The sequence below is a fragment of the Ambystoma mexicanum genome, chromosome 3q (assembly GCF_040938575.1).
Source record: "Ambystoma mexicanum isolate Mex_15411 chromosome 3q, UKY_AmexF1_1, whole genome shotgun sequence".
NCBI classification, from domain to species: domain Eukaryota; kingdom Metazoa; phylum Chordata; class Amphibia; order Caudata; family Ambystomatidae; genus Ambystoma; species Ambystoma mexicanum.
The window spans coordinates 614,486,991-614,775,348 of NC_090926.1; the positions used below are offsets into that span (position 1 = coordinate 614,486,991).

The 288,358-nt window shown below is 44.4% G+C and overlaps 1 protein-coding gene across 1 annotated transcript; it reads right to left on the bottom strand.

Annotated features, from left to right (window-relative positions):
* Positions 1-33,014: 33,014 nt before the first annotated feature.
* MYOCD (myocardin) lies at positions 33,015-230,853 on the bottom strand. The gene is made up of 13 exons (XM_069654513.1): positions 230,530-230,853; positions 136,259-136,314; positions 130,441-130,516; positions 109,782-109,943; positions 96,023-96,201; positions 86,677-86,796; positions 75,911-76,152; positions 67,247-67,397; positions 64,231-65,187; positions 55,211-55,354; positions 46,238-46,366; positions 42,355-42,412; positions 33,015-38,008 (listed from the first exon to the last, which is right to left on the bottom strand). The coding sequence occupies exons 1-13, from the start codon at positions 230,588-230,590 to the stop codon at positions 37,437-37,439; spliced, it is 2,907 nt and encodes a 968-aa protein (XP_069510614.1). The 5' UTR covers positions 230,591-230,853; the 3' UTR covers positions 33,015-37,436.
* Positions 230,854-288,358: the final 57,505 nt, after the last annotated feature.

Consider the following 288,358-nt stretch of genomic DNA (forward strand, 5'->3'; position numbering starts at 1 on the left):
CTTTCCTCACATCCGGTGGGGGGGGGCTTTGGACACGGATACTGGCTCCAGAGATGTCCATTTAGGTATCCTCGGACTGCCTGTTCACCGTTTAAGGTTGTTAGAGGAATTGGGGTGCACTCTGTTAAGAGGGTGTCAGACTGGTTATCTTCAGGGCTCAAGTTCTCAGATGATTGGTGTGTAGCTAGCCTGCTTTAGGGGACCAATCCCAGCTATGGGCTGGTAAACAGTTATGTGCTGAGCTGGATGCCCCTTTGGTGACATAATCACCAACTACATTTGGCATTTGTAAACTGAATTTGGGCATGGCTTAGCACCCTTAGCAGGAGGATGTCCCTCACAATAGCACCGAGGAGCAGTGTTCCAATACAGTGGCCCTCATTCTGACTCAGGCGTTAAGGGGTTTACGGCGCCGTAAACGGCACCGACCCTTAACGCCTGATTACAAGGTTCCCTTTGCGGGATGGCTTTTAACGGCTGCTTTTTTGCAGCCGTTAAAATCCATGCCGCAAAGGGACCTTGGCGATAATTACGGCACCGTAATTTACGGTGCCGTAATTATCGCCTTTCCCCATTCCCATTATGCCCTATGGGGCGAAAATGGGAATGGGGAAGGGTAAAATGGGAAATGGGGATTTACCGCCCCACTCACCTTGGAATGGGGCGGTAAATCCACCAACCACCATGGCGTAAACATAGTTTACGCCATGGTGGTAAGGGTACGACCCAGGCGGTAACTTACCGCCTGGGTCGTAATGAGGGCCAGTATGTTCTCAGTTGTAGTTTGGCACATGGGCCAACAAGGAACATCAACACTGTTTACCCTTGAACTTGCTGTCATCATTGCAATTACATTTACTCAGGGGGACATTTCCACTCATCAACAGCCATAGTGAGGAATGGTTTGCTGGGCAGTCCAGTCACCTGGAAATGAAGAACCACTCACATGCTTAAGTTTGTATCGCAAGAGGGGTACCCGATAACACATTACTGTGTGCCCCTTGTGTCTCAGACACCTGCTGGATTAGGGGCGCATCCCTAGCCAGTAGTCATGGCTCTGGCCTTGGTGCTGTGTTACTTTTCACTCCTGTGAGTGTTGGGGCACCTGAGGACCAGTGATGGGTTAGGGGTGTGCTGCCACCTGTATAGTATAATGGTGCACACAGGGCTAAATTCTTGTGTGATGTAGACCTGGAAGGCCCATGCCTGCCTCTTGTAGCCCTGTCCAGGCCCCACGTCCCACCTTCACTGCCTCCTCCGCACCCGTGCATCCAGCTGCTGGACTTTGTTGAGACTCACAGAGTGGGGACTAAAGGAGACAGGACAGAATAAAATGTATGAGTCAGCCATTTGCCCTATTTTTGAATTCTACTGGGGTTGCATGGGTGCAGGGTTGTGAGCATTTGGGGTGCACCTTATGTATGCTAGTCCTTTGAGGGAGATGCGTGGGTGTAGAGTCCTGGGGATTTTCGATGCACCTTGTTTGTGCTAGTACTTTGCGGGAGATGCGTGGGTGTTCGGTTGTGTGTGTGGGGTGGTGATTTGTGGTTGTACAGAGAATAGGAAGAATGGGTGTAGGTGCACTTTGCATTCAGGGGCTCAGATTGGTGGGTGTACAGGGTTAGGAGTAGTGGGTCTAGGTGCACTTTCCATTTGGGAGCTCAGATTGGTGGGTGCACAGATGTAGGAATAGTGAGTGTAGGTGCACTTTGCATTCAGGGGCTCAGATTGGTGGGTGTACAGGGTTAGGAGTAGTGGGTCTAGGTGCACTTTCCATTTGGGGGCTCAGATTGGTGGGTGCACAGGTGTAGGAATAGTGGGTGTAAGTGCACTTTGCATTTGGGGGCTCAGATTGGTGTGTGTACAGGGGGTAGGAATAGTGGTGGGGGGCTCAGATTGGTGGATGTACAGGGTTAAGAATAGTGGGTGTAAGTACACTTTGCATTTGGGGGCTCAAATTGTTGGGTGTACAGGGATTAGGTATATTGAGTGTAGACTCACTTTGCATTGGGGGCTCAAATTTGTGGGTGTTTAGGGAGCCGGAATAGTAGGTGTATGCGCACTTGCATGTGGGGGGCTCAAATTGGTGGGTGTACAGGGAGTCCGGAATATTGAGTGTAGACGCGCTTTGCATTTGGGGGGGTGCTGATTTGTGGCACTCCTGGGACTGTACATGGTTGATATTAGTGCAAGTAATTGTGATTACTTGCAAGTAATCATCATGCAATTTAAATTATTTTCGCTACATCTAGTGACTCAGTTCACATTGTGAGCAAGATAGTCTATTTTAGTGGGTCCTTGCTTTGCACTGGGGGTGAGTTGTGGGCGTGTCAGGTGCAAACCTGTTTTCTTTGCAGTGTAGGTCCCTGCTTGCACTTATTTCTGTAAATCGCCTAATTGCATGATGCATTTGCAATGCTCAATTCTAGTGGACCCGCTAACACTTTTGCGCACACTTTGCACCTTTTCGGTAAATCAGACCCAATGTGGATTGCTCAACTAGAATCTAGTTCACATACTTAAAAAAATAAATAAAAAAAAACATACTTTTTATAGTGAAAAGCAGGGGCAATTTTTTGGGAAGAGTTCTGAGTGGTATTTTAGTGCAATTTCCAGATGTAATTACTACTGTAACTGTGTCGTTGCTCAAATCTGAATAAGGAGCATTTCACTCTTATTGTAGAGTAACTTACATGTTTTGCGTTAGCAGAGTTTGGTTATGATGTTGCTCCGAACTCTATAGGGCCATTTCACAGAATGGACGGTAAGAATACTGCTGGTGTTAACTGTCTATTATCGCTGGTAGTATCTGTCAATTACCTCTGTCTGTAATGAAATTCGTATTATAGAAGGGGAAAATACTGTTAGGTAAAGCCCACTACACTGTGTACCATCGAAGACCAGCACCAGTGTGCTAATTAACACTGGAGGTAAAAAGACAGCAAGCTGTTTTGTATTAACGCTGGGAATCACCATATGAAACACAATAATGCCAACTGCATGTACTGTCTTAGAAGAGGTAGAACCCATAGCTAGTTGCTGCGGTCTGAGGTACGTGTCATATGTGAACAGCGCATATGATGATGGAGGAGAGGTTTGTGGCATGCCCCTGAAATGTATAATAATGGCCCTGTTTATACAGTTTTACCACTGGCGTTAGTTCATCTTGGAAGTGCTTAGCCTGACAGTATTCATGTAGATGCTGGAAAAGCATAAAATTATGCGCTCCCCGGATCTATATTTTTTAACAATGGCAGCATTTTATTTACTCGGTGCAATATTTAGCACTAGCGATAACGCCATTCTGCCCGAGGCAGGACTCATTACGACCCGGGCGGTAAGGGAATACCGGTACCGGTAAGGGCACTGGTGCCGGTAATCCCTTACCGCCCTATTCCGAGGTCCCTTTGCGGGTCCTCCCTTAACGCCTGGTTCTATCAGGCGTTAAGGACAGGACCCGCAAAGGGACTTTGGAGCTGATAACTGTACCGCAATTAGCGGTACCGTTATTAGCGCCTTCCCCATTCCCATTGAGCCCTATGGGGGCTCAAATGGGAATGGGGAAGGGCCATGGTGAATGGGGAATTACCGCCCCCGCCAACCTTGGAATGGGGCGGTAATTGCTCCATTCACCATGGCGGAATCGGTAAGGTTTTGGAGGCAACCATGGAGCAAATAGTGCCATGGTTACCGCCTGGGCCGTAATGAGGCCCAGGCAAACCCCCCACGGTAATGCACTACCAAGCGGTAATCTGAGCAGAGAGTGTATTTACTCTCAGTGAGATTTTCCCTAGATTACGGCCATACATGCGCCTGCAAGTGTTCCTGATGGTTCCGGCATAGGGAGAGCTGCCATCATTTCATGGCTGAAAGGGGCGCTGGCCCCTGCAGGAATGCATCTTCTTTACACACCCAGGGCCGCGTGAGCAATTTGCACAGGTGAAAGATTTCCTATAAGTACAGCTACGAACAGGATGAGAATAAATCCATTACCTTTTTAAAATAATATTTAATGAGCGACAAACGAAATTCGTATTATCAGCGATTGTACGAGAAAGCAATATCGTTGCGGTATTGGGAAAAACGCGCGCATTTTCGAACCGTTAAGAAAGCTAAATGTTATTTTCTGTCTCTTTATGTCGTATGCTCTCTTTCACTTCCCCCCCTCAGAATGACTGTTGTCACCGCTGGTACAGAACTTTCTGATTACTTTTATTAAACTATGACTAGTATCACAGCACAAGCAAAACAGAGCAATTACCACTTTGTTAAAAAAAGATCATGGAACTGTATCTAAAATAAGACAGTCCTAGCAAATGAAAAGCACATCTATTTTGTACATATTTACGAAATTATAGAATGTCTGAGCGGCGCATTTTTCCACTCCTCGCCACGTGTTTCGGCACAGCCTCTAATCCTGTGGAACTGTGCAAGGGGCAGGCCCTGCCAATGCGGAGGACTTGGTGGAGTTGCACATGCTGTAGGGCAATGCCAACTTTCCTCTCTTCCATAATCTGCACCGTGACACTTGCTCTTTCCGTATCCATGTTGACATCTGTGCTCTGCGTTTCACGAGCGGGTATGTACCAAGAGTCTGTAAATATTTGCTTAATATAAAGCCATTGCAGTGAGTACTATACTCATTTCCAGCGAGGCACCTGTCAGGAAAAAGCCTGCGAGTTCAGAGCAAAAGGACCATTGTTCACGTTTTCTTTGTTTTCGCTGCTTGTCGCACATACCCAAATAAACCTGTTACCTACATTTTAGATTTTTAGAAAGCTCACCCAGGCATCATAGGGCATTAGGGGCATTAGGGAGAGAGGAGGAAGAGAGTGTGCTAGAGAGGGGGAGAGGGACAGAGAGAAAGATGCACGTTTGACATATACTAAACTAAAAAGCAGATATTTGCACAACTACAGTACAGAGTCATGCCGACAATGCACAAGCCGTTATTTACCAGTGGCAAATAACAGGTTAATTCATGTCATAATATTGTGTAGTCGAATTAGCTTAACCATAATATCAACCTATTAATATCAACAACCAAATTCCTATTTACTACATTGCCCCTGGTGGAAAACTATCACCACGCTCATCCTTTCACAGTATTTTTAAAAAACAAATATGGACCTGTACCTGTTGCCCAAAGTATTTTAAAAAACGAGTGAAGGCACGCCCACAAACGCTTACGCCAGAAAAAATACAAACCGCTAGAGGAAAAAGGCCAAGAGATTGTTACAACGACAACACGTTTTAATCACACAAAATATAGGTATGCCAGCAAAGAAGTCTGCTGCTCAAGCACGTTCTGCCAAAAAATGGTACAAGCAGAAAGTTATAAGGAAACAAATAATTGTCAGTGATGTAAACATATACAGCAAAAACCCACGTGGCTGGTTGGTGAGATCCTCACGTGGTCAGCCCACGTGAAGGTACTGGCACAGGGGGAGGCTTAAATTCACGCTGACCTACACATTCTTCACTCATTTTGTATCGCATTATCCGCACCCAAGGCTTCCACCCTCACTTTGGACTGTAATTTATTCCACCCTGGATCTCACATTACAAATCCTGTCATTATGAAATAAAGTGAAGTGGTCGTGTTCTTTTAGATCTTTTATGGCCAGTGGGTTTATGGTTGGTGGTCTGGGCTCACTTGCTATCATGGAATTCAGGGGTCTTGGGCTGGGACAAGTGTGGATGCTATAACACATGGTTGGCTGTATGGGGGTCGGAGGCCTGCTTTGGCCTGGCTGTGATGAACGTGAACTCTGAGGTGCCTGGTACTGTCTCGTGGCCTTGCAGGGCACATTTTTTCTCGGATAACATCTATTGGCAACAGTTGTAGAACAGAGGAGTGTTTCTATGGGGGCTAACAGCGTGGGTCTCTCAATCATCATTCAGGGTTCTTTGTTGGGTCTGTGTTTCCCGCACAGCCATGCAGGGGCAAATGTTTCTACCATAGCTATGAAATGGCGCATGCCTATATGCATGCACTAAGCCTAAGTATCCACATTTTGCATAATATTGTGTTTGTGCAGGATCAGTTAGCACCCCTCCCTCCTGCCTGGCACATCGCAAGTGTATTTATGGAATTTGCCTTACTGTAAAGCGCCCAGGGGGGTGGGAGAGGTACATTTCCTTCCCATCACAAGCCTAGCTTAATGGGGGGGGACCCCTGAATATCCCATAGGCCTGTGACAGCCACTCGCACGCCAACCTTCCCTTCTCGCACCTGCAAATTGCCCACAACAATGCCTAATTTTTCCAAAGTTTCTTTTTGAACTTGGTATTTCCTCATATAAGATATTTTGCAGTTTTTTGGCACCTATTTTTCAGTGGACATTTTAACATTTCACTCCTCTCTGTTCTTAGCCCAGGCAGCCCTCAGCATCCTCACCATCTAACCTCTACTGGTATCAACAGACTGGCATTAGGTCAAATAAGCAGGAATCGCCCCCACCTGTTTAAATTATTTCTATTCATGTATTTTTTAAAAAAAAACATTTTTATTGTTGCTTGTTCGGTAAAAACAATACTGTATACAGCATTATCCACATATTAAATATTACACAAATATAATTGAAATAATTGAATAATTGAAAATTAACAAATGCATGATAACGATGACTAAAACAAAAAAGTTCCCAAGTACATAGCCTTAGCCACAAGCAATCATTACAACCAATTATTAAAATTAACAGCGATATCACTTTAAAAAAACATAGATATCATTCATCTAAAACCAAAAACTTTCATCAATTCATAAAACATCTCTTTAGAGATCTTCACCCTGAGTTGCCACATGTGACAGTGCAACATATTCAAAGAATTAGCAAGAGCTAAAAGCAGAGACACCTGACTACTCGTCATAAATCGGTTCCAAAGGGATGGACCAACCACACACTCAATTGAGTTTACATGAGATTTAAAATGCATAATCCTTGGTTTGGTCAGTGCTATGCATTTTATTACGAAATTAAAAAAATGTCTCAGTGCAGTGCTTTGTGCAAAGTCTGCACGTTCTTAAATTGTAAGTTATATTCAACTGGTGTCCTAAAAAAACATGGGCAAACAATTCAATCTAAATTTAAAATATCATCGACAAGCAGATGCTGAGGGAAATTTAGCCAAATATGGTCTTAAACTTAAACTGGGAACATACAGCAGACTTTGTGTATTGTACATTTTCACACTCTGTAAATTGGCTGCGTTCCAGATTTTGTCCCACTTCTTAATAGTATTTTCGGGGCAGACTGAAAGCCCATTTCTTCTATGTCCATAATATCCATAAAATTTAGACAACTCTTTTTAAAGACTTTACTGTACTCATTTGTGCCATCATCCAACCTTTAAAAAAAAAAGAAAATGGTGAGTAATACCAAATTCCTCTGCTCCACACATTTTTTGGTGCAAGGAAAAATCTCTTATAGATGTAAATTGACCATCAAGATTGGATCCCCAACTCCAATCTGATTGCACTAATAGGAAAAAGCTTTGTTATATGAAGGGCTTCTTTAATGACACAACCCTCTAATCTGTGTCAAGATTTTTTTGCTATTCAGGGACATTAGCTCGATTCCATAAAGAGCAATCAGGGTAATTTATAATCTAAAACTTTTGAGGAAGGGTATTAAAGAATAAGCACAGAGCCGCCTGTGAATTATTCTAATCATAGAGGTACACATTCTCAATTTTTCCTCTAATTTATTTTTGTCTGTTCAAATAGATTCTTATTTGAGAATAGAAACCCCAGATAGTTGAAACTGTCTGTTTCCAGAACTCTGATACTATTAATCTTCCAGGCATAACTCTTTTTGAGCCATTTGTGAGATACAACCATAATCTTGGACTTGAGGGGATTGAGTTGTTTTCTTTTAAGTAGTTGGACACACCATCTAATGCTCGTGGTAGACCTGCAGGCGTAAAGTCGAAGAGAATAAGGTCTTCAGCATAAGTCAAGAAATTGACACTGAGACCACCACATCTAGGAGAGTACATATTCCACTCAATGATTTGAGTCCACCATTCTGACATATACAGATTAAAAAGGGTTGGAGCTACTACACAGCCTTGTCATACTCCTTTATTGGTTGGTATTTTCTCGATAGATCTCCCTTTGCAATTACTCTTATTTTGACACTATGTTTGTCATGGAGGAGCCGTAACATCCTAACTAAACCCTGCTGCATTCCCAATTTTGCTAATTTGCTTCATAGGGTGGCACGGTCTACATTATCGAATGCAGCGGAGAGATCCAATTCCTCATCATACAGGGTCCTTCCAGTCTTTCTACCTGCCTCTGCAAGACATGGTGATAGCATAAGCCCACTTATCACTATGCTCACTCCTTTATGCTAGCCCATCTGCAGAGGATTTATAATCTTCTCTTTTGTTTTAAACCTTTATTTATTCAGCTTGATAATACAGAAGAGTACAGTTGGTTGCCCAACAGGGGCAATCACTGACTATTGTAGCACATACAGTTTGGTCACAACATTGTACTTAGCTTTTTATTTATAGGCCCGAGGGATACAACAAAAAACAGAGAGATTCTGGGTAACCCATAGGTCAAGCCATGGTGGAATTGTGAGAAGAGGAGATGAGGGATGCAGCATCAGAGTCTGTAGCTATGGATGTCATATATAAGCAGAACTTCAGCCAGATGTTCCTGGACCTAGAGTGAGTCGGTTGTTGAGTGGACCAGGACTCTTCTGTGTCGGGTGCCCAGTTTACTGCCCTAAGCCACTGCGTGTGTGAGGGTGGAGTGGGACAAAGCCAGCACTGTAAAATGCAATTGACAGCTAGTAAAATACAGAGGCCAGACAGCTTTTTAGAGTCGCCACCCAGTTCAGGAAAGTCATGGAAGAGACATGTTAATGGGGATGGGGCAAGTGTACAGTCCAGAATAGCAGCCCTGGTGGCACATCCCTCCTCCCAGTACTGTGCCAGTTTAGGACAGGACTAGATCATGTGTATGTATGTGGCGCTGTCAGTTCTACACCTGGGGTATCTGGGGGAGTGGTCCTTTGACATAAGGTGCAGCCGAGTGGGTGTGAGATGGTACCTATGTAGGACTTTGAACTGGATCAATTTGAATCGGGAGTTAAAGGACACCTCATGAGTACGTGCACACATGAGTTTTCAACGTTCGTAGCTCATCTCCACCTCTAGGTTGTCTGCCCATTTGTGTTTCAATTTATCGAAAGGGGGGGTTGTTCTGGTTTGCAGTAAGGCGTATAGTCTGGATACCTTTCGCCTAAAGGAATCAAAGTTACATAACCTTGCAACAACTGGATCGTCAGGAGGTATTGTGGGAAAAACAGGGTATCTGGTTTTAAGAAATTTCCAGAGGGACCCCCGGGAGGAAGTTCCACAGTGGCAAGTCGCTGTTGAATGGATGGGGCACGTGTGATAGTTTCCTGATTTTGGTCCTGTGACTCTAACATGATTGTTAGGGGAAACAGAATCAAGGAGTGGATATCTCGGTCACTGACTGCCATTTTCTCAAGTCTAACATGCGGGGGGAGGTCCTGTGTGTTGAACCAGTATGAGGCAAACTGAGCCTGTGCCACCAACCAGTATTTGAGAAAATTCGGGGCGTTGAATCCGCTCCTCTCCATGGCGGTGGACAATGTCGCAAGTTTTAGTCGGACTGCCCCAGAATGCCACAGAAAGGCACCAACAGTATGGGTTAACGCTTGAAAAAAGCTGTCTCCTGGCCATATGTGTAGGTTGATAAACTTATATAATAGTTAGGGGAGTACGACCATCATTATTATCCCAATCCTGCCCACCAAGGAAATTGGATGTCTAGCCCAACCTGAGGCCTTTTCAGCAAGTTTCGCCAGGTACCTCTGATAGTTCTCCTCAAACAATATCACTGGGCGGCGGGCCACCTCTACACCGAGGTAAGTAAAGCTTGTCTGGGACCAAGTAAACCCCATGAGATCAGGGGGGGATGCATGCATTCAGTGAGTGGGAACAGGGTAGATTTGCTACAGTTCATCCTGAGCCCGAAGATGCCCCCAAAGTGGACAACATCTTCCAGTATCAGAGCCAGGTTAACAGAGGGAGACCGGATGTAAAGCAGAGCATCATTGGCATATAGGGAGATAATATCCGCTTTGCCTGCTGTTCGTAGCCCTCTGCGTACGTGGCATTGGCGCTTCCTATCCGCAAATGGCTCCATGGCTATAGCAAAGATTAAGGGGGAGAATGGGCACCCCTGTCTCGTGCTTCTTGCTACTCAGAATGGGGACGAGCATTTATCCTCGGTACGGACTCTGGCCACCGGGTTAGAATAAAGTAGTCGAACCCAAGAACAGAATCGGGGTCCGAATGTACATTTTTCGAGGACCCGCCAGAGGTACTTCCATGATACAGAGTCGAAAGCTTTTTGCATGTCTAGCGTAGCAGCCACTGCTTGCACGTTTGGGCTAATTCTACTGTTGATATTAAATAGTCGCCTCAGGTTCAGGGAGGTGGCGCATCCTGGGATAAATCCTGCTTGATCAGGATGGATGATTTGTGGCATGAAGGGGGCTAGGCGTGAGGCTAACAATTTGGAAAATATTTTAACGTCGCTGTTGATTAGCGAAAGGGGGTGGTACCAGCTGCACTGGGTAGGAGGCTTGCCAGGTTTAAGAAGGACCATTATTATAGCTTCCTGAAGGAAAGGAGGAAGCCTGCCCACTTCACAAGCTTCGTCCCACAGCGACATCAGATGAGGGATTAGGAGTGATTTAAAGCGTTTGTAGAACTCTACCGGGAGGCCGTCCGAGCCTGGGGACTTGCCAGATGACAGTGAGTCAATAGCCTCTGAGAGTTCTGTTGTGTTTGTACTTTTCGTCCTGGTTGATAGATCTGTGTGCATGAGCCCCTGACGGAATGTTGGTGTGGAATGTTATGGATGAACTGTGTCTGGGTGTTCCACGAAGTCAGTTGGGGCCTGGACTTGGATGATGAGGGGGCCGGTGGATGTCTCTCCCTGTTTACTTACTTAGCCTATTTGCTTCATATGTACTTACCTTCTGTGTCAACTTAGTAAAGAAGTTAACCCAAGCAGAACGACTCCCTGTACTCATTGAACCCAAGCATCAAACTTAACAAGTTCCTCAGAAGTAAACGATCTCTCGAGAGAACTGTTAGTCTCATAGGAGAGGACCAAAAGGGAGAGACCGTCGAGTTAAGCGTCGATCTTGGCTGTAGGGACACTCTCATCTTCTGAATATAGGTCTTCATAAAAAGCCAATAACTCGGTATTAATATCCTGTGGGAGTGTAGCTAGGGTGCCGTAGGCTCATTCAATGGCAGGAATTGAGGGGGCTCCAAACTTTCGACGGATGAGTCTGGGTAAGACTCGGCCTGGCCACTCGTCTCACCGTATTTTCTCGCAAGTTGGGGATTGTTGAGAAATTTCACCTTGCGTTCCGCGTGAGCTTTAAACGTATCTAGTTCCGCACCCAAGACGCTAGATTCTCGGGAGACTAAAGAAGTGCATATTGGGACTCAAGGGAAGCAAGTGCCGACTCGCTTTTCCGGATGTCCCCACAAATCGTTCTCAGAATGCTGCTTTCCTTAGAGATGGCGATACCTCTGATATATACTTTAAATGTCTCCCAAAGGGTGGACAGTGAAGAAACCGAATTAGTGTTGATTTCAAAAAAGTCTTCAATGGTGGTCTCTAGTTATGAGGTAAAGGCTGTGTCGATCAAAGAGTGTGGTTTCATTTTCCATCCCTGAGTCCTTTTGTAGTCTGGGCCCCAACTAAGGGAAATGGTTACGGGGAATGGTCAGAGAGTGTTCTAGGAAGGATTGACTTGACTGCTGTGAGATGTTTCTTATCAGTGCGCCTGATACTAGTCATCTGTAAACTCTGGAATGTAAGTCTGGACTGATGAATAGAATGAATACATCTGGGATTCAGGGTGTAGTAGTCTCCATGCGTCCACGATAGACAGTTGGGGGAGGGAAGACAGAATGGTATAGGCTGCTCTAGAGAGTTGGCAGGGTCTGGAGCCCGATCTATCGAGGTCCACATCTAGTATTGTGTTGAAGTCACCACCCCACAGTATCGGTACCACTGGGAAGCTGTCCAAGCGAGACGTTAGGTGGAGATAAAAATTCGGGGTCGTTCACATTTGGACCATAGATGTTCAGTAACACCAGCTCTTTATTTTGTAGGACGCCATGGAGCAGAACATATCTACCTAATGTGTCTGTCTGTAAGGATTTACAAGTGAATTTGAGGCTCCTATGGATTAGGGTCATAACCCCCCGACTCTGGGTGGAGTAGTTAGTGTAATATCTCTGAGGGCCACACCCTTTGGCAAATCTTTCACAGTGTTCAGCACATGTATGCGTTTCTTGTAAAAATAGGATTTTCACCGCATGACGCTCAGCGTGTAGTTGTAGCTGCCACATCTTCTTATAATTCCCCAGTGTTAGGGAGAATTCTCTCTTTAGGCTGAATTTCCTAACCTAGTGAGTCCCCCAGCAGCTTTGCTGGATTTCTGGAGTTTGTTTTTTTCTCCTGCCAAGAGTGAGACTCTTTTTCTCCCACTCTTGGGCATGATTTATGGTGTTCCTTTGACTGTTAATGTGTTTTATGGGCTATGGGGTCCTTTACTCCATAGGGTCTCATGTGTTTTTACTATGTGTGTTACACAGCACCCTCCATGCAGTAACACAGGGGTGTCATAGTGACACCCCACCATAGACTCCATACCCTGGTACTCACTACTGTCTCCCAGGGCATGTAAAGTCACCATTGGCTTTACTAGTCCCAAATTATGAACAGAAACCAGTACAAACCATCCTATTGTGGACGTACTGGTCAGGGCAATTCAATTGCTCCGGGCTCTGTTAGTCGAGGGGGCACGTCTCCGTCCCCCCTGATCGAGTTTTGGCTGGTGGCAGTGGATACTACTTTTTATATTCGACCGCAAATATATCCCTATGGGATTTTCCCATTGTTCGAGGCTACCAACTTTAATTATTTAATTCTCATAGCCTCGAACATACCGCCGGTTTATTTATTTAATATTAATTCGCCGGTTGGTATTTTTTGCCAGGACTCGATTCTAAAATGGCGTTTGTGTTCTCTTCTGTGACTCCAACCCAAGTCGATCCCTTTGTTCCACTTTTTGGCGGGCTTCTCCACAGAAGCCTCCAAAAGTGGTGCCACTCTGTCTGGGTACCACAGGGGGTGTGGGAGGGGGTTTGGGCACCCTGGACTGAGTTACCTTGGTAACTCAAGTCTCACTCTTGTGTGATTGGCCCAGGCCGGCTCTCCACTTAGCATGTTTGATTGACAGCTAGGCTGAGTGAATGGGGGTGTGCTGCATAAAAGCAGGGCTTTGGGGACTGGAACTTCAGAAGTCACCACAGGACCTGAGAATCTGACGAGGGAGAAGCTGAGCCGACCTACCACGACGACACCACCGGTGGAGCCCTGCGGAACCGACTCACCACTTCCCGACGACAGAGAAGATCTCCCGGCTGGATAGGCTTCTTCCCTTGACTGGTGGGCACAACCAGTTTACCGTCTTCTCTTCGCATCCCAGGCCTTCTTGTGGTCGATTTGCCCATGCCAAGCACCCCGGCAACCGGATAGCCACTTACCACTGGACCGCAAATAAAAGGACTGCTCCTTTTACCTGAGAACTCCGCGGCTGGTTTCTTCCCTAGCAGTGCAACAGACTCCTGTCTTCCTCCCCAACAAGATCCTCTCTTCCCCCGGACGAAGCACCAACTTGCATCCGCTGCCAGGAACAACTGCCCCCGCTGGAGTATTCTCACCACTTTAAGGTACCGTGTCCGCCAGGCCTCCCTTTCTAAAGATTGCTAAAAGGTAATAATAATCCCTTAACCTTCTGGACTGGGCTGGCCGCCTTGACCTTCTAACTGGTCCCTTTCTTTGGTCTAACTCTTTTTGAAGCTTTTCAAGACTTTTGTGCACTGCAACCGTGTGACCTTGGACACATTTCGTTTTGATCCTCTTAAAGTGGATCCGGCCTACTGAACTCTAAACTCACGGTTTTACTTTGCCTTCCTCTCTTGTTGTGTTCTTGCAAAAGTGTTGGGATCTGTTTCAATTTATACTCTGCTTTTCTCTCCCTTTTAAAACGAATTATTAGTGTGCCATCTGCGTTAAGCGCTCACCACTGTCTGAAAATAAGTGGGGCTTTACTAAAGAATTGTCTAATATTCTTTTAAGGGAGTGTATATCTTTTAGTGACCGTGTTTTTGAATTGCTTACTATTAGTGCCTGTGTGTTTTTCTAGATGTGGTTTAAAATAAATAATGATATCTCTTTTACACCAAGCTCTGGTCAGTGTTTACTTGTTCTACTATGTTATTTTGACCTATTGTGAATACTCTGTATACTACCTAACTCTTCTTGAGGGAAGTCTGACTGCTCAGCCACACCTACCAAGTGAATCTGTGTGGTACAGACTGCTACCAAGTGGGTTTACTGCCAAACACCTGTAGTCTTAAATCTTTTGCAGTGGTCCCAGAGGGAACTGCACAGGTTTCTGCCTAACACCCAGCCCCTGCACATTCCAGCTCATGAATTTTACATTATCATCACCCATCGGAGTAGGAACACTGAGTAGTCTTTGAGCTTTGGCAGGATAGCAACCAAGGACCGAGAGCCTGGGATAGGCACTCAAGTCTCCTCTTAGATTGTGGCCAACCTAGCATTGTCTTGCACTGCGCCCTCTCCGTGAACATCAAGCCTTCTTTTATGAAACACCCATCGCAACCCACCTCCACCCACATCCATCCCCCAAACAGAGGAATGATAACCCCATAACCAAACAACCAAATCCAAACCAATGGCATCAACACCTGGGGGTGTGTGTGCTGGCCTGGCGGCGATGCTCCGGGCTGGGGGCACCTTAAGGATAGGTAAGATGCATTGGAACCATTAATTAGTGAAGTACATAGGAACTTATGGTGGGGAGACAAGGAACGTCATAAGGTCAGAGTAAGCTGGAAGCGCAGAACTGAAGGATGAATCTCCTACGCCCGTGGGTCCTGGTACATCCCTCCCGACTGGTGTCTGAGCATGTAACAAAAGAAAAGAGAATGATGAGGCCATGTAAAGTTAACCAGGGAAGTGTTCGTTTATGAATTTGGAGGATTCTTCTGAGCTCGTGAAAAAGAAAACCTGGTTAGAGTGTTCAATTCGCAGCTTAGCAGGATATAGCATGGAATATTTAACCTACAGGTTGCACAGCTTTTTCTTGACTGCCAGGAAGGTTTTGCGTTCTTGTTGAATCGCAACTGAGAAATCGGGGTATAAATGGATCCTAGCTGACCCCAGTTAGAGTTCCCCTTTGCTTTTCGCAGCCCTGAGGAGGGTATCTCGATCACGGAAGTTCAGGACCCCGGCTATGATGGGGCGCGGGGGTGCGCCGGGTCTCGGTTTTGCAGATAAAACTTGGAGGGCTCTTTCAATTGCGAACTGTTGCGAGAGCCTGGGGTAGTCCAGAATTGTAAGTAGAGTGTGCTCCAGGTAGTCTTCCATGGGTTCTTTGATACTGTCCTCGGGGACACCAATTATGCAGAGGTTATTGTGTCTGGAGCGCGATTCGAGGTCCTCATTGTTTTTGGCTTCCTCGTGCACACGTCTAGACAATGAGGAGACCTCCGCTTGGAGAGCGCCCAAATCATCCTCCGTGGTGCCAACCCTTCTCTCGACTTCAGTGACTCGGCTGTTGGTTTTCTCGATGTTTGCTTTTATAGAGGATATGGAGCCATTCATATCATCCAGTTTGGAATGAAGAGTGGTGAACCCCTCATGGATATACTCTATCATTTTCTGTGAGTCAATGGAGTCCGGGGGAGCCGAGGTGGTGGGTTCAAGCTCTTGCACCTCCTCTGCATGTCTAGATTGTGTCTTAGTGAACATATTGATGGTGCTCTGTTTCCTCCCTTCTGCGCCTTTAGACTGGGGGAGGTCCTGTAGATCCAGGAAATCGGGGTATATGGAGAGCTTGCATTAGGTAGGGAGGACCACAGGGGGTGGGCCAGAAAGTTGGTGAGGATGACGGTAGGAAGCCAGGTCGGTCCCGGTTGGCCTGCAGGATCCCGGCTCTTTAGTAGTGGATGGGGGCCCAGGGCACGCGGCAATGGGTCCCAGCGAAAGCTTGGGCGAGTGAGTCGTATAACAATATAAAGGCACACAGGGGACTGGAGAGGGGGATGATCAAGAGGACCACGTCCAGCAATATCCAAAGCTGGTGCGCAGAGCTAGGAGGGCCGCAGCGAGTAAGGGGAGTGCTGTGGTCTGAAGCTTTTGTAGTCGTGAATGTGCCAGAGAGAGCGCCCCCCGAGCAGCTGTCGGATGTCAGGTAGTTGAGGTAAGAAGGGGTCACTGGATGGTACAGGAGGCAGGAATCAGCTACAGTTCAGTTAACGCATCCCGGGCTGCTGGTCAGCTGGTGCACACAGTATGCAGAGAAGAGGCGCACCTGCAAGTGTCTCCTGGGGCGCAGGGCGAATGGGAGATGTAGGAAGTTTGAATTGTAAGTGTCTTATCAAGGCACCCTACACCCGTACCTGGGCAGCCCCACCGTCGAGATCCACAAGGCGAGTTGTGTAATTGAGCAAGAATGGAACAGGCCCCAGGGATCCAGAGCTCCCTATTACAGTCTCTATCAGGTCCGCCTATATCTGGGCCAGTAATTTAGGATAGGTTCCTTTAATGATACAGTTGTTGGAGTTGAGAGGGGATTTATGAGGACGTCGTCCACATTCAAATGAGTTATGTTCTTCCACGTCGAATGGGTCTCAGGATGCTCACCATCAGTTATTGCTGGTTGTTAGTGGCTGCGTCGTAATGCCCCTTTTTGTCCGAGTTAGTAGTGCGCACGGCTCATGGAGCACAAGCCCCTGTGTCACCGAGGGAGTTTGTGGGGTGGGGCCAGGGGGAGCCGCACCCCCCGCCGTGCATCCGGGCTCCCAGCAAGACAGGGCAGGCCGCAGGGAAGTTTACAGCACCCCCGGGGGGGCTAGGTCGGATGTGGCGCTAAATTGGTTGAATAGATCAAGGCCCCCCCCAACCCCTGGGACTTACCGCTGGTCTCCAGCTCCACCCGTCCGGGCTGTTGTGGAGGCACTCCGTCAGGCGTGCAGGTAACAGGAGAGCCAGGGCAGGAGCCCCGCACCAGCACCTCTCGATCCCATGGAGCGGCAGAGCTGCCTCGCTCAACGCTGTGGGTGTCAGGCACCAAGCCCATCCATGCTGCGCCCCAGGGAACCACAGGATATGGTGAACAGGGTTCATTGGAATGGGGGTGACCCTCTCCCTTGGACTGCAGGGGCGTAGGCGCGACCGGCGCCCGAGAACCCAGAAAGAGCGGATAGGAGGCCCCTCCCCCACCTCAGGCCAAGGATCCCGGGCCTCGGTAGCTGCTCCCCTGGAAGTGCCTGTCGGATCGGGCCAGCGCCGGCCCACGGTCCGCCTGTAGCCGCTGTGATGTCTGAATCATGGCCAGCTCACGTCTCCAGCTTTGGATGACAGCTGGACCGGGTGCTTAGGTGCAACACTCTGATGTCCCCTCAGTGGTTTGACACGGTCCAACGCAAGATTTCGCCAAGTTTATGCCTCCCAGCACGGAGCTCACACTTAAGCAGCCATTTTCTCAAAGTGCAACAGCGCCCCCCACTTATAATCTTCTCTGCCTTTATCCATGTATTCATTTCTCTCAAAAGGAGATTAGAAAAATCTTCGAGGAGACATCCTTAAGGGGGATAGGGTCATAACACAGTGGGTACATTTACAACACTCTTTTGACAATAGCTGTACCCCAAGTGGCAGGAATTTTGCCCTACTTTAGAATTTGAGTAAACCGTTGCAACCGTTGCAAAGGGGTTTTCAGACCAAAGTATTGGGTCCAATTTCATAAGGCTATTCACAGGCCCTTGAATGTTTGAGTTTGTTAATTATGTGTATGATTTGATATTTATCAAAATCCAGACTCCTGGTTGCATCATTTAAGTTTCCCATACAAGTATCTCTTGCAAGAGCCCTGTCATCCAAAAAAACATGTTTTATGACGGTCCACCCACACATTTTCTGCTATGATAGTAGATTGTTTTGCCACCTGATCAGTCTGTTTGAAATTTAGCCTCTACCAGATGTACCTGCAATTGCTCCTAATTATGTCTGAAAACAAATTCTGGTCAGTTTCAGTGTAGCTCAAAATCTTTTTTTTTAACCAGGATTTGTATTTGTTCTTCAGGGATCTAATCTCAATCATTCTAGACTCAAGATTTCCTGTTGAGTTTTTTACTCACCTCATATTACTTCTTAATAGGTGTTTTTTTACATAGATTTCTTGATCATATTTAGAGAATTTTTCATTCACAAAATTACACTTTTTCCAATATGATCAGACTTAGTAGTTTGCTTGAGCATTAATAGTGTGTTGGAGAATCCTACCGGAATACATCTATGATCTTTCTCAAGGTCGTCAATATTGTCCCACCACAGCAATATTGACTTATTGACTTGTGTGTTATTTCTGGCAAACTGAGTCACCTTATTCCCAGAACAATTTGCAACCATGTTAACACAATATGATTGGGGCATAACCTGCTCCTGAAGCGGACAACATGGCATGATACTTATTTGTTGGATGTCGATATTCGCCATGAAAATACTATCTATAGTGGATTCCGATCCCATTCCAAACCAAGTTGGTTTCGGCTTATCAGTTTTCTTGAACAATGCATTTAATTGATAGAAACCACACCTAGCCAAGAACAAGACCCAAAGTGCTCTGTAGCCATTTTTAGCACTATTTGATTTATCACAGACCTCCAAAAACATATACTTTAAACCGTCAGAATTAATTTCTTCTGGATCTATGAAGGAGCAGACAATATTGAAGTTTACGGCAATTATCATTCATTGCTTCTTGGATAGGCACTTAAAGTCAACCAACGCAATATCAATGTCATTAATGACTTTGTTGGGGTCCATACACGCTGGATTAATGTACACATTAATTGCTAGGATGGATAGAGAGACTGTGCAAGTTGATTTATTGTCATGGTACATAATAGTGAATCTGAGTTACAGGAATGTTTCTCTACTGAGCAGCCTTAAATGCTTCTTAGTGCAGTTAAGATCCCACCTTTAGGATGACCAATCGGTCCCTTTTTTCAATATCTTTAAGTAATGCTAAAGCCATCAAAGATCGGAGCAGAGCACAGGCACATTTCTTGCAAAACAGATCAGATCGGAGAACTTATTGCTCATCTCCTCATCAAGAAAACATTTGTTCCATGAGAGGATTTTCTAAATACCCTTTTTATTGTACTGCAGCCAGGGTGGGAAGGAGTTTGAGCAATGATGTAAGCAAGGCCCAAATCGCTAGCTCAAAATCAATTGTGATTTTCCTCCCCCGACCCACGCTTTCCAAGCATTTTATGTGAAGATTGCCCATCATCCCATTGCAATTATTTGTCCCACACTCACCCTCATTGATAACCTCAATTTTTACATAGCAGTCAAAGCCTCTTTTTGTGAATTTTGCATGACAATTCAAAAACGTTTTTTTCACTAAAAGTGAGTAAAGTGTGTAAAGTGCTCATTTACCCAGTTCTTTACGATCGTACACATGCACAAACTTTAGATCTTCAGACACTATTGCTGATAATTCAGTTATCAATGATGACAGTAAAGACATCTTTGACCTGTTTAATGATTCATTTTTCTCATTAGCCATTACAGATTAAAAAACAACCCATGTATATTCCTTAAATTGATCGCCCCTTGAGTTTCTTTCACTGTGGATGTCATCACAGCTTTCCCTTGTGTTGTTATTGCAGGATTTCATATTTGACAAAGTGGCTTTTGGGGACGTCACCACAAGCTTTTCAGGTCTATCAACAATGATGCAATCGACCTGAGGACATGTCATCCCAGTATAACAAACAGCAGATTGAACCTTATTATTATCATTTGGCTGAGATGAGACTAAGGATTCCTTACCATTCCCCTCATTCAGATCCAGGACAACTTCTTCAATTACTCTCTCATTATCATCATTCATGATTGTGTTGCAAAACCTTCTTTTCAATCCCTGTTTTTTCTGAGAATGGTTTTTACGTGTATTGTTCTGACATATATGCTCCCAACATTCAATCATCTAAGTTTCTTCCTCAGGTGCTTCTGAGCATCTGGACCTTCACTCTTTACTAATAGGCTTCTCAGACTGACTCTGAGCACCATTTATAAGAATTAATTCAGTCATTAGATGTGTGTTATGTCCATGCTCTGGGGGATCTTCTGTCCTACAAGATTTTAATAGTTTTCTCAGAAATGTCCTGGATCCTCTGTTGTTATATTTTGTTTACCCATTCATATTCTACGTTTTTTTTGGGTCATTACATTTCATCTGTTTGTTGTTGGCCTTAGCAATTTTGCTCAAAACTATCTTAGTTTCAGATATGGGAAGTTCTACCTCCTTCTCCTTATCGATTCTTATACCTACATTAGCCAAACCAGTATTACCATTATTCAAGTCTAACTCCAATGAATTCTTTATCGGATTGGAATTTCCCGTCAAAAGGAGCATTTTGATTTCATTTAAGGCATGTGTGTTTGATCTAACTTCTAATACTACAGTATCGTACAACCTAATGAACGATTGCAGGACCAGATTCAGAGCAATAAGATGACTGTTCTCAACCTCAAATGCATTATTTATACTTGACACATCATCATCCACTAAAGGACTAAACGTTTTCCCACATTTGACTGCTGCAGCTGTGTAATGTTTGCCTGGGCATAGGTTACATCACTTGAATGTTAAGAGTTTCCTGGATCAGAACCTACAGAGCCATTGAAATCGGTACTAGCATGATTTATTGGTGAATCAAACAATTCAGGTGACACAATCAGCCGAGTCGATGGTACGTCCAATGCATGGATTTCATCCTCAAGGCTTACACAAATGTCCATAAATGACTGACTGACCCGTCCTTCTACTTCACTAACGACTGGATCAGAAATATTGTAACTGTCCACACATTCACTTGCATTATCCGCCATCACTGAGTCTGTTATTAATTCATGTCCAGTCAGAATCTGACTAAACCTTTTTCGTGAAACCTGCGGGTAAAAATGTGTAATTATTTTACAATCAGCTTTGCGTTTAATCTTTATCACTTGTGTGTTCTGCACCATTTCATTGTCCATTGGGGTCCTCTCAGCAGACCTCAGGTGATAGCCTTTCTTACCACGCATTAAGTACTCCCCTGTCATGTCCAGTCAAAGGTAGCCTACCTCACTGGTTAACAAATTGGAACCAATTTAAAAGCTGAGGTAACCCACAAAAATGTCAGAAACTGGCCAAATATTCTCAGAGAAAGTTCCCGCAAACAGAGCTCAATGGAAAATGCCCACAGTCGCTCTGTAAACAAAAAGAACAGAAGAAAAAGAAAAAAAAGAATAATGTTTTCAGCACTTTCCTGCCGTTAGTTAAGTGTGAGGATACCACACATAGCTCCAAGGATCGACCACAACAGTCACTCTGTGTGAAGTTTGCCACAATGCTGGTACCAAGTTCCCCAGAGGGCTCAAAGGCAAGGAATGCCCGCAGTCACCCTCTAAGAAATGCGCACAAATGCTTCCCAGGAATCCGGTCACTACTGCTTACAGGAAAGCGTATCCCAAATTGCTTGCGTGCAGACTAGTGCAACTTTAGGAGCAGGGCGTTGTTGAGGGGATCCCATGTGAGGATAAACTAAGCGGGGCAAGTCCCTGTTCAAAACTACCCCTGTTCATGATCAACTGCTCAATTATGGGCAGTGTCCCAGATCCAGGCACCAGAGACAAGATGATGTCACCTCCAGACCCCGGGTTACTCTGCAAAAGTAGAAAGTAGGGTGCTGAATGCACTTACTGCACAGCACTTACCCAGCGATGGGATCACAATACCTTTCTCCGGTCAATTCTAGGCCACTAATGCTACTCTCTTCTCAATTCACTGTGGCGTTTTCAAACAGCCACCTGTAGGATATCTGCTACGTATGCTGCAGCTTTCTCCTCCACTTCACCACTTCTCAACCGCTCTGCTGCTATTTCACAAAGCAGCGCTCAGAGTTAGAGGAAAGACCCTAATGCCGTCCATCAAGCCGTCAAGCCACCAATCACAGCAGCAATGTTTTTACTTTATTCAAACATTAGTGCCTGATTCACAGAAGTGTTTTATAATAGCAAAACTCCTTTGGAAAACGCTCTGTGAATAAGAGCCTACTACTTTATAAAAAACAAAATTAATTTCATTCAAGTACATTACTATATACACATGCATCATAGGTGTCACATTATTGTAAAGCAATGCTTTGAAATTGTCATGTTTAAAATTGTCCTAATGCCTAGACTGTCTAATTATTCATTGTGACATAGAGTAAGGAGAGCTATATTCATGTTTTCCCCCCTCCCCCAATTGTGGGTAAGATTTGTGTTTGGAGGGGAGTTGGTTCCTGGTCTCCTGAATGAAACACTTGTGCCATCACTACAATAACCAGAATCCTTTGAGACTGAAATTGAATGAAATTGAAAAAAGTAATTAGCAACACCTGAAAAGGAACACAGCCTCCCTGATGAGAGTTTGAGACTTGAAAGTACTTGGAGGAGTAGAACTAACTATTGTGCTTTGGAACTGTAGCAGTTGGGATTTAACCCTGGTAATTTTTGAACATTGTTGGGACTATTTGCATCTGGGATTCAGCCCTGTTATTATTTTTTTAACTGTGTTGGGATTCAACCCTGTTATTACTTACATCAGGATTAAATGACTTGGAACCAGAGTGCGCGCCTGACCTTCTTTTTCTACTTAAGGTGTTAACAATGCCTTTCTGTCTTGTGAATACTGAGGGCAAGGAACAACCGAGTACTTATAAAATAAATCATATTAGCAGAGAAATCGGTATTAACAGGAAGAGATGGGGAAGCCAGAGTAGAGTGGGTAAAGATTTTGCAGAGTAGGGAAAAATAAAAAGGAACAGAGGAAAGTCAGAGGGAAAAGAAGGGATAAAAGACAAATGAGTTAAAATTGAGGCGACAAGAGTGACATGAGAAAGAATGACAACGATGAAGGAGAGAGAAACAAAGAGATGAAGTAAGGCAGAAACAAGAAGAAAATTAATTCAAATTATGGAAAGATACAGCGATGAAGTAAGATGGAAGAAAAAGGAGCATGAATGAAAATGATGAAGGAGAAAAAGGAACATAGAGACGAAGCAAGGTTGCAGGAAGAAGAGGGCAGAGTGGAGATGATAGTGAAGGTTTTCAGAAAGGGACAGACCAAAGCCTTCTGCCTCAAATGTGGGAGATGGGAAGAATGAAGGATGTACACCGTCCCGGCCCTGATTGAACATAGATGAAACCTAGGTCTGAACATAGTGTCAAGCCTCAATACCACTGACAACTGGTAGGAATACCAAGAAAGGGGGATGACATGGAAGGGTACCTAGCTCACCTATGCACAGATACAGCTGAATATTTGTCACCTGTGGTGGAAGTTCCACGCATCTCAAACAGACCTAAGCATTCTGCCTCAATAGACTTTCCTATTCTACTTACATTAATGTAATGTCAGCAGGCCCTAAATCTAAATCCTGTTCCATGGTCGCGGATCGTACGTTATAACTCCAGGCACTGAATGATCGGTGAACAAAGCGTTGTCGTTTCCTGAAGAAGATAAAACAAGATCGATCGACGGTGTATCTAACTCTCCAATTTATTGGGTGAGTTTCAATATTGGCGCAATAAATCGAGTGAATTTTTTTAATGTCCATACTTGTTTGTTATCATGTGTTCACATGTGGGAGACTCATATCGCACCTTGAATGAGTGTGAAGATTGCATTATGGCAGCAATTTCAACTCTGAAATATGATGTTGGCAGTGACATGGACCAGGTGCGTCACACAACGATAGAGGCTTAGGATCACTCAATAAACAGAACATGCAATGTAATTGGATATTCTGACCCGTGATTTGTAATCAACTTTACCTAACCATTGGATGAATCGTAATACTTGTGTCATTGGTCACACAAATGTCTCTTGAACAGACTGCTATGGAACCTTGTGTTCAAATGTGGGAGACTGACATTACGCCACGATATACACTGTGGAAATGCAAGCTCACTACCTTGAGCCACGTGACATGTACATCGTCATCAGTGACTGTACTGAGTTCTGTTAACTAGGAGACACAGCGACACCGAGGGTGTGTAGCCCTACTCCAGTCTACGACGCAAACAAGACACAGTATTTTTACTGAATCTTGTACCGTATCTCTGCACCGATACTGAGGGCTAGCAGTTATTCCCTACAACACAGCGCAGATGATAAACATTGCACAATTAGAGTAAGTACCCGAGATGTAAAGTCAGTAGGTATAGCTGTATAGATGATTGTGGAATTGACATGAGTACTTAATTTCCTGTTCGATTCTTACAGTAAATATCTACTGATTTCTTTACAGTGGATTGGAACTCTGCTGTATGCATGCGCTTTAAGCTCGTGCACAATAATAGAGCAAGTCCAATTCTTAAGCGTTAGTGATGTTGCAGACTAGTAACATAGGATTATCGGGAATGATTGCCCTTGTTACTCATACGAGCCGCAGGTTCTATAGCCTTATGGATTTCGTTATTCTGCCCACAGGCGATGACACTGGCTGAATTATCTAATACATTTCCCTCAAGAACCAGATCACCACTTTAAAGGCACAGGAGCTCAAGACTTCAGACTAGACACTAGTAAGTGTACTCACTACCAGTAGTGCAGCTGTCCTAGACTACGATTGTGTTGGCTCTATATGAATATATTTATTTACAATTAACTCGTTGGACCTGGTATTAATATATGTTGTTGTATGTGTTCTTAGGGTTTTTGCACAGAAATTATCGATTCTGCAGGAACTTTGGTGCCTAACTACACAGTCTCAAGTGGTAAGCATATGGCCAGTCTATCATTACTATTAATGAGTAAGTCAGGTATAACGTTAGAACAACAGTAAGTAACGTGTTGTTCTTTTCTCTATAGCATAGGTGAGGTTGCCTTATTCAATCAACTATCCTGGATGGCTTTTAAGAATACCACCTAGAAGTCAATACATGTATACTCCAAACAATTGGATGATTCATGAATGAATTTATAGTGCCCACTAAGCATTTTAGCTTTACTTGATTTAAGCAGTCGATAGGTGGTAGGCCGTATAGACTGTTTGCATGTTTAAAACCTGTTTTACTCTCAAGAAGGTCCTGTAAATGTGGAATAGTGCAGATAAGGAAAGAAACATGTTGGGTTTAGATACGGATACCCACATTGATGTGGTTGTGTAACAACCAATTTATGTCAGTTATTTAGGCAGAAGAGAACTGTGCCTTTACGTGCACTCAAGAGTAAGTGCAAACTGTGGGCTTTTAGAGGTATTTTTTTTTTTAATACATTGTGTAAATTAAATATTTTGTGATGTGTATATTAAATGTTTGTAATCACCATTTTATGTACTAGCACAAGTCACTTTGATGGTGGGATGCACTGGTCACTTTTAAAGCACAGGGCACTTGCAGATGCTTTTATGATAGAGATATTTTTAATGCTATGTTCAATAAAACAGAAACTTCTGGTTTACATTAATGAGGTACATCTATTTGAAGGTTGAATTATCCTTTACTATTAGGTATCTCTGGTGAGATGGAGTATTAGGAATACCTTGGAATAGATTGCCATTGTGACCTAGAGGTTGTTAGCTTAAGAGTGTGCATGTGTAGCAATTGGATTCCCTTGAAGCGACTGTGCCGCTTGCTTGTTGGGCACGTGAAGCCCTAGGCCTTGGAGGATGAGGACTGCAGATCAGACATTAAACCAGTAAAAGAAGGATGCTGGTGTGTTGCAGCGAGTGGCTCCCGAGCAGTGAGTTGAGAACAGCCGTCAGCCGTGCTGCGGTGGTGGGACAGAGTGGAGGTTGCACACAGTGATATAGAAAGAGAACTATACCAGGGCCATGCTTGCCGTAGTCTTCGAGTGTCAGAATTATGGGGCCCATCTTGAAGTGTCAAAAAAGTTGGCAGTATTTTCATCACCAAGTACTGCAAGGACCACCTCATGGGCCAGTTTTCAATGGATTTGGGCCATTTCTCTGACCACAAAAGGAGAGATAGCCTATCAGAAAACGTTGAGGCCTACAGCCAAGTATTAGTAATCTGTCATCCAAATTTTTCCCCAGGCCTAGCGAGCCAACTTTTAATTGAGACACATGGAAGGAGGACTTCCAGGACTACTTTCTTGCACTTCATGGACTCAACCTACCACTTTGAGAGGAAAAGAATCCTACTCATGCTTTGTCTCTATTATGAAGGGAAAAGAGTACTGAAAAGCTTCTCAGATTCCAACCTAGTATGTCACAGGGAGAAAAAGGATGCAAGAGAGGAGTCGCTTAATGCCTATGAAACAGTCATTAGGAAATTCAATCAACACTTTGAGAAGAAGACGAGCCCTATTCTAGACTGATGTTACTTTGGGATCAGGTAGCAAGGAGAGAGAAAGAGCATGCAAGACTTTGCTATGGGGGTGATAAGGGGGTGGGCAAACAAATGCAACATCAGGGATTCATACAATAAGAGTGTACAGCAACAATGTGTGCTAATGATAGGAGGGTACAAGATAACAGAAGGGACATGGAGTCAATGGGATCCCAGTCTAGATGAAGTGGTAGAGATTGTCAAGAAAGTGGAGCACATGAAGCAGTATGTGGAGGAATTATAGAAAAGGGAAATCAAGGGGGCTCCAGGGGAGTGTGCTGTTGTCAAAGGCAATGAGAAGTACAAGAGAAAGAGGACAGGGGTTTTACCAAGGAGAGTGGTACTGAGAACAGAGATAACAGCATGTATTTGGATCCGGTAAATTGCCTGAAAGAGACGAAAGTTGGATTGTTACGCAATGCTTCTTGTAGTGTGATAGTACCTTACATTTTGCCAACTCAGGAAGTTGCCTTGAGCACAAAGCAGACTGTAGAAAATGAGGGAATATGACTTGAGCACAAAGCAGACTGTAGAAAATGAGGGAAGAAAGGACACTTGGCCATCTGTTGTGCACATTTTTCTAAAGGGGAACCAGGGAGGTCTCTGGAGGTGATATGGGGAGGTGATATGGACAAAAGATGATGCAAGTGATGAGAGTGAAGGATTAACATTTCCTGTCAGTGAAGTAGGGACCAATCGGAAGGGAGGTAAACTATATGCGGATGTTTCGGTAAGTGGCAAAGACATACCCATGTTGATTGATTCAAGCTCTGAATATACAATTATCAACTGGAGGGCATTAGGGGAAGATTTTGAAGGCACAGGAATCAGACCAGATGAACCAGGTAAGGGTTTGTGCCACATTTGGGTGTAAACGGTGCTTATGTGCTCTAGCACCCTGAAGCGTCTCTTGTGCTAGATAGAATTATCAATAAAGATCTCAGACCAAATAACAGGATTGACTCAAAGAATATGGCAAAGTACTACTTTATTCTCAACTTATTAATGCAGGGCAAACTGGCAGATATCAGACTGATGCTTGCACACTCATAAACAAACCATACCCCAATATGCGTCGTTTATGTCATCCTACATGGCAAACTGCAAAACCTATTGATAGGAGGGACAGATTAGGGGAACATATCTACTTATAGAATACATATCAGTTAATGCTTTATTGGCTGCCCATTATCTGTAGGACACACCTTGAACTACCACTAAATACGTATAGTACTGATTCTAGCTGACAACATGGCAGCGGATTGGTCTGGTCAACATTGTATAGCAGGTTGCCCCATAGACCCACAGATTTTTTGCCATTCCCACCCAACCTTGGACCTTCGATCGGCTAGCAGCATGTAACCAAAATGAAATCCATGTGCTTGAGTGACATCAGATTACTCCTCACTTTCCCATTTAGTCCATCATCTCTCATCAGTCCAACCATAAGCCAAGGTTTCTGGTCTGTAGTTGATCTCATAGTCTTCTCTCTGTTCTGGGACATTCAATGGAGTATGAGCACATCGCTATCTTTAACTAAGGCTTAATGAATATCCCTTGTTTTCGACTTCTGCATCACGTTTGAGGAGGCCGCAAATTCTTCCATTTTGACCTCCTATTTACTGTTATTTGATTCAAATATGCTGGGTGTTATTGCTCCTTCAGGCCTCTAGACACTGGCTCACTCCATCTTGTAGGAGCCTTATCCACTGTTAATTGTCCAATACTTGGCTCTCATAAATATTTTAATTTAAGAAAAATATGTCTCACGTTCATGGCTTATCCATCTGACTCTCTTTGTGCTTTGCAGCTATTCCCTGAAATAGCATCCTGGAGCCAAGGCCAACCTAAACTCCTATTTATGCTGCACATAAAGCTGTTTTACAGTGTCTCCTGACTCTGCGCCCATGGTCTGTTTCTGAGGTAGCTGGAATGAATCTTTACACAAGCTAATGTCCATCTTCCTATCATGGCCCTCCTTGCCATATTATATTTTCCTCAATAGCAAGCTTCTATATGTCTCATCTACCTTGCGTTACTGCATATTTAAATGTAATGGTCAGCAAGTTACTTTATCTTCTTTTGCATACATGATTACTTTATCATTTCGTACATGTTTCTCTTGTTACTTTGGTTACATTGTAACTCTTAAATATTTTCATATCATTTCAGTATGCCCTCATATATCTTCTTCATGACATCAATCTGCCCTCGTCAGATGTCACTCAGCACTACATGATGTCCAATGGTGCACAATGGTGCATGCAAACATCCTTCCACTCTCTCAGTGCAAGGGTACATTTGGTATGGTTGTCTACCTACATATCATCTCTCGTACACTCGATGCGGCATAGGGACAACACAGGGGGTCCCACATATAGCTCTTCTCCTGCTGTTCCAGTATTATGGCATTGAGGGGAGTCAATTAGGGTAAATGCGTCCACCTTATCCTCTACACTGTGGACAGGGTTTATGTGTCTGAAGGGTGAGGCTGCCCCCTTGGATAGAACAATCAACGTGACATGGGGACCATCTTGAACCAAGGGGTTACAGGTCATCTGGCCATCATGAATTGACCTCACAAGAGAGTGTTGAGAATAATTATCGAGATGTGTTTAATGAGGAGTTGGGATGCTTGAGAAGGATCCAGCATCACATCTGTCTCAAATTAGACTTGGCTTCAGTTTCTAAATGTTTAAGAAACATTGTGGCCCAAGAACTGAAGAGACTGGAGGAACAGGACATATTAGAAACTGTAGAAACTGCTGAGTGGGTCTCGCCTGTTGTAGTGGCATGGAAGGCCAATGAGCAAATCCGACTTTGTGTAAATCTGCGGGCAGTAAACCATAATATGGTGTTGGATATGTAACCCTCACAAATATATGAGAGGTGGTAAGGGTGGTGGATGATGCCAAGGTGTCCAGGTCAAGCTATGCTTAGCTTTCTGTAAGTGTACAACCTTCATTTTGCCTGAAAACATTATCTGTTCAAAAGGATGAAATTTGGCTGGCCTCTGTGGCGGTTGTATTCCAGCACATCATGCATGCTGTATTACAGGATATTGAAAGAGTACCATGCTGCCAAGATAACATACTAGTTTCAGCTTAAACAGAAGAAAACATGACCAGAGACTAGCTAAGGCACTCAGGATACTACGGGAAGGGGAATTAACTGTTTGGGAAGAGAAGTGCCATTTTAGGGCAAGGTCAATTGAATATCTAGGTCATAAAGTGATTGAGGCTCGGTAGACCCAAGAAGAGTTTGGTCTCTGCTATTGACGTTTTGGCTGTCCCTAACGACTGGCGAGACATAATGCCACTCCTGGGTCTAGTGGAGTACTATTCCAAGTTAGTGACCTGCTTTGAACACAGGGGCAAGAACATACAACAGCTATGGAGAAGGGATTTTGATGAGGAATTTGAAGCTATTAAGTGGGCCTTAATGGGTGCAAGGGCATTGGCCCAGTCCAACACAGAGTTTGAGAAACAGTCATGATAAATGCCAGTGAGACTGGACTGGGGGCAGTCCCACTACATAACCAAAGGTGAGTAGATAGGGGCATTGCTTTCACCTTTCATACACCGAGAGGAGCACAGTTCAAATATTCAGTGATAGAGAAGCAGGTAATGTTTTGTGTGGATAATGAACACATTCTGTACATGTCTGTGGGGGCATAAGTCCACAATTCAGACCAACCACATGCTCTTGCTGGGTATTTTTGCCAACAAGGGGCTAGATAGTTCCTTACACAAGATAATGAGGTGGGTAACATCTCTGTAGTGGGATAACCTTTCTGTCAAACATGTCCCCCAGAAACTAAAATGTTATTGCTGATTGTTTGACCCATGCCTAAAGGGCAGAGCAACAAGGAGAGAGAGAAAATGAGTGTTTGAATCATGATCAGCAGGTGTATCTATATCTGGTATATAGTGAAGCAATTAGTAAGGAAGACTGGTATAGAGAGAAGAGGGTGAGGTGTTAAAGGAGTTATTTCGGCTGGTGGAGAGAAATTAGCATGGGTCAGTAGTTGAGGAGCAACACTAACAATTCCATAAGGTAAGGAGGAGTTGTGCAGTGAGGGTGGGCACATCTGCAAAGGTGGATAGGTGATACCCACATTGACAATCCAAGAGAACATTTTGGATGCAAGTCCAAGGAACACTTAGGGATGGCAAAGATCAATGGGAGATTGTGGGGCGACTATCGTTGACCTGCAGTTGACAGGGATACCGAGAAATGGTTAAGGAGTATGTGTTATGAGGAGAGAGTGATAACATTGTAAGGAATCAGATTCAACCATTGAGACTGTTAGAATTACCAGATATTTATTGGGATTTTATAGCCTGGTTTTGCTGGGTCTGCTGGAATGCCAGAGAGAGCGGAAGAAGTACATCCTTTTGTTGCTGGATCTGTACTTCAAGAGAATGGAAGTGAAGATGGTTTATGAGGCAGACTGTAAGGCAGTGGTGAACTTCTTGGATGATATGTTTCAGAAGGACGGTTATGCAAGATGCTCAAAGATCACAGCTTGCAATGACCTCTCCTATCGTAGAATCCTTTTTAAAGGATATAGGGGTGGTCCACCATAAAACATCTTTGCATCACCCCAAAACTAATAGGGCTGTTTAAAGATTCAACCGCACAGTAATGTTCTTAGTGAGTATGGCAGTTGGTTCAGGGAGCAATAGGAAGGGGGAAGTTGAAAAAGAGTCTGATTGTACAGACCTCATGCCACAACTTAATACAATTTCAGGTACTCAAGGGTACTAAAAGACACACATCTGTGTGCCTCCCATGGTTAGGATAAAACCAATTTGTGGAATGGGAGGAGAAATGCATGAGGTAGGAAGTCCGAAGAAATGGAGTGGTTTGACCAGCGTAGATATTGCCAAGAGATCGAAGTACAGGTTGGCGATAAAGTTTGTAAGGAAATTGTGATTGAGCCAAAGAGCTTCAGAAGGTGATGGGGGCCGCAGAGTGTAGTCAGAGCACGCCAGTATGCTGTTGTCACAGAAGATTGGTACAAGGGAAGATTGTCTCCCAAGTATTGGGCTCTGGCAGTCATTTCAGGGAAGGGAGCTGTGTTGTATAGGTATGTTCTTGGTTACAGTACTTAGGGCCTCATTACGACCCAGGCGGTAAGTTACCGCCTGGGCCGTCACTTTACCACCATGGCGTAAACTACGTTTACGCCATGGTGGTTGGCGGACTTACCGCCCCATTCCGACCTTGGCGGGGCGGTAAGTCCCCAATCCCCATTTACCCTTCCCCATTCCCATTTTTGCCCCATAGGGCATAATGGGAGTGGGGAAGGCGTTAATTACGCCACCGTAAATTACGGTGGCGTAATTAACTCCATGGTCCCTTAGCGCCATGGATTTTAACACCCGCTAAAAGCGGGTGTTAAAAGCTCCATGGCGCTAAGGGACCTCGTAATTGGCGGTAAGGGGTCGGCGCAGCTAACGCTGGCGTAAACCCCTTACCGCCAGGGTCGTAATGAGGCCCTTAGTTTCACCATTGTTTCAAAATAGAAAATAGTTATGTAAGATTACGTGGCCCTGATTCATAGATTATTTGCACTGAAAAAAACGGGATTTGTGCGCCATTCTGCCGGCAAATCCCGATTTATTAAACAGGGATATGCGGGCAGAAAGACGCACAAATCCTGGTTTTTTTCGGCGCAAATAATCCATGAATCAGGGCCCCTGTGTGCTGTACTAGTAGATAGTACTATGTAATAGTACTAGTACTATGTACTATGTAGCGTGAATTCAGGCGTCAGTCGTATATTGAAACAATCCAGAACTGTGGTAATTCGAGATGCACATCTGGCAGTCAGCTAAAGGGCTGGCGAGCTGCTCCTGGTGGCCTGTTACCACATACAAGGACCTATACTTGCTATATAATAAAATGAGTGGGAAGCGCTACTGGAGTGTGTGCCTCACCCTGGTGCCCTATATAGGGTACCCACCATAACATATGTGTTGGACAGCACTACTCGTTTACCTTTAAGCTGCACACGCACAGCGTTTTATGACTGCTGTCATAATTCAGCTGGAGAAAAGGGTCACTAGGAAATTTGACCAGGATCGCACAATTTGCACACAGGGGGAAGCTTGCAGTAGAATGCACATCTCCAACTTCCATTCCATTGCTGGGTTCTGAATAAAAATAAAGTTAAGTTTGAATTTCCTTTTGTGATATAGTCAGCTGTAGTTAAGAATGCATATTATACCAGCTTGCTGTTAATTGTGTATGCATAGAATACTGTTAGTTGGTTTATCGTGATATGCTCTGAAACGCATATTGTCTTGCACAGTTTAATGTAACATTTTGTTGATAGGCTGTTTCCCAACGCCATGTCCCGAAACCATGGGTTTGTGGTCATATTTGTAAACAGCACACACACATATTGTATATGAACAAATACAGAACAACAAAAATAATGTTAGCTGACGTTTCCATATTTCTTTATTTAAAATAGTGTTGCATAAATTTGCAGTAGTTGGGATAGAAGTGTTGCATAATTAAATAGTTTGCCTACGTAGTTCTTTTTTGAAAAAAGTGCAGCTTCACTACAAAATTGAACAAACATTTTTCACAGATGTACAGTTGTGTTTTGAAAGCAATGAATTCTTTTCACAAGACAGTAGGGGAAGGGGGCGGATTAAGAGCAAATCCTTCAACAAAGAGACTCACATGTTTAAATAAGGGGATTAAACATGTATTTGTATATTTGCAAACAAACATACCTTTTGATTTGCAATTACTCATGTAAATGTGCATTAGTTAAGGCAATAGAAATGTACGTGCCACTGTACTGCTATTTGTGCGTTTACATTTAAAAAAAAAACACATACATGAGAAAATATAATACAACTCTTTGTTGAGTGGAAGTATATACATGGCAAAGCACATTAATGGCAGTTTTTACAACATTTTTGGTTAGTCTGGTGTGGTATCTTCTACTTGAAGCACTTTTCTTTTATCACCCTGCCTAAGAAACATTTCATTAGCTCTTTTACCATATCATGCTTTGCAAGAAAAGGGCCCATTTTCACTAATCATTAGTCTCACCATTTTAGTGACAAACTATGATACATTAATATATGCATCGATAGATGTATGCTATGAAACATTGATGGAGATGTTCAGACCATATAAATAATATGATACATTTAAGATGCCTGATAATCCTTTGATTGGCACCAACAAGAAGTCAAAAAAAAAATCTTCATTTTGTCTGTTCAAGATGTTGGCAACATCACTGCAAGGCTGGAGTTCCCACACAGCACACTTTGAAAGATTTTAGCTTGCTATACCACCTTCTTTGTAGGGGTTGTATGGAGCCTGAGTGAATTAATAAGTAACAGAAAATAATCTTAATTCCATCCAAAATAAACCAACTCACCACATTTATTTCGAATATCAATGCGGTCATAAATAGCTAGTGTGCTCTAAATTACTTATTTCAATTTCTAGCTTCCTGTAAAGTACATCTCACAGTGTTATCATTTAGTTATTTATAATGTTAATCAAGTAAAACTATAGATAGGTAATTAAACAGGCATTTAAAAGATGCATTGTTTCAGTAAGAGCATGTCAGATTTGCCACATGTGCAAATGAATTAGGCAAAGTTGAAATGTTCCCTTAGTTTAAATGAATTTTCTGTGTTGTGATTGGGATCTACAAAATACATTTCTTGCAAAACGTTTAGAGACCAAAACAGTTTGCAATACTTTGAACCAAGTATCATCAAGCCAAAAGTATAAGGTCACATTCACAAAGAAGTTACCACATATAATGTAGAGCTACTTTCAGCTACTTCTTTGTGAGTCTGAGCATATAATAAAACAGTCCTCTAAGATTTTGAATGCCCGTTATTCTATTTTTGCATGGTTGCCCGAATCATTTTAAATGAACTAATCCAGTGAGACACACAGAGTTATTCATTTTCCAAATTGCATTTAGAAAATATCATTACACTATTACAAAAACGAATCTAAAATGACTCTGCAAAACTTGAACGACGAATTTGCATCATGTCTTTATCAAATAATACTGATTTCCTTCATGATGTATGCAGATATTAAGATATGGGTCAAGATGACACATTTTTTCCACATTTACACACACATACATACACACATACACACACGAGCAAATATGTAAATTATACCTTTGCACATATGTTTTTTTTATCAACGTTTTTCCAACAATCATACATTCATTGACTTTAAAAGGACATACGTGCTTTCATTGTCAAAATAATTAATATTTCTCTTTCAGGGGTCTCTTTTGAGGTGCTTCAGTTTCCACAAATAGAACATTATCCCTTTGGAACAGGGAGTGCGGAAAGTTAATGAAAGGGTCAAAGGCAGAGTAATATGGAAGTACATATTTTTTGTAATGTATGTACTAAAGGGACATTGGAGGGTTGGCGGCTTCAATGATAGTTACATTTAAGGACAGTGATGAATTACAGTTGCAAACATGTTGACTAATACATGCCTTTTTCATCAATACCAACCAAACTTGTAAATGATAAAAAAAAATATGGAGGAATGTGTGTCCATTTGTTAAGGCACTCATAATTAGCCAGGCATTCCATGCCTTATATTATTGCTTCATTGAACTCATTCTTTGTGACAAGCAACTGAACTTTCCCTAGCATCTACTGAACCGGCCAATCTGCACAAAGACCTGAAAAGGCTGGAAAAGAAACAAAACACAGGGAGACTCTTTTACATAATCAGGATGCATCTGTGGCATTGTGAAACTTTTGCAATGAACAAACCCTCAGAACAGGTTGATGTAAGGATTTAATTATGGCCTGCTGATATTACCATTGCCCACAGTTATATACATTTAGGCAGACTGACCAACTATCTTTAAAAACATAGTTTTAGTACAGCAGAAAACAGTGGAAAATATTCCCTACTCATTTCTTTCTTGTGAAGTCACACGAAATTTCAAATTGCTTGCCTTTTTAGATCGGTCTGGATTTTGCCACATGCCACGACTTGGGATGGCTGCACCCACGGGGTCTCTACATCGAGCACCACTCACTGGCAAACGTTATGATGGACCAGCACCACAAGCTGACAATTAACCAATGTGCGTGAGCTGTGGCCTATGTTATGATTGGCCAATGGGGGAGCTGGATAAGCAAGCAGGAGGGTGGAGGGTGCAGTCCAGCCTTGAGTAGTTACTCTAATTCCTAAAGTATGGTAGCCATTTGACCTATGTAAGATGGGTTCCCTTAGCTCTGCAGTCACAATGGTGAAGAACTACATTTTAACACGATTAGTTAATATTATTATTGCCTTTGTAAGAGCAGCACTCTAACTGTTTGGGGTCCAAGTGCTACTAAACATCTGTATGGAATGCCTTCAATATTATCCATTCACAATATACAAAAAGCAAAAATAAAGCACATTGTGGTCGAAAATTCTATTCTAACAGTGCACAGTGAACATATGTACAATATAAAAAGGGTGATTTCAATAACTGTTGTAAAAAGCTACTTCTAGTTTTCCATAAACGCTTGCAAAAACCTTCTAATTGTGAAAAGGGTGAACATATATATTTTTTTAATACAAAGGGCATTGGTGCACTTCTGAAAAATCCTCCAGCAGCTACCAAAATCTATATACATATATACATCATATTGAGTATACAAACATAGGGCGGCTAACATTTCATATAATTTACACTGCAATTGCTTCCATAATGCCTGCATCTCAAAGGGTCATAAAATGCAACTTCATTTGCTTTCCAGTAACTCAAATATTAAATACATATTCCTCATAAATGTTCAGTGATTTCTTTCAAACAAATGGTTCCTTTGGCAAAATGATGAGTCATATAATATCTGAGACGCAGTTGTGGTCACATCTCAATAGCTTGTTGGGGATTTCTTGCGTAAATTGAAGGTGCGTGAGTGGTCCATTTCACAGTTCGATCAATAAGAAGATGCGTCTCCTAACACAATCTTTGATTCCAGAGGTGTCAATGTTTCAGATGTTACTATACAACTGACTCTTGCTTTTTATGTGTATTTCTTCTGCTGGATTTATGTTGTGATATATTCATTCGTAGACTGTTTTTTCCTGTGAGGACTTGGTTAGTGTTCCAATTAACCTTTTGGAAATAGCTAGAAGAGAGACACTTACAAAACCAGTACATGGAGGACATCGCTTTTCCACAAGTGTATCCTAACATTCCTTACCATGGTACTTAATACTCTATCTTGAGAATTAGGTCTAGATGCAAAGGGCCTTCCTTTCATCTGCTCCTATTGTCTTATCACTCTCTTCAGGTATATTTACACTGGTCAATCAATATATCACATATCGATATTTTGCATATTGTTGCAAACCACTTATGGTCCAAGCAACAGGGCTTGGGTCACATTTGAAGTGCAAAACTATTATTCTGAAAGAAAATGTAAGCATGCTCGGGTGGCTTATTTTCCTTCTGAAAAGTTCCTCTTTAAGAAAAGTTAAGTGTTGATCCCTCTAAAAATTGAAAAGAGTATTGCTTGGATAAGAAAGCAGTTGTGTGATATGCGAGGAGTGATTCACGCCATTTGGCAAAGGGAGAACATTTTCATCATTAATTATGAGGAATCTGGTGTACCAAAAATAATCCAATTATTTTTACATTAATAAACTATAAAACAATAAAATAAGCTTTAAAATAAACTTTCACCTGTGTACTGACTCAGTATAGAACCCCACACATTTTCTTTGGTGTAAACAGCATTGGTTTTTGGAAGGATCTGTGGAGAGAGCTGCTTATCTTTAGTTTGTGGTTCAAACACGTCATTGATGTCCATAGTATTGGAAGTCACAACTGTAGCAATCCTTACCACTGCTCTAAATGAAGGTCCATGGCAGTGTTCAAATTGAGATCAGAGACGTCTAAAAAATCTGTGTTAAAAATGCTGGGGCCACTCGTGGTCAGAGACACAAAGCCAGTTGCAGAACTCGGCGGCGTCAGATCAAGCCATTCCATGCTTTCCCATGGCGATTCAGTAAAGCTCAAGTGTTGCAGCACTGTACCCTCAGAAACTGTGGGTGAAATCTGGGTTGGAATGGGTGGGAGTGATGTGTCCAAAATCTCGCGTGAGGTAAGCACCTCCTCGGGCACTTTGCCTGAAAATCCATCGATCATGCCTTCAAAGTGACCTTCTTCAGTGGCAAGTTTAAGGTGGGGGATGTCACTAACCCTTCGTGTTGGGCTGCGGGTATTCAGTAAGACTTCAAGATGATTGCCATTGTTATTTGTACAGTGGTCAAAAGGAAGATGGGTTGGAGAAATGTGCTCAAATGCAGTAGATGTTTTCGGCAATGAAACAGTCGTGTTCCCGGAAGAAACCGTTATTTGAGGCACTTTCTGGATACAGGAACGTTCTTCTTTGGCATTTGCTGGCATTTCTGTTCGTATAAAATATAGAAAATGAAATGCGGTTAAATAATGTTAATGGGTATTGATATCATACACATAGCATTAAAACATGTCACACTTCTACTGGCTGGGTTTGAGCTATGCTTTGCAAATCATAGGAATGTTTGAGACATGTTATATTGACAAAAAGAGTTATTGATGCATAGGATATGAGAGTTACATCTAATATAATTCACCCATATGGTACAGGTTGATGATATTCCCTGAAAGACATGTTTTCTCTACTTGCAGGTCTACAAGGCCCATGAAAGCTGAGAAAACGCCTTTCTTCAAAGGTAAGCAGATTTACAGAACAGAATCTCCAAGCTGCAACACCTCTGCACATGGGGACGTAGTCATGTGTGACAATCAACTTGCGGAATGTGGTAGGGCTTACGTCACAGGAGGTGATGATACATATACAAATACATCCCCCGATTCACAACTGGATGAACTTTTGTATATGTCAGGATTTTGATTCTTTCCATGTGCCTGGTTTCCCACGTCAGAAAGCAAGTTGCAGGCAATAATGTGTAAAGATGGCCTGCTTTATTTCAGAGCCACAAATAGAGATGCTCATGCTTGGCTAGAGCATTTCTCTTTATCTTTTGAATTCTAACCACCCAAGCCGAGGTGAAATGTAATAACAGAATTCGGAGTAAACTGCCCTTCAGGTCGGGTAACTGCAAGTAGGTTCACAGAACTCCTGTGTGTGGACAGCTCGTTGCTTCCATCTATACATGTTGGTTTAGTTGTCTTAGGTATGTTCCAAGGTCAGCAATTCACCTGACGTTTGTATATGTATGGAGCAGCTGTTTACAGGTCTCTTGTGCCTGCAGTCAGTCCTATTAGTTGCTAGTTTCTGTTGTACATTAGAAATAGAGAGATGAGATTTGCGAGGCCCCTCACATTTATTCTTCAAAATATCTTGTTAATTGGAGGGCCATAGAGGGCAAGCATAGCTTTAATCACAGTCCATGTAAAACAATTTATTTACAGATCACGTTCGTCCTGTACATATTGCTGACATCTATGGGTGACATAAATAATATGTAATGGGTTATGATTTGTTTTTGTAAAATCACCAATTTGAGCATTCTTTAAAGCCACCATTGAGAAAAGGCATTTAGCAAATTGGATATATTTTTAAGTTCGGGAATGGGTGTGTAGAGACTGGGAGTGGCTATCGGGGAGAATGCTAATCTTCAAAAAACAATGCCGACTGGCACCAGAAAATGATCTGCCAATTGCTATATTGGCAGCCCCTAGTAAAGTCTTTACTGCTATTATTTAAGGAGAATTGAATATATGGGTTACCAAATTGAACATCTCTAAATTTCAGGTGAGTTTTCGCAGGGGATTGGGCACTTCTATAAACGGTCTGATCCTCTCTTGCTTACGCGGCCAGGCCAAGAAACCACATACTTTCCCTATATGCATGGCAAGTATTGATATTTCAAGCGCATTTGATAGAGTCAATAGGCATATGCTGTGGAGGAAATGCGTACTCGGTGCATTCCAGAGAGCATAGTGGCGCCTATAGCCTTACTTTATGCTAAAACTAAAATTAGAGTTTGCCTTATGGCAGAGTGTCATCTCACGAGACCTATTTATACATTTCTGGGGGTAAGGCAGGGTTGCCTATTGGCCCACCTCCTTTTTAAAATATATCTCTTGAATATTAAGCTCTATGGCATGATTCTTCGGTTTTGTCTGTTAGGTGGAGTCAAATGAGCTGCACTGGCTAGCATACATTGACAACATCTTACTCTTTGATCCCACCCCAGTTGCCTTACAAAGCCTTACAAAGGAAAATGCCCGGTTTCTTTGATTATGCTCAGGAAAACAACTTAGTAGTAAATGGATGACTTTATAGGAGCTGACGAACTTCCTGAATAATATAGAAGGTATTCTCTGCAAGTGAGTCTTTGGTTTACCCAATGGGATGCCCAATGCTATTATACATCATGAATTAGGCCTCTCATGCTTGGGCTGTAAAGCTTTGCAGAAGAGGTTTGGCCCAATTATCAACATTTCTGAAGGCAGATGGTCAATCATTATAATATGATATCAAAAACAAATTGACTTTTAATTACATCTAGTCGCCATTATATATTGAGATGGCTAAGCTTCACAAACTATTAGGAAAGATCGGAAATGATGTATTGAAATTACTTGAGAACCGTCATAAAGTTAAGATAAAGCTTCAGCGGTTTGACTGGTGCAAAACAGTCAACGTAGTTGATTCATATTCCAGCTATAGGGATCATCAAAAGACTCCTAGAAGAACTGGTTCCTTTCCAAATTACTTAATTCAATTTTCCCGCCAAGCTAAGAGGTGCATTTTAATGAGATTCAAATGTAATCTTCTTCCTACAATGGAAATTGAGGGTACAAAGATGGTATTACCACGTGCCTCAAGACTATGCAGAGGCTTTATGAGTAATTCCACTAATGTGTCACTAAAACACCTGGTTATCTACTGTCCTGTCTTCCATAAGTCCTGTCTGCCAATACTTCAAAGATACAATATATTTACATTTTGAAGATGGTGATTTAAGTCTTTGGTCCAGATTGCTAGAGGGGAACAGTGTTTCACTAGTTTTAAAACTGTGTACATTCTTGACGAACATTCTTTCAACATTGTGAAAGTGATCAATTCTAGATGATGGCATTTTAATTTTGGGATAATATTATTGAATAGGCATTTAGAATGTGTAGGTTTTTTCTCTTTCCCTTTCTTTTTTCCTTTTTTTGATATGATGCACTGATTTATGTATAATGCAGGTTTTTAAATTTGTTTTGTTTATAACCTGTGATAGAAAATTAATTTTGAAAGGTGTTTATAAACCAAAACACAATAAAAAACACCATTTACAAAAATGGCAAAAAAAATTGGAAAATAGGAAATGAAGGGAAAATGATGTAAAACATTTTAACATTGATGCTTACGATATATGCAGCATGAAAATCAAAATACAAAAACTCTGTACTTTTCACATTACTTTCAGGATATCTTTCATTCGATTTGAAGGTTCATCTTTTACCTAAACAGATACCGAAGAGATAGAATATCTTATGTTGATATTATCTTTCAAGGATCACATATATTTTCTTTTAATGTTGTTGGTTAATGACCTCACAAGAGAACCCCCCATTCATTTTTCTGTACTATTAATGTGCCACATAGTGTGGTTGTTCAACAAAGCAGAAAGAGGATAGGTATCAACTGTATTGAATTCTAAACTTTTGCAGGAGTGCACAATAGTGGACTTCCTAACAAAACACAAACTTCTCAATACTCTGAATTAAAGACAAACTTGGCAATCAGATAATCATGGGGACCTACATTACATACCACTTTTTTCTGTCAGGTCTACCAATCGTCTTTAAAATATATGTTTAGCTTTTGTGCCACGCTTTACATTGAGAATTATGACTACTTTAAGTATGACCTGTTCATTAATGAGCCAGAGAGTGACAAGAACCCATGTTTCATGTGTGGCCTCGACAGGTTGGCCAATCTACTTGCAACCATAAAATGCCTTTTCCCAACAATCATCAGTGTTTAATTTGGATATTCAATGCAATGTTGTGTTTGGGAGAGTCAATCAGTTTCCTAGACAAACCACATGTCACTTTACCTATGCAAGATCTCTGCTGAAGTGTTATCATAATACACCATTGACTGGCCATGGGGTAGAAGGAAGAGGGGTTTTGTCAGTGCAAATAGGATTAATGAGCTTGGAGATAGACAATGAAATGAGCCATCACTCTGCACTCCATTCAGCATAATACAGCATTAGTGTAAAAGGCATTTGAGAGCCAGTAACTCACCAATTGATCAACTCCCTAGTCAATAATGCTCTAATGATTTGCAGCAAAACGATATAAGCAAAATAGAGCCATCAAATATACCATTTGTAAAAACATTTATCAATAATTGAACTGGAACTTTTTACTCAACCTGGGTATTTGCATCTTCAGGTCAGCGTATTTTAATATGCAAACACGTTTTATGAATCAAATACCAATCTGTGAATGCTGGAACACAAGGCATGAACCTTGTTTATAAGGTAGCCACAGAAAAAGTCGGCAGAAAAATGTTGAAAGGGCAATAAACTGAATATTTCTTTGCAGTTTTTTCCCCAAATTGGGGACATATTTAAGAAATACATGGGTGGGGGGGGTAAGGGGAATAGGTAAGGTGAAGGGTAGAGGGGGGCTGGAGGCTCTCCTCGACGTTTTAACCACAAACAAAGATGTGTTTATTTCTCATTTTGAAATTTTAACGTTCATCCTTTTATAATGGGAGTGTTTTGTAATTGTTCCATACCTCCGCTCTCAATAAGGACATCAAGTAGTTCATCCATTTGCTGGCTTCTTGTAATTTGCTGTAAGAATAGATAAAGAATGTCATAGCTTGTTTTAAAATGAAGTGTCCTCATACAGATTTGATCACAAACAAAATACTGAACAAAGGTATGTGCTGAACCTACTCATGCCTTTCCCAGTGGGAAAATAAGGACAGCAACTGGTGGTGAAAAACGTTCCACAATCTCTCTCCTCTGCCTTTGGCCCCCATGATTTTACTTACACATACACCACCATCTGATCGCTCTAGGAAAGTTGCCAACATTGCCAAGCTCCTGGATCCAACACTATCTGCCTCATTACGCGGTGGGCAGTAAGGGGTTAACGGCGCTGGAAAAGGTGCCGGAGCCATTAACCCCATACTGCCCTATTACGAGGTCCGCTCACGGGACCCGCTCTGGACGTCTGGTTTTACCAGACATCCTTACCGGGTCCAGGAGTGACCTAGTATGCTAACAACGGGCCCGTCATTAACGGGCCCGTTGTTAGCATGCTCCCATTCCCATTGAGCCCTATGGGGGCTCAAATGGGAATGGGGATGGTCCGGGTTCGCTGAATGGGGAAATACCGGGCCCTCCAAGGTCAGAATGGCCCGGTATTTCCCCATTCAGGGACCACGGACCGGGACCTGAGTTTGCCCTTAAGGGCATGGCTACCTCCAAACTCGTACTGAGGCCCATTGACTTTAACCATCCATTTTTCTTCTGAAACTCAGTTATGCTGCGTTAGGATAGCATAACATTTATGTTTTTGCTTTTTTCAAATGAACACCTATACCGTTTGTATGGCCTCCACTTTCCATTCTCTGATTGGTTGAGCAACAGTGTGATATTACTTGGACACAGCAATCCTACGTGTTACAATGCATGCTTAGGTAAATGAACAATGAAATGACACTAAACAATGCTGCTTTAGCCTCATTACAGGTCATTGTTAAAAAGCTCCATCCCGGATCAATTTATTTTAATGTATATTTGTTAGCAAAGCCTTAAAGGAATAGTGTGCTCAAAAATATTATTGGCTTAAAAGATGGGCAATAATAAAAAACATATACTAAACATCTTTTTAAAGAAAGTTCCTATGTAAACTTTTGAGCAAACGAGGCTCAAAGCGTTTACATTGGAGCATCCATTTAATTTTGTCATTTCAAGCAGCCTCCTCTATTCATGTTAAGCTCTGCTCTGGTGGCACTAATCAAACAGCGAAAGCCCCCTACTGGGAGCGATTGCTTACTGCATCCAGAGCAGAGCTAAACATGAAGAGGAGGTTGCCTTCACTTTCATTTTATGTTTCTGGTGCTCCCCAACCCCAGTGAAGCACAGAAAATGTAAAATGAAAGTCAGAGCAATCATAAATACTTTGCCGGCTGGCCGGAGAGTTTTGATAATTGCTGTAACTTTCTTTTCTAGTTTCCCATGAGCGGGAAACTAGAAAAGACAGTCGCAGCAATTATCAAAACTCTGCTGGATGCCGGCGAAGTATTCATAATTGCCTGGAGAAGCCGACAAGCAAAGGCGTGGCAATTATAAATACAACGTTGTTGATTTATGAATGCGGTGGCTTCAGCTTTGAGTCTCCCAGGCTCCCCCGGGCTGGGGGAGCCCGGGAGACTCGAAACAAAAGCCGCTGCAGTCATGAATAAAACTCGGTTGTATTTCTGATTGCCGTGGTTTTCTTTTCTAAGTTTGCTGGGATCCCCGGTGCCCGGGAAACTTAGAAAGTAAACCAAGGCAATCAGATCTACAACTGCGTTGCATTTATAATTGCTGTGGTTTTTAAAAAAATACAAATAAAAGCACTTATCGGCAGCAGCCTTCCTGCCTGCATTTTCTGCTCTCCGGCAATAATAAAGCAAAAAACACCTACTGTTAGCTTTCGCTTCATTAGTGCCGCAAGGGCTGAGCTTAACAAAAGCACAGGAGGCTCATCCATTTAACAAAATGGATGCCTCCTAGTGCTTGAAATGTTTGTGTTTGAGCCTCATTTGCTCAAGCCATTACATAGGAACTTTTAAAAAAATATTTTTATAGATATTTTTGGTTATGGGCCATCTGTTTAGCCAATACAATTTTAGAGTGAACTATCTCTTTAAGAGGAGCACTGTGCCCATCTTATGTTTCTATTTAATGGGATGGAGTTCCATTTGTTAGACAACTTAATGTCATATGATCACAAAGCATATATATAGATTAGGTTTTAAATCAAACATTATTTGTTTTAATTGAATCTTGTTTGGTAATATATTGGGAACTGAAAACCTTTGTTTCTGTTATACTTAACTATAGAATGTGGACCTTTTGAATCACGTCGTCTTCGCCATAATAACCAAAAACACAAACAAGGAAACATAAACTTATATGCCAAAACTTGATTTGTTATATTTTTGCAGGACTCGCTCATCATAATGGTGAACTCCAGTAGGCTCTTGCCTCGGATGTTCCAAGCCGCTGCTTGAGTCTGCCATGCGTTTGCACTTCCTAGAGTGCATAAAAGTGCTTCCACTCCCGCGGAGTGTTTAGAAGGTGCTTCATATAGAGAATTCTCCATAAAACAGGGCACCCCAGGCCCCAGTACTGCCCAAGGTATATTGACATTCAGGTGAATGGACTCTCCTGCTTTACATGCATATCTGAGTGTTTAGGCGAAAGTAATCCTGCTTAACTATCACATCAGTAGGACATACCAGATATGAGGAGATACAAAAAGCAATATCAGTCACAGGAAGTAGACATGCAATGCATATTACTAGGTTTGATTTTACATATCTTATGTTTACACCATTGTGATAATTCTATAGGCTTTCACATAAAACGTGAGTAAAGAGCGTCGCATAACACAAAAATGTAAAGGCATGTCCTAGATGAACAAGCTGGCTAATGAAGTGTTTAATGGCGGTATGCGTTCAAGCTGCATCCAAGTCTCGGAATTATGCCAGTGTATTAACCAAGCACATGGGCATAACGGCTTTTTCCCCACATCAACCATTTCTCGTGAAACTGGCAAATAGAAATTTGAAACCAGATTTCATGCTTCCTAAATTTGCAACTACACACCCAGACACCAATTAAGACCTGTTGTTGGATTTCTGAGCAATAGTGTTTGAGTTTGATGCAAGCGTGCCCAAAATTAATTACAATACAAAGGGACGTGTGGCCGTGTCCACAGTAGCTATGTTGACTTCACAGTACATTGAATTTATGATTTTGGCTTCTGAGCAGGCACTGGTGTCATTGCCTGCCAGGATGTTGCTAGCGCTTTTGTAACTGAATAGCTTTTTACTTTCATCTGGATTAGAGAACTACATATCTGTAATGCCTAAATATGGAATGATGATCATCTGATGTCTTTGGGATCCGCTGGTAGAGCCTCACTTTCACAGTTTCATACTAGCATGCAGCAACATCATGTAATTTTACAATCCCATTGAAATGTGAAAATGACGTACTCACATTGCATACTGAAAAAACTGAAACCATTCATGCATTTAGTTTTACAATACAATGTTCCAAATTTGTCCATGAAAATGACTGTCTAGAAACTCATGAATTTTGGCCAAGCCTCTCAGCTTGTAAAGAGATCTTTTTTTAGTTTATTATCTACATAGATCTCTTTATTCTTTTAAAATGAAATGTATTGAATGAAATGATGAATACATTTGTTATGTTTAACACTTTTTGTAAATTGTGAGAAAACTGTGTAAAAAGTCTTTATATGACTAATATCACACAATACAAAAAAATACAATGTTCCTAGAATTAAATTCATTGCGGCCCCTAATTCCCCCCTTTTGTTAAGAAAGAAACAGACTATTAGCCATTTGCGAAAGAAAATAGAAGTTTTTTTACCTGCTTAACTGCATCCTCATAAGAAGGAGGCTGCTTTGTCTTTGCAACAATTGAGTTTGAGTTACAAAAAGTTGGGGAAGTGATGGAAAACTTCTGGCCTGCTTGAGCAGTGGTAGTGGCAACAGGCATCTGCATGGAAATAGAAATAAATGCAGTCAGCTCTGTATGTAAGATTCATTGCTTATATTCACAGTGCATGTGCCACTGTTGCAATAGTGATATGTACATGAAGTCATCCATAATACAAATACAAGTAGTGCTTAGTTCAAAGAAAAAGACAAGGGGCCTGATTTACAAAAATGTTTAATATGGGAAAGTCCTATTGAATTTTGTTTGTAAATCTGGCCCAATGTTTTCAAGGTCATCTGCAGGCCATGACTTAAGTATTAGTTTGGCACTGATATTATATCATATCTTGTTAACAAATTAGATCCACTAAAAATACATTCCTCTGACAGTTCTATAAGCCTTGTAAACGAATAACCGTATATCAAAATGTAGTGATGTCATCATCTGTGTACTGAACATTGTGACAGAATGCCATCTTGTGAGGGTGTGTAAGTCCTGTTTTTTTTTAATTAAAATAAAATAATGCAAGCAATCTAAAAGGGAGGCTGCTAATCAGGCACCGGTTTTATAAAGTGCCATGCCAAAAACATAGTCATACATGTTCCCTTGCTGGACCACTCTACTGACAATTTCATCACCTGCCCTTCAGTGGCAAGGGGCAGGTTCAGGGCTCACTTGTGCATTCCTGACAGCTGCTGTGTCCCAACATCACTGCAAGCAGAGGTGACATTTTACCATATGCATCTATGATTCAAAATGTAATTATTGTAGCCTTATCTGTCTGGTGGCAGGTTAATCTATAAGAATACACTATATAGGGTTATAACATGCTGACTGATAAGAGCACACATATTAAATCCCCACCAATCTTATATTATAAAAGTGTCAGCTCTGTCAGCCCAGACCAGCTATGTGAGGGCAATGTGTGTTCATGGCAGCCTGGCTGGGGGTACTGCTCTAGTGAGACATTAGTCTTATGCAGTTTTCCTTTGATCCCCTGAAGGAAGGGTAGCACCTACACTTAGGTATAAGAGCTCCCACTAGGAGATCTCCTGGGAACTCTGCTTCAAATGGACACTCAGTTAAGAAAGGCAAGTTGCTCATCAGGATGCTGCAAACCAAAGGGCCTTTGAAGTTGCAGGCATGGGCAGGAAGTGGACCAGAGAAAAGGTTCCACCACCTTGATTTTCTGTGGGGCTTTTTTTCCCTTTCTGAACCCTTCATTTCTTGTGAAACAAGGCACTCGGGGTATGATGCATGAAGGCAAAGGCAAAGGAAATTTGTTGCAATGAGAAGAATTTGACTTCTTACAGCAGGCTTGTTTCTGCTCAATCCCCGGCAACCTTTTACATTGACAAGGAAGTTGTCTCCTTATTTACTGGACATCAAGAAGAAGACATCCCAGGAAACTAACTGCATGGACTGCGAAGAGCACAATAAGAAGGACTCACTTTGTCCTGTAGGATCTGGATTGGGACTCCTAACAACCAGAAGCCCAAGAGCAGCTGGAATCCTGCTTGCATAGTTTTGAACAGCCTTGAAACTTCTTTCAATGCTCTTTCAGCCAACAGGACTCATGTTGTTGCTTTGGCACTCTTGCACATTCCAACTGCTTGCCTGCATCTTCGAACCAGTGAGTCACTGCATCACACCTACATTTCTCATCACCACATTGGTCCAAACACTGGCTTACCAATGTGGAAGCCTTCACCTTGCCACTTTTTCAAGCACTGCATCGAACCAACAGGATTCTGCCTTGACCCAAATCAAACCTCAACTCGAATTGTTGGAAGCCATTGAGTCAGTAACTACTCGACCTAGTGGTAACATTGTCTCAAACTGACTTGACTGCTGACACAACCCTTTTTTCGACCCTTCAAACTGCATTATTTCGAATGCAGCAAAAAAATGCACAATACCTTTTATTAATGCTGACTCGCCACCTTGATCAACATAACTTGTTGCATCGCGACCTTGGTACAAATGCAAGGACAATGCAGAGAAGCCCCTTCAATGCTATCACCACCCAAGAACAAGCACAAGATACTGTTGAGAAGGCCTCTACCCTGCGAGAAACCAGATGGTACTCTCACATCTACTCCCCTGTTCAGGTCACCAGGGAAGGTCCATAGCTCTTGGATCCAGACCCTGAGGTGGACAAGCGAGGGAGGATCACCTGAGTGGAGGGTCCTTGGGGATTGGAGAGAGGGTACCTGATTGCGAGACATGGTATACCCCCTTTCCTGATATTAAACTCCCCTCCCCTCCCCTCCCTTACCTTTATGGGCTATTGTCAGTCTAATTTCATCACCCCCTTTAAATCCCTCCAGCGTACTGGGAAGAAGAAGAGGCAACTAAGAGCACTGCAGATTTGCCATTGCAAAAACTTCTGTGGTACTGTGACGAGGAAGAGAGGTTTAGATGCATATAGCCATGAGGATAAGGCATGTCACACTAATGAGTTTACACAAAGTCAGGCAACTAGGAATGATTTGTTCCACCTGAAATCCATCAACAGTCAGGGAACATATAAAAGGCGGCGTGCAAAAGGAGAAAGAGAGAGAGGTACGTGACATATGAGTGCTGCAGAAGGTGCAGGAGGACTGGAGAACCTGAGAAGTGCTGTGCAGAGGGGATGAGAAGCCAAAGCGCTAAAACGCTGACAAGGTTCCTGGGAGTCCCGCTGGGATTACAGAGCCAGACTGGGAACCCTTATCAGTAAGGCAGAAAGCGACCGCTGCGAAGAGCAGAGGCAGAGCACAGCATGGAAGCAGGGAGGCACGGAGGAAAGCATCCAGCGTAGCAGAGTTGCAGTCTGAATGTGTCAGTGCCACTCCAGGAGGGGCTGTTAAGTCTGATGCTTGCAGTCTTGAATACCAAACATAATGAAAGCTGGACACTTGCAATTTTGAGTTAGAAATCCTGAATGCTTACAATTGTGAATACCGAATGCAATGAAAAGCTGGATAGTTGCAAATCTTGAACATTGAACGAGATGAGAGGGACTACTGAGCCCTTATAATGATCAATTGTGTATATTGATGACTTTGGCAAGAGAGGCTGCATGAGCCCCCATAACAGGAATTGAATAATGTCATCATTGCCAAAGGGATACCTCCAGAACAAAGTGAAAAACTTAAACTTGTGAACCATTGAATATCAGTTATGGGAGACTAATGGCTGCATGACCTGTGATGGGTGGACTGTGTGGTCTGCCAACTGCGTCTTGACCATTACGTTTCCTATGGTCAACTTTTGTAACATCTTAACTACAATCACAAGCAGGATCTGTGGTTGTTGGTTGCGTGACCTGTGATGGGTGGACCGTGTGGTCTGACAACTGCACCTAGACCAGAAGCCATGAAAGAGTTGACAAGTAACTAAGATGTGTGAACTATTGGTGATGTCAACCAAGGAAGGGGTTAATCAGACCGTGTATTCACTCATGAACTCGTGAATTTAACAACAAGTGAATTTTGTGAATCTCAACTGTTGTGTTTTACTCTTGGTGGAGGGAATCCTAAGAGTGGAATTTGGAGAACCTTTGTCTTGGGGAAGGGAGTCCAAAGACCACAGTATTGTGTACACACTTATGTTGAGTTTGAACTTGGGGAAGGGAAATGTAATACTTGTGAATCTATGGAAGGTAACTTCAGAGTTTGTTAAGTCCTTGCTGAAAGGAAGTTGCTTTGGAACTGCATTAAATTTGAGCCAGTGAACTTTAAAGGACCTTAACTTGCTTCTCTTTGAATATTTGGTTTGGAACACTGACTTGTTGGTTGAAGGTATTTCCCCATTAGTTTTGTTGTAGTTGTGAGGACAAGCATAGGTTGTGACACAGAAAGGCTTTTTGCTTTTGGACTTCCTGACATAGACTTCCTTTAGATTTCTTTAGGCAAGGAAATCCTGCCATAGTATAGGGTTAGTTAGGTGTTATAGCATCCTGACTATTGATAAAGTTTGGTTGAATAATAATGTTTTCTGTGTCATCTTTCTGGATACCATTGCTGTCTCACAAACCCTGCTCCACTTTACGGGACCTTAAGCACTTTTAAGACCCTTTTCACACCTTTTCCTGGAAAAACATACCCTTTCACCATCCATTGCTGCAATTCCTTGCCTTATAACCCCTACTTAATTACCCACAGTCCTATTCCAGAGATCTGGGGTTTTACTTGTGTTGTATAGTTAGTTATTTGCATTTCTGATTGTTTAATTAAAGTAGATACATTTGTATTGAACCTTGATTGGACATTCTGTCACTTTGGAGTATTTGCACTATTGCTTATTGGCTTGCTACTGTTACCCCTTATCACCTCTCCTGAGAGTATTGACTGCCCTTGACCTACCAAAGGAAATATAGGAGGCGGTGTACCCATCTGGCTGTGTCTGTTTTACACTGAGATCACAGCTGGTTTAGCAGTAGTGTGGCGCTGAGTATGCAGTTTAGCCACTTCTCTTCCTGCACAGCAGCAGTCATTTTGTTGCATATTTATCTGAAGATGTCCTTTTCTTGGTTTCCATTGAGTATAGACTTGGCGTATATCATGATGTATTCCTAGTTGCTTGAATAGGTTGCTCATGCCACCACCAATGAGTGCATTCTAAGTATGCATGCATGCATGTATGTACGTACGTACGTACGTACGTACGTACGTACGTACGTACGTACGCATGATGTATTGAATTTGATATAATGCAAATCTGGGAAGACATAGAGTGATGGCCATCAAAGAGATACATGTGCATTAAAGCTCTACTATGGCATCTTGAGCCGGTGGTGTCAAATCTCTTCAAACTTGGATTTCAGAGCTAGTATGCCACCAAAAGAGTAAGGCATATGTGGTGACACGCAACAGTTCACCCATAAACAATAACATCACTACTTTACTGTGATCAATTAATGCTGAGTTCTGACGTCACAATGCACTCACTACTGTTCCCATTCAACATCAACTTCCAAATAAAACAATGCTATGGGTGATCCTGTTTCCATAATACTTTTGCATGAACCTTCTTTCTCTGAGAGTTCGCAGTATTTGGCTGATAAGGCAAGAAGTCGGGTCATTTTGTTTATTGAGTACACTGGTGTAACTTGGGCATGTATAGTATGAATCTTCCTAGAGGTTACCACAAATTGTAAATAAAGTAAAGGCTTTGAAAATAACTCCTATTAAATAGCCTTATAGCCCACCCTAGTGGGAAATAGCCACATTAAATGCTGACTCCGTACTACTGTCCTGAGTGAAGGACATGGGCCAATACGAGGAGAAATGGTCTGCAAAGCCTACAGAGCAGACCCAAAGAACTACTAGAACATTCTGATAGTACATGACAGAAAAGTCTAACTGAAAAAATATATGGGGAAGGGAAATAACTCTGTAGGTCCCGGCAACAACCTATTTCTTTCCACCCACAGTGTTGACTGCAACTGAACAGTAGTTAAAGAAGGGTGACACATGTCAGCATGCCAAGCTCAACCTGTAACTGTCGTTCTGTTGTAGCAGGCCCTGCGGGTGGCGGAAGAGGAAAGCTTTTCCCTTTCCACCACCCAAACTCTGAAGCAACGGCCAAGGAAAGGACAAGGAACAGGAGGTGCCCCACTAATTTATCCCACAGCTCCTGCTTTAATTGAATCACAGATGCAGAAGGGGGCGCTAATGGAGGGTTTGGGAGCTTACCATGGTCAGAACCCCTGTCTTTAGGTCCAGGTCTGTTGGGAGGACTTCTTAACTATGAAATAGCCGTATCCCCAGAAATGTACAGGTTAAAGAGTTTGACAGGGAAACAAGAGAACAGAGCTGAAACTACCATATCAGGACATTGGAATATCAAGCAAAGGGCTTGTACGAGGGAATACAGCCTGCTGGCTCTTCATCGATTTCATGAACAAATAAAATGTCACATCAGTAGGACATATGTGACAGGGAATAGACAGGTAACGCATATTGCACGGTTTCATTTTTTATGTCTTAAGTTTAAACTATTGCGATCATTCTATCGGCTTACAAAGAAAGGGAGAGTAAAGAGCGTTGCATAAGACAAAGCTGTAAACCTAACAGATTCTAACCATGTCCCAGATGAGCAAGCTGGGTCATTGTTTGATGGCGGTACGCGTTGTAGCTGCATGTTTAATGGGTTACACCATTAATTTACAAATGGCAGGCTTCACATTGGTTTAGTGCATTTCCACAGTTTTCAAATATTTATGGGTAAACATTAGTGTCTTACAGCAAAAGGATGTGTGTCCCCTTCATCATGGACCTGGGGAACATATCAGATCAAAGAAATAAGGGAAATGGTCACACAGGAAAACATTTGTGCGAAATTTGCAAATTAAATCGACTCAGAAATGTGGAAAGAGTGGATAAGCTTAGTCAGTAAGAATTATATATTCATATTTTATTGATATAATACACACAACTATATAAAAATAGACACATTGTTAATCATAAAAAGTGTACAAAAATCTGAAAGTTCTAAAAAACATTTCAATTTGATACTGCATGAAACAACGATATCTAGTATGTAGAGAAGTTAGGCATCTAAAAATAACCTTACAGGGATGGGGACTAGGTTGCCTTTATAATGGCTAGCCACAGGCCCATTGTCTACCAGTTTTTCTTAGGGATAGTGGCTGAATTTCTCTCGAATTGTAAATTCAATAATGCCTCAATTACATAAATAATGATGGCAAAAGTGCAAAGTATCGTAAAGTGCTATAACAGTGCATGAATGCTCACAGAAACACTGTGCTAAATGTCGACTACAAGTACCTTGCATGTGCTTATTTAGTACATATCTTAAGATATCTAATTGTTATGTAGTAAACATTGGTGTCTGACATAGTTTCCAACAGTTGCATCATACAGGGAGACAACGCTGCTGCTTTGATGTTCTCCCCTTCCATCCTGCCTCGTTAATGGACTCCACTGTATGAGGCCTGTGCCCTCCCACCCTTGACTCCTTCCTTTTTAAATATGTGCTTTCCTTTTCTAGTTTTGTTTGCAAACATTTGTTGATAGTTTGCCATGCCCTAATGTTACCTCTGAATAGTTTGGCATAACAAACACATGTATGCTTTAACTATTTTTATTTGTGCTACCCAGAAGCCTTGACTGACACAGCTTTGAAAGAATAGTTTTGGGGTTTGAGGTATTTCTATCAGTGTTTCCCCTAATGGCATTATTCATCTGGAAGGTCCTTTGCACTAGCATGACATCAATCATTAAAGGGGAATGAGAGCTGAACATGACCATGTATTATAGGTAAACATGCCATTACAAATCAGCTCAGAGGTCCATGGTTTTCTGAAGAAATTCACCCACCAGCCTCATTCCTATATTATTGAAGAGTTCCCCAGTGACTGGCCCCATACTTGTAACATGACCTGATATTATATTATTATTGCAATGCAATTAGGGGACATTATCCTTTACATAACTTGCTTATGATGTGGCCTCACCGTGCTCTTCCCTCTATGATTGTACAGCGCTCCGTTGCTTCTCCAAGCTAGGTTCGATCTCAATAAATACAATACTAATAATAATAATAATAATAATAATAACGTGGTACAGTTTATGCCAGGAGATCACACATTGCAGACTTTAGCCAATCAACCATCATATTAGTTCTGTAACTTGACTGTTCCCCAGAAAACACCATGGGCCTCATTCCGACCCGGGCACAAAGGGATACCGGGCACCGGTAAGGACACCAGTGCCGGTAATCCCTTTGCGCCCTATTCCGAGGTCCCTTTGCGGCTCCTGCTAAGGCCGCCTGGTTTTATCAGGCGGCCTTAGAGGAAGCCGGAAAGGGTCCAGGGAGAAAAATAACGGTACCACAAATTGCGATACTGTTATTTGCACCTTCCCCATTCCCATTGAGCACAATGGAGGCTCAGATGGGAATGGGGAATGGTATTTTTAATGGGGACTTACCGGTCCCGCAAAGGTCTGACTAGACCGTTAAGTCCCCATTGCATGAGGGCAGACTCGGTACCGTTATTGGAGGCAGCCATGGCGCTGCTAGCGCCATGGCTGCCTCCAATCTCGGAATGAGTCCCTATGTTTTTGGCATGACTTTTAGTTAAGCAATCTGGGTGACTTTCTCTGTGCATGTGTTTTCAATGAGCAAGTCATTTGTTTCTTCTGAAAAGAGGAGTAGGAGTCCGCTGGACAGTGGCCTAGATTCAGTGAGGAAATGAGGGCCTATATGCTCAATTCGATGAAAATGTTATCAGGAGTAACTCTGAGTAACTCAAGACGTGTGGCATTTGGATTTACAGAGAAATAACACAATGTTACTCCTGGTGTACTCCTCTTTCTATTACACAGTGCAGCAAGCCTAACCAATAATATCAATATCGAAGCTGAGTGGGCTGATGAAACATGTATTGATCATTAGAAACTCCCTGTAAGAGTAAAATACTGAATATGCACAACACGTACTGTAAGATTTATTAAAATGTTGCTAGTCCTTCCCTTACAAGTACAGAGGCACACATTTTTGGCAACTCGTGTGAAAGCAAAACATAGACCATATAACCACCAGTCTTGTACTGTAGAAGGAACAAGTGCCATCTGATGTAAATAAATATATATATTTATTCATCTGGTTGATACTTTATAAAGTCTGTGTGGCACCACATGAAACAAGCTCGTAGAAGGTTTTATGGTCACTTTAAAATAGAAAAATAAACGGTTGGCATATTTGTGTATTAAAACTACCTTGGAAGTATCCAAATTATAATTTGAATCATTCAAGTTTCAATTATACCAACTGCATTAATACATTATGCTGTTAGAAGAATGCCTAAACATCAGCTTAACTTGAACACGATAGGAGCATAGCTTAATTGTATGATCCGGAGGAGACTAACGCACGCCAAATGGTGTAACATACCTTATGCTTTATGCCAGGACTTTTTGGTGCCGAAGAGTCCTGATTGACGGGTTTGCTTTCACTCTGGTTATTCATAAAGGTGGACTGCATATTGGACTGGCTTGGAGAGAAACAGACAGGGCTTCCAGTTTGTGCAATTGTGCTCTGTTAAATAAAATTAAAAGAATGCACCTGATGAACAAATGGCACAACATCAACAAGCTATAGGTGCTAAGTGCCTACCCTTTTAAATTTAAAAGCCATTGTTGATGATTTTTACACATTTTATATAGCTAACACTTAGATTTTTGGATTGACACTGGGTAGGTTCTGATCAAACATGGCCTAAGAGGTTAGTATTATTTTGTTGTATGTACATTATCATTGTCTGCAAGAGACATATGTATATATTAACATAAGAAGGCCTGAATCGCGACTAAATACATTAGGTAAGCGGGGTGCATTGGCCACAACATGAGATCTAGGAAACAATAGGAATAAGAAAGCGAGAGTGCCTTTTCTTCTCAGGCTTCCCACTTTACCCCTTGATACCCTGTCTATCACACACTTTAGCATGCCAGGTGTATCCTAAAGATTGCTTTCATTATAACACTTGTACATCCCAGATTAAAACGTATTATGATTACAGAGCCCACCTGATACCTAATTTTGCAAAAGCAGAAGTTGCTCTTACAGGCAAAAATGTCTGCCATTTTATATTAGTTGTTGATATGGGAGAAATGTGACCTTCACACGTGAGATCATATCTAATTTCTTCCCCATCAAGGTCTTTCTTTGGTAGAACGTGGTTGTACCTTTCTGTGATAGACAGACTATTCTACTACATATGTATAAACACAACCTTCCTCTTCATCTTTAGACTGCAAAAGCGTATTGACCACTTATGAACCAATGATGAATTATGTTACAAGTGGAGCTGGGTGTATAAACAGCTCAATAGACAGATCAGGCTACTTTAGAAATCATTTTGACTCATGTGAACTGTAGACCCAAGTGAATCCGATGCTGCCAGATGGATGCCCTTTTCATCTTCACTCTAGTTTCCACAGGCCTCTCTTGTCCCCTACAAGATGCCAATAAACCCCATGTCTTCTGGACCTGGAATACAATCTGCTGTTTTGCTGCTTAAATATGCATGCTTGACGCAACTATTTATCATACAATGTTGTAAGTAGGAGTAAAGATTGTTCTTAGTGCAGATTAAGGCTTTGGTTTGTGTCCTTTCTTTGATCTTGTTTAAGACGGCTCCGATCCGTTTGGGTTTCATCTTTAATTGAAAAAGGCAATAGCATGTATAACTATTAGTTGTTCATTTTAGAAATATTTTAATCCTGCTGTTAACATTGATTTCATGAATGTGAAATTGTGTGGGTAAATTGCATTAGACTAGCAAACGAACAAGTATTTCTGTATGGTTTTGGGCTGAAATTCACAAAAGACATGTTTCAATAGAGACAGCAATTCATTGACTAATTAGCCGAGATCTTTGGCAGATAGGAATCTGTGCCTCCTCATAGATCATCATTGAAACTGAGTTGAACAATACATGGAAACTGATCATGCATACAAAATCGATTATTTAATTTGATGTGATCCTCTTCTGTTTGGATCAAACAATGATACCCTCTTATCCTATGCGTGGTTACAATTCCAGACAATTCTGACCCACAGGTACCTGCAGATAGCTTGCTCGAGAGGAAACAGACATTCATCCAAGTGTCACCAGCATGCTGATGCGGTGAGGAGCCCAGCGCTGTGGTGTGAATTCTGGTAAAGGTGTTATCTCTCGTTCACAAATCTATTCATGGCCCGTTCTACCTCATCAAAGTTGTATTGTATTGTATTGCATTGTAGGATTTACATCACACAAATCTCTCGATATGAGGCAAGGTTCTGGGCGCACATAGAACGAACATTTCCCTTCAGAGACTTGCTGGAAGAGATAGGTTTTCAGGTACCTCCTAAACATTAATAAAGAATTATTGTTGCCAAGTTCCTGCAGAAACTGACTCCAGAGTTGTGGGCCTGCAAAATGAAAATTGCCTATCACTTCGGTACTGGAAACGCAAGCGGGGCAAGACCACCAGGTCTTGTTCTCGGAACGGAGAGATCTTAATGGACGGTATTGGCACATTATCTTGCAGGGGAAGATCATGCATACACTTATCCGTAAGGCATAGCAGTTTAAATCTAATCCTTTTCTGGACAGCTCACCAGTGAAGTTGTCTGCGATAACTAGAAACCTCAGAACATGTAGGAAGTTTGTAGATGACACGTACGGGCACGTTTTGAACAGTTAGCATCTTCTGTAACAAACTGTTGCCAATGCCCACTTAAAGGATGTTGGCATAGACTAGGTAAGAGTTGATAAGGGCCTCCGCCACATAAGCGTGTAGTTCTACTGAAACAAATTGTAGTGTTTTTTTAAGAAGACCCAACCAGTAGAAGGATACTGTAACTACTTAATCAATTTGTGCTGTAAGTGACAGATTAGAATACCACAGAAACCCAACGTTCCGTACTCTGTTAGCATAGGAACTGGCAACATCCGAAAGTGTCGGAGAGGACGGGAAATTCAACAAATCTTCCAGCCAAGCAGAACTCTAAGGGCACCTTCCGAAAACCTGCTGCTGTGCTGCTAGCAAAAATATTCTCATTTTGGAGGTTGAACCCACCACCAAAAAGGCTCTTCCCAATGGAACTTTTCAACGATGCATCTGACTCGAACTAGGGTGTATGAAATGAGTGTAGTGCGGTAGACTCACAGGTTCCACTCAGCATAATGTAGCCAAACTATCTCTTCATCTTTCATTTCACCCCTGTCTCATTTTTGGCTTTGCTCCAGGAACAAATCCAGCACTTGAAGGCAACCTCGGCAGCAGTTTAAGCATTTTACAAATGCTCAAAAATAAACAAATACATACAATGGGCCTCATTACTAGGCTGGCGGCCGTGTAATGAATGGTGCCGGTAAGGTACTGACACCGTTCATTCCGGGCCGCCACATTACGAGTTTGCTCGCGGGTGGCAGTATGCACATCTGGGTCAGACCAGACGTGCATACCACCACCTGCGAGCAGACCAGGATGCTAACAACGGACCAGTCATAAACGGGTCCGTTGTTCGCATCTTCACCATTCCCATTTAGCCCTATGGGGGCTCGAATGGGAATGGGGATGTACCGGGTCCGGGTCCCGAGAAAAGGGAATTACTGGGCCTGCAAAAGCCAGAAAGGCTAAGAACGGCATGGCTACCTCCAAACTCGTAATGAGGCCCAATGAATATCTATTAAAGTCTAAGATGGTCATTGAACTTCAAAGCTAAAAATCCAAAGTCTTATCAAACTTGAAAGGTACATGTCCAAAAAGGGGCTTTTACATCACCCGAGGATCATCGTCAGAGTCATATCCCTCAGAAACCTTATCCCTCAAAACATGTACCATCCTACCACTCATACCGATCATCAATGGTGCCATAGGTTGATGGCAGTTCTCACATGAAAAGGATAGCTTCCCCAATTGGAGCAGGGGAGGGAAGGCTTCACAGGCCAGGGAGGTCTCGGATGGGCATGCTAATGTAGGATTTAGCCGACGGGTACCTTCAAAGGGCCAGGCCATGTAACGAGAGAATCAGCGGCATGAACATGCCAACATATCCCGCACAAGGCAAATCAAAGGGACATACAAAGATAACATCCTGAGACAAAATGAGGCCTAGCTATCCAGGGCTTCCTGCAAATCAGACCTAGTGCTGCATTGCATTTAACATGTTGCTTTGAAACTATGTCATCTTGTTTATGTGCTTTTTTTTCACTTAAGTTGAATCCTAGGTTGCATATTTTTTCAAACGATGCTCAGGGCCTGTTTCTCGTGTTTAGGTTTCGCCCGCAGTTGGGCACTGCCAATCGATGAGCTCTCTTGATTGCAATGCCACTTGAAGGAGAGTGCTTGGCAGCAAGTACGGTCAATATGAAAAAGTAGCAAGATTCCAGGATTAATGGGTCTGCTAGTATTAAAACAGCAAAGTTATGGTGTTTTTAAAAAGGCTTGAAAAAAAAACGTTCAACTGAAACGTGAAAGTACATTTATCCATTTGAGCCAAGCCACACATGGAAGTCGCGCTGAATGCAGGTGGACCTGTGCACCTACATTTTAGTGAATCATAAACGCGAGCGGTCCATGCCCTCAAAATAAGAGAGAAGTAGGTCTGGTCTGAAGTAATTTCGTCTTTTGTACGGTCAGCATGGGCTATATAGAGCTTTTCATTTAAAAAGCTCGGCTGACTTTTCAGCGCTGCACTATGCGGTTGTTTTGGTGTGAGAGCCTTTGCCAAAGAAGAAAAAGAGAGGACTTTCACTCATGGCCCTTGTGAAGCTTTCTACCATGTACAGCTTGTGCAAGACCTTCCAGTAGAGGGTCAAACCAGATGCCAAACAGATATTCTCTGTACCATGAGTTGCCACCTCTCGCGCCATCCCTCATCTGAGGATACTCGCTGCCAGGCCAGGACAGCACTCCTTCTTATATGTCTTAAGAACTTAAAGCCAACCACTGCATCCCTCTCATATCGACAGTTAATGACAAGAAGAGTGTGTCGATTTTGTAATGGCAGGTGTAATATATTCAAAAGCTCTGGGATTGGATGGGAACTTAGACTAAGCAGGTGGATAAGAAGTGTGAGTAAGAGAAAGCACAATGCCGAGGGCCCTGGAGAGTACTGGGAATCCTCTTTCATTCAGCCGGTAAACTATGGCTCTGCTCTTCAAAGCCTTTCATACTTTGCGTAGAATATGTATGCCTTGTATTAGCAAACATACAGCTGACATGGGGACGGGAGGATACTGTGTGCCACGAATTGAAAGCCCTGGTCTGCCCGACTCACCGCTACATACTTCCATGGTTGGCAAACTGCCAAAGATTACTGACATGGATTACAACCGCCCTGGCAAGCATGAAGCGCTATATAAAAATCACCCGCATATTATTATTCATATACCTTCAATTTAGCTGTCCCCAATTATTTTCCTCTACAACCTACTCATATATAGTTTTCAGGATAACCACTGACATTGTGAACAATTATCTAGATTCCGTGTATTCAAATGTATTTCAAGCGGCTACCTGGAAAACATGATGTGGATTTGTCAGTGAAGACCGAAGTCTGAAGCCCCTATGTTTAGAGCTGTAAAAACGATGCACTGGATTTAGGCTGCAGGAACCATAGGAACAAAGAAAAAAAGAATGCTCGTAGCTTTGTGTTTGGGCTGCAGAGAACTAAGCTATGGTCTAAGGGGCGGCGCACAGACATGAGTAAGCACACAGGCTTGAGTCAGCGCACAGACTTGAGTAAGCGCACAGGCTTCAGTAAGCACACATACTTGAGTAAGCTCACAGGATTGAGTAAGCGCACAGGCATGAGTAAGCTCAAAGGCTTGAGTAAGGGCACAGACTTGGGTAAGCTCACAGGCTTGAGTAAGCGCACAGGCTTGAGTATGCTCAAAGGCTTGAGTAACTGCACAGACTTCAGTAAGCGCACAGGCTTGAGTAAGCGCACAGGGTTGAGTGAGCTGAACAGAGAGACTACACAGGATTGAGGGTTGAGTGTAGGAGCTTTGCTCAGGGTTCCCAGACTCATTATCTGACCGAGAACCTGCTGAATAACCTGTTTCGATCTAATTTCATGTTTCATCAGGAACAATGTTCAGTTTGTCACCTGGCACAGAAACGAGGGTGGCCTGCGTTCTGTCTGTGTGCTAAACACGCGGGGGGAAGCAAGGCGAAGCAGTCAACACAGTGAACTGGAAAGAGTCAGAAGAAACAGTCTGTGCTCGCCTGAGTCAGAAATGTTAAGAATGCCCCGAGGGATCAATTACTGGAAATTAATTTTTACTGGCAGAGAAGACACAATTCAACTGAAAATGGAAATTATTTTGTTGAAGCCGCTGTGGTCACTGATTACTGTTCTCTTCAAAGATGCACAAGTGAAAGTTGAAGGTGCCCAGTTTACGTTTAGTCACTGTGAAATGCCGCAGAGGATTAACACACTAAACGAATGCATTACGCAAGCGCTACTTACGTTTCAAGCTAGACCAAGGGTGCAGGGCAGTATTTAGTACCGTTGGACAGATTTAGGAATCATAAGGGAAGGTTTGATGGTGTTCGTCTTTGCATGAGCCATTGTTTTATTAGGTCTCACACTTATTCTGCAAGCTTTCATTCAATCTTAAATCATTATCTGAATTTATCTAGGATTTGCAGGTAAATGTATCAATTATGTGGAAGGAAGGTTGAGTCTGAAGCCATTGTGTTGGTAGAATAGGACTGGGTGAGTTAGCAGAGTCTCTGGCTTCCCTGGGGTCTCTCAGAGGCCCGAGTATCTTTATAACTGCCTCCTACATTTCCAACTTGCACCCGTGTCCAGAGTCCTGCCAATCACTCCTCTGCTCTTAAGGTCTCTTCCAGAAGATCACCCCTAGAGAGGATGGGATAATCAAGGGGTAACACTTGTGCCTTAGCCAATTGGACTATGTCTCTGTATTGATCAATCCGGTCCCTCCGACTGCAGGGTACTCTGCTGTCCACGCCCCATTTCAGATCATTCACTGATACAGCTCCCTCGCGGCGTTAGGAAAGCTCCAGCCGCAACGGAGAACAACGCAATGCTCGGAATTAGCAATTCAATCACAGCTGTCTACTGTGACTAATATGAAGTGCTGACAGCCAGCTTCAGCCTGCAGCACGCCAGCTCACTCAGACCTTTCCAACTGACCGGGGACTTATCCACTAGGACCCCCTCCTAAGAGCTCCACACCTGGAAGTGACCCTTTTTACTACACAAGGGTACACCAACTCCCCCCTGCAGATGCACCCACCATGTGACAAGCGGAACTATCCCTGCACGTGGATGTCAGGTTTCTAGAGTGAGACAGGATCCCAACCCGCTGCGGCGAAGTCCAGCGGCCCCCACCCACAGGTTGGCCTCCTCGCAGCTCCATTATTTTAACAAATCAGACTATGACTGTTTTTGTTGGTATAACAATATCAATATCTTTTACTCAGATTGCATGCCTAGGCAGCAATACTTCATCGTGTTAGCACTTTTGCTTTTTAACAGGTACTGAGGCCTTACTTAAGTTCTCATTCATTTTCTTTTCTTTTCTCGACCGATTGTTTTGGTCCTCTGCTCTTGCAATTCAGTTGACACCCTAATTTGATTTTTTCGTCCCCCCAAATATAGCTGGGCCACTTAAGCACCTGGCTGTATTAGTGGACTAACAAATCGAGCTCCCCCTTCCCATACTTTCCCTTGTTTTTTGTGCATCATTCACAGGGTTACTAGTCAGCCAGTGCTATAACATAGGGACCAAACAATTGGCCAGCATATTCATTCTAATTGTGTTACCGAATAACTGAACAACCTGTTGATACAACTGAAAAGACCCTGCTCCTTTCCGTTCACTGTGCACAAATATGATTTCTTGCACCACTAGATGATACTAACCCACTCATTGTGTGACTATTTAACAGCGAGAGTATCGATTGCGAAATTGTTTTTCCAACTATTGTATTTATGTTTTACTTTTCTGCTTAGTAACTAGCCAGCTATGGCTCATGATTTTCTGGTTAACTTGAAAAAATCAATAAATTGAATTTAATTACAATTAAGTATGAGGGCTTTGTGCCTTCTTCTATCACTCTTTAATGACCTAATAATGTATGTAAAGGATAGTTGGCTTACTACTTGAAGCACTACCCTGAAGCTTTCAAAATAGAATGATATACACACTCCGACATTAGGATAGTGTCGTTAAGTTTATCTGTGTTTGGAGCCTCTTTCTTTCTCCCCAGTCCACACCCCATTTGGGCTATACGTGGTCTGAATGGTCGACAGCTGTGACATGTAGCACTCATGGGCAGACCTCAATAAATATCAAACATGTCAATGTATTAACCTAAACCTTTAGCTTTATGTGAGCACCTGAGGAATGCATGCTTCTCCGGTCATCTAATTATAGCACATGGCAGCCTGCAATAACCTCACAGAAGCCTGTGAGCACGTGTGTTTTTGCAGGTTAGTTGTGACATCACTGCTGCTCTGTAATCAAGCATTGCTCTTTGTTTGTGACTTCGCAATGCAGGCTGCTTGATCTAGCACACAGCCAAATTCATTACAGCACTTAAATAAAGCTGTGAGAAGCTGTTCGAATTTCTTACTTGTAAAATGGTGATACTTGGCAGCCATTAACAGATAAGAATCTGTGCATGGTAGTATGCTTACTTTGTTCACTGCTGGGGCAAGAAACTGCAAAGTATTGCTTATTTTAAAGCACAAAACAAAAACCTGTTTTAGATACATTGTGCAATGCTTACATTATTTGTCTGCAACACATTAGAAGCTTCATATTCATTTTTTAGATCCAGACAGATTCTTCATTGATTATATGTATCAGCAACTTCGCTTGCATTACATGAAGCAAGAGGGCAGATATTAAAGGGGATGCATGTGGCCTATAGGCGTGGATCATAAGGAATACAATATCCCATAATGCACGTAACAAGGACATTGCAAGTCACCATTCCTCATTCAAAATGAAGGAATGGAGCAGGGGCTACTTTATTCCATATAATAATACATTGACTGAAACTTAAGGAAATATGTTTTCGGTTGCAGTTGATGACTTGCTTGATGCCAATACTGAACTTTCATTCAACTTTCATTGACATCTACACGGTCTACATTGAAGTTCCACTCATCCAAAAATAACAATGTCTATTTCAACAAAACATACACATGCATTCGCTCAGAAGATAATTATGATTTTTTGCTCAAATGTATTGATTAATTAACCTACACATATGATTCACGTGCAGCAAAATACATTGATTCATGCAGTATACTTCATTTTGCAATACTTATCTCGGAGTTTGTTTTTTGAACTATACAATATTTGTAGGAAGAGGAAGAATGTGTTACAAGTAATGTGGGTTCAGGGAATAGTGGAAGCATCAATATCCTTTTACCTGTACTACTCGCAGTCGATTGCTGGCTTGCGGAGAAACGCTACGCCCATCTCCCTGGGATACGGGTGATACTGGGAGAAGGTAGTGGCTGTTCGGAGACGGTGGCAGACTGATGTGCTGTGGGCTGTGCACAGTTCCGAGTGGAGAATGCTGAGGTGAACACTGTGGACTTAAAAAAGTAGATGACATGATGCCATTTTGGCCAGATGATTCCAGACTATGGCTGTTGAGCATGTGGGAGATGTGTTGTGCGTCACATGCCATCATTTTGTCCGGAGAGCTGCTTGGTTGTGCTTTGATGGACATTTGTTTTGATGCAAATGGACAGCTAGAGACCGAGTTTTCCTGCTTGATCGGTACACCAAAGAAATGTTGAGACATTAGATGTTTTTCTTGGGGGCTGCTGGTCTTTTTTCGCTTTTGGAGCTGCATTTTCAGTTCCTCCACCTGTCTCTGTTCTTGCTGAAGCTTCCAGGTCAACTCATTAATAACCTTTTGCTTCTCCACCAGCATTTTGTCCTTCTCTGCGTCAATGACTTCCAGGTCACATGGGAAGCTGCCTCCATTCATGCTGCTCATTAGGCTTTCGTCAGCGCTGAGATGCACCGGCGAGGGCTGCAGGCCAAACTGAGGGGAAGACATTGGTCCATCACTGAAAGTGTCTGGCAGAGATCCGCCAACCGAAAGATCAGACGACGCAGGAGAAATAGGTGGTGTCGAGCTGGTGCTTCCGAATTGATAAAATCCATTCGACAAAACACTTGGGGATGAGTGTGACTGGTAGTTTGACAGAGAGTTGTTAGGTGTTACAGGAAAAGTAACGGTTGTTATGTCACTAAAGGCTGGGGCTGTGTTACCACAACAGTCCTGGAAGGGTCGCAGCCGCTCCATTAGTGCAGTTTTTGTTCCAGACACGGGTAAGCCTCTTATTCTGAGTTGCTGCCTCAACTCTGACACCTGAAAAAAAAGGCATTGATCACATATCACATATGAGAAATATAAAGGTACGATTCCAAGTACATGATTCAAAAGCAAACATGAAGTTCCCTAAACATACTTAATTGCAAACAAGCAAAGTCCATTTCTCTGAGATTCTATGTGAATCATACATCTGTCAGTCCTGAACATTTACAGTCAATTCAATCTTTACCCATTTATCTTGCTATTATTATTATGACAGCTCCCAAAAACATGTTTTCCATATAAACGACATTGCTTATATATGCATTATCAACTTCTTCCATTTCTATCCACGATGAGGTGAACAGAATGAGGGATTGGTTAAATGTTTATAGGAAGTATTTGTGCCTCAAGAAATAGAAACTGTGTTGTCTGCTTTTTGTGATTGACTGGTTAAAGCTTCCTATTGACCCTCTGTTCCATAAGAAACCTTTCTTTTTAATTACATGTTCCATCATTCCTCACCTGTGATGGATCATAATCCTAGCCTGAATCTTCTACTCTGCCCCATTCCGTTTTTTTCAAATGGTCACCTCTTCCTAGCATGAACATGGCAACACTTAACATCACGCTAAAACATGTCCTCATCTTTGTTGTGTCAATGTTCTTTCATTGTCAAAATATAATTTAATCTATTGCTAATAAATGTTGACTCACTGGACTTATTTGTCCTGGGCCAATCCAAACTGGAAATTGACAAATGAAATGAAAGGTGGAAACATTATAAAGACAACAAATACTACTGTTTTTGGCCTAATCCCACTAATTTTCCCTTTGAGAAAAAGTGCTTTAATTGAATACAAGTAGTGTGAAAACTGCGAGTTGGATTTGCACCAAAAAAGAAAGAAGTTGGGCGCAAAGTGTCACAGATGTGCCTTTTGTTTGGTTGGTCAATCCGCCAACTCGTTTTTAAATATTCAACAGAGAAGTGGGTGCCCCCTGCTCATCAAAAACATTTGTATATCTTCCATGATGCATTGCAGCAATGAGCTTTTCAGAAATGAAAAGCCACCATTTATTTTTTGCATGATCCTAGTGATTCATGAGATAATCCTGAGGAAAGCAAAAACAAAATAAAAGTGCTCAAAATGATATTTGGAGCTGAATCATATCAGGTTACAGGTGGTAAGGAGGAAAGAGAACCACCTCGGGAGCAGGGGAGTTAGTGGTGGGCTGGGGAGTCTGGTTGGGGCAGAAGGTTTTTGTTTTACTGGGGGAATCCCACAGGAATCTTGTGTAACGTCAAATGCTGTGCTTGGAAAAGAAAATGCGTCATACAAACTATAGCGTGAAAGATGTTAATAGGAGAGGATCTGGGAGAAAATACACAAGGGAGGAAAGTGAGGGGACCAAAAAAAGAGGAGGGGGCACATGCCAGTGGGAACCTTGCATTGCTAGCATGATAAATTATCTTAGGAATGAAAAGTGGGGAAAAATGGGGTACAGAATAACCAATCCTATGGACTTCGAAGCATTAGCCATAGTCTTTATAACCTGTACAGAGGTGGGATCTTATCTTCTAGGCATGGGGACATGGGTCTTTTTTAATATTTGGTGCAACATGTACATTGGGGATTGTCAAATCTGTGACTAGTGGACCCTGAGGGTGCTGGCCTTTGCCAGTAGTCTTCCCTCTTTCAAATAATTGGTGCACCATGTACAGAGGCCATATCCAAAGACCACGGCCACAGGGCCCTGAGGAAATCTAGCATAACAAAATCCTTGAAATTTAGTGAAAAAACATAATATTATTTATTGCAACAAAACCGTTGATATTCAACAGATGTGGGATGTGATGACAACCTTAACTTGATGCACCACCCATTGCAAAGCCCATGAGCTCATCCATGATATCTCAGAAGGAATTCATAATGAGATACACAATGACATTTTGGGGGACTTCAATGGGGGGATGCCGAGTTAAGACGATCATCACATCCCGCAGTCGCTAAATTACAACACCTTTCTTCTGCTCATGAGAGATGGATGGGCATATATATTTAACAGATGCAACCCGCTTGTCCCTGCAGTCTGCACACAGAAGAGCAAGACTTACCTTCAGGTCATCAAGGTTGGAAGGCAGCGGCCCTGGTTTGATGGAGGAGGTGGTAGCTTGGCCTGCAAATGTAGTTTTCACAGGAGAAAGAGAAGGGCTGCTGCAAGTTGTTGAAGAATTAGAACTTCTGACCATGTGCTCATTGGGTTGCCTTAAAAGACAAAACAACAGAAGTTAAGTACAAGCTTATTTTCCAAACTAGAGTGTATTGGACAACCTCAGACAGTTGTTCGAAAATTGGTCAAAATAATAGCTGCGTATCTTGTGAGACATGCTTTAGGGAAATTAAGCAGCACTTTAAGTCATGATATAACTAGAGTGAGTAAATGGCTTCTCAAGGTAAACGACTAGTTTTAGCACACACAGAAATATGGCGATTCCTCTTTGCACATGCAGCAGAAGTGATGCTTCCGTTTCTGCTTCCACGGTTCTTATATGGCTGGATTACTCTAAATTTTGACTTTTTGTACTGAGGTGGAAACCTAATTTGTTACTAGGCGTATTGTCTGTAAGATTTGATATTATAATGGAGCCACATTGCCAAGAGCTAGAGCGTGAATGAAGGAGCAAAAGACAGGTGTCTTAATGCCTCCATTTACGCTCCAGGCATGTTCATTGTTTTTTAAAGCAGATGGCAGGGGCGGAATGGGAGTTACGTTTCGCCTCACCTTTACCCTAAACAATTTGGTTTTACGCCAGCATGAGATGCATGAATGAATGTTAAAAGCTTCAACTTTCAATTTCTAATTGTATTATGTTGGCAAAGACTGATGAATATTTCCTAAAATGTGCCAACTTGTTTTCAACTTGAAGAGATTTGAATCCCAAACATTACTGTTTCTGAACCTTGAACAGTCATCGCCACCCCACAAATTAAATTATCACCACAGACTCAATTAAGCGCAGCAACTTTGCTATTTTCTTTCAATTATTAGCAATATAAACTTTCCATGTGCTTGATGATTCGTCCTGACCTCTACCTTATGATTTTCAAGGTTAACATGCATTGTGTCCCTCATCATGCCTGATATGTTGTGTATGAATATTATGTACAGTCATTAAATATTTTTGTTAGTTGATTATTTATAATGACCTCGTTTTTGTTATGTGTATATGATATTGTATAGAATGAAATCTAAAGTCATTTTGTTTTTATTATAATACATATGTTGTGAATGGTTCTTATGAACTATAACACACCAACGAGAAATAAAGTGTGCATATTTGTTGACAGATGTCATACATTCTTAGGAAGGTACTATTGTGTGCTTTCGAGGAATTGCTGAAGTCATTAAACAAACAACATCAAGGAATCGGAACAGGATACAGATTTAGTAAATGAAATCAGAATTGCAACCATAAAACACTTTCCAAGGCATGTCTCCTGCAACACGTGAGGGTCATTTTTATAAAAATGTTAATGGCACACAGGGGACCGTCACGCTCAACACTCATGTACAGTCGTGTAGCCTGCATGGCAAGTCTCACAGTAAAACCAGGCAGAGTCGCCATTGCTCTCCATTTTGTAAAACAAGTGTATCTGCCAGAGGCCAATTATGCTTTGCAGACAGAATAGATAATGGATGTTATGCCTGGCTACGGGAGGTGCTAAAAACAGGCGTATTCCATGGGAATGCATGAAGATGTCATGAGGGTTAACGCATGGGCCCTCTGAAGATAAGATGGAATGAACGGCAGAAGTGTTAACTGTATTCCATGCTACTTCTCCGTCCCAGGGCTCAGAAGTCAGGCATATCATGACTAATGCTGAGTCGTTGGCCCTGCAGGATTTTAACCAACACCTATTTGACTATAGAATTTAAAAGTGGGTCAAAATGAATGGTTGATTTTATGAATAATTGGCTTAGGTGTGTGACATTTACCACAACATAATGTGCAAAGGGGAAGATGTCTCACCCTTTCACGTTTTGCTTAAAGTTTATTATGTGGTGTTAAACCCGAGTTCAAAGGGCTGGAACGGCAGTAACGGGCTGTTAGTCCTATTTAACGGCCTGAGACAAGCACAGCCATTAATGAGGGCTCCGGGCCATTACCCCCGTTCCAGCCGTTGGAACGATGGCTTAAGGGCATTAGCACCCCCGACTACCAAAGCGGTAACCCGGGGTGCTAAGAAAAAAGGATTTTCCTTCCTTGAACGGGACGCGACGCGTAGTGTAGATATCCCTGTAGGACCTTGGAACACATTCTAGTCTTTCTACTAAGTGTTGCTGAGACCAAATGCGCCATCCTTAATAATACATTGACATCAGAAGCTGTTTGCTGAAGGGACAGGTGTCTTTTATTCTGGCCCACATCCAAGATGGAAGCGGTTGATTTGCAGGCTTTTGCTGCACTTATCATCATCACTATTGAGGTGGGGCACGAGACTAATGGCATTCCATTGGGAATATGCTTGAGGATGAAGCAAGATCTTATGCCTGCCCTAGTAGTGAGCTGGGAGCTTTGGATCCCCCAAACGCCTCTCCAGGGCACCCAAAATTAATAATGTAATGATGAAGCCTCTGAAAGTTGCAGCTCGTTAGGTCAATGCGAGAGCCGTTCTAGGCATCCTCACAAGGTCTAACAATATTTGCAGACAACTTCTGCTTATCACTGGATCTGTGGTGTTTCAAACTACTGGCAGAATCATCAGCTCGGCGGGTCTACTTTATCTACCAAAAAAGGAGCCAAATCAAGCACTTCGATAGTAGAGCTTGGCATCACCTTTCGATCCCAGTGTGTGTATTCTTCTCCAGCAAGAGTTCTGAGTCATTGTTAAAAGACCTTTCTGTAATCTTCATTAAAACATGATGACCGCAGCATGAAGTCATGGTCATAAGATGGAGAGTGGCACCAGATGTTTCCCACCACCACAAGGACAGCTCTGGTTCAAGACTCTGCTGTTTTGTGAAACAGAACCTGATTCCCACTGCCCAGATGAGTGCTGCTCCAATACCCAAGATCAGGAGTCATGAGCCTGGTAGAGGCAGTGATCTTGCCCCAGTGACTTACAGAGGTTAAACCCATATGGACGTGTTACCTGTTTCATAGATCACACCAAACCCTCATGACATTTTGATCAGAGATTATGCACAATGTCCTATTGTGAAAAACCATCAGGAACGATCAGAACTTAAACTCCAGAGCTATACCAGTTCTCTCTGCGATGAAGTCTAAACAAAAGAAATTCCCAGAGCACCACACAGAGCCAAACCAGGGATATCAGGCTGCAATTGACTCACCCTGGACCAGTTTCTGATTCAAGGGCCTTCTGAAATGGCGAGGAAGGACTGCAGAATACATACAAAGACACCAACCATTCATTAACCGCTCTATATACCAGCAACCATTCAGAAAAGTCAACACATTCAATCATGTTGACTGGAAGCATTCACTCAGCTGATCTAACAAAGACAAGATTTATTTGGACACTTTCTCTGCTAACTGCTCCTTGAGATAACTATCTCTGAACCAATAACTAAGTATTAGTCTAAGAACTTTTCCCAGTGGGTATGCCTGCTGGGTCCCTTCTCATCTTGGCTCCTCCCAAAGCTTGCTGCAGCTAAATACTTTCACCTATACTAAGTAAACCCTTAGAAAGGTTAATCAAAGGGTGGGTCAAGGAATCTCTCTACCAGCACGAACACAGCCCATTGACCTGTTCTTGGGAGGATAGCCCCTGGGAGAGTCTCAACCAAGTCTTTAGCTCACTGTCCCTTTCACAGAGGAGAAATATCCCTGCATATCAGTCTTTCTCCTGCTCAGGGGCAGTCCATCACTGAAATGCTAGGCAATAGAAAAGGTTGTCTGCCATCAAATACTTAGATGTGCCAATAAAATAAATGTCTCTCTTCTATCTCTCTCTCTCTCTCTCTCTACTTATGGTGTTCCCCAGGGGTCTAACCTCTCTTCCTGGCTCTTCAACCACTTCCTGGCACCTCTTGCCCACCACAATCGATACTTTCTGTTCCTATTTTCAATGTGAAGCTGATGACACTCAGCTCTCTTTCAGGCTCCCCTCAGCCACCTCTGCTTCTTTTCTCATACAAGACTGTATGGGCGCAATTCAGGAATGGTGTGCCGCCAATGATCTCTGCCATAATGCCAGTAAGACTGAGATCCTCCTCATTGGAACACCTGCTCCCTCCTTTTCTCTCCCTCTCTCTGGCCGCCCAGTATGGGCCCTCTTCCTGCTCCTTCCTGTGAGGCTAAGAACCTTGGTGTCATCTTTGACTCCACCCTCTCCTTATGTCTGCACATCTCTGAAGTCTCTAAGAAGTCAAACTATCAGCTGCACCACCTCAGAGGTATTATTCCTGTTCTCACTTTCCCCCAGAAGCTCTCTGTCTCCAGGGCTCTGGTCCTCTCTAGGCTGGACTATTGCAATAGCCTCTTTCTCAAACGTCCTGCCTCTATTCTTCGACCTTTACAACTTATCCAGAACAGAACTGCGAGACTTGTCCTTGGCCTCAAGCCCAGGGATTGTATCTCTCCAGCTGTGAAATCTCTTCACCGGCTCCCTGTGGCTGCAAGGATCAACTTTAAGACCCTCTGCATTGTCCAAAAGGCTTTCTTGGGCTTGGGACCGCTCTACCTCCACCTTTCTCTGCCAAAACATCTTCTATCTCGAGCTCTCGCTCATCCACCTCCAACTCTCTGAGGGTCAGATGCTTTTCCAAGCAGAGAGTTGGGGCCAGATCTATCTCCTCGGCTGGGGCTTCCCTCGGGAACAGCCTTCCTGCCTCTCTCAAACTTGAGCAGAACCACCTCTTGTTCCGGAAGCAACTCAAAACCTTCCTTTTTGCTTCTGCTTTCTCTCTTCCTCTCTCCTAGTGATGCACCTGACTGCTGCGCACACTGGTCACCTGGTCACCCTCTGAACTCAGGCCCAGACTCCTGCATGTTCAGTTGCCCTCTCACTGCCTCCAGGCTTGCCAGCACTTAAGGGTCTGTATGTGCAACCCTACAGTCCCTTCTCTCTGCACTTATGAGTCACCCGCTGGTTGAACTTGTGAGTTAACTACACTTCTCCCCTTGCCTCTTCCACGCAATTGCGCGATCTGAATGACAAAAGGCCTAGTAAGATCCTTGATCATTATTTTGTCCTCCCTTGTTTCCCCCTCCTTGTCTTGTCACGCCTAGAAACACTTGTGTACAGGCGCTTTATAAATGCCACATCATATCACATCATATCTCTACATAGACAATCTGATTGGCTGGATTCCGAGCATTATCTTATGGTAATGATTGCCTCTTCCTTGCATTTTCTTAATGTAGGCCTGTCTCTGTTTGTTGTCTTTCTCCCTGGCTCCACTGTACTGGCTTGCCTCCCTGGGCTGGCCTCTGCATCCTGCTGGATCTGCATCCTGCTGGACCCCACAGCACCGCGTCACCTCCCTGCACCCCCATCGTCCACTGCCTTCCTCCACCACAATTTCTGGTCGATTTTCTCCACAGTCTATTCTTTGTTTGGCTCTAAAACCCTCAATGGGGAGCTTTACCGTGGATAGCTCTTGCTTTTCATAAAGAAAGGGAAGAATTGTAAGAATATTTTGAATATTTTAAATAGAACAAGTTTGGAAATTGATCTGGCTTAGAGTGGGGCTGCAGTTTCAAGGAGCTGGGGCAGAAATCATCTATGGGGGCGGCAGAGTTCAGGAAGTAATCACTACACAAAATGGCTTAATATGTGCATTATTTGGACTGCAGAATGTGATTATTTTCTTTATTTGTTAATTTTTTTTTCGTTTTTCGAACGCGCTAAATCGCCGCAGGTCTCAGAGCACACAATCGACGTGGTCTAAATTGCACAACGTGTAAACGAGATTAATATGTGGCTTGTGGGAACAGGCACAATGTAACTATAGATTTAAACATGAGAGGTGCTAATCTCGGTTATTAATGAAGTTCTGCATTCGAGGCTCTAAATGGAGATGGCATGTTCAGCAAGTAATGCATGGCAAATATTCAAAGGGCTCGACAGTCGATATGCATAATGCCCGTTGGCGGATATCTGTATGCCATCCAGAGTGTAAAGACCAGTCTTTACAGCATGCTTTTGTGTATACATTTGAGGATATGTTTTCACAAGTTTTGCAGCAAAAGTATTTCTGCATCTCACCATACCACTGGATATATAGATTAAGCCCAACATCATTTGTGTTCAAAAGAATTTTTTTGTGATTCTATTCCTCTAAAACTTTGGATTCACAAGATCGTCAATGATGAACATGCAGAGAAATACTTCAAGGCTTAATTAAAAAAGAAATAATAATAATACTAGACTATCTCTGTAAATGAAAGCTTTATAAGCAGGGAATGATTGCATTGTACAATAAAGATTTCAGTCTTTCATTTATAGTAGCAGGGAAAGCTAAAGCGAACTCAACTGTACTAAACCTAATTTATATGTAATTGGATATGTCAGCCTAGAGCACAGTTTCTATGTTTGCGTTTTTCTCATTGTCATAAAGTAGTTGTTAAAGTAATCTTAACTGCCCCCAAAACGCTGGCTTTTATTACAGAGTGCCTCTAGCCCAGAATACAATTCAACACTCATTACCCCGAATTAAATTGACAATTTACTCCCGTTAACACTTATTGCATTGTGAAATGATATGCAATGCTTCTAGATGGGTACATGTCAAGAGTTGTGGAGTTTCATCAGCCATTAAAGAGGTTTGTGTGGCTGATCACAAGATCGTTTGCTGTTCTGCCCGAAGACGTGGACACTCGTGACATCAGATTATGGTAGGACTGGGTGGGAAGGGGGGCTAGAGGCAGGCGATGGGGGTACAGATGTCCCTCTTTGTCTCTGTGTAATAAGAATATGGCTAAAAATAGGATTAAGCTATATTTACAATACCTCTTATCGACAGCACTGCAGGGTCTATGGCAGTCAACACTATGTAACAATCTTTCTATTGTTCAGAAGCTATGTAACATAATTCTTCCTGTAGTGACTGTATTTGTGTAGCATGACATTTGCAATAATAAGGGAAGACATCTTTCGGCTGGCTATCCATGAAATCCCTGCTCTCCCCTCTCCTACATACTTCTCACCTGACCTTCTCACTCATCCAAGACTCACAACCTTGGGGTCCTTTTTGACAGCAAACTCCTAAGGAAACAATGTACCGCTACCACCAGGGCTGCTGCTAGTGGCAACCTTGTCAACATTTGGAAAATCCATCCATTCCTTACTCACCACTCGAAAATCTCTAATCTCCACCCTCGGGCACAGCACATTTGACAACTGACCGAGTCTACTCCTTGACCTTCCTCTGAGTCCTTCCTCCCTTTAGACAAGTTTTCAACTTGGCTGCCCACACTCTTCACAAACTACACAAATCCCCCCACCCCACTTCCACTTAACCTCTTCGTTCACAACCACTCCATTTTCAAGTTATTTTTCCTAGCCTACATGGCAATCAATGGCCTTGCTTCTCGGTAACTGTCTGTTTGAATCCCTGTCTACTCATCATCTTATTGCCTCAGCTTCTCATGTACTCTCAACTTCACTGTCACAGCCCCCCCCCCCTGGTGCCTTGGCTCACATCTGCTCTTTCTCCTCACTTTGGAACTCTGATGCCGATCACAATCAAAGCCAGCCCGACTGTGGATCTTTTCAACTCTTGACTTAAACTTACTCACCAAAGAGGAAGCTCCCCCTGTCCACTCTCTCACCCTCAATATCTGACCCAATACTCCCTCTAGTGCTGTGTAAGAAGGTAATTTTGTATATTTATAAAGTACTCCCTTTTAGTTTGAAACACTTGATGGCCTATGCTATGTTGCCTTTTTAAGTCACCTGTTTGTTATATAGTTTGTGTTTGTTTGGTTTGTCCCTGGTCTATGTCGCCCGGTGTTAACACCCTCATAAATTAGCTCATCACTTGTTCTCATCTTTGTGCAATCATAGAGGCATCCTTCTGGGGTGTGCCTCTGCCATTTGTAAAGGTTTCATTGTCAGTCATTTCTGATCGAAATTGATTTTGCTACTTTAACAATGTTATGTTAGATTCAAATTCTGTATTCGTTGCTTTTTTCTAGTGTTAAACCCAATATCGGTACATTTATGATTGAGCATGATATATATTCCTTTTTTTATGATCACATAATTTCACCTGGATGGAAGTCTTTCAAAGAAAACATTTGTAAATGTGCCATCGGAAATTATTTTGATTCCCGATGATGATCTGCATATCGCAAAACTTCTTTGCAGCCCCTAAGTGTGGCTTTGCAATACAGAATCCTTATCCCAGCTTTCAATGCAGGAGCTCCATTGTTGAGTTTGATGATACCAAGCATGAGTGAGGAAAAGGGGTGAAACACTTCCATACCACCAAGTGGTATCAGGTAAAGATAAGCACGTTTTGTGTAATGCATATTACAGTGTTTCTCTGTCACCATTTGATTGTGCACATCATAACTTTGAGGCAATTGGGTAGAAGAGATCTAACTGATATTTCTTTGAAACTTTTTCAGATATGTTTTGCAACGTTTCCAAGTGGCCCCATGTCATCTGGAGCACCTTCATCCAGTCCTGGTTGTTCAGCCAACAGCAGTGCTGGCTAAAAGGTCAGGACTGGATAATGTTGCTGCAGATGGTATGAGTCGACCCAGGTTTTAATCATGCACATTCCCATTTCCCAAAGCACCTACTTGAGTTGCGACTGGTGAAGGCCATGGTAGTTAAAATGGTGCTGCTGCTGTTGGCTGAGTATTTGCAACTGGAGAAAGAGCTGCTGCTGCTGGAGGAGCCGGGCGTAGGCGGAGTCCATAGGCGGCGGTGATTTCTCTGCTTTTTGGTCCGGCGGAATGTACTGGTGATATTTCAACTTCTTCACCTTCGGCTTTGTGTCCTTTGGTTTCTTGTGCCGGTTCTTGTCGCAGGAGACCTTGGACTGGACATCGTAGAAAAGAAGAATTAAGTATCTACTCAGGTGACAATTTGAATTCAATCTATGTCCTTCAATAGCAACATCTGTTTGTAAAACGTAGTTTGAAGTTGTATACATGTGTAGTTTTGCATGGACTGGACGAATGTTTCATGTACAAAAGAACAAGGTCTGGGGTTGCCAGCCCACAAATAGCAAAACCCAGTCAGCTTTTCAGAATGAGCAACGCAATAGAAACACTTGTGTACAGGCGTGTTATAAATGCCACTGAAGGTCATTGTATATGAACATTTCTCATGCCTACTGACTGTGGATATTGTGAACAAGTGGCTGGATTGTACTTTTCAGAGGGCTAAGCCAAGGCATAGACATAAGTAACACTTATCTGTGCATTGGTTGCCTGCTGGGTGAAGGACCCACTGCAGATCACAGATTCAAATGCTGACAGGGCAGACTCTGTCTTTCACCATTTACATGTAGATATAAGGGGACCTAATGTGTTGAGGAATGATATTTAAGCGCCATGAGCTCATGCTGTTCGTTGTGTCCTATTTAAATGCTTTATGAAATGTTATTGGTACCCGGCGAGGGCGCAATCAGAATGAAACAGCCATTCTGATTGCCCCTCACTGAGGCATTACCCAGCCGGGAATCCCTTGGACAGGATTCCACAGCCATTGTACCTGGCGGGGGGCATGGCAGCCCCTCAGCCAATGAGGAGGCTCGAAGCGGGGCCATCCCCGCTCCAAGCCTCCCCACGGCTGAGAGGCTGCTTTCGTCCCCCGCCAGGGACTCAGGTAAGTTTTTTTTTTTCCACTTCCCTCCTCCCTGCCCTCCCCACCCCACTTCCCTTCTTCCTCCTTTTTCCCCGGTGGGGGTCGATTGCAGCCTCCAGCGACACGGCTGGAGGCTTCCATTGTCAGCTATCGGAGCTACGTTTTATTTTTTTATTTTTTTTTTCCCCTCCTCCCTTCCTCCCTCCCAACCCCACTTACCTTCTTTTTTTCAGAAGCGGACACGCTGAAAACACTTCTGTTTCCAGCGCGTCCGCTCCCAATGGCCGCCATGGAAAGGGAAAACGGACTATGTTTTCCCTTTCCCGGCACCATTTTCTTGGTCTTTTTTTTCGAGACAGAAAAAAATGCTTTTAGTGCCCCAGTCACGCAAATCTTGCGGGCCTGAGTACTAAAAGCAATATGACCCTGGCGGCGGGGGCATTACTGACTCAATTAATGTCCCGGGGCTTCACTCGGGCCTATTACTATGGGCCCCGGGGCATTACCGGAGTCGGTAATGCCCCCGCCGCTCGGGTCATATTCCTTAATTATTATCCTATAATAATGTTATTAAAATGTTCCCCAGTGGAATGATAAGGATCAATAATAACCACAATGATAATACAAATAATGATTAGTTATACAGAGCACACAAACTAAATAATCTCTAGGAGGTTGTTTGTTATTTCCTGTGTGTGGTTATTACCCTACCCAGTGTTGCTCAGTCTACCAAGAACAGAAGCATACTCAAATTAAGTACTACCCGGATTATTAATATTACAAGGATGAAAGGCTGAGACTGCTAGTAAAGTATTAGAACTTGTACCCTACACGTTTCTGGGTGGTTGCTTAGCCCACCAACTACACCCTGCAGACACTTATAGATGAGAGAGGGCATTTTACAAGGAATTCTCTGTTAGACAGGCAGCCGATGCAAAGAGATGCGTGCTTTTAACACAGAATTGCACTCAGGGAGACTGAAAATGAGTCAAACAACTGCATTTTCAATATACTGCAAGTATTCCAGCTGCTAGTCTGGAATACCAAGACACAGAGCATTGGCATGCTCGTGTTTGGAGTTTAGTACTCCAGTAACAATACCCAGAATGGATTGAGCCAAGAAATTCCAAAGCTGGTGGAGTTGTCACAGTCTAAAAGAAGAACTTTCAGCCACCTCAGAAATCTGTCTATTGGGGCTTAGATCAGCTTGCCAACAGACCCCTGCATTCTGCACCTATGCCGCTAAAGAAAAATCAGAAGATCAAATGTCAGGTGGAAGAGGACAACTCGAGGGATTGTTAGGAAGGTGTTTAAGACCACGAAGCATACATTCCGTTTTTGAGGATTGAGTTAAACGCCATTCCTTAGCATCCAGCCTCGAATACAGGAAAGAAGGCGCACCAAGGGAGAAAGTTCCTTGAAGCAGAGCACATTTTTACATAGCTTTGGTTGTCATCAGCATAGGAATGATACTGAAGACCCAGGGGTTTAGAGAGAAGAAACAAGGGTAGCATACAATCATTAAAAAGGATCGGATAAATGGGAGAAGCCTGTGGGATCCCACAGGAGACGGTGGATAAATCTGAGTGCTCATGGTAACTCGTTGGGATCAGTCAGAGAAGATGGAATAAAACCAGGGACTTCTTTGTCAGAGACTCTAGCTACCTGGGTGAGGCGAGAAATTAAGATACAATGTTACAATGGTCCACAGGTCTTGAAGGCCACCGACAAATCAAGCAGAAGCGAGGAGGACAAGTGGCCTTCGTCAGCATTTGAGAGGATGCCACATCAGACAGATACCAGGGGGAATGGTAAACTGTGGGGTGGCCTAAAACCGGCCTGCAAGGGATCGAGCAACCCGAACATTTCAATATGTGAATGAAGCTGAACTGTCGCAGATTTGCCTGGGATGTTTCACAAGCCATTGCAGTCCTGCAGTGGTGCAGCAGTTCTTGAAAATAGTCAGATCAAGGGAAGATTTCTTCACCAGAGGAGTGATAGATGAACATTTTACAGTAGGAGGAAAGAAACCATTGGAAAAAGGTAAATTAATGAATGTGGCTATGAAAGGAGCAATAGTGTTATAGGCATGATCTAAACCCCATAGAAGCATAATTGGTTTAACCACTGCTGAAGACAAGTGGGCCCTTGTCAGCGGGCCCCCGATCCTTGAGTTTACTTTGGAAATGGCAGGGACATCATTTAGAGGTCGCCAGTGGTCGCAATTGCGACCCCTGAAGTCTGCCTTGCTACCCCTGTGGTCTCCCTTGCTACCCCTAAAAGAAAACATTTTTAAAAAAAATGTTATTGTGGGCTGTGGCCAGCAGCATGTGGCTCTTTGTTTTTGCAGTGGCTGGTTTTCTGGTAGCTATAGCTGGTATGATATTTCAGTGGGTAGAGCGCTCGCTGCTGCAATGTGTGTGTGAACTCTATGTGCAGGTTTGGCTCCCAGCAAAGTGAACCTAGCCTTTCTTCCTGCTGAGGTTGATAAATGAGTACCAACACAGGTTGGGTGATATTGTGGTAATAAGCCACAAGACGGTAGGCCAATACCGCCCCAGGTAATGGCCCCGGGGCTGGAGTTACAGGCCCGAGCACAGCAAGGGCCTTAACGAAGCCCCAGGGGCATTACCGCGGTCAGTATTGGCCCGCCGTCCAGGGGCTTATTGCCATTAGTATCCCAGCCCGTTAGACCGGGGTACTAATTGCTTTTTTTTTCTAATCCGAAACACGTTTAGGAACAGAAAAAAAAAGTCAAAAAAATGGCCGCCGTGAAAGGGAAACCATAGTCCGCTTTCCCTTTCCATGGCGGCCATTGGGAGCGGGCACGCTGGGAACACTCTGTTCCCAGCGTGTCCGGGCCCGAGAAAAGAAGAAAAAAGAAGGTAAGTGGGGTTGGGAGGGAGGAGAGGGGATAGTTTGCAGGGCAGGGAGGTGGAGGAAAAAATAAAACTTACCTGAGTCCCCGGGCGGGGGACGAAGGCAGCCTCTAGCCATGGGGAGGCTCGGAGCGGGGATTGCCCTGTTTCGAGCCTCCTCATGGCTAAGGGGCCACCACGCCCCCCGCCGGGATCCAAAGGCACGTACAGCTTGCAAGGGATTCCCGGCCGGGTAATGCCCCGGCGAGGGCCAATCGGAATGCATGTTCCATTCTGGTGGACCCTCGCCGGGTACTAATGTATGTATATTTGTTCTATTATGAGCGCTTAAGAGTAAGTGCTATATAATAACACATCATCATCGTTTGGCCTTGGACGTCTGCTTGCATTCACAGTAATTTGGTAATATGGGCCTATACGCACTGATATTAACGATACATATGGTGAGCCATTCCTGTATGCAAGGTATATCACTTTACAGTGATCCCTTAACCATATTTTTCATAGCATACTTAGAAACAATGCTATGTGATGCCACTTCCTGTTTTGTCAAGGGGTGAAAGGTCATGTTCCATCGCTTCCCGTGATGTCACTTCGGGGTGGGGTCAGATGAAATCACTTCCTGTGATGTCATCAGAGGGTCAAAGGCTGTGTGATGTCACTTCCGCTACCCCTGACATTTTGGTGAAATTACATCCCTGGGGTCATGCCCTATATTAGAAGATTGAATCCTTCCGCTGGGTGGCTGGCAGTTGGTTTTGACGTTTTGGAACTGAAAGGGTTAGTCCTCCGACATTGAATTCTCTCGCATGTTTAGAAATAGCAGTGCTGCAGTCACTCCGAACACAGATGGGGGAAGGGAGGAGGGGGCCGGTTTGCTCCACTACTAAGCTGGCTCTCTGCTGTGGAAAAACTAAGCAGTTGTCCCTGGCACTGCCCCAGGCACGCGCCACAGAATGAGACTGAGCGGATGGGCCTGAAGAGGCGGCTCCTCGTGTTCTTCTCATAAATAACGGGTACACTAATGCATTCTCCCTGACACACAAGGATCTCTGGTGGCATCACGTCTCTGGCATCTGCTTACACAGCTGCTTGCTGGAAAGGCTATACATCAGCCGTGCTCGAGAACCACCTGCCAATTGGAGCAGCGTCCCCGAGCACCCACAGCCCATGGTGGTCCCACTGCAGCTCACCGGATATCTGAGGTCAGGGCAGGTAGAAGACATTTACAGTCTGCTTAATAAGTGAAATACGGAGGGAGAGACGAGCGGAAGTCCTTACGGGGGTTAAGTGTACTGCTTATTCAAACGTGCCTGCTCCAAATAGGAGTAACTGGGTGTACAGGCCAGCAATTAGTAGACATGGCACTGTGATATGATAGGTGATTTATAACGCGCTCAATACCCGCAGGTTTCCAAGCGCGGATCGGAGATCGAACCTGTGTTGCTCCGTGCAGCTTGTTTCTAAGGCTAGCACGTTGCTGCTGAGCTATCCTCCCGAGACAACCATAATCAGCTGACAGAATCCTACCCCGACCATCAATCGCAGGGCACCGCGTGGCAGTGGAGACACACTGCAACCACTGTTATTAAAGTTGATGGTTGTATGTAAATAAGCACATAACGTTTCGAAGTGGATTGAGTGACCAATAGGCATGTTGGCACTATATAAAAAAAGCAATGTACAAGACAAAAACCTTTTCTTTGTAGTTTCCTAATTCTTTGCAGGTGGATGTGTGGGCATTTGCAGAGCAAACCCCAACAAAGGCAGAGAAACAGCATTTTTGGCACATGCGGGTGCCAAGGAATGCGCACCAGGTTTGATTGGCAAAGATCGGGAGAGGCTGCTCTGCTGATGTGAGGGTGGAAACACCTGTCCCGAAAGGGCTTATAATGTGTGCCGGTCAGGCACAGTCTTATTCAGATCACGAGGAAAGCGTGCCTCTTTGGAGGCTATTTTGTTTTCATGTATAGTGATAGCTGTGACTAGCTTTCTTTCGGGCATTGCTGTAATAACAGTGACCCACCAAATGCCCGAAATACAGTGTTAGGAACACTTGCGAAATATGGATAGGAAATAGTTCTCAGAGTAACACAGTGATTTGGGAAGCATCAGACATTTCAAGTACTTGAACTCTAAGACACCCAGTTTAAATATCATTTCATTTATAAAACCATAAAACACTTGACAAGTATCTATGACTCGTTCCCTCTTGCACCTTGGAACTTGTTACTTCTGGCTCCACGCCCTGCAGCACCCAGAGCCTTCTCCCTCTGATCACCCAGGCCCCAGTTCCTTTAGGCATCTTATTGGCCATTTGGCCATTTGGCACCCCTTCTACACCTGGTTGACAGTGATAATGCCTCTGTACCCCATTCTGTGCCTGGGCACCCTGTGATTCCTTCCACCTGGACTCAAGCCCCTAGTGCTTTTCTCCACACCATGTTCCCTGTGATCCAAATCCCCCCGAGCCTTTCTCCCTTGGATCTCCTAGCGGCGCCGTCCTCCTCCCTGTGATCTGTACGTACCATGCACCAATCATCCCCTAATCCTGCACCCCTTAATCTTTCATTTTGTACATTCAAATACAGTTTTATTCTCCCGTTTCACTGCCCCTTCCTCCCTCTGCTCCCGCTGCCTCCTCTCCCTTGATCTCTATGAGACACCAGGACTCTGTGGCTTTCTCCCTGATGTCGCCCCTGACCCGTTTTATCTAAAGAGATTGCTGGTAATATCAGAGTGTCTGTGTGCAGGTGACGGGAGTGTGGGAGCGGTGGATGTTGATATACCAGGTTTCCTGCGACTAGTGCCCCCCAGTTGCTGAATCAGTGTCCTTGGCCTTTATGCGTCTTCGGGGCCTTGTCCTCCCACACCAATTCCTCCCAGCTTCTGTCTATCCACAGCACTTTGCATCGGCACTCCCTCTGCTCTGGGGACTCGCAGTTACACATCCCGCGGACTAACACGTGTCACACTTTACATTCCTAGCACTTTCACGGGCTTGGACTCCAGAGCATTTGCCCTCTCTTCCCCCTTCCTTTCTGTACTTGCACCTTCTGAATACTCACTAGGCGTAGTAGGTTTATCTCCCTCCCTTTTCCCCCTCTGCTCTTAAATTTGTGTTGTATTGTTGTAATGTATTTTCCCTCCCTTACTCCCATCCTGCCCTGTGGGCACTTTGAAACAGTATATGATTATTGTATAAGCGCCTAACAAGCAAACAATACATAAATAAATACATCATAGCCGCCTACTTTCAGGGCTCTGCCAGGATCTCTGCAATTTAACGCTCTACGTAAGGCCTCTGGGAGCAACTACTGATTGCTACGGAAAGAGGCTGACATAGCTCCCACCCAGCTATGCTGGTGGTTCATATGGCAAACCTCTGCATTAAATGTATCTCTGAGGTGCAAGCAGGCAATATGTCATACAATGTAGGGATCCAGAAGAGGAGGCGGTGCACAGATAACATGGGATATCACCAGCCTAAGCAAGGGAGACGAGCGAGTCGGACGTGGCGGGGATAGTGAGATGGAAGATGCAGAGTAGGGAATACAGGAGCTCAATGAAGGAAGAACACAGAGTCAACTGATGGAAGCATCTAAAATAACGAGAGAAATATGAGAGACGGAGCCAAGTGCGACATTGAAGAATTGGCCATATTGTAGAATTGGCAAGATGCAAAGTGGGTGAGGTGAAGTCTCGCAGCGGGGGATGGATCACTAAGCAGCAAGGTAGAATTACTTTCTTGTAAAACCAGTCAGACACTTTAACCTCACCAATTTCTCACCCGCTTCACATCTCACATCTCGCACCTCCTCCAACACTCACATTTCTCTAGCTCTGTTTGACCCTCCCAACACCTGCCTCTGTGCATCTTCCTCTGTTAAGCTCTTGTAGGAGTGTATAAGAGTGTGGGTTCCAGAACCACACTTCACCTGAGAAGGCATAAATCCTTGCCTCTGCCCTGGGAAGAGAATTGGGAGAAGTGAGAGATGAGGAAGGTGGAGCTGTTGGGAGAGTTAGAGTGTTTGTTAGAGATAGGAGATGTGGAGGTGTAAAAAGGAGATAGGAGATTGGGAGAAGAAATGGTTGAGAGGTAGGAGTGGTCGGGGGATAGGAGAGATGAAGAAATGGAGATTGGGAGGGGTAAGGCATTAGCGAACTGCATGGGGTTCAAAGAGATTACAGAGATGAAAGTGTAGGGTGGGAGGGGGGATAGGAGAGCTTGAAACCGAAATAGTGATAGAAGGAGTTAGCAGCAGTGATAAATGATAACCTTTGGAGATGCAGCATGGAAGAATAGCCACAATCGGGATTTCACTGAATCTAAGACATTGAACACGTCATGCATGACCTTCTGAGCAAGAAATTACATTGTACTTGTATTTTGTGATTTGCATCATAGGTTTCCCATTATAAATGCGAACCTGCAAATCCCAACATGCAAAGGCACATTTCAGGATTGACTCAAGGTGTCACAGATGGCATGGGGTCTCTTTGTAACAATGAACATGCTTCAAACGATAAACTCTACAAGCGTGACATCATCATGACTTGCCAATTCTCCTGTAAATAGGTGTTTACCTGCTATCTAGACATTATTAATGTCACCGGCCCAAAGGCCTTTTAAATGAACCCTTTACCATTAACTTCTTTAAAAAACAATAGGGAGCGGTCCCCTGAACTACCCTGAACTACCCTGTAAATCGCTCATTAAAGCCTCACGTGTCCTAAACAATTCCACTTTTCAAATGTGCTTGTTTTCACTTTCTTCTCTAAAAAACACATTCCAACATTTGCTATGCATAAAGTAGATGGTACGAGCCTCACAGGACATACAACTATTTATTTGGAGGTGGGGGTTGGGGGGGCAGAGGGTTGGGAACAGTGCTTACCTTTGGACGGTGCCCTATTGATAAGGAGCATAACAGTCACTTCTGCTCCCTCAAAATAGGAAAGCACTGTAAAGGGGCAACCCGTTTGTCCTGGAAGCAAGACAATGCAGCACAATACAGGTTCGAATCCCGATCCCATACTTAGAAACTACTCATGCTTTATAAAAGAACAATTATAATAATATAAAGTGTGTTGACATGGTAATTTATAATTTGGGATCTGGTTTTGAACGTCCTAGAAGATGTTGTGTAAAGATGCTGCTTCTCTCCGTGTTATTATTTTTTCTCCTGCTTCTTTTTTTTTTTTTGTTTGAGCAATCTGCTGTTTGTTTTTATGACTTTTGTAGTACTTTTTTTCTGGTGGTATGATAATGAGTGTGTGTTTTTAGATTGTAAATGTTTGAAATGTTTGATGAATTTTTTTAACAATAAAAAAAGAACAAATAGGAAAATAGAACAGAAAATATGCATTAAAAATCTGAAGTGGGCACATATGTGGCTGATTCCTCCTTCCACCCACAAAGCTGCACAGATATGCTCGGAACAGGAGACCCAGCCTGGCACTGCCACAGTTAGGGGCCCCGACGTTATTACTGCTTGATCCAAAGAGGAACTTTACAGTAAAATGCACATTTGAATTTTCATGAACTACTTGCTGCAAATAAGAATGGATTACAAAAATGTGTATGTTTTAGAATTCAATTATATTTTCTCTCGCTTACAATACCCCATTGGGAATGGAAATTACTTTTTACTTACTGAAAAATCATTTTACGCCTAACTTCAAAAATCAGGGAGTAACCTATTTGCCCATCAGAATCTTATCTGGAGCCCTGCTTAGAAGCATCTGGGGATGTGGTTTGATATGGCAGGAATGTCAGGCCTTTTGATAACGTTGCCTAGAATCCCCCCAACAGTGGGCAACCCTACACCGTGTAACTAGAAGAAGCGCTGATGCTGAGGTGCACGAGGTGACAGCAGAGCTCCTTTCCGCTGAGATTTATTTATTTATTTATTCGCATTTGTATAGTGCACTTGCAGCCCAGGGGCATCGAGGCGCTGTTACATGAAGTTTGTAAGACATTTTGATTAAGTGGTTACAGGTGACCAAGTTGGTCTCTTGGGTACGATGCTATTCCAGGCACAAACAATGCTGCTGCCAAAAGCCGGGCCTCTAACAACGGCTATTCCCATGCCTCCCGCTCTGCACTGCAAGTGTGTTTAGCAGTAACTCGTGATATCAATAACTCACAAACGATGGCCGCATTCTTGCATGTACTGTGCTATTGGCAGGTGCCGACGACTAGTCGTCAGTCTCTGGTGAAAAGGATGAGCATTGATAAATGATGGCAGAGGAGCTCTGAGCGGAGCACAGATGTTGGGGGCTTGGAGCATTTGTAGCCACATGTGCAGCAGGTGAGGTAGTTCCGTGGATTCATTTAGACACGACACGGAGAGCTGAGCGCTGTGTAGCCAGCTGATGCAGGTTCGAGTCCCGGTGTGACCAACTCAGCCTTTCACCCCCCACCCCACCCCCAGGCTGATAAACTGAGTACCACGTGTTTGGGAATGTTATCAACTTTCATTACAGTGCTTTGATGCCCTCGGGTGGGATAGAGCGCTATATAAAAACTGGTATTATTATTATTGACAGTAAATAGCAACACTGCTGAGGCTCATCTAAACGAGGGCTCTATTACAGAACATTAGCCTAGCAGTGGTAAACTGGGGACTCGCATTTGCCGCACAGAGAAGACTTCTGCTGCATCACAGGAATGTATAGTGCAAACGTACTGCATCACTAGACAGTCTATGGGACACCATATGAAGTCGTGCAGGCACAAAGCCTTTGGTTGCCATGCAAAGCAAGTGCGTCAACATCCCTAGATTGGCGCTGCAGTGCTGAGATTCCGTACTTATGCACTGTATATTTAGGCTCACCGCCTCTATGGATGTGTCATGCGGTGCCCCACACACCTTGACTGCGGCAGGCACCGGGATGGCAGGAGACATCTGCTCGCTGTGGTGATCTGAACCGTCAGTATTTTGCACAGATGCCTGGTCCTGGATTCCATTTTCAGAGCCAGGGGAAGGATCCTGCAAGAGAGAGGGGACCAGGGTTAGTAGAGCTTACGTGGCGGCGGCCATGTTGGAATGTGGTTCTGTTCATGGAGCCTGCCTGGCTTCTGCAGAGCTGCGATCGCTTGAAGCTACACACTGGAAAAGCACATTTCCTTTCAAGTGAGGGCACAATGACAGGCCTTTGTCTGAGCCCTAACAAACACGACGAAGAGTGTGGAAACTGACAATAGTTTGAAAATGAGGTGGATGTTTGAGCAATAATGTTTTGACAGAGGACTGGGCGATATTGTGGGTTTATGAGCCTTTCACACCCGCATTCAGGCCTGATTATTCAAATTGATCTTTTGGTCATTCATTGCAATACTCATTCATAAACTAAATGGTCAGAGCAAAAATTGTTTAAGGACGTGTTGACTGAATTCCTTGAGGGGTGGTGGAGTTGACCTACAGATATTTACAGGTCCCGTATGGGCAAGTTCACCTAGAACCTGAGATAATAAGATCCAATCAGACATGTAAGACCATCCCACTTCTGATCCCCCGCCACATTACTCATTACAGAGGACCACAGAGCTAAGCATGAAGGCTAGTCACACATAGATCACGGCTTCTGATGAGGTATAGGTACCATGGTCACACTCATCTGAAGACAACACCATTCCAATGCTCCTGCCTCCAAAGGGACCTGTTGCGCATGCATGACACAGCGCGCTCTCCTGTCCTCTGAAGCAGTCACATAGCAACATTGTGTAGCACCGCAGAAATAAATAAATAAATACGCAAGGAAGGTCTTTAGCCAGGTCAAGAGTGATGTGAACTGAGGTTCTCCAGCAGTTCATATATCTGAAGCACTTAGCATGGTGTGGAGGAGGACCCCCTAATCAGCTGGTCTCAGCTACCGGAGCTACTCGAGCCTGTACAGAAGTGGGCTGTACAAATGTGTTTAACTTTATATGGGGTCTTTCTTCTGCATGCTCTCAAAATATTTGAATGGAATATCACTCTTCCTTAAATTATAGCACCTTCTACAGTGCCCCATGAATGTTAAACTGCTAGCTCACCTGCACGTCATCGCCACTGGAATTTTTATTTTTTATTTTATGGAGCATTTGTTCAGCGCCTTATACAACAAAATTGTGTTTCACAGGGCTAAATGGGAAGGGAACAGAGGAAATAATAACAATGACAAAACAGTAAATATACAGTCATGGTCCTACTAGGCCTTGTGGCATTCGGATGTGCAAGTGCAGTGAGGAAAGTGCAAGAGATGGGAGAGAAGAGGGGGGGGAGCAGAGTAGTGGACAAGTGATGGTGGAGGGCCGGGAGGGAAGTGCAAAGGGGAGCCAAGGAGAAGAACCCCAGTGTAAGTGGTGGTGCAGAAGACTCCTAAGGGTGGGATTCATAGCCACCAAGCAGGGGCCCTCCAGGGCAGTGCGGTGGGGGGAGGGTGCTGGTATTGACTGCGAAGAAGGGACTGGAATCCTGTGAGATTCATGAGGATCAGGCCAACGGTCACATCGGCAGTGGGGTGATTAACATGGATGGGAAAGAGCAAAAGAGGTTGAGGACAACAGAGTTTTGAGCAATTCCCGGAACTTACAGTTCCCTGTTATGTGCTATTGGCTTAGTATTAATCAACGCTTTCTTCTCTCATACTTGGGAGGATAGCTCCTGCCCTAACCGAATGGTGGCCAATTTACGACCCTCCAGGTGTTTTGGACTACGCGTTCTATCAGTTCTAGCCAGCTTAGACAATAGTGAGGGACCAAAACATCTGAGGGGCCACAAGTTACTCAGGCCTGCCCCGAGCCCTTGATTTTTACATAGTTTCTACCTACCAGTTGAAATTGTTTCCGGGCCGAATAAACCATTCTGCCTTAGGAGGATAATAAATTGAGTATCACTAAATTGGATAATAGCATAGCCTATTATTATTACCCTTAGAAGCTTGAGGAATCCGGCCTGTACCACTAAAAACTGATATCATAGGAATGCATTCATCAATAGAAAAGCTCAGGTGGAAAGCCATTATTGAAAAATAATATGTGCTATGGCGGAAAGCTGCGTTTAGACATTATCAGGAGTCAGTCTTTGGGGTTCAGCGTGATATCTAGAAGATTTTCTAGCTATTGGCCCAGAAAGTTGCGATTTTTCATTTGTCAAGTCTCTACAGAGGAGTGACATTACTGAAGTTATGCTCACTCTTGAGAGTAGCTGTGCCATGTGGTTGAATCTAAATCAGCACATTTTGTTTCGGGAAGTTTGTTCCTCCTTTACATGGCGACCAGTAACAATTTCTATAGCCTTAAACATGATGCGAAAAGGACATTTTATTGTAGCAAAATGACTGCCAGCAAAACAATTCCACTGCTTGATCATAAAGGAAACCAACCCCTTGGAGTAACCTATATTCCGGCTATCTTGTGCACACCCATTCGTATAGTGTATTGTGAAAATGATCACTATGTTTACTTGATGATTCGAGCTACCAATGTTTTTCTCTGTGATCTGTTCTCTGTTCAGTTGGTTAGATTTGGGCTGTACACATCTGTAACAATAATAATAATAATAATAATAATAATAGTGACGTGATAGCACTTCAACATGCCAACTAGGAAAATGGATAGCCAATAAGCAGAGCTGGCAAGAACAAAACATCTGGGGTGACGATACAGAAACTTTGCCCACATCCAAGTGCAAATCTGCACCGTATTATCATAACTAGGACAGGAATTGCCCCTGTGCAAAAAGCCTTATTATTCAATGCATGTGTGCACATGCAGAAGGTTGCACTAGTGCTAATATGGAATGGAATTAGCACTAGGACAAACAGTGCACTATTGTCTAACACACACTTTTTTCTATTGCAAATAATGGGTACATTTGCACTAGTGAAATTGCTCTGTAATGAGGCCCCACGTGTTTTTGGATTCCCATTGATCCTAAAATGAAGACTGATGCCAGACCCGGAAGAGGACCACGGGCTAATACTGCGAGAGCATGCAGAAAGTAGACCCATATTACCATATAGCATGGAAATAGTGAAGGGGAGGAAGACTTGGCACTTTATGCTCGCGCATTGCCGTGGACACCGCAGCCAATGAACCGCATCACCCGGCCAAAATACAGAAACCGCAAGGCACACAAGTGTGCACACACAATGTGCCTTAATATTGGGTCCCCAGATGAATTCGAGCCACAGTGCCATGAGAGAAATGGAGACAGGGTATGGCCTTATCTGGGGAAAAAACACACAAGCAGGCAGAGGAAGTAAACCTCAGGTTGATGGATCGGCTCCTTCGCTCGTTTCCTTCCTTAATGAGAGTAATAGCATCCTTGGTTGCGCCTCTAAGTGTAAGGTTTAATGCTAGATTCGTATTGACACTGATCAAATGTAACTGGACACCTGACCCGACAGCACAGTGACACAGGCCATAACAAATCAATTTCAACCTATAAATCTTCAGTTTTATTATATAACCCATAAAAACAGGACTGTATTATGAGCTAATGTAATACTTGTTTTCATGCCATTAAAACAGAAAGGTATTTAAAAAGGTAATTTTTAAATTGATATTCCAGGATATTTGCCCCTCAATCTACTTTTGGGAAGTTTTACTTGAAAATAGAGGGATTCTGCCATGGTTTCCAGGCCTCCTATCAGCGATGGTGGAAATGAGGCAATGTAAAAGGGGCTCCACCTCTAGATTAATGAAGATAGGCCATTGCACGGTTTAGGGAACACTGTCCTGGAACGTGGTTTTCATGTAGGGCCCATAGTAATTTTGTACAAGTGGAAGGACTACTCTGATAGCCAAACCAAACCGCTTGTTGTTTTTTTAATCACAAAACACTGGGGGATCTTGCAGCAATGCTACCTTTCTTAGGCGCGCGCCACATTTGTCTGTGCTGGCTCTCAAGACCACACTGGCCTCTTCCTGGAAGCACCGTCGGCGCCGGCCGGCCGGGCGGGTGAACAAAAGCCCCCCAACCACCTGTCTGGCCTAGGGGCAAATCTAGTAGGATAAAAGATCAGCAGCAGTCAGGATAGAATCAGTTTTCTGGGTACTCGGGACGGAGCAGCACAGTCTCTCTGCGCGCGCAGAAGACTTTCTTTTCCCAAATCCCACCCAACTGGAAATAAGAAAAAGGGGAGAAGAGGAAAACAGGGCAAGGAACGTAGCCCACGGCGTCATGGGAATGAGAACAAGAAGGCGGCACGGGCCAGGGTCGCGCTCCTGGACCTCGTGCCCAAAAGTGTACATTGTTTTCTTTTGTTATATGCAATTTTGATAAAGAAACTTTACAAAATATGTCTTTTGCAATTGTGTATGCGCAATAAAAACCACGGTCTTTTATTGCCAACACTTACACGTTTCAATCTTCATTGGCGAACCATAACTTTGGGGAGCGGTCAAGGATTCTTGGCTCCACTGATTATGCTTTGGCAGGCTGCGCCAGGGAATGGCACCGCGTACCCTCAAAATCCTTTGACACGGCACGCAACCAATGAATAACATTTCAAAATTGGGAGAACATACGGATTGTTGGGAAAATACACACGGTGAGAGCAAATGTCCATCCTGCCATGACATCCAAGTTTAAACTATATGTTATCGAGTTTGGATGCCAAGAGAAACCTGTTGCACTGAACAATCTCACAGCAGGCTACATGGATAGGTCCAATGAAAGCCTACATGCCACGAAGGCATTAGTCAGTGCAGAGGGCAAGGCCTAGGCGCTGATGACGGCTTTCCTGTCCGCCGATACACGCGACTAATAGTATTTAATATTGTATGTCCCATACAATTAGGCCAGCCAACTAGACAATTTCTTGGCCCGTCGCCATAAGTGCTTGGAAAATAGAGGCACATGATGCCAAGTACACTGTGTAACAAAGACACAGGAATGAAGTCAAGCTGGCAGAGCCAAACATCTGTCATTTTCAAGTTAACAATTGTTCGGGATCCTTTGCAGGACACCATAAGGTTCTCTGTAGCCACTGGAGGCCGATATAACTGCGAGAGCGCTCCAAGTGTAGGGTGGCGTGTTCAATGAGTGTGCAGGCTCCCAGAGAGGACTTCAAGGGCACGGCTCGTGGCTAGCGCACTCATCTCGACTGGAGGTAGGACTCCGCGGGGTGTGCTGTACTCCCACCTACTGTAATAGGCGTGCACACATCCCTAAAGCGGATGAGGGCTCACACACAGCATCACATACCTACTCAGCTGCACATGTCCCTGTAATGCGCGGCGACATGCTGTGTTAAGATGCTGTGCTTCTGCCTCCATGCCTGCAGTGCACTGAACATGTTTCCCCACAAAGCAATATGACTAGTACATGATGTTGTGCAACGAGTCATTTTGGAATCAGTTTTGAGACTTGAAGATTCAGCGATTTCGAGCTTTCAGCATCAGTTCTGAAGTGGCAGCATCACATTAAGCAGGTGTGGTGCCATTGTGATAGTTTCATCTGAACATATTGCTGCAACAAACCTTATATTCGTTACTTTTAGGGTGAGCAGATTTCCAAAATGAAAAACCGGGACAACCAACAACATAAAAGAGGGACTACCCCATCACAGCCCACCAATTGCCACCCCTCCCCCAACACGCCCCTACAATCACCACACAATCATATTTCCAGCACTTCTCCTATCTATAAACTGTATATGATCTCCTTTGTGCGGTTTTGTCTGTGAATCTTTCCATGTTAATTCAAAACAGGCGTTTGCTCTAATTGATATAACGCAGCTTGCTGTACATTCATTTCCAAGCTAGTCTCTGTGGCACAGTCAGTGAGCGTTGTGATTTGTACCTGAAAGGTTTGGGGGTTCGAGCCAATCCTCCAACTTCAAATTTCTGAAAGTGTTGTGAAAAAAAAATTACTATTTTAATTCAACTCTCGGGATCCCGGGACAGAGGGTGATTTCCCCAGACTGTCCTGGGAAAACCGGGACGTCTGGTCACCCTATACTTTGTTATTTGTTTTCAGGATTTTCCATTGTTGAGTTAATAAACAAAATTGTGAGTTTTCTCACCGAGAACCTTCCTCAACTCCCTCTGCTTCTTCCTCCTTGCCATATTTCTCGCCATTTCATTTTCCATCATCCTTCTCCATCCCTTCTTTGTCTCTATTACCTGCTGTACCTTCTCCTTCCTCCATTAAGGCGCTCATTCTTCACGGTATTATACCGACTCTAACTGAAACTGACAAAGGACTTGACCAGCCGTGGTGGAGCTAGCGTGTGCAGTGCTATTGCACATCTGAGTGTGCGCAATCCCCCAGCCTGGGACGCAGTGATGGTGTGGAGTAGGGATAGCTACCCATGGTAAATGTTTGACTTGTTTTAAAGGGACTGCACACTGCCTTCGAAAACACTCAAAGCTCGGTTCAAAGGGTTTTTCGGAAACAGTGGTCACCTCTGTAATTGAAGTCCCTTTCGCATGCTTGATATGGGCCTTGCAAGTACGGTCCGCATTGGTGCACTAGCATTGCCATTGTCATAGACATATTTACTTTGCATATGAATACTGGAGGCGTTATCTCTGAACGAGTGAACATTGTGAGGGACATAGGTTTGCTGCCTTTGCAAAGATCCAATGGGAGCTCATCCTTTGCTCCTTGCCCTGCCACCTTTAGGATCTCTACGGATAGGATTGAGCAGTCTATGTTATGCATGGACTGGGGTGGGGCCTAGAGGCTAAGTGAAAAGGAGCTGAGAGCTCAAAGCTTCCAATTCTTATTCAGCAGTGTCAGCAGCTCTAGTGTATTTTTATGTTTCTAAGAAGCGAGGAGAGATAATTACCCATTCTTTGATAAGGTAGAAGAGGGTAAGCTTTATGACCAGTCCTGACTCAAACCCTCACATCCAGAGAGCGCACACAATTGCTTCAGGTGGTCTGAGAATTGATATCAGGAGAACCTCCATGTAGATGCGCAACACCGCTCTTACGCAGAAAGTGGCGTGCAGCACTGCCGACCTAGTAGCGTTGAACACAGACGCTTACTTATTCTCAACACCCATTGAGCACACTCTCCTATTTGGCTAAATCCACAGGTCATCAGCAGAGGAAGAAGCAGAAGTTGCACACCTGCCCTTAGCACAGACTTCCTTTCTACAGCATGGTGAGTGGGAGGTCGCGAGCGAATCCAGCGAGGGGTTCCTGCAAACACAAACACCTCTTGAATGCTGGCAGAGAATGCTCCAGGGTCAACTGGAGCAGTGAGAGAGGAATACCATCTGACTTTGATTGGTGTCAAGTCCAGAGATGAGATTGGTGGCTATATTAGGCTCTCATGAGCAACAACACTGTGGCAATCATAGATAATAATTTGCAACATCCGTGGAACATATTATCGATCATAACAAATTCATGTGGTGCAACATTGAAGAGTGATAGCTTGTAGGAAAAAAAATGATTGAATGTAACAGAATTCTCTGCCAAAGTACTGGGCAACCCTGCAGAACACTGTCCTTCTGCCATTAAAGAAGGGGAAAGAGCATATAGAAATCAGGCTTGCCCCCCCAAAGGGGGCTTTCAGCATGAACTGATAGATCCCATCCCTTCAGCTCAAGACCATCAGTAATGTTTTGGTGTCAATGGGCATCATTATGGAGATGAAGCTGGGGTTTGGAGGCATGGGAGCTTCAGACACACCTCTATGCATAAACGCACCAATCAGGGCCACTAAATGAACACCAAAGAGTAATGGCCGGAAGTTAGGAATGCATCAAAAGTCATTGGCTAAAGTGAGGGCAACCCTCCAGGCTACCATGTCTTCACAGAAGGGAACGGGGGTATGCTTGCTCCTACCCCGAATCTTGAACTGCCAGATCGCATCCCTTCTGCTCAAGCAACAGTAGAAGATTTCGGCCTTAATGGGCATCATCAAAGAGGTGTAGGTTTTTCCGATTGAAACTTCAAGTCTTCAGGCACAGTTCACTCTATTCTTGGTGATAGCACATAATATCACGGATGGTGGGGTGAGGGTGGAACCAGTCTGTCTCTGGGTTCCTTGGTTGCCGTACAGGATATGATAATCACATATGTGCTGTGTCTGCTTTGCCTCCATTCTTGTACATTATTTTCCCATGCTTGTGATTTATTTCCAGTGCTTCTCTTAGTGATACCATGCTATAAGTATTTGTTGGCAGGACTTATGAGGTTACAAGTGTTGCCAAAGCACTCATGATTCACAGGCATTGCAATAGCTTTAAACTTCGTTTATGGACCCCTGATGCCATCGTGTGTTGATACGTAGCCTGCTGCTTTTTCTGTTCATTCCGGATGTTGTGCTAGCAGAATATGTGTGTTTTGTTCGTCTTGAGGTTTTCAGAAGTTAGGGATTTTGCAGTAGATTTCACTAAATCTCTTTGTCATTTCACAACATGCTTTTGTGCTATTTATTGAAATGCAGCGTGTTCCTGCCTCCATTGCTGTGTAATATTCCCCAGCTCAACATATGCGCCCTGATGCCAATTGTGCTATAGAAATAAATAAATAAATACAAAATAAAATAAAAGAAATATGAATGCAGGCTCTGTGCCTTTGCTCAACTCCCTCTTGTCATGTATCTGTGCTACTGTGCACAGCATGTGCAATGTTAACGTGTGAACCATGTGATGGGTGCACTATGAGACCAATTCCTGAAGAGGATACGCTGAGTAACTCTGACTTACCCTTCGTTTACCGGTTGAGACTGCTTTGCTATTCCCAAAAGAATTTACTATGAGTGATTCTGACTTACACTTGTCTTAAATGTGGCTTAAACCAGGAGTAGATCTCGGTTACTCATAGAAACATCTTTTGTGAATAGTGTATCCCTCTGCAGAGGTAATTCAGAGTAACTGAGTGTAACGTCTGTGGGAATCTGCTCCAATTTGTGCAGGGCTTCCATTATCCATCCTGTTGTGTAGGATCCTCGTGGTATGCAGTCATTATATTGAATATTTTATAAAGAATGAGCATATGTCGAATATTTCATAACAAAGCATTTGATAGAGAATGCATTTAGGGATGGGGTAAAGGGTTAAATATTTTTGGGAAACGGTTGGGTTGGGTTTTTAGAGGTGGGAGACGGCGTTTGCGGGGGACCCACGCCCCAAAAAAACTGCATTCTCTTTTAAACATTTTGTTATAAAATATTCGATATATGTTCATTCTTTATAAAATACTTCGGTATAAAGACATGTAACTGATCCTGGCATGCTAACTTGGCAGGTGCAGGGTCTCTTTACCTCCATTGATGCAGGGGTACTTGAAGGAGTGGTCTCTGAGATGTTGGCTTCTGGCGGAGACTCTGCTGAAGACCCCTGCGAGTCCTCACTTCTCTGCTGTTCGGGGGACAGGCCATCATTGCTGCTATCTTCATCAAAGGCAAACGCATCTTCTGATTTTGAGTAGTTCACAGGATTCCCTTTATAAACAGCAAAACATCAGCGAGTGAGTATGATACATGGTGAATCTAACTGGCCATGATTATTGCAGTGACAAAATATTTCTGGAATGAGCAGGTCGTCTGACAATTTCTACTCGTAGCAGCATTTCACTTCCTTCCCTCATGTGTCAGTATCTGCATTGTGATGACTTCCTCAAGCTGGAGGATTGTTGAAAAACATGAAACGTGTCAAATCGATTAAATCAAACTTAACATTTCCTCCAAACCTCAGAAAATCCCAATTTGTTCTCTCTGTTTAGCTGCATGACATTTATTTTAAACAACTTTTTATTCAGTTTTTGCACAACAACGTGTCCATCAGAGGTCCCATCAAAGTCTTCCACATTAAAGCATCGACACCGGTGTTCTTGAGCCGAGGCCTCCAACCCCTCCCCAACCCCGCCCCCCACCATTTCCATCTCTTACACTTTCAACGTCATCCCTATTTTATTAATCAACAAATAAAAGTGGGTGATTCAGACATTTTTTCCAAGAGAAAGTTTAGATTACTCTGAAAAAAGTGTATTCCTGACTCATGAAAGAATGCAATAGTGGAGATTTGTGTAGTATTTGTCATAAACTATGTGCAACAGCATCATTTATACTAGCACAACTTGCTGCCAAACCAGCAAAAGTGGGCATCCCTAGGATGGCGCCGTGGCATTCTCAGTGTGTCAAAGGGGTTTGTGAATGTAAAAGAAGCACACACTCAGAAAAGTGTAACTTTGCTTGTATTTACAAAACCTTGAAGGTCGCTTAGTAATTTATGTGAACACGTAGATTACGTCTGCATGTCGAAGGTGAAATAACTGGATGAGAGATGTTAATGAAGACAAAAGTGTTTTTGTGTGTAGGCTAGAACAAGACGGATATGCAGTGAATCAATGTTTTGGAGTGAGAGAAACAAGTTTGAACAATGTAAATATTTGTTCTGTTTGACATGGAGAAATCTTACTCCAGAGTGTGATCACTCCATTAACTAAAGTGTGGGGACTCCTCTACTGTTCAAATAACCTGTTCTATGGTATGTAACCATTCAAGGGGGTCTAGAGCCACGTCTTAGTTCACTGCACCCTTGACGAAGGAGAACCAATTGCATATCAGTCTGGTCTCGCACACAAGGGAAGTCCAGCACCGACATGTTAGGCAATGCCGTTGACCTTTGAGAGGTGCATTGTGGGTATGCAACGTACTACAAAAGCATAACATGTGTCTTTATGTCATGTGCTTTGCTTTTTTAACCCAACATAGACTGCTCTCAATGGTGCAAATGATCACATGTGTATTTCTCCCTCAATAGGGATCATCAGTGTGATATAGTCTGACATATAACCACGGCGCATTAACTGGAGGTGACGTTCTAGTGATGGCTACTGGGTGGTGGTCTGGCACGTATGGCTTAGATGAAATGGCCTAGTATTCTCTCTCATTCCAGGTAGAAGGTACATACACACTTTACATTTATTTGCTGGAGTTATATATGTTTATATACCTTATGCATACATGCTTTTCACTGCACACAGATAACCAGTGCTGGTCATTGGGCCGGCTCTCGCCGGATCCGAGATCCGGCATCGGATGTGTAGCTGGATCTCGGGATCCGGCCAGAGTCAGCCGCCGAAAACCCCAAACCCATAGCTTGTGCTAGGTTACATCGAGAGACTTTTTTTTTTAAAACACCTGCGAGGCACGGAGTAGGGGGGCGGAGCGTCTCATTGCCGCCATGAGTGCTCTTCTGGCTCTGCCCCCCTACGTGTACACAGCTGGACTTTGATACAGGCCACACCTGCAGGACACGCAAACTGTAACTTCCTCTGGTGACCCTGTGCAAGGGGTCACCAGAGGAAGTTACAGTCCTCAGCCATGGTCCGGTTTATTTATTTATTTATGCATGTTTGTCGGATACATGAACCCGGATTATTTATTTCTTTATGCAATGTTTGTCGGATACTTGTGGCTGACAAACATTGTATAAATAAATAAATATACAGGTATCTGACAAACATTGCATGAATAAATACCCCTATTAACATTGAAACTATTCCACACGATGCACTGCAGCCACCTAACTGCTTTCAGAGGGGAGCTGCAGGCACTGTGCCAGGTGTGCTTCAAGTAAAAGAAAACGTTGCTTATGGCGAACATAAATCACCTCGTTTCAATAGTACCCAAGGAGGAGTTTTTTTTTTATAAAATGGGATGCAAATTGTGTATTTTAAATAATATTTACTCAGCAATACTGGTCAAAACCATTATCCGCACAGTGAAGTAACTCATCACCAGTGCCATGGAAGTGGTTTAAAATGGAATTGATATATAGTTTGGAAAAGAAGCAGAATGAAAGAAATGTCGCTGTTTAAAACTTATTTTCGACATTTCCTTTGATCGGAGGTCAACTGCCAGCTCCACCCCCCAAACCCTGCCTCCTGGGGCACCGACCCCACCCCCAAACTCCACCCCCACCACAGACCTTGTGGGATCCCCCACCACATTTTTTCCATTTCCACCACTGCAGATAACTACATATAAGATTTAATAGCAATCCCCTTACATGCCATTTGCAAAAAAGCAACCATTTTATGTAAGTCAGTCCACGTAGGTTTTGCTATTAACTCCAAAGGAACATTATAACCACAAATGCTATTCGCCAAAGTGCATTTTGCAAGCAGTATAACAAATCAAAATTGATATGAAAATGAAAAAAAGAAATGTGGTTATTTTCTAAACAGGAAATTAATCTCATGCTGCATTTCCCTTTACGCTAGGAAATAAGAAGGACGTTTCAAGTAATGCAATAACCCAGAAGGCTCACAGGAAGAATTAAAAAAACGGCCTCTTCATCTACTGATACTATCAGCACAATAAATACCCGAATGATAGCTATAATAATAATAATAATAATATTCATAGCTAATATATTATGAGAAGGGCTAGAGATAACATGGCCTTCTTGGAAGTGGGCAATTACAACAACTACACGCGATTGAAATAACATTACCACCCTCAAATAGAGCGCCACTCTGCTTTACAGTACCCTCTACACAGGGAGTTTTGCCTCAGAGGGATTGCTAAGGCACACCCATGAGCAAGATCTAAAAGTTACTAAGTGAATGACAAATCAAGGCGAACCCCTGCAAAAACTAATCTATTATATGTATATTATTATTGCACCCTGTGTATAGGATCCTATGTGAAGGGCTGTTACCACCAGAAGGGAGGATAGCACAGGGGCAACAGACTGGTCTTGGAAGGAAGACCTCGCAGAGCAACAATGCTTCAAATCCCACCTCTGCCCTTGCAAACCAAACTCAGGTATGGTGTTAGGTGCATTGAAAAAACAGCAATGACATACATACAAAATAAATGCATTTTGGTTTATGGTAATTCATCACTACCGTGACAGCTTATTAAGAAATCAGAGTTCCATTTCAATTATAAGATGTATAACATTATCCAACACTGTAATGAGTAACAAACTTCACAGCCAAATGTAGACTTTTCTTTCACTGAGGAATTATTTGAATAATAGATAACGTTCCCCATCTTTTATAGAACAATTCCATCTATTCCAAGGGCCCTAAATGTCTTTGTGTATTAAAAAGCCCAACATAAATGTAAACATTATAAAAGGGGACCTTAGTTAAAAAACTGTAATAACTCTTGGGGAGTTATTACAGTTCATTTGCACAGGTGCAAACAGTACATGAGCAATCACACGAGTACATGCACACATGCTAGTTGCATGTGTGCAACGACATAAACACCAGTGCAAAAACAGCACAAGTGTTTTTGCAGTGGCATAAATTCAATTGAGCATGTGCCCCGTACAGTCATATTGCCTCCGTTACGTTACACAGGTTTCCTCTGAATTAAGATTTCTTTGACTTTAACTGTCAGTTTGAATAAAAAAGAAAAACATGTGTCAGTTGCGCATGGCTGTGCTAGCTAAATACATATTCACCCCTCTCTGCTCAAAATGCTGTTTACATTTCCTTTTCCTTAAATCACTAGAAATTACTCCTAAATAACAACTTTTGAAAAAGCTGCCTGGGTAATGGTACTTTAAATGGAAGTGTCTGGTAAAACAACAACACGCCGTCCTTTATCAGAAAGCAGCTTCTTCAAGAACACGTCTGAGAAAGATCCCGGATTCTCTGACGTCTAGGAATGCTCGGGCTCTCGTTCTCATTTCCCAAAACCTGGTGTCGCCGGACTAAGTCCCTGCTGTTGTCAGGGAGGTCTCTCAAGGCGGCTGGCAGACTGCGATAAGGGGGCAGGAATGTGTGTGCCTGTGACGAGGATTCTGTCCTGTGCCCAGGAGTTCACAACAAAAGAAACAGGTGGAAATTAGGCTGCGGATAGCTGCACCATCCCTTGAAACCTCCACCCTCGTCCAATCTGACCAAAGAGCAAACTGGTAATGCAGTGAGCACACGCATACCACCGATCAGGACATCTGTTCATCCTCATCCTTCATGTTCTTTAAATAGAGGACGACAAGCGCGCAGAAGCAGCGCAGAAAGCGAGGAACACGAAAGCCTGGATCCTGTGGCGCAACGTGCAAAACGAGGCGCGCAAACTGCGCGCTTCAGCGTAGAGGTGCTCAGGTAATAAGAAACTTATTCCACACCTACAACACTCAATTATATTTATTTGAAAGATCAAGTAGGCTGAGAACAAAGGAGAGGTGGCAGTGTTGGGCACCAGCAAAGACGTTAGAGTTTTGTGGAGCGCTTTCTATGGAAAACCAGCTGCATAGCCCAGACTACAGGGGGTTGCTTTGTGGCGCTTATGTGCCTCAAAGTACGTGGCAGTGTCCCGAAGAACACAAGCTGTAGAGTTTTAGATTATGGGGGGAACAGGGCAAAGGGTTGGTAATCCAACAGGATTATTTGGTGCAGCCCTGCTTTTCAGAAGCGGTAGGATGTTGACCACCTTATGTGAGGCTGGAAGAACCCAGAGGACAGGCAGAGGTTAAAGTGAAGGGAGAGGTGTGTGCAGGGAAGGCGTGCCAGCTCCTTGACAGTCTGGGTGCAGGAGCATAGGTCAGGTTGGCAGACTGGACAGTGGGTGCCATTTCAGCTGGATTGGCAGAGGCAACAGTGGAGGACGTAAGAGTGGAAGGTGAAGGAGGAAAGGGGGGGAAGAGGCAAAGGAGGTCAGAGGAAGTAGCATGTAGTTTGGAGATGTTAGCAGGCATGTAAAAGGCAAAGACATCAACAGAGGGAGAGGAAGGAATCGAGAGTGGACAGGGGCGGGAGCATACACAGAGAACTTCGGTCCATGCATGTAAGTGCTACCTTACATCACAGCAGGCTGAAGGAGGGTAGAAAAGGGATGGGTGAACTGTTGACCTTAGGAGTAGTCCTATAATGAGGTCCAACTAAGGCCTTAAAATAGTTTAGGTTCTGCTACATTGAGGCACTCATGCAGCTACATGGCCAAGTACTGACTCAGGGACTCATTTCCCAAAAAAAGCACAAAGGTTGTCCCACCATGAGAAACTATTGCATGGTGACCAGATTCATAGAATAAAGTCTGCACAAAAGTCAATGGTGCAAAGGAAAAACGGTACTGCCATAGACGCCCACAACACGCTTCCAGTGCCGACCCACATTACGCCATGGACCCAGATTGCACGGTGAAGGGAAGCGCTTAATAGGTGATTACTGCGATTGCCTGGTGCAATCATATAGAACACATCAACAAATGCTTAGACTATTTACTGGTAATCTGTATGACTCTTACGCCTACTCACACATATTCATGAAGGCACTCAGCCTTACGACAGAACACGTAGCCAAAAGCTTAATTTCTGCTTTTTTTTTGCCTTCTCCCTCATAGCATGGGGTATCAATCACCTGACCAATCCCATAATCCATCTGTCAATACACAGGAACTGGGACGATTTTACCACTGAGGACGGAGAGGTGGGTGTTCCATTGTGATTACCTCCACATCTCTCTTCCACATCACAGTACTTAATCTATGAAGTATACCAAAATTCCAAATATTGGACCAGCGCATACATGGACTGCAAAGGAACTACCTCCCCCCTGCACTATGGAGGTGGAGGCCACAGGCAACTCCCCCACACCCAACCAGGGCGATGAAAGTGTAGAGGACATCCCCCACAGAGTCTAACAGGAGAGGGGCACAAAGTAATGTGCAAAGGACAAACACATATCCAGACCATTTAACAGTCCTATATTAGGCAAACTGAGGGCCTTAGCCTTTGACAGACTAAACCTCAGGACCCTCATAGAATCACAGAGGACTGAGGCAAAACCAGGGAAGAAGGAAACTCTAGACCAGCTCTCAACTCACAGAATATTGAACAAGACAGGGGCTCAGCACTCCTGCAGCATAAAATGCCAACAACTGCCACACTATTTCCAGAGCTATACAACCAGGTAGATCCCACCAGAAAGACCCCCTTCCAAGAGCACGCCACTGACTTCTGGAATGTCACTAATTGACTCAAAGAGCAGTTACTGAACAAATTGACCCAGCTCAACCTAAAACCGCTGCTTCACAGAACCGCACACTGGAACATCAGGATCACTGCTTTGAACCAGCAACAACCTTCGATCAGAAGCCCTGGAGTGTCATGCATTGACTTTACCCAGCGGCTACCAAACATCTCAAACCACATCAACTCGGTACCAATCCTGGTGAGCGTTCCGACCTACATCGCAACACGCTGTCGTAGAACCACTATGAGCTACTGCATCAAAACCGCCTCAATGCCAGATTCCTGCTTGGGCCAACACGATGCGCCATACCTGAACTGAGCTCAATCCTCACAGAACAGCTGAAAGCCTTATCTGAGGCTGTCGAACTGCCAATAGGGTATTGTTGACCTATAACTGCCCCCCTGGTTCATTTTGAGACATAGATACTGGTTAGGCTACTTGTGCAGCTTCTTCCTCAGAGGCATTACTTTTTCAAAGAACATTCTGCTTGTTGAATTGCAAGTCATCTCTGTATTCTTATCCAGAGCCAGGGAGCACAATGTGCTCGGCCAGGGCACAAGGTGTCAAGGGCCAGTGCAAAGTGCATTCTGTGATTTGCATTTTAGAATTTTTGCACTGCACAATGAACACTTTTTTCAGTGCAAAACATTTTGTAAATCGGGCCCTCAATGATTTAGAGTTCTTTAGTTCTATGTAGGTGTGCTACTTGCCATGTTAAACATACTTTGCCAGTGAGAATGGGCCATTGTGAAACGCTTTTGTAAATCAGGCCCATCATTTGTTAACATTTAGTGCTAGTAGAGTAGCAAAATGCATCACCTGTCTGTCATGGGCTCCTTCACTCCTTATACTATTTTAAAATGAATGTGCACCCTACCAATATTTCTGTGACGTTGGCTCTCTGGGACTGCTTCACTGATTTGCGTAAGGTTTGAAATATGTTGAAGCCCTACTTAAGCATCCCTCCAGCGTTGATTCCTTTGCAGTTGGTGAGCAGGTGCAAGTGGATCTAGCTCATGTGGTTTAAGTCCAAGGGGATATTGGTCACGTGGCCTTAGCCCCACCCACCTTCTTTGCCCTGCCTTTTACTTTCTGCTCGCAATTCCTAGATTAAGGGCGCCTCTTGCCTGGATGTCCAAAGTGAAGGGCAGACAAAGAAAAAGGCAATTCCTGTTTGGACCGGGAGCACCAGGGCCCAAACCCCTGCTCAGAGGCATGGACTCTGCAATGCAGTAACCACACCCACAATCAGCCTCAAGCCCATCAGCACCCCATTACCTTCCACAACATGGAGGTTGATGCTTGGCAACGTCTGCTCAGCTATAACCCATGCAACAGACACCACCAACCTCATCACTAAACAAAGCCTTGATGCCATCTTCATCACTGAGACCTGGCTGACACCCACCTTCACCCACATCCTGGAAGTCCTTGTCCCGGACGGCTACAGCATCCAACAGACTGGCCGAACAAGACAGGTAAAGCCTTGCAGTCATCCACAAGACCTCCTGACCCTGCACCAGACCTGACATTGGCCCCTTCAAAGTCCTCTCCTGCTACTTCCCACTCTCCATGACAAACACAGTCACCTTTCATCTCATCTACAGACCACCCAAAACCAACACTGCCTTCATCAGAGACTTCACAGATCCTGACCACCACCATGTCCCTCACACATTCCACCAACATCTTCCTAGGCGACTTCAACCTCCCAGGCAACAAGGCCACTAAACTGATGAAGGAAGCTCTCCTTGGCCTTCTCGACACCTTCAGCCTAACACAGCACACAAAAGACCCAATGCATGAGAAAGGTAACATCCTCAAGCTAATCATCACTGCACTACCTTCCCTCCACTTCAGCTCTCCTCTCCCGATTGAAAGTTCTGACCACTTGGGTATGCTGTTCAACATCCTGCACACCACCCCAGTCAAGAACTGCCAGCATAAACCCATCAGATACACCTTCAGGTCCTTCAAGATCTTCCTGGTGGCAGCCCTCACGAAAGACATTGCCAAACTCCACCTCACATGGGCCAAACACCCTTAACCGAAGTGCGACTCTCTACTGGATGGCATCCAACCTGGCACTCCTCAAGGAACTCTGAGCAACCCTCTGACAACTAATCAACACAGCCAATGCCTCCTACTAGCAGAACACCATAGCAGAAGCTGAAAACAAAAGCAGAGCCCTCTTCAAAGCAGTCAAGCACTGCATCAACCCGCTTCCCGAACCTGCCATACCACAATCCACCGCCAGCAACACCTTCTTCAGCTACAAAATCAGCAAGATTCACCAGCACATAGACACTAGCTCTGCATCCACAGACCCAACTCACATCCCTCTCGTGAAGTCTCCACACCCTGGACAACAATCAAGACACTCTCTACAGAAGACCTGGTAGAAACCCTGGTCACCCTCAAAGCCACATCGTATATAGACGACATCCTCCAAGCATCCATCCTGAAGTCCCTCCCTGCAGAAGATGATCAACATCTCCCTAACTCAAGATACCTTCCCATCAGTACTAATTAATCCTCCCTCTACTCTCTACTAAAGAAACCCACTCTGGATTCCGACAACCTACGTAGCTATTACCCTATCACCCATTTCCCCTTCCTAGGTAAGATCATTGAGAAATTGGTAGCGCGCAACTGCAGCAACACATCGACACCATCAATCTCCTCCAAACCTACCAATCTGGGTTCAGATGCAGCACAGAGATAGCAACCATACAGGTGGTCGATGACGCCCTAAACATCCTTGACGATGGCCTCCACATCCTCCGTTCCACTCGACCTCTCAGCCGCTTTCAACATAGTAGGCCACCAGATGCTCAAAGACACCCTACATTGGTGCATGGGGCTCGGTGACCTTGTCCTACGCTGGTTAAGTCCTACCTCGCCAAACTCCAGCAGTTTGCTCAGATGGACTACTCTAGTTTGCCAATTCTACCCATCACCTGTGGAGTGCCGCAGGGTTACATCCTCTCCTTAGTGTTCTTCAATCTATGTATGGAGCTGTTTGGAGCCCTCCTGGCCACACACAACATCCACATCCACCAATTAATCGGTCGACACACAGCTATAGCTCAAGAACGACTCCATCAAAGACATCTGCAGGCTCAAAACCTGCCTCTCGCTGATCCAGTCGTGGATGTCCAGTGCATACTTGAAGCTCAACCCCACCAAGACCAAAATTCTACTCCTCACCAACAACACTTAACACCCAGACATACAGACCTGGCTATAAACTATGAACCCTGAGGACTTCACACCCAAGCTCACCTCCTGCGCCAAGTCTCTCCACATTGACAAACACTTCTCCTTCAGGATACACATAGCTAAGAAAACTCAGACAGCTTGGTATCAGCTCTCCCTCCTGCAGAAAGTCAAGCTCTTCCTCTAGATCCACCGTTCAAGCACTGGCCCTATCCCACCTGGATGGGGGAAATGCCCTCCTTGAAAGCCTCCCCGTCGTCCTGCCTTGTGCCCTTGAGAAATGTCCTACACGCGGCTGCGTGCCTCATCAAGGGTCTACGCAGATGTAACCACATCTCCTCGGCCCTCATCGATATTCAGTCACTCCCTCTGCACGCACAATTCACCTTCAAGTCTTGCTGCATCATCTATAAGCAGTCACCCTCAAGTCACCCAACTACCTTGCAGAGAAACTCAGCATCTATGGTGGACAGCGGACCACCAGAAGCCAGAACACGTGCAGACTTGAAATCAGCCACTGCAAAAAGGAAAGGACCAGAAAACAAACCTTCTCTGCCTACACCCCAGGGCTATTCAATCTCCTCCCCATCAGCATCAGACTCACCTCCACGCTGCCACAATTTAGAAAAGAACTCAAGACCCACTTCTTCAAAGAGTCTCTCCTCCTCAACACCTAGGCCATCATGTCACCCCCTGCGCCACCTGACTCGCTAGACACCCTGTGCCCCTCTCTTCCCTGACACCCTGAACAGCAGTACCCTTCTTTGTGCCTCTCTGTATCCTGCCCCGCCACCCCCACTGCATATATGTTCTGTTGCATTCCTCTGTAAAGCGCTCTGTTGCTTCTCAAAGCTAGGTTCACGCACATTTATTTATTTAGACATTTGTATGATATCATAATAATGACAATAATACAACGCCGGCAAAGATGTGTGATTGTTCATGAGGATTATGAACATTTCAGTTATGTTGTCACCTTACTAGAAAACACAGGGAAGTTGTTTTTGACAGCGCTGGTGAAACAATTGTGTAGATTGCTACAAGCTGCTTTTTGCTGCTTTACTTATCACGATGAGCGCACATCCATTGCACACAGCGCGCAGATTACCGCGGGCACCTCTTATCTATCTTGCTGGCTTTATGGTACCAGTGACTGTGTGCAGTCCCTGCTTTATTTTAGGACGCCACGTCTCTGTTGTAATCTCCCACACAACGGATCTTGCTCCAAGGTCTTTTTTTTCTTTTCAAAAAGTACTGGATACTGTCCCGTCAGATGTAGTGTGCAGAGTGATGACACGGACTTGGCAAGAGCGGAAACCCCTCCGCTGTCGGGCCCCAGCTATTCATGGCTCACGAGGTCCCATCAGCCTCACATCATCTGAGCGTTATAGATCTGAGGCTCGCTCACCCGATCTCCACTTTTCACCTTCCGCAAAGGGATCCAGCAGCCGTTCCCAGTATATAAACACGTTTAATTCAAAGGCTTGGGTGGTGGCGTGAGTCAACGCAGAGTCACCCCGCTGGTATTACAAACAGAGGAGTTAAACGCCGAAGCGCAGAGTCGTACGCCTTCTTAAAGTAGCGGTTGATAACAACTCTGAACGATCGTAGCGAAATCAAAGATGGCTTCAGATGTCAGACGATCGCTGTTCATGGCACGCGCAGAGCGAGGGCACATGAAGAGATTTCAAGGGTCTCGGGAACCAGTTTGATGTTATTTACAATCAAGTTGAATGCGGGCCTGTTAGTCTGGAGGCCACAGATTGCTGTTTCGAAAAATAGAAGGCGAATTGAGCATGTGGTTAAAGTTGAAGTTGTGAATCCGGAATTTCGTAGTTAGCTGATCAAACATTGCGATCTGGGACAATTCACTTACAAATGAGTGTCTAACTTGTCTAAAGCACCTAAATAAAGTAGTGGAGTGGGCGGGAGCGGTTGGGAGTGGTGCTCCTCTACTTTTTTTTAAAGTTTAACTGTTCGTATACTTTCATTTATTTTTTTAAACCGCTCTGCAATGGTTTAGTTTTAAAATAGACGTGTAGGAAAAAGATGAAACTTGCACTTCAGTGCACTGCACTGCACATTCTCTTAAATAGCACGTGTGCTTGTTTGGGACTTTGGGTTGCACATGGGAGGGGGCGTGGAGATGGGGTTTGCGGGAAGCGGGGCAGGCCTGCAGGGAACATAGTTCCACTACTCCTCTGTGTACACTTCGACCACTGCCTTAATCCGACTGCTACTTAACTCCAGTGTCCGGTCCTATGAAATGACATTTGCAGGTGGACATTACCAACTAGCAGCATGACCGAAGCACGTGTTCGGGGCAGCAGTTTCCAGGGAGGGGTCACATCGAAGTTACGAGATTTGTATCTCCTGCAAGTGGACAGTTGGGATTTGGAAAAGTTCAATGCTCACTCTTCCTCGTGGCTGCGACTTAACGCTGTTCTGTGTTAGAGACACGATGGCTAGTGCCACTACTTATGGTGGCCAAGCAGGCAGTGTTTTCATCTGATGGTTCATTTAACAATACCTTAACCAGCCCTAATGTCATCAGCTCCAGCACCTTTGGAGGAAATCAAGTTGTTCCGCAGCTAAAATCATCAATCAAATCCAGTAAAGGCTTTTAGGAGAGTCATAGATCATGCTGAAACAGAGTATTTCTCAAGCCACATTGTTATAGCATTGCAAGTGATCTTTTAAATGATACTTTAAGTAACCATTGCAAAGACCTAGCAAATGTTTAACACAGCTCTCTTAATTGTGTGTATATCTGTATATTTATATTTCTTTTACGCTACAACAAAATCAGCAGGAACTTAGGTACAATGTAAAAAGTCAAATGTGGTTCAGAGTATGTGATAACCTTTTATTCCATTAGTGCCGACACATGTTTCAACCTTTGAGGTCTTTCTCAAGGCAAATTTAGGGTTAGTGTGTTCCCGGATGGTTGGAATTGAATTCCTATGTTCAGCAATGGTAGAGGGTGACACCTCTTACTCTCGAGTGAGTGTCTGTATAGTCTCCTGGTCTTGCGGTGATCTGCTTCAGTGAGCGACTGAAGCAGATCACCGCGAGACCAGGAGCCTGAAGTTTTAGCAAAGAATATGTTGGTCACAAGAGTGACAACCAGTGTGTGAATTACTGAAGGAAAAATAAATCAACACATGCTGCAAACACCTAACGTGTATGGAAATTGATACTCATTGGATACTAAGGAACCACTGTCCAGCGCCTAATTTCAAGTTTTTGGATCTTAGTAACCCAATAACAACCCTAAAGAAAAATAGAGAATAATAGTCAGGAAAGATTATAAAATGGTTTCAGATGTCCTATTATTCAACATTTTTCATCAGGACACTCGCAAATTCACAGATGCAAAGGCATGGAGAAATACTCCATTGATGCCTCGTATCTTCTTTTAAACACATCTTACCCATCCAGTTATCGGCTCCCATCTACAATGAGGAATATTTTCTGGGGTATGTTTAGGCTTGTGCAATGGAAACAGGACAATCTACAAAACTGTAAGAATCTTACTGTTTCTGATACTTAGAAGTCTTCCATGTTACTAGGAAATGTAGCTAAATAGGTGACCAGATGCAATCATGTCAGAGCTCAAGGTTAGTATATAACAGCCTTCGGGTATGTTAAACCATTCTTAACATGTCCAATGTCTAGGCTTCAATGATCTATAAACATAATTGTTTCATTTATGAACTATAGTATCTTTGCTGGCAGAACACATAGCAGTGTACTTATTTACATGAGCATGTTTGCTGATAGCATGTTTGTTGATAGCATGTTGTACACAAGATGGCTGCAGTCTGAAGCACATATTAATAAGGAAACTGTGTATTGAACTACCTTTCATCGCGTCTTTCACAGTTGAGTCAACAGGGATAATATTCTTCTCCACCAGTTCCAAGGGACCTGGTCTGAGAGCTAGCTTTTCATTCAGGTCATCTGCAAGGCGGGCTCTTTTCAGCTTCATCTGAGTAGCTTGAAGGGACCCATCTGCACCTGAATCTAGAATGCCAAAACCAACAGTGTCAGCTTGGAAGCTTCAGAATGTTGCAGTTTGCGATGCCAGTTATACTATGACAGGATACTGATTCCTTTTCCCTTACTGACATGTTAGTAAAGTATTCGGAGACCTATTGACCTAAGCCATGCCCTGAGAAGTGAATTTCCTCCCCACAGACTATATTGCTCTTGTTGTTTTTCAAACTGTTGTATTTATTGACTAAATATGTAAAGAAAAACACCACAGAACCCTCTATTAGCTGGTTTCTCGCTTTCCTGAAAAAACTCTCGAGAACCTTTGTTTTCATCCTACAGCAGGAGGGAGCTACAGTGGTGGCTAATGAATTTTGAAAGTGGTGGGGTATCAATTTTTACACAAGAGGGTTTGAAGCAGTGCCAACAATAAATGCTTTTAAATAGTTCGTTCAATTGGTTCCCTTTTACAGCATCAACTAAAGAAACATTTGGAAAGAAACAATAGAATGTACAATTGATTGTGCACGGGAACACATGAAAAGCTCCAGTTGAGGCCAGGTCACCAACCGTACACAGGAGCATTTTGTAGTATATTTTCATACTGGCTTTGTCCAAAGAGTATCTAAAACTGATATGCCAGCATTTCCCTGAAAAACACAATTTCATGTTGAATGTACCCAAAGCAGACCAGGAAGCCTGCAACACAGTGCTGCCCCACTTTCGTTTACTCATCAACTTTATGCTAGCATTGCACTCTAAAACATACATTTCCATGCAGGCAGTACACAATGTATGTCAGCTTGGCTGCTGCAAAAGCACATGTTCATGCTAACTATGACAAATATATGCCATCATTGCCACTGCAAAAACGTTATGTTTGTGTGGCCTGTGCCTGGAGTGGGCCAGAGGTGAGGGACAATGATATACTTGATATTGCCTATGTTTCTCCAAAGTAATTTAGTCCCCAGTCATCCCAGGGTAAAGGGTATCCTATTTTATACCACTGCATTTTGCCCACACTGTAATCCTATGTAAAGTGTATTATACAGTGTCAGAATCTGAGTACCTTACTGTGTTTTACTTTCAGTTGTTCAAACATAAGGCATATCATAAAATATCCTATGCTGTTCTACTTCTACCTGTCCTAGGGAACAGAGTATTATACAGTATCCCACTATGACCTCTCATCTGAGATACACAGTTTAATAACACAATGTAGGTTGTACCATGAACTCCACCAACTAATCTTCAAGTTCTACACAGAACCCATCAAACACAAACCTAAACTAGCCACACATACACTGCTATTTAAAAAGCACTGCTGTCACCAGACAACTGAACTCTACATTTCTGCAATCCAACTAATGCTTCACCTCCCACAGTCAACACATCCCTGAACCATGGACGCTCAATGTCTCCTCTTTGGACGCAATTCCTTTGATACTCCTAATCACAAGACACATAGAAAAATCACATTGCGTGCAAAGCTCATGGTACTACTACTGCTCAGCACACAGCACAAAAGACTGCAAGTTTGCAATTAACCCCTACTCCTCACTAACCCAGTCCATCCCCTCTTTTTCCGATCCGACAGAGTGCCTGAACACCGTGCACATGACAGCAGTGAGTGGTTCTGATCATATTAACAAAACATAAAATGACAGCATTGCCCTAGATAACACATTTAACGGTACCTGTGCACAAAGCAGTTCACGAGGCCTGTCAACACTTTATGCCAGGTCTGCTGCACTTTCATGCTGCCACACATCCAACCAAACCACACATAAACGCGTTTGATATACATGCATTTGTTTCCATCTGATCACTTGGTTTCGTTCTTCCTCCTCCTCTGCTCACCCAAGAGAAGCAGAGAAGCAAGTAGATGGACAGATTCCCTCCAGGAGTCCTGCCTCTAGCTGGCCCATAAGATGAAATGAGGAGAGCATCCAGCCACCCTCGCCCTCTCTTATGGGCTAGGCTCCCCTCACAGTTTCTGCAGTAACAGAGACCATGCAAGCCTCCATTTCAGACAGCACCCCACAGAAGAACCTGCAGGACATCTGCTCTTGCAGGCTCTCAGTCAATGCCCTGTCATGCACAGCCCTCTTCTGGAGAACTATGCATTACAGAAAATAAAAGTAAAATCCTGTACATAGTGGGAGAGGTTGCACCACAATCAGTGGTGTCGCTAGGGGGGGTTCTGGAGGGGCCGCCCCCCGTGAAACCCTGTGCCCCTCCTTGTCCCCCCCTGCCCCTCCTAAATTTGATTCCTGGCAACGCCACTGACCACAATACCAATTATACACCTGCTATCCATGACGTTTCTTTTAAAATAAGCTGTGACCTGACCTGTGGAGGCTGTAAGTGTGGACCTTTCCTGCATTGTAGATAGACTTCTTTATTAATTTCATGTATTCCTTTTCAAAGTTTTGTAACATGTCAAAATGATAGCTCTGCCCAAGGGAAAGGGAGTAACTCACATAAAAGGCTAACATGTCTATGCAGACATGCTACCGCCCATCAGATAACGTGCCTATCATCATAATATGATGTTCGGAAGTGTTAGCAACAGCTCTGTCGGCCCTTATATTTTAAAGAACTTTACCTCATTTTTCCAAAGCAGAGAAAAAAGTAGCGTGTGGTCAAATATACAAAGCGACTTTCATTTAAGACAATGAATGATGTCCGCCTGTAGATAATCAGGATTTTTCATAGAAAACAATCCCAGAAAACTTCTGTAGCAATAATTCTGCACATTTCCTAACTACGAGTTAGATTACTTTTTCAAACCTTAAAATGTTGCACTTTTGCTTCTGGTTTTTCATGACATAATGTCATCTACAGTTGTACAACATGCTTTATACAACATACTTTGCTGTTTGAAAAACTCAACTGGAGGAGAGACTGTGCCGTTAATGTTTTTAGTGTGTTCCTAAGACACCTTGCTTTATTAACTCTGGACCTTGGACCTTGCAACCAACAACTATCTAAATGTTCCCAATGTTTACTTTTTTATGCAAGTGAGCTATTGTTTCCTGTTCAGATTGGATGGTCCTATGACCCATCAAGTGGTAAATTAAAGGACACATTCCTTTTCCGCTATGGTTTGGCAACGTATTGGGGTAGAAGTGATGTGACTGGGAGGATTTTGAATGAAGCTATTTTTCAACGTCTATACTGTTGGGTGTCCTGACCCACGTTTAAGCTACCCTGCTACAACATTTGGTGCTGTGGGCTTAGAAAATTCAAGATGGCGGAAAACCCACATGTGCGCTGAAATCCAGGAAAGCTGCGCAGTTTGTGCGCCCACCAAAATGGTTGCCTCACTTGCCACCCACCAGTGCGAGAATGAAAGGCCGGGTTGCCATGAGGGAAATGGGTTGCCAAAGGAAAAACAGTAGCGCCGGTTAGCTTCAAAGCGCTTTAAAACCACCATTGGACTACCCGCACAGTAGTCTGAAACCATTGGGAATGGCAATGCTGATTGCCAAATGCAACCTAGAATTGTGGGGAATTCATTTCTTAAATCCCAAAAATGGGTGCAGTACCAGTACTCACCACTATCCAAAAGCCGGCGTTTTAAAACCACTCTGTGTGTTTTTCTGAAGGCAAGCAAAATGCCTATTTCAAACCTTGCAACATGTGCAAAATATTCACTGAACACCAGCAGACATTTGGCAGAATGGAGTTTTGTGTGCCTACAAAATCTGGGAAATGAAGAGCCCAAAAACAATGCTTATAACAAAAATGCTATGGAGTCAGCAGCTTAAGCCTAACTACAACTGGATTTAAAACCACCAAAATCGAAAATGTTAAATTAAATGAGTGACCTATGTTTGGTGTCACATGCCTTTGTAACTGTTGAAATGTCATAGTTTTGCGCTTAGAATCAGCATTCTAGCTGCATGTGTAAAATTACAAGTTATTTTAAAAGCAACAAAAAGTTAGCTGAAGGTCTGGCTTAAGGAACTTGATTTTGCCTAGCAACTACCCATCAGCAGTGAAACTTGAGTCACCACTGTGTTCCCAGGCCAACCTTCCTTTTGCTGCCCAGGCTAAGGATATGCCATCTATCTGATAATTGAATTTCCTGTGCTCTGCCAGAGAGTGAACAAAGCCCTCTCCACTCAGGCAAAGGTTTTTTATTACAGACGTCGTAAAAAGTGGCTTCCTCCTGGAGAAGCTGGGAGGAGCACTGCCTGTGAGAAGCAAGCTGGCTTGGCAGAAACTGGAAAGACTGGTTTCTGTACCATGTGACCTGAAAAGACACACCCCTGCAGCAAGGATATGGTTTTATAAAAAGGGGGATAATTCATAGAGCGGACATGTGAAAATTTTATAAATGATACCATAATTCTTGTGATTTTTCTGCCCACAGTTTAAGACGTGGTAGGAACCGGTGGTATGTTCAGGGGGGTTTTAGCGGAAAAGTGGATATTACTCTAAATGTGTGCATGTTAAAAATCTGAAACTTCATCAGTTAATGTCCCTACCCCCTGCACACATGTATGTAAAGTTGGGTCCATGTCGGAAATTGGAAAAGCAGTTAAAAAGTCAATTATGTACACTCTTTGAATGCAAGCTCCGAGAATGAGCAGATTTGGACATAGACATGGCTAAATTCAGCCACACCATGTATATGTAATTTTAAACAAATGTGTACCTGTGCAAATATGTTTTTAGGTCAGATATAGATTGTGTGTAAAGTTGACAGGGGTGGGTTCTCTGTATCATAAACAGACCTCATCCTGATGACACTTCATTTCATTCCCCCAATCAAGTAAGAAATGGAAGTTTGACCAATTAGAAGCTGAGAGAGAGGTAGGGTCAGTGATGCTAGAACACACCCACATTCTAAACACATAAAAGCAGACAGACAGGACAGATAGGGGACATTCATTTTTCATCTGCCGCTGGAAGCCCTGCCGGAAAAATCCATACTTACCTCCATCAAACTCCAGAAAGCCAAACTAGAGACTTCAATCTATCCAGAGCAGAGAGACCCAAAGAACCGGTGCCTAGCAGAGACCAGACCCCTGTGAGCAGTTCCAGAGGCCAGGCGCTGTGAGCAGAACCCGGAAAGACCTGACCAGACTGAAGTCCGTGACCAAGTCGCTTTCCTGTTCAAAATCTCTTGTGAGTACTTAGCAAAACTCAGAACACATCTCTTAGTTTAAATTCATCTAATTCAATCTATTTAACCTAAGTAGAACTGCCTCCTAGCTGTCACCTGTCATTCTAGCTGCAAAAATTTGTCACTTGTCATTTTGAAAAAGTGTGCGTTTAAAATTTACAAAACCAAAAACGACCTTTACTAAATTACTCATATCTCCGCAACCGTTTGGGCTAGAGACTTGCAATAACTTTCATTTGGAAGCTGAGATCCCAGGCTTTTCTAGGACCCCAAAACGGTAGAGATAGTCCTTGCGGTTCCTTTGTAATAGCGCTCGGCGCATCCGCGAATTTTACCGCGATTTGCAATTTCTTCACATGTAAAAACTGCTGCTGTTTGCTTTCCATTGGCCAGAAATTCGTTTAACCTGCTAACTATCCCTGCATCATTGCTAGTGTGAGCCTGGACTAATATTAACTAGATACCACTCACCCTGAACCTCCATAAGGGAATTAAAAGCAAATTTAGCATATTTCTCATTCATTGCCAGCACATATCCAAGCATTGCCTGTGTTTTCAAAACTCCTATCTGTTTTCTGTCGTCTAAAGCTTGCTGGATTGAACTGAATTACAGTTGATTGCATTTCTGAGAACTGTGTGTTTTCCTTCCATTTCCTTGCCTTGCATCAAGGGGGGGGAGGGAATAGCCCGAGAAAAGTGATTACATTGTCTGGTTGAATCATATTGCGTATTTTCTGTACTGCCTTCATTGAATATTGCATCCACCTGAGCTACATAAAGCATCCTCTACCACATTATACTTTTGTTCCTATTTACCAGTGTGCTACCTTATCCATTTCAGGTCAACTCATTAGTCATTATAAAGAAGTGTGCTAGTGCCAGATTCTCCGTTGTTAATATTTACCATATCAGATTAAGTGTGATATTCAATTATTAATTTATTATAAAGTGTGATATATATATTTTAATTTATCAAATAAACCTTTTAAACTTGCAAAACAGAACTACTTCTTGGCTCAGTGGGGTCAGGGGGATTCCAAGAGAGGGGTGTTATACAAGGGTAGTCATCCAGGACGCATGAACTGGACCTAAAGATATATCAATAAGGGTTTTCATTCAGTATTCTAGACTAGGCGTTAACTTGGCTGTAGTGCTGAATTGAATCCTCTTACAAAGTGGGGGCTCGAGCCGAGACGTTGGGTTAGATTTACCATTTGTGCAGATTAATACAGTGTGCTAACTGACGGGATACATACATCCAGTCGGATCACCACGCTGCATTACGCTGTGAAGCATTCCTCAAAAGGGACACTCCAAGAAAAGTTCTGTTCTGCAAAAATAAAATACAAACTTCTGTAAGTCAGGACAGAGACCAATCTCTAGAATGACGACCTTAGTAGACATGAAAATAGCCAGAGAGCACCTCTTGCATAAGCTATTTGTGAGAGGTGAATGGACCGAACAGGGCCAGGATGTGTGGTTGCAGGCCATCACACAACAGGTCACTGAAACAGGGTCAGATATATATAGAGATCAGGGTCCCTTACATGTGGCCCTGAGTGAACTATATATGGCTCCTAAAGCCAAAGAGGAACACAATAAGATTGCCAGGATAGCAGCATACCTGTACCTATACGTTGGAGACATGCAGGATAGATGTGCGGAAAGCCAAAATCTGGCAAATAGGCAACAGATGGCATTACAGAAGGCCCAATCTGATCTGGACTCTTCTGAGCAGAGGCTGCAGAGGAGCCAGGAGTCAGAAAATGACAGCAGACGGTACATCACTAAAATAAAGGAGGATATGGATGTGCTGCAAAAGGAAAAGTCAGAACAGGATACCAGATTTCTGGCCCTACAGAAGGAGCACCAAGACAGTTTGGACTCCTTACTGCAGAGCCAGAAAAAGCTGGAGCAACAATTAGACTTTAACAGGGCATGCACGGAGCAGGTAGCCACCCTGCAAAGTCATCTAGATAGAGTGAAGGTAGAGAGCAACAAGCTGATCTTGAAAGACCTGGATACCCAGGCAGAGTTTGATGAGGAGCGCCAAAAAGCTGGTGCCCTTCAACGGCAAAGGGACGACCTGGCGGCACAAATGCAGGCTCTTAGTCAGGAAAGAGACGCCTTAGGCCAGGAAGTCTGCCATTTAAAAAGGAAAATGGAAGAAAATCACCTGGCCCACCAGGGGCTGGGTGACCTCCAAAAAGAAAACCAGAACTTGGTAGAGCACACCAGAAGGGTGGAGGATGCTCTAGCAAGAAAGGAGCAGGCCAATAGGGACACAGCTCAGGAGGTAACCCTCCTGCAGCAAAGACTGGCCCAGTTCTCCAGGACCAACCAGGAAGCACAGAGGGAAAATGAGGCCCTCTGTCAACACAATGATAGGCTCCAGCAACAGGTAGCGATGCAGGAGAAACTGATAGAGTCGAGTAAGGCCTTAACAGAGGAACTGAAAGCACAAATGCAGGCTCTTGCATTGCAACAGGGAGCAGGGGCGGATAGAGATGAGGTCCGCTGGGAAAGAGAGACTCCTGACCATAACCGCAGGAGCCCTAACACCAGGGGCCTTCATCTTCCCCAGTCCCTGGACTCTACCACCCCCGTGTCCCCTGGCGCACATGAGCACAGGGCCACAGGGATGGCAGATTACTATCCAGCTAAGAGTATGGGGCTCATAGGCCAGTACCATCCAGGAATGGAGGGGTGGGCATCCGGGTATGGGCACCCAAGTACAATACAGTTCAGTGGGGAACCCCAGGAGAGTAGGCCCATTAAGGGCATCCTGAAAACCTCTGCCCAGTTAGGTCAGTGGAGGGGGTACCCATCAAATCCTGACAGCAAGGAGGAATCTGAAGACTCCTCTGAACTGCGCAGGACACAGGAGACCAGGTCCCCACATTCTGCCAGCCATTCCCAGGCTCGCAGAATCCGGGAAAACCTGGAAGAACAGACGGGAACCTCTGGGAGCAGTGCCTCTGAGTCCGACGAAGAATGGACAAGGGTTACCCGAACCAAAAAGGCCAATAAGGCAAAAAGGGCCTTGCTCAAGGACCCCTTAAAGCAGATTAAGGCGATCAGGAGCGTCATCACGCCTTACCATAAGAACGCTAAGTATTCTGTTTGGGAGCACTTAGAGTTGTTTGAACAAATGATGGAGACTTTCCATTTGAAGGACAGCCAAAGCTGCATTCAATATGTAAAGTGGACCTTCTCCCCGGAATACTCCAGTTTCTTTGCGGGGCTGGAGGACCAAAATCATTTAAGATGGTCCACCTATAAGGCGGCCATCCTGAAACATTTTTCTGTTCACAGAAATCCTCAAGAGGCTCGCAAGGCAGCCTACAATTTGCAATGTGGGGAGGATCAGGCCCCACAAGAATTTGTGCAGGAGTTAAAGCGGGCTTTTGCACAGACCACAAGAAGGGTGCGCACGGATAGCCGTGAATTTATAAACACGTTTTTCCATGCCTTGCCCAAATATATCATGACCCAGCTCGTGAGGGATTTTCACGAGAAAAGATCTTTAGACTGGGTCATTGAACAGGCTACCCGCATCTATGAGGTGCAGAAGCCCATAGAAAATAAAAGCAATGCCCAGAAAAACCCCAAAGCCAACAGCACCCCTGCTGCTGCCAAGGTGGCAGAGGTAAAGGTCACCCCCGTTTTGGATTTGGAGATGGGGGGGCCTAAAAACCTACCTGCACCTAATAATGCTAGGCCCAGAAGGTCCTCGGGCCAGTCGCAGACAGGGAGCCAGGGAGGCAGCCCCACAAATGGGGTCCCTCGCTCTCCTGACTATGTAAGTCCTCGCTACAAAGGTAATCGACCCATCCTGGGTTATGTGTGGACTCCTCCAGCCCAAGGGGGGGGATCCAGACAAGCACCTAACCCAGGGAACTTCCCTCCAAACTTCCCACAGGAGGGCAGAAATTTACCAAACCCTGGGCAGAACTTTTTCCCCAGATATCCACCCGACTTCCAACCCCAAAATCATCCATCCTTCTTTCCTCAATTCCCTGAGCCCAGACCACTGAATCCGGGAGAGGGGAGGCCAAGGGTGGAGGGGTACCAAAATCTTCCCAACCAGGGGTACTACCAGAGGAGGGACAGCTACCCTTCCCGGGATCAGCCCAGGGGAGAAAACAGGGCCCCGTATCAGCCTGAGCGGGTTTCCCAGTTAGAGCGCCAGGTTCAAAACATGGCGCGGGATATGGGTCATATACTGAGGGCACAGCAGAACCCTCAGATCAGCATGCCGGCGCAGAACGCACCCAACTCTGGACCTGGTGCTCCAGAACAATGACGGGGGCAGCACCCCGATAAATCACCGGTTCCCAGGGAGGAGGCACAAAGGGAAGGGGGGTGTAAAGCCTTGGAGGAAGCTTCCTTCCTCACTTGTAAACAGCCCCTGGAAACCCAGGAACCGGAAACAAAATCTCTTGCCCCTGAAAGTCTGCCTCCTAAGGAGCAGAGGGGGGGTAGGAGAAACAAAAGACCCAAACAGACTCAGTTTGAGGAGGAGGTACAGATCTTCCAATTTGAGGGAGAGGGATCCTCAGAGGATCCTGGGAAAAGGATCTTCTCCTTCAGAGAGGGGGGAACTCCTCCCAAAGAAAAATGGGTCCCTAGGGATGCAAATCCAGACTGGGGAGATGTGGAGACTGAGCTACCGCCGCCCACCATCTCATCCCAGAACCAACAGCAAGAAAATCCCCTGGTTCAAACCCATCCTGGCGACTGCCTCCAAAAAAGGGGGGGCGGCCCAGAAACGGAGCCAGGGGAACCCACAATGGCTCTGATCTCCAGTTGCAAATTTTTTCTTTCAGATTCCCAAGACTCTCCACAGAATTCTGCCCAAATCTCCTCGCTAGCGATGTCCAAAACCAGAAAATTAGCCCACCAGTTGTCCAAAAATGTACATTATCTGTGCCCCCTTGAGGAGAAGGAGGGAAGATATTATGCCCCGGTACAAGTACAGGGGCAGGGTACAATCTCGGCACTGGTGGACACTGGATCTCAAGCTACCCTTCTGTCCAGAAGGGCCTTTGACGAACTGAATGCAGGAAGGGGAGAGAATTACCAAATTCCTCTCACCTCTCTTCCTGGACAACTACAGAACTTTGACGGGAAGGAAATTCCCGTTGAGGGGACTGCAGACTTGGACATTAAAATTGGGCGACATAAGTTGAAACACCCGGTCATAGTTGTGACCCCAGAGGGCACCCCTTGTTTACTAGGGAATGACCTCCTGAGAAGGTTGTCACCCCTAATAGATTGTGTAAACAAGGTCCTCTGGACCCAGACTAGCCGACCAATAAAATTAAAACAGAGTGCCAACCATGTTAGTTTAAACGGCACATGCCACATGGTTGAACAAAAATCTGACCAAGTAGAATTTCACTTCCAGAATAGCCAAATTCCAGACGTGACAGTAATAGCAGTAGGACAACAGACTGGTGATGGGGGGTCCTCTCTATTTCTGAAAATCAACCTTCCTTCCAGTCTAAAGTGGTACTCCACGCTGGAAGGAAACACTCTGAAATTCTATACCAATCCACAATCTGAAACTCCCACTCCTATAGTCCAGAAAGATGTGAAATCAGCTCAGAGCCTGGCTGATATTCAGCAAATTGGAGAGCAGTTGTTCATCCCTGTTCAGTTAAATGATGGGAAGGACTCTGTTCTCGCTCGAGTGTGTGTGAACAACGGTAAGAGCTTCATCAGCGAAGCCATGTTCCGCCAACTCCCAAAAGATCCAGCCATTCCCACCTTCAAACTGATAGACAAATGGGAAATGGACCTGGAAGCACCCAATTCAAAACATCTCCTGCCAAGCAGGTGTATGCTCAAAATCTCCATTGGCAACAAGAGCATAGTCCATAATTGTTGGGTCGTGCGAGACGTCACTGCCGCCTTTTACTTAGGCAGTGACATTCTCAATCGCTTTGCCATTAGTTTGGACCTAATAAACTTCAAAGCTTGGTCCCGATTAGCGGATAATCCCATGGGCTTTGATGATCCAGAAAAAGCATTTAGGTCAGCTCAATTGCTACCGTATGCAGTTGAAATTCAGGTTAAAGAGGAAGTCACCATCCCAGAAAGGACCCGACAATTCTCCCTGGAAGTGAAAGTTAAAAGGGGACAAGAGTTGAAAAACCCTGATGCTTACATACATCTAAATGCTTCTCTCCAACAGCAAGGGTTAGGGGTAAACCCAACTCCATTAGTCAACATAGAACATGACACCATTCCAATAGAAGTGGATAACAGCGACTTAAAGAGTATTACTCTAGCCGCAGGCACCATTATTGGAATGGCGGTTGATGACCGACATTTCTCCATTGATCTTGTAAATGAACTGTTAGGACCAATCCCCAAGGACTGTTTTGACAGTGACAGTGAGGACCACACAACACCAGACAGGATTTTTACCCGGCATGGGGGGAACTTCCTGGTGTACACTTCCTGCCCCTATGGTAAGGAAGATGTGACTTGTGATTTCAGGAGGGATGAGGTGATTTTCCAGGTCCATGAGGGCTGCCTTTCCCACCTGAAGCCTCCGGTCCAAATCAGCACTCTGACCAGGGACTTCTCCACCCAGCTGGAGGAGGCCGCGGAGATAGCCAAACCAGAAGTCTTTCCAGGCTTCAGGCAGATGGTGGAAGAGAGAGTCAACCTAGCTGATGCCTGTGTGACTCTGGAACAAAAGCAAAAGTTGAAACAAGTTTTCTTGGATTTCCAAGATCTCTTTGCGGTAGACTCATATGACTGTGGTCGCACCGACATCCACACCACAACAATCCCCACGGACCCTGGCATGACTCCAGTGTTTGTGAAGCAATATCGCTTGCCTCTCGCATCAATGGAGTCCCTTACTGAAATAATTAAGAACCTTGAGTCCCGGGGAATAATCCGTCCAGTCCACAGCACCTTCAATAATCCGGTGCTGGGAATATTGAAGCCAAACGGCCAGTGGAGACTCTGCGCTGACCTCAGGGAGCTCAACAAACGGGTCCACACTTCCCGATGGCCTCTTCCCTACATTGACCAAGGGCTGGCCCAGATTCAGGGGTCACAGGTATTCACTGCAATAGACCTGACCAATGGATACTGGACTGTGCCTGTCAGTAGGGAGGACCAATACAAGCTGGCTTTTACCTTTGGGGGCCAGCAGTACACCTGGACCCGGACTCCCTTCGGATACCTCAACTCCGGCAATGAATTCAACATTTTTCTACACAAGGCCATGCCCGACTTGGGTGCAAGGGGTAACCTGGCTTATGTAGATGATGTCCTCATCAAAAGCTCAACTGTTGAGGAACACATAGCGGAGATCCGTTATGTTCTGACACAGTTGAGGGCCGCCGGAGCAAAACTTTCCTTTCAGAAAGCACAGTGGTGTAGAACCCGTGTTAATTTCTTGGGGCATGAGATTACTCCTCAGGGTCTCTGTCCCCAGGAAAAGAAAGTGGAAGCACTTCAGAAACTGAAAGACCCCACAACTCTGCGGGAACTAAGGAGCCTCCTTGGACTGACTAATTACAGCAGAAAGTTCATTGAGGGCTACGCAGAGATCACCAGACCCCTGATTCATCTCCTGAAGGGGGGGGTCAAGTGGGAATGGGGTCCAGAACAAGCCGAGGCAGTAAAACAACTCAAAAGAAGCCTCTCACAAGCGCCTTGCCTAGCTTACCCTGTCAGAAACAAGGAGTTCTTCCTGGAGACTGGGTTCTCTAATACGTGCTTGACGGCAGTATTATATCAAAAGCATGACAAGGTCAATAAAGTAATCTCCTATGCGAGCAAAACTTTATCCTCTGTGGAGGAAAAATTCAACGATTGTGAGAAGGCACTCCTGGCAACGGTGTGGGCATTGAAGAATTACCGCCCGTTTATCCAGGGGGAACACATCATAGTGGAGACTCCACACCAGCCTCTGCAATATCTCCAAAGTGACAGAATCCGGGCCGGAAATGTGAGTAATTCCCGAATTACTTCCTGGATTCTGTCAATGCAAGGCTTTCCTGTGGAGGTCAGATATGGCCAAAACAAGAAGAGTCCCCTCGCGCAAGGTCTGGCTGACTTGCATGATTGTGCCAGAGAAAACTGTCTCGAGGACGAAAGTCTAAAAATCAAGGACAACATGGAGGCATACCTTAATTCCCCCCACAAAGTCTTTGAAGAAGACAAGTGTGAGGGAATGCCCACTGTCTATGTGGATGGATGCTCTTACCATGTTGACAACAACGGGGAGAAAGAATTGGTGGCCGGCGTAGGGAATGCATGGGTGAATGAGTCCCCAGAACCCTCCGCTGGATACAAAATTGGCCCCCGAAGTAGTCAGGTGGCAGAATTGATGGCTGTGCATCAGGCCATCCTCACTGCTGTCCAGCATCAACTCCACGAACTGGTCATAATCACAGATTCGGATTATGTACGGAACGGGTTCGTGGAGCACCTGGTTAATTGGAAAACCAGAGGCATGTTATGTGCTAACAACAAACCCTTGAAACATGGGAAGTTGATCCAAAACATTGATGATCTGGTCACCTCGAATGAGATGACCATCTATTGGAAGAAGATCAAGGGTCATTCCAAAGTAGAGGGACCAGACAAAACTGGAAATGACTTAGCTGATCAGCTGGCCAAAACCGGGGCCATCCAAGGGGATCTAATTGAGATTGAGTCCCTGTTGGGGGAAATCCAGGTCACTGCAATCACTAGGTCCCAGACAAATGCTCACAACGACCTTTCAATTGCACAATGGAGTAAGGAGACCCCTGATGCTGATTTGATTACCGCTCAGAAGGGGGATCCAATAATTGGGAAATTTTACCAGCACCTTGAGGACCCTGAGAACTTTCCCCTGACGGATACCGATTACATTGGGAAAGAGGACCTAAGAGTGTTGATGAAATGTCCCAAAATGTTCCGGATCCAAGACGGTTTGTTGGTAAGGAAATCCAAAGCTGGCCACGATCAGTGGGTGGTTCCTACCTCATTCCGAAGCCTGATGTTAAGTCACGCCCATGATGCGGCCACGGCCGGTCATAGGGGGTTTCACACAACATTGGAAATCTTAAGAGAGGTTGCATACTGGCCACACATGGGGCAGGACCTCGACCAGTACCTGAAGGGTTGCCTTGTGTGTGCACAATTTCAGCCATCATCCCTCACGCACCGGGCGCCTTTACAAAAGAGGGGAATGACCCTGCCATGGTCAGATTTACAAATCGACTTTGTAGGCCCTGTGATTCGCTCGGCTAGGGGGAATAAGTACATGTTGACCGTGACATGCTTGTTTACCAAGTGGGTGGAATGTCTCCCAGCCCCAAATTGCAAGGCAGAAACTGCAGCTGCCTTGATGATTAACCACATCTTTTCCCGTTTTGGTCTACCTCAAAGGATTGAGTCAGACAGAGGTAGCCACTTCACCAGTGAAGTAATGACAAAGATGTGGGAGATACTGGGGGTCAAGAGAAAGCTGCATATTGCTTATAGACCAGCTTCTTCTGGGGCAGTAGAGAGATATAACCGGACAATTGTGAGCATATTAAAGAAGTTTGTGGCAGATTCTGGGCCAAGTTGGGATATCCGATTACCTCTGGTCCTAATGGCTATCAGATCTACCCCTTCATCTGCAACCAAAATGTCACCATTTGAGTTGATGACTGGGCGCAAGATGGTGCTTCCTCAGCATTTGCTCTATAGGACCCAAGAGCAGACACTGATAAATGCCTCCACTACTCATGAGTATGTAGAGAATTTAAGGAAACACCTTCAACATGCTTTTGCTTATGCTCAGCGGAATCTAGAAAGATCGGCTGATAGCATGAAGACCCATTATGACCTGAAAACTTCCAGGAAGGAATATCAGGTGGGAGACCGGGTCTATCTATACAACTTCCAAAGGAACCAGGCCAAGCAGCGCAAATTTTTGCCTACATGGAAGGGACCCTTTGAGATCGTCGATAAGATCTCCCCTGTGGCCTACAAGATCCGCATCCCCAAAGGCGGTTCGGCAGAGGGGGAAGACAAGTGGGTCCACATAAACCAGTTGAAATGTTGCCATCCCAGGCACACTCTGCAACAACTGGAGGAATCCTCTGGAATCCTAGCGGGTACTGTATCAGACTAATTCAGTTCCAACCATAAAACATACCACATCTAGTCTCTAAAATATTGTGATTTACATGAAACTGTCTCTAGTGATGCTGTTTTTTTTTTTCTCAAAATAAGAATGTAATGTTTCGTTATGATAAAATGCATATGCTGCCCCACTACCTCAACAGTGGTGGAAAAACGTCTATGAGTAGATATTGCCGCTTTTGCTTTATCATCCTAGGAGAGATGAAACCATGAAGGATGACCAAGAAGAACGATCCAGAGACCGGGAGCAGAGACGCAACGGGCCCGGGGTACCGCCCAATCTTCCCATCAGGACTGGCGAGGAGAACCGATCGATCAGTACCGGATGGAGAAGAAAACGCTGAACTGTGTCATCTACAGAAGAGGAAGAAGATTATGCGGACAGACCGGTGCATGGGTCAAAACCCTTGTGCACGCGACTCCCCATCGACTCAAATTCAAAGTGCAGTCGCGTGGGGGGGACTTGTTGGGTGTCCTGACCCACGTTTAAGCTACCCTGCTACAACATTTGGTGCTGTGGGCTTAGAAAATTCAAGATGGCGGAAAACCCACATGTGCGCTGAAATCCAGGAAAGCTGCGCAGTTTGTGCGCCCACCAAAATGGTTGCCTCACTTGCCACCCACCAGTGCGAGAATGAAAGGCCGGGTTGCCATGAGGGAAATGGGTTGCCAAAGGAAAAACAGTAGCGCCGGTTAGCTTCAAAGCGCTTTAAAACCACCATTGGACTACCCGCACAGTAGTCTGAAACCATTGGGAATGGCAATGCTGATTGCCAAATGCAACCTAGAATTGTGGGGAATTCATTTCTTAAATCCCAAAAATGGGTGCAGTACCAGTACTCACCACTATCCAAAAGCCGGCGTTTTAAAACCACTCTGTGTGTTTTTCTGAAGGCAAGCAAAATGCCTATTTCAAACCTTGCAACATGTGCAAAATATTCACTGAACACCAGCAGACATTTGGCAGAATGGAGTTTTGTGTGCCTACAAAATCTGGGAAATGAAGAGCCCAAAAACAATGCTTATAACAAAAATGCTATGGAGTCAGCAGCTTAAGCCTAACTACAACTGGATTTAAAACCACCAAAATCGAAAATGTTAAATTAAATGAGTGACCTATGTTTGGTGTCACATGCCTTTGTAACTGTTGAAATGTCATAGTTTTGCGCTTAGAATCAGCATTCTAGCTGCCTGTGTAAAATTACAAGTTATTTTAAAAGCAACAAAAAGTTAGCTGAAGGTCTGGCTTAAGGAACTTGATTTTGCCTAGCAACTACCCATCAGCAGTGAAACTTGAGTCACCACTGTGTTCCCAGGCCAACCTTCCTTTTGCTGCCCAGGCTAAGGATATGCCATCTATCTGATAATTGAATTTCCTGTGCTCTGCCAGAGAGTGAACAAAGCCCTCTCCACTCAGGCAAAGGTTTTTTATTACAGACGTCGTAAAAAGTGGCTTCCTCCTGGAGAAGCTGGGAGGAGCACTGCCTGTGAGAAGCAAGCTGGCTTGGCAGAAACTGGAAAGACTGGTTTCTGTACCATGTGACCTGAAAAGACACACCCCTGCAGCAAGGATATGGTTTTATAAAAAGGGGGATAATTCATAGAGCGGACATGTGAAAATTTTATAAATGATACCATAATTCTTGTGATTTTTCTGCCCACAGTTTAAGACGTGGTAGGAACCGGTGGTATGTTCAGGGGGGTTTTAGCGGAAAAGTGGATATTACTCTAAATGTGTGCATGTTAAAAATCTGAAACTTCATCAGTTAATGTCCCTACCCCCTGCACACATGTATGTAAAGTTGGGTCCATGTCGGAAATTGGAAAAGCAGTTAAAAAGTCAATTATGTACACTCTTTGAATGCAAGCTCCGAGAATGAGCAGATTTGGACATAGACATGGCTAAATTCAGCCACACCATGTATATGTAATTTTAAACAAATGTGTACCTGTGCAAATATGTTTTTAGGTCAGATATAGATTGTGTGTAAAGTTGACAGGGGTGGGTTCTCTGTATCATAAACAGACCTCATCCTGATGACACTTCATTTCATTCCCCCAATCAAGTAAGAAATGGAAGTTTGACCAATTAGAAGCTGAGAGAGAGGTAGGGTCAGTGATGCTAGAACACACCCACATTCTAAACACATAAAAGCAGACAGACAGGACAGATAGGGGACATTCATTTTTCATCTGCCGCTGGAAGCCCTGCCGGAAAAATCCATACTTACCTCCATCAAACTCCAGAAAGCCAAACTAGAGACTTCAATCTATCCAGAGCAGAGAGACCCAAAGAACCGGTGCCTAGCAGAGACCAGACCCCTGTGAGCAGTTCCAGAGGCCAGGCGCTGTGAGCAGAACCCGGAAAGACCTGACCAGACTGAAGTCCGTGACCAAGTCGCTTTCCTGTTCAAAATCTCTTGTGAGTACTTAGCAAAACTCAGAACACATCTCTTAGTTTAAATTCATCTAATTCAATCTATTTAACCTAAGTAGAACTGCCTCCTAGCTGTCACCTGTCATTCTAGCTGCAAAAATTTGTCACTTGTCATTTTGAAAAAGTGTGCGTTTAAAATTTACAAAACCAAAAACGACCTTTACTAAATTACTCATATCTCCGCAACCGTTTGGGCTAGAGACTTGCAATAACTTTCATTTGGAAGCTGAGATCCCAGGCTTTTCTAGGACCCCAAAACGGTAGAGATAGTCCTTGCGGTTCCTTTGTAATAGCGCTCGGCGCATCCGCGAATTTTACCGCGATTTGCAATTTCTTCACATGTAAAAACTGCTGCTGTTTGCTTTCCATTGGCCAGAAATTCGTTTAACCTGCTAACTATCCCTGCATCATTGCTAGTGTGAGCCTGGACTAATATTAACTAGATACCACTCACCCTGAACCTCCATAAGGGAATTAAAAGCAAATTTAGCATATTTCTCATTCATTGCCAGCACATATCCAAGCATTGCCTGTGTTTTCAAAACTCCTATCTGTTTTCTGTCGTCTAAAGCTTGCTGGATTGAACTGAATTACAGTTGATTGCATTTCTGAGAACTGTGTGTTTTCCTTCCATTTCCTTGCCTTGCATCAAGGGGGGGGAGGGAATAGCCCGAGAAAAGTGATTACATTGTCTGGTTGAATCATATTGCGTATTTTCTGTACTGCCTTCATTGAATATTGCATCCACCTGAGCTACATAAAGCATCCTCTACCACATTATACTTTTGTTCCTATTTACCAGTGTGCTACCTTATCCATTTCAGGTCAACTCATTAGTCATTATAAAGAAGTGTGCTAGTGCCAGATTCTCCGTTGTTAATATTTACCATATCAGATTAAGTGTGATATTCAATTATTAATTTATTATAAAGTGTGATATATATATTTTAATTTATCAAATAAACCTTTTAAACTTGCAAAACAGAACTACTTCTTGGCTCAGTGGGGTCAGGGGGATTCCAAGAGAGGGGTGTTATACAAGGGTAGTCATCCAGGACGCATGAACTGGACCTAAAGATATATCAATAAGGGTTTTCATTCAGTATTCTAGACTAGGCGTTAACTTGGCTGTAGTGCTGAATTGAATCCTCTTACAATACAGAGATGAAGAACTATAATCTCAAATTGTAAAATGCTTCTATATCCAGAATACAGCTAGATTTTAAGGTGCAATTAACTCTTTCCTTTCTTATGGGAGGAGTTAGATAGAGATCCAGGAAGCCAGGGAATGTTTTTCTTCTACCAATAGGTGTAAGGTAGCCTGTAAGTAATACAGATCCCCAGAAGGAACCAGCTAGTTGGAACTTTGAGTCATTTGGAGATCCAGGAAGCTAGGGAAGGGTCTCCTTCTACCAAAAGGAGAAAAGTATCCTGGAAGTAAAGGAGTGTCTGGACATCTTGAAGCCAAGAAGTTCACCTGTGTCACCCAGGGTCCAGAAGAGTGTTCATGGTCTTTGGAAGCCAAGTTGCTAGGTATCGCCCCCAGAAGAGGAGTTACTCTGGCATAGTGCTGTTTGACACCTGGACCTGGAAAAGTTCTCAAGCACAGAAGAACCCTTCAAGGGGCACCCCTGCCACAACATCTGTCCACTTTTCCACACCAGAGAAGGTCCACCATCATGGCCTGCAGAGGAGTGTCCGCTGGTGGGTTTCCTACCACCAAAATCCAAAGAAGATTAGTTGGGATTCACTGTTATTCATTGAAGTTGTCCTCATTTCCAAGCAACCCAATTCAGGATTGCAAGTTATTACTAAAGGTTAATCCAGCCCCCTTCATGCTACTAAATTAGTTGGGTAGTGCTCATTACCGCATCCTTCTTGTATTGTTTGATTACAGAAACCTGATGGAGACACCTGGACCGTTTATGATCACAACTCTCTTATTTAATTTTTGTAAGTGAATAACCAGCAGAATTTTGTTGTAGTTTCCTTTTTAAAATTGGGTAATGAGGACAGCATATCAATCAACCCCACGTCGAGGGTATACCTGGCCTGTAACAGCCCACCAGCCTGCACCTTTAGGCATCAGGGCAGTTATTTGGCTGGTAAACCCCTCTTAATAGAGGGTGATAGCTATTCAACCCCCGGTGCTCCATCTGGCATGCAAATAGTTCATTTATTTTTTTCAAGGGAAACGAGCTCCGCGCTTTTTGTGCAGGCCCAATCTCCCATAAAAAAACCACAAGATGGCTGCCACCATAGAGCATAGAAAAGGGACTATTTCCCTTTTCTATTTCTTTGATGGCATGGTTGGATGGAGTGGCGTTGCCAGGAGTCCCAGGAGGTGGGTGGGTGGGGTTTGATAGATGACGTGGGAGGGAGAGGGCTGCTCTGGGAGGGGTAGGATAAGGGGGTTCAGAGGAGGGACTGGAGGGTGGAAAAGAAATGGTAGCACCCAGGGAAGAGCCTCGGGTGACTGGTAAAACCTGGACGGTACATTGGCAGTTCTTTTCCTGATTGGCTGAGCACCCTTACATGAGTTTCCTATAATAACCATTCGGTTTGGTAATTAATACCTTCTTCCGGTGTTTCGCTCGATTCTCAATGCATCAAGAATTGGTCACATGAAAAACCAGGGTGGGCTTATCCTTTCATTTGTTTCCATTGCAATTCACAGGTTCAATAATTGTTATATACCATAAAACTCAATGTTGTATCTTCGATTATATGGCCATAGAGAAATTTGATTAAGTAACTCTGAGATGCTCATAAAGTTTTATTTACATGCAAATACATCTTACCTTCTAAAATATGCATATTGACCAATTCTGACCTCTCAGGTCTATTTCTCATTTTGTGCTTCAGATAATCCTCAGTCTGTAATATAAAAAAGACAGGGGTACAGTTTACTTGTGGAAGAATGACACGTACAGTATTTTTGGATAGAAAACATAGGGTCATATTATGTAAAGTGTCCCCAGTACTAGACTGTGGTTGATACAGCCCAAGTTACCCTGCACCTGCTGCTATCCACTTCTAGGTGACTTATTGTGTGCACTGTGACTGCACACACACCTCTTTCACTCTGACTATTGCCTGCCTTCTGTATTCAAGTAGACTGCATTCAATTAAACTCCACTGGTTTTTGCAGGGGGCTTTAGGCCACCCTCAAAAGCTAGGTACAAGAATGGTGGCCTACTTCAACATTTGGCGGGCCAGTCGCCAACTATGGGGTTGCAGTGCTTGACTATATTCCCCATAATGGCAACAGGAGGAACAATAGACCGCTTATGGTCTCCTGCCAAAGACCCATTTTAGGCATGGCTCATCACAGTTGTACTAGAAAGCGTGCACACAAAATGCAAAGCTTATGTTTACTTATTTGTACTCTGTAGTAAGAAGTGCACTTTATTCTCTCCAAGAATCTGGAAGGTGGGTTTGAGAGCACGGACAGCCTTCTCACTTTGCACTTTTTAAAACTATGAAAATACATGCAGGTAAGTGCGGAGGTCACTGGGCAATGCGCTGCTATTAAGAAAACACTGCTGCCCCACAAACACTATAAAATTTGCGGATAGCCTACTTTCTTTCATGTCTAAACGATTTACATTTCATAGGTTAGTCTTTCTTCCATGTGAACCGAGAAGAAAACCCAATGAACACAGGATAAAGCCTGTTTTCATCTATGACTATAGCATATAGAGAGCTGGGGGTAGCCATTATTTAGAAAAATAGCATCCATCTAAAATCCGTGTGCAATAGAAATAGTCTGACGTTGGCCTTTAGCAAGACAAATCGGGGTCACAACAGTCAACGGTAATGCGCTGACTTCCTCTTTGTACCATAGTATAAGAAATGCATTCTACTCTATGTCTAGCGTATGACGACTGTAGTAAATAGTGGTGTTTCTTCTATGTTGACATCGAAGAAAGGCTGCTACTTTATGCAATAGACATCTAAGGTTTTCTTTCTGCTATTGTTCAGAGTGAAAATCCGAACATGAGCTGGCAGAGCAAATCATTAAAGCAATAGAACCTGAGGAAGAGGGGCATTACTGGTTGGGTAATGCCCCTGAGGAGATAGTTAGAAAACCGAGCGAAGTGAAGGCTGTAACGTAGCACCAGATGCATTAACCGACTGGTGATTACCTCTCTTCAAGGCTACTATTGCTATTAGTACCCCAGTACGTTGTTGTAGAACATTTATAAAGTGTGCTCTTTGACATCAAACATCGCTATGCACTTCAGTGAGCTATTATTTGTCTACATATATGAATTGGAAGACATTGAAACATTTAGCAAAGCTGGCACTGCTGCTGGTATATTCAGACCCAGCCATAGGTCCCAGCTCGCATCACTCATCATACAATTTAGAAGCGATGTAAGAGTGACGCGGCTCTTTATTCATTATCTGTGGGTAAAGAACCCACCTTTACTCTTAGTAGCTGCTGATGGAGTGAGCAAGGGAGGTTTTGAAGTGCTGCTTTGTGACAATTTCCGGCGAGTTGAGAAATCACAGTGCAAACTGAAAGGCCCATTTTTAGTTTTGTTTATTAGGTGGCGCTAAAACCAACACTTTTGCATTGAAGGAAAGCTTCGAGGGGGATGGGATATGAGGAGGGATATAACGCTTTTAGCTGTTTGGATATTTACCTATTCATTGACTGCACATGGCCATGCTAATGCTTATGGCCATTCACACCCACTTCCTGCCCCTACCAACCAAAACACAGACTCTTGGGAACTATTTTAAATAGCTTAAAGATATAGCATCAAACATTGTTCTACTTTAAGTGCCTGCCAGTGTTATTTCAATTCAGATTTTCTGAGAGTTAACAGTTTAGTTGGAGCTATAAATGTACTATTGGTTTAACAACAATGTATTGACCAAGTGTTCCTGCAACCATTCGATATATATCCATTATGCATGTCCTTCACTTAATTCTTGTTAAAGACAAGTATTGACAAAGCAAAATGTGTTGGCTGGTGTATAGGTATTAGGTAAGCATTGGCCAGGCACTGCTATTATATGCCCCGGTACTCACACCATTTTGCAACTGCCTGACAAATGCCTATACCATGCCTACACAAAAGCCAAAACTGTTGGAATTGCCAAAGCTAGTTTGCAATGCACTGATGTTGGTCTTTATAATGACATCTTTGAGAATTTGATTCAAGCTAATTATTTTTTCACACGTGATCTCAAGTTAGTGTGGGAGGTGGTGTACGTACACAACAAGAGGTTCATGCTGTAGGTTTCAAAACAAAACTTAGCCCAAACTGGCAGCATGCATGATAAGAACAGACCACAATTAAGACTATGCAATGTGTTGCTAACAATGCACTGCCCGACAGTCCTGTGGTGTTGGAGATGCATGCAAATGTCAGTCAAAGAGAAGGATAAGAGCAATACTTGATACCTGTCTTAGGTAGAGTGACTAGGGCCAGAGGAACGCAGACTGCATGTGATTGCTCTTTAGAAAGGAGAGGTGTAAATACTGGATAACCTCGATCATGGCTACATAACATAGAGAGGCTCGTACCAAATCGTGGTGGGAGCTCTACAGACAAATGGATACGATAAGAATCTGACCAATCTGATATTAGGTGGCTAATGCTTGCTCAGCAGTGTTGCTAGGTCTGGAAAAGGTCCAGGGCTACGCTAATGTTGGGACTGTCGGGACTCGGGGCTAGCTGGTCTTTTGGTTGTAGCCCCTGAGGTTTCTATCGGGTGCGACAACCAAAAGACCCGGGGCATTCTTTAAACTCAAGAATTACGTGGAATATGCCTAGCCTTTATTGTAAAATCATTGTTCCTTTGAAGGGATTCAAGTTCAAGCTCCTACATAACGATCTGCTTTCCAATGGATTGCCTTATGCTATTTAGCTTGTCAGAGAAGTGTGACCTGCTGCTTGAAACGTTAAATGCCAACAGCAGGACCTTTCTAATTGCTAATCTGCAAAGGGTTAAGAAAATAATGATGGGTGTTGGATTGGATGGAAAACCTAGATGGACTCCTCCATTACAGATTGTATAAAGATCGTGGCTTGGAGCAAAACAAATTGTGAACTTTACCCCAATATCTGCTGAGATTTCCCTCAGTGGCTTTTCGAGATACATTTTTGAGGTTCAGGTTCAACACTCTACTGACTGGGGAGATTATGCATATTCAAACTAAGTCATCTTCTCACTATCATACCTGTAGATTATGTGATACTGTGGGAGAACTTGAGTCTTGGAAGCATCTGTTCTGTAACTGCACTGGCACTTATAACATTCGTTTGTTGCACTTTAGGTCATATGTTGGTTTATGTGAGATGTTGAACTTGTTTATCTCAGGGCTTTCAGTCTCATATTAGGTCTTAATTTATGTATTTTATATATGTTTATCTCTAGCCTCAATTATTTCTTTTAAATGCTGGTTTATGGTTGGCCATATTCCAAATATTGCTGATTGAGTGCTCACTCAAATTCTGCTGAAAATCTGCCAGGCATAAATAGATAATTTCTCCTAGGCATATCTATTATTAATATTATTAATATTATTTGGGTATTGAGTACAGACGTAGCTTTGGGAAGCAGTGTATAGGCGCTATATAAATAAACAATAGCATACCATACCATAGCGCACACATTTGACATTTTTATATACCTATATTCACCAGCTTTCCTTCAACAATATTATAGCCTTATCGTCCAAAGGAGGGGTCATTATCATGGGATAATTACCCATCATCAAGTTATGTATGAGGTGCAGCCGAGGGCCATACGTTGGAGAAGGGTCACTATTCAGAGTGATAGTGAAACCTCCTGAGGTCTATAAGGCTACTAGCATATACTGTCCATAGTATCACTTGCTTTTAAATTTTGGTGGTGAAGAAAATCATGTTGCATTAACAGTGAGTTAATAGACAAACTAAGTTTTCAAATTAATTGTGGTTTTATTTTCTAAAATTCTAATGGAAGTGGGCCCTCATAATTTAAGCAATTGAATGGCACACTTGGTAAAACTGCAGCGAGTTTGACATGAGCATTCATTGGGTGCCATGTAAAAGTAAACAATTTCTCTTTAAGAAAGGGGAAAGCATTTTCCCATATCAAAGCTTTCTCTTTGAAGTCTTAAATGGGATGCTGAAGGTACAAAGTCTTGCTGTAAGAAATATTGCCCTGAATTTGCATTGTTTCCCTCTCTGATTTCGAAGACAGAATGTTCAGAAAGCAGCCAATAGTAGTCGTTTTTTAATTCATTCTAAACATTCTAATTGGCTGAACAGTCAATATAGATCTCCATGTTCTCATTACATATATTTGGTATGCAGTGATGAAATTGCGGCAAAAATGTCGCCTGTACAAAAAATCGCGGCAAAAATGCTGTGGTTTGACTCGGTAAAGGTGTACTGCATTATACCATTTAAGGAGAGCCGGTGTTTCGGGGGTGTCACCCATGCCTCTTAAATGGTATAATAGGTCCTGGGGTTGCGGTGGCAAAACCACAGCATTTTTGCAGCAATATTTTGTAACCACAGCAATTTTTTCTGCCATTTTAACACATGGAACCATATATTTCCCCTACTTTGTAATAGGTTATTCTTTGGTAAAAAAATAAATGTTCCTTATATTCATACTCGGCTCCTTTCAGAAGAGCATCTTTTCTGGGATGGGATTCAGTCAGTTCGAGCCACATTGAAGGGGGCAATAAAATGAAGTCAAGACCACTGGATCTGATACTATTTCATTTTAGGGAAACACTTTCCTTGCGATGCTTGAAGCCATTTGGATTAAATCTGTTCCTTACTTTCAAGAGCAGGGATAATGGGGATTTTCCATAAACGTGTGTGTGGATGAAGGCAAAGGATGCCAGTAGGTATTTCACAAATACACACAAGTTATCAACACTACTAGTGGCCGACAGTGGTCAAAGTGTACGAAAAGAAGTAGTGGAACTATGTTCCCTGCTGGCCTGCCCCCATTCCCCACGAACCCCGTCACCACGCCCCTCCCACACACAATACAAACACCCAAAAACATGTGCCTGCTATTTAAGGGAACGTTCAGTAAGTGCTAGTTTCAACTTCTTCTTACACTTTTATTTTAAAACGAAAGCATTCAGGAACGGTAAAAGTATAGGAGCTGTAAAAAGTAATTTTAGAAAGTAGGGGAGCACCGCTGCCAACCGTCCCCGCTCACTTAGACCACTGGTGCCCGAATAGGCTTTGAGATAGTGAATGTGTATTGGTTCACGAAAGGGCCTTAGCATTAGTATTAATTGTGTGCCACTTCCTTCTTCCAAGATTCATATAAGTAATTGGTTTTCCAGACAGTTCACGTGACCCGTTTGCAAATGAAGAGGGACCTTCGTGCAGTGACAGCATGGCAGGACAGCGCAAACGTGATGCTGAGAGACTGTTTCCATTGTCTTCCTCCAGTAGTGCTGGGGAGAAAGCCGCTTAGTCTAGAACGGAAGCGCAGCGTGCATAGTTTATGGTACCTGTAGGTCCATTGTCTTGGTCGTCGGGAAACCTATACTAGCAGTGCTCGTCATAAATTGTGCTCAGCCGAAATGGAGCCCTTGGGTCGCGCTGATTTATAAAGGCAGGTGCGGATACGTGCAGACGTTACCTTGGCTCGCTCCAGACTTTTCCTTTGCTCGTGGAACGCAGCTGGGCTCTTGAGTGCTAGAGGAGCGGGAAGAAGACCAGGCCAATGAGTGGACAACTCGACAATAGGCAAACCCATTAGCCTTCATAAGAAATCATTGCAAAAACTGCTAACATGAAATTGCCATTATTTTGCAGTGGACTGACAAACTTTTCCAGACAAGAATTTTTTTTTTCTTAACTGTTCATTTTAGCTATCATTTGGGATAATTGTTGGCAATCTATTAAAACACATACATATTTTAATCTGCTGATCTATTGTACAACAAAATCAAGCAGTTTTTGCAGACAAACCTTTCAAGAACCTTTTAATAGCTTGCAAAAGTGTTGCTTAAACACTGTTCGAAGGGGGGAAAAACTTTTTTGAATCTATTTTCCCACCTTTGCCACAATTATTGACTGTTTCCTTGAAAAGCGTATAATAAGTCGAACGCTACTTTTCCATCACAAGTGTTCCTGTATATACACTGTAGTCACTTTTATTCTGTTATTTGTGGATATCACAAGTTCACATTACACGTGGTCAAAATGTAAAAGATACATTAACACTGAATAGTGTGTTGGAGCCGCAGCCCTCACAGACAATTCTCAAGAGGACGGCGAAAGTCGAGCATACTTCTGACCATGTCATGACTTAATTGATTCAAACTTTTCACTATATTAAGAAACACATTTGTCTTCAATTAATTAAGAAAATGCATTTTTTATTTAGAAACTTCTGTGTTTCTGTAAGGTGTGTGATGTGTAGGGGTATGTGCATGTTGCGAATGTGAGAATGTTTCCTATATTTGTATGCAGTGTGTGTGGTGTGATGGCTGTGTGGGTTTATGTAGTTATGTGTTTGTGTTTGTAGTATGTGGAGTGTTGTGGTGTTTTATAGCCTGTGCTGCACACTGTGTGTGTTTCGTGTGTATAGTGTATGGTGTATGTGTGTGGTGTCAATGTGTGTTTTGTGTGAATGGCTTGTATTTGTCTATGGCATGTTGGCATTTTTTCTTGCTCCCTTACAAGTGTCAAATAGACAGTACCACTCAAGTAATTACGTTTTTTTTATGTATCACGTGGAACAGATAGATTATAGAGGATAAATCAGTGGCAACGTGCTCACCTTGGAAACAAGACAACACAAAGCAACGCAGGTTCGATCCCTGGGTCCGCGCTTGTAAACCTCTGGGTATTAAGTGCGTTATAAATATGCAACTAAGACATATTCCTGTAACAGTGCCTTGATCCCCCGGGCTGTGTGAGCGCTCTCAAAATGCAAATAAAAAAAAAAAAAAAATATATATATATATATATATATATATATATATATATATATATATATATATATATATATATATATATAGCTACAATATTCCATCATGATAGCATGTAGATAGCATGGACCTTGTATCATCACAATACTGGCTTTGAGGCCACATCAAACCCTTCTCTCTACCTCTCTCTAGCGCACCTAGCTGACACACGTATAATCACGTCAGTAATATAGCACCCAACAAAAGTCACTTTTACAGATTGGCACTTTTAAAAATATTTATATCAGTGTTTCAAAAGTTGATGAACAGGTTGTAAATTGGTACTTTGTGATTGCTATTAATTTCTTTGTGTTCATGAAGTTGAGTATAGTACTGTATATCTCTTGAAAATGTTATGATTTTTGCAATCTGGTTGCATTGTTAAGATTGTAAGATGTCTTTGCTTTTCTGTCTTTTGTGTGTTGCTCAAAACAACAAATAAAGTGGTAAAAAAAAATTTAAAAAAAGAAAATTGTCATTTAAATAATAACTATTGTGCTAACTATTACACAGCGTGATGCAAGGTACAAATCCAGAGCCACACCACTGTGTCTAAAGTCCAGCCCTCATTCCATAAATAAATAGGAGCACCCATTCCTCCCTCTCGCCCTCGCCCTGTGGTAGGAAGGGCAACAATCGAACAGTATGCATGGTCAATCACAGAACCCTTATGCGTTGAGTGGAGGCTCCCACCATCAGAAAGATCCCTGCCAAACCGCAGCCATCTCCAATTACCACCAACAGATGTTAGGCAGGTATGTACTTGAATCTGTGAGTTACAATGCAAATAAACATGTCCTCCATCCCACCACCAAATCAGTAGTAGAGAGCTGGTGGGGAGTTTGGAGAAAATGGACCAGCCTTCGGGGATACTAGTTCCTGCTCTTTTTCCCTACTGGAACTCAGGGATGACCCCAAAACCTATGAGCCATGGTATCTCCCAGGGAACCCTCTCTATCCCCAGCGATGATGACACAGGGGGAGCTGAGTGAGTTGGGACTCCATTTGAGCCTGCTCTGTACACTGAAGCCATTCTGAAGCAATTGTCGTACTGACCTCCAGGTGGAAGTGGCCAGGAAGGGGGCCAGAGTTTATCTTTCATGATCCTACTGTGAATGGGCCTTACTGTCCAGCAGGAATATTGACCCCTGAGGTAGGCCATACTAATTGTATAACAAGGGCCTCCAAGTTATGTTAAGACTAGTAAACTCGTTATGGGAGGTTGGAGGATAACAGGCATTTTAATTGACTTGTCCTTTAGGCTAAGAAGATAGAATGGCCAGTCAATCTAAAACGAAAAATGTGCACTGAACTTTACAACTTTGCCCACCTTCAAACGCTGTATTTGGATGTGTGAAATAACTGTAAAGCCCCTGCGAAAGACCATTTCAGAAAAGCAGTGTAATTAAAATTCCTTGAAGGACATTCAACAACATAATCATCATCACACTTTGATTGTATTATTTAGTTCATTGGGTGTTTTATGGAGGGCTGCATGCCACCTCCCAGCCCCTTCTGGGCACTTCCATGGGATGGGTAGAATTTATCTTGGTAGGGCCAACTCTTGCTATCCTATTCCTTAGTTCATTAGGGAAGATGTGAGCCATACGCAGGCAGAAACACAAGTGTTTTCGACCTTCTGCAGGAAATCACAAAGTTGTCTTTGGGTCTAAGCTTGATGGGATCAGGGCTGGACTGGCCTATGCACCCTGGCCTTTATTTATTTATTTATTTTTAGCATTTTTAAAGCGCTCACACAGCCCACGGGCATCGAGGCGCTGTTACAGGAATTGTTTGTTTTTTAATTGCGTAATTGTTTCTTTTTTGTCTCAGTTGCATTATTTGTAACGCGCTTAAACACCCAGAGGTTTCTAAGCGCGGACCCGGGGATCGAACCTTTGTCGCTTCGTGTCGCCTTGCTTCCAAGGCGCGCATGTTGCCACTGAGCTATCCTCCCGGGATGTGTGGTTAGCCATTTTATTTTCAAATTTTCTCATAGGAAAATGCTCAAAATATGTAATATGGGGCCTATTTGAAAATGCTTTTCAGGGCCTCTTTTGGTGCCCAGTCCACTCCTGGATGGAAAAGGGCAGAGCCACGTACCCGGGGATCTTCCGCCAAACCACTTGTGTTTGGGTGGGTAGATAGGTAGTAAGTTCACAGACAGATGACCTTAAGCATCTGGTTGGCTGATGTGGGTGGAACAATTTGGTGAGGCATTCAGGGGCTGCTCAATAGAAGTGAATTTGTACTGGACCCTTTCTTTCCCTGGGATGCAAGGAACTCAGTGTAAAAGGCGTGCTTGAATTGGCATAGAGCAAACATGGCACAATCCACAGTTTGAGCTCTTTGCAACCTGCTAATTGTTTTGGAAGGACAGTGTAAACTGAGGGGGCTCTGGAAAGGGGAATGGACACATTGTACTGGGTGTGACCGAAACAAGTAGCAGGCGACTTAGGCAAGGGCCACCTGATCCAAACAAACAATACATCATGTGGCCCTGCAAACAGACGTACATCTTGGGACACAGAACATGGTCTCTCGTGCTTTGGTTTGCATCCAGTCTGCATACCATAAATACAACTCTCTTTGGCTCAGTTTCCAAATGAAGTGCTGTCTTTATATACATCCTTTCTTGACAATATAAGTACTTCAATCAGTGAGTAAATGACCTTAATGCTGTAAATAGATGGCCCAGGCCCTGTGTGCTTAGTAGCTCTGAAGTGCTGATTTAGGGTTTCAGCTGTCCTGCTATTCACCGCCTGCAAGGATGGGCTAAAAGTATGCACATATTCCCTAGGGAGGCACCAGTCTTCTCCAACTAAAGGCCCTGCCACTTTAAATGTGCCTATGTTGGCCAAGACAGACCTCAAGGTGTTAACTTATCCCTGACATTTTCACCCAGGCCTTAAATCACCAACAAGGATACCAGTGATACAGGGGAGGATACAGGGGAGGAGGGCAAATAGCACCAATGTAAACTACTTGACGCTTTGCATGAAATCAAAGAGTATTTTGGCAGTATAAGAACAAACTATTTCTTTTTTATATGACATATCTGTGACAGTGATTCAAGCCTGCAACCTTTTTAAGCACAAAATGCAAAATGTCCGTTCTGCTTATTTCATTTATAATAACATCCTACCAGTGAAGTGATGCTGAACTATGAATAATATGCACACATTTGGAGAGAGTCATACTTTGTGAGTCAGGTGCTGTCTTAGCAGGCAGCTTCCCTGAACGTGTTTCTTTTACAGCCCAATCACAGAATCCCTACCACACTCGTATGCTTTGATTCACATTGCATGGGGACAGCAGGTGCCCCTGCCAAAGGGCAGCCCTTTCTGAGTGCTGTGGCTCTGCCCCGGCTACTCCCATTCCACCTAAGGCCCTGCTCTACGCCAATTGCGAGTTCAGCAACTGTGATGGGAAGAACCATTCAATAGGGATGGCCAGCAGGGGCTTGATCCCCCTTGACAATCTCATGCGATTGAACGTGCTTTTGTAAAATAGGTTGACCCACATCATAGATATGGGTGGCACACAATGCATATTTCAGCATGTCTGTAGATAATGGGCACAGACGTCCGCCAGAGGAAACCCCCTGCTGTATGTAGAGAGCCAGGTATGCCAGGGGAAATGCCCCATGCACGTCTGGCTCTTCACCTTTCGTGGCCATCTTTTAATAAAAAAATAGTATTGTGCTGTCAGCTGAAAAACTGCCCGGAACAAGAGCAGGCAGAATGTGATTGATTTGTCTAATCCTACTCTGCCAGGACTTTACTGTTGAGAATGCATAATGACTTCCCGCCCCGACAGACAATGCATGTTTGCAAGATGGCCTAAGTCGTCATTTGATGCTGTTTCATTCTACATATTTAATCATCACATGTCAGGGTGTTGAATTAAAAAAATGTAACACAAATGAAGGTAGATCAATTACGTATAAATGCAGAAGTGCCCTGATTTCTGAATCAGTTCCAGGCAAAAACTGGGATCGCAGTTACTGCCCATCCAATCTTGGGACAGGCGTTATTTCCCGGACTGTACTGGGAAAACCGGGAAGTCTGGTCACCCTATAGTCTCTCTCTCTCTCTCTCTCTCTCTCACTTTTTTTCTCTCTCTCTCTCGCTTTCTTTCTTTTATGGCCAAAAAGTGTTTCTTTGCTGAGAGATAAAGTGTTAAGTCCAATAGGCCGGGTCGTAAGGCCAGTGCTAGGTGTACCAGTGGCAGTTTGCATCGATAGCAGTTGCTACCTCTGGCTACCCCTAAATCACGTCCATGTGACAGGCCAGTTGTGTCTGGCTACAACCACGCGAGTGAAGAGCTGCAAGTGCTGCATTGGGACAGGAACACAATGCATACATGCCAACCCTCACGATTTAGGCGGGAGACTTCTGGTTTTTCCTTGACAAATATTGCTACTTTTTATGGTCTCCTCCTAAAAAAACTTTAGCCCCAATGCATTCCTATGTGGAAATCTCCCTCCCAGGTGCATCTGAATGTTGGCATGTATGACAACGGTAAAAATGTGCTTCCGGTTACCAAGGTGGGTAACGGGATAACAATGCTGGTCTTGTTTTGTCACACGGCATGTTAATACTGCAAGCGCATTTCACAACATCCTGATTTACAAAAGCGTTGCACAACAGCGCAATCCCCTTCAACGCTGCTTTGTGAATCAGTCCTATAGGTATTCGATTGCGAAGGCTGCACATGGCACAGCTAGAAGGTTTCCTGCTTATTGCAGCCACGCGCTTTTCGCGGGACGTTGCATTCTAACTCTGCCATCGGTATGCCATGCACGTAAACATACGACTTGTTTGTGAATCAGGTTTTCAGTTTTGTTGCATGGTAGGTCCCAGGTTTTCCTATCGCCCAGCTAAACCGCCCTCCTTTCTTTGAACTCAGGCTGCTGAAAAGCAGACCAGCCTTGGAACGCCCACCGACTGCAACCTTTGATTCTGCCCCCGACTGTCCACTACTCCCTTCGGCACTTTAACCTGTGACCTGCACGTTGCACAAGTTAAATTCATTAGCCCGCTTATCTATCCAGCAATCAGAAATAAAGCAAAATAATGTTTTTAAAAAATGTGTGAAACAACTAAATCGTCTTTCACACATTGGCGAAAAATCTCAATTAATCACGAAAAAAATACAATTAGATGTAAACATCGAAATTCCAGGAACCCGCGAAATGGGAAAAAATAAAAAGTCTTCATAGCCCTGCACAAGAGGGTGAGCGCCTTGCTGTTTTTTTTTCGCGATAGAGGAACAGAGCACAGCACTTCACTTCAGTTTTGAGACCATTAAGATATTTTTAAAGGCTTGTTGGCAGTGGCATGCAGCACCCGACGAACAGATAAAAACACAATCTAAAATTCCTTCCAGGCCAGGCGCACTTTTGGCAATCTCTATTTCAGAAGGTTTGGAGGCCCCGGGCGCTTGATAAGCCTTTGCTCTGCATCGTCTCCTTCTGCGCCATTTATCAACCTAATTATGGTGCAATCAACGAATCCCTTTCATTTCATTCAATGGGGACTTCTGGTAGGCCACTGTCATGTCCGCCTTCACACCATTCGCTACTGGTCTCCTGGTGCTGTCTATTTCGAAACAGCTCACCTGTGTCTGTCAGGCCATTTCTCTCAGGTGTTTACAAAGAAACATGGTGACAAAGGCATTGGCAATGCGAGTTTTAATGTATTTTCAATGCGTGCAAAGACTTATTCGATAAGGAGCCATGCATCGATTCATCTGTTTTGAGGGCACAGATTTTCTTTAAATATTTGTTGGGGATTGTATTTAAGACAACGTCACAGGTTTCGGTTAAAATAACGAATGCTAAATAAATCATACACTCTTTGTCTACATTTAAGGACGCTTCATAAGCATGCCTCAAATTGACAAGGGATAAACATACACTCACGTGGATTAGATGCATTGGTTGTTTTCTCTCTAGAACCTATGTAAAAAGTAAAGAAAGATATACATATGGAATAGTGTCCGATCACTGTTCATGAGAGAAGTGACTTTTGCCTTCTTGCATTCTATGCAAAGTACCCTGCTATCCAGAAAGTGGATAGGCCAGGGAAGAAAGAGAGGCCCACCAAAACCAAGATGAAGGACCCTATCCACCAGTCCTTGTTTCTCTCTTTGACTATTCTAACTGCACCCCCTTTACCAGGCCTAAGCTTGACTCCATTTAGCACATAACACCTTTTGTTATGGGTGGGCCTCTTTGAAGCATGTTTCCCAGGAGTTCGCCCAATTGGAGTTTTCTGGACCGGAGAGATATGTTACCCAACATCCTAAGGGGTCAAAGAGAGGCAGCTTTCCTGCATATTGTCCTGCTTGCTGAAGCAGAGGCAGGCAGTTTGGCTACAAATCCACATAGCCTATTCCTGGTTGGTCTAAGATCACATGGTTCACATGAGTATGATACAAATCTACGGTGGATTTAATATTCCCAATTCCCATGTATGGCTTAGTCTTCGAGATTACCATGCCACCAGATGGATATTCTGCACAATTATTATGGTTTTGGAACAGAAGTGAAGATTGAAAGTTAGATTTAAATCCACAGTAGATTTGTATCATACTCATGTGGACCATGTGATATTAGACCAACCAGGAATAGGCTATGTGGATTTGTAGCCAGGCTGCCTGTCTTTGGTGTCACAGCAGCTGTCAAACAGGGCACAAGCGACTTTGAACCTGCTCTATGTCACTGACGAGCAGGAGCTGCAGATCAGGAGTCTGATGCAATAGGGCCTCAGTTTTCACTACAGACTTGGCATGGAGCTTTCTGAAAGGTGTGTATGATTAGCAAATCACCCTTATTTTTTTTTATTTTTTTTTCTTATAAGAGCTCTCCTGAGTTGACAATTCCTTTTTTTTCAAACTTTATTTCTTATTTTCAACAAGAAAGAAACATATCAAGTACAAAGCAAATGTTTCTAGGACAGCAGGCTATCATCCAGGTAACAACATAAATCTGAATCAAAGAATACAATAAACAATAACCTTGAAATACATATTAACCCCAACACATTTCAAAAAACGTAGCCATGAGCGGTGGCCTGACATTCCCAAACATAACAGACAACACAAAACAAGAGAACATAACAACACAAGCACCCTCCCCCCAAAATGTATCCATTAGACGTGATGCAAACCCATTCTATTACACAATTAAATGATTTACCCATAAAAATCATTGAAATTCCCCCATTGTTCATCATAACGTGCTTCTTTGCATTGCTTATAAAACATAGTCTTCTCATATTTAGATAGAACTTGAACATCTAAAATCCAATCCTCTACTGTTGGTTTCTTTCTTGTCTTCCAGACCTTTAATATCTGCTTAGTAGCTACTAACAGAACTTTGGCAATCCAACACGATATTACCCAATCATATTTGCAACCATTCCTTGGTAATTGCAAAATGATTGCTAATGGATTCCCTGGATAGGTGATGCCCCAAACCTGGTCAATCCTATCAACCACATCTCTCCAGAAATGTGTCACTCTTTCACGACTCCACAACATATGAAGCAAACTACCCCTCTCTTTCCCACAACCCCAACAACTGTCACCATCCACCATTCCTAAAGCATACATACAGGCCGGGGTCCAATAGGTTCTACTCAATATTCTCTGATGAGTGTAACACAGTTGTACATTTTTTTGAACTCATGGGAAAAATTGAGGTTTTCATGGACGGATGAGCTTGGTAGAGAACTGACACAAGATAAATGGGAAAGGGTCTGGAGAGTTTCGGTTAAAGCTAAAGCAAACCACCCTTTCTGAGACAGAATTACCCATCTAACTTTATTATTTAATAAAAACAAAAGCATTCTGGGGCTTTTACCCCATACCATATGACAACTGCTCACAGAAGCATATTGTGAGGTTAGACCAGTATGGTTTAATGCTACAAATATTGCTCTGAAATCAAAATAGGAATTACTGTAACGCTTTGATGATGAATGTACTGCAATCCTTTATGTATCAGCTTGAAATATTTTGGAGCAGTATTACAGAAACTTTGCAAGTGCAATTAGTGCCAGGACATACATTGCCATAGTGCAAAAATAATATTATTTTAATGGATGTTTTGCACCATGGCAATGTTCACCCTAGTCCTAGTCCTTTCCCCTGGTGCACACATGCCTTTAAAGGAGATCTTTTTTGCACTAGAACAGGGGTTGGTCTGGTACAAGTTACAAGCTTCTGTAATATGGACCTAAGGCTTTCGGATTCTTTTTAGCATTGTAGCAACACACATATGTCCCACAGGTTTGCAACCATCTTTATACATTTGATTCAAATTCCACATAGTTACTTTTCAGTATTCAAAATTATTTACTTTTTTCAGGGTTTGCATCTCCCAAACCCTTTTTTCGTTATCATGCACGTGTGTACTAGGCCAATCACTGAACTAGTATAAGCTGTTGTACACCTTTGAATTAGAACGCAAAGTGATGTATGCCCACAAAATCAAAGTGTTACATCAGTATCTTCAAAACACACAAAAAAAGAAATGATGGGATAAAGGCACCTGCTTGTAGTCATTGTTTCACGTTGGCACAAAACTTGTGTGCGATTTGACAATAGATTTGAAGTGCTACAAAAGACAAACTATAGATTTGAAATGCTCGATAAAAAACAAACTATTTTGCGTGTTACAATCCGACATTATGGACATAAACTAAGCAATTTGAAAAAGTAAGGACGTTTACTTTGTAATTCAATTTATTGTCTTGAAATAAGTGATTGGCAACAGGAGTGGAGGGGACTGGGACTTTAAGTCCAAATGCCCCTGTTGCAGTGCAAACTATTAGCATCAACACAACATTCACTCGGAGGATTTCTCATAGGCAAAGGAGTAAACAGCACTACGTCTAAATGATTACCAGATTTGCATCATTTTAAATAATGTGTGCTAATAATAACAACTAAATGCTATTCAGTTTATCGACTGTGTAAGATGGAAGAGATGGCTCAGACAGAATTTAAACATGTGCAGGCGTTCTCTCCTTCCACAGGACACTAAAATGCATGCATGTATCTAAAGGAATAGTGTGCTCAGAAATATTGTTGGCTAAAAAGATGGCTAATAATCAAAAATATATCTAAAAATATTTATTTTTTAAAGTCCCTATGTGAAGTATTGAGCAAATGAAGCTCAAACCTAAAAATGGGAAGCACTAGGAGGCATCCATTTTGTGAAATGGATGCCTCCTGTGCTTGCCCTTGCGGCACTAATGAAGCAAAGGCCAGCCAGATGTAATAAACAAAAGCTACCACTGGGTGGCTTTTGCTTCATTGGTGCCGGAGGACGGAGACCAGAGACTGCAGGCAGGAAAGCTGCATCATAGTAAGTGCTTATTTCTTAATTTCTTAAGCACTAGCTGCAGTTTTTTTCTACGTTTTCCGGGCTGGAGGAGCCTGGAAAACTTAGAAAGAAAACCACAGCTTTACAACATTGTTGTATTTAAAAATGCTGCGGTTTTCCTTCTAAGTTTCTCATGCTCATCCGAAAGAAAAACCGAAGCGTTTTTGAAACACAACCGCGTTGTGTTTATGCCTGCCGCGCCTATCACTTTGAGTCTCCCGGGCTCCCCAGGGGAGCCCGGGAGACTGAAAGTGAAAGCCAAGGCAGTCAGAAACACAACACGGTTGTGTTTCAAAATGCTGCAGTGTTTCTGCCTGCAGCAGCTTTCACTTTGAGTCTCCCGGCTCCCATGGTTGAGCCCGGGAGACTCAAAGTGAAAGCTGCTTCAGGCAGAAACACAACGTGGGTGTGTTTTGAAATGCTGCAGTGCTTCTCACTACGGCGGGTTTCGCATGGAGTCTCCTGGGCTCCCCCAACCTGAGGGAGTCCAGGAGACTCCACGCGAAAGCCGCCACAGTCAGAACAACAACATTATTGTATTTATGATTTTCATGGTTTTCCATTTGCCTTCATTTTACGTTTTCTGTGCTTCCCTGGGTTGGGGAGCAACAAAAACATAAAATGAAAGCGAAGGCAGCCTCCTCAGCTCTGCTCTGGCTGTAGTAAGCAAAAGCTCCCAGTAGGGGGCTTTTGCTGCTTGTTTAATGTCGCCAGGGCAGAGCTTAACATGAGCTGAGGAGGCTGCCTGAAATGGCAGAATGGATGCTCCCTTGTAAATGCTTTGAGCCTTGTTTGCTCAAAGTGTTTACATAGGAACTTTCATTCAAAATATTTTTAAACTATGTTTTAGACTATTGGCCATCTTTTTAGCCAATAATATTTCTGAGTGCTCTATTCCTTTAAAGCCTGCTAGAGATAGTAATGCAGAAAAAACACTATCCACTTACCCCTAACATTACTACGTCACCCAAGCTATAATTCCTTAAACCTATGATGAAACATAGCCCTCAAGTCATATCCTATAGGTCATGATGTTTGGAGTGAATGCCATTCTGTATTTCTGTGCATATCTCATATTCAGTATTAAATGTACCAGAATACAGAGGGCTGCATGTTTGAAAGAGTTCTTAATATGCACATACGGTTCCTGTGCACACCTTTACATTTCAGAATTGACAGTTTACACCTTGAAGTTCGAGAATGGGAATACTAACCAAAAAGATGCATGTTCACTACTGTGTTCCGTCCATGGAATATACAGAAATAGGTCAGAACATTGTATGTCATTTTATGGCGGAGACTGGCATGCAGATCGAACCCTGGGTCTGATGGAGCTGTCTAGGTTTTGTTTTCTCCTGTACTAGCTCTGGTTCCCTGAGAGATTGTGTCTGACGCCTTCAGGTGTGTTTCTTTATGTGCACACTGTGAGAAGTATTCTGTGTACGCAGTGACAGCAGATACTGCTCCCTTAGCACATATTCACTCCCCGACTCACCCCCTCCCCTGTGTTTTATGTGCAGGACAGACCTAGGGGGAATTGGGAACAGGCATTGTTCCTCAGGCCACAGGCTGTCTTCGCCACTGGGCCGCCAGAGTGCATAGGTGAGCTTCAGCTCACCCTAGGTCCCCAGTCCATTCTGTGTGCCAGCAGTGGCGATTGCCTGCCCATCACGGGTCCATTTCATGCTACTGACCATCTCTAGTGCTTGAGTTCTGCTTTCAGGTCTTTGGTGGGGATGACGTCTCTGGCAGAGTTTCCTTTCTCTCGTGTGCTCCTCAGGCGTACTAGGGAAGGCATGGCACATTTCCTTGACCGGACCCTGCGGAACTCAAGCTTTTCATAGGCATAGCCCTTAGCGGTGTATTACAGGGCACTGCGGATAAAGAAGCCAATGCATTTCACATGAAACTATCTGCCAACTGCCTTTCAAGGCACCAGCCTCATTCCAAAGAGATGCTGGACATGCTAACTTTGGTGAAAACAGGAGTAGGGTCTCCAGGGTTCCTTGCAACAAGGCAAGAGAGGCCAAGCCAGGAAAGGAGTGGGTTGGAAGATGGCAAAGAGAGAGACTCGTGGTTAAGAGGGGGTCTTGAGTCTGCATGGATGCCGGCGATTCAGGAGCCCAGTTTCCTGCCATGCCACCATTATGCCTGTGAATGTAACCCGGGCACATCCATGAGAAGCAGCACCCACTTTCTGACTCTAAAAGGAAACCTATGTCAGTATGCTAAACTTCCAATACCCGACCCGGAAATAGCTGCTCAGTGAAACACCTGGCAGTGCAGCTAAACAACACCTAGGATCTGTTATCTGCCTCTAATATGCCAACCCTCATCCCTGCACAACTATAGCATTACTCTTAGTTGGCGTATGAGTGGCGCTAAAACACAATCTCAATGGCCCAAAACTGAAAAGGTCAAATCAAAACAAAACCACAACATTTGCAAATCAAAATCATCCAGAGATTAAATTAATCAAGCCCAATATATTGACCAGTGCATTGAAACATTAGCAAGTTGAAATTATCAACATGGAAAATATTGAGCCAACATCAATATGAAAGAAATTATCATTTCAAAGTATGCAATAGGAGGTTCTCCGATGGCTTTTCATCTCACTTGATGGAATAGGTCTTCCTTGATTTCTTTTCACTCTGGTGGTGCCGCTTTTCCTCCAATGTACATGTCTTCCTCAATGTTGTACTGTGCTACAGTTACCTTTAAGTACAGGCGGAAAGTGCTTTTTTTTTACTGATCAGCTTATTTTGAGTCAGGAATGATTTGTTACTTCTGTCTGTAAAATCATATCCACTGGTGTTTCGCAGGCACGATTGCCTTCTTTTGGAACATCGAAGTGGGACTTGCCATATTCATGCAATTAGAAGGATGAAATGAAGAAGCTCTGCAGTTTCTTTCACCTATACGAGCTTTGTCACCAGGACTCTGTTCTTTTCTGTGCATAACTAGTGCCGCAGTTGCAGCATCTCAGAGGCCCCAGCTTGCTGTGCAGGCCGCTCACCTCGAAGTGATAGCTGCCCTCTAGCATCAGCTGGACACTTCCAGTGCAGTGATAGCAAGTGCTGTGCAAACACAAGATCGTTCCCTTGCCATTGTTTTCAGTTTTCAACTATCTCAGTACTGTCCATGCCGATTTTCAAACATTGCAAACAATAGGTGTATGGGCCCGTAAGGTGAACCGCCATCATTCAATACATTTAGAACTTGATCAGTTAGTGCGAAATATTGGGTGCTATCATTTGCAATAACTGTTGGCAGATAATTAAAAGGTATTGCGGGAATGGCACTGTCATCACTGAAGGATAAGCTTCTTCATGATCACAAAGAAAGGATTTGGCAAGTCAGTTTCAAAGTGTGAGGATTGCAATTCCACGAAAAGCAAAACATGTTACCAAGCAAACAGAAATGAAAACATAAATAATGTCATTTAATGACACTTTAGAAACATGAAATGCCTGCAACGTGTCATGAAGGCACATATTTCAGTTTGTTTAACCCCTTAAGTGCCGGGCTATTATGTAAGTCGATGCTTGGCCTTTGCTTTTCTTTATTTGTCTCTGTGGAAAATGTCTAAATGATTGAATACGTGGATTGCCAATTACACTACATATCGGTGCACCCAGGCATCTGATGACTCTACAAGGACACGCATGGCAGTATCCGGCCATATATTGGCAGTATCTGCAGGTTAGGATTTCTCTCTTGGCTCTAGGGCAGAAGTTGGGTGCCATTCCTGAACTAGACAAACACAGCTCCCCCAGCTGTCCCTGCCCACCTCTTGGTAGCAGTGGTTGGGCAGTCCGGCCAAGCTCTCAGGCGTGGCGTTTGCTAGTTCTAGAGACAGGGCAATACTTGACCACAGGCATTCAAGGGTCACTCACAGCTAGCTTCAGGGTCAAGCCCAAGGTTACAGTGACTTTGGTACTCACTGGATGTCTGTACAAAGGAGGATCCAGTCGCAGGATTTAGATAGATGAGGAATCCGATTTTAGCCAAGTGGCAGCTGATTGGTCAAGCATGCATGTCCCTGATGCTGAGCACAGGTAGAATGGGCATCATTTCCATGCTATGCAATTAACTACCATATATATTCGGGATACTTATCTCACTCTTCCTGTTTCATTTCAACATTGAACATTATGTGAGCCCTGCTCGGGATTTGTGTCCCTATGGAACATTGGGGCCAGTGTTTGAGAGTGAAACGCTGTGATCCAGTAAGGAGATGCTGCAGGCTAAAGGATTTCCGAAAGAGGGACACACAGTACTACTTTCCATCTTACACAACCAATTCATGACAATATTATGCGGCATTCTGGCTGTGCTTTGACACGTAAGGACAATACTGTGCATATACTGGCAGAACTCTGTCATTAGATGGCAGTGACTGAATATACATTGACATAACCTGATGATATGTTTTGTACGGCTGGCCAAAGGTCTCAGCACTTTTGCTCCTGTGTCCTCAGCAAGGGAAGTGTGACAGTGACCCCCACCGGGCAATAGGTCTCACGTTACAGCTAGACTATGCGGAACATGCATAGATGCATGCGCGCCCTGCCCCATAGGGGCTGACATAGTGGATCTTTTAGCATACTCCCCAAATGTTCCTCTGGTACGCAAGCTGATTTGGGTGGGTGGGGGAGTGTTGTTAGGATTCAAAAGGTTTGTTCAGATTCAGAAGGGAACCCTTTTTATATCAGACCTCCACCTTCTCAAAAGAACTCCCAGAAGAGATTATAAAAGTGGCCATGTTGTAAACTTCAGCCAAGAAGTTAAATTAATTATCATTAAATCCAGTTGATCTCATTGTTGTCAAAGAGGTGTTTGAGTGACGAGGTTTATGTTTTTGAGGATCTGGCTACTATAAATAGAGGTTGTTGTTTTCGGGGATCGGGTCACTATTACACTGTGAAGGTCACACAGACACACTTATCTTTCCCCGTTTTATGTAAGGCACTTGGAAAAACTAAGGACTGTCGTCAGACATGACAGAGTTATCTACAATCACATGCACTTTTTCCTGCACTTCCCTGCTTTTTGTGCGTGCTCGTTATCATACAGAAATTCAAGGGATCTGTATGACTGTTATTTCTCCCACTGCCCCCCCACCTCCCTTGAACGCTTTGAAACACTCTTCTCTGTACAAGGCACTATACAAATAAACAATAAATAAATAAAATAGAAAGCGAGCATGTGAAGGATGGCCGAGGGGCACGCTCGTAGGTTCCCCTCATAAGACGAAAGAGTAAGGGTTGATGTGATGGGAGTCACAGTGAAGTCCTCCGTCAACAGAAAAACTATAAAAAGAAATGGCAGGAGTAGTTGCTGAAGTGGCGACGGCCGGGATCCCCCTGTTAAGGAAAATGCCATGGTGCATTCCAGGGCAGGCACCAAAACCTCAAAGCGCGGGAGAGCAAAATCAGCAACAGCATGCAAACAGCGGGGCTCAGGATGGGCATTAAAGGTTGGAAAAGAGGGAGAGTGGGCTTGAGTTATCATAGGAGAAGGCCAGAAAGCAATGGTGGTACCACACAAAAGATATTGACACACACGTGGGGCGCAGTAGCGACTCCAAGGGTAAATTGATCCTGATCTGTGTTTTCCGCATCTTCAGATGGGGTCTCGTATAGGTCCCACATATATGGAAATACCTTGTGATACATGGTAATGACAGTACAAGGGCATCGGATGGCAGGCTATATAATGATTCTGTGTAACCACATAATGGCAATCCATGGACCTGAAATGCCAGTACCAGCACACTGAACCCCTCACATGCCATGGCTGTACCCCAAGAACAATATCATGGCTACACCTCTAGCACATCAAAGCAATACATTAGTTATTGTATAACTGATAACTAAAATAATATTGTATCTAGTTTGTTGGGCTGTTCTACTTTTAATTGTTTTAACACAAATGTATAATTTTTAGTTCACTTTATTCCCTAAGGTACTTTTGAGGCTAAAGGTTATGCCTCTTTCTTTGAGGTCCTCTGGACAAAAGACTACATGGGTTTTTTATGATGTCACTGATTGGCCAGAGGCGTCTAAATCTACTTCTACCATGCCTTCATTTTCGGTCACTGGCCACCACTGCTGATGTTCGTGCTTGTTAGAAAAGCATCCGTATTGAGCATGCTGTGTACATGCACAGTGCCGGCCTTAGGGATGGGCCCGGGGCGCCCTGCCGTTAGCCACCACGCCAGCTTGGGGGAGTCTTTCATGGTCTACCCCGAGCTGGTGTGGGGGGAGAAGGCGTGGCAGGCGCTGTTTTGAAATGTAATGCGCTCCGCTCCCTGGAGCGCAGCGCATTTAGGGAGCTGATCAGCACCTACGGAAAACTTTGGCCCCTTACCCCTTCTCGCCGACCCCCCCTCAACCACCCCGCATGACTAGGGGCACACTTGAGGGGAGGAGGAGTGCCACATTTTTGGTTTGTCACCCAGGGTTCTGCTGCCACTAAGGCCGGGCCTATACATCCATGACACATCTAGCACCATATTCTAATAGAAACCTCTGCCAGTAGAGCACTAATTACTTCCCCTCGTTACTTGTACAATTTCATAATAGCATTAAAGCCCATCGGTGCAGCCGGTCTCAGTTCAATGACCTCCCACCTGCGTGTATGCTTTCTGCTCCAGGTGCACAACTTGACGGGTGGTCATGAATTACCAATAGGCACGGCTGCGCGCCATCTGTAATGCGTAATGACGCCAGCACGTGGCGAAAGTTGAAACGGAACGAGGTCGAGCAGAGCTGTGCAGCTCCCATTCCAGCTGCTGCATTTGGAACAAGAAATCCAGCCTCGCTGGCGAAGTGTGATCGCTTAATCAGTAACACTTGCGGCCGCTGTTTACGGTGGCAGGTAGCAGAGCTCCCCGTTTGAGGCAGATCCTCGCGCCCCCCCAGGGAAAGGCAGGGGATTTGGATCCCCTTCAACACTACACATCCATCTCTAACCAAGAACATCTGCTGATCTGTTTCCAACTAGGAGGCAGCATTTTCTGCCAAAATGAGACTTAATTATATTCCGGTAGCAAGTGGCTCACAATATCATGTGGAGTTTGGACTGCAGGGCTGGCTAGTACCTTTGTTTATCAGTTTCTGATACTATTTCGATGGCACATTGCTGACCGCTTAATTAGCACCACTGGATACTTGTCAACACATCTGGAGAAACAATTACAACTGAAAGGGGAATTGTGTGAAATGATTACAAACTGCATTTCAAATTCAATTTAAATAAAACAACTGCCAGGCCAAATTCTGCTTACTGATTTACCTGATCAAACTGAAAAGAGGAATGTTAGGTGGTCGCTAGCTTTGCCCCTTAGTGTGCAATTATTATTGCATTGAAGTCTCTATCTTATATATTTTTAGTTTTGGCTATTAGATGGTTTGTATGCGCTGATTATAAGCAAAAACTATTGTCATGGAAAGTGAAGACAGGGGAGACATGGTATGTGCAGAGGAACACACAGCCTGTGGGTGCTGTTTGGCTTTTTCCCCACTCATAAACTGCTCATGACCATGCAACTCCCTGAGCTCATTTCCCCCACCACTTGCCAGCCCTCCCCAAAAATAATTTCCCTAGGATCCCATTGAAAGACAGCTATAGGCTTTCTGAGCAGAGTTCTGAAAGTTAATGGCTTCATTGCAGCTAAATGCCAAACATTTGGGCTTTTATGTAGGCATGGGGAATTCACTTGCTAGGCACTGCCATAGTGGTATTAACTGGCCATTGATGGTAGCAGCACCAACATGATGCGAACACCTGGACATCTAATAGCAGCACCTGGAAAATGCCTAATACTTGTGCACAAGCCAAAACTGTTGGCTATGCCAATGCCTGTTTTAACAGGTCTTCATTGCAGGGCATGAAGGGTGCTTATAAATCGAGTGGCTGAAGGCAGACCTGGTTAAGACCTTTTTATTACACCTGCAGCATGTTTACAGCTTGAACTAAGTCATTACATGTTAGAAGACTGCTTTGAAAAGGCACTGGCAGGCACTTCAAGTGCAAAGTTTGATGCTAAGGCTTGACTAAAGCAAGCGCAAAAGGTTCCCATGAGGAGGTGGTTTGTGTAGGGAGGGGCAGGAACTGGATGGGAATGGCCATAGGAATTAGCATGGCCATGTGCAGTCAATTGGTGGGCAAATAACGAAACATCACCTTCAAGCGTTGTGTTCCCTCTCATATGCCATTTCTTCCTATTTGTACCGTAATGCAATAGTTTCAGCTTATAGGTGTTGCTGCCACCGAATAGTCTCAACCAACCAGCTTCTGTTGTAATAAAAATTCCTTAACTAGCTTTTACTGCAATAAAACATCCTTAACCAAAAGTGCCTTCAGCCACTTGATTTTCAAACATCTGTATACTTCCATCCATTCATTGTTCTGAATCCCAGAAAAAAAAACAAGCATTGGTAAAGCCTACAGCTTTGGCTCTTGTACAGGCACTTCATACGCATTTGGCAGGCACTGCCATGATATGCCCAGGTAATAACATAATTTCTCTGCTGTTGCTATCTTATGAACAGGTACTACAATTACGACAAATAATAATCACGTGCCTACCAAAAGCCCAAACTGTTGCCTTTGCCCGTGATCACTTTTTCTATTGTCCATGCTTCCCACTATTCACGTGTAAATACAAATTTAGATCAGGAAATACCTCTAGCCTTGAGTGTGTGACTCAAATTTGCCATCATGCCCTGCCCTGCCCGTTGGCAGCAGTGCCTCTTACATTACACTATAACCCCTGTGGTTATGTGTCTTGCAGAACTGGAAATTATATCACAGATCAGAAGGGGCCTCAGGAGGCCATCTTCCATGGAAGTCCAGTGTATACTGTCTTGATTGACACCTTGCTTGTCCCTTCCTGAAAGGACAGGCATATCTGTCTGGGCACATATGCACTAAGATCAGAACACAATAAGATTCCTCATGCAGAGCAGGAAACGTGAAACTGTACTATCAGATGTAACGGTTATGTGTGATTTTACGGATCACAATTACAGAGTGGTAAATTTCATTGCGGACAAAATACCGAAAAACACATTTTTTTGTTGCTTTTTTAAATTGGGGGTGCTCCTTCCAAGCCAACCACACTGTTTTTTAACCCTTAAAACACCACCCCAACTCCATCCTGATCCATTTTAACCCCTTTACCCCAATACCATTAATGTATTTAATGTTTGCAGTGCTTTTCAGTGTTATGATCCACTCTGAAAAGTAACACTGTGTAATGTTTTAGATATTTTGACTGGATATCGATGTAACATATACCGATAGATATATTTCAGTAACTTGGATATACTGCACAAGTACTCCCCCTTCCCCCACCCTGAAATTTCTCCAAATTGAATTAGTGGCTAATTTGGGATTTAATGTGGTTACATGACACATTCTGGTGAGGACTAGGCTGTACTGCACAGAACATCCTTTCTGCAGTGGTTACTGTAAACACGATTTCCCTAATTAACAAGCTTGTGGTAAAAAGGAAACATGAGTTTGGAGAAGAGAAATCATTTTCCAGGGAGATGTCTGTCCTACCACGGGAAACATTCGCAATCAACTTGAGTTAACGGTGAATAGTTCCCAAATAGTGAATTCCATTGTGTGCCAGTGTTACCTGCGAGTGCAGTATGTATGCAGAAATGCACAACTAACTTATTAATAGGCATGTCTGAGCGGACACTTCCTGGCCTGTGTCTGGAGACACTTTGGCAGCGGCAGTGCAAATGTTAAAACGCAAACATTCAAACCTGGGTATTCACAGCCAAATTCCAATGAATTCCCTCAACACTCCATCAAACATCTAACTTGTGGGACCCGCTCACTTTGTCACAGCTGGATTTGGTGAACGGGCCCTATTGCCAGATCTTTTTTTGGGGGGCAGGTCAGGGTACATTTTATTTAGTTTATAGGGTAGAGGGCAATGGGGAAGAGAAGGGGCGAGGGCGTAGATGGGGATAACGGACAGCCTGCCCCCATAAAACACACAGTGAAAAATGTGGCATAAAGAAGCCGTAGCATGCATCTGAATGGTCTAGACTAGGTGTAAGTTATGCAGCAGGTGCAGTCATGCGCAGTAACAAGTGGAAAATGACAACATATCAGGGCAGGCCCCAATTATGGGAGAATATTTCTACGTCCATTTCAGGATTTAACGCTGGCACGGTGGGTACTGCACACAGTACTCAGCTGAATGCTCACAGATTCAGCCAGAACTGAGTAAATTACTACCTGTAACACGCATCATTTCTGACATACAACAATTTGCTCATGAATTTATACAAATGATGTGCAGTGATATTTTACGATCACATTTAGGCATAAACTACACGTGCCATAGTTAACATATGTAAATCTGTACCCTTGGAAGTCGGTTTTGTTGAGATCACAGAAGGGCCACCTTCAAGGATACCAACAGGACATTATTTGTATGACGTGTGCAAGCAAATGCCTGATCCTGAGGGATTGCGTCAGATCATCATATCAGAGGATTGAGATCCTGGAAAATAAAGAGTCTAGTCTTGACTCAGTCTACACCATCACACGCGCGGCTACCACAAGGGGCGATGGGAGACCATTCAGCCCAGGTCCTTACTGGCCCACTCTTTCTATTTGATTCGATATTGGAGATTACGCATTTATTACTGGAAAGTGATCTGAAATAACTGGAGGCCCAGAAACTAGTACTGCACCAGCTGTGGTTAAGGCAAGTTAAAATGATTGGATTTGTCAATCAGCCAGAGCCCTGAATTGCAGCTTAGGAATGATTACAAAACTATTTTGATAAAAAGCCAATCAGATAATTTAAAACACGTAGGGTAACCATAGATCCATGACAAACTGATGGGGAAGAAACAGTCTTTTGTCACAATTATTTTGGACAGAAGTCATTTGTTTTTGTGAAAGTGGGTTGCTTTTTTATGGAAGGTCCATATTCATGGGGAGGTGCTTTAAACATAGAGATGTGCATTTTTATGTGTATAACATCTAAGCTTTAATAGACTTACCCTTGCTTAAACAAAAATGTATAGATTACTGCTTTACACCCTGAAGTATCAAACAAGGCGATCCAACAATTCAAGAACTTTTGAAGCATTTATCGTATTGCACAAGCCCTCTCGTCACTGCTTTTATTTGACATTGGTCAGTTGCCCTTTTCTGAATCATTCTGGGTCATCATGCGCTCGGCGGGAATCCTCGGTGAAGAGACGTAAGTGCACGGCTCACCAAATACCAACAATACTTCAAATAGTTCCAATTGTTAATAGTCCTGTATATCCTGAAGGTTGGCCAACATCACGCATGATGCTGTTGTTACTCAATTCAACTTCCCAACATTATCCTGCTACGCTCATTGTACAGACAGCTGATGAATAACAGATGTTAAACTTGTTTTGACCGTCTAGGAAAAATTGTACAATCGTCCAGTACAATGATTTCAGGCAAGGTCTAGTTGTATCACACTGATGTCAATGTGAAAGTCACCTTTGAGCTACAGGTGTAATAAAAATATCTTAACCAGGTCTGCCTTCAGCCTCTCAATTTATAAGCACTATACCTGTCCTTCACTGAAGTCCTGTAAAAAAATAGGATTGCAAAGCCAACAGTTTTGGCTTGTTTACAAGTATTAGGCATTTGCCAAGCACTGTTATTATATGCTCAGGTACTCACACCGTTCGGTTTGCAGCTGCTACGATCAATGGCCAGTTATAAACACTACAGCAGTGCCTGGCAAATGCTTTTCCCATGGCTATACAAAAGCCAAAACTGTTGGCATTGCTAATACTTGATTGTAATGGGTTGCCAATCACCAGGATGTGCGTACCGGATCGGTTGCAACCTTATCCTTGATCATCTGGGCCCTGTTTGGCCCACACAGGGAAATTCATGTAGTTCCCTGATAGCCATTCAGAACGGTTTCTCCCCCTGACATCCTGCACGTCCCGCAAATTTGAATGTTTTATGCTTTGAGTGCCTTTCCGCAGGGTGACGTAATTGCAACCAGCATACTGCGTGCCGTCAAACCTGAGCTCCCAACACTGTTTGCCAAACAGTGGGATTCATTGAGCAGTAAATACTCTCCAATTTCGCAGCTGTTTTTATTCACTGTAACTGTTGAGTGACTACAAGAAACAGGACCGCTCAGAAATCACACTGTCTTTTTATTTAAAGATTTTTAAGTCTGCGGTTTGTTTGAACGTTTGACAGTTTTTTCATGATCAAGAACGAAAATAAATAGGATTAACATTTAAATTTTAAAAAAAGTTGTCCCCTTGCCACATTTTAGCTTCTTTGAAACGCCATTTGCTGTATAGGCAGATTATACACACCCAATAAATAAATAAATAAATAAATACATACATACATACATACATACATACATACATACATACAACAACCCCATTTGCCACTGGACTGGGGACTGCAGCTCAGTGGTTTGGCTGGAATCCACAATACCTTTCCCTTCAATGCTAGCATTTGGAAATTGTCCCAAGCTTGTAGAGAACACATGCCATTATCTTCTAACGTCCATCCGTGGCTTATAAAATGTCTATAAAACGAATTGTTTTGTCCAGAAACGACAGGGCAGAGAAAATAAATACATTTTCGAATTCTAAAATGATCCCAATTGGTGTCAGTGAAGTACCTCAGCGTAGTGGCGATGAATTATGTCATATAACGTGATATTAAAAAGTCACCAAGTTTTGAGACGTCTTTATTTTGAGAGGGCAACACTTCTCTAGCAGAGGCAAATGCGGCATTGGCCTGGTGGGTTTAAAGGGCTGAGCAGCCCATTTTTTCACCCACTCATCTAGAGGACCACTGATCAGTGTTGGGCAAAGGGGTCTGTGTTGGTGTTGTAGCAGGGGAGAGAGCCTGTAAGGCTCTCCCCACACAAAGGAAGGGTCCTGTGGCACCCACACGAGAATAAAAACCTTCAAGTCACCTGCCCTAAAATACCTAGAATAAGATCTCCAAAGATCACCAAAGAAGTAGGTTTATTCTGGGCAGTTAACCAGGAGTCTCTCTCAGCCCAGTTATATAGATATTGTATTCGCTGCATATGGAGACTAGAGATGGGATGAAAAGTGAACGTTGCCCTGTGCAAACCCATTCATGGCTACCCTCTACAGGCCAATTAAGTTTCCTGGCAGGGTTTTATGAACCTGTCTCAAATAAAATTAATAAACAGTGATGAAAAAAAGATTAAAATAGCATCACAAAAGAGGGTTCCACAATTAAACACTGTATACTCTGCAGTATTGTAGGGGCTTAGTGCAGTACCTAAACCAAATGTAGCATTACAACAAGTAAATCATGAAAGGGACACATAGATTTTAATTGGCGGTAAGAAGGTACATGGGTCATGATTGTTTGGCTTGTTTACCTTTCATCCCACAAACTCATTACGTTTCACATCCCAACGAGATGTCTGAGCAGGATCTGTGGGCAATGAGATGTACTCACCCACTTTCAAGAGGACATTCTTACTAAATGCATTTAAATGCCTTCCAGCAACTGGAAATCCACAGTCTTTTGCAAACATAAAAATGGTAGGGGCACTGTGAAAGCCAGACCTAGCTTCAAAAGATAGGTGATTGCGCTTGCGTTTTGAACTTTGAACTGGGCCTTCCAATAAGATTCTGCAGATGCAACCATGGGAGACTTTGCAAACAAAAGAAGCCCATGTTAGCTCGCTCAGGTCAATCATTAGCTCGCTATAGAGGAGATGAGGCATGTTTGTACCTCTCCCAATTAAAAAACAAAGATTCATATATATAGTATTAAAATGTTATTGCAGATCCAAAATACTCTTATTGACTTCATCACAATATGACATAGAATAAAAAGGAACATTGTGTTGCAACTATGAGATTCGCCTCTATGAAATGAGTCAAAAATCAACATTTCTAGATGTATGAAAATATAAAATATGAGCTACCTATGAGAGTTAAGGTGTATGCTCTTGGTATGTCTTCCTATTAAGCAAGTCAATAGAAAGACTTGACTAATCAAAAAGTCTGAGGTCACAATGACATAGCGTGGGAACAATATCCATTATACAAGAAGAAACACATTGAATAGGGAGAACTGGGATTTTGAAACCTGCCAAGAAGACAAGGACCTTTTGCAAATGGATGAGTGCTGATCTTGGATAATATATGGAGAAGAGAGGACTTTCCAATGAGGGAGCCTCAAGCAGATATCGCTGAAGTAGAACTGCCTCTATGGAAAAGGGAGAAAGGGATGAGAGGAGAGGCTAACTGACTGGGAATTCCATGGGAACACGTGAAGGTCCCTGATTTGTCTGTGCTGTAAAGTATAATTTGGTTGTGAGTATGACAACTTCCCATATGTAATTTGACATAGTCCCTGTAGAAACATTTCTCTGCTAAGTGCCAGTAGCAGGTGGACTGGAGAGATAATTGCCATGGGGGGAGGGGGGTTTTGCATTCCAAATAGAATACTTTGATATTTGAGTTTCAACTTAAACAGCGCTTTCTCACAATATTTTAAGCCAAGTGAGATTTGATCCCTTGCAGATAACATAGTATGCATAAGTGCAGAGAGCGCACGGTTTGACACATTATTACTAACAGAATAAGAATAGGATATTGCAGTTTGCTAGTGTGAATTACATCCTGCTTTCTGAGCATATTCAAAGCCAAGGAAAGATTATATTGAACTGGAAATCAGTCAGATTAATTTGAACTGGAAATCAGTAGCTTTTCTGCACAGTGACTTGTAAGCAAAGCCAAGTAAATTAGAACCTTGTGGTTTTTCACAGGTATAGTCAACAAATTAGGCGGTGAACTGATGCGCATGCTTCATAGCCTGACAGAGAATTAATAAATCAACACCTGTGAAATCCATAGACATTTAAAAATACAGATTATGATGGAAGGGAGTTTAGCATTTAATTTCTATAGAACATCTGTACTTCCATAGAAACAATAAAGGTTCACCAATCATCTTGTGTTGATGGAGGACCCCTACCTAAATCCACCAACATAATTCAAGAGGTATGGGGACTAAAAGGGACATAGTTGTTGTCCTTTCAGAAAATCACAACCGTGGGTGGACACATAGAGTAGATACATCAATTCTCTTTGCATTCTAAATGGATAACAGATTGCATCATAACCCATATGTTATGTGCATATGCTACAGACTAACCACAAGACATATGTTTAAGTGAAACCTCTAGTTAACCTTTCTTTGTTATTTTTCCCTGGTGCCAATACATGCTTTTGATACACTTTTGATACACTGGTTGTGATGTAATTATGGACTTAGATTATGCTTAGAAGTTAGATTGTCCTATTATAATTAGGACCAGAAATATCCTTAACACCTCCATTGTGTGACTGCATGTGTGCATGGTTTCTTAGTGAGATGTCACAGGCAGGCCAATTCCTATGTCAGTATATTAGCTATTAGAACCCGGCGAGGGCGCAATCAGAATGAAAGAGCGATTACCAGGCCAGGAATCCCTCTGTTTCCAGCGTGTCTGCTCCCGATAGCCAAGGCGGCCATTTTCTTTGACGTCTTCTTTTTTTCTCCCTAAACACCGCAGAATTTCGGGTAAAAAAATAAGCTTTTAGTGCCCCGGTCATGCAGTTTTTGCGGGCCGGGTTACTAATAGCTATAACCCCCTCGCTTCGCTCTGGCCTAAAACTACGGGCCCCAGGGCATTTCCTGAGTCAGTAATGCCCCCGCCGCTCAGGGCATATTGCTTAATTAACGTGTCTAGATATTTCATTGTGGTGACTTCCCGAGCATAAAGTTAGTGGGCCGTCTTTGATTTTCAGTTATTGAAATAAATGTGAGTTTTAACTATAGAAATATCCTGTTCCTTGTTCCAGAATTGTGATGTGGGATTGTATATTAGGGCACATTAAATGAATGAATGTGCCTTAGTGATATCTATAATTTAATCCATAATGATCGGACATGATTTAGAAAATATATATGGTCATAAACATTGTCAGAAGGGAAGCCCATATGGAGCAGTGTATGCAAGCCTACCTTTTTCTGAGATGTATAGGCATGAACATATATCAAGGACATTTTTATTAAGATATTATGCTTACCATTAATTTCCTTGACAATCGTCTGCATTCCTATGCCGTGTTTTCACCGCAGCCACTTTACACGTTTGCATTTTAAACACTCTGTTTTAACCACAGAGAATGATGCCGATTTTTTAAAAAGAAATTATTTTTGTTATTGTTGTCTGTTTGGGGTAGGGGATTGAGGTGGTGGGAGACAGGGTGAGGTGGCGGAGGTGGCTAAGATGGGCAGGTAAGGGTAAATCCCCCATTAAAAAAGAAGTATTGGCGAAAACCACCACAGTGAAAACTGCAGGGTTAAAGTGCAAACGAGTAAAGCAGCCACTCGTTGGCACTCCAATCTTGATCTACCTAGAAACATAAATGAACACAGAATCTGTTTCATTAAACTCCAAGAGTGTCAGGAGCACAATCGCATGGCTATCCGATTGTGATGGGTTGCCTCATACATATTAGTGAGTGGATGCAACAGGGCAAGTCTCAGTTACAGAAACTATATTCACATGGACTCAGTTGATCGCTCTGTTGAATAACTAGGTCTCTGTACCTACATGACTTAGGTGTCAATTTCACATTAGCAGAGCTGGAGCTGTACAGCAAAGGAAGCACCAAATATACTTTTATTTTCCCCTATACTCTCACCTTTTTACATTATTTCAGAGGTTCAAAGTCCTGTGATGTCCTTATGTAGCCAACATCACAAAATCTTGAACAGTGATGTAAGATATGTGGAATTAAACGGTTCACAGCCAATGTTAATTAGGCATTCTCCTTATCATCAAGAGCAAGGTGAAGGTTTGACGTTGCTTTTTTCTTAGATTTCCAACAACAAATTAGTTATCCAACCCATAGTACAAACTTTCCTTGTATCTCATACCAGAGTCTGTGCATTGTGACCTTGACTTTTATTGATAACTAGTTTAGTATCTGTTTTAATATATGTTTAAATACATTCCTTATCTGCAAGAGTTTTTTGTCAAATACCCATCTCTATGGTGTAGCCGCTGTTATTTTATCATTAACTATTATCAGTGTTTTTGTAGGATGGTCACTTATGTATGTTAGTTTAATAATAATCGTAGAATGTTGAGATAGTGTAGGTGCTATTAATATTAGTTCAGTCCTGCGATATCGCATACCTACACTGGTTCTCTGTGTCGGTACTTTGGAGATAAACCAGTTCGATATTTTCTTGCATCACTGATCAGCATTTTGGAATGCCCTGTTTACTAGATGGCTAAGTTTTGTCAACAATGTAGTAAACTCATGTCACCAACCATTAGAATGTATTTTGCATTTGGTATCACCAACAGTTTGGGGTCATGTGACATACCATGTAATCAGTATGTATGGTCCAATAGGTATCCAGATCTTTCGAAACAGCGTATCTAAAACGGGACTAATAATTTGCCTGTGGTAATTTCTAACAATATGGGAAACACCTTCACTTGTAAAAATACATTATTCACAACCTCTTATTCATGCTAGTGTTATCTGCACTGACTTCCTTCCCACATCACAGGCGTATCCTAATATATTTGTACATTGTTTGACAAGCCTAGTTAAAGAACCTGATGATCAGGAATTTGAGTCACACGTCCTGAATAGCAACACTAAATGAAATGCATGACTGTTGGTCAACTTCATAAAATGGGTTATTAGTTGCAATGTAAGTAATGAGCTATAGGACTCTTATTTCTTCAGAGCTTGTCCGTTTTTATACTAGTGGTTTTTGCAAGTGCACTGCTAAGCAAAGGACATGTCCTTTCTTTTGTATTCACCGAAAATACTAAAAGAAATGTGTAATGTATACAGAATGTGTTAGCATATACAAGTCATCTGGATATAAGTATGTGTTTACTGACAGGTCACTGATGCCTGGAAATGATACGCTCACTGCAACACTATTTGGGCAATCCACCAAAAATGGACCCTTTACTGAAGTTGGGTGAGAATAAGATTCATTTAATGCATGTGCTAGGGAATGACATTGAAACAAAAAGACTATTAAAGCCTACTATTATTATTAGGCAATGTGCCCAAATATGTCAGAGTAATGCATATACCTGTAACAAACGTTAATTCCTGTTAATGCGCTCAAATATTATAAGCCATGACAGTTTTTCAAAATCTCTCTTTCTCTTTAAGTGTCTTCCTTTCTCTATAGGCCTCTCTCTCTCTTTCACCCTCTATTTCTATCTCTTTCATACACACTTTTCAGAGACAGAGGGACTTGTGTTCAGGACAGCAACATACAGGATGTCAGGCAGCTAAATCTGGGTGTTGCAAGAAGCACACAGTGTTGGTTCAAACACTACAAGTCCACCCTAGGGACGAAAGGTAGGTGTGGGGTCTGAGCAGGTGTGATTGGGAACAAATAAGTTTCCAATGGTTCCCATTTTACACATTTATAGCAAGCCCAAACCTTTTCCTATTAGAACATTTGGAAATAAAATAGGTTACTGCACAAAAGAAGTCCTGGGTGCAGCGGCCTACTGGGAAATCACCTGAGTTCCCGATAGGCATGTCCACCCCTGGGTAAATCGAGTGACAATATTTTAAAAGTAACAAGAATCTATGTATGTCATGCATTTCACCCATTTTACCAACCTACTGTACCTTAATGTACAATACTTTTGAGGTCTGATGAATACGGGCCTAACCGCTGAACTGGTCTTGGGGCTTACAAAGAGTATTATATGCCATTCTAAGGGCCTCTTGGAGCTAAGGGATCTGCAAGAGAGGGATACGTCTGGTTAGGGAGGAGGTTGGTAGGAGTAGAGGAATGAGCGGAAGGTAGCTACGGTTGCCATGGTGATGGGTGCAGATCAGAAGAAACCAGGCTCTTTGTGTGGGTAAGCTTCTGAGTGCTTATGAAAAGAATGGTATCTGTTGAGATCTGGTCTGGGCATACCCTGGATGGCATGTTTTATATGAAGTTGGAGTCTGTGTGGTGACACATTCAGGTTAATTCATGCATGCCATGGGCTGCGGTCAAGTTTCTTTGGCAGGTAGTGTAGTGTTTCTGTTGTGGTGGTATGGATGCAGTGGCCCCACACTGCATAGTAATAAATAGCATTATATAAGATAATTGCAAAACTGAAATCAGGATTAAGTGGTCCAGCAACAAAAGAATATCAGGCTGAGAACTATCATTATTGGCTAAAGGCTTCTTAAAGAAAATACAAAATATGAATGTATGCTTTGCTTTGCTTAACACCTAATTCTTTAGATTGCTTGCTATAAAAAGACTGATCTAAGTCGCTCTCTTGCACTGACATTGCTTCTCATTGCTGATTTAAGGTTATGCTCCCAGCATGCGATTGAGCGACTCCTTGATTAGATGACATGATGGTTGTCTAACATTCCTACAGAGTTGCTCAATCCTCATACATACTATTGCACCTTGAGAACATTCCTTGGATACTGAAGGGCCATGTTCTGATAACTACCTCAAAATCTGTTCTCTCCTGCTGAGTTTGTGTCTAGCAACGGGGTTTGTCGTTTGTGGAGCAGAAACCCCTGAAGAACACAGGCTTTTCCAACCAGGAGGGCGAGAGCTTTGCGGAGAGGCTCACCAGAGGTCTTCCGTTATGTCAGTCGGTTTGGCTGGTTATGTGTGGCAATGCATGTTTGAGAAAACATTGTCCTTCGGGTGCCCTGGGAATACTTCAGTGAAGGAACTCTTGCTGGCCTTACAGTCTAGACCACCTCGCCTCCCTCCTCAAGATCCCTGGTGCTGGCAAACCTACCATATTACTAGGTTCTGCTTCTGTACCAACTACTGTGGGTGTGAATATTCTACTTCGGGTCCAAGTCTGCTACATGTCACGCCCTGTGTGTGATGGTCACACATTCGCACGTGTTCCTCAACAATCCAACGCATAGCTGTAGTTTAGAGTTAAATATCACTCACAGTTTTGGAAGGCCGAGCTACCAAAACATATACTCAAAATAAACCCAAATAAGCATGGAATCAGAAAACAAACAAAAGGCAACCCAGAAATGTATAGCATGTTCACACTAATTTATGAGATAGTGACCCAGGCGTACAATCCTGCCTTAATTCAGTGCTTGCCTTTCTTCCTTTCCTGTAGTGCATTTGGTGTGTATGTTGCGCTTTTGTTATGATTCTTTATTTAGTTTTCACTCGCCGGGTTCCTTTCTTCACGCCCTGACTGTTTTGCTCTCCTGTGCATCCCATGGTCGCCAGCCCTTTTTGCAAGGTTTGCTTTGAAGGTTCAGTCAATTTGCGACTTTATGGATGCGCGTAACAGGGGGTCTCTTTTTGTGGTCGATGACAAGAGACGTGAAGATGAGCTCCGTGACTTGATGGCATTTGCATTAGAGCCAGATCATATTATTGGAGGCGATGTTTGAATAACATTTTAAAAGACCAGTGTCTGTTGAAAGATGTGGACTGTCTTTAAAATGTGGCACTTGAGGCTTGTGATGGAAGCCAAGGCTTATGAAAAAAGATCGAGAAACCGTGTTACTAGGACAGCCTGGGGAACGTGACAACCATACTATGTGTATATCTGGGCGAATAGGAGGAGCGTAGAGTTAAGAGTGTCGTGGAGATTAGTGTCAAACAGAAGCTATGCGTGATGGGCCCCTGACTGTGAAACTATGCGTGATGGGCCCCTGACTGTGAAACTATGCGTGATGGGCCCCCGACTGTGAAACTATGCATGATATGCCCCTGACTGTGAAACTATGCGTGATGGGCCCCTGACTGTGAAACTATGCATGCTGGGCCCCTGACTGTGAAGGCGTGCTGGGCCCCTGACTGTGAAACTATGCGTGATGGGCCCCTGACTGTGAAACTATGCGTGCTGGGCCCCTGACTGTGAAGCTATGCGTGCTGGGCCCTTGACTGTGAAACTATGCGTGATGGGCCCCTGACTGTGAAGCTATGCGTGCTGCGCCCCTGACTGTGAAACTATGCGTGATGGGCCCCTGACTGTGAAACTATGCGTGCTGGGCCCCTGACTGTGAAACTATGCATGATATGCCCCTGACTGTGAAACGATGCGTGCTGGGCCCCTGGCTGTGAAACTATGCATGATAGGCCCCTGACTATGAAACTATGCGTGATGGGCCCCTGACTGTGAAACTATGCGTGATGGGCCCCTTACTGGGAAACTATGTGTGAAGGGCCCCTGACTGTGAAGCTATGAGTGATGGGCCGCTGACTGTGAAGCTACACGTGATGGGCCCCTGACTGTGAAGCTATGAGTGATAGCTGATGGGCCCCTGACTGTGACGCTATGTGTAATGGGCCTCTGACTGTGAAGCTATGAGTGATAGGCCTCTGACTGTGAAGCTATGCGTGATGGGCCCCTGACTGTGTAGCTATAAGTGATAGCTGATGAGCCCCTGACTGTGACGCTATGTGTAATGGGCCTCTGACTGTGAAGCTATGAGTGATGGGCCCCTGACTGTGAAGCTATTAGTGATGGGCCCCTGAATGGGAAGCTAAGAGTGATGGGCTCCTGACCATGAAGCTATGAGTGATAGCTGATGGGCTCCTGGCTGTGAAGCTATGCACGATTGACCTCTGACTGTGAAGCTATGAGTGATGGGCCCCTGAGTGCTAAGAGTGAACCCCTCTGGACTAGATACGACCCCTCCAGATACTACCTTAAAACCAGGGTCGAGGACATTATGCACCACACCAAGAACAGAGAAATGGGGGCCTGGTTTGTACAAAGTACAGCCTGTATTTAAAAATCACAATAATTGCACAGAGAGCATACTGGAGCATGCAACGCCAGTGACCTCTGACCCTTACCTTTCACAGATTGGCAACCGAGGAGCCTTTTCAGGATGGGTACCTGGCTAATGTGGTTGAAAGCACAGACGAGTGAGAGAGAGAAAGAGAGAGAGAGAGAGAGAGAGAGAGAGGAAGAGAAAGGGAGAGAGACAGAGGGGGAGAGAGGAGAGAGAGATAGGGAGAGGAAGCGAGAGAGAGAGAGCGATAGCGAGAGAAAGAGACAGAGAGCGATGGAGAGAATGGAAAAGAGGGTGAGAGAAAGAGAGCGAGAGAGAAAGAGCGAGCGAGAGAAAGAGAATGAGAGAGAGAAAGAGAGAGAAGAGAAAGAGAGAGATAGAGAGAGAGAGAGAGAGAGAGAGAGAGAGGAAGAGAAAGGGAGAGAGACAGAGGGGGAGAGAGGAGAGAGAGATAGGGAGAGGAAGCGAGAGAGAGAGAGCGATAGCGAGAGAAAGAGACAGAGAGCGATGGAGAGAATGGAAAAGAGGGTGAGAGAAAGAGAGCGAGAGAGAAAGAGCGAGCGAAAGAGAATGAGAGAGAGAAAGAGAGAGAAGAAAAAGAGAGAGATAGAGAGAGAGAGAGAGAGAGAGAGAAAGAGAAAGAAGGAGCAAGAGAGGGCCCCATCAGTGGGAGTAGATATGCTCCAGAGCACCCCAACTTCAGGGCGCATCCCCAAGTACATGACCTGGACATGTAGGCTAGCTGTCCTAACGGCAGTGAGAGTATCTGAGAATCAGAGCACAGCAATGTTGCCTATGCATTTTGAGGACATGCCGAGCCACTGGCAAGTACGTCAGGAAAGAGTCAGAAGTTCACGGCTTTGTAGACATCTGTGAATCCACCATGTGCATGGTAGGGGCATTTCCATTGACACGACGGTGGCCACAACTGAAAACAAAGCACAGGTGCATGCATTCAGTGATCCAGCATGTCCCACAATGTGGGTTATGCATATGTGCTTGGTGCCACACTGTGCAATGCGGTGGTGGAGGCAATGGACATGTACTCAGTGATAGCTACATTGTGCACTGCAGGGGAGGGGCAGTCACGAACTGAACATCTGCTCAGTGCTGTACTGAAATGTGTAGTGGTGGTTTTTATTCTCGGATTTACCACTGTAATGCACGCTGTGAGGGCGGTGATGTGACTGCACTGTGTGACGTGCTGTATAAGAAATGCCTGTCTTAATCTATGACTTAATGTGATTCTATAGTCGCTGCATAACTCAAACATTAGGAAGTGTTTAGAATGATATGGGAAAAGTCGGGCAAGAAACACATTTCTTTTTAATCACACATGGAAAACATAAACATTCTGTCTTTTGCTTTGGTTGATAAATTCTGGTTCAAAAGGTGTTCTTTAGATTTCAATGTTGAAGCGGCTTGCTTTGGTGTATATGAAAGTGTTCATATACACCCTACACTCGCACAAAATGGTACCGTATATATGCGCCACGTTAGCGCACATATAAAACGGGAGGCGTGCCACAAGAACACCAGTGGCTGGTACCGAATGTGGCGGTTGCTAGGTGGTTTCCAACCCATCCTAGCAACCACCACATGTATTCCCAAAGTGGTGTATTTCTGACTTCGGAAGAATGCACCACCTTCAGAATAGGTCTTAAGTACCTACCGAAAAGGAACGCTTTTAACAACCTTTTCGGTACTTAACACCAGTTGAGATTTGGGACCCAAGTGTGTGAGTAGGCGGAAAAGTGGCCAGAAATGTTGAAGTCTAGCATGCATACCATATGAGCCGGTACTGGAGGAAAGCTGAGACCGTGGTCAGTCATACATGTCACCATATGCATAGGTTCAGACATACGAGCAGGAATGGACACAACAATCCCGGCAGATGGGACGGGGATGCACAGCCAGGCACCCAGGATGAACTGGGGGCGGGGGGATCTGAGAAGGAACGCGAAACTGTGCAGATAATTCAAGTGTGAGCTGTCGCATTGATAGACATGTAGGTAAACACACAGCTTGTAGGGCAGGCAGGCACTCTGATAAGCATGTGATATGGCTCTCGTACAGCAAGGTGGTTTTAGGACTGTTCGGTTCTACGCTTGACCTTCCATACGGGAGCATGCTATGGGTCTATTATGCACTCGCAGGCAGCAATGTGGAATTTGGAAAGTTTGGAAATCTATCAAAAAGTCTTGTTCTGAGGATTAGATTGGATGAATGAGCCTACTTTCATCAAGAGAGGTTTTGCTGGGAACACGTGACTCCCTCGACCTGTAGTAAAGCATATGGGCCCCCTAGCACGGCCTATATGTGTGCTTCTGCTGGCCCATACAACCTCTCTCTCACTCGTGCCTCCCCCGTGCATCTACCACCTCTCTCATGCTGCATTTAGTGTTGTCCCGTTGGCAATAGAACACCCAGTCTTATTCATTTCCGGTTGCTCACGGCTTGTAGGTGAGAGTCGCTGCTCTGCCTCTTTCGGTGGAGATATTTTGTGGGAACTATTGTTAAGTGTCTTTATATAATGTTGATATTGTTCATAGCTGTTGTATTGTGACCCGTCCCTTCCACTGACTGAATATATTCAGTTTAGTTTTCAGTCAGACTGTAATGCTGTCAGTGATTGCTTTACATTTCTTCTAAATACCTTTATGTTAAAAAGCATTGGCAATGCCAACAGTTTGGCATTTGTGTAAGCACGGGAAAGGCACTTGCCAGGCACTGCCACAGTGGTATTAAATGCTTATTGATGGTAGCAGGTGCAAGATGGTGCGCATATCTGGGCATCTAATATCAGTGCCTGGCAAAGGCCTAACTAATACTTACACACAAGCCAAACTGTTGGTTTTGCCAATGCTTGTTTTTAACTGCACTTCAGTGAAGGACATGCATAGTGCTTATAAATCGAATGGCTGAAGGCAGACCTAGTTTAGACATTTCTATCACACCAGTAGTGCATTTACACTGGCAATAAAGTGATTAACTCTCAGAAGACTGCTTCAAGAAAACACTGGCAGGCACTTTAAGTGCAAAGTTTAATGATAAGGCTTGAATAAAGCAAGCTCAAAGAGTTCTCGTGAGGAGGTATTTTGGGCGGGGAGGGGTAGGAACTGGTTGGCAAAGCACATAGGGATGGGCATGGCAGTCAATGGGTGGGCAAATAACCAAACAACACCTACAAGCTGTGTGTCCCTCCTCATATGCCATTTGTCCCTATCTGTACTGTAATGCAATCGTTTTGGCTTATAGGTAGCGCTCAAGTTCCACCAGCTCAAACTAAAACATCTGGAGTGGTAGAAATGTACTGCACATGTCTGTTAAGTCACAAAGTTATTGGTACCTGCACAATACTGACTTTGGCATAGGTTATGTCACACAATTTTTATACTGTGCCATTCAACACCATGGGTGTGGTGGCCGAGGCCTCCAGACTTTAGTCTGTGAAGGAGCAGAAAAAGGAATGGGAGGACAGGAGAGGTGAAGGAGGGGGGCACTAAACACGAGCGATTTGTGACATCTAGATGGGGAGAGAAAGGAAGGAATGGCGCGTGAGTGCGTGGGGCGTCAGCGCGGAAGACCAGGGCATACAGCTGATCAGACAAGGCTCCCTCGCGAGGCGCCTGGGGCCACGCGCATAGCTCGTCAGGCCAGTTCCTAGCACTTTGAAGAAGTGCTGGCATGAATCCGTGTACAAGGGATGGATGTTCCCAACAGTGCTGCACAGGCATTATAAGGTTAATGTGGAAGAGTCATGTGTAATAAGTCGAAAGACTGCACAGAGCCGTGGAATGCAGGATTTCAATGTGAGATGTGAGGAACATTATAACATATACCAGCCGGGTTCCCATCATTTAGGGTGACCAGACGTCCCGGTTTTCCCAGGAGGGAGGTTTGGCTCGAACTCCCAACCCTTCAGGTGCAAATCTGACTGTGCCACAGAGACTGGCTTGGAAATGATTGTACAGCAAGCTGCGTTATATCAATTAGAGCAAACACCTGTCTTGAATTAACATGTCAAGATTCACAGACAAAACTACACAAATGAGATCATATACAGTTTATAGAAAGGAGAAGTGCTGGAAATATGATAGTGTGGTGGTTGTGGGGGCGTGTTGGGGGAAGGGCAGTAATTGGTGGGCTGCGATGGGGTAGTCCCTCTTTTATGTTGTTAGTTGTCCTGGTTTTTCGTTTTGGAAATCTGGTCACCCTCCCATCATTCTTCATGTCTGTAGGACTTCAGGAAGCCACTGTGTGTTGACTATATTTCCTGTGCTCCTGAGGGGTCCTACGTATTGATCACAAGGGTAGTATAAACAGAGTATCTAATATGAAACCACTTCAAATTGCAATCGAAAGGCAAGGAAATGCAGCCGGTTACTCACGAGGCACGATGCCCTGCGCCGCCAGCTGCTCCCGGGCTCTTCTCTGCTGAAGGCGTAACTGCAAAACTGTTAGAAGAGAAATGTCAGGAAACACACCTTTTCCTCAATGCATTTGCCACTTCCACTGCACGGTCCAGCCCCGCGACCTTTAGCGCAGGTGAGGAAAGACCGGCTGCGGAGTCTGTGGACTGGAGCCAGCAGTTCAGGAAGGAAGGCGCCCCATTAGCACACGCTGCTTCTACGTGTTAGGGAGGGTTCTCCATGGAGGGGTTATTAATCATTATATTCTTAGTGTTTGTTATGGCTGCATGCAGAAAGACAAATACAGGTACACAACACTCCACAAACCCAAGATTGCCTGGTGGTGTTAAACAGAAGGGGCAAAGGCTGGACTAGCGCTCAGACCGCTCTTTCTTTTTGGTCTTTTAAGCATTTTTGTTGGAAGCTTTTCTGGATACCTTTTAAGTCGAAGAGCCTCATTCTGGAAGAAATGGAGCTGCTGCTAAATTACTGCTCCACCCTCATTACCAGTCCACCACCCTGATTTACAGAACATTGCAACGTGTATCTTTGCAGTGTCAAGTCACTTTGCACTGCCAACAAACACCCTGATTTACAGAACATTGCAACGTGTATCTTTGCAGTGTCAAGTCACTTTGCACTGCCAACAAACACCCTGATTGACAGAACAGTGCAACGTTTATTTTTGCAGTGTCAAGTCACTTTGCACTGCCAACAAACACCCTGATTTACAGAACAGTGCCACTTGCATCTTTGCAGTGCTAAGTCACTTTGCACTGCCAACAAACATCCTGATTTACAGAACAGTGCAAAGTGTATTTTTGCAGTGTCAAATCACTTTGCACTGCCAACAAACACCATGATTTACAGAACATTGCCACGTGTATCTTTGCAGTGCTGTCACTTTGCACTGCCAACAAACACCCCGATTTACAGAACAGTGCCACGTGCATCTTTGCAGTGCTAAGTCACTTTGCACTGCCAACAAACACCCTGATTTACAGAACAGTGCAAAGTGTATTTTTGCAGTGTCAAATCACTTTGCACTGTCAACAAACACCATGATTTACAGAACACTGCCACGTGTATCTTTGCAGTGCTGTCACTTTACACTGCTAACAAACACCCTGATTTACAGAACAGAGCAACGTGTAACTTTGCAGTGCTAAGTCACGTTTCACTTCCAACAAACACCCTGATTTACAGAACAGTGCCACGTGCATCTTTGCAGTGCTAAGTCACTTTGCACTGCCAACAAACACTCTGATTTACAGAACAGTGCAACGTGTATTTTTGCAGTGTCAAATCACTTTGCACTGCCAACAAACACCATGGTTTACAGAACACTGCCACATGTATCTTTGCAGTGCTGTCACTTTGCATTGCCAACAAACACCCTGATTTACAGAACAGTGCAACGTGTATTTTTGCAGTGTCAAATCACTTTGCATTGCCAACAAACACCCTGATTTACAGAACACTGCCACGTGCATCTCTGCAGTGCTAAGTCACTCTGCACTGCCAACTAACACCCTGATTTACAGAACAGTGCAGCGTGTATTTTTGTAGCGTCAAGTAACTTTGCACTTCCAACAAACACTTTGCACTATTCTGTGAATCACTTTGCACTGAAAAAGTACTCTTTGCACTGTGCTAAATGGGCCCAATCCTCGGTGCAAAGCATACTTTTGTAGTGCAAAGTGATTTATAGAACACTGCAAAGTGTATTTTGTAGTACAAAGCGACGTTGCACTACAAAAATACACTTTGCACAGCTCTGTAAATCAGGGTGTTTGTTGGCAGTGCAAAGTCACTTTGCACCAGTACAATATCACTTTGCACTGTGCTAACAAATCCATAAATCAGGCCCCACCAGTTAATAAGGGTGGCGCTATTGGTAATACACATTACCACCAGCAGTACGGCAATTAGATCAGTGATGAAGAGTGCTATTGATAATTACTGATGATGGTAATAGTACAGCGGAACACATCGTTTTAATAATTTTTGCCATTATACTCCCAAGGCCAGATTACAGAAACATTTGCAACGGTGCAAGTGTACATTTGCACGGAATTAGCACTAAGGCAACGTTTTCCCTAGTGCAAAAAACATTGGAGCCATGTTAGAAAACCTTTGAACGAGGACAAGTGCAGTTTGCATGGTCTTAGCAGTAGAGCAAAGTTTGTCCTAGTGCTAATTCTGTAATCTGGCCCCTGGTGGTTGCATTGCTGATACAAAATACTGCTGCACAGAAACAGGGCATCCCCAGAAAAAATGGATCTGTGTCTATTGTTCCGATTCCTTTTGAATGATTTAGTGATATGCTTGTGCTTTTGTGATCAAATAGACTCTCCTCCCTCTTGGTGGCCTGCCCCTCAGGCCTTCCTTTTTTTTCTACCCCTTCTCTATCTATACCTATCTATATTACCTAGCTAAGCAATTTTCTCTTTTTATCTGCTAAGCGAAATGTAATTTCCCATTTTAGGGTGTTTTTTCTCTTTTTTGCGGCAAATATTTCGAAAGAAATTGGTTTAATTCAAAACGAAATCCATCATTTCTTGAGCATTGTGTGAAAACTCAGAACACATACTTCCCATTGTGCCAACTACTTGCGCGTATACATCTTTTAAAGTGAAGCTCACTACTATCTTATTTTCAGTGGTAATTACCATCATGTTAGGGCATCATATTTGCTGTGCTGTGGTGGTAATTGCCAGTGGCACTGCATTTTCCACTGGTAGTCATTTCACCACTAGCAGCAGAAGTTTCAGTCACTCAGTGTTATCCTTTCTGTAATTGCCAGGATTGGTTCTCTGGCGGTTGCATTGTCAGTATTTCCCCACGTGGCCTGAGGTCCCTTACATGAGCAATGACATTGCCACCCACTAGCTGTGTGATGCCACTACAGTGCACGAGACAGGATTTCTGCACACCGAAACACGAGTATGCAAGTATTCTCCACCCACCTCTCCCACACACACACACACATACACATGCACTCCCATGCATGCATCATTCATGTTCGTAAACTCATAGTACCAAAAGGCGGTACAAATGGGGAAGGCTTCAACTTGCAAATGCCTCCTAACATAACACTACACACACACATACAAATAGGTGCCAGCGAGTGGTTCAGCGTGTGAACTACTGGCACTGTTTGCCAAGAGGGTATGACGAACAGCTGTAAGAAATCGGTTTGACTTGCCAATAACTTTGATAAAGGTCAACTAACAAATGCACAATTTGATGAGGAGTGTTTGAAGGAACAAAGTTAAGACCGGATGCACGGGGCTAGGGGGCAAGATGGCAAACGTGAATGCATTGCCTCAGGAGGATAGCTCAGGGGCAACATGCTCGCCTTGGAAGCAAGACGACATGAAGCAACATCGATCCGGGGTCCACGCTTAGAAACCTCTGGGTAATAAATACGTTATAAATAACCAATCATATCGTAGCATCACTTTGTGTAAGGAGCCTGCACAACATTCACAACGTATTTGCAAAGGAGATCGGGGCGGGTAGAGTGCCGAGTGGTGTAGCCCATTCGTAGATTCCCAGTACCCATGTGGTTGGTAAGGCAGATCTATGCATGTTTTGAACCTGTAATGGCACCAGTCTCCCCTTTGTTGTAGGTTGTTGACATCTGTTCATTGTCTTTGTCACTCATTGACAACCGCTGGGGTTTGATCCAGACACTGACTCGTCTATCGTAAAGGCGACCTACCTAGGGACTGACTGTTCACTGCATGGCCTCCTTGCTATGTCATTTCTGATGGAAATGACATCGCATTTATGCAATCAATACAAACAGATATGTTATGGAGACCCCTCAAAGTGCCCAGAGGGTACCATTAGCCCTTTATCTGGACAGCTCTGCAGAGCTGTCCTCTTGTAATGCGCACGGTCTGCGAAGGAAGTGGTACGAGTGAATGCACCTGATCATACAGGGGCAAGAAATGACCATTGTCACAATTATGCCCCACACTGAAGGCAATTGTGAGCTCCACATTTCCTACATACGTGTGCATTGTGCATACACAAGTTGTTAAAAAAATATATGAATTGGCCACTGTTTTAGAACTAAGCCATCTTCAGGATTATTGATATTGCCATAGGCTTCCATAGGGGGAGTGGGGGCAATACCACGAGCACAAGCAGGATGCCCTTACAAAGAAAAGCGTAAGGCACTGAATGACACATGCTCGATCTAGATCATTGTTAGTGGCAAGATCCAAGTGCCCTCAGGTAAGGGACCGGAGTTGGTGATTGTTGGAACTGGAATCTGGGGGATGCTTAAGCACTGGCCGACTCGGGTTGCAGGCAGGGTAAGTAGGGGGCAGATGTTAGTGGTGGGACGTGGGTGGTCTGTGCATGGGGAACTGTGATTCAGGGTAGGCCTCAGCCAAGGAGGTGTGAGGAGCTATGCAGGGGGAGAATGGATGTGGTGAAGCGTGAGCAGGGAAGTGGGCAGGTGAGGCGACGAGCAGATGGGTGCTTTTGAAGCAGGCAACTAGATATGGATATGGAAGAGTGGATAGGCACTCGGAAGAGAACTAGGAGGCATGGAGTGGTGAGGTGTGGATGTAGAGTACTCAGGAGCAAAGGAGCAAAGACGCTCACAACTATGATCTTGTCATTTTGGGTGGGTTGGTGGTTGGCATCTGTGGTGAACTGGGGAGTGGCAAAGTAGCTGTGCTGGGCAACAGGCAAACTGCATGATATAATGTGCAATGTACTAACTTAATAGCAAGCCATACTTCATGTCTGTTGACAAGCACTAGTGAATGTAATGTGCTGTTATCGTTTAGACAATATCTATTTGCGTGCTCTGTACATTAATACCAACGTGGTTCCAGGCCTAAGGCAATGGGGGAAAAGGCAATAACAGCCTTTTAATGTAGTTGGTTTCACTGTCACTTTTTTGGGGGGAGTTTGGTAACAATGCTGCTTCAAAACATTGCATGTTGATAAACAGACGACTGTGCCCCCACTTTCATCTGGTGCGAGGAGATGAAAGAAAAGGTACGGTATGAACGGACCAATCAAAGCCACTGCTTTTGAGGGTTCACACTGGACCGTAGTGTATTATGACTGAGTAGATCTATTTACTATGGTTGGGACAGTGTAGCGACATCCAGTGCAGCAGCACCCAGTACAGCGGCATCCAGTGCAGCAGCATCCAGTGCGGCGGCATCCAGTACAGCAGCATCAAATGCAGCAGCATCAAGTGCAGCAGCATCCAGTGTAGTGGCATCCCGTGCAGCAGCATCCAGTGAGGCTGCATCAAGTGCAGGGGCATCCATTGCAGCGGCATCTAGCGCAGCAGCATGCAGTGCAGCGGCACCCAGTGCAGCAGCAACCAGTGCAGCGGCATCCAGTGTAGCAGCATCCAGTGCAGCAGCATCCAGTGTAGTGGCATCCCGTGCAGCAGCATCCAGTGTAGTGGCATCCCGTGCAGCAGCATCCAGTGAGGCTGCATCAAGTGCAGGGGCATCCATTGCAGCGGCATCTAGCGCAGCAGCATGCAGTGCAGCGGCACCCAGTGCAGGGGCATCCAGTGCAGCGGCATCCAGTGTAGCAGCATCCAGTGCAGCAGCATGCAGGGCAGAGGCACCCAGTGCAGGGGCATCCATTGCAGCGGCATCGAGTGCAGCAGCATACAGTTCAGCGGCACCCAGTGCAGCAGCAACCAGTGCAGCGGCATCTATTGCCTTGCGCGTGGCCACCTTGATTGTTTAGGCTACAGAGCTTGGCTTTCTAGCCTGGTCATACTTTATTATGAAAGGAAAATGTTCATGTCGGCTTTGAAGGGGTGTTTTTGTCATAATGGCTCATTTCAGCATCTAAACAGATCATTTTACAAACAAAAAGCAGATTGTATGCTCCGTGGAGCCGCCCCTAGCTAATCGTCCAGCGGGGAGGCGCCCGCCGGCTTTCCCACGCACACTATTGCCACATCTGACCCGTGGACGCTGCGGCCTCCTGTGAAGGAAAGAGCGCGCGCCAGAGCCACTTCCCAAGCTGGCAGGTCAGCAGCTGCTTCCCCCGCACCCACCCCAGCGCGTTGCACCCAAGGGCCGGGGTGGGCACAGGTCCGCCCGCCCAACGTACGCAATGCGGAACCCGAATCCTTCCAGGCTCACGGCTGGCTCAGCCCCCGGTATTGCCCTTTCTAATTTCAGCAGCTGCGCATCTAAACCATTCTATTTTTAACTCGGGATTTATGATCGCGCTATAGTTTATAAAGCGCGTTTCCTTCTGCATCCTCGTATTGGAGCTGCGCGCCTGAAGCCTGCCTAAAGCACGCCGTCGGCCATCCTATAATGACCGATCGAGGCGCACGTGTATAGTCTGGAAGATGGCGGAGACGTGTAAATATCTCAGGGTTATTAATCCCGCAGAGGAGGGGCACGGGCCCATTGGATTAGTGAGTCTGCAGGTAGGGGCTGGGGGCTGAAAGCACAGGGGCGTGTCTTGGCTCTGGGCAGAGAGGGTTCATCAGCTGCAAAGTCCAAATAAAACGGTTTCGGATAACCAGGGCAGAATAACTGAGGTATGGGAGCAAAGACAGAGCTGGAGAACAATTACGGGTACTTGCTGCTAGCCTCCGTGTAAAGAGGCTGAATACATTGGCTGGGATGTCCTTAACTAACCTCCTCCTCTTTCCGTGAGAGCAGCAGCACCGCAGCCAAGCAGCTTTCTCCCTTCCATATTCCCCATGCAAATATGCGAGCTAACGGTTATGAAAAACGTCTGTCCCACAAGGAAAAATGTGAGCAAGCATCAATATCCCCAATGCTTACTGTGCGCAGATACCATCATCCCCGAAGCCTTTGCCACAGAGCTGCGACAGTCGCTGTCCTGTACCTCACGACACCGGATGAGGTCTTTGAGAAGGAAGCCCGGGTGGTGCTGGAGGCTCTCCCACCTCATTAAGACAGCGGAACTGGACCTCAAAATAATGTGCGAAATGTATCCATGTACTAACTGGCCAGCAATGGAGGGCTGTGCACGAATGCAAGGAGGGCTACAGAATAACAGGGGGCGTTGAAGATAGCCTGGATTGCCCCATAAGTGAAATGGCGGCCAGTGCCAGACAAAGGGGCTCGATATAAATTCCCCGGTATTCCACTGGCAATTCTGACCCGATAGCGGGGCACTACCGTAACGTCTCTGCCGCCTGATATCCCGCTGTTACCAGATATCCAGAGCGGCGGAGACGCTGGTAACCCCTATTCCCATGGATGGAGATGCCACAATCACTGGCACCGGTCATACCGGTCATACCGGTGCCAGTGATTGTGGCAATTATCTATTGGTAGGGGCCTGCCGGTAGATCACAGCACCTACTGGCAGACTTGTAGTTTGCCGGTCCGGAAAGGTGCCGGTATATGTAATGGGGCTGACAGTGTTCTTTAAAGTGAAGAGTTTTCAGTTCCTTTCTCAAATGAAACCACAGGGGACACAAGAGTATTTCTGGTCTAGGTGAGAAGGGTATCACACAAATAGCAGGACAATGGTCACGTGGGGCACTGCCATTGTGTGCCGCGACTCGCCTCAGCGGCTGTCTCCATACAAATGACGAGTCCATGGCAGATGGAGAGATGGTAAGGGGGTCAGGGGAGGGGAACATTAATAGCGGAGAGCCCGGGGCTGGGCTGGAGAGTTGCAGGGGGGCACAGAATGCAAACAGGATCTACAGAGGACTCCCCAAAAAAATAGAGAGCAGGAGAGTAGTGCTGTGGAACAATGGGGATGCAGCCCCAGGGTGGCATTTTATGTGGGGTGCTGTCACATAAATCAATTTATTTCAGAGTCCTGGGACCATATTACAGAAAACCTGCACCAGTGCAAGTGTAAATAGCACTAAGGCAAACATTGCATTAGTGCAACAAACATCCTTTCAAAACACTTTGGCACCAGGGTAAATGACTAAGGTCAATATTTCCCTAGTGCAAAACTGCATGGAATGAATATGTTATTTGCACTGGGTGATTTTTTCCCATGGTGCTATTGGCACTTGCACTGGTGAAACGTGTTCTGTTACACCATCACTGTTGCAGAAACGAAGGCCCGTTTGAGGTTCCTCCTGGTTTCCAGCATGGTGCAGTCTTGGCCTCTGGAGGGGATTGGCTGATTGGCTGGGTAAGGCGGTTGGCGTGCATTCTGCCACATGAACGCCTACCCAGGAGCATTGGTCGTGGGCTCGCATAATGAGTTGGATCTGTCTGAGTTCCACACAATTGACGAATGGAAATAAACTCCACAGTATCATTAACTCCCGAGTGGACAATTGTAATAGTCTTCACAGGGAACATCCCTCAAAATCCGCTGCAGCACAGATAATGCAGGAGTGAGCCTTGTCTACAGGCTACAACATGGCATCCTGTCACTAACTGCCTTTGGGCGACAGGGACCCATTGTCTTACTGGCCACACACAAGCTGCCCTAATTCAGTTCTTGTTCAACCAGGCCAGTGCCAGGCCCTCGCCAGCCCCTCCAATGGATTATCAGCACTCTGAGATGGGCTTGTCTATGTGATTTCACTGTAGTATGAAAATAAAGGAAGACGACTTGTCGTAATTGAGGCCTACAGATTTACTGCAGAGTAAATGAGGGAAACGCACCCTCGCCCCTGCCGGGGAGACACGTTGAATGAATAGGAGCCGAAGATCTGCACGTGTCCCGTGGAGCAGGAAATCGCCCTGATAAACATATGCGGTGTTTGGTAAACACACCTCGCTGAGGCGTGTGGTCAGATATACATTCTGCAACCACGGCCCTAGCGTGAGCCAATATGCCTAAACATGTCCCGGATGCTGCCTTTTTTCCCCTGCTGCAAAAACAAAAGCACTCCGGGCAACTAGAGAACCCAATGAGCAGGTCCCCAACATACGACCGTGCTCACTGCATGGCTGTAAAAGCTGCCATCATAACATGCATTACAGTGCTTTGCCCTCCCTCAAAAACAACCCTAAGCAGCCCCTTCAGCAAGGCTGATGGATGCTGCACGTGCGCATTACATCATGTGCCCCTCGGACCACACAGAGCCTCTAACTCACCAAGGGGGCCTATGTGCAGGACTTCATGTGGGGGTAAGAAATCGAGAGGTGGGACTCATTTGGGGGCGAGGCTTGCGGGGTGGGCGTGGCCTAAACAAGTACACAAACCGTTGTAAGGTATGAAAACAAAATATATAAATGCATGTAAGCATTTATATATTTATATGCATACCTTACGATGGTTTGTGTGCTATGCAAGCATCTTTTACAAACATAGAAATATGTTACACATTTTAATGTTTATAAAAGATGGCTTGAAAAGTACACAATCCATAGTAAGGAACGCACATAAATATATAAATGCTTACATTGATATATTTGTTTGCATGCCTTACTATGGTTTGTGTACTTCAAGATGACTTTAAAATTACGCAAACCATTGTAAGGTACGCAAACAAATGTACAACATTTAAATATTTGAGTGCGTTCTATACTTTTCAAGCCATATTTCTACGTTTATAAAAAGATGGCTTGAAAAGTACACAATTCAATCCATCTTTTATAAAGCTTTGACAAAGGACAATGCCAGAGGCATCGTTGTCCGTCAGCAAAGCTTTAAAAAAATGGCTTGAATAGTGCACTTTTCAAGCCATCTATTATAAATATAGAAATTAGCACAGAGTCCACAGGTTCGTCGAGAGTCAAAGACAACTCGCGGTGACCTGGGGAGGGGGAAACAAAAGAACACAAACCTCCTCCTGCGACCCTTCGTTTGAGGAGTCACAGGAGGAAGTTACAGTGACTGACGAAAGTGCTGGCTGGCAATTCTGTCAGCTTTCCCTACTCTAAATTGGCAGGTGCATGTCCCGTCGCGGTTGTGGCAGCAGCAGAATAATGTGTCACACCGATGTTGTGGTGGGACCGGGGGGACCCGGCAGGGCCCCGGCTCAGTGCCACTTTTTGGAGACTGCCAGGGCCTGGCCCCGGATGGCCCCGTGCCACTTAAAGCACTGCCTACATGTCGTTATATGGTCTGTTGTAAGCGCTGCGCACCCAGACCCTCTCTGGTCATGCCTAACACTCACCAAAGCATTGGCTGCAAGCACCTACATGTGTGGGGGTCTAGGTCGATCATGATATTGGCAGGCTGCCAGCCACTGGCACAGGAGGGTGCTCAGAGAACATATGAGTTGACATTCCTTTAAGGGACAATCACCAGGCGTGGTTGTATTACATTTCCACCCTTAATCTACGAGTAGAGTGCTCAAAAATTGCAAAAACGTGCTTACTTATTTAGGGAACTGCAGCGGTCTAAAAAGAACCCTGTCGAGTATGTGCTTACCCTGACACCTGGCCTGTGCCAGGTCTGACCAGGTGCACAGAGAAACCTTCATAGTGGGTAAATTAGGTGTATGTACACAGCAGCTCGTGGCACACTTAGCTGCAGCATCCACAACTGATGCAAGGGCTGCGTCAATAAAATTGTATTATTTTACACACTAACAAACCAAATTCAGGTGTAGAAAGGCCCTTTCTGATCCATACGTGATTTGTGAGACTTTGGTAACTTGAAACAACAATTTCCCCAACAAGTTGGAAAACACTTTAATGACTCTGTCCCATGGCTAACTTACATATGACAAATACTGGCAAAGCTATGTGAATGTAAATGGTAAGGTTGGTTTCTAAAGCCCCTTTGGGAAACACAAAGCCCCTTTGGGAAACACAAAGTACCCGCCTTATATTTGCAAAGCTGTTCCTATTGGCTTTGCCAATGCTTGCCATTGTAGGCTACCCATTGAGTGCAATTGCACAAAGTATCCTGTTCATAATGTCTGGAAGAGTGCCGAGCAACATGTGCTCCATGAGCTCTGCACTCTCAATTGTGTTTGAATTTCTCTGACCAGCACCTAAAAAGCATGCTCCAGAAATCAGACGGGTCTCATTTAGTCATCCATGAAGCCATGCTCTTTGCATGACACACAGCAGATTTCCCATAACTCAGGTCCACACAGCATGGATTACACACGGGTTACAAAAGGCTGCGTGGCTGGATAGTGGTGTGCAACTCCCCCCAGGCCCCTAAGTCATTTGACTTAGAAAATAACGTGTTCACTACAATGTGCTGACAAGAAACGGGGGCTGCTTTGACAAATGTGATACATTCGACTGCCCACCTCCTGCTCCTCAGTTTTGTAATCTGAAAGTGAAAGTGCTCTCCTGTAATGTAGAGAAATATTCATTACAGTGTATCATTACATGCTCCAGCTCAAAGTTGTCACACGAGGAAAATATGCACTGAATAAAAACAGTACCACGGAGCTGACTCACACACAACTAAACAAAAACATTGTGATAAGTGTCTTGCTATTCCATGATTATTCCAGTGAAAATACTGCTTAAGATGCAAAGGACCAATGAAAGTCTCTGTGTCTGTATCATGGAACAGCTGAACATCACCCGAACCCTCTACATACCGTTCAATACCTCTGGGAGAAAGCTAAATCACTTTCTAACTAGACCTAAATAGAACCTTCAGAGAAAATAAAGAAGTGCATTGTTTAATTATCTTAACACCAATGATGTGGAGAAAGTGTAACCTTACATTTCTGTGTTGTTAGCTACACAACAAGAAAGTGATGGAAAAATTCGGCATGACTTATTTTGAAGGTTCCAGAGGTTAAAAGGTGGTGCTGTCCAGTACAATGCAGGTACTAAGGCCCTGATTTACTCATTGCTTTTCAGTGGGATTTACCCATTGAAAAAACATTGTAAATCAAGTCCTAAGTCTCTAACATAATCAGGGTTCTGCTATTACACCCGTATTGCCACCTACGCATGCACGTCTCTGCCCCAAAATGGATCGAGTCTTTTCTCCAAAACTCCACCATCACAATAAAAGTGAGAGATTGCCTATCAATCTATAGGGAAGTTACTCAAGGAGTGCCCCAGGGATCCCCCTCATCCCCATGGATATTCAATACCTATATTATGCCACTCATGCACACTTATTTCTTTACAAATTAAGCACTGAATAAAACGAAATGAACACCTCTCTATCCTCTTCCATTGCTCCCACCCTCTGGAACAAACTACCTGACCACATCTCCCAAGAACCCAAATTCAACACCTTCAAAATACTGGTGCACTGCCTACCTAAACCAGCTAGCTGCTTCACCTTCCATACACCTACCACTCTACTTGTACGGCACCAGTCCGTCCTTCATCCAGACACCACCCTTTTGAACTATATAAGCACTCAGACACCCGAGATGTGCCTCTCCACTCCCCATCCACCCTGGTTAACACTTTCACAGTCACCTCTAACCTCCCTCCTTGCATCTCCCTTTTACCACAATAGCACTTACCTGATATGCACTATCAGACCCCCATAACATTTGCTTACTAATCCTAATGTCAATGGTCTGTACATGCTTTTACATTCTGGCTGCAACCAGATGACTTTGGCTCCTTCAAACACTCGTGTGATGTGGCACTTGTATATAAGACACCACAATACACAAATATAAAATACATTTCCAGAAAAAAGGGGGGGGATATTTTCTTTGATAAAACTACCCCATCAGAGTCAATAAAACAGGTCAATGTAAGAAGCCTAAAGTTGGAAAAGAGTAGGTTATGTAATTGAACACAATTTGGAAGAATTATCCAACTAAGTTGTGCAGTTAGGGGTGCAATGCAAAGAGAGTGCATGCACATATGCTGTGTTGACAGCAAATACGTCTGAAGTGCAAATATTACTAATAAGAAGAAAAGTGCCTCAAAACTTTAGCATATCAAACTTGTGCATTGCTCTGAACAAGCTTTGCAAATGTCTGCAAACAATGGTTTGCATAGAAGTTTGTAATGTACATGTGGAGTGGCACACACATGTCTGGTAAGTTTCAGTCAGCCTCTCATTCTATCATAGCTGCATCCGCTCCTGAAATACCCGTATTCTGGGGTTTCATCCCCACTAATCACAAAGTGGTAAGTGACATTGTGGTCGGTTTCATCGTGGTGGGAAAACAGATATATGTAGAGGGGTCTTGAGAGTGGAGGGGCAGGAAAGTGTACGGGAGGGTGTAATTAGTGGGGTGGGAAAGGGAGGTATTCGAATCCCCTGCCCAAATTCAAAATAAATTGAAAACTCAGGATGGAATCTACCATGAAGTAATTGACCACTTTGTATTTGGAAGGGATGAAATCCCGTAGAACCTTAAATACCACCCAGAGGCTTTAGAATAAGGCTCAGTTACAATTGGTACTAGTGCTTAGTCCACCTCAAACAATATCAGTTTCCATCGTTATCATGTTCCCACGTCAAATACTCATTTTAGTCTGTTGCTGAAAACCTGGAATAAATCAAGAATTTAGTATAACAGGCGTGCCCTCCCGATCACTGAGTGAGAAATCGCTGGTCAACACGACTTTACAAACCTCACATTGTTTTAAGGAAACTGCATGAGTCAGGGAGATACCACTGAGAATCGAATCCGTAAATCCAACGTTGTGAGGCAGTATCCTTGTCTATGTATAGCTGGGGCGTTCCATAGGGACTGCTGCTGGAAATAGAAGGAATCCCCTTCGCTGGGAAACCAGGACGCCATTTTCTACATGCTGGAACTTTCACGGAAATGGACCCCCGCCCCCAACACACACAACTCGTGTGCTAGTAAAGCAGAGCTATCTCTATAAATGATTCCAGGGATGGGGACAACCCTCTTACCCCCTAGAGTGTCTAGAGCAGAAAGAAAGGCCCAAACCTCCTGCTGTGGCAGCACATTACGAGTTTGCTCTGCACTGTGACCATGGTCCGGTGAGTGCCCTTTTCCAGCTGTTGCCTTTTCCTGTCGTGCAGCGAGAAGCCCCACTCTTCTCCAATGTTGCAAAGTGGCCACAGGAAATTAAGGGGCTGATTAATGGAATTATGTGCGCCGAAAAACGGGCTTTGTGCGCCATTCTGCTCGTAAATCCCCATTTGTGAAACAGGGATTTGCGGGCAGATTGGAGCACAAAGCCCGTTTTTTGGCGCACATAATTCCATGAATCAGCGAGTTAATGTGCGGGTAATGCCTTTTAATTTAAACTAACATAAACCGTTTCCTAGGGGTACATGAGAGCCTGCTTATTCAGGGCGCTTTTTTACACACCTACATGCAGCGCATCAGCAACACATTTTACCTTGGGCATGACACTGCCGGGAGTTGTTGCAGCGAGCATCTCTGTGCTGGATTTTCGCTCTTCCTTACTTGGCTGTAGCCATGGACATGTGTCATTCCTAAGGGCTTAACGTGAGTATCTCCCCCACGTGTGCAATAAACACTGAACCTTACTCTCTGGCCATTTGGACAGGACCAGGCCACTCTGCGCCCAAAAAGGGGTGGCTCCTTTTCTGGAAAATCAGATCTAGCTGATCCTTGAAACCCCCATAATTCGGACGGCCGAAAAAGCAGACTTATTTTTTTTAAACCCCCTTTACACCACATATATATGCGAGGGAAGACCCCTTGCAGCACTCCCATATTAGTATAATATCACATACCCCCTCACATATATATGTGGTAAAAGGGGGGGTGTTAAAAAAAAAGTCGGAATTTCGGCCGTGGGAATTATGAGGGCGACATTTTGGGCCATTAGTGTAAAATCAACCAAACCTGTGAATGGACTTCTGACCAATCTGAGTTGGGAACGTCCAAAAACACTCTTGAACTATGAGTATCGTGTGCCCCGAGCTGCAGGATGCGGCAGATTATACAGCATACAGATAGAATTCGAATTACAGGCCGTCTAATCCTAATCAAATCCTGGTTCCTCAGTTTCAGTGAAAACACCACATTTGTCCATTTTACTAAAGATACTACCCACTATTTTCTCCCTGCCACATGGTAATCTCAGACATAGAGGAAATACCAAAGTCATCACTCCTTCCAACCTGAATGTGGACTCACTGCCAGGTTTTCTACTTACTGCGTTCATTTCTTCACACAAATGTAGTTGGGCACCAACGGAAATGAAATTGCAATACTACATTAATGTGACTCTTCTACATTTTCAAAGTGTGGGCTATGTCCTATGTGCTACCCCCTCACTAAGCAGGCGCTAGCGATCAACTGAAATAATGATCAGATTTGGACCAGCTATTGTGCCTCCATTATGTGGTCTTCCATTGGTTTTGCACTTAGTCAGTGATGAAGGATTATGGGAGTTGTAGTCTATACCATCTGGAGGGCCACACAATGAGTAACCATGTGTGGTCTAAATCGGTTTATAGTGATCATTTCGAATGACATTATGTCGAAAGTCATAATGTCGAAAAAAAAGTCGAAAAAAAACAATTTGAATGTCGTTTTTTTTGTTCAAAATGGGGGGGGTTCTCCCATAACCCCCCTTTTTTATAATTTATTTTTGTTTTACCCCTTTTTTTTTACTTCCCTTTGAAACCTAAAAAAAATGTAAATAAAAAAATAAAACATTTGAAAAAGATTTTTTCGACATAATGTTTTCGACTTTTTCACTGCACACCGTCTAAATCTGGTCTGCATTAACAAAAACCTTGCTAGCAATGTGATTCCAAAAGTACCAATGTTTTCAAGTGGGGAGTGTGGCATTTACAGGGGCACACTACATGCAAAAGTGGTCTTCTTAGCTCGTAACATTAAGGGTGATTTACTCCCAGAGCTATCCGTGGCTAATGACAAGGGGGTGGAATACTGCCTGGTGGTAACCAGTTACTGCTGGCAGGCAGAGCCTACCTATTTGCTCAATGAAGGACTTCAGCTGTCAGTGCCCTGCACTCCTCTCCAAACTTTGGGAGCGGCAACTGGTACATTTTAGGGGCAATTCCTCCTCATATTGATGTTTGGCATCTGGACGGGTGGAGAGGGATGGGGTAACGTGATCAGCATTGTTAATATCAAACATATATGTGATTATACTGCAACAACATGTCACTCATTTCATCAACATAGAAATGAATTGAATTTCTGAATGAGTAGGTCTTAATTTACTTTAACACTTTTTCTCAAATGTATATTGTTGAGGTGAGGAAAGAGCCCCGCCCCCAAAGTCCAGATTCTCCAATGGTAAACCACGTGAGAAAAGGAAAGGAAGTTTCAGTGAAGTCTTCCTGCACCCCCAAAGCACCAATCAATTGCAGTACTAAAATAAGCATGATTTCCACAAAAACATTTTAAAATGTCTTCCTCTGGGGTGGGTATATTGAACACTTTTTGAAATGCAAAATGGCTCTGGGAGTTTTGCACAAGCCCAATCGGCCATCAAAAAAAGTACAAAGGAAAGGGAGTAAATTGTTATTATATTTCTATGGATTCCCGCCATGGACTGGGTGGGAGGGAGCACGGCAGATGGAATGGGAGCATCAGACAGCAGGTTAGCTTGCGGTGAGGCAAGGTAAGGAGGGGGTTGAGAGATGTCATGGAAGTCTGCGAATTGAAGAGTGCTGGAGGATTCAGGTGGGAGGAGGGGCCGGGGCAAAAAAATGGGAGGGGCGCAGATAGCTGGAAGTATATGGGCAGACTCTGGCAGTTTCCGCTCATGTTCTCGGGCACATTCAGCCTGATTCATGGAATTATCTGTGCGCAAAACGCAGATTTGCGCACCATTCTGCCCGAAAATCCCTGTTTGAGGTATGGGGATTTTCAGGCACAATGGCGCGCATATCTGCGTTTTATGCGCAAATTATTCCATGAATCAGGGGCATTATTGGCAGAGCAACCTTCCACGGGTGTGAATTTCTGGTGTTCAATGTAGAATTTTTCATTGTTATTGTACTGCTTGTTTTGTTTATGTACATCACTTTGTATAAATGTACTATACACATAAAATAAACAAATGAAATAAATACGTTTCCCTCTCTAATTTACTTTTTATTTAATTTAATTTGTGCATATCAGGTGACAAATTACAACAGTGCAATTTCAGAATGCGATGGGAAGTGGACAAACATAAATTGGGGGGAACACAAGGGAGAACTGGGCAGTGCCTTCAAGAAGGCCGTTCTTGTATAATGTCTGATAGCAAGTACCTTTGTCAGGGAAGGTAACATTGGTTACATTTAATAAGATAATAATACATGACCGCCTGCAATATCAGCATGAAAGCCTGCACATAGCCTTCTTATTACAGGCTACTTATGACATCACTATTCACCAGCAATATGAAAATCACTGAAAATGCTGTCTCATCTGTAATGAGTTCTTACAGCTGTTTGCCATTTCACAATGCATGCTGCTTTAACCGGTGGCGCAAAGCAGAATTCCAGCTGTCACAGCAGCACTTAATTCAATCTGTGGCAACACTTTCACATTCCTTTCTTCTAAAATAGCTGTCTGTGACATTTACAACTTTTAATTGATCAGCAATTGTTTATGGTGGTGTGTTTATTGTGTGCTCCGCTGGTGTCTAACACAAACGCAGGAGAGCGAAAATCTACCTTCAGGTTATCATTTATTTTCAACCAGAGGGCATCCTATTAAACTGCTTTAACTATTTCAAGCTGCATACTATTGTTTTTTTATCCAAAAATAGTTTCGGTTGATTTGATGTATTAGTTTACAAACGATTAAGCAAGAGGCCAGGTATTCTAATAAATTAAAGACCCCTAACCATACGTATAAAGAGCACTGCGGGTCACCTCGGATTTCCATGACCTCATAGTGGAACGCGCCCACCCGCCTCTTTTCTCTGTTTAGTCACAGAGCTCCTTGGTGCCTTGTAGTATCATTATAACCTAACGTAGGCGGTAACATTGTCACACATATTGCATGCAGTCATGGCGTGATTTTCTTTCTTTCTTTAAGGAATAATTACCACTGTCCATGTATTGTAGAGGGCTTGTCACCATCGCCACTTTGCTAATGTCTAAGGGGGGCTAATTTGGGAATTGTGATGTGCAGGAGTAGAAGGAACATGCTTTCGCCTGCGGCGAACTGGGTACCTTTCTTTCCAGTAAAGCACGGAAGAGAGACATTAAGTGTCCCAGTCATCGCTGCAGGCAAAAGGGGTACACCATTTTCATTTGATCAAAATCTTAAGGGTAGCCAGCGGAAATGTAGCCAGTTAAAAAGTCGGGGTTAAAATACCTCTGCAGTGAAAATGTAGTAAAAAAATGCAGCTGAAAAGTAGCCACAAATGTTGTGCTGATAAGATAATGTTAGGGTTAAGGAAGGTTGTGTGGGCTTGTGATTGCCTGGTTTAGGATTAGGATATGGGTTAGGGTTAGAGTAACAATGTTGGTTAGAATTAGGATAAGAGTTAGGGTCAGGGTGGTTGCTGCAGGGCTGGTGATGTCAGGGTTTGGTTAGTCTTTAGGGTAGATTAAGTGTCAGAGTAGGTGTCGGGGTTGGAGTCACGTTAAGACTAGGGCTAATCGAGTAATGGTTTGGGTAAGTGTTAATGAAAAGCATAGGGAAGTTGGGGATGGTGATGTTGGCATAGTTTAAGAAATAGAGTAAACTGAGCGGTTAGAGCAAATGAAGCACTAGGGTGAGTGTCGAGTTGCAGTTTGGGTAAGGGTAATGTTAGGATTAGGAAACGGGTTTGCACTATGGGAAGGGCTATGCCATTTGTGGTGAGCTGGTGAAGGGGTTGGAGTTAGGTTCACTGTTCATTTTCCATTGATTTTGTATTGAGTAACATGCTAATGAAATGCTTTAGCGGCCTGAAGGGTGAGTGTTCCGTAAGAGTTCAGGGTAGTAGTTTGAGTTAGGGGAAGTTGTAGGAATGGAGCCTGAGGGATCTAGAGGTTTTATTAAAGGTTGGGGGTCATTGTTAGGGTTACAGCCTTTTACTTTTGTTTAATTAAAAAATAGATTTTTGGTGACCTTATTACTGGCAGCATTTGCACACTTTGGATTGATTGTATGACTACATTTTAGAACATGACTTTTTGCTTTGTACTTTTTCATATGGCTGTAATTTTCTGGGGACATTTTCGAAAAGAACCAATCTTAAGACATTGATGCCTGGCTATCACATCAGAACAATGGATGCCAATGAAAAACAAGGAAGATAGTTTATCGAGCTGAGCATCCACTGAGCAACACAGAGGTTTCAGGTTCAAATCCCAGCAGGGCCAAGTTAGCGCTTCCTCTTTCTGAGATTTCTGACACCAATACCGTTTCACTGTCTTGAAACAACACCTACTGTTCCAGGGGCTGGGGCTGGCAACAGTTCAGTTTGGGCCATGTGCCATTTGGATTGTTATTAATATTATAATGGTAGTGTGGAGTTAGATGCAAAGTATATTTCGCTATAAAAATGCACATTGCTGTTCATTAGATGCAGGCTAAGACCCAAAGTAACAGAACATAAGGACACAGCGAAATAATGTTGGCTAATAATATCTGCCTACGGTCTGGATTGCTAGAATCAAGCCAATGTTGCTAAACTAGAAGGTATCTCCATCCCAATGTTTGCCAGCTAAAACAAAAAAATCCACAAAGCATTGCAAATAAACATATTTTTTGGATTCAAACTATTCTTTTCGTTTCACTTTTGGAAAAGATAAACTAAAATAATGGCCACATTTAGCATGGATGTGAAATCATTATTGGAAAATAGCCTTAATCCTGTATTTTTCAGTTTCATTATAACTTTTATTTAGATAGCCTTCAAATTTTTGTTAGTCAAAATAGGCATCTTTTACAGCAATTTCATAAACCATGTTCACATAGACTTACACTGCTCCATCCAGCAAAGTCGACGCAATGAAATAATAGAATCATGAAAGACATGCAATTCTTTTAGATACACACATATTTCAGAATCAAACAAGTTTTGTAACACAATTAGAAACGTTAAAAAACTAAATGAATAAAAGGATTCATGTTCACAAAGTCAAAATAAGTTTACAAAAAAACATTTAGGGATGTCCCAGTCCCTGTGGGTTCAAATGACTAAAAACGGTTCACAGACAGTTTCCCAGTGATACTAAAACTAATCTGACACCAGAAAGTGGTTTTACTGTGGAATCTGGAACACACTGCAGATATCAGGCGCTCATTAGCAGACAACAGATTGGCACACTTCTCCTAACACAAGGGTCTCCCACTCAGGTCCTCCAGCGCCCCAAACAGAGCAGGTCTTCAAGATAAGCACTGACTATGTCAATAGAGCCAGTTTATATTGGTATTCCCCCCAAAATAAGGGCACAAAATGCTGAATGTGCATTTTTCGCGAAATTCAGCATAGTTGAAAATGATGAATCGCAAAGTGCCGAACTAGGTGAGCGGGGGTTGCGGGGGTGTCCCCTGCTCCCCTACTTCGGCATTATGGGCTGCAGGCGTTGCAAGGGTGTCCCCTACATACATTAAAGGGAAAGCGGGGGACAAGTGCAAAGATTCCCAAAACTCGATTTTCAAAATGCTTCGCAATTTGGAAACTGGACCTTTTCGGACTGCGTTGTTTTAATGTAGATCCGGATAGAATCACTGTATTCAAATGGATTCTGTATGAATATCCTGAAAACATGGAGTGGGTGTGGGTCTTGATTGTCAGACTCAGAGAAATGTGTTCTAACAGATCCTCAATGGAGGACTGTGGCCCGACCTCCTCCATTCTAACTGCAGCAATGGGTGCACGCCCTTTCCAGGACCAGAGCCTTCCTCTCATGCAGGTACATGATGATCATGAAACGATACAACACGTTTCTTCTCGCTGGAGAGTGAATTCAAGGCTGGAGCGCAGAAATTGCAAAATTAAACAAACAGTTTCAAACAATGAGCTCTGAAGACGAATGCCTTTATGAAGACCACCGCGGTTCCCTTTTAGAAGCTTTCCTGCCGTGTTTATATGTCCCGAGGCCAAGTACTACAGATGAATTAAAATGACAGCCTCCATACGACACGCTCCATTTATTACACGGCAAGACCAAGAACCCTGGAAAGTAACTTGCACTCTGACATTATACACTCGAAAGATGTCACTGGCACAAGAGAGACATTGGCCAACACACTCCTGCTGACTGACTGCTGGCGCGCGAGAGTCTTGTGGTGGCCACAAGGCACCCGCGAGGACAAGACAGCACCAGGCTATTAAAGCATGCCAAAACAAGGACGATTTTAAGAAAGGACGATTACAAATGTTAAATAAACACGTTTTATTTATTCTGAACTGCATCCTGGAAAGTTTTTGAATCCTTTTTACTCTAAAAGTGCAATAGGATGTTATCAATGGCATGGTATTGTACAATCCCATGGGGTGGTTTAATCCTATAGCTGTATACACTGCTGTTAGGACGCCTGTGATTGGGGACTAAGCCAGGGCACAGAAGTACTTTTTCTAAGAGCTAGCATAGGGGAAGGATGGCCATTGGACCCCAATGGAGAGACTGATGTTGCAGCCATCTTATCTGGGGTCTGTCTGGATCAGTCTACACGCTTCAATGTTAAACACGTTTTAATGTTAGGGCGAATGTTATGCATACTAGAATAATACCAAGCCCAGTCTGAATTATGCACTTAGTGATTCAAATTTGAAACTCTGTTATCACAAGCATATTTGTCAAATATAAATATCTGCAGTGATTCTTGTTTTCACAAATTGCTCTTTGATTTTAAGCAAAAACAGGCTGGAACCATCACATGTGCTATCTGTAAACATCCCCCTTTTCATAGGGGCGTTTTGAAAGAGTAAAATAGAAGTGCCTCCGACTATCCATCTAGGAAAGATGGCCATTGTATCAGAAAAGAATTGTTATCATTATTCCAGGTTGTGATATTGCTCAGTAGCACAAGTGTACGGTGTGCAATGTCAGTAAAATTTAAAGGGTCCCTTTTTTAATATCTGCCTTTGAAAAAAAAAACACAGATCCTTCCTCCCATAGATATTTGTTTCCTCGGGTCGTACAATTGTCAGCAACGGCTGGAGTTGCTCTAGCAAAGACACACCTGATCACGTGACTCTCACTACATAGACAGAAACAGATATTGAGTCAGAGAGTGACTGAAAGAGACAGTCAGACAGAGGGGGCAAGAAAGATATTGCAGAGGGAGAGAGCGACAACTCTGGGCCGCTTGATTCTGCAACATTTGAAGGTTCTTGATTTTATTTTAAATTGTCCAGCATAGACATTGCTGCACCTGTCACTCCTCAGAGTTCTACTCAACAGCTGATTTTTAAAGGTGAAAATATTGACAGAGTATTAGTGCTGGGAGGATGCCTCTGGGGCAACGTGCTCGCCTTGGAAACAGCACAATGCTGAGCAGCGCGGGTTGGATGCCTGGTCCAGTGCTTACAGGCTGGATTCTGGCATAAAAGGCGAAATAAAAAAAATCATAGTTTTCTTTATTAGACTTATGTTTGAATTTTTAAATACAGTGTACGTTTGTGGTGTGCAGACAATATTCCTAACAAAAATGGCCTGTAGTCTTTTTTTTTTTAACATTCTTTACTGTTATTGGGCTTTGGCCAATTTGTTTGCTACTGTGGTTGGTCTAATCATTTTCAATGCGAAGATGCAGTAACATATCATCTGCTCACATTTGAAACACGATTTTGTGCAAATGTTTAATCTTTGCCAGTCATCTGGCATAAGTGATGAGTGGGTCTGATCCTTATGGACCTCCACATAGACCTTTCATCGGTGAGAAGGAGGAAGAGCCAATGCTGCTGCTTTTATACCGGTCAGTTAGGAAAGAGTGGACCCCTTTCAGGGGCAGATCTAGCATCCAAATGCATGACTCCAATCTCTCTGGAAGGATTTCATGGTGACTGTCTCATAGGTAAAACTGGTATAGCATGATTAGGGCCACTGACGTGTGTTCATCATGGGATTGCGGTAGGTCTTCATGTATATCAGTCAATGTTGTTTCTGGGGCCTTGGGGGTCAGCTTGCTAGTTATGTAGCAAGTGGTTGGATTCTAAAAAAATATTCACGTACATTGGCTGGCAATACAATCCCATACTAGACAAACTTCATTAAAAATAAGGTTCTACAACTCTTGAAAAACTGTGGGGGTTCTACCATGGTTCCACCATTTCATTAAGACATTGCTGAGCTACCAGACCCAGATCTCTTGTGGCATCAATGTTGTGATTGTTTGCATTTATGGAACCTCTACTATTCTATACACACTCTGTGCTTTCCACATATTCTACAGTGAAATGGGTCTATAAAGCCCATCCAAAATCGATGGCCCACACGTCTTTTTGAAGAAAGTAACTGCCAGAAAAATGCACTTACTGTAAATTATAAGTTTGCAAAACTGCAAGTGTAAAACAGCTAACAATGCCAGCACCTCTAGTTTAAGTGTAGGACTTCTTCCAATCCTCATCCTTACCTTTGGCCTCCAATTCTTACTCCTTCTTCACTTAGAATGGATGGTTCTATTAGATACATTCTAGGATATCTTTCCTTTGTGATTTAGAATCAAAAACATCAGTAAACAGCTAAATTGCAAACATAGATCTACCTGGCTGAGAAAGTCACCATCTCCATAGGCCTGCACACACCAGAAACCAAAACATAGCCAAGTCTTGAAAGAAGGTACTGCAATAGAATTCAGTCCTTTCTCAGTCACAGTATGCACCCTGCCTCTGCTACAAGTTACCGATGCAGATAAGATTGGCCACCACCATCCTACAGTTCAAGAAGGACCTAAAGACCCTACTCTCAAAGATATTCTCGACAATCGTTCCTCTCAAGCCTTATTCTCCCATTCTGGATCAGCACTCTGATGCTTCCAGCATCCATCACACCGATTCTGTAACACCCTGGGCATGTTCCCTGTGTATAACTCGTACTTCTTAGATAGGTTTGCACCTTATAATCCTGTGCGTACATAGATTGTAGTCTTGGTAAATGTACAGGCATAGTTATTAATTTCAGTGACATTTTGAGGTAACTTTTGACTTTGAAAATAAATTAATATACTCCAAATTGCACAATTGAGCTACATTATCTATGTCATGCCTGGTTCTGAAGAGCTACACCCAGTTAGATTTGGTATGCTACACTGAGTTATGTTATGCCATGCCATGTCATGTTTTAAGCTGTAGAAACATGTTGTGTAATGTCCTGTTCTGCTGGGATCAATGTGTTATTTTCCAAAAGCTAAACAGCACATTGACTAGAATATACCTGAGTGCTACTGAATGTACTCATTCACTTCTTTGGGAGAGAGGGGTATGCAGGAGGCATGATGTTGGTTTCCTTTTATACTAGCTGGATAGGTCATGTTATATTATGTTGAGGTTTCGTTATAATGTTTTGTGTTAAATGCCTCATATTCAAGCACCTTTGAAGCTGCCAAAGACAGCTGGTAGCAAACCCCTAATCACGCATAAAACAGGACTCAGTAACTGCAGCCCAGGGTGAGAAGGGTAGTGAAGGGTAGGATTATGTAAATTAACTCCCATAAGCGCCCAGCCTCAGCCTAAGAGGATTCCTGCCTCACACACCAATAATAACCATTACCGTAAAAGGCCCTAGCAGGACTCTGGAACCTTCAGGAAAGCTGAGCTGGGGCTTCCCAAGAAGCCATGGTTAAATGCCACCCTCAGTTAAATGAGTCAATATTTCCTTCCAGCTTCCCCATCTATAGAACCTGGACTTTCGGGGGCCCAAGGGAGTGAATTTAGGGGCTTTGCATCCTGTGTTTTCTCAGCATGGTTTCTATGTGCCATGGCTCACCATGACCCTGATTGAAGTCTCAGACGGCAGACCACGGCTCTGCCATAGACAGGCTTGGTGTATCATAAGCCCTTTCTGCCGTGGCCTGGGGATTTGGTAACCATGTCATAAATATAAGAGGAAACCAAAGATGTGAGGTTTCTTTGCTGGCTTTTCAGGAAGCTGTGTCAAAATTCCCAAAAGTTGTTGGGGGTCCTAGGGAAGTAAGTAGAAGGGCTTTGCCGCCTGTGTTTTCTTGGGCTTGGTTTCAACATGTCCCAGCTCACCATGCAGTGAGCATATTCCAGACATACCCCCTCTGTGCAATTGCACACACAGCTCCTCCACCTTTTCCTTCTCATGCCTGTCTGAGCATCTTATCTTTCATCTGAGCTATCTACCAAACTTTGCTCCTCCCTACCACTACTGAATGATCTGTCATACTCCTCCTTTGCCTCTTTGACAGGCAAAGGACACTTTGATTCCATGAACTGTGGCAGTAGGCGCTTTACAAATGCAAGATAGCATAAAATAACCAATTCAATTAATCTGATGTATGTACATTCATCAAAATTTCAAAATGTGCCTATTTACACATCTAAGATGACAGCAATTTAGGGGAGGCAGACTATATATGCATGTGTATATTAGGCCAGGAAACAAGCAAGGCGTGGTGGTGGAGTCATAAAACAGGGCGGACAGGGAGCAAACTCTGTTGGTTTTAGAAGAAGAATACAATTGATCAATGGAAGGAAAAGAATAATTGTTTGTCTGTGTGCAGATTGCTCTGTCATTCCATTCTAGTGCATTTCTACAGCATTACGCACGTTTTCCGCAAACGAGATTAAATCACATCATTTCTGCCAGATAGCTTAGGCCAAACGAGCCAGATATCAATAAAAATCCCAATTAAACATATTTTGAAAATATCTAAAAAGGTCCGCAAAATCTTCCACCAGAAACAGTGAAGAAAGCGCCCACGCTGGTGCTACTGAAGAAACCACTTTCAGAGGAGAGTGCCCTCAACACACAAAATAGCCCAAACTCTGCCGTCACCTGCAGCTACAGCTCTCTAAATGCAAGTGAGGGATATTGTGGGCCAATTGAGCGAGGAAGCATGGGGCGCATCACGATCATTACACCATGCACATTTCAAGGGCTTGAATCTTTCTCAATGATTTCACAATCAACACGCATCCGCACCTCACGATCATGGTAAGTATACTATGATCGCAGACGTAATACAGCTATGGCATTCTGATCAGAACATTTTAATCAATAATTCAATTGTTCAGGGATATTTTTTAGTTTCAAAGCATAATAATGTAAATTGAATGGTTAAGTGTGACATCATAGATCTTAGGCATGCCATGCTAGTTGTGTGATGCCAGTTGGCAGGTCTACTCCTGATCTCATACAGTGCTCCAACATGGTCAAGAAACAATATAACTAGCTGATGACTGTCACTGAGTAGCTATGGGAAGCCATTGAAGAAGGCAAAGGTGCCCAGGCAAACCAGCCATGTTGATTCCCACTTTCCTTTCAAATAGCTTAGCTCCTACCCTCAAAACTTAGAGCTTTGAGGAAACATTTGAGCATATTATATGAGGTTCTATCCAATAATTAGGCATTACACATTTTACATGTTTGATTATGAGTAATGGTTTAATGTCTTTCCTCTGGTCCCACAGATTCGCATGGCACACATTGGATATTAGCATCACACGCTAGGGTGCCAGCCAATAAGCATCCTGGAACACTGGGCTGGAATCAGTGGTATAAACACACGTTACAGGGCAGCCCTTCTCTCTTTCTTGTACCTAACACCCACCTGCATACCCCTCTGTAACTCTGTCCCCTGCCTACCCATGTATCCACTTACCTGCTGTCCCGGGCTGCCATGACCTTGCCGGCATCCTGCCCTCTGTCTGCCTTATGATGCCACCAATGGCTATTCTTCTCTTAGATGAACGGGCGCCACACCGCGTGTGCCCATTCAACAAAGAGAGACATGTTATTATCCCACAACACCTTTGAGCCAGGTGCTAATAGTATGAAGCTCTGCTGGGGGCCAGGGGGGGTCACAGCCCTAATTCCTCGCTGAGGCCCTCACCTCTCTAGGGCCTGCCTCGGCTCGGTCGTTAGCATCTAAGACTGCTCCAGAAATTGTTGCTTACACCAATAATGCGATTTTGTATTTTGTACACAAACACACTGGCAGAGAGGACATGCTTCAGTAAATCGACCTGGTGTCCAGTGATATGTTCGGTGGTATAAAACATTCCCAGGAGATGAGTGTTTTTTTTTCTCCCACTATCCAGCACTTATCCACATATTCGAGGAGTGGAGTTTGTTTATATAATTATACAACTCTTAGCATATGTTGGGAAGGATCTACACCCTTTTCTGGAAGCTCGAGTCATCATGGCTCACTGACTGCCATTGCAAGATTCAAATATTGCGACTTACCATTTTCTGTTGAAACACATTATCTGATATAAGGATTTAAAAAATTACTGCAGTCAGAAAAGGTAAATGTCTATATTTTGTACATATCCATGCACCAGGCAGGAGCCTCATTGACTGACATTGACTGTGCACTTCGTCCACAGGGGGCAGCACATTTTCTCAACGGACAGAGCAGTAAGGCCCCTTCTGAAACACCAACTGCACGCCCACTACCTGTCCAGATGTGCATTGAAAGAAGGGCTGTTGCATGCACACGAGGGAATCCCGGTTGCCTATGAACACACTTGTGTTAACAAAGCATGTGCACTGGCAATGTGTTCCCGGGGACGCGCTGTTCCCCTGGGCCGCTGACTGGAAAAAAGCAAAGCACTCTGCCATGGTGCCCTATTGGGGTGGAAGAAGAGTGTCCTAATGACATTGCGCTAGCTTCGCCATGGGGGTGGAGGGATATACTGCAACCACAAAATGGCTGCAGGGCCCACATCTCACCATCAGTATTATATGACGGAATGGTCCTTGAAAGGGCAGCACATTTAAACCACGCTACTCTTCTCCTGACGACTGCATGTGCATTTGCGATTGAAGTTTGTGTATTAAATCAGTATAACACGTGTTTGATATGTGTTAGGCACTCGGGGGGATTGGTTAATCCGGGCCCAGAACACGGAAATGGGTGGGTCGTCATCTATTTCTAGAAATGTGGCAGACCATGGGAAGCCTGTGTGGAGGCCCTGGGCCCCGGCGCCGAAGGGGGTTTTGCTGGTTTGCTGCAAGAGCTGCACTTTGCAGTAGCTGGTCTCTCTCGAGAGCGGGGTCTGGAGGCTGCACTTCGCAGTGTCCTTTTTCCTTGGAGACCATGCTGACTTACCTCTGAACCACCCCATCTACCCTGCATGACTCTGCTGGTCCTAGTGGGAGAGAGGAAAGCCAGCTTGTCTCCCAAGTAAGTGTGAACCTTGGGTGATAGCAGGAATGAACGCATTTGCATCTGAAAGCCTCAAGAGACAGAACTACAGTCCAGCTCTGTGTCTTCTCTTAAGACAATTAAAATGAGTCATACATAAACACAACTTTTAAAACAAACTACTTTCTTGTTGTGGTGCAACTTGTTGACATAAACACAAACGTTCGTTTTTATGCAACTTAAAATGTGCGTAAAAACGTTCTGCATTTCTGTTCCCAGCAAGTTCTACGGGCTTGATCAGCCTTGCTTGTTTTATTGTCTGCCTTTAAGTCTTTGAAGCACCTTTGCTTAAACGACCTAAAGAAGGTTTTGAAAGCTTCCAATACTTTCCCCCTCCCGACTGGAGAGATAAAATAGAATCATACTGGCTGCTTGTGATTTTCTGAAATGTTTGTATATTTGTCCCTTTGGATTAGTTGTGAGTTGTATACTTGTTAAGTCATCTCTATAACACAGTACAGTGTTTTCGTGTTTTATTGTTATGCCTATTTTATGTACGGTGTTTCCTGAAATAAACATTTATGAACTAAAAAATATATTCCAAACAATACATACACTGCAGACAGGGCTCATACCGGGCTTCACTAAAGTGTGTTATCCTGGGCAAATCCTGCCATCCTAATGTGCCATGTCTGATGCAATACGGAGGCCAATCATGTTAATCATTTTTCCCAGATTTATATTTTATTTTATTTGAAGTTAAGTTCAATGCCGTCCTTACCCGCAGGCTCTCAGAGCCCCTTACACTGTTCAAAGTCTCAAAACGTGGCAGGTAGCACTAAAGTTGTAAAATGTTTTCAGGAGAGGATAGAAAGATTAGGATAGACAAGTGATAGCAGGGGAGGTGCAGGAGCTGGATTATATATTGGATTACAGGTGCGCTATAACAAAATACATCTCTCTCATGGTTAAGTAATCTCTAGAGTGCCTCCCAATATAGTAATCAGTCACTAATAATATATTCCAAAGAACTAAGTTATTTGACTCTTTTTATTGACTATCACTTTCTGTCAATATGTATGCAAATTAGGGGGCAGCACCTATCTTTTGCTGCACAGGCACTCACACTCGCTCTGGTAGCAGATCCGTTCTCTAATGGGCCGCGAGGATAGCAGCTCACGGGCAACATGTTTGTCTTAGAAGCAAGACCATGCAGAGTGTCCCGGGTTTGAATCCCCATTCCGTGCTTAGAGACTGGTCTTCGACATGAAGCGGGATATAAACGATCAATGAATGTTCCGATCAGCAGTGATAACAAACAAATGGCCTTATTCCTCGGATGCTCATATAACGATATATATGGTGTAACGTATAGTGACCATCCACACCTACGTAATCGCTAAAGGTGTCTCCCTTCATAGACTCTGTAGGCACTTGACAAGACTGGTTGGAATGAGTTATTTTACTATATTGGGGAAGAAGAAAGAGTCAAAGAGTCAAAATGTTATACGTTCTTTGATGCTCCCCATCAAAGAACGTATAACATTCAAGGCCCTCATGATCATTCACAGGTGCCTCTCTCAGACTGCCCCAGCCTACCTAGCAGAAAGAATACACCAGGCTCCAGCCAACAGACCAAAACAAGACCAATACTCTCCCCTACTCTCAGTCCTAGCTTTTAACAGAGCCAAAGCTGGCGCCACTAGCTTCGAAGTTCTAGCCCCAAAAGCTTGGAACACCCTCCCCCGCAGCTTAAGAAACATAGAATCTCTCACAGTGTTCAGAAAAATGCTAAAGACTGAACTTTTCAAGTAGAACGTCGAACATATTGTCTCAAACTCCGTTCCACTGTAACCTCGGGAACACCCTTTAACAATGTTCTGTGTTCTCTGTTTTTTGTACTATTGCTTTCTAATGTTTTGCCCTAAAACCTGCTAAGTGAACATTCTGTAACAGCGCCACGATGACTCCGGGCCGCTGGGCGCTTTATAAAGCTAAATAAATAAATAAACAAAGCCAGATAGCTCAGGCCACATGAGACAGATACCAATAACAATTCCAATTAAACATATTTTGAAAACATCAAAAAAGTCTTCAAAATCTTCCACCAGAAACAGTGATGAAGAAAGCTTACACGTTGGTGCTACTGAAGAGTTATTCTGGGTTTTTATTTGAATCAAGAAAAATTAGGTTTCAAAAACATCCAATCCAATTCCTGGTGAGGTATCGAATCTGGCAGTTTAGGCAATGTGAGGGATACACAATGAGCAAAACACATCAATTTGAGGTGGTGGGGGGAGTCAGTGTTCAGTGATGTAGGAAGACTTGTTGCAGCGAGATTGTGCATTACAGAAGCCAAGTGAAATAGTAATAGCAATTTCGGGAGAGGAATAAGTGGTGTGCGGTAGGCGAGGAGGATGGAAGATGTTTCAGAACAGGAGCATCTTTTTTAAGGGTTGTGGGTGCAGGGAGGAAGGAGAGACATGGAGAGGCACGAGAGAGTGAAGCAGAAGTTAAAGTGAGTTGAGGTTGAAGGTGATGAGAGAAGGGAAGGAGAAGTGTGTGCATAAGGAAGAATGTAGCAAAGTCAAGGTGCATGATGAAGGGCAGAAGAAGACAGTGTGCAGCCCAACAGAGAGAAAGGGTAGGTGGGTGAGCAAAAAGGGAAAGGTGGATGTTTGGTTGAGAAGAAGCAGGTGTAAGTTTAGAGTATGGCTGGTATGGGGCTATAGACAGCCAAAAGACAGTTAACAGGCCCAAAACAGGAATGTTCCATGGACCTGTGAGGTAACAAGATCCGTATCGAATGTATAGTCAATGGCAGAAAGGCTTGCTGTGCGTGAAGGCAGGAGTCAGGTAAAGGGTGTGTTTGGCACATCGTGGCTTCAGCAGGGGTTCTGGCATTGGGCCCTTTCCAGCCCTACCGGCACAACAAAAGAGAGTTGCCCTTTGCAGCTTTTGGACCTTGGCTGCAGATGCCCAGGCTGGAAACTCAGGGGAGACTAAATAAGAGAGGCAGTGGGTCACATGAACCTCTGGTAGCCAATCACAGTGCTTCAGATGTCTTCCACACTTGCAGGCAGAGTCTTCGGTATTGTAGGCGCAATGTGATTTGCTTTGCAGGCCGGACCATCAAATGGTGCGCAAGGGCCTTACTGAAGCTTTTAAAATATGCAGTGCATGGATACTGTTTGCTCATTTGTATTTACAGGTGTTTCACACAATCCTTTAAACAAACTATCTTCACATTCAGAATATGAATAAAATAGCACTCACGTGTGTTCTATCAGGAATAATACCCTGGACAGAAAGGCTTGCTTTTTTTTTGCATACTTAAACATTGTTGCTTCCATTAGCCTCTAATGCTAGATATTTATTGTGGCTGTGTTGTTGGATATTACCATGTACATCATCATGCACTGACTACACTGAACCTTCCCTTAAACAGCAGGCGCGTTTGTATGGGGGTTTGGATTGCGTATAGGCGGGTCGCGGCTATGGGGTTTGTGGGGAGCAGGGGCAGAACAGCAGGGAACATAGTTCCACTACTTCTTTTCGTACTCTTCGACCACTGGTTCTACGCAATCTGTGGTGATGAAAAATTGTTGTTCAGAGGGTTAGTAAACAGGAGAGCTGAGTAAACATGCAACATGCAGTAATGGTGAAGACAATGCAGCAGCACATGACTGCATGTCAGATTCTCACCCATCCACTCTGACCCCGGTGATGAAACCAAATGCACTGCGGAACCACCACTGGCCAAGAAATGGGTGCATGGCTCCTGGCAGCAGGAAACGTATTTTGACACCTCTCATGGGAGCGATATTTATACTGCACTGTCTTTTCTCGTTATCTATCTGCTTATCTCCTTTTTTAAAGTTTCAAGGCAAATTACTCACTCCAAGTATTAAAATAAGGATATCATCGTGTCACCATCGGGATGCTGATACAGTTCGAGGATTGTGGGTTAATTCCCAGTTTGGTGGCCGGCAAGCAGTGAAATGAATGCATCCTTGGCCCCTAGCTGTTTCTTCGATGAGAGGATTCTTAAAGTTCTCCAATTAAGAGTGTCCTAGCTGCTTGCCAAAAATAAAATATAAAAAAAAAATACAGCATCTCCGGTCAATCCTAGAATGTTATTTCGGTTAAAGTTCATGTAAGTAACACGGAATGGTAACTGCGGAACATATGAATCATACGTTGCGTCATCTGACCTGTAAACAAAAACAACTATAATCTGCATTCCATTAGAAGATGTGTCCTTCTGATGGAATGCAGGGAATGCAAGGAGCCAAATAGCCAGTGTCTTTCATACTGGTGTATGCGATCAGTTTGCCCAATGTATGCAATCCGGAAAAGAGTCTGTTCTCTGAATGCTGCATAGTCGAGCCTCATAGTTTGACACATGCCATACCCAATTCTTTGATCAGGACATCTTTGATGATGCGTGATCAGACACTTAATTGTGTGATCACATGATTTCATTATTCATGCGGAGTGTGGAAGAGCACTGCACCTGTCCACAATGAGTCTTACAGACAGAAATGTGAATATATTAAAATAATCTCGATGCTGTAGATAAAAAGGAAGAAGTGGGTGGACTTTCTTGGCATTTGAACCTGTGTTCCTCTGGGAGTCGGCACGTGTCGAAAGTGTTAGACTTTAAGGGAGGGTCTACTACCAGGCTTATAAATGCGGTCACCAAAGATTAGCCTGACTCTGCCACACTGAGTTGGTGTGACAGGGCGAAGGCTTGCAAGGCGATCACATCAAGTGACGTTCCAGTCCGCCTTGCAGCCCCTTGATCGATGCTCGGCAGCACCTTGATCGGCAAGATAAAGCATCACGCATGCACATGTGTGACAGATTCATTCACAACAGCTTAGGTGAATTTGATAATAACCATTGAGGTGGAAAATGAGGTAAGGATCTAAAATCTTCACATCAGTATAATCCTAACAACAGTGGCCAATGCTCCACAAACCTTGCTACCCTGACTCCCCGTAGTCCCAACATAGCAGAGGCAGCTACAATATTCAGTAGCATTCCAAAATCAATTTGGCATTAATAATAAATATTACGCTCACGGTAACAGTAACAAACCTAGACTCAAATAAGAGTTGCAATGATCTGAACTCTTAACTTGACATGAGACCTACAAGTTGCCAATTACAAAACTAATGGCTTTGTTGGTCCCAAGATTATTTGTCTTAACTAACTAGTTCGTATTTCATCAGCTTTGGAAGGACTACATGCTAAGAGGACCTTCTGGGATTCAAATCTGCAGTTTTCTGACTACCCCTGGGATTCCGTTGTAGAAGCGTTGACTCACTGTGAGACTGCACCTGTTACAGTACATATAGCGGAATTGCGAAGGACAATACTCAAATGAGGTGTAAGTGAATAATTCCGCTCCAGTGTTCACCAATGGTGTTCTATCACCTCTTGCGTGTGTAATTCATCATGAGATGAGGTAGGAAGATGATGCAAAGCCGATGTAGACCGAGCAATGGAGGAGATGCTTTATAGGTATGATGGCACGACTGACTGGTCCATGCAAGTAAATGGGAAGGTAAATGGCCAATGAGCAATTGGGAAAAAGGTGGCCCCACTACCCCCTTCCACCTTGTTGAGTACACTAGCCTTGGCTGGTATACAATGGACCAGCCACTCACTTCCATCTTGTTGAGTGAAGTAACTGCGGCTGGTATGCACTGGACCCGCCACTCCCTTCCATCTTGTTGAACGCAGTAGCTGCGGTTGGTATGCTCTTGACCTGCCACTCCCTTCCATCTTCTTGAACTCAGTAGCTGTGGCTCGTATGCTCTGGACACGCCACTCCCTTCCATCCTGTTGAACACAGTAGCTGTGGATGGTATGCTCTGGACACGCCACTCCCTTCCATCTTGTTGAACGCAGTAGCTGTGGCTGGTGTGCTCTTGACCTGCCACTCCCTTCCATCTTCTTGAACTCAGCAGCTGTGGCTGGTATGCTCTTGACCTGCCACTCCCTTCCATCTTCTTGATCGCAGTAGCTGTGGCTGGTATGCTGTGGACACACCACTCCCTTCCACCTTGTTGAGTACACTAGCCTTGGCTGGTATACAATGGACCAGCCACTCACTTCCACCTTGTTGAGTGAAGTAACTGCATTTGGGGTGCACTGGACCCACCATTCCCTTCCATCTTTAAACACAATAGCTGCGGCTGGTATGCACTGGACCCGCCACTCCCTTCCATCTTGTGGATTAGAGTAGTCACGGCTGGTATGCTCTGGACCTGCCACTCCTTTCCATCTTATTGAACGCAGTAGGTGCGGCAGGTATGCTCTGGACACGCCACTCCCTTCTATCTTGTTGAACGCAGTAGTTGTGGCTGGTATGCTCTTGACGCGTCACTCTCTTCCATCTTCTTGAACGCAGTAGCTGTGGCTGGTATGCTCTGGACACGCCACTCCCTTCCATCTTGTTGAACGCAGTAGATGTGGCTGGTATGCTCTGGAGACGCCACTCCCTTCCATCTTGTTGAACGCAGTAGCTGTGGCTGGTATGCTCTGGACACGCCACTCCCTTCCATCTTGTTGAACGCAGTAGCTGTGGCTGGTATGCTGTGGACACGCCACTCCCTTCCATCTTGTTGAACGCAGTAGCTGTGGCTGGTATGCTCTGGACACGCCACTCCCTTCCGTCTTGTTGAACGCAGTAGATGTGGCTGGTATGCTCTGGAGACGCCACTCCCTTCCATCTTGTTGAACGCAGTAGCAGTGGCTGGTATGCTGTGGACACGCCACTCCCTTCCATCTTGTTGAACGCAGTAGCTGTGGCTGGTATGCTCTGGACACGCCTCTCCCTTCCATCCTGTTGAACGCAGTAGCTGTGGCTGGTATGCTCTGGACACACCACTCCCTTCCATCTTGTTGAACGCAGTAGCTGTGGCTGGTATGCTCTGTACATGCCACTCCCTTCCATCTTGTAGAGTACAGCAGCCGCGGCTGGTATGCACTCCATGTTTTCCCATTCGAAAGTTCTTCTGATTTCTTAGTCACTTTGCACACTTCTGTCGCCATGTTTTGCGCTAAAGCACATGCGCAGTGCAACCTGTATGAAGGAGCCATGTCAGAGCTCGACTTCCTTCAGCCTGACAAAACCCATCAGGAATGCTCACTCATAAAGAGTAATCGCCTTGTACAAGGTACTAAATGCGGCTTTGCAAATGTTCCTTTTATTATGGCCAATGCTTGCGGCTCTGGAAAGTATGCGCCCCGCGATCTCGCCCTAAATCATCGTTGTGACGGTCCTGCCAAACAAACATTGAAGAAATAGCCTGGCCAGGGTCATTATGACAAAGCGAATCAGTGTCACAGAACACACTGATCAAACGAGAACACTCATCCCTACCATGTTCCGTTCAGTTATAGCACCATGTTTATATTCCTGCCTTTTAACCACTAGATAAAGATTATTTAGGACGCCATGTCATATATTATCACTGTTTCTGGATTTTGATTTTCTAAACACATCACGCGGATCATTTTTTCCAGGAACATTGTGTCAGGGTGACCGGATTTATTTTTTATCAGAGTGATGCCTGTGGAAGGATGGCGCACAGACCCAGCGGGTTGGCGCAGGCGTATGCGACATTCTGCGCCCTCCCGAGAAGTGCCGGAGAAGCAAAATGGCTCCATGGGGGACAGGAGGCAGAATGGTCAGACACCTGGTAGTTTGAGCAGGTGATTAACTCAGCCAGTTCAATATGCCCACAAACGCCACCAATGAAGAAAACCGGGGTTGGGGGAGATTTACAGGCGGGCACAGTGACAAAGGAGTCAATCGGATGCTCCACGGCTGAGAAGCTAACTGGGAGAATAAGTGAATAATGAACTCAAAGTGAAATCCCATTAATTGTGGTAATTTAGATTGGATATAGGTTTAGCTGATGTCACTGCATATGCAGGTTACCAGGGTAGTCATTAAAGAAAGGTAGATTTACTACCAACAGCCTATTCTTGCCCAAACACTGTTAATAGCATTCCCTATTATTAATTCTGATAAATCAAGTTTGTAAAGTTTCACGGGAGGATGATTTAATTCAGGGAGTGTCAAGTTACCTCTTTAGAAACATTTGGTTGGTTGATAGGCAGATGTTTGCATGGTCTAATGTTAGTCTATGCTGGGGTATGGACATGCCTACTAAGAACCCAAGCCTCCACCAATGGGGGAATCTTTCTTTGTGGTCTTAAGGTTTAACCCTGTGCCAACAAACCTATACTATGGGATTGTAGCTCTTTACCACTGATGGGACTACAACCAACTTACACCCTGACAGACACATTGTTGTATCCATATTCTAGAAGCCACTAACAACCTGACGTATTCCTACCATGATTTAAGTTCGTTGGCCTGATTGGTAGAGAGATGCCTATATTTATCGCAAACACAGAAAGAATAGTATGCTACTGGGATCTTATAAAGGGCTGGCATAATTTAATGCATTAGTCTTAGCTCTAGAAAGCTGTAGAAAGCTTAGGAGAGCCTTCTGGAGTAAGGAATTGAAGCCACTAAATGTCAACAGATGAGTGAGTGTTTGAATGAAGGGCATATAGAATCGGTGGCATCTGTTGAGGGTTGTGGAGTACTAAAGTGAATGGACCGTCGAAGACAGATGCACGTGAAGATATGAGGTCTTGTCGGGAAATTACTTTCAATAACACAAGTTGCCCAGCCCATGCCTGCTACCTCGAGGTCATCCTACCGAAACACACTCACAACTATAAGGATAAATGTCCTTCTTGCACAGCCTTGAAAAACCTTAGCTGCCGTAGTGGATAGCTGCCCTATTGAGCCCACAAGCCTAAACTTCCCAAGCTGGAATCATGGCAGGGTCTGCTCAGCCCAGCCCACAAGCCTAAACCTCCCAAGCTGGGATCATGGCAGGGTCTGCTCAGCCCTATTGCGCCCACATGCCTAAACTTCCCAAGCTGGGATCATGGCAGGGTCTGCTCAGCCCTATTGCGCCCACATGCCTAAACTTCCCAAGCTGGGATCATGGCAGGGTCTGCTCAGCCCTATTGCGCCCACATGCCTAAACTTCCCAAGCTGGGATCATGGCAGGGTCTGCTCAGCCCTATTGCGCCCACATGCCTAAACTTCCCAAGCTGGGATCATGGCAGGGTCTGCTCAGCCCTATTGCGCCCACATGCCTAAACTTCCCAAGCTGGGATCATGGCAGGGTCTGCTCAGCCCTATTGCGCCCACATGCCTAAACTTCCCAAGCTGGGATCATGGCAGGGTCTGCTCAGCCCTATTGCGCCCACATGCCTAAACTTCCCAAGCTGGGATCATGGCAGGGTCTGCTCAGCCCTATTGCGCCCACATGCCTAAACTTCCCAAGCTGGGATCATGGCAGTGTCTGCTCAGCCCTATTGCGCCCACATGCCTAAACTTCCCAAGCTGGGATCATGGCAGGGTCTGCTCAGCCCTATTGCGCCCACATGCCTAAACTTCCCAAGCTGGGATCATGGCAGGGTCTGCTCAGCCCTATTGCGCCCACATGCCTAAACTTCCCAAGCTGGGATCATGGCAGGGTCTGCTCAGCCCTATTGCGCCCACATGCCTAAACTTCCCAAGCTGGGATCATGGCAGGGTCTGCTCAGCCCTATTGCGCCCACATGCCTAAACTTCCCAAGCTGGGATCATGGCAGGGTCTGCTCAGCCCTATTGAGCCCACATGCCTAAACTTCCCAAGCTGGGATCATGGCAGGGTCTGCTCAGCCCTATTGCGCCCACATGCCTAAACTTCCCAAGCTGGGATCATGGCAGGGTCTGCTCAGCCCTATTGCGCCCACATGCCTAAACTTCCCAAGCTGGGATCATGGCAGGGTCTGCTCAGCCCTATTGAGCCCACATGCCTAAACTTCCCAAGCTGGGATCATGGCAGGGTCTGCTCAGCCCTATGCCTAAGCCCACATGCCTAAACTGCCCGTCATGCTGCGCTTCTCACTACATTGAGAAGGATTCAGTACTTGTTATCACAATAGGTAAAAGAGGGTGGAATTCTGCCTGGAGGCTGTTTCCACATGTAATAATAGAATTACAATAATACAAGTAATAGTAATAATCATAGTAATAACAGGCAGAAGGATAAGAATATGAATACCTCTGAAATGTCGGATTCGATTCAAAAGCCAGATGGGGAGGCCAACTTAAAACTACAAAAACTCGTTGCAGGGAAACGTTTCCAAAAGACCATATTTTATTTGGGAACCATCTCCTAGACAAACAGGTATTTTTCAACGCGTACCTTACTAGGCAACATGCCTTTCTCGGTACCCTACCGCTTCTAACGGACGATTCTTTCATTTGAGGACTGTGAAATGAAGCTGCTGCGCTGCCGCCTCTGCTGGGGAAGATGGGGAGGTGGCTAAGAAGGCAAAGTACCTCATTGTTAATATGACCCTCAAGATTACAAAATGGCGCCCACCAGTACAAATGCAACGGTTTTGGGGTGATGAAAAAAGTGAAAGGAAAACTGAAGGAAAGGTATACGCATTTTTAACAGGATAAAGGATTCCCGTTTTTCCGGTAGCACATCCCTTTTAAGAGGCAAGTCGAGTTTTACACTGGAGTAAAGATTTGCAGCATTGGAGGAATAAAACATGAAATAGCCTATCGTCTATGGAAGTGCAAAGAGCGTGGGGTCTTCAAAGAGTTGCACAGCAGGATTTTCCGAAAATATGCAACACACTTCCTCCACTGAACCTCCGCGACAAACCAGAGCTAGTCACCTTCCAAAGACCCATTTGTCTTTGCAGAGTACAGCAGGGTGAAGCATAAACCATGGATAACGTGTAGGCAGTTGCATTTTTGACCTACGGGAACAAGAGCCATACGTATTGCAATTTGCCATCAATACTGGATTGGAAACAAAGATTGAGAAAATGTTGATTTCTTGATTCCCGAGACTCATGTCCCCCTTCTCCACACTGACCCTCTCCCAGAGTTACTCTGCTCCCCACTTATCTGTGGAGGCTCACTATAGCCTTTACACAGTGTACAGCGGTCCCTTGAGTGCCAGCTTCCTGTCCATTATAGAAGACACACATATGCATGAAGACTCACTCTCGTGGCATCGCCATGGCCCTACATGAGCAACTGCGATTAAGGGTTGCCACTTCTGGAGATGTTGAGAGGGCAAGCATGGGAGAACCAGAATGCGCTTTTAATAGGGTGCAACGGGGGATCGACGACTGCCACCCTTTAAGAAGGGGCACAGAGCGCTTGGTCCTCTTCCCTTGCCGCGCCAACCTGTTGACTGCTGATGTTCGCCGCAGCCTGCAATCTCGTTGACTCGCTGCCCATTCATCTGAGGGTCTTCTGGCACCCTGCATCGCCTGCCTGTGGAGGTGCTTCGGTCAAACAAGTGTCTTCCATTAGATACTGAGTTCTGACTCCGGCTCGTGTTTCCATTTCTAAATTTGGCAACATCTTCAGGGCAAAATATTTGGCAAGTATTTCAGTTCGAGCCTCCACTTGTTCCAGTATTAACATCAAGTTTTCTTCTTACCAAAAGTGTGCAGTTATTTGGCAGGCAAATTATTTTAATTCAGGTGAGATTTGGTTTTGAGTTAGGACTGTTTTCCTCTGAGGGTCGGTGGAAGTGGAAATCCAGTAAAAAGTGCAAGATATTGCAGACCTCTTTATTATAGAAGGCAAAGGGCCGGATTTATGGAATTTTCTGCGCGCTGATAAGTGACTTTGCACGCTTATCAGTGCTCAAAAGTCTGTTCACTGATTGATTCATGAACTCACTTTGTATGCATTTCCAGGCCCTTGCGGATACTTTGCGCAGGTCCGTCCCGTCTCGCAGTCGAGGGACTTGCGCAAGTCCCCAGGCAAAGTGTGGGAGGGGCCTACGCGATGAAGCAAACAGGACGGAACACGCATGTTCCCCATCCCCCATGCAGAATGAGGAAGAACAAGGCATTATATGAACTTGTAGATGGAAGGCCCGGAAAGGAATTTGCACGCCCAGGATTGCGCAAAACCAAGCATATTCATGGATCTGATCGCACAATGTCACGTCGGGGAAATCAGCACACAAAGCTTGCGATCTTGCCGCCACTTGAAGGCATGCGCTAAGTCCCAATTGTATAGGAATCAATGCGCAAAGGTAAGCTCTGATCAGGAACATATGGGGGTGGGCATGGAGTAAGGGTGCTGATTGCATTTAGGGGTAGGCGTATGCAGATTAGCAGGGTGCAGCCATAGTATACGTGGCTTCGAACGCAGATTTACAGGGGGTGACGATTTACAAGGTATGCAATGCATATTGTCGGGGTGGATGACTCTGCAGACAAGGAGGATGCTTAGGTTGCGCCTAGGGTTACTTTGCCATTCAAATTCCATGAATATACAGATTGCGCATGACATGCTTTTGCGTGCAGGCATGCGCAAAGTGGTGTATCACGCAGAGGACTTTGCGGGGTATATGTACATTTTCTATAAATCGGGTCCAAAGGGTTTAAATGATTGCTTATGTGTGTATCCCTCTTCAAACGTCCCCTATAAGACTAATGTGCCAGAAATTCTAGCCATCTCATTAATTTCCGATCACAGCTGGCATGGGCGTTTTATGAAATGTTCAAGTATTTTCTGGGGCCACTTATGTTATTTGTGTAGTGATTGTTCTTGCTGTTTATGTCCTTGATATTGGGAGCCCTCTCAGGTTTTTTTTTTTAAAAAAATTGAAATACATTTATGAGGAGGATAAGAAGATATGGTCCTCCTTGCAATGCCACTGGAAGACTCAGCTGCAAGGGAACAGAACAGGATTTTAATGGTGACTTGTTGCAGGCCCATATTTACTTTGGGCTCCTTTTGGTGGTGGTTAGCAAGTTTTAATTTTTTACATCAGATAATCCAATTGCATCGGAGTTGCATGTTGTTGCCTGTTGTTTTCGTCTGTGTCATATAATTGATTTGAACAACTTACCACATTTGATGGTTCTTTCCAGGCTGCTTTTGGATGTTGGGGCCAGAAGACGGTGCAGCTTTGTGCATAAATAAGCAGAACAATGTGTATGGTCATGCACACGAAGTGGCTCACTGTAATTATTTCATTGATAATTGTATTCGTATAGGCCCCATAATTGAATGTAATCAAGTGCTAACAAAGCATGCCCGTGACTATGATTAATTCCAAATCTTCCGGCCATCACCTTCTTGTTTTGCTTAAGTAACCCCGAGGGGGATAAGGTATGTCCAGACGTGGGTCCCGAGCCTACTGGGCCGGCAGACCTAAACTATTCCTCACTCATGTTGCCCAGCATTGCTGAAACTTGTTTGTGGATGCTTGTGGTCCTTAGGCAGGGGTGTTGCTAAGTCTGGAAAAGATCCGGAACTAAGCTAATGTCGGGACTGTTGGGGTTAGCTACCCTTTTTGGTTGTAATCCCGGAGCTTTTATCCGAGACTACAACCAAAAGACTCAGGGCTGTAGCCCTCTAAGCCCCCACCCCCACCCAGCAACGCCTCTGTGGTCCTGTGCAGAAGGGATGTGACCTAGAAGTTTGGGACCAAGCCTGATTTGCATATGTCTTTCCCCTTCTGTAATGGCTTGGCAGGCAGAAAAAGGATGGTCTGAAGGGTTGCCCAGAACTGTGACCATGGGTATGATTAATTCCCAACCTTCGTGGTTATGATTCATTCCCAACCTTACACCCATCATCTTTTTTGTTTCACGAACAAAGCATGGCAAGGTTTTCATTGTTCACACTTCACATGTATGTTTCTTTAGGTGCTCACTTGGTGGTCTACGTGTCATGCTTCTGCCCAATTTGCTGTCGCCGGTGAAGAAGGAGTGGGCGGCCATTTGAATGTAAACGTTGTAAATCAGCGCTTCCTAATTATCTGATGTTTCAATCATTAGTATAGTTGTTTACAACAGTTTATTATCACTCTGGCATATTAAACTTGTGTAAGAGCTCCGTTCTAGGATGGCCCTAAGGGGAAAAACACTTTCACTAAACACTCCCGTGAGACAGACTATTTCAAGCTGCCTGAGAAAAAGGCATTGGTGTGGTCACCAGCTCCTTGGATGGCAACACATCCTCAGAAACCAACCCCATCACAGAGCTGCCACCTGCACCTAGACCCACATGCTCGAGAATTAAGAAGCACAGAATCCAACAGGAACGCCCAGATTTTCACCCTGAACCCTGTACAAAAAGGCCTCTGAAGGCTTCCCCTGTCACACATCAACTGAGTGACCCTGGAATGCGGTGCAGTGCTCAGTAACCAGTAGGTTGCTACCCCAGTTCAGCCAGCTGTTGTGCCAGTACCACCAATGGCACCAACATTATCTCTGACTGCAAAAGTCACAATAGGCAATCCTGTGTCTACTGCTACTGATAATGCCCCATCTGTACCGCACTTACCAGCTTGGGTGGAAAGGGGGACATCATTCTATTTCTTGTGGTTTTGAAGGTTCTGAATCTGCAAATGTGGGTGGCTTTCATGGGATTGGTATCCAAAGGATACATCAGTAAATTATAGTATGGATTTATTTTAATTGTTTTTACATAACACGTTCGGTTTCTATGTGCGCATTTGGGATTCGAACCTCTGTTGCTCTGCTTGGTCTTGCTTCCAAGACCAGCACGTTGCCCCTGTGCTATCCTACATTCATACAAGTTTAAGACAACTTTATGTACAGCCAAGCATGCATCTCTAGATTTGGCTACCTGTAAATCGATCTTCCTGGGCAAAGGGGCATTGATGGCAAATGTCAATATTCAATCTGCCTTTAGGATATTTGCAATTCTCTTTTCTAGCATGGTTCTGCAAGGACACTATGATTGTTTGGTCGAAAATGATTCTCAGACAATAATGGGGTGAGGGCATCGAACCCAAAGCAATGAACACTTCAGTAAAAAAAATGATCATTGAAATATCCAAGTTCACTCCATTTTTAAAAGGTATTCAGTTTTAGGCATGAATTTTTGAGGCTCCCCTCCCAGTCATTGTTCCACAGCGATGGTTTAAATCTTTCAGACGAAGGGATGGATATACTAAATCATTAATTCATTGTTTCATATTAGGGGTCTTGCAAATGTTCGGTTTCCCCATCTTGGAGGGGGGGGGCAATAGGACAGTAGGCCACTGGGCCTTTGGCACTGAAAATGGGGATCTTCACAATTTTAACTGGAGATTTGATGCATATGAACTGTACATGAGCTTGATGCAGGAACTCCACTTTTCTACCTCGTCTTGGGTGAGGGATCCTCCACCATACAATCGACCAAATAGCAGGCGTGGATGATTGGCTGGTCCTTGGTTTGCTCATCGGGGAGGAAAATGGTGACTGCAACAGCAGGTGAGAATACACATTCCCAGCCCCAGGTGGCGCAATTGTTTAAAAATGTTTTAATGTGAGAACCTTCCTGTTGTCTCCCCACCTCCCCGCCCCCAAAACAATGCTTCACACCTTCCCACCCCACCCTCCCCTCTTAACTGCTTGACCGGAGCATTGTGCTCCAGTCCTGGCGCACATCCGTCCGGCTGCCGCCATAACATTGTCCCTATGACGGCGGCCATCTTGTTTTACTTTAATTTTTTTCTCTGAAGAATCTCCAAAAAAAAAAAAAAACATTCGCACTCCAGTAAAACCCTGGGGTGTGAATGGCTTGCATGCCCGCTGTGGGGGACGGACATGGCCTTTAGCAGCCCACAGACAGAGCCAAACCCCTCGCTTTGCTCGGGCCTACCATGGCCTAGGTTGGTGGGCCGTTAAAGGCCATGTCCACTACCCATGGCCAGCATGAAAACCATATTCTGCAGGGTGTGTTGAGCACTGGTGTGATGACAGGATAGCTAATGTATAATGAAGACTTAACATTTTTGTTGTTGATGATTCATCATAATGAGCATGCGTGAGGCTTCACGAAAGCCATTTTTAAATCCTCTGATATCCGAATATTCACCAAAATGTAAGCAATGGAAAGCTTTCAATACATTGTGCAAGCTGGCACTACTCTGGGCCGTGGCCTTTTTTATTCTTTTGGACCTGCTTGTGCCATTACAGAAGGGAGGCAGCCATTTACAAATCAGTCTCGGGGTGTGACCACACTAGATTTGCTTCTGGTCATTCCCCATCTGTAATGGCAAAACAGCCTGTAAATGAATAGTTTGGAGGGTTGCCCAGATGGAGGCAGGTTTTTGGTTTTGTGATTTCTTCAAAACCTTCCATCCACCACTCTTCAATTCCGTATGTCTCCATAAGTGTTACACGTATGTCCGATCGTGAGTCCGGAGTTGCTATGCCTATAGACCTAGATACACCTCCCTAAAGATGCAGAAATATGTCTGGGGTTGCTTGCGGTCTGATGCAGGAATAATGTGGGCCAGGGAGGTTCAGACTGCATTGCCCTTTTTTAGATAGTCTTTCCACTTCTCTAATTGCAGAGAAGGCTGCCAAACAACAATTGGGTGTTGGCAGGCTGAAAAACTATTCTTTGGAAAGTTGCCTAGAACAATGCCTGTCGTTATGATTTATTCACAGCATCCAACCATCACTCAACAGTTTTCTATCAGCCATTTATATCAGGGTCACTGTGATATTAGGCCTTAATGTTGCCCCTGCAAACAGACACAACCCTTTTCACAATTCTCTGCACAATGTGACCTGCTCCAATAATACATCAAATATCAGACCTTAAAGGAGGATATGCCATTGACTTTCTGAAGTAGTAAACAGAGAAATGGTTGCATCCCAAAAAGGATTGAAGACTTCAGTGCGCTGTAAGTTTTTATAGAAGGTTGCTGGTTGAAAAGGCTTATTTTTGGAACTCTCATTATCAGATCAACCATCCGATTGACTAACTACCCTTACTTGGCACTAGCCAATCTACACTAAAATCAGTTGCCATATAGCAGCATTTTACCCTGAGGCCCTTTGCCTGAGTTTGGTTCATGATTTATCCTCTGCTCAGTGATTAGCCCATGACCCACTCATCCACGGCTCGAGTCACGCCGGTGATTCAGAGAATGAGGGAGTCTTTTGATGCTGAAGGCAGACTCATAGTCTGCTTTTAGATTGACCAATTCATCAGGGGCGCTTCTATTAGACCAGCTTCCAGTTTTAGAATAAACATTAGGCTGGTGAGTTCTTTCGAATGGGAGCATGTTCCCATGAAACACTGGTCCTTGCGACGTCCAATCACTTTCGTTATCCGGACTTGCATTGCTGTGCATGTCTGTATTAAAGAATTAATTTTTATGAAAAGAGGCATTTTAAAAAAGAGCAGAATTACATACATTAAATACACGTGGTTCCTATTATGGAACCTGTACAGATGAAATGAGTTTCTGTACAGCTCTTGCTAAACATAGCCTAAAACTGCAGTTAATGTGTTGATCTTCCTGGCTCTTGTCTTTGGATGAACATTTGACTGTATTTTGCCTCTGTCGTCCTCAGCCACCACCCCCCCACTTCCCTATACCTGGTCCCTTACAGCAATGCATCCAGTAGGGCTGACAGTTCAACTCTGAGGGCTGTGCTGGCGGTTAGTGCAACTAGTGGGCTACTTGAGTTTACATAACACTCTGTAACTAAATTGATACAGATAGAATTAACAAATCAAAAAGTCATTTGAATCATAACTAGAAAAGTGTGACCAATTACAATTCTTTTGGTGATACATTTAAATAAAGTTTGCTAGTGGTATATATCATTTTGGACAATTCCCAATGTGATATGTGGACAGAGTAGACAAATGTGTCCTAATGGAGATTTCTTGTTACTACGTTTTTCAAGAGTGATTCTCTTCTTCGGGTGATAGGAACTCAAAGGCTTCCTATAGGTTAAAGAGTTTACATTTAATTACAAATAAGTGTCCAACTGGTGTGAGCATAAATGACAACTTGTAAACTGACTCCGATGCGATATAAGTGGAGAGAGAACTGACCTGAAAATTCCATAAATTCTGGCTCACACCAATGTGGTGTGTGTTGGATGTCGCTAACACCAACAAGGGTCTGTCTTCAAGCTAGCATGATATTATAAGACCCCTATAATGTTAAAATAGGGAGTCAGTCCAGTCACTTAGATTAAGATTCTGTATAGTGTTGATGTCTAACAACCCTGAAAGTAAGGAATATAAACTTACTTTTTATGTATGCTCCTGGGCATCCAAAAGGAGGTATTGCGACTCACTTTATCCCAATGCTGTTGCTGTAAGGTAAACAACAGTGTCCCCAATCACATCAATGACTATTCAGAAACTGGACGTGAAAAAGTATACCACCAAGTTACTTGTTTTCCTCCCTTGTTCTTAACTCGATTCCGATTCTTAGGTATTCTGGAAGCCAAGTGAGGGCGGGAAGGTTCGCTTGTAAGAAACTGGGATCTCGTGACGTGTGGCTATGCCAAAGCGTGGTGCCCTGGTCATATGATCACACTCACATGGGTATGTGAGCGGAGGGTAAGAATAGCGGAGGTCATCTTGTAGTGATTGTCCCACTATGGGGGTCATTGGACTACAATATTCTTACATTTTGGAAGCTCATTTGATTGGATATGTGATAAGTTAATTCATCCATATAGTTATCACGTTATTTTGACATCAATGTAAACATGTATATCATTCAAATCTACAACACAATCGAACATTGTCTTACATATACTTAGACTTGGAGAACAATATTTGACTTATATACCTGCATAAAAGTTGTACATCAGGCAATCATCAATAATAACTGATTTCCCTGCCTGTACCATTTAATGTGGTTAGACATAAGCCAGGTCATCTAGTCATGTCCAGGTTAGAACCATATAACTATAGTACAAAAACAGTCATCTTGTTGGTAATACAACACAATGTAATGCATAGGTAGTCTATTTGTTCAACTTGTTAGACATAGTACAGTACATGCATATGGACAAATGGTCTAAGCTAGACCTGGTATTATGCATGTCTTGCATTGAAAACATTCTTGGAAAAAAACTGATAGCAGGAAGAGTATTATCAGCGAGTAGTGTGACTAGAGGAAACAAGTTAGATCATGCCCTGTGTTCTTGCCTCTCGAATATAGGGCCTCATTACACGGATGGCGGAGAACCATGGCGCTATTAGCGCCATGGTGCATGCCGGTAAAATTCCGGCACCACCTTGGCGGAAAGGGGAATTAACGCCCCATTACAAGGTTGGCGGGGCGGTAATTCCCCCTTCCACCATTGCCCTTCCCCATTCCCATTTTTGCCCCATAGGGCTCAATGGGAATGGGGAAGGCACTAATTGCGGTACCGCAAATTGCGGTACCGTAATTAGCTCCCTGGGTCCCTTTGCGGGTTGGTTTTTAACGCCTGCAAAAAGCAGGCATTAAATCCCCCAACCCGCAAAGGGACCTCGTAGTAAGGTGGTAAGGATTTACCGGTACCGGTATTTTACCGATACCGGTAAATCCTTACCGCCATCCGTGTAATGAGGCCCATAGTGTGTCCAACTGTTCAATCCACGCTATCTCTTGCTGGAGTAGGATTCTCACTAGGACTCCACCCCTGCGGGGTTGTCTGAGTTGTTCTAGTATCACAGCCTGCATTGTAGCCACTGAATGGTGAAACTCGTTAAAGTGTTGGGCAACTGGTGATTTATCTGAGTGAGTTTGAATGTTGGACTTAAGTTCTGTCCAACGTCTTTTGTCTTCCCTCGTTGAGATTCCTACATAATAGATGCCCCAAGGGGATCTCACAGCATAAACTACGTTAGTAGAGTGAAGGTAGATGTGTGTCTCAAGGTAAGAGGTTTGCCTGTGTAGGGGTGATTATTGGTGTTACCTTAAATGATATTGTTGCAGTGTTAGCAATAAGTACAAGGTAAAGTACCCCTAAAGGACCTAGTTAGTTTTCTTGGTGCACTAATGTCCGCTCTAATGACTAATTCACAAAGAGCTTGACTCTTTTTGTATGCAAAAAAGGGCACTTTTAGAAATAGCCTCAGCAGGTTTGAATCAAGATGCAATAGATTCAATTAGATTTTAAGATCCGTTAATCTAGGAACTCTGATGTGAGGAAGTGGTCGCATGCACTAATTTAGAAGAAAATCCTTCACTTTAGGTGTTGGGTTAATAGTATGGGTAACTTCATTGGCTTTCTGGGAAACTTGTTGAATATTGTTCATAGAGTATCCTCTTTTCTGAAAGGTGTTGGACAATTCACAGGATTTTTGGATATATTCTTGATTTTCTGAGATTATGCAGCGGTACATTCGAAATTAACTAAATGGAATACTTTCTATTGTGGTTTTTGGGTTAAAGCCTGTAGCAAGTAGACTACTGTTCTTATCAGTTGGTTTTGTGTCAACGGTGGTGTTTAAACATTCATCTTGTACATAGACTTCAACATCAAGGAATCCAAGTCTAGTTATGCTGTGTTTCATGGTGAATTTAAGTTAATGAACTCAAACATTTCTTGTAGTTGTTGTACTGAGCCTGCCCAAATCCCAAAAATATTGTCTATGTGACGACAATATCATTTGAGGTATTTCCTCCATTAGCAATTGTTTAAGATAGGTTCTTAGTCTAGTATCCCATGTACATGCTGGCATAACTAGGAGCCTGTACTGCACCCATTGATGTGCCTGCTATTTGGATGAGATAACGATCTTCGAATCTGATCGTAGCATGGTACCATTGCTTGCTGGGAAATTGATATTTGTTTCTGCATAAAGTCTATACATTCTTGAAAACCGATGAATGAAAATCATGTAGGTCAAGGAATAGGAATGGAGAGCCCCCGTTCACGAATATGATCATACAAATATTGATTTCCATGAGCAGATCAATCTCTGGGTTTAAGGTTTGTGTTCTATTTATCATTAGACACATTTGGGGCCTGGTTTACAAAAGCGCTTTTTAATGGGACTTTGCAATTGAAAAACGCTTTTGTAAATTCGTCCCTTTGGGTGACATATTGGGCACATGCAGTAATGCACCTTAACCCTTGCCTGTTACAGGAGGATAATAAACAAACAGTAATTGTACTATATGTGTTACATTTGTACTTGGATGACAGGTTCATATAAAGTGCTGCATGATACCAAAGGTGGCACTACCCATCCCTTGGCACTGTAGCCGACAGGATCACTATGGAAGACCTTGGGTTATCAGTATTCCTGGCTGATATGGCTTGGTTGTGTTGCTCACACATAGGTATAGGGAGGAAACCGAGCAAAAATACTGCAAAGTGAGCATTTAACCCAACCAAGTACTGCACATTCAAATAAAACGTGCTTGTGGATATGAACTTTCAAAAAGAGTATTTCATTTAGTATGAGGTTCAGAAAAACAATTGTGTAATTGATGAAAAAATGATATTTAAGATAATGTTGAGTAGAAGTTGGAGCACAACAATGACATTACCATTACTCCGACTCTTGGTTAAAGAGGAATACGTGCAGGGCATGGGGGTTAGACGGTGAATAGATTTGTTAAGAAGGAGGCCATTATTTGTTTTTCTTAGACTCTTCAAACCAACCTGTTTTTCCATGATGGTGTGGAGGAGACGGGGGGGGGGGGGTGGGGGGAGGGGTTGAGGGACCAGGACAACTATTCTTCCATAGGAACTGTTCAAGAGACGGGTGATCCAAAAAAACAGAGAAAACCCCCTCAGATTTTCGAGATCTTGTTGAATCTTGGGCTGTGCTCATAAATCCACTGAATAGTCAAATCCCTGCAATGACCACAATACATGCAACTAATCTCCATAGCACATTATAATATGCACATTGTTCACATATGTAAACATTGTCAGTATCCTGAACACCAGACTAGGGTTTCCAATTAGAGGATCAAAAAGGCCCTATTGCCTCAAATATACACAGCATTCTGCCTTCGGGAACGTGATGGGTATACCATGCAAAGCCCCACTGAGTCCGTCTTTTAGGAGCAGAAGACAGTGGAATTTAACACCCAAAGAGCAGGCTGCATGGCAGGACCCCGTGACACATGTTACTCGTCTCGTTCTGTGTTTCGTTTGGGGCCATCTGACGAATCGGCCAACGTGGATCTTTCCAAATTGGCTTTGTTCAGTACATCGACCATAAACTATACCCATGTTTTTCAGGCAGATGATGTAGCCTCGTTTATTTGAAAGCTTCCTGCAGAGTGCAGCATGCACCTTGTGGGGCTCTAAGGGAGGCACAGAGCCAGAACATGCTTTGCAAGTGGGCATGCCACTCTTTTCAAAGCGGTGTTGGGGACCCTGGAAAATAAGGCGAGCTGTGTTATGTCTGACCTAGTGGTTTCACAGTTGGATTATGAGACAGCAGGCCATTTCGAGACCGGAATATTCTAGAGTAAGCTGTCTAGTTGACAATAGACAAACCACTTCCAACCACAAGTGCGTCAGAAGAAATACACGTCAGGAGTTCACATTAACATCACTTCTGTGTCCCCTCAAGGAGTGTGCCAAGCCAGCTGCCCCAGGAGATATCAAACAGACGTGGCCTTACTCAGAACGTTCCTTTGGAATTGTGTGAAGAAAGTGCTGCGGCATCCTGTTTAGATTATGAAAATAACTACTGCGCACCAGCCAACCATACTAGTAGTAGCATAGACCTCTTTGCTACTGATCGCCGGGACAAGCGGAAAAAGGGGGAAAGGTTAAGCTGATTCAATTATAATCCACTTGAGGTTTAAAGTGACTAGATTCTCAGAATCTACCCGTTGCTCCTTTTCCTTTTGGCCACCACTCCTTCACCATGTCCCTTCCTTATCCTCCCTTCACTGACTCACAAACCCAACTGGCGTGCACAGTGCTGTTGGCTGAGAGTGTCGGACGTGACTTGGGGCACCTTAGCAGTTATGAGACTGATAACAGAACCCCAGTCGGATAAAAAATAAACCAGGATGAAAATAAGAGGTTGCCCATGTATTGGCCCGCAATTTAGAGCAAGCTGAACAGTAACCACAGGTCATTTTTTGAATAACTAAGTTATTATTTTTGTAATCTAAAGCACATTTAAACAGTAATATTGCCACTTGTGCCACTCGCACAGTGAGAAAGCTGGCCCCACGTTGGCCCAAATCTGCCCACACTGCTCTGTACGTCCAGTCAGACGGCTTTGTCCTGCTCTTTTACTGGCCTTTTTGGCGTTAACTAACAAAATAATGGCCCTACCAATAATGCTTTCCTAACCAAACAATGGTCTGATCCTATCTTCACCTATAAAACACACGAGCACCAAACTCCATCCTACAGTCCGCCTCTTTCACTGTTTAGTCGTGAAAAGTTCACTTTACTGTGACAATTGACAACAACCAAGACACTCAAAATGGCTGACAACTTGGGCTCTGATAATCAACAACTTCGCCGACTTTCACATATGGACTTTACCACATGTGTGTCTGGTTCTGTATCTCTGTGTAGTCTTGGGATGGGTGAGTGGAGCATTTTGTTACGCAGCGGACATTTGCTGTGACCTGAAACATACACAGTGAGACTGCTGTAAGGCCCCTGAATTGAGGATGGCTCTCAGAGTTATGCCACTTCTCAGGTCTTGCTCCGTGCAACATCAGGGCGGGTCTATCTTTGGAGGAGTGGCCACTGGTTTAACTAGGATAAGAAATTGAGGAGGGCCCCTAATGAGTCACAAAACAATATCTGGGCGTGGGGTGTAAAAAGTGTCAGAAGTAACTAAGGAATCTGTGTAGGAGGCGTGGCCTATCAGACATGGCTGGGTTTTCTTGCCATGCATGAAAGGGGAAAACTCTGTAAAACATTGGTGTGCTAAATATAATTGATCTGCAGTAAAAGAATACTTACTAAAAACATTCAATAACAGGATAGAAATTAAATCAAAAGAGGTCAATGAAGGCTTTAAATCATCTGAGAATGTTCAGGTTGTTCAAGTACATGATGCAGACACAGATCACAATTTCACATGCCAGTTAGATAGCTATTTGGGTTACTGTGCCTGCTGCATGGATGCCTGTTTACCACGCAGGCACAGGCCCGGTCATCAAAAACAACAATGCAATACTCCCTATCCCAGCCAATTCTCTTCCTTGAAGCTGAAAAACATATTCTGCACATTGTGCCCATACAGGAAAAGACATGCACTTGCAAACGTCTTTTTTTATTTGGAAATCAGGTTTTAACCAAGCAGTTTCCTACAGGTAGAATTCTGCAATGATTACTAAGGTAATAATGTGTCCAACGGGTTCCTTTTTGTGCTGCAATGCCTCGAGGCACTGAAGATTCGTCCCTGCAGCAAGCATGAACCATCAGTGCATCTCGGGAACGGGGGAAGGGGGGGTGCATCTGCCCACCGTCCTAGGAGAGGGGAAACCCTTACGGTGGTCGGAATCCCCAGCAGGAACTTGCCCAGGGGAAGCCCCTAGGTCTGATTTGCAAAGCGTTGGAGAAGTAGTGACCCAGTGATATGGAGATGATGATGGGGGTCGGGGGTGGGGGGGTCGGGGAGGTGATTGTATTTGCACACCAAATGGCGGATTGCTACGGTGAATTGGTAGAGATCTGTCTTTATAAAGCAGACATAAAACTGCATGTGTAGGAACGCAAAGAAAAACTAGGACTGGTGAACCACTCGCAGCAGACATTGGACAACTTGAGATCACTGAGTCAATATACTCTATGCCACACTCATGAGTCAGAAAAGAGATTAGCATTGTGCTAAAAATCCATGTGCCACATTCATATCCGAGAATACAGGCTAGCGAGGTTTCAAACCGAAAGTCTTCAATGTGCGAACCCCATTCCTAACCAAGACTAGAGATTAGCATTGGAATAGACAAGTAAGAGAATAATATAGATTAGCAGGCGTGTGGAACGAGGCCAATTAAAAAAATGCACATGACATATTCATGACTCAGAATACGAGTCAGCATGAGTGTAGACGATGAACTAATCTATGAACCACATTCCTGTCTGAGAATACAGATTTGCATGGCTCTACGTGGAATAGCCATTATTGAATGTGCCCCATTCATGACCAAGAAGCGAGAGTAGCCTGGGTCTCGATCTACAATATGCGTACCACACTCGTGAACACAAGTACAGTTATCATGACTCTAAACTGACTGACCAATAATGCACATACCACATTCATGACCAAGAAGACAGATTGGCATGGTCTAGACTGAATATCCAATATTTCATGAGCAACAAGCGACATTACCGTGGGTCTAGACCGGATACATCTACAAAATATGATGTGTACCACACTCGTGAACACAAGTACAGTTATCATGACTCTAAACTGACTGACCAATAATGCACATAGCACATTCGTGACCAAGAAGACAGATAAGCATAGTCTAGACTGATACATCTACATTATGTCTAGCTCACTCATGAACAAGAGTAAAGTTAGCGTGGATCTAGACCGACTAAAAAATAATCCACATAGCACATTCATGGCCAAGAAGAGAGAGTAAAATGGGAATAGTCTAAAAAATGATAAATAGAGATTACCACCGTGCAAATCAATATATTACATTCATGAACCAAAATTCCTTTGGCATGGGCCTACACTTGGATGTTCAACTGTTGCATTCTGGGGTTTAAAGCCTTTGTAAACAGCACTTGAATAAATTGGGTTTCAACACATTACACAAACGATTTGCAAAAAGCAAGTTCAGAACCTGAGAAGCATTGTCATATTGAAATAGTCACCTGGTCATCTGGTCACTGCAGTCTAGACCTGTCAATCAAGTAACACATGCATTAGGCGTGCGGGCTCCTAGACAGTCCGGCACGTGTATTCATGACATGCGACCCTGCATCGCACACCGTGATTTGCATGCCACGTACAGGGTCTTGCTAGGGGTGTTGCACGTGTGTGATCTTTCTTTACAGCGTGTGAACCTTGCTCTCTGGGCGCCAGACACACCGCCCGGGTGATCCAGACATCCCCCAATTACTCCAGACATTTAATGATGCTTCCACCACCCTCCCCGGGGCCCTGAGCTGCATCACATGGGGATAATCACTGTCAGGACGGTGCAGTGTCAAAATGTGAAGAAACAGAGGAGCTGAACACGAGACCAGGGGCTAGTTAAAAAAAAAAAGAAAAAAAAGAGGAGAAATATATCTTGCCCATTTCAACACCGATCTAGCAAGGAATGATGCTTAACTGGTGGGAACTGTACGCTGGAAAGCGCGTGTCATAAATCTGTGGCCTCCAAGTCCCAGCAAGCAGAGTGATTTATGGGTCACTGTGCCCATAAAGTTTACTTTCAGCACAGAATCACTTGAAAAGTATGGTTTGGGATCCCAAAATGAACCTTGTGATAGAGTGCTGTAAAGAAGGCAAGTGATCCGAAATGGATCTTGGGGTCATATTTTGTTACTCTGGGATTGTTACTGTAATATGGGTAAAGAGATCAACCTAAGCGTCCTTATGGGTGGATACTGGCATATAGTGTGGCAGCCAGGTAGGACATGTTTTGTCACAATTGCATTATTACTGCTTTATGGGTTAATGGAGCAACAGGGGTGTCCTTCCATTTGATTGTGGATTACCATCTACACAGGCTGCAGCCTGTGTAGATGGTAATCCACAATAATTTGACTTATTTCAAGGTGATAGTGGTAGATCACCTCACCACCTACGCGACAGCAGCTCAACCACTACTTTACTTCCTTTTACTTAATTCCAGTTGTGTGCATTCCTGACTAGGGCTTTACTTCCACATACCGTATTTTCGTGTCCTTCCATATGGACACTTGCCGCCTATATTGGAACAGCCAGCCTCAACGTGTTTTGTTACACGTGTGGTATTACTGCATTATTGTGGCCAAAATCAGCATCCTTATGTGGGGATACTGGCATACATTGGTGCAGCCAGCATGGACATTTGTCTTTGCCATAGCATTACTAAGATTATGGGCCAAGACCACATCAGTGGGTTCTTACGTGTAATTACTGGCATATTGGGACACATCGAGCATGAACATGTTTTCTTATACTGGCATATATTGTGTGCAGATGCATCAAAGTAACTGTGCTGGAAAATGCACATGTGTGCTGTTGGTGGAATCCACAGGCTTTTTGCATGTTACCGTACTAAACCAATTACACATTGTGTGGTGTTTTACCCACGTTTTCGGAACGAGTGTACTGTAACATGCCCGCTTGAACTCATTAGTTGAAAGAATTTCTTGGTGCAGAACCCACGTAACCTACCTTGTCCGCAACTGAATCATGAGTCTGGGTCGCTTATGCACATTCATGCATAATATTTACACCGCTCGAGCGAAACAAGTCACCAGCTGCCACTGGAGGAATGTGGTGGAGCAGAGGCAGAGCCTAGGCTCACTTCAGGGAGGTGGCAGTGTTGCTCTTCTGGTAGGGCATATACGCTAACAAAGAGGAGTGGAAATGCATCCACTGCAATATTTATCTCCTGAATCATGCATTCACCTGCTAAAAGCTAGGTCTGCAGCACTGGCCGAAGTGAGCGGGAACGGTCGGGAGCGGCGTTCCATCACTTTTATGTTCCACTAATTTTACTTTTTACTGTTAACAGCTCCACTACTTTTTGCAACCATTTTCAGCATCCCGGAACTGTTCTTTATGAAGTTAAAGCACACGTCACCACCGATATCAATTGCATCTAAACTGAAATCTATTTCTACTCAATTGGCTGTCGACCAGCTTGGCTGCAGCCCTTGAAAAAAGTGTTGCACGTTGCTCTTTTCCTTACTAAGCTACCCCAGTTCCACTACTTTTTGGGTACACTTTTATCACTGGTCTGCGGGGCATGTAGGGTGGACAGATGACTCGATGTCACCAGAATTCAGATTCCTGACCTGTATGTAAAAAACGAATGACTTCTGGGAATTGTATTGTTGGTTTTCCTCAAGCCAGCAAACACACTGATCATAAGCGCCTGAAATCGCATAGCGTCCCAGTGACCGACCTGGGTCCAGGTGGAGCCCAACACCCCAGATGTGTTCCTTTTGATGGAAGCAGGCATAGGAACTTTTGGGAAACTTTGGGGGTCCAGATGACTCCATGTCACAAGCTCCAAGTGAAACGGTTGACAGCAGAAGTTTGGGGAATTGTCAACGAGCATGCATTGGTGTATTGTAAATTGTGCAGGACAGACTGCACAAAGGACATGTCAACAACTTTTGGCGGAAAGGGAGCGTGTTTAAATGGGTAGAGTTTCATTTGTACCACTACGCGGCATAGTTTAGTGACTAAATAAAATGATCAGAGACTGACCAGCCCCTCACCAAATGGCGACTGCCGCCAATACAGAAACACACCGGGGAGTAAACACAGCCACCAGCAAAACCGTGCATTGCAGTCCCCGTGTCAAATGTCGAATTTAAAATTCCACTGCTTTATTCACGAAATAGTGCTGCAGTTCGCCCTGCGCAGTCGGATGCTGTTTTAAATTGCCCTACGCGGTTCCCATGCACGTGCATTGCGCAGACAATGGCCGAAGAGTTGTCAGGCGGTGTGATCAGTTTCCACTCTTGTTTTATTCGTTCTTTCGAATTACAAACGGCCACGCACTCCCAACCGGCTCTGCCTAGCTCAATTAATTGTCTCTTTGTCTGCGGAGACTAGAAGATACGTCCCAGGCTTTAATTAAAATGTATGATGGGAGTTGTAGTCCCGATTACTGGCACTTTAATTCATTTGGTTTAAAACCCAAAGCCGATGAGGTTGTGGAAATGGGGTGCAGGCCTTCAAATAATATAAATATAAAATAGTGGAGTCCTCGAATTGTGACACTGGATCGCCTTCAATAGACTTGGGTACGCTTGAAATCTAGGATATTATTTTGCTGATAAATAGGACGTAGTATAATTGTTGCAAAGCGCCGCTTTAATGAATGCAATCCGATCTTAACCATGTCTCTGAGCAACCAAGAAGGAAGGACGTGTTGAAAAGTTACACATGCCGAGGACTTCCCCTGTAACATCTGGCTGTCACATCTGGGCGGAAGCGCGTCTAACCCGCGAAGCGCCGGCATCAGTCAATTCGCATTTCTCACGCATTCCCGCACGGGGGAGTGGGAGCTCGTGTCATTCTTGTAACGGGAGCCAGTAAGCATGCATTCAAAAACAATACACAAACTGCATTAATAAATACATTTTCACACACAAATGAGTAGTCCACACGCACTGCAATACTAATTTAAGAGTTGGTGCGTCTGCACGCAGGCAGGGGATTCCAGTCGGTTAATGGGCAAGGTGTGTGTGAGAGGTGCGCCCAGTCCCGGGTGCGAGGGCCCCCTACCTGATCTGAACGTGTTCCTGATCAGCAGGGAGTGCTCCGAGCCCAGAAGCGTCATGGTCATGTTCAAGGAGGCAGATTCCAGCAGCGGGGTGACAAAAATCACACACACACACACACCCTGGCTCAGAGCATCAGCTGGCTGCTCCAGGAGGAAGCGCTGCCCCGAGGAGTGGGAGAGAGGTCATCCAGAGCCCGCCGGTGCTGCTTCCCCCAGGCCAGCTGCAAATCTCAGCCTGACGCAGGTTTGGTCCCATCGAGCGGCGAGCAGAGTCTGCTGGCCCTCTCCCGAGCTGAGCTAATGAACTTCCAGCCGGCAGGACCCTCCCCCAGGCGGCGAGGGCTCGCTATCGGCTGCAGCATCACCGCTGGGCTGGGGCTGATGTCATACTCGAGCAGAGACCATCCCCGCAGACAGCGCTGTGATATCCGAGCCCCTCTACTACCGGCTGCAGCAACACACCGGGGTTAACCCTTTCCGGCTCGACCCGCGTCCGGGCTGTGACGCAATGCTCCCGAAGCAGACGTTTCCCGACACTTTAGAGACTGGTTCCGTTTAAAGGACAGTTGACATCCTCCTGGAAGTAGGTGCACTCATTTCTGAGGACCGCAAACACGCATTCGTTTACACAGGCGTTATGAGGAAGTTGGGGGCTTTCTAAGCAAGGCCAATTGAATTGTCCCCAGGGACCAGATAGCCTTGTATATTTAGTGCGTATTAGCAACGGGTACTGGAGATTGTTTTCATTAGAGGGGCATTCATATTATTTACATGCCACTGAGAATAGTGATGGAGCCCCAACCGACCCAGGAAAAGTTGGGGTGTGGGGTCTGTACCACCCCCTCACATCCTCAAGACATAACTTAAATCGGTTCACAGGGCGCATTTTACAGCATACAATGTGTTGCTATTTGGGTAAACCACCATCCATTTAACATCGGTTTATAGGATTGCACTGAAAAGCCAATAAATGCAAGGTGACAACATGACACACGCGCATTTCCCAACACCCTTTCTTGATGGATATGCCCACAATATTCCAGTAAAAGAAAATACGTTCATGCTCTCTGTGGCAATACGCCACGTAAGAGCTCAGTAAAAATCGTCTTTAATGTTAGTAGTGTCACAATGAGAAAACCTGTCCATGCTGAATGCACCACTTTGTGCCAGAATCCCCACATAAGGAACCACTCGTGTTGCACTGCCGAAGATGCACAGGGTCTGTAAGAAAACACGCCCATGATGACTATACCAATATACATACTATTCCCAGCTAAGGACACAGTGGTGTTGGCTTTGCCCACAGTGTAGTGATAATTCCATTACAATAAAACATGCCAGGTTGGCTGCACCAATATATGCCAGTAGCCCCACCTAAGGGCACACATGTTGGCTTTTCCCATAATACAGTAAAACTGCCAATGTAATAAAACTTTTCCAGTCAGCTGCCCCAATATATGCCAGTATCCCCATGAAAGGACACTGTTGTTGGAGCCATTGCCCATAATACAGTAATTATGCCAGCGGAGGCCTCACTATTCTACTCTTGCTGCAGTCATCAGCCCTTCTCTCCCTCACACCCGCCCACACACATTACAATCAACCTTCACATATTCACTTTGCACACAACATTACACACATTCACATTGTCACGTGGACCAGGTTCGGACTGCCTGTGGCGCAATAGGCTCATGGCCGAACCAAAAACACAGAACTCTGGTGTGGGCCACTTTTTTGGGCAATTTGGGGCAGTTTGATGAGTTAATTCACTCTGCGGCTAGTAGTTTTACTAGTATTACTGAATAAATATTCTTTAAAAGGCACAATTTGTATCACACTTTATCAAAAGATTCCCCCTTGGGTACTATTCAAAAGTGTCACAAAAGGAATGAAGGAATGAGTAGCCATTATCAACGGTGGGACACTTTTTCATTGGTACCTGGGACAGTTTTATGGGCCGGTCTGACCCTGATGTGTTTTTTTGGCACTGATGAGTCAGGCAGGGTATAAGCTGCCTGCAGTTCATGCATGAAACCTGCATTTTTAACAGTGAGCATTTATTTATATGATTTTGTGTCCCCACTATTTAAACTGTATTCAAACGAGGAAAAGCAGAATCTGCCATGTTTTCCACGAGAATCCACATTTTGAATGAAAAAAATATATATTTGTTTTATAGCCCGTATTTTGGTTGTGGTTTTTGAGGAATAAGAAAAAGTACTCCCGTTTGCCACATGAAAGCGACATTTGCTTTTAAAGAAATGATCATCGCTGTGAAACACTGTTTTTTGTTTTGACTACACCCACCGATTTGATAGTCAAAGGAATTATGGGAAGTGGCATTGCAGGAAGTCAGCATGGGTGTGTGTGCCAAGGCACATACAACAGACGAATGGGTATTATTAATATTATTATTACTATTATTATTACTATTATAATTATTATTATTATTATTATTATTATTATTATTATTATTATTATTATTACTGTTATCATAATACATGGAGTAACACTATAAACCTTTGAACCATGGTTGAACTTTTTGGAATAGTGTACCCTGTCAACTAAATCACTTTTAGGGACTCCCATTATGGGTCATATATAAGGCACAGCAAGATAAAATGGTTTGCCAAGGGGCACACATTTAAGTAGTGCAACCAAGATTTGAGCCGGGTTTGCAATTTAGCCTCTTGGCTATATATTTCCTCATTTCTACCAGGTACAGATGTGAGTAAATGCTTGATTTCCAAGTGCTAACCTAACACTGTATTTCATAAAGATGTATTGAAAAGTACACAAATCACAAAACAAACAAGCCTGATACAAATACATGTCTATATAGAAACAGGTTAATCAAGATGTGTATGATGGTAGTTAACTTTTCCCCCACCTTGAATGGGGGAATGAAAGTTTACAAATTCAACATGAAATGACCCTACAAAACGGGGGTTTACATAATTACTTACTAAATATCACGAAACAAAAGAAACAGTGTGATACGCTCCCAAGCTTGAAATCAGTGTTTGACACAGACATGTCACTTGTTATGTTTCATAATGTCTAGAAAATGTGAAGGCCCACAAAACAATGCCATATTTGTTTGACTGTTTGAAAGTGTTTGTGGGGATTCATTTTTTACTCAGGTTGCCCTGTGGGAAAGTACAGATCTGGGGATCTAACATGACATATCTTGAGGCTTTCTAAAGGAAATTAGCCCACAAGTTTCTATGACTCAAACCTTCAGACTTATTAGGGAGGGCTGCCCGGACGCTTGTCATTCCAGTTCCTGCTCTCCAGGACATCCACTTATATCAGCAGCTTGATGCCAGGTGCAGCCTTCTGATATCAAAACAGTCTGCAATGGAGTGCACCCATGAATGACACCGGTCCTGTGTAAAACACATTCCCATTTCATGGCATCAGCAGAAAGGAGACAGCAACAGCTGAGTGCTCTTTCTGAATAACTGGCTTCATATTTGTTCAGTCGACAGTAATGAAAATACTCATGATACTTTTTCAGGCCATCCTTAGTCTGACTTCTTTTCTTACCTTTGTAATGGTGGTCTGATTGTGTGAAAGAAGGCACCTATGGGGTTACACAGCATTACATTTGTGTCCTCATTGGATAAGAATGGGAGAAACATAAAAGGCATCAGCATGAGGCATACATGGGAACATGTGGAGTGTATATTATACTGAAACATATCAATGGATCACTGTACAGTCTGTGTTACTATGCTGCAGAGTGCATTGTTAATGTGTAGCTGAGTACATTGTGAGTTACCATGAAGGGTTGACGCCCATTTGCACTTTTCCAGGCCTCATCATCACAACGTTATTTGTGAAGCAACAAGAGTGTGTCTGCTTCTGGTGCAAGGAGGTAGGTTCGATTCCCACCTGTCCAAAACATCTTTTTGAATGGGCCTTTTTTCTTCTTTTCTTAAAAATGTTGGTTCTTTTGTTTTGATGATGGCAAGGTATTACAATAGAAAATACAACACAACAATATTTCCAGTTATATAAATGATGCCACGTATCAATATCTGAAGGAGGGGAGGGCAGCAAGGGAAAATCAGCTTGGGTTGAACAACGCTTTTAAGAAACTTCATGTAGTGTAGTGGATTGAGGGACCTATTGAAAAGTGTACTGCACAGTCAATTGTTTCAATTGTAAATCAGAAATGGAAATCCCCAAAATACTTAATGCATGCTGCAGGTGTAAATTAATCACATTAATGAACTACTTTTAAAAACCTATTTTGTTGCTTTTGCTTTGATGTCACTGGGCTATAATAAAACAATAATAATCTCTATTATAAACATGAAAAGCTGCGAGAAAAGCACACCCTATAAGCAGAATATACTATTAACATACATGAACAGATCTGCAGGTTTAAAAATACTAGTACATGAAAACATTAGAAATAGCAATGGTGGTCAGATCAAAACCTGGGTCCCAATTGTTTGAGGAGGCCCCAATTGAAGAGACAGTTGCCCAGTAAATGTGGCTCACACTATGTTAGAGCCTCGCTCGCTGGTCTATTATGGGTACATCAGCTAGGCCATCAACTCTTGACTTCTACAAATCATGATAGGTATCTGAATGCCTATGAGCTTAAGGCCCTTGGAACGTGCATCTGTTCATTGATGGGATTACACCAGGACAAACTCAAGAAGATGGCAAGTTACTGTTTAATCTAAACCAGGGAGGTTAATGATTTCAACAAAAAACATAATTATATACTCATTATGCAAAATGTGGGCTACATTGACCCACTGAACAGAATTTCTCTATAACCAAGCTGCGCTTCAGCAGAAACAGCAAAATGGCTGCGTTGGCTCCAGTGAGCAACATTGCACCAACACTGTGTTTTGCAGCAACAAAAAGATGGCTGCACTGTTTTGCCAAGCGCCATTGGGCAAGATGGCCCAGGAAGCCCCCCAAGAAAGGCTACTAGTGTGTGTTCCTGTTTGTCTTAAAGAAATGGAATGAAAAAGCAGCATGTTGGATAAGGCCCTGCCCTTATCTAACAATGTGAAAGGGGATTGTGCTGTGACAATACATGGATTATATGGTTCTATTCAGCAAAATAAATACAATTGAATCAAACTGCAATGGCTGCCTGGGGGGAAGTCAGCCCAAAAATAGGTTTCTGCAGTGGCTACATGGGGTAGGAATCAGCCAAACAGGTCTGCTGAGAGGATGCTAGCAACATAAAGACCCCCACAGTAAATTCCTTGAACACACAAGTGATAATTGCTAGGTTGGACAGACTATTGTCTGTGCTCCAGCCTCATACAATAGAATTCTAGGACACGAAAGTGCAAAGTGAAAATTCACACTTCCTCATGATTTCCACCAGAAGCTTCAAAGGAAATCTCTGTGACAACCTGGGGCAGCCTGAAAAGGCATGCCCAAACATGGAGAAACATACTGACATTTGTTTCCAAAGACTATTTATTAATAAAAATGCTAAAGACTTTTATCTCTGCAGCAGGACTTTGCAAAAATGTGAACATGTCACTGTTTAAATGTGATTTTGTGGTTTATAATTTAAGACTTTGTAGCATTCACTGACCCCTTGGGAATAGAAATGGCAGAGAATTGGTATTATAAGGAAAGTATCCATGATGCCATTGCAAATTGTAACACTGAAATGCCTAATAATAATCTATACGCATGTGTAAAGGTATAGAATTTTAAGTAATATAATTCTCCTTGAAAAGCGCAAAAAACTGAAAGAAGGGCAAAACAAGGTCCCACAATCGTGAGGATTGGACTGCTATGCTCTACATGCGCTATGTAATCTGCCCATGTGAATTGTTAAAATGCCACAAATGTATAAATGTGTAAATTAGGTTATGACTGATTTTGGGCAAAAAGGACTGTGGGATGGCTTTTTACCTTGTAAAATGCAACCTCATAAACTGGCACTCCTCCCAGAGGAGGAAACAACATTGACTGTCCTATCCGCTTCTTGGAGGTAGTCCTAGCTCAGTTCTGCCCACCAATAATTTTGTGATGTTACCATGCTCTATATAAAGAGTAGCTGACAGAACTACAGACACTCTTCCTGAAGTTCCTGCTTGTGATGCTGGAAATGCATCTGAGGGACAGGGCCTCTTAATCCTTGTCCTTTTTCTGTTTTTACCGTTTGTTCTGTTATGTTTTCTGCCCCGGAGTCCATGTGGGACTCCTGGCAGTGCAGCTCTCTCTTTTGGTTTGGTGAACAGACCCATGGGATACCCTTATGGCACCCATGGGTAGGGGTACAACCCTGTGCCCCTAGTGTATGTTTTTGGGCACCTGTGGGTGACCCCAGAGCAGGGTATGGGCTGGTGGCAGCTCCGTGCTGAATTTGACAGGTGCTCCGGGTGTCCTCCATTTTGGGATACCCTGGCCCTGCCATTGGGATCTGTTGATTCCTAATAGAAAGCAAGATGGCCCCTGTGGCCTCTTGCTTTCTATTGCCTGTTATCTTGTTTTCCCAAAGTCCTGGGAAGCCCTGTCTCTGTCCCTTCCCCCTGACTGGCTGTTGGGTGGAAGTTCCATGTATGGTATTGTTGTAAAGGCCCAGCTAGACTGGCTGGAGCCTTCCCAGTGACTGTATGTTGTGGGTACCTCCTGTGGGTGGGACCCGGGTGAATGGAGTGTGTGACCAATATACACTTCTTGTTGTGGTTGTCTGGTTTCTGGCATGAGAGACAAAGACTGAGACAGCCCTGCCCGAAACTGGCCTGAATGCAGTGTGTAGTGTTGAATGGCTGGGTACTTGTCCCAATCCACATTCCCTGTTGTGAGTGTCTGGAAGGGAGGAGTGTGGCCTGAATGCACTGTGTGCCTGATTGGCTGACTGACTGCATGAATGCCCTGCAGTATGATTGGCTGCTGAGTGTGTGCCAGCAGCGAGGATGAGAGAGAGGATAGTATATCTGGGGACCTCTCACCACTGGAAAAGTGTTCAGAAGGGACCTTTGGTTGAGAAGCGACCATTGTGCTCCTGAAGCAGCCAGGGAGCTGAGTCTCCACTCTACGAGTAACTGGAACTGCTGATCCTCGACGTCCAGCTGGAAGAAGAAGACTTGCTGTGGCATTTGCTTCAACCGATCCGAAGGCTGACGAGATCGTCGAGGGCTGACCCGAGAGAGGACCTGGTAAGGCGCCCTCCTCCCGTGCTCCGAGAGACCATCGAGCACCGCTCCATCTTCGCCGAAGCGCCCTGGAAGGCAGACCCTCGAAAGGCTGTCGACCCGAGACGGGACCGCTGAGGAGATCGAAGTGAAGCACCCGGACATCGACGCTGTCGAAGTCCATTGCCGTCGACCAGGGTTCGCAGGTTTGTGAAACCGCTGGAGGCCCGTCGAAGTTGTGTTGCCCAGCCGTGGGAACCACTTGACGCCGTGCCGCCGACGACCGGAGCCGTCCGCTCCTGTGCCTAAGAACATTCAATCGAAGGACTCTCTCGACCGCCTCGTCGACCGCTTATCCTGCCGGAGAAAGTCAAGGCCGACCAACGCGCCGAGGAGAAACCTGCCGGTGGGTTTCCCGCCACCCGACGACCTCAAAGACTCGGACGACTCGACGCCCTTGCTGGGCCTCCGTCTCTACAATCTTTGCGGTCCAGAACTATTGTCATCGAGGTGCCCCGCACACCTCCGCCTTGCAGGACGCCGACGCCCCGACACCGACGAGCACCGCTCGGAAGAAGCTGCCGCCTCTTCGACATCGTTCTACCTCGTTTGTCGACGGACGTTCGACGCCCCGTGCCTCCCGCTTGAAAGGGAAGGCATTCAAGAAGGGCTGTCGATTCCCCGTCGCCGAACAGCGAGTTCCTCGACGTTTGTCGACGCCTCTTCGAGGAGCTCGACTCCACCAGGTACATTGGGGGGGTAAAAACATTATAGGAGAGAATAAGACTTGCAGAGCAATATATGGACTGGGCTTGTGCTATATCTTTCTTTACAGGTTGCCCAGGTGGGGGGATCTCCACACAGAACTGTGTCCAGTGGTAGGGGCCAGTATTCTGCCTATTGCTCAACCATCTTATTTTCTCTCCTCTCTCTATTGCTGGTTTCACTCTATTGGTCTGTGTGACATTGTACAGTATTGTTCATGCACTTCAATGAGATCTAGGGTGGTACCACTTTAGGATTGTAAATATTTGTCATTGTAGATTTTACCAGAGTACAAAGTGAATGTACATAACTTTAACTATTGATTATATAAAGACTGTGTTCTAACGAATACAGAGTGTGGATATTCCTTTGTGGGGGCTTTGGGGATACACTGTACTTAAGAACCAGCCTGCATCACCTCCTGAGATGCTAGGCCTTGATTGCTCGACCATTGCTACCGAATAGAGAATCTTGGCTGGGGTCTCCTGTGCCTCTCCTCCACCATATAGGGAGCGGAAGTACAGACACCCCCCACCGGTCGTTGAGGCCCGTCTCTCACACTGGTGGCAGCGGTGGGATGCTTATGGTTTTAAGAATCAGTGTATAACCGTGCCACTTACAAAGGATATTTGCCCTTTATTAAATTAAGGTTTAGGTGTGTACAAGGTAACTGCATTACAAACAATGGAGTCTATTACGAATGGCAAATTAACTCGGATGAGCTTGGAGGCTCTCCAGAGTGCTTGTGAAGCTAGGGAGTTAGACTTTGTGGATAAGTCTAGGGCTGAGCTGATAGCTGCCCTGGTGGACTACCAGACTGATAGTGAAACTCTTGATGAAGGGGGGAATGCAACCAATGAGGACTCTGCCCCTGGGGTTTCAGCTGAATCTGTTTCTGGGAATGCCGCCATTCCTGCTGCCTCTGTTCCAAACTCCAGCAATTCCTTAGAGCTTGAGTTATTAAGGATGAAATTGGCCTTTGAATACCGCAAGTTGGAAATAGATGCTGAGCTTAAGAAAGAGGAGTTGGCTCAACAAGTTGCACTCAAAAATAAGGACCTTGAACTCAAGAGCCAGGACACTGAATGTCAGAGGATCCAGCTAGAGAAAGCTAGAGTGGAGACTTCAGCTAGATCCAGTGAGAGTGTCAGGTCCCCAGCCACCAAGTTTATGAAAGATTTGGTTGGTGTATTTGTGGAGTGTTCGGATATCCTCCAATGGATTGAAGCGTTTGAAATGGCTTGTGAGATTCATGATGTGGATAAAAGAGATTGGGCGAAGTGTTTGTTAAGCAGAGTGCCTCAAACCGGGTATGACTGTATTCTGAAGCTGAGTGTGGAAGAAAGGGGTCAGTACGAGTGTATGAAGTCTGCTTTGATTGCCAAGTTCGGCAAGACACCTACCCAATACCTTAGAAGGTTCAGGGATTTTAAGAAAAAGGAGAATATGTCTTGGGTTGACTGGGTGAGTGCTGCGCACATGAACATGATGGGGTGGATCGATGGATACAAGGTTAAGACTTTTGTTGAATTGTCCCACCTCTTGTTTTTTGAGCATTTCTCTGAAGCCTGTTCACCAGAGCTGCGTCAGTATGTGGCTGACCAGAACATTTTGGACCCCTTTAAGCTGGCTAGGTTGGCTGACAAGTGGGTCTCCCACCGGGTGTCCCCTAAGGACTCCAGTGGGAAGGACAAGGACAAGGAGAAGGGGGCCCCTCAGAAAGCTGAGGAGTCCCCCAAGCAGTCACAGTTGGGTAAACCAAAACCTTCCTCTCCTAAGACCCAAAAATCTAGTGGGGATAAGTCATCTGGGGGTGGGAATAAGAGTAGTGGTCCACCTGCTGCAAAGCAGGCTCCCAGTGGTTCCAGTACCGTACCCCGCACTCCTGGCGCTTGTTGGGACTGTGAGGCTCTGGATCACAAAAGGGGTGACCCCAAGTGTAAAGGTAAGGCACTTGGAGTACAGGCTGTCAGCCTGACCTACCCTTACCCCGTGTCTGAGGTGGAGGCCACTGTCCTCCCCTCCTCTGCCGGTATCACATTTGGTGCTCCGGTGGAGATTTCCTTAGTGTCCCTTGGGGCCTGGGACCAGTACGCGGAAGTACTGGCGACTATCCCACAGAACACCCGTAGGTTTTTGAGAAGTGTCCTCTTGAATGGCCAGCCTTCTACTGGTTTGAGAGACACTGGGGCAAGCATGACAGTGGTGGACAGGACCCTGCTCAGGCCAGAGGACTATGAAGGTGCTCCTCTTCAAACCACCAGGTTAGCTGGTGGGCCTCCCAAATTATCACCTGTAGCCTTAGTCACACTCATGATTGGCGACAAGACAGCGAAGCGTCCTGTCCTGGTTCAGGACAATGTCCCTGCTAACATTTTGTTAGGGAATGATCTAGTAGAGTTGGGGTTGATCTCGGATGGTCTTCCCATGACTGCCGTCACTAGATCACAGGTGACACCGGGTCTGGCTGTGGGTCAGATACCCGAGCCAAAGGCGAGGCCTAAGGCAAGAAGGAGGAAGACCAAGAAGGCCACCCCTGTGGAGGGAGCACCTTCTCTTCCTGCTGCACCCATTGGGATCCATGCTCCGGACGGGCTGGGTCCAGTGGAAAACCCAAACTCAACTCCTTTGGGAGAAGAGGCAGAAGACTCTCCTGTGGGAGAGGTTCTTAACCCGGAGGATCATCCCGACCTTCAATGCTTGTTAGCTTAAGGGGGACCCTCCCGGGCGGACTTCTGTAAGGGACAGAGAGAGTGCCACTGTCTCAAGGGACTGAGGAAACAGGCCCTGGCCCAGGCACAAGGAGAGGTGCCTAGGAATTTCCGGATTTATTGGGAGGGTGAGCTCCTTGTTAGTGAGCCCACTAAGCCTGAACCTGGTGCCCGCAAGAGGTTGGTGGTACCCCAGGTTTACAGGCCCTTCCTACTGCAGTTGGCGCATGAGGTGCCCTTGGCTGGTCATCTTGGGACCAAGAAGACTAAGCAGAGGCTCTCTGCCCATTTCTACTGGCCACGGATGGGAGTAGAGGTGGAGTCCCACTGCAGGACCTGCCCAACTTGTCAGTTGTCTGGCAAGACTGGAGGCAGTGTCATTTCCCCACTGCAGCCGTTGCCAGTGGTTGGCACCCCATTTGAGAGGGTGGGCATCGACATCGTCGGTCCCCTTGACCCTCCCACTTCAGGTGGACATCGGTTCATCCTGGTCTTGGTAGATCATGCCACCAGGTACCCTGAGGCGATACCCCTTCGGACGGTTACGGCCAAGGTGGTTGCCCGGGCTCTCCTGGGCATTTTCACCCGTCTTGGATTCCCCAAGGAGGTTGTCTCTGACAGAGGATCCAACTTCATGTCTAGTTACATGAAAACCATGTGGAAAGAGTGTGGGGTAACCTACAAGTTCTCCACCTCTTACCACCCCCAGACCAATGGTTTGGTTGAGAGATTTAATAAAACTCTCAAGGACATGCTAGGGGCTTTGGAAGAACCCCTAAGGAGGAAATGGGATCTCCTCCTGCCATGCCTGCTGTTTGCTTACAGGGAGGTACCTCAAGAGGGTGTTGGTTTCAGCCCCTTTGAGTTACTCTTTGGACATCCCGTAAGGGGGCCCCTCGCCTTGATCAGAGAAGGCCTGGAAGCCACCCCTCCGGGTCCCGCCAAGCAAGTGGGGGACTATGTGTTAGGCCTCAGACGGAGGATGACACAGATGATGGGTCAGGCAACAGCAAATCTCAAGGCCAGCCAGGAATTGAATAAGTACTGGCATGACCTTAAAGCCTCGCAAGTGGATTGGACTCCGGGACAGGAAATCCTTGTGATGGAGCCTACCAAGCCTAGGGCTTTGGCAGACAAGTGGACTGGACCCTTCAGGATCATCTCCAAGATGGGCGAAGTCAATTATCTGGTTGACATGGGAGCCCCTGGGGTAGCCCCTCAGCTATACCATGTCAACAGGCTCAAGCCTTTCCACAGGCGAGCGGAAGTCTCATGTCTCTTGCTAGCTTCTGGGCAAGAAGAGGATGAGAGTGAGCCCCTTCCTGATTTTCTGCATAGCAACCCTCAGGATGGCTCAGTGGAGGGAGTACATCTCTCTCCAGATTTGACAACCGAGCAACAGAGGGCATGTAGGGCTTTGCTCCAACAGTACGCCTCTCTGTTTTCACTGAAGCCAGGCCTTACACCGTGGTGTAAGCACGAAATTGACACTGGTGACAGTGTGCCTGTCAAAAGCAGGTGCTACCGTATGTCAGATACCGTTAAGAACCACATCCAGGCTGAGGTCGCCAAGATGTTGGATCTGGGTGTTATTGAACCCTCAACCAGTCCCTGGTCCAGTCCAGTAGTCCTTGTCCCCAAGGCAAGTTCCCAGGCGGGTACCAAGGATTGGAGGTTCTGTGTGGACTACCGAGGAGTCAATGCCATCACCAAGACTGACGCGCACCCATTGCCCAGGGCTGATGAGCTTGTGGACACCATCGGTGCTGCCAAGTTTGTGAGCACCTTTGACCTCACTTCAGGCTATTGGCAAATAGCTCTGACGGACCATGACAAGGAAAAGACGGCCTTCTCAACACCTGAGGGACTCTACCAGTTTAGGGTCATGCCTTTTGGGTTGAAGAATGCCCCTGCCACCTTCCAGAGATTGGTCAACCATGCACTCAGTGGGCTGGAAGCCTTTTGTGTGGCTTACTTAGACGACATTGCCGTCTACAGTTCCACCTGGGAAGAGCATTTGACACATCTGGATAGGGTGTTGCAGGCCTTGAAAAGGGCTAACCTCACTATCAAGGCCACCAAGTGCCAGATAGCTCAGGGGAAAGTTACCTATATTGGTCATGAGGTAGGAGGGGGTCAAATCCAACCTCTCGCCAGTAAAGTACAGGATGTACAGAACTGGGAGACTCCCACTACTCAAACCCAGGTGAGAGCCTTTTTGGGCCTCACTGGGTACTATCACAATTTCATGGCAGACTATGGGACCATAGCTGCACCTCTGACAGCTCTAACGTCACCCAAGCAGCCTAGGAAGGTTACTTGGACCGAAGACTGTCAGCGGGCCTTTGATGGCTTGAAAGAAAGTCTGTGTAGGGCACCTGTGTTGAGTGCGCCTGACTACAGCCGACCCTTTATCGTCCAGACGGATGCCTGCGACACCGGAATTGGAGCTGTCTTGTCCCAGTTAGATGACAAAGGGAGAGAACACCCTATCATATTCATCAGTAGACAACTCAAGGGTAGAGAACTTAGGTGGGCTACTGTTGAAAAGGAGTGTTTTAGTATAGTTTGGAGCCTTAGGCATTTTAGGCCCTGCCTTACGGGGTCTACCTTCAAGGTCCAAACAGATCATAAGCCCCTGAAGTGGCTTATGCAGATGAAGGGTGAGAATCCGAAATTGCTCAGGTGGTCCATTAGCCTGCAAGGGCTAGACTTCACCATAGAGCACAGACCAGGGAAGAGTCACGATAATGCAGATGGCCTTTCCAGAAGGTATGTTGACCGTCTGGATGAGGGTGTCTATCCCGTGGGAGATTAGACATCCTCCACCTCAGTCTGGGGGCGGCGACTGTGATGCTGGAAATGCATCTGAGGGACAGGGCCTCTGAATCCTTGTCCTTTTTCTGTCTTTACCGTGTGTTCTGTTATGTTTTCTGCCCCGGAGTCCATGTGGGACTCCTGGCAGTGCAGCTCTCTCTTTTGGTTTGGTGAACAGACCCATGGGATACCCTTATGGCACCCATGGGTAGGGGTACAACCCTGTGCCCCTAGTGTATGTTTTTGGGCACCTGTGGGTGACCCCAGAGCAGGGTATGGGCTGGTGGCAGCTCCGTGCTGAATTTGACAGGTGCTCCGGGTGTCCTCCATTTTGGGATACCCTGGCCCTGCCATTGTGATCTGTTGATTCCTAATAGAAAACAAGATGGCCCCTGTGGCCTCTCGCTTTTTATTGCCTGTTATCTTGTTTTCCCAAATTCCTGGGAAGTCCTGTCTCTGTCCCTTCCCCCTGACTGGCTGTTGGGTGGAAGTTCCATGTATGGTATTGTTGTAAAGGCCCAGCTAGACTGGCTGGAGCCTTCCCAATGACTGTATGTTGTGGGTACCTCAAGTGGGTGGGACCCAGGTGAATGGAGTGTGTGACCAATATACACTTCTTGTTGTGGTTGTCTGGTTTCTGGCATGAGAGACAAAGACTGAGACAGCCCTGCCCGAAACTGGCCTGAATGCAGTGTGTAGTGTTGAATGGCTGGGTACTTGTCCCAATCCACATTCCCTGTTGTGAGTGTCTGGAAGGGAGGAGTGTGGCCTGAATGCACTGTGTGCCTGATTGGCTGACTGACTGCATGAATGCCCTGCAGTATGATTGGCTGCTGAGTGTGTGCCAGCAGCGTGGATGAGAGAGAGGATAGTATATCTGGGGACCTCTCACCACTGGAAACGTGTTCAGAAGGGACCTTTGGTTGAGAAGCGACCATTGTGCTCCTGAAGCAGCCAGGGAGCTGAGTCTCCACTCTACGAGTAACTGGAACTGCTGATCCTCGACGTCCAGCTGGAAGAAGAAGACTTGCTGTGGCATTTGCTTCAACCGATCCGAAGGCTGACGAGATCGTCGAGGGCTGACCCGAGAGAGGACCTGGTAAGGCGCCCTCTTCCCGTGCTCCGAGGGACCATCGAGCACCGCTCCATCTTCGCCGAAGCGCCCTGGAAGGCAGACCCTCGAAAGGCTGTCGACCCGAGACGGGACCGCTGAGGAGATCGAAGTGTAGCACCCAGACATCGATGCCGTCGAAGTCCATTGCCGTCGACCAGGGTTCGCAGGTTTGTGAAACCGCTGGAGGCCCGTCGAAGTTGTGTTGCCCAGCCGTGGGAACCACTTGATGCCGTGCCGCCGACGACCGGAGCCGTCCGCTCCTGTGCCTAAGAGCATTCAATCGAAGGACTCTCTCGACCGCCTCGTCGACTGCTTATCCTGCCGGAGAAAGTCAAGGCCGACCAACGCGCCAAGGAGAAACCTGCCGGTGGGTTTCCCGCCACCCGACGACCTCAAAGACTCGGACGACTCGACGCCCTTGCTGGGCCTCCGTCTCTACAATCTTTGCGGTCCAGAACTATTGTCATCGAGGTGCCCCGCACACCTCCGCCTTGCAGGACGCCGACGCCCCGACGCCGACGAGCACCGCTCGGACGAAGCTGCCGCCTCTTCGACATCGTTCTACCTCATTTGTCGACGGACGCTCGACGCCCCGTGCCTCCCGCTTGAAAGGGAAGGCATTCAAGAAGGGCCGTCGATTCCCTGTCGCCGAACAGCGAGTTCCTCGACGTTTGTCGACGCCTCTTCGAGGAGCTCGACTCCACCAGGTACATTGGGGGGGTAAAAACATTATAGGAGAGAATAAGACTTGCAGAGCAATATATGGACTGGGCTTGTGCTATATCTTTCTTTACAGGTTGCCCAGGTGGGGGGATCTCCACACAGAACTGTGTCCAGTGGTAGGGGCCAGTATTCTGCCTATTGCTCAACCATCTTATTTTCTCTCCTCTCTCTATTGCTGGTTTCACTCTATTGGTCTGTGTGACATTGTGCAGTATTGTTCATGCACTTCAATGAGATCTAGGGTGGTACCACTTTAGGATTGTAAATATTTGTCATTGTAGATTTTACCAGAGTACAAAGTGAATGTACATAACTTTAACTATTGATTATATAAAGACTGTGTTCTAACGAATACAGAGTGTGGATATTCCTTTGTGGGGGCTTTGGGGATACACTGTACTTAAGAACCAGCCTGCATCACCTCCTGAGAAGCTAGGCCTTGATTGCTCGACCATTGCTACCGAATAGAGAATCTTGGCTGGGGTCTCCTGTGCCTCTCCTCCACCATATAGGGAGCGGAATTACATACACCCCCCACCGGTCGTTGAGGCCCGTCTCTCACACTGCTCTGCATTCTTGATCTGCTCCATTCACCTTGCTGATTCCAACTACAAGGCTAAAGGGTGCCAGAACACTGAATAATATCTTTAATGCACTAGGAATCAAGTAATGAGCACAAAAACAAATGCAGCAAATAAAAGGATACTTTTGGGTCGGTTTGGAACAGATAGCACTATGGTTAGGGGTTCCCATGCACACCCCTCAACCCACCAATAGGCAATTTAAATAGATGTGAGGAGAGAGCAGGTACTCAGGAATGACACAAATCAAACAGAATATCACTCCCACTTGTAAGTGACTCCGATCAAGCAATCCCACTAAGTCAGTGCCTTGTCTGGGATGCCCAAGGGAAGCCCTTATTTATGTATTTTTATGGAAAGTTATAATCTGGATGATGAACCCTTGTATAACACCCCTCTCTTAGAATCCCCCTTGACCCCACTGAACCAAGAAGTAGGCTTGTTTTGCAAATTTAAAAGGTTTATTTGTAAAATTAAACAATATATATATATATATCACACTTCTATAATTAAATTGATAATGGATAGTACACTTGTGAATATGAGCAGTAATCAGCAAGAGGTAATCCAACAGTAGCACAGTTCTTGGTTAGTTATGAATAGGAACAGAAGAATAAGGTGGGAAAGAATGCCTTTATGGCTCAAGGAAACGCAATGATGAATGAAAGGCAGTACAGAAAAAAGCTGGATATGGCTTCAACAAAAGACAATGTAATCACTTTTCCTTGACAATTCACTCTGCACACAGTTCTCAGGAATGCAATCAAATACAATACGAAATTCAGTTCCACCCAGCAAGCTTAGAGGAAAACAGGTAGAAATTTGAAACACACGCCAAAAATGCTTTGAATGTGATGACAATGAAGTGAGAAATGTGCTAAAAATGCTTTTAATTCCCTCTAGAGGTTCAGGGTGGGTCATATCTAGTTTATATTAGTTCATCAGTATCAGCCGTGATTGTGGAGGCACTATGAGGAGTAAGAAGTCGGCTAGGCTTGTTGCAACGCTTAGAATCCTAGCTTTAAGATGACAGTTAAAATTCGCTCCTAGCACAAACGGTTCCGGAGATACGGCTGAATTTGTGAAGGTAGTTTTTCGGATTTGAAATTTAAAAGTTCAAAATGACAGGTGACAGTTTTTAGCTTAAAAAAGGACAGAATGACACACACGATTCCTATGAGGTAGTTCTAAATAGTTTTAATTAGATTGTTTTACACTAAGAGATTAGTCTGGCACAGTCCTAGAGTACTCACACTATCTTTTGGACAGGAATGACTTTGTCACCGATCGGGTCAGGATTGGCTGGACTTCTGCTAGCAGTTCTTCACAGCGATCTGCTCTTTGGTTCTGCTATCAGCACTGCACAGTTCTGGTCTCTCTGGATCTCTGGTCTCTCTGGATCTCTGGTCTCTCTAGATCTGTAGTCTCTGGAGGTTGATGGATTTGAAGTCTGCAGTATCCCGGCAAAGCGTCCCGCAAGAAAGTGGAAAGTGAATGTCCTGCCTGTCTTTCAGTGATTTTTTTTATGTCTTTAGAAAGTGGGTGTGTGCGTTGGTCATACCTACCCTGCCCCTCTCACTTATCATTGGCCAATTCCTCCTCTCTCCCTTGATTGGGGGAAGGAAATGTGAGTCAGAGTGATGCTGTAGATTTTATGGTCTGAGGATCCTTCCCCAGTCAAATTTCGCACAAATCTATATTTGATCCAAACACACATTTATCTATGTACCATGTTTCTAATATTATAGGTCCAGTTAACATATTTTCTGTAGTACCAAACCATCTGATCCCTGTCTTTGTATGATGTCGTGTCCATTTTTGACAGAATTCTGCCCCTTTTCATCCAGATAACGACCTTTAAGCCTTACCAGATTTGACACAACTGTACACCCCCCTTCTACACACATTCCAGTAAATTTTCATTTGTCTAGCTTACACACAGTGTCTGCAATATCAATAAATAGCGGGGTTCTGCCTCAGAACATGGTACAGAGTCCTAACACCTTTAAAAATGTGCACGGAAAAATCCCAAGAATAATGATATTATTTATATAATTTTGACCAGTCCACACTATGAGTTATCTATCTTTTTAAAATTATGCCCTGGTCAAAAAGGGGTGTGGCTTCCCACATCACATGGTGGAAGAACTGGTTTATCCACTTCCCCCAAGCTCAGCTTGCTAGCAGAGGCACTGCCCCTCCCAGTTTCTCCCAAGAGGAAGCCACTTTACGCCCCCCCCAATATAACATTTGCCTGAGTCCAGGACAGGGCTTTGTTCAACTTCCTGCAGTCCCCGGGTGCTCCTCCCCTAACCCAATCAGAGAGGTGTCAACTCCTTTTGGCAGGGGCAGCAGGATGCAGCTAGGCCTGGGAAGAGTGCCTGAGCAGGTTTCTCCTATCGGGGGTAGTTGTCAGGCAGAATTCAGCTGAATGTCACTTTAGTTCCCAGTTTAAATCAAACTTACAATTTGTGCACATGCAGCTAGAATGCTGATTCTAAGTTCAAAACCATGACATTTAACAGTTGCAACTATGTGACATTCAAAAGTAGGTCACTCATTTAATTTAAACATTTCGATTTTAGTAGTTTTAAATCCAATTTCAATTAAGCTGCTGACATCCCCAGCTCAGCCAGTTTTGTTATAAACATTGTTTTGGGCTCTTCATCTTTCCAGATTTTGTATGCACACAGCACTTCATTCTGCCAGATGTCTGCTGGTGTTCAGTAAGATTTTTGAATATCCTGCAATGTTCGAAATAGGAACTTTGAGCTTGCATTCAGGAAAACAAAGGTGAGTTTAAGGCGCTTTTGGCCTAACAACACTGTTATTTTTCCTTTGACACCACCTTTCACCCCTGGCGCTTCCGGTCCATCATGCTGGCACTGGTGGGTGGCAGGTTAGACAACCATTTTGGTGTGCGCACAACCGCGCGGTTTTCCTGGTTCTGGGATGGAATGATGGGCGGCGACAGCTCATCCCCACATCCACCCAGTATATTGATTTAGTTTTTTTCTGGGATAGAATGATGGGCGGCGACAGATCATCCCCACATCTACCCCGTCTAATAATTCAACATGGGTCAAAACCCTTGACAAACCCCCCGCCCGACTGCACTTTGAATTTGAGTCGAGGGGGAGTCGGGTGCAAAGAATGTTTTGATCCACACGCTGCTATGTCCGCATCGTCTTCTCCCAATTCTGTAGATGGCACAGTTCTGCATCTTGTCCTCCATCCGGTTGGATCGATCGGTTCTCCTCGCCGGTCCTGATGGGAATATTGGGCAGTACCCCGGGCCCCTCGGATCTTTGCTCCCGGTCCCTGGGTCGTTCTCCTTGGTCAGTCTCCATGGTTTCATCTCTCCTAGGATGATAAAGCAAAGCAGCAATACACATTCCTAGACATTTTTCCACCACTATTAATGGTGTGGCGAACATATACATTTCATAAATCAGAAGATATGAACATATACATTTTTTTAAAAAAATCAGGAGACAAGAACATGTATATTCAAGAATCACAGAATTTTATATGCTATATGTGGAATATTTTAGGGTTGGAACTGAATTACTCTGGAGCGGCCCCCTCTGGGATTCTAGTGGATTCCTCCAGTTGTTGCAGAGTGTGCCTGGGATGGCAACACTTCAGCTGATTAATATGGACCCACTTATCTTCCCCTTCTGCCAAATTACCTTTGGGGATGCAGATTTTGTAGGCAACAGGGGAGATCTTGTCTATAATTTCAAAGGGTCCCTTCCATGTAGGCAAAAATGTTCGCTGTTTGGCCTGGTTCCTTTGGAAATTGTATAGATAGACCTGGTCTCCCACATCATATTCCTTCCTGGTGGTTTTCAAAACATAGTGCGTTTTCATACTCTCAGCTGATCTTTCTAGATTCCGCTGAGCATAGGCAAAAGCATGTTGGAGGTGTTTCCTTAAATTCTCCACATACTCATGAGTTGTGGAGGCATTTATCAACGTTTGCTCTTGGGTTCTGTAGAGCAAATGCTGGGGAAGCACCATCTTGCGTCCAGTCATCAACTCAAATGGTGACATTTTAGTTGCAGATGAAGGGGTAGATATGATGGCCATTAGGACCAGAGGTAGTCGGATATCCCAACTTGGCCCAGAATCTCCCACAAACATTTTGAATATTCTCACAATGGTTCAGTTGTATCTCTTCACTGCTCCAGAAGAAGCTGGCCTGTAAGCAATATGTAGCTTCCTTTTGACCCCCAGTATCTCCCACATCTTTGTCCCCTGGTGAAGTGGCTACCCCTGTCTGACTCAATCCTTTGAGGTAGACCAAAACGGGAAAAGATGTGGTTAATCATCAGGGCAGCTGCTGTTTCTGCCTTGCAGTTTGGGGCCGGGAGACATTCCACCCACTTGGTAAACAAGCATGTAACGGTCAACATGAACTTGTTTCCTCTAGACGAGCGAATTACAGGGCCCACAAAGTCGATTTGCAAATCTGACCATGGCAGTGTCATCCCCCTCTTTTGGAGAGGTGCACGATGCGTGAGGGATGATGGCTGAAATTGTGCACACACAAGACACCCATTCAAGTATTGGTAGATGTCCTGCCCTATGTGTGGCCAGTATGCAACCTCTCTTAAGATTTCAAGTGTTGTATGAAACCCCCTATGACCGGCGGTGGCCGCATCATGGGCGTGACTTAACATCAGGCTTCGGAATGAGGTAGGAACCACCCACTGATCATGGCCAGCTTGGGATTTCCTTACCAACAAACCGTCTTGGATTCGGAACATTTTTGGACATTTCATCAACACTCTTAGGTCCTCTTTCCCAATGTAATCGGTATCCGTCAGGGGAAAGTTCTCAGGGTCCTCATTGTGTTGGTAAAACTTACCAATTATTGGATCCCCTTTCTGAGCTGTAATCAAATCAGCATCAGGGGTCTCCTTACTCCATTGTGCAGTTGAAAGATCATTGTGAGCATTTGTCTGGGACCTAGTGATAGCAGTGACCTGGAATTCTCCCATCAGGGACTCTATTTCTATTAGATCCCCTTGGATGGCCCCGGTTTTGGCCAGCTGATGAGCTAAGTCATTTCCAGTTTTGTCTGGTCCCTCTACTTTGGAATGACCCTTGATCTTTTTCCAGTAGATGGTCATCCCATTCGATGTGACCAGATCATCAATGTTTTGAATTAACATCCCATGTTTCAAAGGTTTGTTATTAGCACATAGCATGCCTCTGGTTTTCCAGTTAACCAGGTGCTCCACGAACCCGTTCCGTACATAATCCGAATCTGTGATTATGACCAGTTCGTGGAGTTGATGTTGGACAGCAGTGAGGATGGCCTGATGCACAGCCATCAACTCTGCCACCTGACTACTTCGGGGACCAATTTTGTATCCAGCGGAGGGTTCTGGAAACTCCTTCACCCATGCATTCCCTACGCCGGCCACCAGTTCTTTCTCCCCGTTGTTGTCAACATGGTAAGAGCATCCATCCACATAGACAGTGGGCATTCCCTCACACTTGTCTTCTTCAAAGACTTTGTGTGGGGAATTAAGGTATGCCTCCATGTTGTCCTTGATTTTTAGACTTTCGTCCTCGAGACCGTTTTCTCTGGCACAATCATGCAAGTCAGCCAGACCTTGCGCAGGGACTCTTCTTGTTTTAGCCATATCTGACCTCCACAGGAAAGTCTTGCATTGACAGAATCCAGGAAGTATTTCCGGAATTACTTACATTTCCAGCCCGGATTCTGTCACTTTGGAGATATTGCAGAGGCTGGTGTGGAGTCTCCACTATGATGTGTTCCCCCTGGATGAACGGGCGGTAATTCTTCAATGCCCACACCGTTGCCAGGAGTGCCTTCTCACAATCGTTGAATTTTTCCCCCACAGAGGATAAAGTTTTGCTTGCATAGGAGATTACTTTATTGACCTTGTCATGCTTTTGGTATAATACTGCCGTCAAGCACGTATTAGAGAACCCTGTCTCCAGGAAGAACTCCTTGTTTCTGACAGGGTAAGCTAGGCAAGGCGCTTGTGAGAGGCTTCTTTTGAGTTGTCTTACTGCCTCGGCTTGTTCTGGACCCCATTCCCACTTGACCCCCCTCTTCAGGAGATGAATCAGGGGTCTAGTGATCTCTGCATAGCCCTCAATGAACTTTCTGCTGTAATTAGTCAGTCGAAGGAGGCTCCTTAGTTCCCGCAGAGTTGTGGGATCCTTCAGTTTCTGGAGTGCTTCCACTTTCTTTTCCTGGGGACAGAGACCCTGAGGAGTAATCTCATGCCCTAAGAAATTAACACGGGTTCTGCACCACTGTGCTTTCTGAAAGGAAAGTTTTGCTCTGACGGCCCTCAACTGCGTCAGAACATAACGGATCTCCGCTATGTGTTCCTCCACAGATGAATTTTTGAGGAGGACATCATCTACATAAGCCAGGTTACCCCTCGCACTCAGGTCGGGCATGGCCTTATGTAGGAAAATGTTGAATTCATTGCCAGAGTTGAGATATCCGAAGGGAGTCCGGGTCCATGTGTACTGCTGGCCCCCAAAGGTAAAAGCCAGTTTGTATTGGTCCTCCCAACGGACGGGCACGGTCCAGTATCCATTGGTCAGGTCTATTGCTGTGAATACCTGTGACCCCTGAATCTGGGCCAGCCCTTGGTCAATGTAGGGCAGAGGTCATTGGGAAGTATGGACCCGTTTGTTGAGCTCCTTAAGGTCGGCGCAGAGTCTCCACTGGCCGTTTGGCTTCAATATTCCCAGCACCGGATTATTGAAAGTGCTGTGGACTGGACGGATTATTCCCCGGGACTCAAGGTTCTTAATTATTTCGGTAAGGGACTCCATGGATGTGAGAGGAAAATGATATTGCTTCACAAACACTGGAGTCATTCCAGGGTCCATGGGAATTGCTGTCGTGTGGATGTCGGTGCGACCACAGTCATATGAGTCTACCGCAAAGAGATCTTGGAAATCCAAGAAAACTTGTTTCAACTTTTGCTTCTGTTCTAGAGTCACACAAGCATTAGCTAGGTTGACTCTCTCTTCCACCATCTGCCTGAAGCCTGGAATGACTTCTGGTTTGGCTATCTCAGCGGCCTCCTTCAGCTGGGTGGAGAAGTCCCTGGTCAGAGTGCTGATTTGGACTGGAGGCTTCAGGTGGGAAAGGCAGCCTTCATGGACCTGGAAAATCACCTCATCCCTCCTGAAGTCACAAGTCACATCTTCCTTACCATATGGGCAAGAAATGTACACCAGGAAGTTCCCCCCATGCCGGGTGAAAATCCTGTCTGGTGTTGTATTGTCCTCACTGTCACTGTCAAAACAGTCCTTGGGGATTGGTCCTAACAGTTCATTTTCTAAATCAATGGAGAAATGTCGGTCATCAACCGCCATTCCAATAATGGTGCCTGCGGCTAGAGCAGGGGTGCACAACTGATTTTGACAGAGGGCCGAAAGTACCTTACATGAGGGCTATAGTGGGCCGAAAAGTAAAAGTGGGCGGGGCGGTAGGCGGGACATGTCAGGAGGCTTTTTCAACCCCCAATTTGTATTAAACACATGGAAAAAGATATGTTTTTGAGGGGTAACGATTTTTTATTGCATTTCAAACTTACATTTTGTACTACACATTTTCCATTGCTATCATTTATTTCGATTTAGTTATTGTATATCGTCTGTTTAATTAAATTATATATATTTTATTGACCCTTGATTGGACATTCCGTTATTTTGGACTGCTATAGTTTGCTGTTTGGGTTACCCAAGAGGAGTATGGCCTTCGTTGAGTCAGGTTTCCTCAAAAAAGCAAAGGATGTACATCTCCTAACTGTGCCTGTTTTAGCTTTATTATTGAGTTCACTCTTGGAGTGCAACACTATGCCCCATGGCTCCAATCCCCAACAAAACACTATGCCCCATGGCCCCCTCACCCCAACCAAACACTATGCCCCATGGCTCCCATCCCCAACCAAACACTATGCCCCATGACCCCCTCACCCCCAACCAAACACTATGCCCCATGGCCCCCTCACCCCAACCAAACACTATGCCCCATGGGCCCCTCACCCCCAACCAAACACTATGCCCCATGGCCCCCACCCCCAACCAAACACTATGCCCCATGGCCCCCACCCCCAAACAAACACTATGCCCCCTGTCCCTCACCCCCGCAATCAAACACTATGCCCCCTGTCTCTCACCCCCAACCAAACACTATGCCCCATGGCCCCCTAACCCCCAAGCAAACACTATGCCCCATGACCCCTAACCCCCAACCAAACACTATGCCCCATGGCTCCCACCTCCAACCAAACACTATGCCCCCTGTCCCTCACCCCCCAAGCAAACACTATGCCCCATGGCCCCCTCACCGCCAACCAAACACTATGCCCCATGGCCCCGTCGCCCCCAACCAAACAATATGCCCCGTGGCTCCCACCCCCAAACAAACACTATGCCCCGTGGCCCCCTAACCCCCAACCAAACACTATGCCCCATGGCTCCCACCCCCAACCAAACACTATGCCCCATGGCTCCCTCACCCCCAACCAAACACTATGCCCCATGGCTCCCTCACCCCCAACCAAACACTATGCCCCATGGCTCCCACCCCCAAACAAACACTATGCCCGTGGCCCCCTAACCCCCAACCAAACACTATGCCCCATGGCTCCCACCCCCAACCAAACACTATGCCCCATGGCTCCCTCACCCCCAACCAAACACTATGCCCCATTGCTCCCTCACCCCCAACCAAACACTATGCTCCATGGCTCCCAACCCCAAACAAACACTATGCCCCGTGGCCCCCTCACCCCCAACCAAACACTATGCCCCATGGCTCCCAACCCCAAACAAACACTATGCCCCATGGCCCCCTCACCCCCAACCAAACACTATGCCCCATGGCCCCCTCACCCCGAACCAAACACTATGCCCCAAACACACTCAAGCATGCACCCATACAGACCTAAACCCCCCACCCCTCAACTCAGCACACACACTCTCAAACATGCACCCATACAGACCCGAACCCCCCGCCCCCGAACTCAGCACACACACAAACATGCACCCATACAGACCCGAAACCCCACCACCCCAAATCAGCAAACTCTCAAACAAGCATCCATACAGACCCGAACTCCCACCCCCCAACTCAGCACACAAAAAACATTCAAATCAAAACATTCATACACATCCGACACACATCCGACACCCCCCAACCCCCGCATCTCAACATACACACAAAATACAATTAAATACAAACATTCACACACATCCGACACACCCCCCCACCCTCGCATCTCAACATACACACAAAATACATTCAAACACAAACATTCATACACATCCGACACACCCCCCCACCCCCGCATATCAACATACACTCAAAATAGATTCAAACACAAACATTCATACACCTCCGACACCCCCCCACCCCCGCATCTCAACATACATTCAAAATACATTCAAACACAAACATTCATACACATCAGACACACCCCCCCACCTCCGCATCTCAACATACACACAAAATACATCCGACACACCCCCCCACCCCCGCATCTCAACATACACACAAAATACATTCAAACACAAACATTCATAAACCCCCTTCCCCCCATACACACACAAACATAAAGCAAAACAAACCCGACACACAAACACAAACAGACCACTTACCGGTGACGTGCTGGAAGGCAGGCAGGTAAGCTGGAAGTCGCTGGAATCGCACTACGGCTGGCATGGTCCAAGGCTGAAATGCCTTCCGGCATCAAGCCTTATGGACCACGCCAGCCGTAGTGCTGGCCCTCCATTGGTGCAGCACACACGCATTACGTGACTCGTAGGAGCGACGTGATGCGTGTGTGTGCTGAGCCAATGAGGGCCAGTGTTTTCACCGGCCCGGAAGTCAACAAAGACAAAGTCTTTGTGCCTCGCGGGCCGGTCAAAAGGGCATGGCGGGCCGCAACTGGCCCGCGGGCCGTATGTTGTGCACCCTTGGGCTAGAGTAATACTCTTTAAGTCGCTGTTATCCACCTCTATTGGAATGGTGTCATGTTCTATGTTGACTAATGGTGTTGGGTTTACCCCCAACCCTTGCTGTTGGAGAGAAGCATTTAGATGAATATAAGCATCAGGGTTTTTCAATTTTTGTCCTCTTTTAACTTTCACTTCCAGGGAGAATTGTCGGGTCCTTTCTGGGATGGTGACTTCCTCTTTAAGCTGAATTTCAACTGCATAAGGTAGCAATTGAGCTGACCTAAATGCTTTTTCTTGATCATCAAAGCCCATGGGATTATCCGCTAATCGGGACCAAGCTTTGAAGTTTATTAGGTCCAAACTAATGGCGAAGCGATTGAGAATGTCACTGCCTAAGTAAAAGGCGGCAGTGACGTCTCGCATGACCCAACAATTATGGACTATGCTCTTGTTGCCAATGGAGATTTTGAGCATACACCTACTTGGCAGGAGATGTTTGGAATTAGGTGCTTCCAGGTCCATTTCCCAATTTGTCTATGGGCCTCATTACAACCTTGGTGCTAAGTGCACCAACCTTACCACCATGGTGTAAACTCCGTTTACACCATGGTGGATAGCAGATTTACCGCCCCATTCCAAGGTGAGTGGGGCGGTAAATCCCCATTTCCCATTTTCCCTTCCCCATTCCCATTTTTGCCCCATAGGGCATAATGGGAGTGGGGAAGGCGCTAATTACGCCGCCGTAAATTACGGCGGCGTAATTAGCACCATGGCAGGTTAGCGCCATGGATTTTAACGCCTGCTAAAAGCAGGCGTTAAAATCAGAATCAGGCGTTAAGGGTTAACGGTGGCGTTAACCCTTAACGCCTGAGTTGTAATGAGGCCCTATCAGTTTGAATGTGGGAATGGCTGGATCTTGGGAGTTGGCGGAACATGGCTTCGCTGATGAAGCTCTTACTGTTGTTCACACACACTCGGGCGAGAACAGAGTCCTTCCCATCATTTAACTGAACAGGGATGAACAACTGCTCTGATTTCACATCTTTCTGGACTATAGGAGTGAGAGTGTCTGATTGTGGATTGGTAAAGAATTTCAGAGTGTTTCCTTCCAGTTTGTAATACCACCTTAAACTGGAAGGAAGGTTGATTTTCAGAAATAGAGAGGACCCCCCATCACCAGTCTGCTGTCCTACTGCTATTATTGTCACATCTGGAAATTGGTTGTTCTGGGAGTGAAATTCTACTTGGTCAGATTTTTGTTCAACCATGTGGCACGTGCCGTTTAAACTAACATGGTTGACACTCTGTTTTAATTTTATCGGTCGGCTAGTCTGGGTCCTGAGGACCTTGTTTACGCAATCTATTAGGGGTGACAACCTTCTCAGGAAGTCATTCCCTAGTAAACAAGGGGTGCCCTCAGGAGTCACTACTATGACCGGGTGTTTCACCCTGTGTCGCCCAATTTTGATGTCCAAATCTGCAGTCCCCTCGACAGGAATTTCCTTCCCGTCAGAGTTCTGCTGTTGTCCAGGGAGAGAGGTAAGAGGAATACGGTAATTCTCCCCCTTCCTGCATTTAGTTCATCAAAGGCCGTTTTGGACAGAAGGGTAGCTTGGGATCCAGTGTCCACCAGTGCCAAAATTGTACCCTGCCCCTGTACTTGTACCGGGGCATAGTATGTTCTCTCCTTCTCCACAAGGGGGCACAGATAATGCACATTTTTGGACAACTGGTGGGCTAACTTTCTGGTTTTGGACATTGCTAGTGAAGAGATTTGGGCAGAATTCTGGGGAGAGCCTGGGGAATCTGAAAGAAAAAGTTGGCAACTGGAAATGGTTTCGGGTTCTGGGCCGCCCCCCCTTTTTGGAGGCAGTCATCAGGATGGGTTTGACCCATGGGAGTTTGGTATTGTTGGTTCTGGGATAGAATGATGGGCGGCAACAGCTCAATCCCCACATCAACCCAGTCTGTTGATTCAGTTTTAGGTTCCCCTGGTTCCGGTTCTGGGCCGCCGCTGCCTTTTGGGAGGCAGTCACCAGGATGGGTTTGAACCAGGGGTTTTTGGTTTTGTTGGTTCTGGGATAGGATGATGGGCGGCGACAGCTCAATCCCTACATCTACCCAGTCTGGATTGGAATCTCTTGGGACCTATTTTTCCTTGGGAGGAGTTCCCCCATCTCTGAAGGAGAAGATCCTTTCCCCAGGATCCTCTGAGGATCCCTCTCCCTCAAATTGGAAGACCTGTACCTCCTCCACAAAGTGGGTCTGTTTGGGTCCTTTGTTTCTCCTACCTCCTCTCTGCTCCTTGGGTGGCAGACTTTCAGGGGTAGGAGATTTTGTTTCTGGTTCCTGGATTTCCAGGGGCTGTTTACAAGTTGGGAAGGAAGCTTCCTCACACCCCCCTTCCCCTTGTGCCTCCTCCCTGGGAACCGGTGGGTTATCGAGGTGCTGCCCCCGTCATTGTTCTGGAGCACCAGGCCCAGAGTTTGGAGCATTCTGCGGTGGCATGCTCATATGGGGGTTCTGTTAAGCCCCCAGTATGTGACCCAGATCTCGTGCCATATTTTGGACCTGGCGCTCAAGTTGTGAAACCCGCTCAGGCTGATACGGGGTTCTATTTTCTCCCCTGGGCTGATCCCGGGAAGGGTAGCTATCCCTTCTCTGGTAATACCCCTGATTGGGAAGATTTGGGTACCCCTCCACCCTTGGCCTCCCCTCTCCCGCATTAGGTTGTCTGGGCTCAGGGAATTGGGGAAAGAAGGATGGATGATTTTGGGGCTGGAAATTGGGTGGATACCTGGGAAAAAAGTTCTGCCCAGGATTTGGTGAATTTCTGCCCTCCTGGGGGAAGTTAGGAGGGAAGTACCCTGGGTCAGGTGCTTGGCTGGATCCCCCCCCTTGGATTGGAGGAGTCCACACATAACCCAGGATTGGTCGGTTTCCCTTGTAGCGGGAACTTACATAGTCATGGGAGCGGGGGACCCCATTTGTGGGACTACCTCCTCGACTCCCTGTCTGTGACTGGCCTGAGGGCCTTCTGGCTGTGAATTATTTGGTGCAGGCTGGTTTTTAGGCCCCCCCATCTCCAAATCTAAAACGGGGGCAACCTTTACCTCCGCCACCTTGGCAGCAGCAGGGGTGCTGTTGGTTTTGGAGTTTTTCTGCGCATTACTTTTATTTTCTATAGGCTTCTGCACCTCATAGATCCAGGTAGCCTGTTCAATGACCCAGTCTAGTGACCTCTTCTCGTGAAAATCTCTCACTAGCTGGGTCATGATGTATTTGGGCAAGGCATGGAAAAAAGTATTGACAAATTCTCTGCTGTCCGTGCGCACCCTCCTGGTGGTCTGCGCAAAGGCACGCTTCAATTCTTGCACAAATTCTTGTGGGGCCTGATCCTCCCCACATTGCAAATTGTAGGCTGCCTTGCGAGCCTCTTGAGGATTTCTATGAACAGAAAAATGTTTCAAGATGGCCACCCTATATGCGGACCATCTTGAATGGTTTTGGTCCTCCAGCCCTGCAAAGAAACTAGAGTATTCTGGGGAGAATGTCCATTTGACGTACTGGATGCAGCTACTGCTGTCCTTCAAATGGAAAGTCTCCATCATTTGCTCATAGAGCTCCAAGTGTTCCCAAACAGAATACTTGGCGTTCTTATGATAAGGCGTGATGACATTCCTTATTGCCTTTATTTGTTTCAATGGGTCCTTAAGTAAGGCCCTTTTTGCCTTATTGGCCTTTTTGGTTCGGATAACCCTGGTCCATTCATCCTCTGACTCCAAAACACTGCTCCCAGAGGTGCCCGTCTGATCTTCCAGGTTTTCCCGGATTCTGCGAGCCTGGGAATGGCTGGCAGAATGTGGGGACGTGGTCTCCTGTGTCCTGTAACGCTCAGAGGAGTCTTCAGATCCCTCCTTGCTGCCAGGATTTGATGGGTACCCCCCACACTGACCTAACTGGGCAGAGGTTTTCAGGATGCCCTTAATGGGCCTACTCTCCTGGGGTTCCCCACTAAATTGCACTGTGCTTGGGTGCACATACCCGGATGGCTGCCCCTCCATTCCTAAGTGGTACTGGCCTATGAGCCCCATACTTTTGGCTGGATAGTAATCTGCCATTCCTGTGGCCCTGTGCTCATGCGCGCCAGGGGACATGGGGGTGGCAGAGTCCAGGGACTGGGAGAGATGAAGGCCTCTGGTACCAGGGCTGCTGAGGTTATGCTCAGGCGTTTCCCTTTCCCAGCGAACCTCATCTCTATCAGCCCCTGCTCCCTGTTGCAATGCAAGAGCCTGCGCTTTCAGTTCCTCAGTTAAGGCCTTACTAGACTCTATCAGTCTCTCCTGCATGGCCACCTGTTGCTGGAGCCTATCATTGTGCTGACAGAGAGCCTCATGTTCTCTCCGTGCCTCCTGATTGGTCCTGGAGTATTGGGCCAGTCTCTGCTGCAGGAGGGTTACCTCCTGAGTCCCATCCCTACTGGCCTGCACCTTTCTTGCCAGAGCCTCCTCGACCCTCCTGGTGTGCTCTAGCAAGTCGTGATGCTCTTTTTGGAGGTCACCCAGCCCCTGGAGGGCCAGGTGATTTTCTTCAATTTTTTCTTTTAATTGGCAGACTTCCTGGCCTAAGGTGTCCCTTTCCTGACTAAGAGCCTGCATCTGTGCCGCCAGGTCGTCCCTCTGCTTTTGAAAGGCACCAGCTTTCTGGCACTCTTCCTGAAATTCTGTCTGGGTGTCCAGGTCTTTCAGAATCAGTTTATTGCTCTCCTCTTTTTCTCTATCCAATTGGCTTTGCAGGGTGGCTACCTGCTTTGTGCATGCCCTATTGAAATCTATCTGTTGCTCTAGCTTTTTCTGGCTCTGCAGTAAGGAGTCCAAACTGTCTTGGTGCTCCTTCTGCAAAGCCAGAATTCTGGTATCCTGGTCAGCCTTTTCCTGTTGCAGGATATCCATATCCTCCTTCATTTTAATGATGTACTGTCTACTATAATTTTCTGACTCCTGGCTTCTGTGCAGCCTCTGCTCAGAAGAGACCAGGTCAGATTGGGCCTTTTCTAACGCCATCTGTTGCCTATTTTCCAGATCTTGGCCTTCAGCACATTTGTCCTGCATGGCTCCCATATATAGATAGAAATATGCCGCTACCCTAACCATCTTGTCATGTTCATCTTTGGCCTTAGGGGCCATATATAGTTCACTCAGGGCCACATGTAATGGACCCTGCTCTCTTCATATATCTGAACCTGTTTCAGTGACCTGCTGCGCGATTGCCTGCAACCAGACCTTTTGGTCCTGATGAGTCCACTCACCTCTCACAAATAGCTTATGTAAGAAGTGCTCTCTAGCTATTTTGATGTCTACCAGTGTCGTCATTCTGGAGTTTGAGTTCCTTCCTGACTTACAGAAGTTTGTATTTTATTTTGCAAAACAGACCGTTTCCTTAGAGCGTTCCTTTGAGGAGTGCTTTCACAGTGTAAAACAGTGTGGTGATCTAACCGGATATGTGTATCCGGTCAGTTGACACACTGTATTAAGCTGCACAAGTGGTAAATCTAACCCTGAATATCCCGTCTTCGAGCCCCCACTCTGTAAGTGACTCCGATCAAGCAATCCCACTAAGTCAGTGCCTTGTCTGGGATGCCCAAGGGAAGCCCTTATTTATATATTTTTATGGCAAGTTATAATCTGGATGATGAACCCTTGTACAACACCCCTCTCTTAGAATCCCCCTTGACCCCACTGAGCCAAGAAGTAGGCTTGTTTTGCAAATTTAAAAGGTTTATTTGAAAAATTAAACAATATATATATATATATATATATATATATATATATATATATATATATATATATATATATATATATATATATCACACAGGTTCAGGGTGGGTGATATCTAGTTTATATTAGTTCAGGCTCACTTTAGCAATGCTCTATGAGTAACTAGCAGGTTAAAACGAATTCTAGCAAAGGAAAGCAAGGAGCTGCTGATTTTTACACGTGGCTGAAATTGTGCAAAATGTCAAATCGCGCAAATTTAATCGCGTGCGTCGAGTGTGATTGCGGAGGCACTATAAGGTGTAGGAAGTCAGTTCTAGGCACGTTGGAAAGCTGAGAATCTTAGCTTTTAAGATGACAGTTAAAACTCACTAGCACAAACGGTTCCAGAGATACGGCCGATTTTCTGAAGGTAGTTTTTCGGATTTGAAATTTAAAAGTTCAAAATGACAGGTGACAGTTTTCAGCTTTAAAAAGGACAGAATGACACACACAATTCCTATGAGGTAGTTCTAAATAGGTTAAAATAGTTTTAATTAGATTATTTTACACTAAGAGATTAGTCTGGCACAGTCCTAGAGTACTCACACTATCTTTTGGACAGGAATGACTTTGTCACCGATCGGGTCAGGATTGGCTGGACTTCTGCTAGCGGTTCTTCACAGCGGTCTGGTATCTGGTTCTGCTCTCAGCACTGCACAGTTCTGGTCTCTCTGGATCTCTGGTCTCTCTGGATCTCTGGTCTCTCTAGATCTCTGGTCTCTGGAGGTTGATGGATTTGAAATCTGGAGTCTCCCGGCAAAGCGTCCCGCAAGAAAGTGGAAAGTGAATGTCCTGCCTGTCTTTCAGTGGTCATTTTTATGTCTTTAGAAAGTGGGTGTGTGCGTTGGTCATAACTACCCCGCCACTCTCACTTATCATTGGCCAATTCCTCCTCTCTCCCTTGATTGGGGGAAGGAAATGTGAGTCAGAGTGATGCTGTAGGTTTTATGGTCCGAGGATCCTTCCCCTGTCAAATTGCACACAAATCTATATTTGATCCAAACACACATTTGTCTATGTACCATTTTTCTAATATTATAGGTCCAGTTAACATATTTTCTGTAGTACCAAACCATCCGATCCCTGTCTTTGTACGATGTCGAGTCCACGTTTGACAGAATTCTGCCCCTTTTCATCCAGATAACGACCTTTAAACCTTTCCTGATTTGACACAACTTTTCTTTTCTTTACACCCTTTTCTTTTCCCACCCAAGTGGGGGCCCCAGCACTTCTGTGCTGCATGCAAAACTTACCTATGCAAAATCCTCCAGCGGGCTTGTTTTAATAGGTCCCTCCAAGCTTGCAACTTGCCACCCAGACTTCATGCCCCTTTTTTGGAACTTTTAATTTACCTATCCCTCCTTTTTTGTCCTTTTTCTAATAGGGTACTATGAATTCGCCCTGATGAAGGTGGCAGTTGAAGACCACCAAAACGCGAAGAATACAAAGGGGAATCTGCTTCTAGATTTTGGACAGATGAAACATTTTCCCTCCTTTGGGAATTTACAGATTGTCTGGAAGCAAACTGTCTCTGGTTTTATTATGATTGGATTCCCGGAATACGCATTTGCAGACCCAATACGGGATTTTCTCACGGAATCCATAGAGTGAATTATTTAAACTTATGGACTCCAGCATATGAGTATAACATAACAAACCAATACAGTAGCAAGAACGATAGAACAGATTGGTTTGATTAACCACTTACAAACTTGGATTCAGCACTATACTTGTGAAAATCAGACTAAGCTTGAATTTAAAATACAGGGTAAATTTGTATACACACTGGATTCGAAGTATACACAAATAAGCTTCTGGTGTAATAGCTCAATACCCAGAATTGCCATTGTGAATTGTTTTTTTGTTAATTTTCATTTTCATTTAGATTTTGTTGGGAGAAAATTTAGCTTAGATTTCATTTTGAAACCAAGCACTCAACTTCTATCTTTACTCTCTGACTTGACTACATTCAGAGACGTTGGTTTATTAATATTTCTTTATTTATTTTCTTCTTCCCTCCAGCACTGGGGTTCTGTTCACTGGCATCTCGACTCTTTCCATTTCCTTTCCTACTTCACTATCTTTAAACAACAGGATTGGTAAACAATCTTTTTTTTACTATTTCTTCCTTTGTACTCACATTTTGTGTTTAATATATCAAAACTCTTGTTTATATATATTTCTTTTTTTATGTAACTTGAAATGTGTATTATATTAACAATTTTCTATTTAAAACATTATGGCTTGTGTGGCATTTATTTACATAAATCATGCATGAATATGATGGAGTTCATGGCAAGATTTGGCACATTAGCCCCGGCCAAAAAGGTACTTTTCTAATTTAACAAATGTCTAAGGTAAAGAGTACCATTTCTTTTGCAGCAATTGTTTTTGTGTTGTCTAGTACATATTTTGGCTGTCATGTTAAATGTCATAAAGTTCTGAGGCCAAAACATGTAATTTCCATTCAAAATCCAGTCCAGGTTTTTTTTTCTTACTTCCAAAGTGAGCAGATGGCCAGTCCTTTGAAGTTCACTGAGAAACCTCCCCCACATTTAGTCCTTTTGTTCTTTGATCAGCCAGCAGATAAATGTCTAATGCAGCCCCATTGAGTGGCATGCCGGGATTATGCATGAACCATTAACAGCCAGTAGTCTTCCTGTTCTCATGGGAGTGTCAAACGGAGATGTCAGTTTTCCCAGGCCAGGCACTGCCAGATCAGAATTCACATGTGGATTGACCCCAGACTGGGCTCTTGGATATTAAAGTATTTTAATTTCAAATATAAAATATAATCACAGTGTATGAAGGATTTAAACATTTTAAAAGAATTACCCCTTCACCAACATGCTTGAAATAATGGATTTAGCTATTTTTCAGGACAAAGAAAATACATTTAAGCTGAGTTTTACAGCCAATTTCTTTAGGCAGCTCTCATGCCATGATGCCTTGATACCTCTGACTGCCTGGAGGATCCATGATTCCATCACACTTTCCTTTCAATAATTCACTGGGGAAAATTACTGAATTTAGCACCAAAACAGCAGATTGCCACTGATTAGGAAATTGTATTTAGTGGCATTTTTGGATTTTAGCCATTCTGTGGGCTTGTTTCCAGTGACAGATGACAGATGACAGCAGTGATGACAGATGTCAGCAGTGATTCCTGCTTTTACACCACGTTGCCGGTGTATATGGCAGGGCGTGCAGCTCTTTTGGTGGGTTATAAACTCTGCACAATTTTGCAGACTTAGTGAGCACCGGGGTTATTTACTCAGTTCTTGGCAATTTCCTTTCCTCATTGGCAAAGGGGTGCAGTGTGGCTCAGTGGCGTGGATAAAAATACTCCACATACCCCCCCCAACTCCCTCTTGACATCCAGTCGTGGGGGAGTTGGGCAAGTGGTATTATTTTTCTTTCGGTCCATGTGGAAAAATCTGGTTGTATATCCCCTCAGCGATAGTTGCGACCCCCTCTCCTTGCTGGTTCTGGTTGGGAGTGTGTAGCGACACTCCGGGCTCTTGGTTCTTTTTCCGGTCCCCGAGGAGTCCTCATTAGTGATTCCTGGAATGATTCTTAATTCAAATACTAGAAGACAGAACATAGCATGGTTATGGACATTTTCCCACTACTGTGTCCACACATCATCGGGGGATGTCAGCAGTGGGAAAGACACATGCATTCCTTAACAATTGGCAATATTCCCCCTCTATTATTCAGAGATCATTTATTCATTTTCTTCGGTGTAACCAATGAAGATTTAATAATTTTTCTAGGTGTCTGGAATTTCCCCCTCTGGGTTTCTGGTAAGCCCTTCTATCTGCCGTAGAGTTTGCCTGTGGTGGCAAATCTTTAGCTGGTTTATGTCGACCCACTTGTCTTCTGTCAAACTGCCCTTGGGGATGCAGGTCCTGTAGGCGACTGGTGAGATTCTGTCCACAATTTCAAAAGGACCCCACCAAGTGGGGACGGATTTCCACTCTATGGCTTGGTTCCTTTGGAAATTGTACAAGTAGACCCGTCCTCCTACTTGATATTCCTTTTTAGTTGTCTTAAGATCATAGTGGGTCTTCATACTGTCTGCAGATCTTTCTAGATTCCGCTGAGCATAGGTAAAAGCATGTTGAAGGTGTTTTCTCAGATTCTCAACATAACCATGAGTTGTGGAGGCATTTCTCAAGGTCTGCTATTGTGTTCTATAGAGCAGATGCTGGGGTAGCATCATCCTTCGTCCAGTCATCAGCTCAAATAGAGACCTTTTTGTTGCAGAAGAAGGGGTAGATCTGATAGCCATCAGGACAATGGGCAATTGAATGTCCCAACTTGGCCCAGAATCTGCCACAAACTTTTTTAATATGCTCAAAATAGTTTTATTGTACCTCTCTACCCCACCATTAGAGGACTGCCGGTAGGCACTATATAGTTTCCTTTTTACCCCAAGTATATCCCACATCTTTGTCATCACTTCGCTAGTGAAGTGGCTACCTCAGTCTGACTCAATCCTTTGGGGAAGTCCAAAACGTGAGAAGATGTGATTGATCATCAGGGCAGCTGCTGTTTCTGCTTTGAAATTTGGGGCCTGGAGACATTGCACCCATTTAGTAAACAAGCATGTTACGGTTAACATGTACTTTTTACCCATAGTGGACCGAATCACGGGCCTGATAAAATCAACTTGCAAATCTGACCAAGGCAGTGTCATCCCCTCCTTTGGAGGGGAGCACGGTGTGTGAGTGATGTTGTCTGAAATTGTGCACATACAAGACACCCCTTCAAGTATTGGTAGAGGTCCTGCCCCATGTGTGGCCAGTATGCAACCTCTTGCACAATTTCTAATGTCGTATGAAACACCCCGATGACCGGCTGTGGCCGCATCATGAGCGTGACTTAGCATCAGGCTTTGGAATGAGGTAGGGACCACCCACTGGTCACAGCCAGATATGGATCTCCTCACCAACAAACCGTCTTGGATTCAGAACATTTTTGGACATTTCATCAACACTCTGAGGTCCTCTTTCCCAATGTAATCGGTATCCATCAGGGGAAAGTTCTCAGGGTCCTCAATGTGCTGATAAAACCTATCAATTATTGGATCCCCTTTTTGAGCCGTAATCAAATCAGCATCTGGGTTCTCCTTACTCCATATGGCAGTTGAGAGTTCATTTTGAGCATTTGTCTGGGACCTATTGATAGCAGTGACTTGGATTTTCCCCAAAAGGGACTCGATCTCAAGCAGATCCCCTTGGATGGCTCTGGTTTTGGCCAGCTGTCAGCTAAGTCATTTCCAGTTTTGTCTGGTCCCTCTACCTTAGAATGACCTTGATCTTTTTCCAGTAGATGGTCATCCCATTCGAGGTGACCAGATCATCAATATTCTGTATTAATTTTCCATGTTTCAGTGGTTTATTTTTAGCACATAGCATGCCTCTGGTTTTCCAATTAACCAGGTGCTCCACGAACCCGTTCCGTACATAATCTGAATCAGTGATTATGACCAGTTCGTGGAGTTGGTGTTGGACAGCAGTGAGGATGGCTTGATGCACATCCATCAGCTCTGCCACTTGACTAATCCGGGGACCCATTTTGTACCCAGCGGAAGGTTCTGGGGCATCATTCACCCATGCATTCTCCACGCTGGCCACAAGTTCCTTTTCCCCGTTGTTGTCAACATGGTAGGAGCACCCATCCACATAGACAGTGGGCATTCCCTCACACTTGTCTTCTTCATAGACTTTGTGTGGGGAATTAAGGTATGCCTCCATGTTGTCCTTGATTTTAAGACTTTCGTCCTCGAGACAGTTTTCTCTGGCACAATCACGCGAGGGGATTCTTCTTGTTTTGTCCATATCTGACCTCCACAGGAAATCCTTGCATTGACAGAATCCGGGAAGTTATTCGGGAATTACTCACATTTCCGGCCCGGATTCTGTCACTTTGAAGATATTGCAGAGGCTGGTGTGGAGTCTCCACTATGATGTGTTCCCCCTGGATAAACGGGTGGTAATTCTTCAATGCCCACACCGTTGCCAGGAGTGCCTTCTCACAATCTTTGAAATTTTCCTCCACAGAGGATAAAGTCTTACTCGCATACGAGATTACTTCATTGACCTTGTCATGCTTTTGGTACAATACTGCAGTCAAGCATGTATTTGAGAACCCTGTCTCTAAGAGGAACTCCTTGTTTTTGACAGGGTAAGCTAGGCAAGGCGCTTGTGAGAGGCTTCTTTTGAGTTGTCTTACTGCCTCAGCTTGTTCTGGACCCCACTCCCACTTGACCCCCCCCTTCAACAGATGGATCAGAGGTCTCGAGATCTCTGCGTAATCCTCAATGAACTTTCTGCTGTAATTAGTCAGTCCAAGGAGACACCTTAGCTCCCGCAGAGTTGTTGGTTCTTTTAGTTTCTGGAGTGCTTCTACTTTCTTTTCCTGGGGCCAGAGAACCTCAGGAGTTATCTCATGCCCCAAGAAATTGACACGGGTCCTGCACCACTGTGCCTTTTGGAAAGGGAGTTTTGCTCTGGCAGCCATCAACTGTGTCAGAACATAACGGATCTTCGCTATGTGTTCCTCCACAGTTGAGCTTTTGATTAGAACATCATCTACATAGGTCAGTGTACCCCTTTCACCCAAGTTGGGCATGGCCTTATGCAGAAAGATATTACATTCATTGCCGGAGTTGATGTATCCGGAGGGAGTCTAGGTCCAAGTGTACTGCTGTACCCTGAAGGTAAAAGACAGCTTGTATTGGTCCTCCCTGTTGACAGATATAGTCCAGTACCCATTGGTCAGGTCAATTGCCGTGTATACCTTTGACCCCTAGATCTGGGCCAGCCCTTGGTCAATGTAGAGAAGAGGTTATAGGGAAGAATTGACACGTTTGTTGAGCTCCCTTAGGTCAGCATAGATCTCCACTGGCCGTTTGGTTTCAAAATCCCTAGCACTGGATTATTGAAGGTGCTGTGGACTGGACAAATTATCCCACGGGACTCAAGGTTCTTAATTATTTCTGTAAGGGACTCTATTGATGTGAGAGGCAAGCGATATTGCTTCACAAACCCTGGAGTCATGCCAGGGTCCGTGGGAATTTTTGTTGTGTGGATGTCGGTGCGACCACAGTCATATGAGTCCACCACAAAAAGATCTTGAAAATCTAAGAAAACTTGTTTCAATTTTTGCTTTTGCTCCCGAGTCTCACAGGCCTCAGTTAGGTTGACTCTCTCTTCAACCATCTGCCTGAAGCCCGGAAAGACTTCTCATTTGGCTGTCTCAGCAGCCTCCTCCAGCTGGGTGGAGAAGCCCCTGGTCAAAGTACTGACTTGGACTGATGGCTTCCGGTGGGGAGGGCAGTCCTGGTGGACTTGAAATATCACCTCATCCCTCCTGAAGTCGCAGGCCACCTCTTCCTTACCACAAGGGCAGGAAGAGTACACCAGGAAATTCCCCCATGCCGTTTGAAGATCCTGTCTGGTGTTGTGTCATTGTCGCTATCACTATAAAACAGTCATTGGGGATTGGTCCTACCAGTTCATTACCTAAATCTATGGAAAAATGTCGGTCATCAACCTCCATTCCCATAATGGTGCCTGCGCCCAGAGTGATACTCCTAAAGTCGCTGTTATCCACCTGTATTGGAATGGTGTTGTGTTGGTGTTGTGTTCTGTATTGACTAGTGGTGTTGGGTTTAACCCCAACCCTTGCTGTTGGAAATGGGCATTGAGGTGAACATAGGCATCAGAATTTTTCAGTTTCTGTCCTCTTTTAATTTTTACTTTAAGTGAGAATTGTCAGGTCCGTTCCGGGATGGTGACTTCCTCTCCAATCTGAATTTCAACTTCATATTGCAGCAGTTGAGCTGACCGAAATGCTTTCTCTGGATCATCAAAGTCCATGGGATTACACCCTAGTCGGGACCATGCTTTGAAGTTTATTAGGTCCAAACTAATGGAAAAGCAATTGAGAATGTCACTGCCTAAATAAAATGCAGCAGTGACATGTTGCACGACTCAACAATTATTGACTATACTCTTGTGGCCTATAGAAATTTTGAGCATACACATTTGTCTAACAATTTAAATGTGGGAATGGCTGGATCTTTTGGGAGTTTTTGGAACATGGCCTCGCTGATGAAGCTCTTATCATTGTTCATGCACACTCGGGCGAGAACAGAGTCCTTCCCCCCATTTAACTGGATGGGGATGAACAACTGCTCTCCAATTTTCTCAATGTCAGCCAAGCTTTGAGATGATTTCTCATCATTTTGGACTATAGGAGTGGGATTTTCTGATTGTGAATTTGTATAGAATTTCAGGGTATTCCCTTCCAGTGCGGAATGCCACTTGAGACTGGAAGGAAGGTTGATTTTCAGAAATAGGGCGGACTTCCCATCACCAGTTTGTTGTCCTACTGTCACGTCAGGGATTTGGTGGTATTGGAAATGGAATTCAATTTGGTCAGGTTTTTGTTCAGCCATGTAGCATGTGCCATTTAAACTAACATGGTTGACACTATGTTTTAATTTTATTGGTCGGTTAGTCTGGGTCCAGAGGACCTTTTTTACGCAATCTATGAGCGGGGACAATCAGGATGTCATTCCCTAGTAAACATGGTGTGCCCTCTGGAGTCACAACTATGACCGGGTGCATCACCTTGTGTCGCCCAATTTTAAGGTCTAAACCCGTAAGCCCCCTTGATAGGAATTTCCTTCCCATCGAAGTTCTGAAGTTGTCCAGGAAGAGGGGCGAGAGGGATTTGGTATTTCTCCCCCCTTCTCGAAATCAGCTGATCAAAGGCCCTTTTTGACAGAAGGGTGGCTTGGGATCCAGTGTCCACCAGTGCCAAAAATGTACATTGCCCCTGTATTTGGACTGGGGCATAAAATCTTCCCTCCTTTTCCTCAAGGGGGCAAAGATAATGCACATTGTGGGCCAATTGGTGGGTTAATTTCTTTGCTCTGGATTCTGACAGACAGATAATTTGGGCAGGATTTTGTTTGGGATCTTGGGAACCTGTAAGAAAAAGGTGACAATTGGACATGGGGGGAGTTTTGGGCTCCCATGGTTCTGATTCTGGGCTGCCCCCCCCTTTTGGGAGGCAGTCACCAGAATTGGTTTGGGCCAGGTGATTTTATGACTGGTCTTTTTGGGGTTAAATGCTGGGTGGTTTTAACTCGGTCTCCACATCTACCCAGTCTTGATCAGGATCTCTCGGGACCCATTTTTCTTTGGGAGGAGTTCCCCATCCCTAAAGGAGAAGATTCTTTTCCCAGAATCCTCTGAGGACCCCTCTCCTTCAAATTGGAAGATTCTGACCTGCTACACAAAATGGGTCTTTTTAGGCCCTTTATTTCTCCTACCCGCCCTCTGTTCCTTAGGATGCAGACTTTTGAGGGCAAGAGATTCTGGTTCCGGTTCCTGGGTTTCCAGGTGCTTTTCATCCCCCTTCCCCCTGTGCCTCCTCCCTGGGAACCGGTGGGTTGTCGGGGTTCTCTCCCTGTCATTGCTCTGGAGTACCAGACCCTTGATTTGAGGGGTTCTGGGCCACCATGTTCATCTGAGGGTTCTGCTGAGCCCTCAACATGCGACCCAGATCCTGTGCCAAGTTCTGGACCTGGCGCTCCAGTTGGGACTCCTGCTTTGGCTGGTACAGGGTTCTCTGGTCTACCCTAGGTTGATCACAGGAAGGGTAACTGTCCCTTCTCCCATAATACCCTTGGTTAGGATAGTTTTGGTACCCCTCGACCCTTGGCCTCCCCTCTCCTGGATTGGGCTGTCTGGGTTCAGGAAAGTGGGGAAAGAAAGAAGGCTGGTTTTGGGGGTTGATGTTTGAAGGATACCGGGGAAAGAAATTCAACCCGGCATTTGGGGAATTACTGCCCTCCTGGTGAAAGTTTGTTTGTTTGTCTATTGATTTTATATGGCGCCCCAAACCCAAAGGTAACAGGGCGCTACAGAGAACAGGAAAACAAGATTGCTTAAAAACTTGGTTACAAGGCACAGTATAAACATATACATTACATCAATTACATGACAATGTTGAGTATAAACATATACATTACATCACGATAAATCAGCTAAATAATATACATATGTACAGTCAGGTTAGTAGGTATGGATCGGTACATGGTTAATCTTGGGGGTCATTGAAATGTAGCCATGCGAGTATATTCCGTCTAAAGCTGTAGTAGGACTGGTCTGTTCTGATGTCAAATAGGAGGGCATTCCAGTATTGGGCTGCCGTAATTGGGAAACTGCTGCCGCCTGTTTTTTTTAGTCTAGATATGGGTATCTGAATGCAGTAGGAGTTGGCGGGTCTGTTGGGGCAAGTGGAAGTTTTTCTCACAATTCCTGCTACCAGGTAAGGGGGGGGCTGCATTATTAAGACATTTGAAGGTGAGTGAATCTGTCTTAAGTGAGATTCTGTCGCAAATTTTGAGTCATTTGCGTTTTCTTCTAGTGTTAGAAATGTGTTCTTTAGAAGGTAAATTGAGGGCAGTTCTAAAGGCGTTGTTTTGCAATGTTTAAATTTTGTCAATGATGTATTTGTTAGCTCCCAAATACAGAGCTTTGTAATAGTGAAGTTTGGAGAGTATTAGGGCATTGGCAATGATGATACAGCTGGCTTGGGTGAGAAAAGCTCTGCTTGCCCTAATAAGCTTACAGGTGTAGGCTGCAGAGGATGCAAGGGAGTTAACTTGTTTCATTAGTGTTAGGGCTGAGTCAAGGTGAAAACCTAGTGTTTTTATTGTTTTGGAAACTGTGATTATATTGCCATCAATGTTAAATGCTAAAAGTTAGAAGGGAAGTTTCCTGGGTTGGCAGCTGCCTGGTTGGATCCCCCCTTGAGCTGGGGGAGTCAACACATAGCCCAGGATGGGTCTGCTGCCCTTGTAACGGGGGCTGATGTAGTCAGGGGACTTAGGGGTCCCATTTGTGGAGTTACTTCCCTGACTACCTGTTTGGGATTGGCCCGATGGCTTTCTGGGTCTTTGGTTAGGAGGATTTTGCACAGGAATATTTTAGGCCCCCCCATATCCAGATCTAAAATGGAGGCAACCTTCACCTCTGCCACCTTAGCAGCAGCAGGGGTGTTGGTTGGTTTTGGGCTTTTATTGACACTTTTATTTTCTACCGGTTTCTGCACTTCATAAATGCGAGTTGCTTGTTCAATGACCCAGTCTAGTGATCTCTTCTCATGAAAGTCCCTCACCGGCTGGGTCATAATGTATTTGGGGAGTGTATGAAAGAAGGTATTGATGAAATCCCTACTGTGTGTGCGCACCCTCCTCGTGGTCTGCGCAAAGGCACGTTTCAACTCTTATAAAAATTCTTGTGGGGCCTGGTCTTCCCCACATTGCAGATTGTAAGCTACCTTGCGGTCTTCTTCAGGGTTTCTATATTTTGAGAAATGCTTTAAGATGTCCGCCCTATAGGTGGACCATCTTGAGTGGTTCTGATCCTCTAGTCCCGCAAAGAAGCTGGAGTATTCAGCGGAAAATGTCCACTTGACATACTGAATGCAACTTTGGCTATCCTTCAGGTGGAAAGTATCCATGATTTGCTCATACAACTTGAGGTGCTCCCAAACAGAATATTTGGCATTTTTATGATAGGGCGTTATGACGCTCCTAATGGCCTTGATTTGCTTCAGGGGATCTTTCAGTAGGGCCCTCTTAATTTTGTTGGCCTTTTTAGTTTTGGTCACCCTTGTCCACAAATCCTCTGACTCAAAGGCACTACTACAGGAGGTGACTGGCTGATCCTCTAGGCTCTCCCTGATTCTGCGGGCTTGGGAATGGCTTGCAGAATGTGGGGGCCTAGTCTCTTTAGACCTGTGGTGCTCAGAAGAGTCTTGCTCCCAGGATTGGCTGAGTACCCCTCCCCCACTGCCTTAGCTGGGAAGAGATTTTTAAGATGCTCTTTGTGGGCCGAGTTTCCCCACCAAATTTGACTGACTGATCCCTTTGGAGGTGGTATTTTTGAGGATCCAGTTCTCTTATTCTCCCCTCACTGGATTCTTCCTGATCAGAGAGGCTGGCTCTGATATTTGGGAATCTGTACATAGATGTCTGCCCATCCATTTCTGTGAGGCGCTGATCTGTCAGTCCCATATGTCCCATGGTGCTGAAGTCTACCATCCCTGTGGCCCTTGGTTCATATGAGCCAGTGGACATGAGGGTGGCAGCCTCCATGGGACTGAAGGCATTAAAGTCCCTGATGAGGGGGGTACTGAGGTTATGCTCAGGGGTTTCTCTTTCCCAACTTACCTCATCTCTTTCAGCCCCTGTTCCCTGATGACATGCCAAAATCTGACCCTTTTGGTCTTCTATTAAGGCCTTACTGGTGCCTATGATTTGTTCTTGCACAGCTATCTGTTTGTGGAGCCTGTCATTCTTTTCACAGAGAGCCTCATTGTCTCTCTGTGCTTCCTGTCTAGATTGGGAATACTGGGCCAATTTTTGTTGCAGGAGACTCACCTCCTGAGTTTGGTCCTTATTGGCCTGAATATTCTTTTCCAAAGCATTCTCCACCCACCCGGTGTGCTCTAGTAGCTTTTCATAATCAGTTTTGATATCATCAAACTCCTGAAGGGCCAGCTTTCTTTCCTCTAACTTAGTTTTTAATTGGCTGACTTCCAGGCCTAAGGCGTCCATCTCCTGACTTAGAGTGCCACTCTGTGCAGCCAGGTCGTCCCTCTATTTCTTAAATGCACTAGCTTTTTGGCGCTCCTCATCAAATTCCTCTTGGGGGGGATGACTTTAATAATTAATTTATTATTTTCCTCTTTTGAGTATTCTAGGTGGTCATGTCGGGTGACTACCTGCTCTGCGCAGGCTCTGTTAAAGGTTAATTGCTGTTCCAACTTTTGTTCACTCTGTTGTAAAGAGTCAAACCTTTCCTGACACTCTTTTTGCAGTGTCTGTACCTGAGTATTTTGCTCTGCATTCTCTTGCTTTTTTAAAAATTTTTATTAATTTATTGTGCAATATCCAATTTGACTTTTAACACATTTCGACGAGAAATAAAACAATATGCAAACCAACAAAAATGTACATATTCTAAATATAAAACAGCAAAACATCTTGAATAAAAAGACAAGACAAAAGAAAAATAAACAGGAATACAGATCACCATTAACAATTCAGTCTAAAACTAACTTCAGTTCCCTTAAACAGCTTACAACCTCAATTGATAAGGCCGACTCATTTCCAGAAGATAGTCTTGCCCAAAACTCCTCGGAATTAATAAAAGACTTATCATAAACAAATCTATTAAAGACACTGGCCCTAATGCTCCAGGTCCCAGAGCAATTAGATAACAAGTGCTTGGTAGTCTGGAGATCACAACTAGGGCACCTATCACAAATTGGTACAATCACTCCTTCCTCATCTCTAATAGCTAACAACTCTAAAGTAGGATTTAAATTTAAACGAAACCTCAAGAAAGTAGATCTAAACCGAGGATTTGGGGACTTCTTTAAGTAAGCCGGCACGGTTGAAAGGCGTTTATCTAATAGTGACAGGGAAGCTGATCTTTTCGTTTTTCACATATCATTGATGGTGTCTATCCAATCGATCAATTTCATTTTTTCTTTCACTTTCAAAGGGTTCTGTAGAAGGAATTCTGCATCGCAGTCACAGCCAGATAGGAGTTATAAACATTTTTGCCCCAATCTACATAGGAAAACATTGTTCCCTAATTGGTACTCTATAGCAATTTCCTCAAATAAGGAATTCTTTGGAGGATCTAAGATTAGTCTGTACAGAGTCATCCACTTCCATTCACGCCATGATCTAAGTGATGAAAGACCTAGTTCATAGCGCAAACTAACAATTGGAGTACAAACCGGCAGGCCTAAAGTACTTTTCCAAATCTTAGACTCTATTATATCCCAATCTGTAGCCAAAGCTATAATGCTATAATCCAATCCAGAAAGAATTATGGGAACTACCTTCCCTATGTAGAATCTTATAAGTGGGAGGATAGAGAATTTGCCGAACTTAGAATTATTTTTTTTCATCTGAGCACATAATTTCACTACTTTTAGATCAATAGATGACATTAAATTACTCTTAGTAGGAAATTATCTTAATACGGCTCACAGATATGTTAATTCGGAAACAACCTCTACCGGACACTGGTCCAACTTCCAGGCAAAATTTGTAACTATTTTATTTGGTCTCTTGAATAATAGGATCTTAGATTTTGAAGGGTTAATATTAAGTTTATTGCTCCTTGCATATGATTCTAAGGCGGTTATCAGACGTTGTAGTCCCACTTGAGAGTAATCCAGGACTATTATGTCATCCGCATAAGCTAACCAATTTATTTTAGTGTTACCGATATATGGAGATATTAGACCAATATCATGCAACCATATAGTTAGATCTGCCATAAAGAGAATAAAAAGCAAAGTAGCAAGTAAACAACCTTGTCGAACCCCTCTAGCTATCCTAATTGAATTAGAATGTAGGCCCGATCTGCCTAATCTAACCCGCATATAGTTGTTAGAATGCAGCTCTCTCAATATAGAAAGTAAACCAGGAGGAATACCCCAAGCATCAAGTTTTTTCCAAAGTAAATTCCTATCAACCAAGTCACAAGCCTGGGAAAGGTCAATACAGGCTCCAAAAAGGGTAGGGCCATCCTTGGTAGATGACTTTACAGCTAAACATTTTAGAACTAGCCCATTCAATGAAGTAGATAGTCCCTTCCTGAAGCCTGATTGCTGCTTTGGTATAATTCCCTTGGTTTTAGCCCAGGCTTCCAATTCCCCGAGGATGATGCCCAAAAAGATTTTACTATCTGCATCTAACAAAGAGACAGGACAGTAATTAGAGGCCAATGACCTATCACCCTTTTTGTAGATTGGAATAACTATGGAATATTTCCAGGTATCTGGAAAGATCTTCTGTCTAATGACATTACCAAAGAGTATTTTTAGAACTTTCACCCAGGTGATTGGATCCTTTTTCAGAATTGAATTACTCAAACCATTCGGACCAGATGCTCTAGAGGCTGAAGATTTCTTAATTAATAATTCTAGGTCCATGACATTAAAGATTAGATCCCAATTAGATGTTGGGGCCTTCACCCCACACTCTGGAGCCTCTGAGTCATAAACCATAGTAATATGATCAAGCCACACCCCCTCCCGAACTGCTGAGTCTTGTTTTTGTTGGTTAACTACCACATTCATTCCCACCATTGACCAGAAATTACGCAAATTTCTGTGAGAGAGAGCAGAAAGCATTCTCTCAGCATCCTGTTGCACCACCAGATGCTTATGGGCACGAAGCCAATTCCTGTAGTTGTTCTTTAACTTAGCTACTTCTGCCCTATAGACTTCCAAACATAAGCCTGAATTCTTTAGGGCAGATCTTTGATACCTTAACTCTAACTTATGGGTTCTGATTTGATCATTAAAATAATGTTTATGAATCTTATGGGGTTTCTCTGATACAGACACTACTGTAGTCAAATCAGATAAAAAATTCATAAAGAGCCCTGGCATACACAACTTGGATAATTGCAGAGTCGATAGATCATTCACCCTGTTTCTCAAGTCCTCATTTAGTAATTGACCCCCTTTTGTAAACTTTCTAATTACATTCCAATGCAGATATATGGGTCACTGCTCTTCCTATTCATACTTTCAGTCCTTTGTATTTAATTGGACCGTCAGTTCTGGTCATTGGATTGGGCAGGTCTACTGACAAACAGGCACCTCTGGAGGGATTTGGATCTGCAGCACAGTTCTGGTCAAGTTTGGACTGCACCTCAGACTGGATTTGGAAGGGCCCCTTCTGGTTACTGGACACAGTAGACAGCTGTATGCAAGTTTTCAGCAGGCAAGCCTAATGGTAGCCAGACAAGCTGAATTAAAATTAAGTCCCTTCAAGTTTGGGATTTTTCCAATGGGGTCAGGCTAACAATAATTTTGCAATGCTAGAATTTGGATTCTGCAAAGAAATCTGGATCTTTCAAAGAATTCTGGAGTCAGCTATACATTGAAAAGTTCTGCAATAAGGTGCTGCGCGGACATCTGGATGGGTTCTGGAAGTAGTGTGTTCTGGAAGCAGTGTGTTTATGTGTAGTGCCCTTCCTATATTTATCCATTGCAAATTGTATGGCATGGGCAGAACTTCAAAACACATCCCCATGTCTGTGAGTGGCTACAGGGGTGCGCTTTGTTTTAGTTGGCAGCCTAAACAGAGCTGTCATTTTATGACAGGATTTAGGGACTCCCACCTGGATTTTTACCAAAAACATACTTTTGCACAAATGAACATTTTTACCATTATGTACCCTCATAAAATTAGACACATATATTTCACATGTGATTGTCTACATTTACATTCAATTTTCATCTTTGTGAGAGCTGTATTGGTCATTCTATGGATTTTTATCAATTTTACCCATAGCACTTTGGATTAATCATTTCTAATTCGATACACCTCTGGGCGCTGATCAGTGGATCGTGTACATACAATTTTAAGCTTGCAACATTAATAGTTTTGCCACAATCAGTGTTTTAGTGTATCTTTGGTCCCTTATGTAGTAAGAACTCCTACCACATCTTCAAATGCCTAGCATGAGTTCAGATTTATAAGTTTGTACTTTTCACTTGTCTACTTATTTTGGCTAGCATGTAAAATGTCATGAAGTTCTGAGGCCAAAACAAGTAATTTCCATCCAAAATCCAGTCCAGGTTTTTTTTTTCATACTTCCAAAGTGAGCAGATGGCCAGTCCTTTGAAGTTCACTGAGAAACCTCCCCCACATCCTGCTCCTCCTTGCAGAGGCCAATTCTCAGCATGTCCTTTGTTCTTTGGTCAGCCAGAAGACGAATGTCTAATGCAGCCCAATTGAGTGGCTTGCTGGGATTATGCATGAACCATTAACAGCCATTAGCCTTCCTATTCTCAAGGAAGTGTCGAACGGGGATGTCAGTTTTCCCAGGCCAGGCACTGTCAGATCAGAATTCACATGTGGATTGGCCCCAGACTGGGCTCTTGGATATTAAAGTATTTTCATTTCAAATATAAAATATAAGCACAGTGTATGAAGGATTTAAAAATTTTAAAAGAATTATCCCTTCACCAACATGCTTGAAATAGTGGATTTTGCAATTTTTCAGGACAAAGAAAATACATTTAAGCTGAGTTTTACAGCCAATTTCTTTAGGCAGCTGTCAGGCTGTGATGCCTGGGTTCCTCTGGCTGCCTGGAGGATCAATGATTCCAGCACACTTTCCTTTGAATAATTCACTGGGGAAAATAACTGAATTTAGCGCCAAAACAGCACTTTGAAGATTGCAACTGATTAGGAAACTGTATTTAGGGGCATTTTTGGATTTTAGCCATTCTGTGGGCTTGTTTCCAGTGACAGATGACAGCAGTGATAACAGATGACAGATGTCAGCAGTGATTCCTGCTTTTACAAAATACTGTACAGGAGGCTGCCTCCTTGTTCATACTGCGTAGGTGGGGAACGAGGAGGGCCGAGAAAGTTTTATATAGCTCAGCTGTAATGCCGTCCGTTCCCAGGGCCTTACGATTTGGGAGTGAATTTATCACTTTAAGGAGTTCCTCATCTGTGAGTGGGTCATTGAGAAGAGTACCGATCTCTGGGTCAAGCCATCCCAGGACAGCTTTATCTAGATATTGGATGATATCATCATGACCCGCTGTACTCTGGGTTGCATACAGCTTCTCGTAGTATTGTCAGAACATCTTGTTTATTCCCCCGCATTCCCAGTGTAATCCCCCTCCGCAGTCTCTATCTCTATTATAGGGTCCAGGGGCGGCCCTGTCTGATGGCCCTGGCTAGAGTTCTGCTCGGGCCGTCGCCCTCCCCATATCTGGCAGACACAATAGTATCACCCAAGAATCTTTTCTCACTATCCATCAGTGAGCGCATTTCACGTTTCTTGACCTGCAGGTCAGCTTGGAGTTCGGGTGAGTCCATCCCAGCCTGGCGGAGCTCCACATTTATTATTTCTTGTTCCTTGGATATCATGGCTCTGCAAATGCTTTTCAGGCAGCGCCCCCTCCTGTGATATACACCAGCCCCGAATATACACCTTAAACGTTTCTCATACTATCCTGGGGCTTGAGACGGATTCCCTATTTAGTTGGAAAAATTCTGAGATGGCTTGGTGCATATCTTCACGGAACGCTATATCCTCGAGAGCCCAAGCTCGAAACCTCCACATAAGTTGCTTGGGAGGGATAGACAGACCTGTGAATTGTACAAGAACCGGGGAGTGGTCAGACAAAGTACGGGGAAGGATCACCGCCCTGTTGGACACACATGCTAATTCTGGAGACATGTGGATGTTGTCTATCCTGAAAGAGCTTTCATGTACGCTGGAGTGAAAGGTGAATTCCCGATCATCAGGGTGGTGAAATCGCCAAATATCAATCAGGGTGTAATCAGCTGCGATGGCATGCCACTTTTGGGCCGCTCGGGATAAGGATTTATGAGCTGATGTGGACCTGTCAGAGAAAGAGCTAGATTAAAGTACCCCGCCCAGATGACCTCGTACCCCGGGATTGTCCGCAGGTGTTCGGAACAGGATTGAAAGAAATTCGGGGAATCATAGTTAGGGCCGTAAACATTTATTAATAGAAATGACCGAGCCACAATCTCCCCGGCCACCAGAATAAAGCGGCCCTCCTCATCAGATACCTTTCTATGCAATTTAAATTCCAAAGATCGGTGTATATAAATTGCAACGCCCCGAGAGTGAGTAGCGTGGGACGACCCATATCTATGGATGCCCCAGCTAGTTAGGGGGGGAGTTTGTGCTCCTTCCCTAGGTGAGTCTCCTGGATGCAAAGCACATTAACTTGGTGATTCCTCACATAATTAGTGACAAGACGTGCCTTTTTTCTGTTGGTGAGACCACAAACGTTCCATGTAAGCAAAGTGATGTTAGTATTTGCAGGGGTTACAGAACCCTGACAAGGTGTCACGTTATTTCTGGGTTGAAGGTAATGTCCCAATAAGGAGCCTCGGGTTTACTATGTGGTGTATAACAATTGAGATGGTTTACAAGTTCAATGTGTGCATAGAGTTCCAGAGTCCCGGAAGAAGATCCTCTCCCTTCCCTCCCATCCCGCCCATCCCTCCCACCTAAACTGAAGGCACCAGCTGGTGCAACACTGGTACTACCCCTACCCTCCCCCCACCCATGACAGAAACACCAACCTACCACCCACTGTAACCCAGCCCCCACCTGTTTAACTATACCCATCAAACTAGTAACACAATTAGGTGCCGCTAGGCATGGGGGGTGCCGACGGCCACTGTGCCTCTCTGTGGCAAGAGGCTCATTTATCACACTTAACTTTCACAATCGGTATTGTCATACATAAGTACTGCTCCAGTAATTGCCGTGGTAGGCCCCATGGGGCACCTGAGGAACCTGTCAACTAGTCACGGTTGTGGAAAGGACCCAGTCCCGCCCCAATTAGCCTGTGGTGGGCAGCAGGGGGATGCCCCTGGGTCTGGGAACTCTGAAGCAAAACGCCCTGCGGATTCCGGAGATGTGAAGAATAAAGTTTTCCCCTTGTAAACGACCCTGAGTTTGGTCGGGTACATCTTAGAGTAGCAGATATCTTTCTTTCTAAGGATGTTTTTTGCCAATTGGAAGGGTATCCTCTGGTCCTGAACCTGTTGGCTGAAGTCTGGGAAGAGTCTTATTGTTGCTGAGCCCCATCGTAGGGTCTTTTTTTCTCTTGCAGCTCGAAGCAGGATGTCCCGATAATTGAATATATAAGAGCAATGATGGGGGCCCCAGGAGAGTTCTTGCTGCAAGTGAACGATGGGCTTGTTCCACCATAAACATATCTGTAATGGGGGGGTCATTGAGAACCTCTCTAAGCAGTGTCTCCACAAAGGTTTCCATGTTGTCAATGGGGGTTGTCTCTGCGACTCCTGTGTTCCTTATGTTGTTTCTTCTTGACCTTCCCTCAAGGTCCTCATTCTTGGCAACCACTTTTTTAACTGCTTGTTGAAGAGATGCCACCTCTTGCTGGAGCTCTGCAACTTTTTCCTCTCCATTGCCGATCTGATGCTCCGCCTCTGACATCTTACCACATTGTTTTTCAATTTGAACTGCAGACATGTCCACCTTACATGTTAGCGCATCAATTTTAGCACCCAAATTGTCCATACTGTTCTTCAGCGCTACCAGAGTTTGATTAAGAGCTGAAATATCAAGTTGGGAGGGGCCGGGCTCATCCTCGTGTTGTGGTGGGTCTGCTCTGGCGTATTGCTCTACCCTCGCTTGTTTCTTTCTTTTGATTGCCCATTCCGGGGGTCCACCTCAAGCGAGATGCTTCTGAAATTGTGGGGGTAGTGGGGCAGACAGAAGGGCCAAGTGTACGGTGGGCCCCAAGTGTTGTAACTAACCTCCGGGGCTGTGGAGTAGAGAACCACGGTATGCGAAGTCCGGTCAGAGCCGAGAGGGAAGAGTGGGCACACATGGAGAGCGGGGCGGCCAGCGCAGATCCTATCAGGGTGCAGTCTGCACTGAGGGGAGCAGCACAGCATGAAGGAGGGAAAGCAGCCTCCAGACAGATCCCAGGGTATGATAGTGCCTGAACCGGCCTGGATTGGGGGTTGAGAACATGCCGCTCTGAAGGAGAGGGGTGAAGGAGTCAAGGAGCAGTCAGTGGGCCCGGCCGCCTCCACCAAGAGTCAGATGTTGTGGGAACAGAAAGGCTCAATGAGCTGGTACAGGGCGTAGTTGTGCAAGGGTTAACTGTTCCAGGCCCCCACTTTCATTGATTTAGGGAGGGGTGGGTTGATGTCCATGAACCTGCGTGTAGATGGGCCACCAACCTCCGGCCACCCCAGATTGTAGGAGAGGGCGTCCAAGCAGAGAAGTCCTCCACTCCCAGCCCCACGACTCACTGCAGTGCTGAAGAGATGTTGGAACAGCGAGCTCTGCCAGGGGCTGAGAGGAGGAGCAGAGGTCAGACGCAGCTCCAGTCCAGTCCCTGATCCAGAGATCCCGCATATATGCAGTGATGGGATGCCTCAGGCAATGCGGGCGAGCAGAGTCTGAGGAACCACACAATGGATGGGGCGCCGTCCCCCGGTGGAGTCAACCACCAGCATGTATCAGGTCAGACGGGGTGAGGGGACCAGGTGTCCAGGGGAGCCTTCAACCCCCATTGCAGCGGACTGAGCCACCCCAGTGAAGACATGCAGTGCAGCCTAGGAAGGAATCACTCAGATCGCTGTCCAGTAGTTATTTCAGCCGTTAGTGGGGGAGGGGCATCCCGCCAATCTTAGGCTGTGGAACACCAAGCCCTGGAGGGCGCAAGCCAGGAAACCGAGGTCCACTCGATCCAGGAAGTTCAGCACTGGATCCCCTGGTGCTGCAGAGGTTCCGGCACGGTACGATGTACTTTTTGTTGCGCAGTTTGCAGCTGTCATGCAGGATGTTAAGCCACCACCAGAGCACTCTCAGGCTGCAGCCATCTTATGAGCCGTGCAACAGCACCCCCCCGGTAAATTGCAAATTTTTCAACGTGTCATTTGGCTGCAGCTGTGTTAACTTTCCACTCATTTTCGAATTGTATGCTCCTTGTTGATCCAATGCATTGTGGTTGTTAAGTGTCTATGCATTGTTGACTCAGGGAGAAATCATATTTACTTCAAGGTTTTAACCGCATATTAATTATTTATTTGCCATTTCCGAGTGTTATTTTAGGCCTTTGCTAAGGATTTAAAATGTTGCCTCTTATTCTGTGAGGGAAGGTCAGCTTTGTATTCTTCTGCCTCTTATGCCTGACTACCTGCTGCTTCTTTCTATCCACTCAGAATTAGATTATTTGTGGGTTGAGGGAACATTGCAGGGGAAACCTTAACTTAGGTGCTATCTATCTTCATCCAAAAAGTGCTCCTATTCATTGTGCTTTGTATATGTTCTAGGAGAAGGTTAACCAAGTACATTTCTTCAATTTTCAATGTAAATATCATCCCATTGGTGATTGCTGCCCCCCATTAAATTTGTAAGATTTCTTTTGAATTTTAAAAATAAATAAATATTGTATTGTTACCAACTGGCCTGGTTCATGGTCCATTGTGACCCGGGATATTTGAAAAAGGGGGTGTGATACGAGTTATGTACCATCTCAAATTGAATTTGCATGAAATAAAGAGAAAGGCATATCAATTGAGCGCTACATCTTAGGCTGAGACCAAGGTCTGTGCCACCTGATTGAAATCCTTAACAATCAGAGTGATGTCATACTATTTGACAATAGTGAATAACCTATCAAGGTTTGGGATTGGTTAAGGAAACATCTAGATATAAAATCATATAGGAACTAGGATTGTTATTGGCTTTCCTTTATCAGGTGGACAATTTATGCCTACCTCTTCAAACATGTAATTTAAGAAAACATAGTTACACTATGTTTCATTGGTCTTCTAAGCTATAAGGTCCTTTATTATATGGACAAATACAATGGGTTGGCATGCTTGTGCCATGCCTGGAACATTCGGTTCATTTAGCAGCACGTAACCAAGACCCAGGTGCAGGGAGATAGGACATGAAGCTACCTCACTACCCAATAAATCCAACATCTTTCATCACCCATGCCTTCTGCCATGAAATTACTGAAAATGATAGGTGGGGCCCATGTGGTCCAGCTAAGGCGGGGGTCATAAACATACAATATGAATAGATCCAAAGCTGCTATAGTATTGATTTGGGAATCTAATCTTCTTGTTCTATTAGTATATCCAAATAACAGATATCACTTAGTACTTTTTCAATAAGAATCCAAATGTACACATTAACTTTATCAAAAAGTATTTTTTATTTTTTAAGATTGAGTTGTAAAGCATACACATGTATAATGAATACAGAAACAAAAAACACAATTGTTGTAAAAAACCCATGAATAAAGATAAGAAAAGGAACAACAAAGATAAATTACAAAGGACACACACAAAATGTGCGGAAAACTTGAATTGTAATGATCTAACTTATACACATAGTTTGTTAATTTCTTTTCTCTTAGCAGGTCTGTCTCGTATGCGAAAACATCATCACAGTTAGTTGTTTAGTAATGTAGTATGGGTGTTGTAGATCTAATCTGTAAACACCCATATACGTTTCAGCAAAGCGAGCCACCTGCTGGGCATAATGTCATCAGCCTTCATCAGAGCGGGTTTGTCACATGACCCCAGTGACTGCCATGAAATTGCTTTTGTACTTGGCCATGCAGAGTATTCTCATCCTGGGAATGCACGGGAGTGAAGGCGCTCGCTATCGTGTCTGGAACTCCAAGTTCAAACTATATTTCCATCCTTGGCTCACGTGACAAGAGACCACAATTTAGTCCATTCTTCAGCTTTTACATGCTTTAAATTAATTAAAACTTGGCATCCTTTGTGTTCTTTCGTGCACCTTAACATGAGAGGATTCATCCTCTGCACACTCGTTCTTCTTCAGGGTAGATAGCTGACCTTGATTTCTAGGACCTTGACTTCAGGCCAGACAGCCTCGCCACGCAGCTTCACCAACCTTTATTCTACTGCGACATAGGTTTTCATTCCCCTTTCATGGTTTCTGGCTTATTTATTTCATGATACCAATGTCCAGTTTCTACACAGTGGCTGCTTTACCTGCATTCTATTCACTAATTATAGCTAGCTTATACAATGAATTGATCTACCTTGCGTTTCAGCGTCTTTACATTCATTGACCTTCTGTTTTATTCAGCACTTTGGTAACATGTAATCTTCTTTTACATTTTAAGGTTCATGTGATTCTTTTACTTCATTCAGTATCTCGGGACTTTATGCACATTTTTCTTACGACATCATCAGTTCATCTTTTTAGTTCACCATATTAGTGGTGTGCATTGGAGGTAGTAGATAATCCTCTCTCTTATTATTTTCTGCCTCTGTAGCAGCTCACAATTACCACTGGCAGTGCACCTGCTCTGGAAGAAACATAAACTCCCCATTGGTACTAGGTTCTATATTGGAGGTAGCTAGGGATAGGCAATATAGCCATCCCTTTTTCAAAGTCAATGGGCCTCATTAAGAGATTTGCGCTAAAATCTCGATATTACCAGCATGGTGCTAATAAGGGGTCCGGGTAGCGTTGATGCCGCAAATAGAGGCTCATTACAATAGTGCGTGCACTGCGTAGCCACAAGCCAGTAACAGCCGTACCACCATGCCGGTAACATCCCTCAAACCCCCCCCGATACCGGCATCACGCAATGCACTAATAACTCCTCCACCTCTGACCACCTCAAATAACAGACCCGGCAGTACCGCTAATGGTATTACCGGGTCTGTCATCGGTGAAACCGGAAGTAGCGTCATCGTCCCGGAACGGGAAATGTACCAGTGGCCATCTTTAAAAACACAATCCATTGCAATCCTCGAGACACAGGATCTGTACTGTCAAGATAGCACACACACCTTGCACAACATGAGCAAGCCACCAGGAAAGGCGCCCCTGCGGCAGCAGAAGGCTCGATTCAGAGTCAATGAGCTGAATATGTTGGCGGACACCTTGGTGGAGCAGGTCGATGTTGTGTTTGCCACAGACCTGAGGCATCCCCCACATCTATGAATGAAGGAGATATGGGAGGAAGTGGCCAGGAAGGTCAGTGCACCACTGCCTGGGCGGTCAAGGATTGCAAGAAGCGGTGAGACGATCTATGCCTGCGCGTAAGGAACATTTTGTCAGCCAACTGCAGCCCGGGGCAGACAACAGGTGGTGGGGCCCACTCGCCCATCAAGCTTGCTAGGTGGGAAGAGACATGTAGCTCAACCATTGACATGGAGGTAATTGAAGGAGTTGGAGATGCGAGGTTTGGAGTACCGTCAACGGCAGATGAAGGTGAGTGTCCCACAAACCATAGATAACCAAAGCATGATGTTGGCCAACTAATTTAATAGTGATGTAAAGTGATGCATGGCCCATCATACACACATTCACATATCCCTGTCCAGATGCTGGCCCCACCACTGTCACATCAACATGCACGATGCATGCCGATTCCATACCCAATACACACCCTACACACAGCAAAACAGCATGTGTCACACAGCACGCAATCCACAAAACAATACTAGGCCCCACAGCAGACACCACCGCAAACATGTGAGAACCTGAGTGATGCCAATACAACCCCCCAATATTGCACGCACCCTGTCCGCCACAACAACAAGCATGCAATTAATCAAATGGGAATAACTGCACAAGCACCAATGCATTCATGATGCATGCACTACCATTACTGATGTCCTGCCTCTCTCTGACTCCCACAGGCATGGATGCTGACAGTGATGGCCAGGATGCAGGCGTACAGGCCAGGATACCATCGAAAATGGCCAGGGCCAGGGACAATGGCACCAGGTCATCGGCATCCCGGGGGAACTGGATGGTGCAAGTGCCACACAAAGCCCAAACCATGGCCCCACCATCTACACAGGCCCAGTCAAAGGACGGCCATACACCTGCTGCAACCCCCCAGGAGGCAACCGTCTCACAGTACGTGGTCACAGTGGCTGAATCTGAGGCAGACAGTACACAGCAGCATCTGCGCCCCCTAGTGGTGACGTGGAAGAGGGCCATGGTGATTTCCACAGACACGAGGGCGACAACCAGTCGTAGGATGCTGCGCATACTCTAAGCCCCAAACCCACCCCCCAAGCCACCCCCCAGGGTACTCCCGAGGGCACCCCACAGCTTGATTCTGGTGGACAGCTGACACATATGGAGTGTTCCCCATCTGAGGACAGCCCTGCATTGGGCACCTCAGCAAATGCCCCCTCCACCTCAACCGCGATATGTGACATTGAGGGGCAACTGTCATGGATTGAGGGGCGGCAGCAGGAGATGACTCACCTGGTGAGACAGTATGTGGTAGAAGGTGAGGCAATACGCAGTGAAATGCATATGAACACTATGGCCATCATAGAGGCCGTGAACAGAAACAGTCAACGCATCCATGATGGGTTCACAGCAGTCACCCAGGTCCTGGTGGCTAGGATTGCAGAGAACCTTGAGCAGCGGCGACCTGCACCAACCGATGCACAACCCTCAACATCATCAACTGGCATAACTGCCAGTTCCACGCACACTGGCCCTGTGCGCAGGTCCACACGCACCACAAGGTGCACCAAAATGCAGCCTCCAGATCCTAAGAGGGGGC

Excerpts from the sequence above, each read along its gene's own strand:
- MYOCD (XM_069654513.1), bottom strand. The coding sequence starts at position 230,590 with ATGACCATGACGCTTCTGGGCTCGGAGCACTCCCTGCTGATCAGGAAC. Across the intron at positions 130,517-136,258 it reads AAAGTCTGGAGCGAGCCAAG|ACTGAGGATTATCTGAAGCA; the intron begins GTAACGTCTGCA and ends TTTATATTACAG. Across the intron at positions 65,188-67,246 it reads CCAACCTTGATGACCTGAAG|GTGTCAGAGTTGAGGCAGCA; the intron begins GTAAGTCTTGCT and ends CTTTTTTTTCAG.